The sequence below is a fragment of the Lathamus discolor genome, chromosome Z (genome assembly GCF_037157495.1).
Source record: "Lathamus discolor isolate bLatDis1 chromosome Z, bLatDis1.hap1, whole genome shotgun sequence".
Classification (NCBI taxonomy): domain Eukaryota; kingdom Metazoa; phylum Chordata; class Aves; order Psittaciformes; family Psittacidae; genus Lathamus; species Lathamus discolor.
This window is the reverse complement of record NC_088909.1, coordinates 63,656,669-63,874,172: the sequence shown is the minus strand read 5'-3', so window position 1 is coordinate 63,874,172 and position 217,504 is coordinate 63,656,669. Positions and strand designations below refer to the sequence as shown.

Below are 217,504 nucleotides of genomic sequence, written 5' to 3'. Positions count from 1 at the left end.
AGCTGGTTTGCATCCAGCTAGTCTGGATACTGACAACAGTGAATCACTATTTCAGTGCAAGGTGGACCTGGACACTTGCTCATTGACTGAAGCCTGTCACCACAGTTTCTCAATCCTCAGTGGAGTTTATGCCTCTGACACCTGGAATGACTGACAAAATCCAGCCCTGCAGATATCACTATGCTCTACCCATGCATAATAGCCTTAGGAAACAGTAATATTATTAGTATCAGTTACTTTCATCCTTGTATCTTTTGAACTCTTACACAACGTAAATTGTGCTTGAAAGAGAGAGAGGAGAATGATCCACTACTTTTCTGTAAGTAGCTTGATGGAAGAAAAAGGCCCAAGCAAATGCCCCCTTTCCATCTCCCCCCTAGATAAAAAACTTGTGGAACTTAGTCATTACACTTTCTCTTTGAGGGCTCCAGCCACAAACAGCACATACCCATGGCCAGATGGCACACAGCCCATCTCCTCAGCATGGGGTGTCATGGCAGTAGAAGGAGGGACTGTACGGAAGGATGAGGATAAGGTGACAAATGCCAAAGGGGAAAACCAAGTTTCACTAGTATGAGTGCTGGTGAGATTACATTTGCTGTTTCTGTGATTCCAGTACAGATGACAAAGTCCGAATTGTAGTTATTTCAGCTTAGAACATTTCAAGGTTTTGAACCACAGAATTGCAGTTATCTTTTTAGCAAAATTTTCAAGAAAGGCACTGTGGTTTTCTTTTTACCCATAATACTCCACGAAAAAAAAAAAAAAAACACCAAAAAACCCAAAACCAGTCTTTTACAGGCATTAAGATTGAATATTCTAGAGACAGAAAATAAGAAAAAACACAGCGAGATGGCTCAAACGACACTAAAGATGACTTATAAAAAAACCCCCAAAATGAAGAAATGAAGCAGCTTTGGAAGTAGTAGTATTTAATAAGTAATATTTCAAAAAAATTTTTCATCGTGGCATTTCATTAAAATCAAAGCTCACAAAAGAAGCAGTTCAAAAAAGGAGATACCCATAATTCATGCTTATACTTAGTGGATCAGAATTTTTGTGAAAATTAATTGTCTAACACTTAAAAGACCTGCTAGTGATCACTGTAGCAACAGTGTTTGGGCTGACTTTCACATTCTGACAATAAGAGAGCAGAAAAATCGTGAAGAAACATAGGCTTGTTGGTCTATCCTGTTCTGGCAAGGATAGGACATCTTCATAGTACTGTGCAAGAATCACCTGCGTCTAGTAAACAATTACAAAATAATTTACCCACAAGGGAAATTTGGGGTTTTGGGTTATATTTTATTTTTTCCTTTTTTCCCCTGAGTCAGTAGTCAATAATTAGCCCAAGAACGAGAGGGGAGAGGAAGGAATCAGGAGAGTGGTGGGTTTAACAACTTTACTGTTCTATAGACTTTTTCAAAGCGGACCCTCTTCACTGAAGAACAGTTGAAAAAAAAAAAAGAAAGAACAGATTATGAATAGTCAAGATTCCTAGTGATCTCACTGGGAATTACACATTTATTTGGAAGGCACTGAAGAAATAAGGTTACAGACTTTAAGACTTGATCCAAATTCTATTATGTAAATGGAAAAAGAAAATTTTCTTGTCTTGAAAGGAAACTGAATTTAGCTTTCAGTTCCCAGGTAATGAGGTACTAGTAAGTGTAGAGAACTGCAGGGGAAGTGATCAAGGACAGATGACATTTTGGGTTGCTTTTTTTTTTCTTCATATTGCATACTTATCTAAGCTGTGATTTACTCAGATTTATCATCGTAAGATTCTCCATCCTACCGACTACATCTATCTAAAGTAGCATTCAGATCCAACGGAAATGGGGCATATCACAGATTCTAAATGTGCAATTAGTGTCCAAAGGTTAGCAAAGGGTGAGCAAAGAGAGCTATATAACCTGTACGTGACCCATTGCTTATTCCAGGCAATGTATTCCTGCCTTCACAGTAACGTATGGTAATTGCTGTTACTAAGGATATTGCTTGGTTTGAAACAAACACTTCTTAGATTCCTCTTTCTTTCGCAGTCTGGATGCTTTTGTGATTCGTTTGATCGCACTGAAGTTGCTTTTGTTAGTACACAGAATCCCCTAAACAGGGCCCAGTTCTGCAAAAAGATCTCATAAACAGGTCCTCCCATCACTGCTAAGCAATTCCTAGGTCAGCTGGGCTTTTACTGTACAGACATGTCCTAGCATCTTAACTCAAACCCAGGACAAAGGATTAACCTTTTGTGCTGCAAGTTTCTGAAAACTCTCAGGTTTTACTGGGCCCAGAATGACTTCCAAACACTCAGCAACTGAGTTTGCACACCAGGACCTTTCCAGCAGCCTACCACAGACACGAGATCTTTGTTTCTTCTATCAAGTTATAGGTATCCACAGTGGTCTGCAAATAATGTAAATATCAAGAAAGGCACATATCCATTTTGATCTGCTAGTTTTATTTACTAGTAATAAACTCAGGCCATATATAAACTATCCAGTCATATCCTGTAAAGGCTTAAACAGTGAAACCACAAGGGAAAATAAACTAACATCTCTTCTCTTTTTATCTTAAAAGTGTCTGAAATGAATTGGTTGCTAAAGAAACCTGATATAATTGTGACAGAGTGTTTTGAAACCCTTAGTGGAGTTCATCTGAAACCTCAGCATAACAAGTGGCCTCTTATCTGCGTACTATTCCAGGAAGAAATGCATGGCATTTCGTCATCACAGCTGAAAGACTAACTGGCTCTGCACGTAGGCTGAGAAAGAATAAGAGCCCTCAGCTATAATGAGGGCATGCTGATAGCTAATGCTTAGTCAGAGGCTGTTTCCTTCAGCCTTTGCTAGTGCTTGTAGGAGTTGGAATGTGGGAAAAGGCAAGAATTAAAGAGAACATACTGAAAGTCAATATTTACCTTCTCTAGGTTTTTTTCAATTATTTCTAAAGAAATGGCACACATGCATTAAGGTGGTGACATCCCAAACTATGCCCCTTACTATAAGGGCTTTAAGTAGCTTTATTTAACGTGACTGTTTGTGAGCAGGATTACTTACAGGAGACAGAATCATAAAAAGCAGATGTCATTTTCTCTAGTCTGACATTTAAAGGCAAATTAGTAAGTGGAAATTTAATATAGTTATTTCCTTGTGAAAACTGATCTTGCATTTCCAAACAGGCAAACCAACTTTCTCTGCAACAAAGCTGTTGAAACATAGATAACTGGTAGCAACTGACATTACTTCAAAACCAAGATGAATCTTCATATATAGAGGAATATGAAGAACATTTCTTTTTATAGGCTTTTCCTCTTTTGTACATCCTTCAGATTATAACATCTGTGATTCACTACTATCATACTTTTTAACATAAGAAACTGAAAATTTTGAACAGGAAATGATCAATACAGAGAATATGAAAATGTTAGAAGTGAATGTGTAGCAATGTCCAGGCTGTGAGTTTGCAAGGCACTTCAATTGGGACCACATTTTACTTTCTTACTCTGCATGCAGAAAAAATAGCTATTATTGGGAATTTACTCTGCAATAACCATGCTGATTGAGCACACAACTGTAAACTTTATGCTCTATAATACTGAACACACTGGACTGAGTCATTTTACACACATGCAGTTGCTGGTCTAAATAAGGGCTAGATTTAACTTGTTCTGTTTAACTCACTGGCTGAACACTGAAAATAGTTGGCACAGATTTTTCTCAGGAAATTCAAACTTACACAAGCAAAGGAAAAACATTGCGAATGAGATGCTGCTGTGTGCAAAAATTCATCTTGGGCAAAACTTTAAACCCTAAAAATAAGACTTATTTTCAGTTCTCACAAATAGGCTTTTCTATTCAACTCTGATGGTTTAAAGCGGTTGTTAATCATGTACTGTACACACTACTAAGCAAGAAAGTGCTCAGTTATTTCTGAAACACGTTATTTTGAGGCTGTATTTGAATCTTCCATATTTATGTGATGAGAGTTATGTCACAAAGTTAATCATTCCCAGGATGCTAGCATTCAGGGTAATGAAAAACTTCTTGTGCAAGCAGTCATTAATCAGTGAGTGTAACATTGCATAATGCTTTCTGAAGCATGTGTTATGTGATCAGAGTACAAGGCTGCATAATACAGCAAAGTGTTTATGCCATATGCTGACCTTTTCTAAAGCAGAAAGGGAGCCATGTGATGCGCCGCTCCTGCCAGCAGTTGCTTATTGCCAATAATTAAGTTTGATGATATGAAGAAACACAAACTTGTATTGCTTTAGAGTTCTGAAAGGAAGAAGCTTTGAAGTTTTTGGCACTGCAAAGCACAAAGATAGCCAACTTGGCTTGAAAACACTACCGTTGTCCATTATAGGCACCACCCATCAAAACCGGAATCAAGTGCCCTGCTCAAGTGGTTACTGGCATTTGTGTAAAGAAAAACATGTGCATCGTTACAGGACTGCTGCATTATCCAGAAGAGCACAAAGGTCACAGGAGCAAAGCAGCCAAAAGCATGCTCAGTACCTCAAATCTCAGAACATCACAGTAACATTTGATGTTCTTGTGCAACAGTGCTAGTAAGCAGCTATTACCTAATCTCCTACCAGTATTACACAAAAGTATACTTGCGAAATACTGCAGATAAATATGCTGTAATTATATGAAATATAAAAACATGTATAGGACAAAATGTTTTTGTAACTCTAAACAACATACCTGTGGAAATGTGGTTTTAATGAGTTATTCTAACAATGGAAACAATGCTTTAAAAGCTTCTATGATCAAACTTAAAACTATGTGCTGGGAGCAGAGTGGACATATAGCCATACATTTTATATATTATGCATATACGCACACATAGCATTATCAGAAGTTTATCCTGTATGCAGCTATTTTGTGCTTCACTGTTGGCAGAATCAGGCTGCAGAGCTGGAATAACCAGCTTCGCACAGCTGCTTTAGCACAGCCTGGTAGCACAGCTATGCCACTGGTGCTCCCACACCACCTCCTCCCCCTTGCTGGGGTTTCCTTCTGAATAACTGATGACAGCCTGACTACTTTGGGGAGCTGGGACAAAAAGGGTAGCCAGCCTCCACAAGCGTTGCCATCTGTTAACAGCAACTCAGTTCCATCATGGCATCTACCATATGTCCCCAGTGGCTAAGGTGGTTTCTTATATCCCTTGCTTACTTTAAGGAAGTATTTTCAATCTTAACTAACAATCCTAAAGATTAAAGCAGCCTAGAAGCAGAATCACAAGCACACACAACTAAGACTTAGTTCTATGCATGGACTTTGGTGCCCAAGTCCAAAATTTAGATTTTGTTTTAGGAAGTCACAGTCCTGTTATATTAGGCAGTAGCAATTAGGTAGGTCTTTCAGGATTTATGAATTATACCTTTCACACCTAAGGAGTCTGACACAGTAGGCATCTTCCCCCTTGGCAGACAGAACTTCGAACAGTGCAAAGGAGATGCCGGGGATGACAGGAAAGCGAGCAGGACTCTTGTCCTATTAAACGAACAGTGTGATACTTACTGCATGAGGGACTGCAAGACAGGCTTTCCCTCTCTAAACTAATAGGTCATTATCTCTACATCTCAGTATATTAACTTGTAGAATAAGTAATTGAAGTGGAAAAGTTTTATCAGGAATAACTAACAGCATTCAGTGACCAGGTCACTCCTGCAGGAGTTCTGCCTTCAGGTCAATTAAGTGAAAGGAGAGAGAAGAAACTGATTTGCTCTGGTGTTTTGCAAATCCTTCAACTACTGAATAATTAGACAGACTGAGGGGCTGCAGCATATCTTCTTCACTTTTTAAAAAAAGCACTGATCCCAGCTAAGATTTGGAAAAAAGGGCAAGAATCCAAAGTGAAGAAAGGAATTTCATTCCACACAAAGTGGGGAAAGACTATGTCCACATGTTCACTTACAAACTGGTAACAAAGGCAGAACCCTTCTCATTATACTGTATTTGTGGCTCCTACCTGCTTTTGTACCTTATACAGACAGCCTATGATTCATGTTTGGATAATTTCTACTAGTCATTAGGGTATAAACCTCTGATGCTTCAACCAACCAATACAGAAAAATCTACTTTGTGGAGCTGCTCATGAAGATATTAGAAATGACAGTGCTGAAATGGACTTTGATTTAAACATGCAGCCTGAACACACCCTACAATCCATCTCTCCTATCCATCCTTCCAAAACTCACTGCTTCTCAGAAGCATGTTCCCTAGCTCTCTCCTCCTCTCACCATTACTTGGAAGAGGAGGCAGGCCAAAAGGACAACATGAACCACAGACTGAACCCTGAGTAGTCACTAGCTGGGGATACTTTTATGTATTTACAAAAACCGTTCAGCTACAGACAGCTTTGAAGACAACAGTCCCAGCAGAACAGACTCATTACACAAAGAGAGAGAGTCTGAACTCTTTCCACACAAGTGCACAGAAGTATTTATTTTATTAGATATTTACATGTAATGAAAGCACAACCTTCATAACATTATCCTTACAATTAAGATTTTAAATTTTGTCTTTCTAAGCTGCATGAAAGAGACATTTTTTAAAAATTTGTACAACTGGCATCAGATTTTGTAACATGCTAGAAAGAGTTGAGCCAAAGATGATATCACAAAGTCCCTTATGCTTAAAGGAAAATGTTAAATCAATTAGCAGTTGCTAGAATAAAGAAGCAACAATTTGATGTATAAGTTCCATAAAAAAATACTCAACTTTTCATGTTGTTCTGAAAGTGCTTGTATTATGCAACAAGAAAACTGCAACATATTCTCACCTCTTTAATGTTACAAAAACTTTATTAGTATATGCTTCAGAAATTATAATCAAAGAGTAGTAGTCACTAGCCAGAACTCTGACGACTTTATAAACATACATGTAGAAACTATGCCTTAGAGGGTTAATGTAGTATTTTGAACTCAAATATTGCAACAGGATTTAGCTTTGACACAGAATGTTCACACCCTCTGTAATAAATTCTTTTAACATACTTCATATTTCTTCCCATGTGAATGAGTGTCCTTGGAAGAATTATGTACTAGATAAAATTCGAAGATGAAATCTAGGTCTAGGCTTATTTAAGGGGGGGGGTGGAGACTGATCTTACAGTCTACGACAGTTGCTGATTAATGAGCTGCTCATGATTGCAGGAGGCCTCTCCAAACTGTAGCAAACGATAGTATAGGACTGGGAGGAATGTGCTATCTGGATGCCACACCTTTGTTGAAATTTAGAGCTCACTTCAACTTCTGCTACGTTTATTCCAGCCTTAACTACCAGATGTGCACAACCAGATAAAGGGCAACATACGTGCATCCCCCTGAACAGCTATTTGACTGCTGCTTCTGTGGCAGAACTTCTGTGTTAGACAAATTCCACGCTGTAAGTATGGCTAGCCACTTATAGCAGTCACAATACATGCTCTGCAAGGTTTACGGTTTCTGCTGGTAGTGCTCTTGCACAAACAAATGCAAAACTTCCTGGAGGAGAATAGTACTATCATATCCTGAGGCAGCTTGATCTCGCCTGCCTGTCTGAAAAATTTTATACATACAGATATGCATACGCACATACACATACATATGCATGCATTTAACATGTCAGTATAAACACATACATACTATAACACATAATCAATACATTACATAAACACAGCACATTCTTCCTAACTTAAGAAACTTCTACTCAACTCTGTTTCAAGGTTGAAAGTGAACACGATTTATATCTGTAATAAAAAAGGTATGTTACCTGATCTTTGGTGATAATACAATAATTTCTGATTACATCCTTCAAAAAGGATTTCCTTTTAGGAAAATTTTTAAAACTTTCCTAGCTTTGCTTATAAAATATGAAAGTGCTTAAAGTGAAAACAACCCATAAAAATTCATAAAAGTGTTCCCTGCATCCTGGTGTCTGCATTCCAGACTTGAGAAAAAGCAAAGTCAACAGAAAAAGAAAAGGCGTAAACACAAAAATTAGACTTTGTAATCTCTCAAAATACACAAGAGGAATTTACTTACCTTTAGCTGAACATGCCTCCTTTTGATTTATTCTCCTTTTTCTCAATTTTGGCGATAGCTGTCTTTCTGAAAGTGCGCAGAAAAAGAACATCTTAAAATAACCACATTATCATGATTATTATCACACCCTGAGTACACTGACTGTATCAGCCTCACTAGACAATGAAGCCCCATGGCTCTTCAGCAGCTCATTAGTTGCTAGAACAAGGCTAAAATCCCATAAATGAGACATGAAGGCATATCTTGTTCTATATCCACTGCACAAAATACCAATGGTTTTCAAGTATACTTTTAATAGTAAATAAACCCTCTCTCTTATCTTAGTAGACACATTTTCAGAGATGTTGCTTGTATGGAAAGACAATGGAAGAAAAACTAAGTTTAGTAATAAACTGTTTCAATTACTCTTTTTATTTGCATACTATGAGTTGGTTTTGGTATGTGAAGTGTCGCTACTTCCAAACCCCTTACTGTACTCACTTAGTCTCCGAAAGCCAGATTCCAAGTAGCATGCTAATCTGCTCCCTCCTGTGATGGACAGACATGCTATTTTTTATTCTGTTCAACGAATCTGATTATGGTTAAATGCATCTAGGAGCAATGACTGAGGAAAATATGAAACAGCTGCAAATGATATATCCTGCTGTTTACTATTCTGAATGCAGCTGGTTAAAAGCAGTTCTAGAAAAGCATTGATATGAACCTTGGTGTAGGACTATGAGTAATTGCACATAAACTGACCAAATTTCCACAACAATTTGGCACAAATGGCTCTGTAAATTTCATGGAAATGCTCCATCCTCCAAGGGCTCTTAACTGTATTATTACAGAACCTTATAATAAATAAAACACTGTATTTCTTCATAGCAGGTGAGCTACTCAAAGCATTGAAGTGGCTGATGCCATCAGAAAATCCTGAAAACATCCAGAAATGTAGTATAACAAGTAAGAATGTGAGTTACTTCAACAATATTGAAAATACAATTACTTTCATAGATTAAAGGCTAAAATGATATGTGTTATATAAAGCCACACATTAATTTCTACATGAAACTGAGTACTTCCAGGCAATTTAGTAAGTTGAACTTGCACTTATACTGTTGAGAGGGGTTGTGGAGTCTCCTACACTGGAGATATTCAAGGCCCGCCTGGACAAGTTCCTGTGTGATGTACTGTAGGTTACCCTGCTCTTGCAGGGGGGTTGGACTAGATGATCTTTTGAGGTCCCTTCCAACCCTTGGGATTCTGTGATTCTGTGAAGGCAACAGACCTACCTGTATTATAGCTTTTCAATATCCAGCTCTGTGGAGAAGTGCAGAAATAGTCACTATCCACTTAAGCTCAGCCAGAGCAGGAGAAAAAGCTGCTTACAACTAGGGATCATGAGATAAACTTTAAGGAAACAAGCGGGGACTATGGCTCAGTCACCCATGATGTACTGGGGAGAAAAACATGGCTTTACCAGGAACTGAAACAGCTGAGCTTAAGCACTTGAAAGGAGATCTGCCAGATCGTAACTTTCAAAGGGAAAAGCCTTTATAAGAGCATTTCTGTTACAAATGACCCTCTTGTGGAAGAAGAATTCTAACACTGCTATTAATTATAAGCACTGCAGCCACCATAACATGTCACTTAATAATAGAGACAGTAAGTGATTAACACTTCTTTAGCTAAAATATTGTTCCCTTAGGATTATTTCAAAATCACTAGAAAATACCTTTAAAAATTGTCCTACTGGTACTCACTTTGTAATAATATTCAAGCTGTTGACTTCAAAGAAGGCACCCAAATTGCTGTAGTTTGACAGTATCTTCTCCTGAGAAAAGGAATGGAGAGACCACTGTGACAGCAAAATTATTTTCTGAGATCAAAACTACTAGTTAAAGGCATGAATCTACACAGTCTGATGCTACAGTATTTAAAGTTATTAGATTTTTTTAAATGGACATTCACAGAAGCTACTTAATCAGTTCTTGTTAGAAAAAAAGAGGCAGCTCAGTAACTGGACTGTGTATCAAAGTTATGAAACAGAATCCTGTCAGCATAGGCTTAGTATTTTTTCTCCTATTAACATAATTATTTCCTACTCAGTAAAAATGAAAATGACATGTTAGCATTTCAAAAACATGAGAAAATGACCCTCTAGGGTTTATATGACTATCAAAACAAGAACCGGTAAATTATTTGCAAATTATCATGCGTGAAATGATCAACTCAGCAAGTTTACCAGTCAACAAAGTGTGTGCTCTACCAGTTATAATCAATTTACATGTAATGATATGTCTAAATATGAATTTAAATGAGTTCTTGTCATTTCATGTTGATCAGCTGCTTTATCATCATAGATATGGACAGTGACCATAGTTAATGTTGCAGAAACAGCAGAGCATACACAAGTTCTGTGAGCCAACAGTAATCAAACATGAAGAAATTTGTTTTCATAGAAAAACACAGCCTTTGACTGCTAAGCCATGTTTATTTTCCAGTCAAGTTAACAAAAATACTTTCTAGAAGGTTATTTCCAGGCATTTGCTGTATATGCCATGTCCACAGCGAACATACAGTACGAATCACAACAGTTTTCCCACCTTGAAACCTACTGGATTTCTCTTTCGGCATATGAAAAGAACCCTGAGGGCACCACAGAATAAAGAACATTTCAGTATCATCCCCATTATATATAAATATACATTATTAGGATCTCCAGAATTAATATTCTGGAGAAGAAGAGGATTCTAGTTTCTTTAACAGCACATTAGTCACATCCCTGCACAACAATCTTTAATACAATCATCAAAAATCTAAAATATCTGGGGCAAGTGGAATAAAGTTTCTCTACAGCAGACAGTACTGATCAGATGGTACATTGGAAGAATGCAAGACAAAGCCAGGTTTAACATACAAGAATGCATAATTAAAGGCTGGCCTCGAAAATGTCTTCATTTAATACAGTTGAATGAACATAATGGCAATGACTTCATCCAAAGGACACCATTACGTGCTAAAATTAACTTCATTTTACTTAGTATAGTGTAAGTCAGATAAATAAGCTTAACATTTTCCAAGCAACAATCCTTTTCATTTCCCTTAGCTTTATTTATAATGTACATATTCAGGTAGAATACGCAAATATAATTTTTACTGACATACAGAATCATTCCAATGCATATTTGGCACAATTTCTTATTTTTGGTATTCAGTAGTCGCTTTTGTTTTGATAAAATGATACAGCAGATTTATACTTAACATCACATACAGGTTTTTTATATATAAAGAATTTACAAAGCTATTTCAATCATGGAATGGTAAGTTTCGTACATATGAAATTTTAAGAATGCTGCATGAACCTGTGACCTTGCGAATACACATATCAGCCTTCAGAAATGGTAATGAACAGGAGCTGACACACATTTCTGGCTGGGCCCAGTACAAGTATGGACACATTCATGTATGTTGTAACATCAGTATGGTTGGATTTTACTTTGGTGGTTGTGATATTCCAGGTGCAGATGCAGGTGCACCTTAATGGTCCTCATAGCAATACTTTCATCTCACTGTATTTTAAAGGCATCAGCTTCTTTTATTCTCCCTTGTAGCGAGGAGGTCTCTTCTCCTTAAATGCAAGAAGGCCTTCAATTCTATCTTTTGTTGGAATAGTCTGCAATGAGCAGAGTAACAATTCATTATTGACACCAAAAACAGTATCAAGAAAAGTATTTTCATACAAATCCTAGTTCTTCAATGTATCCAATGTGCAACATATAATACAAAACTAAAATTAAAACTAAAATGTCTGGTCAGATACAGGAAAGTACCAGACACTTCAAAGCCACAATATAAGGCCGTGAAACAATCTGGGAAAAGAAAGAGTATCTTTTCTCCAAACAGATGACTGTGAAGCTCTTTCAGGTTTGTTTATGAGCTTTTGGTGTTTTGTTTTGGTGTTTTGGTCTGCTTTGTTTGGGGAAAGGGGGAGAGGGTCGGTTATCAATCAGATCACCATATGTTTTAAATAAGTATCTAATGCTGATGCTTCTACTTCCATGATTGAAAACTTGTCTCAATGTCCAAGAACAAACTCACTCAAATACATTATTCCCATGCTTCACTGGCAAAGAGGTTGGTCTTGTTTTTTGGCTGGTTAGAACACATGCCATTAGTGGCACATGTTACAGAAGAGTCCTTCAAGTTGTTTCACGTTAAACAACAAATAATAAAAAAAAAAAAAGCAAAAGCAAGGTAGTTTTTTGACCAGATGCACAGCAGTGTATGACTGGTGAGGTATATGAATAGTAGTGCTTCATGACCTTCACCCTAACAGTCTTGGCAGGGAGATGTTTTTGTCCTAAACTACACCTCCATCCTTAAATACCTTATGAAACCAAAGTAGAAGGAAGGTCTAAATGTAGAAGAGGTCATAGAGAAATTTCTAGTTGAATTTCTGCATGTTTTGTAACAGGCACCCACAAAGCCAGTTTTCTGGGTTTTTTTGTGCAATCATAGTTACATACCTGAGCATAACAAGCTTCTTCAATTGCTAAACCTGTTACTAAGTCGACCTGAGGAAAAAAATGCAGTATTTTTTAAAAGTGTATTTGTACATTTATTATATATTATTTCCTGACAGCTAACAAGTACTGTGTTTTTATATGCCACATACTAAACCACTTTTGAACATAGAATTGCTACACTATCATGTGCTGAGAGTGGTTAGTATTTCTGTAACAGTTTCCTTATTTGGCAATACAATTAGTATGTAATAGAATGTCAAAACAATGTATGTTCTTCACTACAAATCATCTAGACTAAAAGCCATTAGCTACTTGCACATTTGTAATCATATCATGTACTACAGGGGGAAAGATTTAATGTATTGCATGATTATTAAAAAATTGTTCTGAAACAAGTTATCTTCAAATGTCATGTACAACAAAATAAACATAAATTCAAGTTTAAAGTGATTTAAAATAAAAAGAAGAGGACAAAAACCATCCCGATTCATCACCTAGTTTTAATAACACTTTTTTCTTTGTAAGTGGGTCTGAACAGCTGAAAAGAATGAATTTTCCCCCCACTAATTCTCTTCCTATTTTAAGCATCAGATGCTGCAGAACTTACCAGCTCTCCGCATGGCTACTGAATGGACTGTAGCTATGCACCACAAGCAATTTGTGAAGGGAAGATAAACTATAGGATAGACTACCAAAGGAAACTGTGAAATTTCTGCCATGGAAGGTTTGTAACAACAGCTTGAATGAACATTTGGCTCAATTTGTCTTGGAGCCTCAAGACTGAACTAGGTGATCATTCCGAATCCTTCTAACCCTATTGTCCCTAATTCTATAAATATCATGATTTTGATCTTCCAGTCCACCATATGTGGTAGCTAGATAATTTAGCTTGTAGCATTTTGAATCTTGGATACCACTGAAATAAATCTTAAATTCCAGCATAACTTGCTGTGGAAACCTAACAAACACACTCTTTGCACAACAGTATTTGAATTTGGTTCTCAGGCCAAAACTTGCTGGTGGTATGCTTTTGCTGAACGCAATTACATTATTGGTTGATTTCGAGACTTTTAAGAGGTCCACTCTTAAATTCAGTTGAGCTATAGGTGTCCTGGTGCAGAGCTTATGCATGTGCTTAACTTTAAATATGAATAGTCCTGCTGAGCTTAGCAAGATGATTCACAAGCCTGAAGTAAAACACATGTACAGACATATTCAGGACTGGATTTTAACAGCTTTAGAGCTACGTCAACAGTGTTCAAGAAGGAGTGGCAACCAGAATCATGTATGAAATCAGACTCCAGATTTTATTTTAACACTAACCTCTATTAAACTATTAAAATTTAGTAACATGCCTTTTGGCCTTTAACTGTATTAGTTACTAAACATTGAGAGCATTGACAAGCTTAATAGATTCTTTCAGGTTTTCTTCCATGAAATGCAACTTGTTCATAGCAGTTTGTGTTTACTTTCTAGTATTAATCATTAGCCGAGTACATTACTTCTGGACAAACACAAGGTTACTAAGCCTCATTACAGAACACAGCATCAACCCTACTCTCAGGAGCCTGAGACATACAAAACTTGCATTTTATCTTTGAAGAAGTTTTGACTAAATAGATTTTGAAAGACAATACTGAAAAAAACCAGCTCTACCACAGTATACCTGCTGCGAGTCTGACTTCTACTTACTCTTAGGAAAGTACAGTCCCTTACCTCCATTCCCTGATTGATGGCCAGTTTTGCAACTCTCATTGCTACTGGTCCCTAAAATGAAAGAAAAAGATCATTTACATATCATCAAAATGCACAAGATAATGCAGTGAAGAATCTGCACATCACTGTTCTTACATGGGGATCTTCTAGACTCTGGACATTCATCACACTTACAGTAAATATGTCAAATATCCTAAATTGTATCAAGAGAATAGACATTGCTTGCAAACGTAGTTTCAGTCTCCACAGTTTCAATATGGAGAAGGAATGAAAGTATGCTGTTTTCAGAAGAAACTAATTAAAGCAGTGTGTTTGGTTTATGTTTCAAAGGTGCTGAGAATCTCCACTTTTGTCAGTCTTGCTTAGTTTCCTTCAAAACAAGGCTCAGAATGGCCATCTTATGGGACATCACTACAGGCTTTCACAATGTCAATCCTGTATCCCTGTTGTGATACAATGGAGACACCTAAAAGGATGTGATAATGAAATAAAATTAACCGATGCAGCTTCAAACTTAGAATATGTTACTGCAAAGCCTACACTTGGTCAAGTGATGACAGTCTTCTGCGAACGACTGAAGTCCCCAGGAAGCAAAGGCATTCCCACCCTCCTCCTCCAAGGTGCTTTAGAACAGCAAGACATCTTTGGGAATCGTCTCAGTCCTGTGCCTATCCATTACCACCAGCTTCTCAATGGTCAGATACTGCTTTAGAAAAGTGGCCTGATGCTCTGGGAAAAGCCAAATGCTTTAGAGTTGGTTCCAATGCGAAGTTTTAACTATAAATATACCTTTCAGATTCCCTGCATGTTAAAATTTTCACTGTATTTCTCACATTTGTCTATGAGGGTATTCAAGACAAAAAAAAAAACCCAATGTTAATGCTGTATTTAATCTGCAACGTTTTCCACCTTCAGTGAAAAATTTTCGCTCTTACGCTTGTGATCCAATAAAATGGTTTACTAATTATTTTCTTCTTCTGTCTCCTATGAATTTTCTACCTGGGAGACTCCACTTGAAAAGCAGGTTTATCCTACTCTGAACAAAGAGCTGGCAGTCTATGGCAACAGGGGAACAGACAGCCATCAGCAAACACAAACACTCCTGTAAGGGTCATACTTAAAACTTTTTATTGAAATTTTCAAGTTTTAAAGCACAGGGATTTAGCAAATCCCATTTCAATTTTTTTATGAAAGACAGAGATAGGATGTCGCTTTGAATAAAAGATAATAAAAGCATGATTCTTTCATCAAGTTTTTACAAAAAGGACAGAAAGCAAACTTTTCACTAGTAAATGGGTTTTGCTTTAACACTGAAATTACATTTACCCTCATGTTTTCAAAATAAAAGCTACACTGAGATATGTCCACTTTCATATGGACCTTTTTACCTCTCTTCTGAAGCATTCAACAGCAATAGAATAAACTATTGAGATGAACACTTTACTAAAAAAATCCCACAATTGTACCCTTTTTTTGTTTAACACTTGAAAGCCAGAATATGCAATACAAACATAGACCAAACCATGACAAAGGATTTTTGATTTACCATGAAATAATTATCAAATAACACCACTCAGTACACAAAACGCCTGACTGCAGTCCACATAACTAGAATGGTTCTAATATGTAACTCCATGACAGTTTTTCTTATTAGAGATGGTTCTTTTTCAGTTTTAATGTTTGTCAAAAACTAAAAACTAAATTCAAAACAATTTATTTTACCTGAGGTAAAAATTCTTTTGCCAGAGCTAATGCTCTTCTGTATGCAGCATCCCCTGCTTCATTCTGTTCTACCACATGGCTAATCAATCCTATTGATTTTGCTTCCTCACCATCTACAATACGCGCAGAGAAGATTAGTTCTTTAGCTAAAGACACTCCAATTGTGCGAGGTAATCTCTGTGTCCCCCCTAAAGTTTGGAAAAAGAGAAAATGCGAGTATTAGTTTTCCATCCATTTATACCACTAATGTGGATGCCTTGCTCGGCTCAAATATTTTTAATTCCATAAACAATTATATGAGCATACAGAAATTAAATTACCATACAAAGGCATTCCTAATGCCTTCTTCAGTTTTGAAGCTACACCTAAAAATAAATCAATTGCTCTGTTTCTCAGAAAGACATGTAAATAACTGAAAAGAGGCAATATTAATAATTGATTCTGTTCTATTGCAGACAAGTTACCTTATCCATATCAGCTAGAAACTGAAGGAAAACTACTTGCCAGTAATTACCAAATCCAATCCAATTTTTATGATATTAATCACCACAATATAAACACTTCTGAAGAACTATTCTCAAAAAGAATATATACTCTAACAAGACTAGTCCATGCTAAAAATTGCAAATGTTAGGGACAGTATTCATACGTAAACTAAACTAATACCACTAGGTAATACCACTAGACAAGGTCTTTAAAAAGCCATGGAAGGTGTGGATCATCACAGTAAGGCACCTAACTTTGGTTAGCTTTTCTCATTATGTTAAAAACCTCTTTGGCAGATCAGCATTTACAGAAGGTCAGTAAGCAGATACATTAACCAGACATGTGGAGGTTGCTTAGCTGGACTAACAATTAACTTTCCAGAATTGACAAACAATGAGAATGTGGGAATAATCATTATCAGAAGTGAAAAAGCAGACTCAAATCACAGAAGCAGATGCTTGTACAAATTAAAACAGTGAAAATGGCCTTCATCCAGGAGATAGGATTTTGAAAATACAGAAGTTCTACCTTTTTGACATGGATCTGAAACAAGTACTCAATTTATACAGACATTCTGTAAGTAAAAATTTATGTCCAAATAGCTATTTCTGCAAAAGCACGACTATAATTTCAAATATAAATATATGTATAAATGCAAGAGGAATATTTATGTGTGGTGTTTAAAGTGAGACAATACAACACCAAATAAATGTGTGTTCAACTAATAAAATAGATTAATTTCCACTAGATAATGCTGGACTAAGAATTTTATTGAAGCCATAGAGTTCTCTTATTGATGTTTCTTGAAAATACTTTAAATACATCTCTGAGACAAGTAAGCTGATTAGATACAGGCAAAGGCTTTTGTGGTTCAGTGATCTAGCTTTCAACTACTGCTTTTTTATGAGTCACAAGCTTCAGCTATTGTATTCCTTTCCATAAAAATGAACCTGTCTTTGAACACATTACATCATACGAAAATGCAGAAAGGTTGGGAGATTCCTGCCTTTGGTTAAAGATAACAATTTGTCCAAATCGTAAGACCTGAAACCATATGATGCTGAATTTACTGATTCCACATCTTCTGCTTATTCCTCGCCTGGTATGCCTAGTATTTTTTAATACTTCATTATCTCCTCTTCTTTTACTATTTTATCTCTTCTATTACTGCTTTTACCAGGAAATGTTGAAAACAAAATTTAATTGAGCAACAATATTTCATAACTTTGACCAAACAATGGATATGTTTAAGCATGAAATTGTGTTTATAGATGAAGAAAAGTGTTCTTGCCAGTGTCTTACACAACAATGATTAAAGAGCAAAAAAAAAAAAGCAGACTAGTCTATGTCTGCCTCCCGCACTGCAAAGCCATTAAGCAGAGCAGCATATTCTTTGATTAATATTCACAGAACAGGAGCCAGCATTTCAGTGCATCAATCACATATACTCAGTAGTAGGAATAAGATACATGCATACACAAAAGCAGTAAGACCCAATTAATCAGATGCAAACAACACACCAAAATATATCCAACACACCAAAGTTACATCCATTTATGCTGAAAAGACAAGAGAGTACACTGCAGATAGATGTTCTGTTTCGGTAATACACAAAGAACATATAATGACTGCCAACTACAATCAGAGATAAAGGAAATAACACCCAACCTTCAAAGACATGACTTAACCAAGGCATTTCATCTAAACGTAGAGCAGAATTTGATGGAAGAATAGTTGTTTAATCTTCACAAATTTAATGACATGTTATTTCAAGGACTAGTGATCTGGTATTACTCACTGTGTTGATAAAAGTATTTGACATACAGTTGCAATGTAAATGCATTCTTATCTGAGATGGTATATATTCAATGTTGTAATAATTGTAAACAGCAGGTTTAGATTACATTTTAGTTCATGTGAAAAGACACAGTAAATGCAAGACTGATAAGTTCTGGTATAAAAAATGTTGAACATTATGGTATTTCTTTAACAAATAGTTGTTTTTTTATGAATATTTATTTACTGTCAGTAATTCATCAATTACAAAATATGTACACAACTGGTTTGGATTAAGGGAATTACATGATAAATTCCCAAGAGTATATCCAGCAAGATGAAGCAACTAGCTTACTGGAAATAGATTCATCATTCTGGCAGAGAGTATCTATAGTCAGTAGTTTCTCATTGCTGAAGGCTCTGTCAAAACATATTGGAAAAAATTCTCTTCTGACAAAAAATCCAAACTTTAATTCAGTAATAATCCTGTTAAGTCATGTAAAGCCGAGTCTTTCTATGTTATCCTTTCTATCATGAGCTCTCATTCACATTAGATTGATTTAACTGATGAGTTTCTGGATTTCTTTTTTTAAAGACTCCTGCGCATTTTTAATGTTTCATTAATAATCAGCGGCGAATCCAAAGCCTTTTATCCACAAACTTTCTAACTATTCAAGTCAGTCAAGAAATGGCTAAAATGTATCTTTGTGACTCTTTTGCATAAAGCTATAAGGAGTAGATTTTTCTCTTTTCCACTGAAACTCACAGAAATACAGAACACAGAAAACTGCTGCTCATGACACCAAATACTTAACAATATGAGCCCATGAATAAAATAATATAAAAATATTATTTTAATGTAATACTTTTCAGCCAGGTAAGTAATATTTTAAAAGTTTGTGTAACAAACATATTTTCCACTTTTAAAATACCTTCCATCCATTGTTAGCTGTTTTCAAAACATTACACATTTTAAAAGCCTAAATGCTCTACCAAGACAATATTTAACACCAGGTTTTCAACAGATTATTTCCCAGAATAGGCCTTGATCCTGCAAAGTTGTACACGTTTTAGTTAACTTAAATGCAGGTATAGATTTTTAGGGGCTCCGAGATCCCAAATCCTTCCACAGAAAAGAACATGAAAAGCCCTTCACTGGCACAAACTGTGTAACTGACAAACAACTGAAAACAGACTGAGAAAGACAGCAACAAGAATGTAAGTGACCAGGTGAAAACAGGATGGAGAAGAAATGGAACAGAACATTATCTCTGTAAGGGGAAAAAAGCACAGTGCTGTAAAAGAGCAGGCAGTAGGTGAGGTTGCTATTGTGTCTGGCCATATAAGCTGAGACAGTGGTCTGTGGCTGACTCAGAGGTTACCCCAGGCTCTGTGATGACTGAGAAGAGAAATTGTTTGAGTGAGATTTCACCGTAGGTTGCCAAAGGAAGCTACTAGTAGGTTGCTCATGGAAGTCTGGCTTGCCAGTCAAGCTGAAGAAAGCCCTGCAGGAACATCAGAAACACCCTACCTGAGGTCAAAGAGGCAGCATGACCAGGCACCTACACCAGCCAGGCAGTGGCAAACCCCATCTCCAAAACTGCCAGCTTAATTTGCAAATCAGTCCTTAATTTTCACCTGTTTCATTCTGTTTTATTCACCTTCTTCTGTGGACTGGTTTATTAAAAAAAACCTACCTGAAAAACACCTAGGGTATACCAAACCACTACGCGTGGGTGGCTTGAAGGTGGCAGCTTGAGTCTGAAGAATGTAGTACTTGGCGTGAAGATGTGTGAATGCTTAAGATGCATGAGGGAAACTGTAAATACACTTTCAGAATTCACTAGCAGTTAAATAATCACAGCTTTTATATAGAAAGATGAAATCGTTGGGTAATTTAGAAAAACTAAATTCATTTTCAAAATAAGTAATCCTCTTGTAGATTGAGAAGGATAGAAGACGGTTTCTCAGCAGACGGCTGCATACAGGAAATGAATGGAACCAAAAAATGCACCTGGAACCTGATTTTTATAAGATGGACTTCAAAAGGGATTCTGCATCTGGTGTAAGAAACTTACTCCACAATTCCCTCACAAGTGTGGTACAACCAACTGCATGGCCCCCGCTGTCAGACAAAACACTGCTTTGAGAAGCACAGATCTGCAGTGCCACCCATGGACTCCCAGGACTCATGGTACTAGCAATGCACAGCCTGCCATACTTTCTTTAAACTGAATTTATTTCAGGAAGAGAAGATAAATGCCTAAGGCTATTCATCTAATTACTAACTTCTACTTAAATGTAAACAAATGCAACAAACACAAGCACACACAAGCATTCAGTTTAGCCACATGCCTTTCTGCTACTCCAGATAGGAACTTGGTCTTATTGTCATTTGGGAATGCAACAATGGAAACTGAACTTCAACAAAATTCAAGAGTACATGCACATTAAAATATAACTCATATTGCTGCAGATAGAAACTAATGGCCCAAGAGAAGGCATCTTCCAGTTTTAAAATTACACCCACGTATTTATGAAGTCATTACTCAGCTGTAACAACAGGTAGGAGGTTTAAACCAGTGCTGCTCTGTATGATCATACTTTAAAAATCATGTGAGCTTTATGAGCAGTAATAAAAACAAAAAACTTGTATTTTAAATAAGTAATTTTACAGTCCATGTTCTTACAGTTTTGAATTGACTATAACAGCTAAAATTTGATTCATGCGAAAACCCAGACAAAAAAACAACATGAGAAAAACTATCATCATTAGTTAGGGCAAGTGAAATACAGAAAAATTAATTACCACAGTAATATCCTACATTTATTTACATTTTGAGTCAGATCACAGTCCCAAAATGTGACAATTCAGTTTTAATGAACAGAATTGAAATAAAGAAACAACAAGCAAAGCAAAAACTAGACTATTAAATCTGAAGTCTTCACTGCTTATGAGCAAGTGACTCAAACGTTTTCCTCACTTCAGCGCTCTCCTTATGGAAATCTACCATTTTATTCTTCCACACAGCAAAGAAATCCATCACTCTGCTAAACCTCCAAATCAATTCCTACTCCTAACCCTATTCTTTCTCCCATCCTGACTACTATCAAATTAATCTCCTTTCAACTGTTTGAAAGTAATGGTTTTTTAAGAATTTACCTCTGAAATTATTCATCCCTGAAATTCTCTGACTTGAGCAGCACTAAAGAAAGGAGAATCGGTGGCTCACAGAATGGGAGCCCAGGGAAAACAGCAAAGCCAACAAGACTGTAGAAGGACACAATCCTGCTGGTTTAGCTGTCAAATCCCAAGGAGGCAGAGTGCTCTCTCTACTGATAAATACATGTTAAATGAACTTGTACATATGAAGCATATTTTTCGTCTTGATAGTATGCCCTCCCAGTTGAGGCAGAAATACACTGCAGCCACACTGCACTGAGTCTGGTACCTATACTATAACATAATACAGTTTTGAAAACAGATACTACCAAAAATCTGGCAAAAATCATTCAAAGATGGCATGCACTAATCTAACAACCTGCAATGCAAAAACCTAAACTTTTCAGTAAATCAGAACTTATTTCTGAGACTCAAAAATACCCCTAACTTGTTCAGCGTGATCTGTTAGGATATGTGGCACTATCTAGGAGTGCCAGGATGGCATTCTGTTCTTTTTACTTCCCGGACAGATCCTTCTATTTGTTATCCTACAGTAATAGTTGATATGTGAAGAAATATTCATGGCTGCTATTAAAAATTCTGTAAGTCACATGAATAATTGAAATCTTTTTATTTCTACATGTTAATTTGTATTCTGGATGTTACTTTATTTACTATTCCTGGTAAGCATATCACCTATCTGCAAGAATAATGAAAAATTATATGGCAAATTAACAATTAAACCAATTAACAATTAAAATAAATTAATCACAAGTGTAAACATAAACATGCATTGAGTCTATAAAATCACTAAAATCAGTGAACTGGCCTAAGAAACTGCAATTAAAGCAATCTGAACATACCAGGTTAGAAGCCTATGACACGGACTGGGAGAAAGGCTGCTTTTCCAAAGCCAGGATCACCATTTATAGGCTCCACAGAAAACTTCTTTATTCACTATCCAAATCGGATTCAGTCACTACTCAGCTATACTGAGAGCAGCAGTTACCCTCCAGATATGAAAGACTGGAAGAACATCTGAATGGCTTACTGGTTCATGTCCTTATCAGCAAATTGCATCTCTCTACTACTTTTGACTGACCCTCAGTTCCATATATTGCTGTTCAGGATCAAACGAGGGAGGGTAGACAGAATCACCACTATTAAAAGACCAAACAGATGGTATATATAAAACAACTCTTCTTCCCTCACTGATAAATTTTGCCTAATTCACATTGCTAACATTTTGAGAATCAGAGTTTTAAAAGACATTACAGCCCAAATGCATTTCAAATTTTCACTTTTATATGCACATAATTTTGTGTTAAGATATCTAACAACTTTAAATGTACATGGGATAGATTTTCTACTAGACAGTCCCTGTGCAACAGTGGACCTACCCAGTAAGTGCAAGCTGGTATTTTAACATTTTATTGTTTGGCATTACTCAGATATTTTTCATGAACAGAAAACTACAGCTTTTCCAACACCTTCTAATCAATTTTTAATTCCTAAAAAAAACCCAAATCCAATAACTGACAGGAAATCAACAAAGAAAGAGATTAAATAAGCGATTATTCTCAGGCTGTAGCTGTCAGACTGTTACAACACTAAGGAAAGGAATTATCTTAATAAACACCTCTTACATTCCTCTCACCTGCTGCTGTGACATACAATACAGAAGTCTTTCTATAGCATGCACTGCAAAATGGCTGTACACAATGGCAAGTCTTTCCCTACAGAAGTAGCAGCTAGTGCTAATTAGATTCTTCTGTCACTTAATCACACACAGATGAGTTGGCTTTCATGGACCTTTACAGTTTTAAGGATCAAAGAAACTACACATTAATTTTATTTTCCTTACATCCTGCATCGGAATTCCTGGAAGAGAGACATTTGAGGCTATGCATACAGCAGTAATGAAGAAATGAATCTGTATCAGCAGCAAGAACTAGGACAGCTGCCAAAAACACTGCACTTATTAAAAAGATTTATAAATACCTCTTAATTAACATAAGTCATTAAGAATAGTTTATAACAAACATTAAGAATCAACAAGATAGGGAGCACCACTCACTTCCCACTAGCTGGCCTCATCCTGCTCTTCAGGCAGGACCATTCTGATATGACCAGACCTAGCTGCTGCACCCTCTGTGCTTCTACGTGTGACTACAGCCTGGTTGCTGCTCCCAGTTCTGGACCTCTCAAGGCACTTCTACATGCAGAGCCTTTGACCCTTCTCTAGCAGCAATCCACCTGCTTAACTAAAAAGCCAGTGCTAGAGCCCTCCCAAATCCACAGCAGTTCAGGAATATCTTACTGGAGCCTGGAGACTTCAAATGCTCTGCTTCTGCCTAAGTCCTTCAGGGAATAATACATGGCATATGAGCGAGCAGCTAAAAAAAATCTGAAGAAAATAAAAAAAACTTTAGTAAAGGCCTCTTTACCCTTGAAATCCAAAGAGAATCATAGAATTTTTAGAAAAAGAGCAGACATTGTGAATGAACCCCCCTTTACACTCCATTTGCCTGCAAGGCTAGGAACATGATGAGCAACCACAAACCCACACTACCTTCTTGGCCTCAGCCTCTTCTCTCTTTGTCAGAAAAAATGGTATTTTTAAACAGAATTTCCATCTTTCGCTCTCACATTAAGCCTCAGATTAGTTTATCCCTAAAACCTGGCAGCCCTCTTCCCTAGCCAGCCTTGGTTGTAACACACATACTTCCTGCAGCTGGACTACTGAAACAGTTCAGAAACTGAGTCATTATCACACCTCCATCGCTAACCCTAAGCAGGGCTGTATCTTACCATGCTTGTACACTTCCATGGTCACACAGCAAGCTGTAGTTGTTCTGTGGAAATATACAATAAAATACCAAAAGCAAGATAAGCTTGAAGCATGTTAGCATGGTCTTTATGCTTTTTATGTTTTAAAGCCTAAATATGATTTGAGATAGTTTACACTAACATCTCAGTCCTTCTCATCTGGTTGCTTATTCATGCATCTCTATTTCCTTGGGGTTTAAGAGCCTACAGTATCTTTTTTAGGGAAAAAAATATTGTATTTAATCTCAAACAAAACATTTTGGGTTTACCACTTGATTTTGATTGATAAATTAGTTCAGCTACTAACTAAACCTTCTTGTTTTTAACAGTCCTACCTCTAACTAAAAAGGCTTAATTAAAATAACTTATCCTTCTTCTCCAGTCTGCTCCTTCTACTCAAGCCATGTACTATTACTGACAGGCTTGAGAGGAGGGTCAGTGAAAACCTCATGAAGCTCAACAAGTGCAAGGTCCTACATATGGATCAGGGCAATCCCAAGCACAAATACAGGCTGGACAGAGACTGGATTGAGAGCAGCCCTGAGGCTAAGAACTTGAGGATGTTGGTTGATGAAAAGCTCAACATGAGCCGGCTTCATTGTGCGCTTGCAGCCCTGAAAGCCAACTGTATCCTGGGCTGCATCAAGAGGAGCGTGACCAGCAGGTAGAGGGAAGTGGTTTTACCCTACACTCCACTCTCATGAGTACATTCTACCTTCCTGCACACCTACAGTACTGCATTCAGCTCTGGGGCACCAACACAAGAAAGATGTGGACCTCCTCCAGCAAGTACAGAGGAGGGCCACGAAGACCATCAGAGGGATGAGACATCTCTCCTATGAGGACAGGCTGAGAGAGTTGGGTTTGTTCAGCGTGGAGAAGAGAAGGCTCCAGGAAGACCTTACAGCAGCCTTCCAATACCTAAAAGGGTCTACAAGAAAGCAGGAGAGGGGACTTTTTACTAGGGCATGTAGTGACAGTACAAGGGTAAATGCCTGTAAACTTAAAAAAGGGAGATTTAGATTAGACATTAGGAAGAACTTCTTCACTGTGAGGGTGGTGAGGCACTGGAACAGGTTACCCAGAGAAGTTACGGATGCCCCATCCCTGACAGTGTTCAAGAACAAGCCGGACAGGGCTTTGAACAACCTGGTCTAGCGGAAGGTGACCCTGCCTGTGGCTGGGGGTTGGAAGCAGGTGATCTTTAAGGTCCCTTACAACCAAAACCATTCTATGATTCTATGATTTCATACTAGTACGAATTTGTAGCTAAGAAACCCCTGGGTTTTGGAACTGATGAAAACAAAATACAATCAATAAAAAGGAGATCATTAAGGTGATGATGATCTTATATGCTACTCAGACTGTACACATGGAATTTAACTGTTTTGCACTGATAATCCCCCAGCCATGGTAATACACGCATCCTCTCTTTACTGGTTGATAACGGGCCAGGTGGCTCACACCTGTGAGCCCAAGTTCGTAGGTTCAAATTGTGCAAAAAACCTTCCCCCAGTTATTAGACTAAACACAGTCATGATTCCCCAGAATACTCTATGTTAGATCATTTAAGCTCCCTATACACAAGAGCAATGGTGTTTTCATGCAAACATGCAGGATGGGACAGATACAACTATTTGCCCCCCAAAGAATAAAGAAATATTGTCCACAGAACTACATACAGCTGATGCTCAAGGCACACATAAGGGAAGATGAGGGGAAGAACAGTCTTTTAAGGAAAAACTACTGGGAAATCAAGTATACCAAGGAAGCCTGAAGTTTCAGGGAGCTGGAAGAGATGACCAAAACTGGAAGCAGAGTTTCCAGCCACCCTAGCAAAGCTCCTGAGTATCTCCTTTTTGTGACAAGATCACCATATTTCCTAGAAACAGGGAAAATGAGGGCCTCCTTTAGCTTGTTTGTCATTTTGTCTTGTTTGTGTTTTTTTCTAGAAACAGATAGAAACATTTCTTAGGACCATCCAAATTCTGTTAGACCAATAAGTATGTTTTACTTTTCTATGCAATCAAGAAAGCCAACAAGCTTAGTATAAGGACCTCACAGTCCCAAGCTGAAAGAAGAATTTCACTGCATTCATAATCAACTAACAAACAGCCATTCCTATTAGGAATGGTTATTTGTTAATTCAATGGCTAATACATTCCAGACAGTTATTAATGACCTTAGCATATTGAGCTAGAAGATCAAAATGAAACTAACTTCCTCCATCCTTTTTTAGTTTTGATAATTTAAATTTCAGCACATTCATATTTCTTGATACCCAGATGCAAAATAATGTTAAAAAAAGCATTAGGTCAGGCCTCTGAGAGACTGAATTCTGTACTTTTTTGCTTAAAACACTCATATAGGTTAAGTACACTGCACTGTTCCTATTTTCTCTACAATTTCACAAAACTTCTATGGTAAGAATTAACTGTCAAGACAAAACTCAGATTAACTCATTCATCTGATTAACATTTGTTTCTTGGACTCAATTTCATATTAAAATATAAATATCATTAATACAGAGTTGTTAGGATAAAGATACAAAAGATTAATAGCTTTAGGGGCAATTTTTCCTCTAAGCTTGGTTTCAGCTGTGTCTGAGAATCAGAGGAAAAAAAGTCATTCTTGGTCATAACCTGAAAACACGTGGTGAAAAACTGAGGTAAAGAAGGACATGAATCTACTATTTCTGAAATTCAGAGATTTGTAATAGTTGGCTCAAATAAGTCTCCAGAGCCAGAGAGGTTCTGTGAAATGAAGAAACAGTATTTCATATCGGACTTTGTCCAACTTGTTTGGTGGTGAACTACCTTGTGCAGCTGTTCAACTGTCATTTCATTTGTTGAATTTTCTGGGAATTGAAGAAAAATACCAGACATACAATGAATTCATTATAAGTTTGGAAGGTATTTTTCTTTTTTACATAATACAGTCATAAATGAGTAAGAAATGGAAATAATTAGACTCTACTATTATTCTGTAATAACAGATCTCAAAATAGGCAAACTATCCAAATCAAAAACTTGAGTTACACTAGTTGTACCTATATGAGCTATATGTTTTTCATTTGCTTCAAATTCAACTTTGAACGTAAGTAGAATGGATTTAGTTTTCCACATTACCTTGGCCTGTTACAATGATCTTACTTTCTTCAAGGTTTTCACCCTTGGCAGCTAAAAATGGGGGCACAGTGAAATTAGAAAGCTGTGCTTCAATTTTGGAGAAGTGTGGGATGTTTTCATTCATCCTTATACACTATCCTGAGTTCAGGAGTTGGGTTAGTTATGTTTTCCAAGAAATGCATCATTGTTCTATAGTGCCATGATGGCAACCGTGCAGTACAATGTATATATTACAGTTTGCCTTTTATACATTACAATAGAAATGATCCATATCTGCATTTCATGAGTATCCTAAATTCACCTCTGGAAGAAATGTTTTATTATTTTTTTTTTACATAATCACTTGGTTTTGCATATTTTTTTAGAAGAAATAAAAGACTAATATTTTTTATCTTCTGTGCCTCAAAACCCTAGAGTAATTAAATTTAATTATTTAGAAGAAACAAAAGCTAAGTCTAATATTTTTCATTTTCTATGCCTCAAAACTCTTGAGTAATAATACTTCTTAAACAGAGAAAGTGCCCACTTGTAATATTCATAACTGAGTAGTCGGGGAGGTTGTGGCTGTTTCATTTATTGGCGCGAAAAAAACCAAAAACTTGTATGTACTAACAAAAGTATTCCTTTTACCCATTTTGTCCCCTTTTGTAACAACTAATACTCTTACAGCTTCACAGGTGCAAAGACAGGGATTTCTTCTGATCAAATATTAACATTTTCGAATTCAAACCAACTGCTCTAACAGTACAAAATAGGTTTGATATTTTCAGTTAGCTCTAACACATCACGTGCATATCTTGAGAAGAAGGGTACTGAGATACATCAGAAAGTGTTTTGTAACTTCTGTGGTCATTACTAGGACAATTCCAGTTCACTACTCATAACCACTATGTGAAAGGCTACATTGGCTTTTCTAATTGAGGGGTGGAACCTAAGATGGTGTGTTGCAGCAGATGCATAAGTTTATGAATTTACAAACCCAATTATACCTGTTACAATTTACAGACGACACAGGAAAAACATCTCAGTGCATCACAACTGTGTTAATGTGATTTTTCTTGAAAAAGGAAAAACAGGAATTGTAATATTTCTGTTGACCACTTGACAAAGTTAATTTCTCTAAAAATTAAGGACAATCAGGACATGAAGGAAGCTGTTGTTTGCTGGAGTTTTAGCTTTTTGAGAAAACAAAGCTATTCATACTCCTTCACCTCACAGGAGTTTCGGAAAAAAAAACCACCTTTTAGCATCACCACAGCATGGGTGGCACGGTTACTACTGAAATTTATTTCCACAACACTCCAGTAAGATGAAGTATTATCACCTTCATGTACTTTCATATGGAAAAATGAATAGTCATGTCCCCAGAACAAGGCTGAAAAATGTACCGAAAATAAAGAATTACGTTCATTCTACACAATGCAAAAACATTATGCAAAATGCTGAGTTCTGGTTAATTAAGGAAGAACCATCTATTCTACAGAGAAGGGTATCCATGAGGAAATGTGATGATGCAATTTATCATGTTTCATAATGCATACATTCAGAGGAGACAATTTCAGTCATAGGGCATTCTAGTGACAGTCAAACTTGTTAAGAGTTTTTCTGATAATCATTGGAAAATACGAATTAATCAGAAAAAGCAGCGTTCACTAAAACCATATTAGTTTTTGTTGAGCAGAACACAGGTGGGTTTCCTCTGAAAGCAGCTCTGTTTCCTGTCAACTAATATGCATAACATTTAAGTCCACCAGACTCTTTAGCCTGAGGACACTTACCCATTAGAAGTGTCCAGTCCCACACACTGCAGGACTGGCAAGCTTATAGCTCTATAGTTAGACCAACCAAGCAAAATATGTTGGGCCCAAGATTTAAGAAGCACTAGACTACCTGGCCAGTTGGCTGAAGTATACCAAGCTCTGGCCAAAGCGGATGCCCAAGACCATTAGCTAGAGGAAAAAGCTGGCCAAGGAGCCTGGCAGCTCTTCAAGGTTCTCCCAACAGAGGCTCCAGGATCCCTGGCCGCTAGATCAGAAGCTCCAAGGCCCCATTTAAAACCCTGAAGCTTTAGATGTGGAGCGGGAAGCATTTATATAAGAGGTAAGTAGGGTGGGTAAACAGCTGGCCAAGAGCCTAGAAGCCTAAAGACTTCAGAGAAGTGATTTCTCTCATTTTTTTCTTCGTTTCTTATTAATTTCTGCCTTGGCTTTATGTGTCAGAAAATTTCTTGTTCCTTTTATCCATACCACCTACCGTCCTCACATTTTTCAGATGCCTTTATCATTCACCACAAAACAAAATGGATTCCATATATTACACACAGTTTTGTTTCCCTCCTGAAATTATTGTCCATTTTGTTTCTGCAGTCTGATTTCATTGCGAGATTAAGCTTCCATTGTAGGTTCAGCAGTCTAAGTTGAAGGTTAATAACTTTCCTGAGTTCTGGTTATTTATAAGAAACAGGCTGAGGCAGCATTTTACATCACACCACTCAAACTCTAGAAGTTAATATGAAACCTGTATATGGGGATCAGGTAACATTAAGAGAGCCTGCAAAAGAGTAGATGTTAATTATCTCATGGCAGTAGGAGAAATAACTAAATGCTACTTGGTTCAATTTTCCAGTACCCCCTGCAGGTTAATACAAAGGAGCAGCATTTGGCTTCAAAGTGAATGGCATATATATCTTGCCTAATTAAAATGAAAATAAGACCAAAGGTCTTTTATGTTGTTATTAATATTTAATAAAATATTTCTAAGCTTCTGTGTGAAGAGAATACCAAAGGGAGTTCAGACTGCATTTCACCCATCTCCTCAATTTCAGGAAATCATAATATCTTGTTCACATTACCATAGTACCTACCGTTATTGCTGGGATTATACTTAATAGTCTACCTTGTTTTCACGCTTCCTCACATCCATATCAGGTTATCCTGACCACTCACACTCTTCTGGTCAAGAAGAGAAAATGGACTGTTCATTCAATTTACCTACTTCAAGTGTAAAGTAATCTTTTTCATGTAAATTAGAGATTCAAAGCCAAATAGGGTATTTAGTGAATTCCCTGAATTATTGTGTCATATTTTTAATTTTCTGTTGCATTGTCAAACAACCTGGTACACTATTGTTTAATCAGTTTTAATTCCACATCCACATTAATTTCCTTTGTATGATATAGTAGGGTAAACAGATTATCACAGGCCTGTATTTCTTATATTAAATGCTATAAAAGATTAAATCCATCTAAAATCTAATCCTTAATTTAAAGAATCTTAGCATTAAGATGCATTTATATTTCTATTTGCAGGCAGTGATGGTAGTATCATCTTTATTAATATGACATAAAATTTACCAATAAAAAGTCTTATGTTTATTTGTGTGTAATCACTAAAGTTTTTTATTTGTTCTTCCCTTTACCAGTATTGGCCAGCAAGCAGTTCTTATTGTGAGGTGTTTTTTTAATTTGGCCAAAGCAAGCCAGCTGTACCTAAGAATGAAAGCCATGGAAAAACGTGTTTTGCTCATATTAAAAAAAAACACAAACCAAACCAGAACTGAAAAAAACCCACCTTATTTTGTGCCCCTCTAACATCTCTGCTTCGGAATACAGAGTTAAATTTGGCTTGACATTGGTAGCAATGTCTGCAGGGAACATTTCGTTTGCAAGCCACACAACATATTTGGGCAAGCTTCTGTCTTTAAAAAAATATCATTATGAATAACAAATAACACTAGTACACATGGCCATGAAATGAAGGAATATAGAGAATAATGCGTAGAGACAAACAGCTGGTTTAAAACTTTGCAAGCTATACTATGCTGTTCTGTGCAAGATCGCATATAATAGTAGCTACTTTTTGAGCGTTACATTTTCAGTCATATTCTTCCAAAGTACATTTTACATACGTCTGTATAATCTCCTAAGTGATTATACAGGTGATAATCTCCTGCTCATTCTTTTTTTGAGGATCCATATGAGGAACCATATAAGATAGACTTTTTGAGGAAGGTGTATTACCTACAGCTAAGGTATACTACCTACAGCTGCAAGGTCCTGGATTTGTCTGCTGCTAAAAGATAACAATAACATTTTCCTACAGTAACTCTGAATACCATGTAGAGTGCAGCACATGCTACAGTTGGGAGTGCTGACGAACAGTAATGTGACTTGCAGGATGCGTGTATGGGAGCATTCTGAAATAGCAGACTGATTTATACTGAAATACGAGAGTTTGATTTCAAAATTAACTAAGACAATTCAAGTTGAGTCCATTTTAACATAAACTATTTGTGTCCACAGAGCAATTAACACAGCTTCATACTTAAATAAATTCTAAAATGACCCCCCTCTTCCACTACAGATAAGCTGCTAAAAATGCTGGCTCCATTCCCATCTCTGTGACGGACTGTGCTTTAGTGAGCACAATCACTGCTGATACATCCCCATCCAACTATCACTTTTTGTGTACCATCTGTCCACTTGGACACTCAAACTGTGCCCTGCTCTTTTTCCAATTTGCTTATTGACTGGTCAGTCCCAGTCCCCTCCCTGGTGTTATGGCTCTTCAGCAGGCTTTTCTCACCTCCTCCTGCTTAGCTGCTGGTGCCTTAACAACTTGTCCTTTCTGTTCCAGGACTACCTACCAGTTTCTTCCACTTACAAAAAACAAATGGAATTCCTCTCAAATTGTCATTTCTTCTCCAGTTCTGCTTCCTTCTGAAGTCCAATTCCATGCTAAAGAAGTCCTGAGCTTTCTTCCTCACACTCCCTATAAGCCGTGACCCTCCACAACATGCTGGGGTGCTCCACAGCCAGCCATATGCCATGATGTGGTGGGCACTGCAATAGGGTCACCAGGACCAAAAAGAATGGCCCTGGAGCTTGAATTCAGTCTCTCAATATAAGGAAAACACTGCTCAGGCCTGAACATAAACAAATGAATTTTGTTAGAAATCAGAAAAATCTATAAACAGTATGTGGAAGTCTCAACAGCTTTTCTGCCTCAGTTTCTGAGTTTCTGCTCTCAGTCACTGACAACCTTTGCTCCCACACTTCTTGAGTGGATGAACCACAAGCTGTAGACTGTGGAAAGGAAGTCCCTCCCACTGTAAGAGAACATCAGCTCCATGACAATCTGAGGAACCTGAACGTATAATTAAGTCTATGGGACCTGATGAGATACATCCCAGAGTCCTGAGGGAATTGGCTGCTGTAGTTGCCTAGCCGCTCTGTATATTTGTGCAGTCATGGCAGTCAGGTGAAGTCCCTCGTGTCTGGAAAAAGAGAAATACTGCACTCATTTTTAATAAGGACAAGAGAGGAGGACCCTGAGAACTACCAACCTGTCACACTCACCTCTGTGCCTGGGAAGATCATGGAACAGATCTGCCTAGAAGCCATGCTAAGGCACATGGAGGACAGCAAGGTGGTTTGAGACAGCAAGCACAGCTTCACCAAGGGCAAGTCCTGCCTCACCAACCTAGGGGCCTTCTCCTTCTATGATGGAGTCACTACATCAGTGGACAAGGGAAAAGCTATAGATGTTGACTATCTGAGCTTCTGTAAGGCCTTTGACATGGTCCAAAACAACATCCTTTTCTCAAAATTGTGGAGATACAGATTTGTTGGATGGACTCTTCGGTGGATGAGGAATTGGTCGTATGGTCGCATCCAGAAGGTAGTGGTCAACAGCTCAATGTCCACGTGGAGATTGGTGACAAGTGCTGTCACTCAGGGGCCTGTATTGGGACCAGTAGTCAATATCTTCATCAGTGCTATAAACAGTGGGATCAAGTGCACCGTCGGCAAGTTTTCAGGTGACACCAGGCTGTGGTGCAGTTGACACACCTGAGGAACGGAATGCCACCCAGAGTGACCTGGACAAGCTTGAGAAGCAAGCTCTTGTGAACCTCATGAGGTTCAACAAGGCCAAGTGCCAAGGTCCTGCATCTGGGCTGGGGTAATCTCTGGTATCAGTACAGGCTGAGGGATGAAGTGATTGAGAGCAGACCCAAGAAGAAGGACCTGAGGTGGACGAAAAGCTGAACATGAGCCAGCAGTGTGTGCTCGCAGTCCAGAAGCCCAACTCTGTCCTGGACTGTATCAAAAGGAGTGTAGCCATCAGATCAAGGGAAGTGGTTATTTCCTTCTGCTCTGCTCTCATGAGACACAACCTGCTGTATGCAGTTCTGAGGCTCCCAACATAAGAAGGACGTGGAGCTGTTGGAATGTATCTAGAGGAGGGCTACAAAAATGATCAGAAGTATGAGACACCTCACCTAGCAGGAAAGACTAAGAGAGTTGGGTTTGTTCAGCCTGGAGAAAAGAAAGCTCCAGGGAGACCTTATTTAGCCATATATTGAGCTGTATTTATATGGGTGGGGTAATGGGAAATATAGAAAGAAATTTTTTGGAGGGCTTGCTGCAACAGGACAAGGGGGAATGGTTTTAAAAGACGGCAGATTTAGACTAGATGCTAGGAAGAAATTTTTCATTATGAGGGTGGCAAGACATTGGAAGAAATTGCCCATAGAAGCTGTCAATGTTCCATCATTGGAAGTGTTCAAGGTCAGACTAGATGGGGCTCTGAGAAGCCTGATCTAGTTGAAGATGTCCCTGTTCATTGCAGGGAGTTGGACAGATGACTTTTAAAGGTCCCTTCCAATCCAAGGTATTACATGATTCTTTAATTTTAAAGGTACACTTAGACAAATTTTGGATACGAAAAGATACCTCTGTAAACATAGAGTCCTGTGTAAAGACCTACAATATTTCCAGACCAAAAAGTTGGTGGGTTGTTTTTTGGTTGGTTGGTTGTTGGTTTGTTTTGTTTGGTTTTTTGCGGGTTTTTTTTTTAATAGCCTACTTTTCCACCTAAATTCCCACTAAAATTATCCTGACTGGAACTTCTCAGTTGTATAAACCCATCCCAAGACCGTTGACTAAAGAATTCTTACACAGTGTGTAAGAATCTCAGGAAGCCTCCAAGAAAGAAAAGTTTCTACAAGCAAATACTGGTACTATGAACTTAATTGAGTTAGTCATATATATATATATATGTATATATTTGTACATATAAAGATGTATAAGTGTGTATACACTCACTGGATCTCTGCATTTACTTGACGGTAATACTAATCATCACAAGTTTTCCTGTAATGTTTTACACCTTTTCAGGCCTCAACATAAAACAGCCCGCCAATATATGCCTCTTAGGAGTACCATTTCATGTGTTTCAAAGTGTTGAAGTGATTGAAGACAAGATGACTGCTTCAGTACAGTTGAGGTTTTTTTAATACTATTCAATAGATGTTATAAACACAGCACACAGGTATGACTTTCAGATGAACAGAAGGGCTAGAAACAAAGATCTAAGAGCGCATCTTTCATTAAGAATAAAAAGCAGTTAGCTAGCAGTTCAGTAGGCAGTGTGAAATCTGCATCACTGCAGAGGATCTGCTTCAGGGACTCTTTCCCCATTAAACTGCATTTAAGCCCTTAAAGCTATTTTTAAGCACCATATTAAATGAAGCCCAGATACATGCAGTCCTGGCAGATTTTAAATGCTGAAATTTACAACAAATAAAAGTGAGATGAATCATGTATGGTTTTGCACACATGCAGCAAAGCCAGTGCCTCAGAATCTGTGCACATTCATATACAGTTGGTTTGGTCGTGTCCAATGAATCTGGCACAGCTGTACAACACTGCCACATGCACTCACTAGTCACTTTTCTAGAAGTTGAACAACCTGAGTTATCAAGCTTCTGAGAACTATTCAGACGCCACAAAAATAAAGGAAAAGCCATGCTCCTTATGCTTTTGAGCAAGGTTAGGCTCTACATCTTGTAATACACATTATCTACAGGTGACATTATCTACAGAAAATATCTTTTAATCCTACCTGTACTATAATGAAAGCCACATCAGAGCTTCAAGCAATGCCAAAACACTCACACCATCGTTTGTGCATAAAGAAAGTTCACTCCAGCTGAATTTCACTACACCTGTGAGTCAGAGGGGTATTCCTAACTGTCTCACCCGGACTCTCATTTTTTTTTAACCTCAAATCAGCTTACGAATGCTAACCTGTAAGGCCACAGACACACAAAACACAACACAAAAGAAATCTGACATAAATAAAATCAAATGAGAATGTTTAAAAGTGAAGATCTTCTTTTTTGTTCCTTTTAGCTTATTTGCTGCATGCTGTGATGCAGCACAATACTGTTTTGAACAAGTCCCATCTGAAGATGTTTTTACAGGCTTACTACCCAAATTCTTAAGACACTCTATCATATTGCTCCTGACTTCTGTAAATTTTAATTAAACTGCTAAGTTTTATTTGTATTGATCACAAATCTGTAAGATTATTTCATATTCATTAATAGTAAAAAAAAAAAAAAAAAGACAGTACTTTGTCAGAAATCCACACCTACAAATATTTAGCTCATAATGGATGTTACAGTAAATATTTAGAAGAATAGCATTGATTCTCAGTAGATGGGTTTTCCCTGATTAAAAGCCTCTATAGTGATGTTATCAGCCTCATTACCTGAAATAAATTTTGTCATTTCAATTACTATCTTGTGCTTTCAACAATATAGATGAAAATAGTAAACATTTACTTTTACTTACATTTTGATGTAAAACCTTAAAACTCATTTATAAATCTACTGCAGATTTTTTATTAATTAATATAATTTTATATTAACATAATTATTAATATAGCTAATTTTCTCAATCCACACTGTAACAAAAGATATTTAAGCTTATTTCTTAAAAATGAGACCTGACAAGTAATCACTATATAACATTCTTAATCACTTTTAAGTGTTCTTCAGGAAAAATTAACCAAGGTTTGTTCTCGTTTAGGAAAAGAAATTGGAGGATGCGAATATTCTGGAAAAAAAAGTGATACAGAAGGCTCTGAATAACATTAATTTGTAGTTTAAGGCAAGCAACCGCAAAGCTTCCCAAGGAATTTAATCTCCTCAGTATCTTAAAGCACTCAGGAAGACACAAAATCCACTCAGACTTCTCTTTGAGTCTCAATTTCTTTACATAATGGTCCCCTCCTATGCTGTTTTCCACAGTACTGCTTCTTGCAATAATCTGCCTTCTTTTTCATAGAGGAGAAACCAAACCACACTATTCTCTCCTCATCACACACAACGCTGGAAACAAAGCCAGTGTCACAGCCTATTTTGTGAAACACCCCGACTCAAATATAATTATTTCATTATATAATTTTAACACTTTCAGATACAGAAGGTTAAAGCAGAGTGAATAACAACTAGTTATTTAATTCATTAAAAGTGAAACAAAGATTATTTCACTTGCAGTGTACTTTCAAAATGTCTTTTGAAACACCAGCACAATCTAAACATAAGAAAATCTACTACATGATGTTGTCTTTCCAAACTTAGAAAACCACAGCTGCGACAAATATATAATATATACACCCATTATTCGTATACACACATTTAAATAACCTTAACGTAGCATTAATTATTAGGTTTGCACAGAGCTCCTTCTGGCTTCCTGAAGTACTTTGTGCCAAGAGGAAATGATCTTTTTTGTTATTATTCACAGAGAAACAATGACTTATGCTTAAAGTGAATTAGTGAACATTACACAGAGAAATGCAACATCATGTCTGTACTTGTTAAGGGCTATTATCCCTTCAATCTGAAAAGTACATCAGTGCATGACATGAGATGGAAGTGATTCAGTGTATGCATGAGATATAAGAGATGTATGGATCTACATCTAATGGAAATCAGCTAAACAATTACTTGCCTTAGCAATTTACTGAATTGAAGCTTTACAACACAACAATAAAGACCAACTTTTCATCATGCCCTCTCCTGGACAGCACCATGGGTCTTATTCAAAGAAAAACAACAGTCTGTTTCAAAATGCGAACTTTACTGATAACAAATAACATGAAAGTCCTCAAATGGAGTACAAGGGAATTCCAACTGGAGAACTGAAAATATGTCAACAAATCCTGACAGTTATAGGTCATTCTCCTGAGCAGAGTAGCTCCTTAGAAAGTTTCCTCAAAAACCTTATTTTAGAAAGCTTCTTTTCTACTTTAAGATATACAATTTGTGTCCAGCTAAACTTTTTACTTTCATTTCTGAAGCTGAGATGTAACAATATGCTCCAAAACTTCGTACTATGATTCAAGACAAAAATAACATATGCTAACGTCATACTTAAATATATCAAGCCACTAGTGCAATCTTGCAATATATTTATGTTAAAAACATGTACATACTGGCTATGATGACATTTCTTACTTAAATTCTATATGTGTCACAGAATTTGTCAGCACTGGGGGCTTTCCAGTTATTTTATTATTAAAGCAAATGGAAATGGAAACTTAGAAGGGCAGGCTCAAGATAACTTTGGGCATGGTGATACATGTTAACAGGAGATACTAAATATCTTCCAGAATAAGTTATACAAAATGCATTTTCCTATTCAGTACAATCTGCGGTAACACAGTTTGATGATAAAATGTCATCCATCTGCAAGCTTCTGAACACTCCAATACCCTCCTGCATGTCAAACACCTTCTCTTCAAACTTTTAGCTTCTGTTGACACTTCATTAGAGAACATTTTGAAAATTCCTCTGTTTTGAAATACATGCATTTTGAAACACAGAGTCTCTGGAACACTCGTCATAATTCTCTCTTGATTTTGGATATCAAGTTTACCTTGCATCTTCTAAGTCTAGTTTTGTACATCCAAGTAAAACAAAAGCCCCCAGTGACAATTTAGTGAGCATCCTCAAGCCTTCCTAGTCTCCTGTCAACTTGTATAATGATGACCAGGCTGAAGTAAGGACTTCATGACCTCCAAAATCTATTCCCCTGCGAAGCCACAGCATACAGTATTTAGGCTTGTCATGGCTGAGGTGCCATTCACCCAAACTCCCTGCTGTAGACCTAAGAAGTCTTACAGGCTCTACTATGAATTTCAGAAGCAAGCACACTTTAGAAGAAAAGCCCTTACTCAAGCAGCCTGGATAACTAAACTGGATAACTAATGGTGGGTATTAGCTATCACCAAAGAAAGAAAAAATGTGGAGGGGAGGAGGTGTTAGGAACCATCTTTGAATAAGAATCTTTGATGGTATGCTACATTTCAATCCAGTTCTGCTTAGGAATTAATTCCTAAAGGCAGCCTTGTATGTTACTGCTTATCCCAGACCCCAGCACTCGTTGCACAGGATGGAGTCCCTTAGAGAGACCGCACAGGTCAGGATGCTCAAGCTGCACAACTGAGAGCCCGTTGAGACGGATGTGTGGGTCAGGACTCTCATGGATGCAGAAGTCGGAGTTGTGCTGAGAAGTCTAAAAGCTCAGTGCATTTGATCTGATACCATTTTACAATTCTTTCACAAAACTGCTGCACTTTCTCCATTTGAACAGATAACTTCTGAAACCCTAATTTTAATTCTAAAGCATCATGACCCTCCCTACAATCATTCAACTTTGAAATCCTTTCACTGAAGAAATACTTTTTTGACTTGTGCCACTTAAGAAATCAGTTTTCCTACTAGCTGGTTATGCAGCGCTTTCTAGTTTTGATAACGCTATCTGACAGTATATTGAATTAGGTAATTTTAATTAAAATATGTCACACTCATTTAAGAACTTGCAATAATTTATATTATATAACTGCAATCACTTATTTTAAATACCAACAGTATCAATTTCATCAGAGATACTGCACATAACTCTTACAATTTATAATAGACATACTGCATATATTCATCTGCACCATATGTAAAAGTAGTTTCTACAGAAAATCAACAACTGAGAGCATGCTTTAGATAGTTGTATATTATTTGATTCCTCTACCTGTCCAAGATTTTTCTCTTGGTCATTACAATCCTTGCTGCAGTATATTTTGTATCTCTGAATGTGACTTCTAAAATTATTTTTAAATCTCACAGATAAAAGTGAATTAAAAATGGATAGCTGTCAGAAGTGTCAGGACTGCCAATGCTGAAACACCAATTTGAATTTCACAGAGGCAGATGTCAGTATTTTATCGTTCATTTACCTCCTGATTCAGAAGTCACTGACAGGGTTACTGAGCAGTAAAATTTTGGCCACCAGTTCTTTGTTATCTCTAAAGTTACCTTGCCGAAGAGAGGCTGCTGCAGTACTTCAAAAAAGTCTAATAAAAGAGTCTTTTGACTGGCATATGAATAATTACATTCTAGGTTCCACCAGAAGCCACAGAATGACAACAGCAGACTGAGGTTGTTCCTTTTTTTTTTCTTGGTACATGTCAAATGCAATTTGCTATAATGATTACTGCATGACTATGTTTTGTTCTCTACCACTTAAAGATCATCGAGAAGGGATTTCAATAATTAGTCTAACACACACATGCTTTAACTAGATTACAGAGAGAACATATATTTTTAAAAGCCTCAAAACATAGTGCAGTTGCTTTTAATAAAAGAATATATTTGTCAATACGAACCCATTATAAGGGTACGGATAATAATTAAAACATGAACTACCTGAACTGCAGCTACTACACAAAAATTGTTTCACTTATTCCTACAGACTTCTCAGCGCGTAGCACTATCCAACAAGTTACTAAAACCATCACAGTCTGAACCACAACTGAGTCATTATACACGTCTTAAGTTACATCCCTGAAGATCAAAGCAAAAATTTCACTTTGTTCAACATGAAGTCATCAGAGTTTAAAACTCATTTTACTTCATCACATAAAGCCTGAAACTGTCACCGAACATCCTACATGTCTGTAAATTATTATATAAAATCATTTGAAAAATAGTATCTGTTCCTTCTAAACTGCTTTACACCAAGGGAGCAATTTGCCTTCTCAGACAAGTCATAATCTTGTAAGACAATATTAGCAAAAGAGCTCTTTTTAGGAAAGGTATGATTAAATGGTTTTGGATGCAGTTAAACTCCTTATTTAAAAACCACTAGAGTTGCCTAATTTAAGACACCAGCAGAAAAAAAAAAAAAAAAAGGCAAAAAAGCTCTGTACTTTTTAATATAGCATACGAAATGAAAAATACAGAATTATTGTATACAATAAGTGCTTCAAACACAATAACATTATGAAAGAATTTTGATCAGCCCATTAAACTGGTTAGTGAGGCCTGAACTGTTAAACACATATCCATTACGTCTACAGGCTGCTGTAATTAAGCCTTCTGCATTTTGTTGTCATAAAATAAATCTTCACGAACAGTGCAACATTTTATAAATTTCTTTCAATGAAATAAAATTACATACACATTTGCAAATAAAGTCACTATAACAAGGATATTAACTGCAACCTTTACAACTCTCTGAATTGCTGTTAAAAATAAATTTAATCATCACAGAACGACTGACTGATTAAAAAATAAGAAAAAGGTTAGCTACAAACCAGGTATTCAGAGCTTGCCTATTTTTAATGGAATGTCTCAAATCCAAAAAAAAGGAGAATGAAAACGCCTTAAATACACACCTGAAACACGTGAATGCCATGCATACTGTTTGAACAATAAGACTTGCCTGAACAACTGCCTTTGCATTATATGAACAGACTAAACAGAAATAATAATTTTAAAAACAGAAAGGTTAATCTCATCTTCTGTATAAATTGGTAGTTATTATAAGGCTTTGGATTGCACTCTAGCTCTAGTATTTTTGAACAAAACAAGTAAAAAGTACTTCAAATACTACATTCCCGTGGAGCTGTACTTATGGAACACAGTCAATTATTCATGAACGGAGACTTCGGGTTCTTGAACTATTTGCTTAAACCCAGGTATTTCTCCAACTGAAAGCAGGTGAAATTCCAGCAGCATTCATAAAGAACAAAAAAAAATGGGTACGCAGAAAACCTCATGATAAATTCTCTTTGCAAATACAAGGGCAGTAAATGCACCATCTCAAAGGAAAATGGGGAAAAAAACCCAGAATGTCAGAAAATGCACATAAGGTAGAAGTGGGGACAAGCTACTTAGGAGGAATATAGAAACATTACCCACATGAGCACAAATGGAAGTAGGAGCTGGATTTGGAGAGGAACAAACGTTTCTGTAGGTATGCGAGCACCAAATATCAACCGAGTTAAGTAGGTGGATGCGTGGTGAATAAGGCACAAGACAAAGCAACATCTCACAGAATCAAAGAATAGTTGAGGTTGGAAGGGACCAGTGTAGGTCATCTAGTCCAACATCCCTTCTCAAGCAGGGGCACCTAAAGCTTGTTACTCAGGATTGTGTCCAGATGGCTCTTAAATATTCCCAGGGAAGGAGACTTCATAACCTCTCTGGGCAACCTATTCCAAAGCTCAGTCAACCTCACAGTGAAGTTCTTCTTCATGTTCAAATGGAACTTCTGTGGTTTTGTTTATGCCTGTTGTCTCTCATCCCATCACCTGGCACCACTGACAAGAGCCTGGGCACATCCCCTTGACAGCCTCCTTTCAGATACTTACACACACTGATCAGATCCCCCAGAGCCTTCTCTTCTCTAGGCTGAACCGACCCAGCTCCCTCAGTCTTTCCTTATAGAAAAGGTGTTCTGCAAAAAAAGGTATGACAACAGACATAGAAAGGCTGAAATATTATTCAATGACTTCTTTGCCTTGTTCTTTATTGTCGAGGTCTGCTCTCAGGCCCACTAGGGACCCTGAGCTTCATGGTAGTGTCTGTGGGACTGAAGTACTGCCCATGGTAGAGGACGACTATTTCAGGGAGCAGATGAGCAAACTGGACACTGCAGTCTCAAGGGACAAGATAAGATTCATCCAAGGGTCACTAAGGAAGCCAGCTAAAGTCACTGTGACACAAATCTCTTCTTTGGAAGGTCATAGCAATCAAGTAAAGTACCTGATAGGAAGACTAGAAAAAGGCAAATGGCATATCCCTCTTCAAGAACAAGGATCCAGGGAACTAAAGCCATCTAACATAACCTAAATCTATGGGAAAACTACAGTGCAAAACTTCCTGGAAGTCACTTGTATTCACATGAGAGGCAGTGCCTGACTACCTGGTGGTGACATGGTTGACTCGGTAGATGAGGGAAGAGCAAAGACTGTAATTTACCACAAACTTTCAGATGTTTTCGACTGTTCACCACAGTGTCCTTGTTGTTACCCTCACCTTGTTAAAGGGTAACTACAGAAAAGACAGAGACCAACTTGATGCACAGAAGACTCAGAAGCAAAAGGCACAACTTGCAGCCAGTGAATAAATAGAAATAGAAGCAAACAATTTTCATTAAGGAGGGTGGTCAAACCACAGAACTAGTTGGTCAGAGAGGTTGAGGAATAACAGCTAACCTTGAAGACAGAGAAAACTTCGCAAGAAAAGGCCTTGAGCAACCTGATCTAAATTCACCATGGAATTGGGGCATATGACCTTAAGAGTGCCTGTCTAACCTCAGTTATTTTATTGTTCTAGAACACACAAGGGAAGTTCATCTTGTATCATATTAGCTTTAGCCTATCAGAAAGGTCCCGCTGTGCCAGTAAAAGAGGTTATCTCTTCTATTTAAACACCAGTGAGGTCACTTCTGCAATTGATCCCTGGGCTCAGAATTAGACTCCCTGAGTCTGTTTTGGTCAAAATCAGCCTGGATGCCTTAAATTGCAGGTCTTTGCTAGCCCTTTTATTTTGACTGGCATAAAGAAGGGTTTACACAAGCTATTCTGCAAGCAGATCTAAATGAGTGATGACTACTAGCAGGACAGCAAGACAGGCAACTCAGGGTAGTACAGCAATCTATTCTCTCAGCACAGCTGCTTGTAATATGCTGACACCCTTACAAGTAACTATTTAAATTGTTTAACCAACCACATCAGGGAAAACGTGCATCATGACTAGGTCACCAGAACCTGAATTCTAAAAAGCAACTGTTCTTTGTCAGGTAACACAGAGACTCAAATTAGCTAGTGTGAGTGAGGTAAGGAGCAAAGAGTGAGAGAGCAGAAAATCAAGAAAACACGTGAATTTTGTCAGCATCTCCACTTCCCTTACTGCTCAGAGAATCCACAGTTGCAGACACTGGTAATGATGTAACGGTCATTTTTTTTTTAAATGTTACTTAGATCATGAGAACATCAGTTAACTGCCAGGTCACTGTTACATTAGAATCTACAAATCCCTTGGTACAAAATCAGCTTAGAGGTACAAGCACTGAACAAAGCTTGTAACAAAGCAGGGGCTTAAGGGGAGGAAAGATCAGACAAGTTCATGGAAGGAAAGCCCACAGAGAGTTATTAAAAATATATAGACTACATCCAGCTCAGAAAATCCCTAATCAAAAAAACAGAGACTGGGAAAATAATAAAATGAGGTACCATTTATATACATTTGCCCTGCGGGAGACAAGATACAAGGCTAGACAGACCTTTGGAGTAGGCAATACAAGCGTTTTTATTCTAAAGCCTCACTTGCTCAAATAGGCCCCACCTATAAGCTGGGGAATGCTGTGTGGAAAACTACACCCTTGTTCACCCTTGAACTTAAAGTTTAAATTAGAGCTTATAGACTTCAGTTAGTTCTTCAACTTGTCTGCAGTTCAATCAACAATTAAGAATTATTAGTCTATGTGAACATTGTGAGCTGAAATAACAAGCTCACAGAAGTTTAGCCTACTTCAGATTCAACAACAATGTATATTTTTATTTTGTTTGGTTAAAATTTTATTCTTTTTTCAATATGGAGAAAGCAAGACCAGCCTATAAAATTGTGAACCTAAGACTTTGTCAGGAACAAAAGAATTCTAGTAACACCCCTATCTGTGACTTATCATGAATGAATCAGAGAAAAACTAGGAGGCCATGAAAAGGGCTGTATAATCATATTAACCACTGCAAATCACACACAAGAGATCCACAATATAAGCTCAATTACTCTATCACATGTACTCTTATTTCTTCCAGGGGCTTCCTACACTTCCTTTGCCAGTTCAAAACCTTATTTCCACAATGTATCCCCACTCAGCTTCATTTGCAGCTTAGTCAACTATTCTTCAAATCAAATAATGTTTGTTGTAAAGATCCGAAGCAAAGTGTGAGAGTTGTCCTGGGTTCAGCAATAGCAGTCATTTTTCTCCTTCTTAGGAGCTAGTACAGTGCTGTGTTTTGATCTTTTGGCCTGGGAACAGTGCTGATAACGCCGATGTTTTCAGTTGCTGCTCGAATGTTTGATCTGGCCAAGGAATTTCTGAGTCTCATGCTCTGCCACCAGGGAGGAGGGGAGGCCGGGAGGAAGCAGAGACAGGACACCTGACCCAAACTAGCCAAAGAGGTATTCCATACCACAGCACGTCATGCCCAGGAAGGTAACTGGGAGTTACCCGGAACGACACACTCTCTCTTCGGGGGGGTCGAACTCATTCGGCGATGGTATTGTATTCTCTTGTTATTTTCCCTTATCATTATTATCATTGGTGGTAGCAGCAGTGGTTTGTGTTATACCTTAGTTACTGGGCTGTTCTTATCTCAACCCGTGGGAGTTACATTCTCTTGATTCTCCTCCCCATCCCTCTGGGAGTAGTGGAGGGTCGGGGGGGGGGGGGGGAGCGGTGTGAGTGGACAAGCTGTGTGGATTGGTTTAAACCATGACAGAGTACTGTAGAAAGATTATTTTTTTCTGCACCTGGAATTGGGAATGCCCAATGACAGTACCTATTACTCCTGATCTTGCCATCCCTGCCTCTGCATCTTTTGTTCACTCCTCTCTGCTTCTATTGAGCAAAAATACCAGTGTAATGCTTTTAGGTTTTTGTTTCATCCTACCCATGAAGTGTCATTCAGTACCAAAAGGTTTAATCTGGTCTTTAAACTACAGCAGTAATGCCAGTCTCCACCACTCACTTGTCATGTTGCGAAATAAGCGCCCTTGTGCCTTCTTCCTTGATACACTTTATGCTGGAAACTTGCCTTCTGGAGACATGCACTGTCCTCTTCAAATCCAAATTTTCTTTTATGCTAACATCTAACAAAAATGGAAGAGCCTGCATCATGAGTATACTAAAACTATTACCTATCACACCAAATAATATGGTTTCATGGTTTTCCTCTACTTTGAAAATGTACATTGCATCTTTTCTACATTTACACTTTATATCGTAAGTATTTTCCATCAGGGACAACCACTCTGTTCCTATTTGCACCTTGTCTTAAACTACAGGCCTGTAGTCCATAACCAGATGTGCTACAACAGAACAAATGAACAATACCAAATATTTTTGAAAGGACCTCTTTGTTATTACAGACTGTAGCAAATTCTCTCAATTACCTAGTTCTGTTCTTAGTGTGTCAGCCTTGCAGTAATCTAAGAAAGTCTTTTCTTTTTTAAACATAAAAACAATTGGAAACTTCCTTTATATCACTTCTTCAAATATCACAGAGATAAATTAGGACGTCAAATAATTTGTAGTTGGGGTGTTTCGTTTTTTTTTAAATCACATTCAAATTTAGAGTTAATGAACTTTAAACAAATAGCACATTAACCAACTGCCTTCCATTACATCATTGCAGACCAATTGTTCAGGTACAAATACGTAATTTATATTTCCAACATGTAACTTAACAGCCTAATTCTACTGCACTAGCTTCATAGCATGAATAACATAATACCCAAACACTGATTCATACAATTATGAAACAAGAGGCTGATAGGGACCACAGTTCAATCAGTTTTTATTCCACCGAGACAATGGGATTCATATAATAGACATTTTTGAAGCATCTGAAAAACTATTCCACATGAACTCCTCCACAACAGAAGGATTAAAGTATGATACAAATACTTAACTGGCCAGAAGGCTTGACACAGAAAAGTGTGGTAGGATCAAAGAAGTGCTCTAACACAAAAGGTATTTAGTAGAAATCTAAACAAGAGTCCTGAAATAACCACACTTAAGTGCTTAAATAGTTTCCTAAAAGATGTGTTATTTTGATAAATTATACTGATATGATACATCATCATTTCACAGTTTGTTTATTAATTGAGCTGCCTTCCAGCCCCAGTGCATTTACTTCTGTATTTCTGTTAAAATTCTTCATTTCGTGGTGCAAACCAAAACCTATTTGGCTGTTCTTACCCTACTCCAGATTTTATAAAAAGCCTGAAAGTAGTATGAAATCCATACGATGACTCCATAGTCATCCTACAGAGTGTCAGATGTTCAAAATTAACACATCATCACATTACAACCTTAAAATCGGTTTTGTGTAATCCCCATAGTAAATGGAAGACTGCTGGAATGGCTGATCCTGCATGGAGACACTAAATTCAAAAGACGGAAGGTTCCTTTCACATTAATCTATTCACATTTGTGTGCTCATGACTTCTGATGACACAGCCTGGCCTTTTCTGGAGACAAATCTCATACTATGAGTAATGCTGTGTATAAGTGAATGCAAAATTAACTGCAGCATCTAAAAATATTTCTGATTTATACTAATTCTTAATTATTTATATTAAAATAAATTAACTGTTCTCAATTTTCTAATGCTTGACAATTGCAAACAACCCAGCACAATCCATGCCTGTGGCAAATTTTTTCCTGATGTTTCCTACACCTCTCTACTTCTGGGTTAATATGCAAAATTAAATGTATGTGTAAGGATAATTAATCACATCTTCATATTGCTTTAGCACATACCATGCTGAAGACCATCTCACTATCATATGACAAGTTTCTCTTACCAATTACAGTCTGTGCTTTCACTTCTTACTCTGCCACAGTCATTAAAAGTACATTTGCCTTCTTTCTTGAATGTGAAGATAAAAAAGAAAAAACTGGGCTTGAAGTAAGAGCTATTCAGGTTACACAATCACATTGGCTATGTTCCACTGGTGACACTGACAGTGCTCCATTTTTCAGCCTTTACAGTAACTTTTCAGCTCCCCCATTTCAATAAAGAAGAATTTAACCTGTTAGATCTTCTAGAATGTGAGAAAACACTTTCTGCTGTTTCTGAGATTACTATAAAAACCTTTTAGCTTCTTCACTGACGCTCATAAAGAATTTGTACTTTATCTTTTCAATGTACTAACTGTTGTGAGCTGTGGCGCTATCTGTTTCTCCCTCATACCCTCAAATGTTGAATAAAACTTCTCAATCCTGAAGTTAGTGTGAAATAGTAACATCACAGCAGTGATCAGCAGTATGAACATTTATTACAGCTCAAATGAAAACTAACAACCTGTATGCCATACTAATGGGAAATACAACTACTAACATCCTGCGTTCAATTACAGCAAATGCAAATTACTGTAAATGGTAAAAAGGGAAAAAAGGGCTGAAAAAAGATAAACAAGGATGTTTAACAAACATCAGGAACAATTTTTCAACTATTTTTGCTTTTAAATTTTAACAGTTAAACATTTAAAGAAATACAAATATCATTCACCACTAGTAAAAACTTTGCTTGTCTTTAAGAATGTTTAGCTGTCAAGAACTGAAAAAAAAAATTATTATTTCAACTTTCTCTTCGTCAAATATAAGCTGATTCTGCTGGCTAGAGTTCTTTGTTCACTAAATTCTACTTCCTTTATTAGCAACCAGATACTTCATGTAACTTACTGTTTCCCAAAACACTGAGAAAGAATTCTGGTGTCATCATCTTTTACATTTTTCAATACACCTTTTCACAAACTGTTTCAAAAATAAAAATTCAAGTCGTAATTATATAAATTTTTTCCAGAAAAATACATGTTAAGAAATAAAACAGAAAATGAAAATTGCGTGTGAAGCACCTAGTAAATTATCATTCACCTAAAACCATGAGTGTATGCACACATGCGCATATACACAGTATTTTGCACAAGATGAAAATAAAAGTTATTGTTGTCCTGGGTTCAGCAGTAGCAGTCATTTTTCTCTTTCTCAGTAGCTGGTGCAGTGCTGTGGTTTTGACTTTCGGCCTGGGAACAGTGCTGATAACACCGATGTTTTTAGTTGTGGCTCAGTAATGTTTAGTCTGACCAAGGACTTTCTGAGTCTCATGCTCTGCCAGGGAGGAGGAGAAGCTGGGAGGAAGCAGAGACAGGACACCTGACTCAAACAAGCCAAAGAGGTATTCCATACCACAACATGTCATGCCCACTATATAAACTGGGGGCAGTTACCTGGAAGGGCTAGATCACTGCTCGGTCGGGCCGGGTATCGGTCAGGGGGTGGTGAGAGGTTGTATTCTCTTCCCTTGTTATTTCTCTTATCATTATTATTACTTGTGGTAGCAGTAGTGGTTTGTGTCATACCTTAGTTACTGGACTGATCTCAACCTGTGGGAGTTACATTCTTTCGATTCTGCTCCCCATCCCTCCAGGAGCAGGGGGCTGGAAAGAGGGGAGCGAGAGAGAGACTGCGTGGCTGAGTTTAAAGCACGACAATTGTAAAGTATTAATGCTTACATTTACAATGAAATTAGGGTATAGTACCAATCCCTTCAACCTCATCCTTTTTCATACTTAGAATATTAGCTAAGCTGTTGCAGAAGACCAAACTTTATCCAGCAGCATTATAAATTTAAACTTTTAAATATCGAAGAAAAATACCTAATATTTTGCAACATACTCCATTATGTGTCTTTCAAAGTGAATATGAACTAAATCACTATATATTCCATTTTCTTTTCTGCACAAAACACAGTCATGAAGTTCATGTAATTCTACCTCTCCTGTGCTTTCACTGAGCATTCACTGAACTACTTACTCCTCATCATTTCTACTTAAAGTAATTCAAAAGAAGTAGTACAGTAAGTAGCAGTCCACAGAAAGAGCCATCCATCTTAGGGCACAACCCTAAATTAGGGAACAGCTGAAGTTACAGTAGACATTAAGTATTAAACCACCAAAATTATTTTGATTCACCATAATATTATCTGATTTCTTTACTAAGTTATCTTGTAAGCCTAAATTTGGTTGGACTCATTACAATAGTCACAAAAACTATGGTGGCAGCTTCTACGAATTTAACCTAGGTTACATAGTTCATTAAAATCTCCCTTTCAGGAAAAAAGTTAAGAGTCCTTAGTTGAGTAAAATTCCATTCCAATTATTTGGAATCATTTATATTTGCCTACCATCACAGGGCAAGTTTAAGCAATCACAATTTTAGTGATAACAAACACAAACAAAGAGTATCAGCTTTACATTAGAGATATTTATCCTCAATTATCCTGTCTGCAAAGTGATATGACAAATTACAATGAAGCTTAAGACGTCTGCTTTCTAAGAAGACTGAGTAGAACACTAAAAGTACAGTTCTGATACCTATTTCTCAATATTGTAAACATGAACTTTATCTAGAATAAGCAAATAAGCAGAGGGCTTCTAACAAGCTTCTGCATTTTCCCTAAGGCACAGCATTTTCAAACTGATGTACTTCCTGCTTCTATATTGTTAAACTACAGGTACAATGGCAGGGCATTACGAAACAAGACTTTGCAACAACACTACATTATGTTTACCAACTCTACCAAGACAGATTACACCTAGTTTCATATTGAACATCTCATTTCCCCACAAAAGATAGAGGAGAGTGTGATGCATTATTTAATCAATCTGGATTTTCCTTAATCACAAATTGTAACAGATTAACTTACTTAAGTAGAAAGGTTTGTATCTTTTTTGAATATTTTTTAATAAAATAAATCAGCCATTAAAAAAAAAAAATCATTTTCTTAATGCCTGCAGAAAATTGTATTTGCTTGATTCTCATTTGAAAGTTGTAAATTTTAAAGTTTTGCCTTTTGACTTAGTTATTATATTAAATCAGCCACATACTTGATTGGGAGGCAAAGAAATCTACAAACTAGTCCTCTTAACTATTAAAACAGCTTAGTAAATCAGAGAGAATGATGATGTAGAGATAACTGCCTGACTGACCATGAAAATAACTGATATAAAAGTGCTGAAAATATTTGACTTATCATAGAATGTAATGAAAAGCAGAATAAGGCATATTATTTTTAATTTTTTGTAAGCAGAAATAAAACCTAACAGGCCAATGTTCAAAAGATAGAACCACAGGCAACTTCTAACAATGAATGTCAATGATTACTAAAAATGAAAATATCAGTCATATGGAGGTGTGTTCTATTTTGAAGAAATGATATTCAAATGTAGTTAGTTCTTGGAAAACATTTTCCTCCTACACACATTCTTAAAGCTGACTTTTTCATTATGGAAATGATTACTACTATTACACCACTTCCATACTTCTACATTGCCACCCCGGTGATTGATGCAATTTACTTCAATCAGACACTCAAAAATCAATGTGCTACACCGCAGATAGTTTATGTCCCAATATCCCACTTCTGCAGTAGTGCAGTTAGTCTGGAGTTATTTTATATTTGGAAAATAGGCAAAAATATCTCTACTCATACTATATTTCGTGCATATCTGAAGACTGAAAATAAATCAGAAACAAGTTTTATGCAAACCAAATTTTCAAATTCTTTAACAATACAACTCACTTTTCATAACCTGCAATTACTTCAAAAAATAACTGTCATTATACTCTGCTAAAGCTGACTTCTCATGGCTGAAATCCTTTAAAGATATTATGTTAGCCTACTTAAATTCTAAATTATCAGGAAAGTACCAGGAAGTAAAATCAACATCATCTCAACTTTTCCCCAGAAGTTACTTCAATTTTAGCAGCATCACTCTTTTGTAGACAAAGGGACTGTAAGGACCATGTACACAGCAGAGGAAACTGCCAGACCTCTCTTTCAATAAAAGCCTCATCTCAAGTCTAGTCAGATTTGCTAGCTCTACATGACCAAACATAATTCCACCCTTGGTCTGTACTTAGTGATTCTCTCATCTAATATACTAAAAATATATCATTAGTGCCAACCTTTACAATCTATAGAGCTGTGCACTGAAGATTCCCTGTGAAATATTGCCTACCTTCACTCTTTTAGAGACCTGTAATCTGATAAATACAATACAGGAATACTGGGAATGCTTATTATAATAATAAGCATTTATTTCTCTGAGAAAAACCCACATAACAAAACAGAGAAATGATGGATCTATGACTTCGCAAATGAAATTCCCCTAAGGTAAGTGCTTATTGATGTGTTCATGTAAATTCCTAACAGTAACGCTGTATCTGACAGAATTAGACTATCTGCATATACGTAAGAAAACAAAATTCTTTCATCAAAGAAAATCTGACAGTTGTGTTAGGGTTGTTTTTTTGTTTGTTTTTTTTTTTTTCTCGTATGTGTTTACTTAGGCATTCTGGATGGACTTCAGTTATAATTGTTCACCCAATGCAGAACCTTACTTCTGTCAACAGCTGCTTCAGGGAATGATGAAAACTCTGCAACAGGTAAACCACACCCTCCACAAGACTAAATAAACAAACAAACAAAAAAGCCTCCAAATGTTTCACTGAATCTCTAAACAAAGCAATTCTCTCAATATTATTTTCAAAAGATAATCTTTTAGTCAAGGTAATTCCACATATTCTTGGCATCGGTAGAGACAGTAGCTATACGCATAAGACCGTTGGAAGCAAGATTCCTACTCAGTGTTCAATCCTATTTAGGAGCAAAAGCTAGAACAAACAACCCAACATGACCCAGCAAAGCCTGGAACAAATATGCCAATGCAACCCAGTCACTGAGGTCAGACATGCCACAGTATATTAACACTCAGCTCAGATAAACATTTCCTCAGCCACATACAGGAACTGCCTCTAGAAATCCACTACCAATCTGAAAATGCTTCTTAGCACTACCTAAGTCTCTCTATAGTTCGGTGGAAGTTTGGAGACCTTGAAATTAACTACTGGAATAATTTAATTCTTTAAAATGTATAACCTCAAATGCCCAGAAATAGGAACTGCCTATAGTACCACGCATCTCACTCCTCCTTTGAGATTTTCTGTCCTGCCACCTTCTGGGCAAAGAAACACTACCTTGTAAATCTTTTGCTCCCTAAATGTGACTGTACAATAATCCCATTTTCAGTAAGACACAGACGCTTTAAAACTAATCTCAGAACATATTTTGCTTCTAGAGCAAGGAAAAAGTCTGCAACTGAACAGGCAAATTCATCTCCACCTTAACCACAGTCATACTATCATTTCATTATTATTCTACGCTTATTTGTAAGGGCAATGCCACTTTCCTTTCTCTTAGTCAAGTTGGCTTCCTGATCTAACAACCTAAAGCAAACTCCCTTTGGCACCAACCCAGTAACTGCACGCTTACCTTACATACCTTACACTTGGTTAAGCAACAGTACAAGTAAAGTTCTAAACCAAGTCTACTACCGTCAATAAAAAAATATGAGTTTACTATCCACAAAGTAAGAAGGTAGAAATCATAAAACACCCTTGTTTAAAAGAGTAACCCACCTTTCTCTAAAAGACTAAACTCCACCTCATACATGCAATGAAATTGTGAAAGATGATGATATGAAGTCCTGTAATGCCAGGAAATAAGAGAATGAAAAAGATAACAGATTAGAAAAATAGCATGAGACTGCAATAATATTTTGTTCTACAAACTATGCTTTCAGGAAAGTCAATGATTTTTCCATTGACCCATCACACTTCACCAGCTGACATTTTGTTGCCCTACTTTGAAAGTCCTACTTCCTTTTTCTGTGAAGGAGATGAGAGGGGGTGAGGAAAAAAAAAAAAAAAAACAAAACAAACCAGATTTAGACTCACATACATATTTAACATGTCTATGTTGTACTAGAGCTTGTGCTAGTACAATATGCAAGCGCACTTTACCCTGATTTTGAGAAGTAGAACCAAAAAAAGAACATTGTTTTGCCTGTCTTTCAATACTTCATCCAACTGCCAAAATTGCAGAATCACCGAGTTGAAAGGGACCTCTGGAGATCATTTTGTCCAACATCCCTGATCAAGAAGGCTGTTCAAGACCATGTCCAGAACCAGGGATTCTGAAGACCAGATTCTTCCTATACAGTAGCTGTCTCCTGCATGGCAGGATGGGCAAATGGACATCTACACAGATCTTTTAAAATGTGTATCATCTGACAAACCTGAAACAGATAAAAGTCTAACAATTATTATATTCTATCCACCAGAAAGAGAAATGTCTCTTCAACTGCAAAACATAGCTTCCACTTATTTTTCTTTCTCTCTTTCTTCTTGTTTTTAAACAAACACATTTTTTCCTGGGCAAATAATTGGGGGTGGGGGGTAAAAGGAAACAATAGAGAATTTTTGTGATTGTCATTGGTTACATTATGTACAATCACCTCCTCTCTAGGAGTAGAAAAGCGTATGAATGTTGTGCTTGAAGACACTGAAGCATACGAAACTAAATTTAGGTTTCCAGTAAGAAAGGTAAAGATAAACTTCTAGTATAGGCCAGAGTCATTTCACCAGGAACAAGAGAAAAACTGTGCCTAGAGACATTACATATGTATTGCAGGAAATTCAAGAAATCAGAAAATCTGTAAATACACTATGTTGCATTCCACATTCTAATTTAGGACACATCTTGTATGGAATGTGGAAAGAATTTACTTGTGTTTTAACTTATTTTAAAATGGGGAAGTGTGAGGAGCTCAGAACAGGCAACATTATCAGCCTTTTCCACCATGGGAACCTTTGACACTTCCAAGACTTCTTTATTCACAGAGGATTATTTTTTCCATATCAACAATAAGCAAGGACAACAATAGTTACTTCCTATGCTGCATGTACTATTATTTTTGTACTCCCAGTGTTACTTTCTTCCTTTTTCACACATCCAAGATTGAGAAAGTCAAGTTTTTTTACGGTCACAGTGGGTGACCTCCTATTTTGCTGAAGAGATGAGATCCAGAAAAATAGGTAGCACTTCCAAGTATTCAGCATGAAGACTTTTGATCACCTGCAGTAGCTATAAAGCTGGCTAGGCATAACATCCTTATGAACAACTAAAATATCACAATTCAGTCACTCTAATTCTGCCTCCAATAGCAAACTTTGGAGAAGCAGTGAGAAATCTTTCACTTCTCTGGGTCCAGTTCCACAGGAACTGACAGCCGAAATATATATCTGGGTTAAAACTCTCTATTAAGTCCCTCCACTGAAATAAATTTAACATACAAGCTGTATATTGCCTTGCTCATTGTCAAACTCATGGCAATTAATACATTAATTCAGCATCAAAACTTCAGGAATTTCAATGAAAGATCAGTAGCTGCCACCTACTTTTCAAGAAGAATCATAATAGCAAAGAGCTTTAGGTCTTCCAATGATCACATTTCTCTTCTGTAGCAAACTTTTTTTCCCTTTGATTTTTTTTTTTTTAATTTCATGTACAATGAAGACCAAACTGGTAAGCAAAGTTTATACTCAAAAAAATAAGATCAAAAATATGAACACTTATTCTGACTTTATGACTTACAACTTGTCATAGAGTTGCTCTAATCTTTCGCGTGAGCTGTTATGTATCAAAATTCATTGGAAATTACTGGCTAAGCCCATACAACTTACACTTAGTAAATTTTATTTCTGAATCACACCTGCTTCTCTCAGTTTTTCTTTGCCATATTTATGACAGCTATGCACAGAGCTGCGTTGTACCTTTGCACATTTTGATTGCATTACAATAACATCATATTGTTAAGACAATCTATGAAGTTTTGGTATTGCCTACACAAATGGCCACATAGTCATTTGCTATATTTGTTCACAATTGTTACATTTGCATGAATTTGTTGCCATCACAAATTACGTGCATTTAATTGCAAATTGCCTGTCCCTTCTAAGTAAAAAAAAACAATTAAAAAAACCCCAAAACTAAAAAAACTCCCCCAAAACCAAAACACACCCCAAACTGGTTCAAAACAAAACAAAACAAAAAACAAGGCAGGACGATCCATGTGAAACAATGTAAAAACACCAACTTGTACTATGTTCTGTACTTGACAAAAAATTCCCGTAAAACCTTCAGTGCTTGATGCCTTGTAACACTGACATTATGCCTGGAATTCAACTTATACTACCTACATTATCGAAAGCATTTTGGACATCAGAGTATCTACACACCACAGGACACAATAGTGTACCTACAACTCCTGCACTAAGAGTGAGAATACAGAAGCAGAGCCCCAGCCAGACGCTCCAGGGCACAGGACACCAGGGAACTCAACCCCACATCCTGTCTCTGCTTGCAAGAACAGCCTTCTAGGAACTGTCTGAAGAGAAAGGTTGGCTCCTGCTCCAAGATACAAAACCTCAGAAACAGTTGTGTCCTTGTGCTAATACATGCCTCTGTTTGATGATTACAATAAATACCTAGTGCCTGGTGTCTGGATGTCTGAATTCAGAATTGTTCTACCAGCTCAGAGGGTACACAGAAAGAAGCTAGAATTTAAGCTTCCCTATGTTTGAACCCAGGTACGGTAGAATTCTACAACTCTTGCAGAAAGAAGGTTGTAGAAAATGTACAAAAAATACCAGCTTTTTAACTAAAGTAGCTACCCTTCACTGATCTTTCCTAAGAGGGCAACAATTTTTCCCACTTTTATTGCTACACTGAGGCTTCTACTACAATAAAAATGGCGCAGAAGTCTGTAGTGTAAGATGAATTTACCATGAAAATTTTTCATCTGACTCAGCTAATATCCACCCAGCACCTCACACATTCATATACACTAGAAAATGTGACTTGAGAGTTGTTTTAATTTCTCCTTCCATTTAGCAGACGTGAATTCACTGAAATTTTAGCTGTATTTGAGATTAAGGCACCTGAGAATGACTTGATGATCTTGGAGGAGAGACTTACAGAGTCCTACAGCATAAAGTCAAAACTCCACAAATAAGATGTCCAAAGCTATGAACGCTTTCAAGATTTTTAATTGGTTATCGTTCATCTACTTTCTACAAGACCTATTTTTATTCTGGCTCTGCTGGGAGACACATCACCTGCTGACCCTTTACAAGAAAACAGACAGCTGAGAGACACTTTTAAAAGAACTTTCCCCAGTGAAAACAAGGGTAAAAAAGTGACTTAATAATAGAAGAGAAAAACACCTTGGCTTGTGCTCTTGCTAAGTGCAAACCTTTGGCAAAATGTCATAGAAATTAATTTGAAACAGTCAACAAAGCAGATGTCAAACTCAACAAAAAGAAGAAAAATGACAAAATACAGTGAACACCTAGAAGATCAAAATTTCCAAGAAGAACATTCACATGAATGTTTAGATAATTAAACTGCTTTATTTTAGGCTTCCAATAGCACAGGTGAACTACTGATTCAGGCTGAGGGATTTCCCAAACATGCAATTTTCAATGTCCAAAAACAACTATGAGTTTAGTTGCTCATTTCACTGAACACTAACACATTTCTTTACTGCATGCTCAGACGTAAAAATGGGAAACACCAACAACAAAACCCCAACCACTGAAATCATAATCACACTATGTACTAATAAACGGATATAATAAGAACAAGCTGCACTCAAAGAGTTGTGGTCGATGGCTCAATGTCCGGCTGGAGACCAGTAACGAGTGGTGCCCCTCAGGAATCGGTGTTGGGACCAGTCTTGTTTAACATATTGGTGACATGGACAATGGGATTGAGTGCGCCCTCAGCAAGTTTGCCGATGACACCAAGCTGTGCTGTTCAGTTGATAAGCTGCAGGGAAGGGATGCCATCCAGAGGGACCTTGACACGCTTGTGAGGTGGGAGGATGCCAACCTTATGAAGTTTAACCAGGTCAAGCACAAAGTCCTACACCTGGATCGGAGCAATCCCAGGCACAGCTACAGGTTGGGCAAAGAAGAGATTCAGAGCGGCCCTGCGGACAAGAACTTGGGAGTGCTGGTTGATGAGAAAATGAACATGAGCCAGATTCAGTGTGTGCTCGTAGCCCAGAAAACCCACCGTATCCTGGGCTGCATCAAGAGAAACGTGACCAGCAGGTCAAAAGAGGTGATCCTGTCCCTCTACTCAGCTCTTGTGAGATCTCACTTGGAGTATTATGTGCAGTTCTGGTGTCCTCAACATAAAAAGGACATGGAACTGTTGGAACAAGTCCAGAGGAGGGCCACAAGGATGAATAGGGGGCTGGAGCATCCCCCCTATGAAGACAGGCTGAGGAAGTTGGGGCTGTTCAACCTGGAGAAGAGAAGGCTGCGTGGGGACCTCATAGCAGCCTTACAGTATCTGAAGGAGCCTTCTAAGGATGCTGGGGAGGGACTCTTTACTAGGGACTGTAGTGATAGGATAAGGAGTAATGGGTTAAAACTTAAAGGGGGGAAGTTCAGATTGGATATAAGGAGAATGTTCTTTACTGTGCGGGTGGTGAGGCACTAGAATGAGCTGCCCAAGGAAGTTGTGAATGCTCCATCCCTGGCGGTGTTCAAGGCCAGGTTGGATGAAGCCTTGTGTGGGATGGTTTAGTGCGAGGTGTACCTGCCCATGGCGGGGGGGGGGGGGGGGGGTGTTGCAACTAGATGATCTTAAGGTCCTTTCCAACCCTAACTATTCTATGATTCTAAATATTTCAATAGCATGCTTTAAAGAAGGTCACTTAGGTGTCTGAAACAGTGGAAGATGTATCAAAATCATTTTCATTTAGCTTGCTTGGCATGAAAAAACAAGTAAGTATGTTCTGCTTCTATATAATTTACTAGATCAGAATGTTGGTTTTCATTGTACATTCCCAGGATTGTTTTTCTGTTTTATCACATATCAGAAAATGAGTCACCAGGAATTTACTTTGGTTTTATTCTTTTTTTTATGACAAAGACTCTGGGGGACAGAGAGCAGATGTACTTAACAGGGAACAGCTTAATTTACTGTGTCACGAAAGAATTCAAAATCAAAGGTGATATCAAAAGATGTAATGAGCCAAGTCATCAAAATTTGCTAGCATTCTATATGCTGCAAAACTAGGCATTATACAAAGCAGCTAGACCTCTTCTTGTTCCATACAGGGGAATCATATAGCTAGCAGTCTGGTAAGATAAATATCACTAAAATGAGGAGTATGCTGCAGCTACTGCCTTTTTCACATTAGAAAATACTAGGATTAGCAAGAGTCAATGAGAAATCTGCTATTACCTGTACTATATTGTCTTTTTTTATAAAAAGAAAAAAAAAGGAAAAGGCAAGCATTTTATTTTTAACAAAACAACCAAAAAACTTACAATTTAATTTCATAAATTCTCTTCTGAAGAAAAATAGGATAATACTTCTATGGATACCACAACTGCACCCCCAAATAGTGGTTAGAGCCTCTAAATGCTTCAGACACACTGAATAAAATGGAATTTTCAAAAAGACTCTGTTTCAACCTATGAGTTACTGCTGAAAATATTTCTAGCATTTTTCCACCCTTGAAAAAATGTAAGCAAAAACAACAGTTTACAAATAAATTTCACCGTTCACTTACACTGACTTTCATAAATCATAAAGGGACGTGCTTTCAGCTACCACTGCTCAGCCATGGAACTCCAGGCTACAAGTTGTCTTCTGGAACTAAAGCTTCAAGAAAAATGCTACTGATCATGAAACTCAACACCAAAAAATGCGGTAATTCTTTTCATGACTGCAATGGCAGGAATAGTAGATCAGCGCTAAGGTCTGCTGACAGTTCCATCAAAAATTTTAATGTCTCTAATACCACATGAGGTAGCCTAACTCAGAAGCTCGTGAACTGTATTAAATCAGATCCCCAAAAAACCCAAGACCATAAAAAAAACCCAAACCAAAACAAACAAAAAAACCTTCCCATTTTTAAGCTTTAATCTATGCCCAAAGATTAATTTTATACAAGCCTAGAAAAGCCTTTTCCTGTATTTACCCAAGAACAGGGTTTACTACATGCAGTGATGGTACCTGATTCTTTAATCTGAGCCAGCTTACTGCTACAAGGAAAATATAATTATACTAGACAGTGGTTTAAGGTTCTGGATGCTATGCAGCTTGTACCACGGGGAATGGTACAGCTAGGTTTGTTGCTCCTTTACAGCAGAAAGAAACATTTAAAATAGCAGCAGCATTGCTAGGAAAAAGCCAGTAGTGACACTGCGTAGCAAGAACTGTTTTCTGACCCCCAAACCCTTCTCCCTCAATGGCAGCAGCAAGCTTGATTCTCCAGGCCTCTGGAACATGTTAAGTAGAAAAGGGCTAACAGCTATTTCACTATCCAGAGCAACCTAATGCCCTGAGTGCCTGATGCCACGCCTGTAGCAAAAGACAATCCTGATTTTACCAAAATGATGGGGAGGAGAGAGGGAGGAGATACATAAACTTGGAATGACAATAAATTCTAATTACTAGTTTTCCTTTTCTTTAAAAACACTAATACGACAATGTGTTTTTCAAATAATTACGTATCATCTCACATGCTGAATTCCTACACTATTTCAAAGGTAACCAGAATGTTTCAGATATGTTACAGTATAAATCTTGCGTAAAACATCCACTTCAAGTCAGTTATCTCTCTCAAGTGTTTAGTAATTACAAGCATTTTCCTTTTGATTAAGTTGCTGGTTTGTTTTCATTAACAGTCAGACTGTTCTACATGATCAAAACCAAAAAACGTTACACTGAACAGAAATCCTGTAACTAATCACCTGGTAGAGTGATCATGACTATTTCCAGACACTTCCTCTGCCTCTGTAAGCCAGTGACAGATTGCAGTTATTAACAGGTCAGTGAATAAATTAATTCCAGGGCACTGGAAATTATGTTCATGAAATGAAAAGTGGCCTTGCTGACATTGCATCACTATTTCTAGACAGTGTGCTTGAACACCAAATAAATCTCACAGCTTGGATGAGTGCCAAAAACTAGTGACCTAGTTTCATTAGGGTGGGAAAAGACTAGCAATTGGTCCTATGAGAGCAGATTACCAAAATAACTTCACACAAAAACATTCCATAGAGATTTTTCTTTACATCAGACATTTTCCAATCTAACAGGTCACTGAAAAACCTCCCTCCCATCAAAAAGCCAGTCTGAAATCCAGTAAAGCCTAAAGTTACATGCACTTAAACTACTCAAGCTGACATCCTAATAGAACATTCCAATTAAAAATAATAAATATTATCTTCTTTCCATCTCCTTATCTCTTTCCCTCTCCTTCATAATAATTTAATACTGTTTTAAATCAAAACAGCTTTTACACTTTCAGTGGAAAAAATTAACACTTCAGGCTTAAACAAAGAGTTTTTACTAATAAAAGTATGTCTATTTTTAAACATTCAGCACACAGTAATCTGCTCAGTAATCTTCCTTGATTAAAAATTCCTTAGCTTCTTTTTAAAAAAACACACTGAGTATGGATGAGCTCAACAGCTGTCAACATGATTTTTAGGAACTTATCAAGCATTGTTGCATCTATACTAGCCCCGGTTTACACAGTCCAGATGGTACTCCAGAGCCTCACTCTGAATTTCTCACCTCCAGTAACATCTATATTGAGATGGAGACATACTGAAGAAGGGAATCTTAATAACAATATGCAGTAGAAGATACTTCATTGTCTTTTCAACTTTCAAAAGCTTGTTGTTTCCTGTACATTGCTTTTCATTCACTAATCAAGCGAAGTGCAGAAAGTAAACTTAAATAAGAAAACTATTCTTGAACTGCTAAAAATTGCACAACATTCTTTCATAAGCCAGACTTCAACATGACATAAGTAATGTAATGCATTAATTTCAGCCAGCAATTCCTTGCTTACAAAAGTCCTTACTAACACATGCCAATGACTAAACTGGAACTCCTCTGTGTGCTATGCACAGTAAGGGTCACTTGTGCGATGATTTAAACAAAAGGTCTAGAATTTAAAAGACTGAAACTGACTGCTCATTTAACCTCAAAAGTTTGGGTTTTCTTTTTTCCTCCAGATTCCCTCTGGATTCATTACTACTGAAACAAATCCTAAAGGATGATTACAGTTTCTGTAGTATTTACTGTGGCAAACACTGATGTCAATGGAAATTTTGACCAAATAATGACATAAAGAATTGTAACTAAGTTTTGGAAGGACATACCCATCATCTAAATTTCAAAAATCCTGTGGGAGTTTTGTGAAAAGATAGACACAAGAGAAAACTAGATACATGAATATTTCTAAGACTGATTATTTTCTTCTTAATAAAATACTTAAGAGAATCAGTAGTGAAATTTTACGTCTTATTTCTTTCTCCTCATTTATTTAAGCTTTCTTAAGTCCTCAGGTTTGTAACTCCAACCTGTCTTGTCTCTCTGTCAGTAACTTCCTGATCAGTGTTAGGGGAGGATCTGGTTCGAGACCATCTTAAGAAGCAGAACGTGCACAACGCAATGGGACCTGATGAAATCCATCCGCGGGTCCTGAAGGAGCTGGCAAATGAAGTTGCTAAGCCACTGGCCATCATATTTGAAAAATCATGGCAGTCAGGTGAAGTTCCTGACGACTGGAAAAAGGGAAATATAACCCCCATTTTCAAGAAGGGGAAAATGGATGACCCAGGGAATAACAGACCAGTCAGTCTCACCTCTGTGCCTGGCAAAATCTTGGAGCACATTCTCCTGGAAGGCACACTAAGGAACATGAAAACCAAGGTGTTTGGTGACAGCCAGCATGGCTTCACTAAGCGGAAACCCTGCCTGACCAATTTGGTGGCGTTCTATGGTGGGGCTACAGAACTGATGGACAGGGGTAGTGCAGTTGACATCACCTACCTGGGCTTGTGCAAAGGGTTCAACACTGTCCCGCATGACATCCTTCTCTCTAAATTGAAGAGACATCAATATGATAGGTGGACCACTCAATGGATAAAGAACTGGCTGGATGGCTGTATGTAAAGAGTTGTGGTCAATGGCTCAATGTCCAGCTGAAGACCAGTAACGAGTGGTATCCCTCAGGGATCCGTGTTGGGACCAGTCTTGTTCAACATTTTTGTCGCTGACATGGACAGTGGGATTGAGTGCACCCTCAGCAAGTTTGCCGATGACACCAAGCTGTGCAGTTCACCTGATACACTGGAGGGAAGGAATGCCATCCAGAGGGACCCTGACACGCTTGTGAGGTGGTCTGATGCCAACCTTATGAAGTTTAACCGTGACAAGTGCAAGGTCCTACACCTGGGTCTGGGCGATCCCAGGCACAGCTACAGGTCGAGCAGAGAAGAGATTCAGAGCAGCCCTGCAGGGAAGGACTTGGGGGTGCTGGTGGACAAGAAACTTAACACGAGCCGGATTCAGTGTGTGCTCATAGCCCAGAAAGCCAACCGTATCCTGGGCTGCATCAAGAGAAACATGACCAGCAGGTCAAAAGAGCTGATCCAGTCCCTCTACTCTGCTCTTGTGAGACCTCACTTGGAGCACTGTGTGCAGTTCTGGTGTTCTCAACATAAAAAGGACATGAACTGTTGGAACAAGTCCAGAGGAGGGCCACAAGGATGATCAGGGGACTGGAGCACCTAATGTTTGAAGATAGGCTGAGAAAGTTGGGGCTGTTCAGCCTGGAGAAGAGAAGGCTGCATGGAAACCTCATAGCAGCCTTCCAGTATCTGAAGGGGGCCTCTAAGGATGCTGAGGAGGGACTCTTCATTAGAGACTGTAGTGATAGGATAAGGGGTAATGGGTTAAAACTTAAAGGGGGGAAGTTCAGATTGGATGTAAGGAAGAAGTTCTTTACTGTAAGGGTGGCGAGGCACTAGAATGGGTTGCCCAAGGAAGCTGTGAATACTCCATCCCTGGCGGTGTTCAAGGCCAGGTCGGACAGAGCATTGGGCGACATGGTTTAGTGTGAGGTGTCCCTGCCCATGGCAGGGGGTTGGAACTAGATGATCTTAAGGTCCTTTCTAACCCTAACTATCCTATGATTCTAATATGCACATCTTTTCTCCTCTTTTGCCCTTTCTGTCTCTGCTTTGCACATTCTCTTTGTGCGGATATGAGGTTTCTTGCAGACTCCATCCCAAATATACATAAAAACTGTGGCAGTATCACAGCTAAGTGCTGTCAAATGTAATCTTAAAAAACACATGAAGTGCGGTGGCAGGGTGGGGGGATATCCCGCAGAAGCTGAGTCACTTAAAACGATTTAAAGAGTGGCTTGTGAGCTGTGTGATTCCTCTGTATGAATGTTGCTTTTCTCACCTGGATGAACCATGCAAGTCTTCTACACATACTTTCTATCTCAGCTTCTGCAACTGAAAAATGCATTTGGTCATCACTTGTACAGAACTACTGAAAACTACCAAGAGATAGGCAATATCATCAGCAACATATGTTAACGTCCAATGTCTCCATCATCTAGCATTAAATTGTGTCTATCACTATGTAGATTAACAAGCTTCTTAACACTACAAGGAATATTTTCATCACCCTTTTTACACATCTTACTCAGCGACAAACCAGTAACTAAAATAAGAAGTTTATGTTTCCTGGGCTGTCAATGTAGAGAGACAGGAGTGATGCACAGCAACTAAGACTTCCAAAACTGCCTATATAGTATGAAAAATTTTCTTCACTCATTTTGCTATCTTCCAATGCCCCGGTATGTTTTTCATACACACATACTTTAGTGATGATAGATTTCTTCTTGATTCTGTTACTACAAAATAAAACTTGGTTTTTCCCTCACCATCTACAGAAATTAGAAAATGAATTCCCAACCCAGACTTACTGTGTCCTGCATTTTCATCTTCCTTTACCACCGATTCTTTAAGGTTAATAATTTCCTGTACTAGACTCTTACCTTCCCCTGCCCATTTTTCTGCATTTCTTAACAATCCCCCAAAGGAGTTCTTTCTCATTACCACTTCTCATTACCTATCTCTATGGTAACCCATAGAGACAGGACGAGTTAGAGATAAAGTTGTATTAGTTTGCCAAACTAATTTTCACCAAAGTGAAGCTACAGGAAGAAAGGGCACTATTGAGAAAATACTTTATCTTGGACAATCAGCTAAAGTAGCAATGAGTCTCGTCAAGAGAGGAGCATGGAAAGGTTATCAAGCAGAAAGCTGGAGAACCTTAAAATTCAGAGATGCTGACTATGGAAGAAGCTGAGTCTAGAACTTGGAAGCTCAGGATTTTTCTTTTAGCTCTTAGTCCACCAGAACAGGTAAGACAACACAGTAGATACTGAGTCTATCTGTCTCATACTTATTTCGAAATTAGATTTTAATTAAAAAAAAAAAAACCAAAACCTCAGTATGCCAGTTTTTAAAAGAAAATTTTATGCAACTCTATTTTCCATAGCCAGCAAATTTTTATTTTTCTCATGCCCCACCTTTCCTCAGAAACATTGCTTATTATTACTCAAACTTCCTTTTATTTTCACATATGTTTAAAAATGAGAAGTTGAAAGAAAGTAATACAAAAACTTGACACCGAAGTGTGCAATTGGAAGTCTTTTTCACTATTTTGAGTGGACAAGAGAGCTTGAGATAGACCCTAGCTGCTGGTTTCAGGACATTATCTGGGGATGAAAAGGGCAGTCTTTTACAAGGTAAAAAAGGGTGGTCATGTACAAAGTGCATTAGGCTTTGTACAACTTCAATTCCAAATTTTGTCCAAGGGGAAAATCATTTCATCAAAAACATTTACAAACTCTGATGGATCCTTGTGAATGAATTCAAAACCCATTTACCCAATTAGTTGCAAAAGTATGTACAAATAATTTAAAATTTTTAACTGGCTTTAAAAAGAAAAAAAAAAAAAAGGTTTCTTTAACTAGCAGCATTTTAGATCATTCTTTTCTCCATTCATTTTATTCTCTCCATGCTGTTTTCACTTGAGTACTCCAACTAAATACATACCATTTTGCACGTATGTAATGAAACCTACTGTGAATTCCTTTCATATTGTTACAGTCTGCCTGAATTGTAGTTTATGTTTAGTGTCATACTCTTCTATACATGGTGAGAAAATCAAGTTGCAGAAGCAAAGTTCAGGTTTGCTTCTTTTCAAAGCATCACTCCTTAGTCACCAATGGTACAGAAATGGTCTGGAAAAGATATAAATGTGATAGTGCAACCCACAATCACTGAAATAGTACCTGAAGTGGGCTTGAATCTACACGATTTAAGGGGGATGGAAGAAAGCAAACTGTTATTTTTTTTTTTTTTTTTTTTAGTTTTTCTGAATGTCATTCAACAATGAGAAATCCACCTATCTCACAAAATAATTTTCAAACTGATGAAAGCAAATCTATTTGTCCTCTTCTAAGAATGAGGAAAATAGTTGATAACATCGTTCATGTTGTAAGAAATAATTTTAATAAAAACAGTATTCCAAAATTCAATATTGATATAAAGAACAATATTTTTATACCCCTCAAGACATGACAAAGGTCTAAAGAACATTTAGTCATTGTCTGCTGCTAAAGTTTGATTTCTCCATAAGTGTATTATATACTAATCTCTGACTTTGCATGCTTCGGTTTGCAAGACCATGCAAATTCCCTCTCCCTCCTCTTACACTTGGTCTAATACTCAGCTTGGCTCCTGTGGCTTTCTTTTGCCCATGTTTTATTTCCACCTTGCTCTGCAGCATCAACAGACTAACTTTAACTAGACAACATGATGGGAATGCAGTGCTCCTTTTTACGATACCAAAAGTTCTTGAATGTCTGATTGTTAATCCTGACTTGTACACAAGACAGCCCCAAATTTAGGTCAGGAAGAAATGTTCTGCAATCTCTGCTAGCAGAAACAACTAGAATATCAGCAGCGACCAATTTTTACACTGAACTTGACATTTCAAATAACATTCTATACAGTTGCAGTCACTTGGGACACTGATGATAGCCTTGGATTATAGGCACAGGTTCCTCTGTGGACCACCCTGCAAAGGTAAGCACTCTATGCATGTAGATACATGTGATAGTTCTGATGACATGGGAGTTCTCCTCCCATCTTCTCTTCTGTTGTACATTGCCACTACTTGCAAATTATTCTGATTAGAGAGACTGTAAATAAAATTTGCAAAACATTAGTTTTTGCAGTGTTAGTATTACATGATATTTTGAAGTTTCACCTCAACATCATCACCATTACAACAGATCATAAAGCCCAGGAGAAAATGAGTCATTTAATGAAAGCCAGCTTATTTTTATTTAAAAAAAGGAAAACGTAAGAACCACAATTCTCCATAACTTACAGAAGCAGAACCAATTTACCCCCTTCTAGTAACAATCTATATATTGTGTTTAATTACTTTGAGGAAAGAATGGATGTTCAAACATCTGCTTCCTACACGATAAGCATTTTTTTACTTCAGGCCGTTTACTTAACACGATGCGTAAAATAAACATTACAAAATATTAAAATGCAAATAAAGCTATCTAGACTCAGATGACTGAGGAAAATGTGGATAAATATTCTTAGAGTACCATAATTCAGGGTTTTTACTGTATCAAATTATACTAGCACTGTAAATGCTCAAAAGTCACTGGTTTAAAAAAAAATAGAAGTTTTTTCTTAATTGTAGAGAAGAAAAAAGTGCATCTTTTTGGTTGTTCCACAGTACACAAATTTTTAAGAAAAAATATTAATGAAATGCTGAAGATGTTGATTTAGGAGCTTACTTCAACTGTCTTCTGCCAGTATTTAATTTCAGGACTTTACAATATTACAAATCTGACACAAGACGGGGAGAAGGAAACAGAAGAAGTAAGATAAGTCACAAGAGAACTTATGGACTAACTGTGTGGGAGAGCGGGGGGAGAAACAAACTCAAAACTAACTGTTTCACTTTGGAGGTTTTTCCTGATCAGTCAGTCAGTTGTCACAGGACTGAGCTGAACTTTAAAAATGTAAGAGGACTCAATTGCTGTCCTTGCCTAGTGAGAAAAAATTGTACACCTAAGAACTAGGCAGAAGACATGAGTAGACTGTTGAAGGAGAAATAAAGATGGAATTCAGAGGTATAGTTAAGATGCACAAATTTACACAAAATAAGCACATTTTTCTGAGTATCTCTGTAATGATGTACTATCAAGTAGCACCTACATGCAGAAAAATTACACTAACTGTGCAAAAGCCTGTAAGTCCTACCACAGACACTCCCACAAATGGTGACACTTTTTTTCAGTATTTGTCAAATGCAAATACTCCTATTACTGTTGAAACTAAAGTACAGAAATCTAAAGAATATGCTAATAATATACTGTAAGGTGCATCAGATGTCAACTTGAAATGTTTGACATTTTATTTAACCTTTACACTTGGCTGAATTGTACAACTACTGCTGCTAGCAAGACCACCTTCTGAATGATTTTTTCAGATCTAGTAATTCCCTTGATACTTTTCTCATCCAAAATAGAATAGTTTTTTTAGCTTTAAAATAAATCCTGTAACAGAGACCTTCATGCTCCTTTTAAAAGTAAACAATGACTACTTTAGGAGATAAGGAAAACACACAATACACTTTGTTTGCAAGTTGAGAGACACCAGAAACTATAATCAATTAATGAAAGAGGTTTACTTTCTTTTTATTTCAGTTTGGGAAATAATAACAAAGAGAAGCAACATGATTTTTGTGTAAAAAAGATTCTTCATACATTATGCCAAGTTATGTACAGACTGCAGCATTACACAAAATAAGTTGTTAAAATAGCATTTTAACTAACAGATCCAAAAACTAAACTTCTTTTAGCAATTAACAGCTTTGAGGAAAGCCACTCTGGCTGATAACAAGCATTTTCTTAAACCGCAGAGCTAATACAGTCTGGTTTTCCATTAAATCCTTTCTCATACACACTCACTGCTATCCAGTGAGAGGAGTATTCAGACTGAAATATTTTCAACAGCTAGGGCACCTACAATATCTCCTGCTGTGCTCATGCTTTCATGTCCAAGAATAGGTTAGTTCATGCTGAAACTTTTTGTTTGGGGACAATAAAATTTTCCTTTCATCTTGCCACCTAGTTTTTTAATAAACTTCTAGGGAGTCTTTTTTTGCAACCACTGTCCTGTAGTCCAATTAGACCACAACTGGACATCAGAATATAAGTTCATATTGAAGAAAACTGAAGAAGAGAAGGGATGAACAGATAGTCTGAAATACAACACAGCAGAGATGAAAAAGTCTAAGAGGTTCCTGGCATGTGTGGAAGATAACTTCCTGACACAACTGGTGAGGGAGCCAACTAGGGAAGGCATCCTGCTTCCCTGTTGTTTGTGAACAGAGAAAGACCTGTGGGTGATGTGATTGCTGGGGGCTGACTTGGGCATAGCAGTCAAAAAATCATGGTTTTCACTTCTCAGAGAAGAAAGGAGGGGTGTCAGCAGAACTGCAACCTTGGACTTACAGAGGGCAGACTTCAGCCTGATTAGGTGACTGGTTGACACACTCCCTTGGGAGGCAGTCCTGATGGGCAAAGGAATCTAGGATGGCTGGACATTCTGCATGAAGGGCATCTTAAAGACACAGGAGTGGAATTCAGAATGAAGCCCCTGTAGTCCAAATGGGAATGTTTAGTGATTTGCTACACCAATTAAGACACACATAGGTCTATGCGGCCGGAAGGGAGAGAGTGCAGTACTCAGCAAGCCACTGTCAATCACTTACCAGCAGCCCTTGCTAAACAGGGAGCTCCCTGCTGACTGAAGGTTTGCTAATGTGACAAGAAGAGCTGGAAGGAGGATAGAGGGAACTATAGGCCTGTCACCTGGACCTAAGTGCTCAAGAAGGTTACGGAGAAGGTAGCCTTGAGCGCCATCACACAACACGCGCAGGACAGGAGTTCAGGCCCAGCTGGCATGGGTTCATATAAGGCAGGTCCTGCTTGACTAAACTGACCTCCCTCTGTGACAAGGGGGTCCAATTAGCAGATGAAAGAAAAGGACATGGATGTTGTCTACCTAGACTTTAGTAAAGCCTTTGACACTGGTTTCCACAGCATCCTCCTAGAGAAACTGGCTGTTCGTGGCTTGGAAGGCTGTACTCTTCACTGGGTAAAAAAAAACTGGCTGGATGGCCAGGCCCAAAGAGTGGTGGTGAACGGAGTCAAATACAGCTCATGGCCGATCACAAGTGGTGTTCCCCGGGGCTCAGATTTGGGTCCAGTTCTGTTAAATATCTTCATCAATGAGGAGATCAACGGCACCCTCAGTAAGTTTGCAGATGACACCAAGTTGGGTGGGAGTGTTGCTCTGCTGAAGTATAGAGAGGGTCTGCAGAGGGATCTGTATAGGCTGCATTGATGGGCTGTGGACAATGGTATGAGATTCAATAAGGCAAACTGCCAGCTCCTGCACTTGGGCCACAACCACCCCATGGCAACGCTACAGGCTTGGGGAGGAGTGGCTGAAAAGCTGCTCGGTGGAAAAGGACCTGGGGGTGCTGACTGATGGAGCTGAACATGAGCCAGCGTGTGCCCAGACGGCCAACAAGGCCTGTATCAGCAATAGTGTGGCCAGCAGGGCCAGGGCAGTGATCATCCCCCTGTACTCAGCACTGCTGAGGCTGTACCTCGAATCCTGTGTTCAGTTCTGGGCTCCTCACTGCAAGAGAGACATTGAGATGCTGAGGTGGGTCCAGAGAAGGGCTATGAGGCTGGTGAAAGGCTTAGAGCGTAAGTTTTATGAGGAACGTTGAGGAAACTGGGGTTGTTTAATCTGGAGCAAAGAAGGCTGAGGGGAGACCTCATTCCTCTCTACAACTATCTGAAAGGAGGTTGCAGTGAGGTGGGTGTTGGTCTCTTCTCCCACACAACAAGTCACAGGACAAGGAAACAGCCTCAAGTTGTGGCAGGGGAGGTTTAGACTGGATAGTAGGAAAAATTTCTTCAATGAAAGGATTGTCAAGCACTCAAACAGGCTGTCCTGGGAAGTGGCTGAATCACCATCCCTAGAGGTATTTAGAATACACACAGATGGGGTGCTTAGGGACAGGGTTTACTGGTGGATTTTGAAGTGTTAGGTTAACAGTTTGACCTAATGACACTAAACGGCTTTTCTGACATGAACAATTCTATGACATATGCTTGCTGTGATGCACAAAACCCTTTATGCACTGAATATTTCTTGGTCAGACTTGCTTTAAAAAACAAAAATCATCAATATTCATTCTCAGGTAACTTCACCAGCACTGAGTTATCAAGCCATTTTCTCTCTTACACACTTCCTCTATTTCTCCAAATCTTTTTTTCCACTTCAGTACATCCTATTGTTTAGTAAGGAAATTAAGATTTTTCTGCTTTCCCTAGCTCACAGTCTGGCAGCTAAGGTTTTTTTCATAGCAGAGAGAACTGGACAGAAATTTCCAAAGGCAGAAGAATCACCCTTCTCCCTCACAACCTGAGCAGCTGGTCTGTGCATAAAGCCGTGGTGTAAAAGCAGGCACTGTTGGTCTTGCTCTGCTGTCTGCAATGGATCAATTTTCTGAGACTCAACCTGACATCACAGATAAGGTACGCTCTACAAATGCCTACCTGGTTGAGACCCTCAGCAGACTTAAAAGGAACAATTAATTTTGGTATATTAACTGGGATCCAACCAACTGCTGTTCAACCCTAGGCTTTAGAAGGTTGCTGTACTTTTGTGCATATTCAAACGCAAAATTTCTCACACCTGCGAAATTTAGGTTAAATCTGGTCAGTCACTAGACAGTAGCCGACTGGGTCTTCTGATGATCCTATTTCAAAGGATGAAATAAAACACAAAATACAACAAGGTCCAAAATATCATACCTGATCTGCCCTGAATCCATTAATATCATCCATTTAATACTATTAAATTCCAGTAATGTCCTTCTAGCATAGCTTTGTGAGTGTAACTTCCTGCAGTTTTAGAAACGGCAAATATAAAATAAAGAAGTTTCTCATACAGCACCAGATATCCCTGTTAATTATCACTGAAGTTAAAATCTTTGCATCTTTCACATACACATGACAACTGATGGAGCATAATAAAAACAGCAGTAGTTTGCCATGCTATAGGAACCTACTCTGAAGGAGCAACACACTTTTTTAGCGTGTTTCAGATGTACCAGATGGCAGCAGAAACCTACTGAGGCCTCTTAATGGATACAGCTCTCTTTTCAGCTCCGCTGCCCAGTCCTGCTTTGGCTCAGAACAGCTTGAAGTAAGCACTATAAGAAAATATTCCATTACTGCATGAAGCTTATCACTGAAGTAGACATATCTAAATCAATATGCAGAATTCTTTCACTCATTCTTCACTTTCTCCTAACACAAAGCACAATCAGTTATTAGTTGGATGACAGGAGCCAAAAAGGGTTGAAACACTGTCATTGTCTCAACAGGATTAGGGCAAGTACAGGCTGATCAGGAAAAAATTGTGATGAAGTCAAATACATTCAGCAGAAATTGTCCTGAGAAAGGCTGATAGTAATAGGGAAAAAAATAGGCAATGAGCATACCCCAAAATGTTTTAAGCTTAAAAAGCATTGTAACATGGTGAAATCTGTCATCTTTTCAACGAGCTGAAGACATATGCCCAAATCATTACTTTAGGATGACAAAAAAAAAAAAAACAAAAAAAAAAAAACAGAAGTCAAACCTCAATCTTTCAATAGCAATAAAATATTCTGAATGAAAGCAGTCACCTAGCATTATAAGGTGAAAGCATTATAAGTTTGAAACATCTGTAATTAACTAAAGACAAGAAAACAAGAAACAACTTAAATAAGCTGAATTCTGAGAAGATATGGATAACTCAACCTGAATTTCTTGGATTAAAACTTAAACAGGGGAAGTTTAGATTGGATATAAGGAAGAAGTTCTTTACTGTAAGGGTGGTGAGGTACTGGAATAGGCTGCCCAAGGAAGCTGTGAATGCTCCATCCCTGGCCGTGTTCAAAGCCAGGCTGGACAGAGCCTTGGGTGACATGGTTTAGTGTGAGGTGTCCCTGCTCATGGCAGGGGTTGGAACTAGATGATCTTAAGGTCCTTTCCAACCCTAACTATTCTATGATTCTATGATTCTATGACTAGAGAGTGTGTCTCCAATACTGTCCTGCAGAATTCCGGAGAAGCTGGCGGAGTGGAAGGACAAAGGGGAAAAAATGCCAATAAATAACATTATTTTGTGTCTTTTTCTTCACTAGAACTTATTTTCAAGTCCTCCTATTATGGTAATGTTACTGCCCTCTCCACATCAGCTGCAATGGTATCCACTAAAATTGGATACAGTGCTTTCAAAATAGGTTCCAGCCATCAGAAAGAAGACAGGAGAAAAGAAAGGTTACAAAGTTCCCCAAGAAGTTCCAGAAATGAAGACCAAAGTTAGATCGGGGTCACAGAGAGGCACTTGTTTTCACATTACTTCCCTTTTCCCAGAAATGCAGATACCTTAAGTGACAACAATTTATTCATAAAATAACAACAAAAGCTTTCATAACACAAAGACCTTCTTGAACATTAATCACTATATAACTTTCATTCACTGTGAAACCAGGAAAATCCAGTAAACTTACCTTCCAAAGAGAAATAAGTTTCTGACCCCAAAAATCTCAAAAGATGTTAGTAAGACAAAAGATTTATTTACAGATGTACTTCCAGTTTTTTAACTCTTTACAACCCATTTACTAGCAGCATGAAAACAGAATTTGAATCCTAAAGTACCAGATGTCACATAAAAGCGGACGATTATTTAAATTACCATTTTGTACATAGTTAACTTGTATCTTTTTTCCTAGTCTGACCCTTCAAAAATTATTCAGCCTTCTGATTAAGACATCCTGACTTAGTTAATGAAGACTTTGGTTACAAGCATAATACACAAATGCCATTCCCTAAAACTGAGTAATACAGGTTTTTATTGATTTTTGTTAAGTAACAGGAGCAGTAAGCTTTAAAACATGCCATGATCATTAACAAGAATACAAAAATAAGCAGAAATTCATAAATATCATTCCAAAACCAAAAGCCAAGAGTATGCGTTATTTAGTTATCCACGGTAACAAAAGCAAAAGATTCATACCTGCACCTGGAATGATTGCCAACTTCGTTTCAACTAGACCCATTTTAGCAGAAGAGGCTAAAAACAGAATGTAAATGAGTTCTTATTATGATTGATATGGAAAAACTTAGCAAAATGTGTAATAATGATCTACAAGATTGTTGATTTATTACATTTCCTTCATAAAGAACAATAAATCACTTAAAAAGCATTTGTTTATGAAAATCTTTAAATAGGTTTAACCTTTGGTAAAAGACCCAACTACTTCCATCAAAGCAAGTTCTGTACCTTGTTAATTTTTACATAGCAAGTAATCAATTACAGTAAGAGACTTACTTGCAAAATGTAAAATACTAAAATAAAAAGATTGTTATTATCTGAGATCTCAAAAAGGGGCAGAGTTCTGTGTCTGATTATTATTATGAATTCCTTAGCTGACAGAATATTCTCTAAGGGTCAAACACCTTCATAGACCCTACGTTACTGGCAACTGTTCAGGAGCAAGTTTCCATTTACTTTTCAACAAATGGCTTTACAGTTCTGACAGCTGGATAGGTCAAGGTTCCTCTTTTCAAGAGCTGTTGCCACTTTTCTTTCATAACAGCTTAATGGCTTGTGTAATAATACTCTCACTAACAACTTCTGCTTTTTCCCTGCAGCCTGTTTAGATAAAAATCAAATCTCCATCTAGAATACTTCAAATACAGAAGAGAATACTTAAATTACTAAATAAAGTATCAAACCACTATATAACCCTTCTAGCAATACCAATAAAACAAATGTCATAAGAATAAAATAAAACATGTAACAAAAACAATCCAGCTATCAGTTATAAGTTGTTTGAAATTAACATTAGCAAGTACTTAGGTTTCTGCTAAATCCCTTTAAAATAACTGGTTAGAAACAATATCAAATACAAAGTAAGTTTTATAGAATTGTTGCCAAAACAAGGATTAGTCAAGCCATCTGCAACACAAACATCCATGTTCTATATACAGGATTCGGACCTACCTGCCACTCTTATATCACAGGCTAATGCAAGTTCTAGGCCACCACCTAATGCAGCTCCATCTATTGCAGCAATAGTAGGTACAGGCAGATTAGCTGAAAAAGAAAGTACCTATTAATTTAACACTGGCCTCATAAAGAACATATCTGAAATACCATTTAACTACATTTTATTCAATGTACAGTCATGATACAGGAAGAAACTCACAAAACTAAGGGGGACAAAAATGTGATTGCTCAGCAACAGTTTGACAAAAATAAAATGACCCTCCTTCCATATCACTTTGTGGCTAAATAGGTTTGCAAGCCCTTTCCTCTAAGGTTCTGCTGACTTCTGACAAAAATCTGAAGAGTAAACTCTAAAAACATACATAGCAAAGCTAGGCAAAAAATAAAAAAGGAACAGTTTAAAAAGGCACATACACAAACTGCCCCAGTTGAAATACAGATGTCTTACCATTATCAGCTGTGATGCTAGCATAGCTGGAAGCTCTCTGGGTCTTAATATTCCCAGATGTGGTGTTGTCACCACTATTGCCCCTTTTCTCCAATAAGGCAGCAGCTAACAGCTTAATGGTACCTGGAAAAGTTTTCAGTCTCAGACACACATGCTGCCAGTATATGTGACAGGTAGCAGAGATCCAGAAGCCTGTGTGACCATGGCAGGTTTGTATTTAATTTATCATCTGTTCTGACTCGGGGAAGTAATTTAAACATTCATCTTAAAGTACTGCTCTTCATCTCCAACAAGTTCTCCCCTCTTCACCACAAACTCAAAGAAATTTTGGGAAAAAAGGTATTTTTCACTTGAGAACTAAACTTTTTTACAGCTTTAATTAGATTTAACATAACATTTACCACAAGCTATCTGTAGTTTTAAACTACACTCAATATTTCAGTAGTACACTGCTGCTACTTCAAAGATAGTCAAAAGCAATTCATTAGCTGAACACATGGGCTACAGCTTGTTGAAATGTTAAGCCAGCTCTTGACAGCAATAGTTGGGGATTTTTCAGACGTTAAAAAAAATATTTTCTTTGTTTTAATGTTTCAGCTTCTTAATTCAATGACCAGTTCATTCAGCCTTACTTGGAACTGAAAAAGAAAAAAAACCTGCTGCCAAAATACAAATGAGAATCTGGTGTGAGAGAATGTCCTCTCCTCTTATAATCTAGAAGGGTAATGGGACCAAAAATGATTAATTTAATGCATTAATTACAAATAATAATTCCTTTCTTTAGCGAATTAGTTCTAAATTTAGAAGTTGTGCTACCTAGCTTCCCTTTTTCCTTTCTGACAGATACACTTCAGATAATTAAAAAAAAAAAATTACCAACAAGATGTTAATGTACATTACCATGATAATAAATCTGTATACAAACAGGTAGTCTCTCACTGGGTAACAAAACAAAATATCAAACTAAATGACAGGCTACTTTCAGCTGCAAATCAAAATCCTTTTATGATTAACAACTAATGAAAATCCAATTGTCTTCAAGAAAGGAGCAAAAATATATCAGTGTTTTTCAAGACTATAACAGATGCTTTAAATCAAAGTCCCTTGGGTGCTGGTTTAGATCTTGACTGATTATCTGAGCCAATTCCAATGTCAAAAGAGACTACTGATTACTATCTGCAACAATCAAGCACTTGCAGACACTTGGAAGAGCCCAAGTTAGCAATTATATATTGCCCCACGGTATCCACCCCTTATTCCATACCATTCAAGTCATGCTCAGATCTCACATTTTCAATATACCATCAGTTTTATCTCATATATATATATATATACACATCCACAGAAAGCATAGGAGACAGAGGAACAGGAATAAAATCTCCTGTTTCTCAACTTACTTTTTCTTAGTTATATGGAAAGACAACTCTCATTCCAGCAGGGCCAAACTGCTGACTGAAACTCATAACCCCATCACCATAACCAATCTGCCAAAAAGTCCTGCAATCCAAGTTCAAGGCTGATGCAGCTTGTATTTAAAGGAATCTGCCTTTGCCACCAGTAAATGAAAAATAATTTGCCTGAACATGACGGCATAGTCATTATTAATTGTAGTTTCCAGCAGTTACTGTCTGCATTTATGTTCCGTTTCTCAGAGAATAGGTATGTGGAGCACTATTTACACAACTTTTGCAGCAGTCTAAGGCAGACTACTTTTCCTATGATAAGTAACTTCCAAATTTAGCTATGGTACAATTTCAGTAGGCTATTACATACAGAGCATTACAAATCAGTTTGCTTTCAGGAATTACAACCAGCATTCCTATCAAGAAATACTAAAATTCATAATTAAAAGGGAGAAAAAGCAGTTTGATACCATATGTTAGAATAATTGCTTCCCAAGGATATTAATTTTAAAGGATCATCTGAAGTGTCAGTTGACAATGAATGAAAGGCAAAATACAGATTTCTTTGCAATAGCTCTATGCATACCTATCAAAATAATTAAGGAAATTAGTTCTTTTAACATGTTCTTGTGAAGCATCAGAAAAAGCAATATAGAAATAAATTAGCAATTGCTCCTGACTGTAAACAGTTTCTAAGCTACTAGAACTTGTTACCAAGGGTAAAGTTTCTTGGAATATTCAAATTTTGTAGCACAAGAGGCACTTGTTCATGTTTATCTGCATAATTTTAATACACAACTGCCAAAACTGTTCAGCTCATAACAAAAACAGAGATCATGCTTGACAAATCATGCCCTGTAGACTTAACTTAGTCGTATGCACTCAGATTTTTACAACAATAAATTATGCAAACAGACAAGTTGACCTCCACAATGATTCTACATGGCAAGGCTCATTTGCCATGAATGATACGAAAAAAACCCCAACCTATTTAAAGCTTTGCCAGGAAGCCCAGTGGTTTTATTTGCTAACATTCCACATTTTGTCACACTGTAAACAGATATAAATCTCAGGCAATTGTATTACTAACCATTAGTGCTAGATCTGAAAGGGGTTTATCGATGTGCAATCATGAGCTGCATAGTAAAGTCAACAAAAGGAATTGTAAATATATATAAAAGGAACAAAACAAACTAGAGTATAAAACACACAGAGAAAAGTAGACCACATACACGGATGGATGCTGTTAGCAATAGTTAAAAAGAAAGACTAAGTAATCAGCAGTGTTAAACTGTAGTTTACAGAACTGCACTTTACTGTGGTACATCAAAGTATGGACATTAAAATATGAAATGCACTAAGTAACAAGCCAGTTCATGTGATGAATTCATAAAGGATTACTTCACAGATCTACTATATTGTAAAACATGCTGCATATTCTGTAGATACACTTCCATTCTGCATAACAAACAAGTGTCCAAAGAAAAGCCAATACTCATGTTCTAATATAACATCAATGCTTAATGATATTACAGAAAAGGAAGGTTCTATGTAGAGTAACGAAAAAGAAGGACCCATTTCAGTATACATTAGTACTAAGTCAGTGACAGAGCCAGATATAAGACAAAAATGCAGCGCTATATTTGAGATCACAGAAGTAGAAACAGAGGTTTGACTGGGTGAAGAGTAGACAATATGACAAGCAGATCAAAACAATTTTTGTGTATTAAGTTATTTGAGGAATAAGCTATTATGACAGAAGGTGATACCACCTGTACAAAAAGACACTTAATGGCCATTCAAGACATGATACAGATGAAGTGACCAAGAGGGAAACTGAAGAACTAAGAAATGAATGTTATGTAAAAAACTTCAATAAGAGAAACTAAACATAGTAACATGACACAGTTAATTAAGTCCAATAAACCCATAAAAGCTCAAAGAAAAGTCAGAAAAGTTAGAAAATATGATAGAAGCAGTATAAAGAAATGGGCCTGCTTCCTACTTCATAGTAACTGTGGATCTTCAGCTCAACTTCAGGAATGCATTCCTGGTAAATATATATGTTACATGTAGCTTTAGATAAGGCTGGCCAGCAGACTTGGGATGCCTCCTGCTTTCCTCTCCATTACTGAAAGACAGAGTAGAGTAAAATAAACTCTCCTTGATTTTGTCATCAGTACAGACTGTCACAGGAGAAGGACTTTACACTTAAGCACATAAAACCACATGTAATGTGGGAAGCAATCCCAAAGAATCACAACTGTTATGAAGCAGGTAACTGTTATTTCATCTTTAAGCAACTTTCCACATGATGTCCGATACTGGTGACTAACAGGGGATTTCCCGTCTGCTTAGAGATGATTATATGATGAATTGAAAGACCAGCATATGAATACAGGCACCAGGTCTGGAGGATTCGACCAATAAATAGTTTCTCAGATGTGTGTCACAAAGCCCACACAGCTGATTCATATTATTGCAGGCACTGACACTCGTCAAACAGAAAGCAGAAGTTGCCTGGATTCTACTGACCTGAGATGTACACGACTATTTAATCCTCTGACTAATTCAGTAAAAAAGTTCTTAAAAAATTACAGATATGTAAGACACTATCTGAGAGGAAATTCAGTTACACTTGATACTTTCTTTGTAACTATCTAGCAGCCTTTCTGTATTCCTGCACAACACCTGCAGTATTCCTTCCTACAGCTGGGTATAGAAGCCATCATTAAAGATCTGGAAATCCAACAGTCTTAGGATTCAATTTCTCTTAAAGCAAAAGGTCTGCATTGTTACTGCAGCAACACTTGCACTTCATGATTCCCATGACCCAAGAAAGAGAAGTCCTCGGAAGCCTCTTCAATCCCTAATAATGCACAAATTACATATCATCTGAAGATATAATTAACTTCTATTTTTGACATACTCTTGCACACACAAAAACAAGTGCTTTCAATTCAGCTAACCACAGCAGTCAGAAGTCGGTATTTAGGAACATTCAAATGAGGCTCTGCTTCAAAGTATGTCTTTTCAAGTATTCAATATGAAAGACTAAAACAACAGTCATCTTAACTGCCATTACTATTCTTCTGTTGTCCTCCTGTACCTGGATGACACTGAAAAAACTCCTTGCATTTCATCTTACTTCAGTGACCTCTGGCAATCTGTCTTTGGAAAGAACAATTATTCAGATGCATATCAGAAGCTAGTCACTACCTCTAGCACCTACTGAACTAGATTCATAAGTTTGATTTGGCTTTAATTACCAACAGACAGCCATTAGTCTTAAGAATTCTTATTTCCCAGTACTGACAGAAAAGAAAGTAGTGAGAGTACTCCTCTCAAAAACTGGGTCTCCAACAATACAAAAGAGCTCCCAGAGAATGAAGAAATAGGCTGTCCAAGCTATTTATTCCATACATGAATTTCTGATTATTTGACAAATAAGGTCGATTAGGGAACAGCTTACTACAACTACCAACTTCACAGGGTATGTGTAGCAGTTTTCCTTTTGAATAATGGATTTCATAAAACATAAAGCAAGAAGTATGAATAGTTTAAAAATACCTTGCATACTGTATTACATATATTACTGGAGGAAAGTCTGCTACAAAAATTGAGGGATTTATAAAAAGTTCCATAATTCATTATCTAACTAAAACAGATTAAGAAAGCGTGGCAAATATCTGCCTACACGTGACTGCAGTGCATGAGAAACCTTTAAATCACATAACAGTGACCTGCGTCAGTGCCCCTCACAGTAAATGTTTCCTGAAACTCTCATGTTTCAGTTTGTGCCCATTGTCTCTGGGTCTACCTTCATCTTAACACCCCCCACCCCCATTTAGGTATTTATCCCTATTGATGAGGATCACCCCCTGAACCTTCTCTTCTCCAGTCTGAACAATCTTTGTTCACTCAATTTTTCCCCATAGGACAGATGCTCCAGTCTATTAATCACCTCCATGGCCCTTCACTGGTCTACCTTCAGTAATTCCACCTCTCTCTTGTCCTGGGGAGCCCAGAACCGGGCACAGTACTCCCAGGTGTGGCCTCACCAGTGCTGAATGAAGAGGAAAGACCTCCTTCAACCTGCTGGTGACAGTTGTCCCCCCTGTAGCCCAGGACATCATTAATACCTTTTGCTGCAAGGGCACGGTGCTGGCTCATGTTCAACCTGGTGTCCACCAGGACCTGCAGGACCCTTTCTGCAAAGCTGCTTTCCAGATTGTTAGCTCCCAGCATGTACTGGTTGCTCATCCTCGGGTGCAGGACTTTGCACTTTACTTTGTTGAACTTAATGAGGTTCCTGTCAGCCTATTTCTCCAGCTCACTGAGTCCTCCAAATGATGGCATAACCCTCTGGTGCATCAACCACAACTTTTGATTTTATATCATCAGCAAACTTGCTGAGACACCATAATCTAGATCATTAATGATGTTGAACAGGACTGGAACCAGTATTAGTCCCTGAGATAGACACCACTGGCTAGGGACCTCCAAGTAGATTTCATGCTGTTAATTATTTTCAAAAAATAAAAGGGCATAAACTATGCACTTTGCATGGCAAGTAGAGGCAGCCCCTGGGCAATTATAGTAACTGACATATTCTTTACATTAGGAACATTTTATTCACAAAATTACACTTTCACCTAAGTTCAGTTATATCATAGGGAATCAGAAAAATAACTGCAACACAATACCATATCTTGGTTTAATCTTTTGGGATCTTTTCCTGAAGAACAATCATAACATTAAGATGTCATATGAGATTTGCGATGTCAGTCATGTTTCAGGCTTTCCCTTGCCTTGTAAAACCTGTTACCAAGTCAGTGACTAAAACAGTTTGCTTGCATTTTCAATTGCAAGCACCCTCATAAAAAAAGGCCTTTCTGTAGGGAAAAAAAAAAGAGAGATAAAAGAAACCAAATACTTCAACAAGCACTTTCATCCATTCTGTAACAGAATGAAAACCAACCAACGTTATGTAGCAACATAAAAAATGGCTGAGACTGTCAAATCTTCTTACATGAATCTGAAGGCAAAGAAGATAGGTCAAACCATCTTTCTTCAAGGCAAGTTATTAAATGCTACAAAGATTTACCTGCCATTAGGTCAACAAGAATGAAAAGTGGTTATTCAAAGTAACTTAAATATTTACTTATGTTTTTAAAATACTTCGATCTGCAAAAACATGACCACATTTTTAAGTCTGAATGGTCTACATGTGCATTTGGATGTATGCAATTCTTTTCCATATATTTGTTAGTTACAACTGTGAAAGGCTTTTAGCTACCACTTTGGATAAGGAGATTAATAGACTGTTACTGTTGACAGATTTATTTGAACATTACTATCTTTGCCTTAATACCTTCAAAGTTCAGACAGACAACTGGCTGCAAGAAAGAGCTACATTAAAAAATTATTTTTAGTACCTGTGAAGAAATTCTGCTTTAAATGAAAGCGATTGCTGCACACTGCCTAGTTAAGCAAAAGATATTAGTAGAGTTTATCTTCCCTTTATTATGACAGTATCTAAAGGGTTTTCTTTAGGCATCTCCCTCAATCCCACTAATTTCACAGTTTCCCCCAGTGTTCACTCACTCTTAAGAATGACCCAGAAGAAATATTCTTGAATTAATAAATAAATACCTAACGCAGGAATATTATGTTCTTAAATTTAAGATTTTCTATTTGGTATGTTATTATGGAGAGGTAATAGGGCAGTGTGTTTTATATTCTTGATAATAGGAACAAAGCCTGAGAAACTAATGGGAATGAAAGAGAGGTACTCTAATCAAACTCTTTAGCTAAAGTCTTCTTGTATGTATGCCCAGTGACATGGGGCATGGAAATGGAGGAAATGGAAAATAAAAACATTGATATAATCCAGGCAGAACGAGAGATAACTAGCCTATCTAAGGTGGTATTACAAAACCGAACGGCACTAGACATGTTATTGACATCACAAGGAGGGGTTTGTTCCATAATCAGTGAAAGTTGTTGCTCCTATATCGACCAAAGTGGCAGAATTGAAACAGATTTGGAGGAAATTTGGAAACAAACTAAGATATTTCATGAAATGGCCATGGATGACACCTCCTGGGGTTTAAAAAAATATGGAAAGGGTTAACTTCATGGTTACCTGATCTCTCCTGGTTGAGGCAACTGGTTGCAGGTATATTGGTGTTAATTATTTTAATATTGATTACTTGTGGTATGATACAATGTTCTCTCTGGTATTGTAAATGCTATGATAAATTATGAAGACTGGAAAAGGAGTGAAATTAAGTACCAAGTAGAAATGGGAAATTATTTCAAAAGACTTTTGATGGTAATGGTAATATATAAAATCTTGCAAAAGAATTTGCAAAAGGACAGAAAAAGGGGGGATTTGAAACAAGGGGGACAGAAAATCACAAAATGGAATATATAAACCTTTAGAATCAGTTTTAAGTAATGTTAAGTTTGATGGCTTTGTAACAGTAGCAATGGAAAATTACTAAAGTGCAGGATACATAGAGAAAAAACTAGAGTACAGCTAGAGAGCATACTGAGAATTCTCACACGAGATAAATTGTTATAGTTGACATAGTTTTAAGAAAAACAGTCTAGAAAAACAGGACATAGGGATAAGGAGTATCTGGGAACGGCAGGTGTCCAGGATGGGTTACAGCTAAACTAACTGATAAGTAGGAGAATAGGAGTCTCTGGTGCTAACGAACCACAGTTCCGGATTTCCGAAGGGCCAACTTTGGCCTCTTCAGTCAACTGCTAAGGGAAGTCTCATGGGAAAGTGTACTAGGCGGTAAAGGGGCTCAAGATAGTTGGTTAGCATTCAAGGACCGCTTCTTCCAAGCTCAGGATTGGAGCGTCCCAATGAGTAGGAAGTCAAGTAAGGGATCTAGGAGACCGGCGTGGTTAAACAAGGAGCTGCTGGGCAAACTCAAGTGGAAAAGGAGAATCTATGGATTATGGAAGGAGGGGCTGGCCGCTTGGGAGGAATATCGGACAGTTGTTAGAGGATGTAGGGAGGCAATTAGGACAGCTAAGGCCTCCTTGGAACTCAATCTTGCTAGTCGGGTTAAAGACAATAGAAAGGGCTTCTTCAAATACATAGCAAATAAAACTAAAACAAGAGGCAATATAGGCCCACTGCTGAACGAAGTGGGTACCCTGGAGACAGAGGATATAAAGAAGGCAGAGGTGCTGAATGCCTTCTTTGCCTCTGTCTTTACTCCTGCAGACTCTCCCCGAGGGCCCCGGATTTCTATAGCCCCAGAAGGAGTCAGGACAAAGGAGGAGTTTGCTTTGGTAGATGAGGATTGGGTTAGGGATCAGCTATGCAAACTGGACATCTGTAAATCGATGGGTCCGGATGGAATGCACCCACGGGTGCTGAGGGAGCTGGCGGAGGTCATTGCTAGGCCACTTTCCATCATCTTTGGTAAGTCGTGGGAAATGGGCGAGGTGCCTGAGGATTGGCGGATGGCAAAGGTCACACCAATCTATAAGAAGGGCAAGAAGGAGGACCCGGGTAATTATAGACCGGTCAGCCTTACCTCCATCCCTGGAAAGATGATGGAACAACTTATTCTTGACTCCATCACTAGGCATATCAAGGATGAGGGGGTCATTAAGAACAGCCAACATGGTTTTATGAGGGGGAAGTCATGTATGACCAACCTTATAGCCTTCTATGAGGAAGTGACTAGGTGGAGGGATGATGGTAGAGCGGTAGATGTAGTTTTTCTTGATTTCAGTAAGGCATTTGATACTGTCTCCCACAGCATCCTCATAGATAAGCTAAGGAAGTGTGGGCTTGACGATCAAGTAGTGAGGTGGATCGAGAACTGGTTGAAAGGAAGAAGGCAGAGAGTTGTGGTCAATGGCGCAGAATCTAGCTGGAGGTCTGTGACTAGTGGAGTTCCTCAGGGGTCGGTGCTGGGACCGGTGCTGTTTAATATTTTCATCAATGACCTGGATGAGGGAACTGAGTGCACCCTCAGCAAGTTTGCTGATGACACAAAACTGGGAGGAGTGGCTGACACACCAGAGGACTGTGCTGCCATTCAGCGAGACCTGGACAGGCTGGAGAGTTGGGCGGGGAGAAACTTGATGAAATTTAACAAGGGCAAGTGTAGAGTCTTGCATCTGGGGAAGAACAACCCCATGTACCAGTACAGGTTGGGGGTTGACCTGCTGGAAAGTAGTGAAGGGGAAAGGGACCTGGGGGTCCTGGTGGATAGGAGGATGACCATGAGCCAGCAATGTGCTCTTGTGGCCAAGAAGGCAAATGGCATCTTAGGGTGCATTAGAAAGGGAGTGGTTAGTAGGTCAAGAGAGGTTCTCCTCCCCCTCTACTCAGCCTTGGTGAGGCCGCATCTGGAATATTGCGTCCAGTTCTGGGCCCCTCTGTTCAAGAAGGACAGGGAATTGCTTGAAGGAGTCCAGCGCAGAGCCACAAAGATGATTAAGGGAGTGGAACATCTCCCTTATGAGGAGAGGCTGAGGGAGCTGGGTCTCTTTAGCTTGCAAAAGAGGAGACTGAGGGGTGACCTCATCAATGTTTACAAATATGTGAAGGGTAGGTGTCAGGATGATGGAGCTAGGCTTTTTTCAGTGATATCCAGTGATAGGACAAGGGGCAATGGGTGTAAACTGGAACATAGGAAGTTCCACGTTAACATCAGGAAGAACTTCTTTACTGTAAGAGTGACAGAGCACTGGAACAGGTTGCCCAGGGGGGTTGTGGAGTCTCCTACACTGGAGATATTCAAGGCCCGCCTGGACAAGTTCCTGTGTGATGTACTGTAGGTTACCCTGCTCTTGCAGGGGGGTTGGACTAGATGATCTTTTTAGGTCCCTTCCAACCCTTGGGATTCTGTGATTCTGTGATTCTGTGATTCTGTGAACCAATTAAACTGGTATAAACATCTACTGCGCATGCTTCAAAGGCTGCCAGAAGTGATGAAGATTGTTGGAAGAAGTTAACGACCCTCAGAGACCACCACCACAATTCTGTATGCATGCGGGGAGCTTTCTGGAAAATGATGTAATCAATACGTAGCCTCATGAATATGTATGTATGCCCAGTGACTATAAAAGGACAGCGTGTGTGGCAACTGGGAGACACACGTTAGGAGGAGCTATCCCCCGTGTCCCCCGGCGCCGCAATAAAGAATACCTGCTTGTCAGCTTGAAAACTTTGTTGGCAAGTTTGTTCCTGGAGTTTTCTCCGAATCAGTAGCCAACTCTGCCATGATTCTCTTCTTGTACTATATAAAATAGTTTGGATATTTCTTCAGTGGTAGACTTCAGTTTGATAAACAGATTCTTCAGTTTCTTCATATTTACTACTGTTTCTTTTTGTAGTCGTCCTCTGCCCTCAGTTAAAACAATAATGAAGTAAACCCTAAATGATAGAGTCTATTTTCTGCACAAATTAAGAAAAGCTTTTGATAGAAGAAAACAGAAATTATTTCTTGTATTTCCTATCCTCACTAAGTACATTTAAGAATTTATTACACACACAAATAGCACAGCACATATTCAAGCACTGAAATCACAAAACAAAAGGACAGAATCATAGAATGGTTTGGGTTAGAAAGGACCTTAAGATCATCTAGTTCCAAAACACCTGCCATGGGCAGGGACACCTCACACTAAACCATGTCGCCCAAGGCTCTGTCCAACCTGGCCTTGAACCCTGCCAGGGATGGAGCATTTACCACTTCTTTGGACAATCCATTCCAGTGCCTCACCACCCTTACAGTAAAGAACTTCTTCCTTATATCTAACCTGAACTTCCCCTGTTTAAGTTTAAACCCATTACCCCTTGTCCTATCAATACAGTCCCTGATGAAGTTCCTCTCCAACATCCTTGTAGGCACCCTTCAGATACTGGAAGGCTGCTATGAGGTCTCCACGCAGCCTTCTCTTCTCCAGGCTGAACAGCCCCAACTTTCTCAGCCTATCTTCGAACATTAGGTGCCCCAGTCCCCTGATCATCCTTGTGGCCCTCCTGTGGACTTGCTCCAAGAGCAGCATGTCCTTCTTATGTTGAGGACACCAGAATTGTACACAGACGGGTCCCACGAGAGCAGAGTAGAGGGACAGGATCACCTCCTTCGACCTGCTGGTCACACTTCTTTTGATACAGCCCAGGATACGGTTGGCTTTCTGGGCTGCGAGCGCACACTGCAGCCGGCTCATGTTCATTTTCTCATCAACAAACACCCCTAAGTCCTTCTCCACAGGGCTGCTCAGAATCTCTTCTTCTCCCAACCTGTAGCTGCGCCTGGGATTGCCTTGACCCAAGTGCAGGACCTTGCATTTGGCTTGGTTGAACTTCATGAGGTTGTCATTGGCCACCTTTTAAGCTTGTCAAGGTCCCTCTGGATGGCATCCCTTCCCTCCAGCGTTATCAACGGAACCATACAGTCTAGTGTCATTGGCACACTTGCTGAGGGTGTGCTCAATCACCGACACATCACTGACAAAGATGTTGAACATCACTGGTCTCAATGCCAGCCCCTTAGGGGCACCACTCATTACCCGTCTCCAGCTGTATATTGAGCTGTTGACCACAACTCTCTGTGTGCAGCCATTCAGCCAACTCCTTATCCACTGGATGGTCCATCCATCAAATTGATGTCTCTCCAATTCAGAGACAAGGATGTCGTGCGGGACAGCGTCGAACACTTTGCACAATTGCAGGCAGGTGACAGCAACTGCTTTGCCCCTATCCATCAGTTCTGTAGCCCTGTCATAGAAGGCCAACAAATTGGTGATGAACGATTTGCCCTTTATGAAGCCATGCTGGCTGTCACCAACTATCTTCTTATTTTTCACATACCTTAGCATGGTTTCCAGGAGAATCTGCTCCATGATCCTGCCAGGCACAGAGGTGAGACTGGCTGGTCGGTAGTTCCCTGGGTCTTCCATATTCTCCTTCTTGAATATGGGGGTTGTATTTCCCTTTTTCCAGTCATCAGGAATGATTTTTCAAATATGATGGACAGACTGTGGCTTAGCAACTTCATTTGCCAGCTCCTTCGGGACCCACGGCTGGATTTCAAAAGGTCCCGTGGATTTGTGCACATTAAGGTTCCTCAGATGATCTCAAACCTGATCCTCTCCCACAGTGGGCCTAAGGTCTTCATTCTCACCGTCCCTGCATCTACCTCCCAAGGTTTGTGCAGCGTGGCTAGAACGCTTGACAGAGAAGTCACTGAGAACAGCAGCCTTCTCCAAATCCAAGGTAGCCAGTGCTCCAGTTTCCTTCTGGAGGAGGCCCTCATTATCCCTAGTCTGCCAAGGAGAAATCATTTCAGTCACAGTTTTACATTCTACTTCTATGTAAGTTGTTTCTTTCTTAGAGAGCACACTAAATAAAATTTGAACAACAGCACAACTATAATCTCTAAAAGCAGTGCATACCTAGGCAAAAGCTATGTTCAACACAAGAGTTCAACATGCTATTCTGAAGTCAAAGTCTAATGCTGGGCCCAAGCAATGAGCCTAGGATTTCTTCGATAGAAGAGCAACATAATATTTTCGGTACCATGCCAGGAGTTGCTGCCCTTTGAATACCAATTTGTTCTAGGAACTGAGCCAGAGACTTGAAGCAAGGAAAGCAAAAGCTAGCAAACTATTCTTCCTCATTCAGATGCTGAAACACACAATTTCGAACCTGCACATGGCAAGGAAAGGGTAGAGTTTCACAGTGCAAAATGTAGCTCCCTGAACAAGGAACAGAAGCTTTGGATATGAAGTCATACTGGAGGCAGGTTTTAACAATGTGCAAACTGGCTATGATCATCTCAATAAACCATTTGAGTTAGCAGCACACTTTTGGTACAGTTTCTTCTTGTGTGAAGAAAATTAAAGAGACACATCCAGAGAGCATTCTCTTTTCCTCATAGAACAGCATTTGGAATTACTACCAGAAGGAAAACTGAACTACAGATGAGGCTATGTTAATATTTTTCAAGGCTGTACAGCAGTGCCAGATATCAAAGCTATGAATCGGCAATGTAAAGCCACCTCCTTCCCTGATTTTCAGCTCTATAAGGAAGGACTATGATCTCATCCTAATATTCCAGTACTCCATTTCTCATCATTTTTTATTACAGTTTTTAGAAAGTTACCACTATGGAGGAAAAAAGTGTATTAACAATTGTGGAAGCAATGCTGTCATACAAATAGCTAACAAACATCTTGATGGAGAAGTTTAATGTTGCATTCATTGCTTCTATAATGGTACAGAGCTTAGCATTGTGTTTTTTAATTAAAAACAATCCAATGCAATTTGACAAAACCCATAATTTCAGCTCTGCAAAGACAGTACTGTCTATTTAGGAAACAGACAATACTTAGTCAAAGAGTATCTTAATTCAATGTTAAGAGAAGCAGTAAATCTACAACTGGAAAACAACCAAGAGCTCAGTAACCGCTCAGAATGCTAGAAGTCTTGGACTGTGTTAGCTATGCTCTACATTTAACTGAACAGGCAACATAACACATCAAGAGAAACACTGTGCAAAATCTCCCTTTCACAGTGTCAGCAAGGTAGGGCAACCAAGATGCCTAAGGATAGCTGCTAAGCATGGCACTGCTATCTGTAAGTATTTCCTTTCTCAGATTTTATAACCACCTGTGATATTCCATACAGCTTCCCAGTGAATGCTTTTAGAAGTTACAGCCTGTATCTGCTCTTCCCTGAGAGAACGCCACAATTCTTCCCACTGGATTTCCGAACTAGAGCACTCCATCACTGCTGCCCAGACTTACCTCCAGCACACACAGGAAGATTTGGTCAATCTTACATAAGCAGTCACTAATTAGAGTAGTAAACAGGTCTGGAGTGTTCGTTACTAAATCAGGATTTTTAGTGTTAACCAAAGGTCCACAGAAGCTGCAGGAACTCAAATAGTAAAATAAGGCACTGCTCTGACCTCATCAGTGATCAGTTCTTGCCTGTTTTTGAGACTTTACAATCGGAAGGTGGGGTGGTAGTTAGCAAACCGGAAATCAAGTGAGACTTATATAATCCTTATCTCACTCTCGGGACCTCTTGAGATCAAGTTTTGACAGCCTACATTCAAATCCAAAATGTAGCACATAATGTAGCACAACCTAAGAATTTCCAAGGATGTGTGATCTTATATAGTCAAAAAAAGAACTTTCTGGAGAGGAGACTGCTCTCCTGAATGATGAGTAAGAGCACTCTCTTAGGTAAATCAAAAGTTTGGTGTTGACTGAAAGAAACCACAATGACAGAAAATTGCTAAGGAAGAAAAAAAAAATAAGAAAATCTGTAAATAGAAAATTGCATCTGCTTTCAATAAAATAAAGTGCACACAATTAGAAATAAATGCAAGTAACTGACCACAAGGTGCTTTCATTCAAGATGCTTTCACTCAAACTGGACTATGTAAAAACTAATCACATCTGTGAAAATTAAGTCTAAACAAAATTACTAGATATCACTACTTATTAAAGTTGTATCAGGACTTACAATTCAAAACCCAATCAGATGTCTTAAACAAAGAAACCTTCAATTTTTTTTTCTCCATTTATGGGATTCAGATACTTGTGCTATGTTCTTTGGAACAGCTTTGCTAACCAATGGTGTTTCTCACATATTAGAGATTGCAGCCAAAAATCGCTCTGAGTAATTACAAGTTGTTGTGGTTTTTGCCGAGATCAAATTCTTTCTGCAGTGTCACTTTTTCTTTCTGTTAAACTAGGTTTTTCCTACAGGGAAGTGGTTACCGCATTTTGCTCTATGCCTGGCCTCAGTTTGTTTTCCAACTGAAATCCCAACAGATGACATGTATACAATAGCAGTATTACAGCACAGACCCCACAGCCAGTATTAAGAACATGGACTTAATGGGAGTCATACCATAAAATACATGCTGAAGATCTGACCCACAATGATGGCTCCCCCACCCCACCCTCAATCATCAAAAATAAGGTTTCTGGTAGTCAGTAACATGTGATTTTGTTCAGTCAAGACTGTTTTGTTTCACACTGCTGCAAGACATCTATTAATGCTTTTCTCTCCCAGTTTTTCAGAGGGTACAGCCAACTCTTCATCAGAGATGAAGAACCTCAAACAGAATATAGTAATGGACAAGTAGCCTTATAATTCCTACTACTGAAAAAATCCCAAACCCTACAACAACAACAAAAAAGAAAAAAACCCTCCACAACCGCCCCAGTTTTGGTATAATTTCAGCAAAAGCAACCACTGCTAAAAATAGAGGCTGTTTTAATTTTTCCCGCCCTCAACTTAAAGCTCTAAGTACTGCAACCAATGGCTCGATACCAATTTTTTCAGCTCTTTTTTTAAGTGCTTATTTTTATACCAAGTGATATTTACTGCAGTCTTAATACTTCACCCAAATTTAGCAAGAAGTTATAAATTAATCCCATAAAAACAAGTGCAGTATGCTTTTAATTTCCAGAAAATTCTCTTCTGTAGCTGTATTCCAAAATGATACTATAGCTTTTTACAAAACCACTAGTTTTTAAATTTAAAGGATTTTAAATGTACTTAAATATACAGGAACTAAAGAAAGCCAAAGCATGCCAGTTCTAAGATGCTAAGTTTATCAAGTTGTCCAAGATATAATTAACCTTTTGAGTATTTTCTCTAGAAAGATAACTTAGTGGTCTTTCTGAAAATACTGTTAAAAAGAAGTATCTCCTTACTAGGTCACACATCTGAATACAAATGCAATTATCAAAACATGACCTATTTCTGAAAAGCAGAAAGTAGAACAGATCTTAAATGAGATTACAGCATTAAACTTGGATAGAAAAAGAATAAAGTGGGAGACTGGAAACACTGTTCACTGGCCATCTAGCATTCTGTAGTGGCAACTAATAATCTGAAAATTGTTTCCCCTTTTTAACCATCTCACAACATTCTGGTTGTTACTATTTTTAATATACAGATTCATTGTAGTAAGCAAACACAAATACAGTATTCCATTAGTTCTACAAAAATTACACTCTGTAATACCAGATCACTTTTTCAGAAGACAAAAAGAATTGAGAACCTCTGATTTGCTATAAAATTAATCTTCACTTCTATTTGTAAGGGCGTCACACAGCATGACACTTTGTGCATTCACCTAATTTATAAAATCCACTTTTTTATATTCTCTACTAGAGCCACATTTTAAATTGTTCTGCAAAGACCCTTCATTAAAATACTAGAACCATACTACAAATACATCTACTCTTGGCATGTGCTCAAACCCAACAATGCCTCAAAAATCTATACTGTTGGAATACACTATGTGACCAAAAAACAAGAGCTATTTCTATAGCACGTATGTCCAATCATACATGATATGAAAATTGACCAACAACATTATAAGTGATATCTCAATGTTATTCTCTAATGCTGTAAAAAAGCCTTTCAAAAATGAACTGGGAGATGGTCAAATATCATGTAACCATTAAAGAATCTTCTAGTGACCGTTCTGTTTAGTGTTTTAAAGCAGAACTGGCAAAATGGCAGGACAGAGGGAATAAGGAAGGAGGGATGGAGAAGGGGGAGAAAGAGGAGAAGCAGAAGGGGAGAAAGACACTCCATCTAAGATAAAGTTTTGTTATAATATTGTTCAAGTGCTATGTTCAAATTCTTTTCCAACAATGCTGCACATTCCCTCACAAACCCTCCTACCTAGGTACTTCAGTGACCTAGATTCTCAAATATTAATTCCACTTACAGTTTCATGCTCCTTTCTTGAAAAAGAGACTAGAGATCAATGAATGAAAGTACTCACACTGGTTTCCTAAAGCTGGAAGTAATTCACTTTTAGCATAATGACATACTGCAAACCTTGTAGATAACACTAAAAATTTGCTCACATATTCAGTAGTTAAATATTCTCACAGGAACCTTAATGAAGTTGGAGATAATCAAACATTTGTCTTAAAGCTTTTTCAATTCTGAAGCGAAACAAAGCATCAAATCACTGTGTAACTTTTCCAGTCATTCGGCACAGAATGATGAATCCAAATACTTGTTTTGACTTCAGAAATTTTTGCATGTTAAAAAAAAATCAAAAATAGCTCATTTTTTAATATGTATTTCCCGATCATATAAAAATCTTAAAACACATTGGCCCTTCTTAAACATTAACAGCAGCTCAGAAAGTATTTTCAATAACTTCAGTCCAAACCAGAAAATATTAGAGCTAAGGAAGCCTCCAAAATATCTTACAAAGTAACTAACTAGAAAAACTTGTTGCCTCTTGCTCAGCATTCCAATACAGGGCAAATGCCAGCATGAAATACAGTATCAGCTGCAGGAAATCAATTATGTATTCACTTGCTGATACTTCATGATTTTATGTATTTATTTAAAAAGCACTGAAGATCTGCTTGGCCTCAGAAACAACACATTAATTTGAGGACACAAGTTATCTCCATTAAGTACTTAATGGAAGACTCGTTCAGTTAGCTGTCATTTACCTGCAAAATCATATTGGTTTCCATTCACAACATTCTGCCAAACCAAGATCTGACACAGTGTTATTAAGGAACTGCATCTAAAAACATTCTCTAAGAAATTACTTTTTACTCAGTTTTGAGCCAGAATTTCAAGTGACAAAATAAATTGAACGTATACATCAATTGTATAAAATTAATTGCCTCAAACTTGGCTCACTTGACCTCTTTCGACAAATTCACAATGGCCTGTTGAAAAACAATTATATTAAAACTAATCACCAGAGATGTAGAAACATAATGATGTGATGGTGAACTCATAATGTAAAATTCACAAAGGAATTACTATCCTTAAAAACTGCTATAACACAATTCAAATCCAAAACTATTAACAGGTTTTACTACACCAGAACAAGTGCATACTAAACAAAATTTTAGAAGGCTTTAGTAGCTAATTTTGTATCAACAGCTGATGTTTAACATGTTTCTAAAATGTACTGAAGACTGTATTAATTATACCAACTACAAGAATGCTGTAGTAAAAATTAAATTCTAAAGTATTTGGATGTCACTGAACAAATCCATCCTTTATGAAAAGAACAGGGCACATCACCGCTCTTCCAGCTGAAACTTAGCTTTTTCTAGCATTCTGAAAAGAAGTCCAAACTCAATTAGGAACATTTTAAAAGAAGTAATGTACCATGATTCATATTCATCAATATAAACAGTTGTGGATACCTGTCAAGAATCAACCAAGCAAGCTTAAGTCATTCCTCTGATCTAGCCCTTCTCAGGTTACAGTTGAAATAACATTGTTCAAGGGAGATATTACATACCCATTTCATTGATAGTTGCTCTTGTTTTTGAGACAAAAGAGCTAACTTCACTTGAGTGCATTTTTGCTCTTTCTTTAAGGTCAGCACCTGAAAGTGACATTTCACATACATGTTAGCAAGTTGTAAACGGTAACATAAATACATTTTCACAAGTAAAATATTCCTGTATGCCCAAAAAAATTAAGTCTACTTTGAGAAAAGGACAGTTCAAATTGGTCACACTCATTTCCCACAGATTTCAAGGAAAACATGGACTGTTTATCAAGGAAAAACAAAAACCAAAAATATCAAATTACCCACCACCAGATTTTCACTAAGTATATTCTTTGTGGTGACATTTCCTCTTATACTAGAATAGTTCATGGATAATAGCATTTATGCTTTTATTTTCTCAACTGTGTCACAAACTCTGATAAATTCAGGGGGTTATATATTGTGCTCTTATTATTTTATTGGTAGATAACAAGATAGCTAGGGTTCATGCTTTTACATTAACAAACTACATTTATCTAAATAAAAAAAGAATCTACAGTGGACCTACTACTATTTTTCAACCCACTTTACTGAAATGAATTTTTGAAAAAGTTACATATTTTTTGTTCTTAAAAAAAAAGTAAATTTTTAATCTATTTCTTTGTGACTATATGAAAATAATTCTTTTTATAAAGCACACTACAAGTAAAGATGTTCACAAAAGTGTGTTTTTAAAAATTCACTGATACATAAACCCAACATTTTATTTCATGAATGCGTAAAGAAAAACAGAATCAGACAGGAATAATACAATAGGTAAATGCAGAGTAAGATAGGCAGCCCATCTTCCTTACAGATGAAGAATATATGAAAAATTCTAAATTTGCATAATCACATTTAATCTCCAAAGAAGTACAACATTCCCACAGCAACTTAGCACATCTTTTTTCCACCTGGCAAAAATGAACCTATAATCTCTTGGCATATGTCTGAAAAGGCTAAACATGGTATACAACCAATGCAAAAAAACAGCTTTATGTTTCTCTACCCTGAGAATCAAAATATTACCCATTCAGGAAAAAGCATCATTAATTTCATAACTCAATTTTAAATAAAGCAGTCATACGCTTCCCTTTTAACATTTCTGGACTTCACTCATGCTAGACCCTCTTAATCTTCTTCATCAAACACTTAGATATATTTTTGTTGACAGCACTATTGAAATCCAGAACTCTAGTCTAGCTCTGAGAAAATCAGTATCTCAATCTGACATTTTCTGACAGACATCCAGCTACTGGATTAAGGTAACATGCACAACAAAGCTACTCTGCATCTCTTCTCCTTTCACTATAGCCAAGCTCCTAATTTCACTAAAACCTTAGCTCTTCTTCTGTGCATGTCAATATAAAAACAATGAAGCATCAGTCCTGACTGCATTTACATGGTTCCCACTAAATAATGTCAGGTTTAATTTACAGTATCAGACACCTTGCCAAAAGCTTCCAAACAGCCTTCTAGGATATGCCACAACTGAAGACAATATGACAGGCTAGTTGAGCAGGCAGTATAAAACAGGAATTATTGTGGTCAACTGCACTGCAGCAAAACTGCAATTGCTACCTTAGTAACGCACATTGAATGCATACAGAAATTGTGCCAGGAACCTAAAAAGCAAACAAAATTTCCATCCATAAATCTGGATAGAACTCCAAATCATATAAAACTGAAGCAAGTTTCAAAAACGCACTTTTGTACAAGATTCAGTAGCTAAAAGGAGCTTTATAAAACTTCATGACAAAACCTGCTGTAAAAGCTTTATCAGCAAGTGTGTAAATAAATATCTGTTAATGTCTGGGTCTAGCTTTTGCTACTCTGTCCAAAACACTGCCAATATGAGAACAACAAACTGTGTGCTTTGTGAACAAGAAAACTGTATGGCTGAACAATCTGGCTCAAAAGTTCCACACTCTGAAATCCTGTTCACTGGGCATACACTTTGAAATATATAAAGAAAACTTCAAAAGAGAGACACTGACTCTAAAAAATACCACCAGTATTACTGTTTAGAAAATGTACTCTCAGGACAGGATTAAGGCAATTCACAGGGTTTGATTTATTCAGACGCATTTAAAAAAAAAAAAAAAAAAAAAAAAAGACAAAAAACCTCAACCTAAAATAGAAACCAAATTCTAATGCAAAAAATACACAAACTGCAGACTTCTTTCATTTAGAATATATATTTACTTGAAGATATTTAAAGAAATTTATTAAATTTTCAACAGAGAAAGGATGATTACAAGGTAGGTGCAAATTTAAGCTTAATTATTTGAATGCTGAAAAAATATTTCTAGTACAATAACTGATCTTAGTGTCTTAACCAAGTTCTGCAGTCTTATATTTCCATTTTTAAGTATTTCTCCCTCATAACTGTCAAGGAAATGGAAAAAGTTTCCTACTAAAATAGGAAAGAAATCTTTCCTGTTTTTGATCTCCAAAGCATAATAATAGTAACTTAAGACTTTTACATAGAACACACATGTTGGCATCCTCTGGCTCATAGGAGATGGACCTGCCATATATTTAATACTTTTGCTCTTCTTGTAAGATTCAACCACTGATCAAAGAATTCTTGCAGAATTCCTAGATCCATATAGCAGGGAACTATTCACAGTTTTCTTCAAAATCTGTTCTTAAGTCAGAAGTAGGAAAGGTTAAGTTTCTGAAGCCATGAAGAAAAAGTTTCAACCAGAGACTTCTGCTCTCAGCTACTGAAAACAAAGATTCCTCCTCTCACCCCAAATTTCCTAGTTTAAACTAACTTAAAACTGTATTTGCTCAACTACTGAGAGCAACAAAGTAGCTAAGATTTTCAAAACACAAAATTCCTGACAGAACCTCTGCAACTTTCCCATGGGCCACAGCTGAAATGTGCAGATATATTTGGCCTATCTGCTTCCAAACATCCACTCCCAACACTCTGGGGGCTGTACCGTGTATCAGTGATTGCACACCACACTGAACGTGAGGCTCTCTAACCTCTTCTACCCAAATACATAAAGAAGGGGGAACCTGAGCTACCAGCGAGCTGAGGCAAACTAACTGTTGCAGATTTGATTGTAAACTATAATTATGTCCCCACATCCATCCGGTTTGTACTGAAGCATGAATCATTGTTTTCGCTGTATTAGGATTTCTGGCGTCTCGATGCTTTGTCGCAGTAACTGATTCTCATCCGCACAAAAACATAGCAAAAGCTAGTCAAAACTAACTGTGATTCTAGGGGTCATGCTCTGCAATTCTCACCTCTCTGCTCCCAGCACTTCGCAAACTCCCTTTTAAATGGAGGGCCATTTTCAAATTACTAGCTGTTACTACATGACAAAAGATTTGTAACAGTGAAAGACTACACTGACAGCGCAATTAGCCACATCCTCATACAGCCACATTAGGATGAGGACAGGTAACTCCCCACTCCTGAATAAACTCTTCTTGAATCAAATTAACTCACAGAAGCACCACTTCCAAATTCACAAGGTGGTAGAAGAGAAGCACTTCCCTGCTTACCAAACACCAGTACAAACAGCAGACTTTTGGAACCTGCTTAGCAGCATGTCTGTAAACTGAAGATCAACTCTTGAAACTACTGAGGAAGATGCATGCTCCTTTACATACTACCTACACTTCTACTGAGGTTTGCCAATCCAACAAAAAAACTCTGTTTCTCATTTCCCCCCTCAATATTGGAAGAACATAGAAAGGTTAGTTATTCCTTCCCTTACTTCCCGTAAGTATAAAAACCCTGATGTAATCAATTAACTCTTTTTGCAAGTTTTTAAATATTTAGCTACTCAGTGGTCAACTGTTGTACACTGTCAGTCCAGAGAGTTTCTGCAGCATGTGCCTGACTTCTACTTCACAATGATGCCAGAGAAAATGTTTATTCAAGAAAGCCAAGGGCAGTCCAGCAAGATAGGCATACTGATGTTATTCACCAGAATTTTTCTGCCTACGTATCTGTATGACAAGTATGAGGTATACAGGAATGATTCGTGTCAGCAATTTAGGAGTTCTTGTCGCCATTGCACTTTATGTGGAATCGGAACCCCTTGTGACCATTGTACCTTGTGTGGGATATATAGGAATGATCATGATTATGATAAATGTTCCTGTCAATACAATGATGAGAGAGAAGAAGAAACCAAGGAATAATCCCTCTTACTCAACCGCTTTGTTTTCTAAGGGTGCTTTGTTTAACTGCTCGGAACCGCTTTGTTTTTCAAAGGGTGCTTTGTTTAACTGCTTGGAACCGCTTGCTGTTTAAAGAGTGCTCTGATTAACTCCTTGAATGCTTTAAGGGGGTTACATAACTAAGAGATAGATACATCCTGTTACAGGATAAGTAACCAGATAAGGAATGGAATTTATGGGGCTAAGATGGTGGTTAATTGCATGTGAAAGACATCTCCCCGTTAATGTATTACCAAGAAGTCCAGCAATGTCTTCATCGGAGAAAGACCCCAGAAACAAGAAAAGAATAATGGAAAGGGGCCACGTCGGCATCCGGGTACAGAAGAAGGGATTGGCTGAGACCCCGGACCAAGAAGTATAAGAGACTAGACCCCAAAGACCCCGGTGTGCGTCTCCGGTGGAGCGGAGACTCCCTGGCGCATCCAGAGCTGCTTGCTTATTGCCTCTCGATATTTATCAATTGTAATAAAATAACTGAATCAGATCATGGCTAAGACAAAATTTTTACAAGACAAGGATGGCTGTTTAACTTAGAGAACACACCAAAAGTAACTAAGTTTTACAGTGATTACTCTGACCCCATGCCTCTTGCCTAATTTGGATATTTTCACACACTTTCTAAACAGAATTTATATACTGTTGAAAAGCTAAGTGTTGTGTTTGAAAAATCTGTTCCAACATCTTTGCATAGCCTCACTTTCCAAATACCATAAATGCCTAGAAACTTTATTGTACAGTGCTGTTCCATACTATGCTTTAACACATACTTCCAAAACCCACCACAAAACATTTAAACAACATACTTATACATCATACTTAAAATTTTAACTTTACTCAATAAATATTTTTATTTAAAAGTACATGTTTTAGAAATCTGGCACACCAAAACTGAACACTGAGGTCATTCTACCAAGTGTCAAAAGGTTCCCAAATTGCCTTTTCCCTGAGAAGAGAAAGGAAGTGACACATCACAGGCATTTGAGGCAGAATAAAGTATTGTAGCAGTGTTATTTTGAGCTTGCCCTTTGGTCTTACTAAACACAGATCAACCAATTCTGTCAGCACACCAAAATTTCAATAAGAAAGTAATATCTGAGGGTATCAAAGATATCCTTTTGCATACTCTGTCCAATTCCTCTGTATCTTGTTGCAAAAAACTAAGAACACTGGAAACTGTAAAGCACACAGGCACCACCTATAATAAGCTTAATAACCCAAAGAAACAGGTTAAGGAGTTTATGAAGGAAACTTCAAATGCTTTCAACTAAGAGTAAAAAATATACAGTACCTTACCAAATAAAAACTTATGAGCTGCTATGGACCCACAGCTTATTCCTACACAAAATTAAGCAGACTGTAAATTAATAGCCTCCTTCTCTACACAGAAAAATAAACACTTAAAATACTAAGTTAAAATACTGAGGCAAATAGCCAACTCTGACATACATTACAGACTAACTTGCAGCTACTAGCCAAAAACAAATAATATTAACAACACATAGGATACATGTAAATATCTTTCCTCAAAGGGACATGTATGCAAGAAATCCATGTTTAGCTGAACCACTATCAACTTTTATGAGGTTAGGAATACCTCAAAAGGGAGGTATTAGTACATATCTGAGGACAAACACTATAGCCAACTTAAATTCAAACTCAGAAAGATTTTTTTTCTTCTCCAAATTTCCAGTAATTTCAGATATGAAACTTTTACATCCTGAAATACATGCAGGACAACTTAATTCCCAATTTTTAAACAGAAACTGCAATATATCATGAAACAAATATATTTATTTAAAGTGTCAAGTCTGAGGCAAGCAAAAATTTGTTTAAACAGAATTAGCGTTTGTTAAATACATCCACCACAGTAATAAATAAGTAAATCATATTATTCTGCTGACAGATGCACAGTTCAAATTAATATATTTTAAAATCCTTTAAATAAACAGAAAAGCACAATTTAAATTAATAATGTCACCATGTAGATTAAGTTTGCTTTCAATTACCATTTATCAAGCTACATGCTTGACAAATCACAGTACAAAACAAAGTCAACCACTACTGAAACCTCTTGCCTGCGTGAAAGATAAAAAAAAAAAAAAAAAAAGAAAAAGAAAGAAAAAGAAGTTTTATGCTTTGCAGACAAAATACACATGCATGCCAGTAAGAATTTCATTGCATCTCCCAGCCCAGCCAGATGAAGGATACTCGGATCATCAATCTCTGCCTATTACAGCTACTACGGATTGTATTCTTGAATAAAAATTAGTCCAGTCTGACAAATTAAGAAGAGACATGCTTCATAAATACTAACTATTCTGGACCACCTTTCACAAAGTAACAAAGAAGATTATCACCTATTTGTTAGGATAACAGAAAAGTCTAGACTAGAAGAAATCTCTGGAGATCGCCTGGTCCAACACTCTGCCAAACACACAGACCTAGATTAGGTTACTCAGGGTCATTTCAAGTCTTTAATACTGCTGGCAGGGTAAATTCCAGCATTTCTTTGTGGAATCCATTCCTATTCTTAATTCATAATTAATTTCTTCATAATTAAGAATATATTTATTTTTCCTGGATGCAATTCTCCGAAAACAACTTGTGCCCACTACTTCGTCTTCTGTCACTGTATACATGCTTGCAAACAGAGTACTTTTCTATCTACCAGGCACAGAAAAACCAGTTATCCCTCCTCCCTCAGCAATCTCCAACCCTCTCATCACCTTCAGCTGGCCTAGTAAGTGCTGACTAGAGTATGCACATGCTTTGATCTTCTAATGGTTCTCCTCCTTGTGCAGCCCAGGACACTATTTGCCTTCTTTACTGCCACAGTACCCTGCTAGATCATGTTAAGCTTGCTGTCTCCCTGAAACCTTAGGTCATTTTCTGTGGAGCTATACCCTACCGAGTCAGCCCCAGCCTGTTCTGCTACTTAAGATTATTCCATTCCAGGTGCAGGACTTCATATTTATCTTTGTTAAACTTCATGTAATTCCTGATGGCCCAATTTTCCAGCCAGTCAAGGTCCCTCTGAATGGTGGCTTCTCCTTCCCACACACTTAACTCTCCTTTCACTTTGAAGCCATTTGCAAACCCAATGAGGGTTCAATCCTACCATTAGAATCTTCACAAAGATACTGAACAGCACTACCAGGCCCTGCACTAACCCTCAAGAACTCCACTTATAACCAGCTGAGAGTTTGGCTTTAAGGCATTAACATTACATCATCCTTTGATCTTGGCAGGTGAGCTGCTTTTCACAATCTGTATGTCCAGACTATATCTAACGAGGTTGTTTACGGGGATGCTAGGGGAGAATATGTCAAATGCTTTGTTAAAATCACAGAATCACAGAATCCCAAGGGTTGGAAGGGACCTCTTCTCTCATCCACTGAGTAATTTCATCACAGAAGGCAATCAGTTTGGTAAGACAATTTACCCTTGGTAAATCTTAAGTTGGGTTTTCCCAGCCACTTGTCTTTCATGTGCCTGAAATGACCTCCACAAAGACTTGCTCCATAATTTCCCCCGAGACTGAAGTGAAACTGACTGGTCAGTAGTTTCGCAAATTTTCCTTTTTGCAGATGGGTGAAATATTTGCCCTCTTCCAGTCACTCTTCAAAGACGTTTCAGATATGATAGATGGTGGCTTTCCAGTACCAAGCCCCCTGCAATGAGCAAGGATATCTTCAACTAAATGAGGTTACTCAGAACCACATCCAGCCTTGAATGTCTCTAGGGATGGGACATCCACCACTTCTCTGGGCAACCTGTGAAAGTATTTTGCCACCTTCATTGTAAAGAATCTTTTGCTCACATCCAGCCTAAATCTTCTGTCTTTCAGTTTAAAACCACCACCCTCTGTCCTACTGCAACAGGTCCTCATAAGAAGTCTCTCCCCATCTTTCTCATAGGCCCCTTTCAAGAACTGAAAGGCCACACTAAGGTTTTCCCCGGAGTCTTCTCCAGGCTGAACAACCCCAACTCTCTCAGCCGTTCCTCATACCAGAGGTACTCCGGCACTTTGATGGTTCTTGTGACCCTCCTCTGGACCCTCTCCAATAGGTCCACGTCTTTCCTGTACTGAGGACTCCAGAGTTGGATGCTGTACTGCAGCTGGGGTCTCACCAGGGCAGAGGAGAGGTGAGAATTACCTCCCCTGACCTACTGGCCACATTCCTTTGGATACAGCCTAGCATACGGTTAGCTTTCTGGACTGTAAGTGCACATGTCCAATCTTTGATCTACCAGCACCCCCAAGTCCTTCTCCTCTTGTGTACTCTCAGTCCCTTAACATCCAGCCTGTATTGATACTGGGGGTTGCCCTGAACCAGGTGCAGGATCCTTCATTTGGCCCCGATGAACCTCATGGAGTTCACAGGAGCCCACCTCTCAAGCCTGTCCAGGTCCCTCTGGATGGCATCCTGACTCTCCGGCATGTCAACTGCACCACTCAGCCTGGTGTCATCTGCAAACTTGCTGACAGCACACTCAATCCCACTATGTCACTCAAACCCGCTATTTCGCTATCCCCACTATCCACTCAATCCTATTATGTTGCTGATGAAGATTTAAACAGTACTTGTCCCAGTTCAGACACCTGAGGGACACCACTTGTGTCCATCCAGACACTGAGAACATATTCTCACGTAAAAGGGAATGGAGTACTCCAAAAGTTGTATGTAAGCATTCAGAATTCAATTTTTCAGATGCAGAAAATTCTTAGAAAGTCTGTACACTGTCAAGATCCAGAAAGATCTAAAATTAATATAAGTGAGAGTACGTATATGCTTATGATGATTAGGAAGAAATTTAGTATGTAATGTATGAGGAACCAAAAAAGTAAACCAAATGCACTACCATGGGACTTCGGCCTAAGAGTGAATTAATAATACACTTAAAACTGGTTCTGAAACCCCAAACAGCTATAAGCAGTCACTGGTTAAAAAACAGACCCTGCCCTTACACTTACCCAACTGGGGTGTCTCCCTGTCTGGTTGTTTGTGCCACTGTATGGTTGCACAAACATATTAAGGAGGTTATGATACATTTTTCTTAATTGCTTGTTAAATAACATTTCATTTAAGAAACTAGTTCACAACATACGGTCATCACAAGTTTTTTAAAGCAGCAGACTTCATAATTCACCTTTCATAGCTTAAGAGTTAACTGCTCTAGTAACCATTTGCTTTAATGAACAGCAGCCGTAAATCCTACTGCACACCAGTACAGACACAAATTTTTGCACACACCACCTGAACTGATTACAAGATAAAATGTAACTTTGATAAAAAGTATTCTAAATTTCAAAACAAATTGAGCAGGATGCTGGCTGCAGTCATTTTAGTAAAGGGAAAAACAGTGTGACACAAGGGATGCTATGAGTGTTTCTACATAAGGAAGTAATTTAAATAAAATTACACTTTTTTATGCAATACTTTGAATTCCTGAAACTCTCTAAATGTGGATATATGATTTTTAAAGTAAAATCTGATACTGATATTCTTCCATGTAAGATCTGCTGTCATGATTTACCAGCATGGCTTGGATATCTGCACGCTTTGCACTTATCCTGTCTGTGTCAGAGAAAAATTCCTGAAAATCATCCAACTACAAAGAACAAACAAAATGTCTACAATTCCTGTATATCTGAGCCTTTGGCAGGATGCCAGTCCTGAGCATTCTCTGGAAAAGTAGCAGTCTTGTAGCTCCACTGCTGTAAGTTATCTCATATCTTGCAGTAAGTTACACCCAGGTCAGCAGATTCGAAGCACTAAATCAGTTCCCATAAATGGGTTATTTCAGAAAGTACAACCTTTGGAGATTTTTACTTTTTTTTTTTTTTTTTCTGTTACGCTTTTGAATCCCAAGCTTTTCTTAAAAGGCCAAGGTGCTAATTCAGACAGCCTTCCTCCTCAAACACAGGAATCCTAAATATAAATGATCCTAATTTTACATACAAATGTTCTACAATCCCTTTTCAATGCCTATGCAAATTCAAACCAGATATAGATCAAAGTCAGCTGGCTTTTTTTCCATCCTCTCTGTCCAGCTCTAAATTTAGAAGCACCCAGCAATATTCATCCTGTTAAACTTTTCTGCCATACTAAAGGCAGCTTATATCTCACAAGCCATTCCTGAATTCACCTTTCTTTGCAGAAAGGGACAAAAAAAAAAAAAAATTATTATAAGGATCTCAATCTCACCTCTTAAAAAAAAAAAAAAAAATTGCTAATTTTCTCCCAAACACCGACCAGTTTTCTTTGTGACAACTTCCATCATCCAACAATTGCCTCAGTCACTCACTAGTCCCTAGTATCCTCTTATAGAGCCAAAACATTGCATAACTCTCACAACAGGGCTTCCTGTGGTTTCCCCCATGGTCCATGAAAGAGACCAATACTGGCTGGTAGAAAGATACAAGAACAGGACAGTTACCTGTTTTCAAACAGCATGTTAAGTCAATATTTGATTCTGTGCTATGCCTCACTTTTAGTGACCTATGTCAGGCTAACAGTTCAGGACTAGCAGAAGACAGGCAAGTGGGAGGAGAATCAACCCCTTGATTCAAAAGGAGAAGACCATGGTGGCTGCAGTGAAGGTCACCCAGTAAGTGGCTAGGAACCACAAACACAGACCTCTAGTGTGATCAAATCATGACAGACCTGTTCATCCGGTGTTCAAATGGTCCCTCATACAACAGCCCAGCTACTTAAACATGGCAAGACCATGAGTACCCACCTCACATCATGGTCATGATAAATATCAGCATTTAATAAAAACAATGTGTGTTTCAATTATTATTCAATAGAGAACTTAAAGCTTTTTTTTTAAAAAAAAAAAAAAAAAGTAAAGCTACTTCCTTTACCACTTGTATTTCTACTTCCACAATAAGCATTACAGACATACTTCTTTAATTCAGTCATTCTGGTAGTCTGAAAACGCAACTACTTGACTTCCCCAAACCATTTTTCATTTACACTTTCAACCTTTGCTAACAGAACTTCTATATTGTGCCTATAATATGATGTGCACTTACTTTCTGGTAATGAAACATAACTGAATTCTTATACAGAATAATGAAGTTCAAACTAGACAACCATAAAAGCTTCATTTTTTTACCACACTATTTAGCTCCATACTAATGGTGGAATCATGATTTCTATTTATTTTGCACCTTCCATAAGAAAATCCTCTGAAGAGATCAGCACCAGAGTTCTTGGGTTTTAAACAATGAAAGCAATAGAATAAGAATGTATGGCTGTTCTAACACCACTACTACTCAAAAAATACCATTTAAAAAATACCACATCTCAACTGTATCAATTGCAATAGCTTTCCCATGAGTCTGCTAGTACAAGTTATTTGCCAGACAAGTGACACGATTTTCTTTCTTCTGATTAATAAGCAGGCATTCCTAAACTTGTTAGCGCTAAGATTCTTCATCCTTCTTCTTTAAATGAGTAGTGATATTCAGGTTGAACATAATAAATAGTACGCCCAAAATTTTGAGCAACCTGCTGTTTATTCCACTTTGATTTCTAGTAAATTAATCAGAAAACGACATCTTCATTCCGCTATTACAGATGACTGACTCAAGTCTTTTGCATATACCATATATTTAACCACTGCACATATGTCTTTTTAAATGTTAAAAGGAATTGAAAATGCAGGGTTTATCTGTTTTGATTAGTAATAATTGCAAAAATAGTTTATCAGCACACCCAGTTTTATGACCCATAAATAGAAAAGGAGGAAGTGTGCTACAAAAGTGGTAAAAAAGAGAAAGTCAGAATCTCTTCTAAAGAAGTCCTGAAGTAAGTTTTAGGCATAAATTCTATTAAAGAAAGGAGGAGTTCTTCCTGAGAAAAACCACAGTTCGAACTATGCTACCACCTGAATGTAGATGACGGCATGGCTGAAAGCATTTTTCTTCATTACCTTCTATCCCATTCCCTGTTCTGAAAGGCATCACCCGGTATCTCGTTAGCTGCCTTTTGGTTGGTTGTTTGCTTGTTTGTTTTTTACAGTGATCAGCATTAGTAATATTGGTATATTAGTTGGAAAATTTCAGCAGGTCAAGATTCAATGACACTACTTCCAGTGGGACATATAAAGAAGCAGGTAAATAATACATGTAGTACACTAAAATAAACATGCCTTGTGAAGAGTATCTGTAACAATAATCATGACTCCCAGTTACAAGATGATTATCCTCTGCATATAGCAGGCTGAAAACAAAAGTGAGGTAAGACCTGAAGTAATGGCCTTAGAAAGCGTAGATGAGGTAACTACTGAGTTTGACTGGGAACCTTCTCAAGCTATAACAGGTGAGAAGAACTAGGACTTTTATGGGAAATCTCTAACCTTTAAGACTTTTCTTCTGTTTTAAGATCCAGAGCTCAGCTTTGGCCACTTTAAGTCTATTCAAAAAGCTTTAAATCTTGAACTCAAAATCCAAAATGCATTAAAATGGCTAGCATACCTGCACAAACATCTCTGGCTCATATTAATATTGAGCCATCACTGAAGGCCAAAGTCTTGCCATTCCACACGGTACTTTGTGAAAGTAAGGACTAGTAAGCATTCAAGCCATGAGCAGGAGCATGTCTTAATTAGGCTTTGTTCATACAAAAGTCAGACAGGAAAACAGCAGCTGCAATTCTATTTCTCATAAGCATCAAGTGAAGCAGCGCAGAAGTACTTCCCCTTATTCCCAGTGTCCCCAAAGGTTTCAAACTGCCTCAGAAAAATAAATGAAAGTGCTTCCAAACAGAAATACTTCCCATCCATTGAGCATATTTTCAGTACCAATGTTGCAAACTCAACTCAATTTTTAAAGTATTTGCTATTTTAAAATACTTCAGAGATATTTGATCTATTTTTAAAAGACGGTCCAATAGACTTGTCAGCAAATTACTGCAGAGAAAGAAAAGGAAAGGAGATCCAGCACTGGACTATCACCTGCCATCTGGAGGGGCTTAGCAAATTACACATATTGATGGTACTTGAGCCCAGAGCTCAATCACTTAAAAACCATGTCCATTCATACGCAGTCAGTAAGTTCCAGCTGGTGACAGAACTCCACAAAGAAATATTAAAATACCAACAATAGCATATTTTAAACCTAAATTTCTTATATCCTATAAAACCTTGCTGCTTCACTATTAACTACAGACATCAAGTTGAAAAATACTTCTGGACACTGTTGACAACTACATATCTGCACCTTAGTATCATTAAATAGCTTTTGGGGGACTGTTTTCTGACTAAAACAGGCAGGACCTGAGAGTCACAGCATTTCTTTTAAATTTCTTTTGGGATAAGACAGTAAAGAGTTGTCTGATCTGTATAAGCAGACATGTATGTATATTTATATTTATTAAAACATACATATGCTATCACCATTTAAATAGGAAAAAAAAGTAAAAATTTTACAAGGAGAAATTTACCTAAAGAAAAATTTCAGAATTTCTTAGTTTTTCATGTTACTTGTATTACTCTTACAAAGGAAAACATTTTGAAAAGTACAGATGTCCACTGACTGCATATAAAAAAACTAAACTACATACAATACATACCATTTTCACTATAGCCAGAGCTCCACCTTTTCTTACATCACTGCATGAATGTATTGCAATTGTAAATATATAAGCAACTCTATGCTAGGTTTATATGGATTTTGTTCTCCTCTAGCTTTAAAGAGCTGCAAATTCAATCTAGACGCTGGCTATCTTTTACTGCAGTACACTTACAACAAAGGTGTCACTGAAGGAAACCAGTGTAAGTAGCAGGCAAAGACAAGAGAAGAGAAAGTTAAAAAAAAATTATATATATACATATATATATAATTAATCACTGAATTTTTTCTTCGCATTTGTGGCAATTAGCACACACATAAATAGCTGCATCGCATGTTGCTCTACGGCATTTATGAAAGGAAGAAGATATGAAAGTAACTGTTGTAAATATTGTTAAGATGAAAATGCCATAGATTCATATATGTCTAAATACTTCTGCTACATGATCATTCTATTCTTTTCAAAAGCAAGTGGAAAATAATTCTTTACCATGCAATAACTATTTTTGCCATGTGTTGCGCACATGTATTCTATTTCCAGCACACATTACCACCAAGCACATGAGATCAGATTTTTTGTCAGAACGTTTTCTCAGCTAAGGATATAAATGGCAAAGCAGGCTCAGTTCCCTCACCAATAAAGAAACCAGGTGCCATAGGCACTTAGTACACCACGGTAAAGGCTTAGTTAGCTGACCTACCTCAGGGATCTGTAAAGAAAACCAGCAGCCTTTCTTCACAAATCAAGATGTCAAATACCCACAGATGTGACATGAATATTTCGAACGGAGGTGACTACTCAATTTGACTTATGGAAAAGACATGGACCTTGGACACTACAGAGGGAAGACAAATGGTCAGATTTTCATAACAGAAGTTAAAAAGGAGTTATGTTCATCATCTAAGAACAAATGAACTTACCAATAATGCCCTGGGTAGCAGAGACCTAGCCAAAAGTTATCCTTATGAAGTCAGTCTGAGCAAACTGATAACCTGTAGCTTTCTGTTAAAGTGCTCTTCACCTAGTTTTAGCCACTTTAAAACCACACTGTTTTTAACCATTTTATATGAAGCATAGATGAGTTAGTGTAACTTCTTAGAAAAAATGGATCCATATGCATGTCCTGAAATAGTAGCAAAAACTTTAACCAACATCTGAAACTAAGTTTGCAGCTTTTGAGATGATGTAGGAGATTCTGTGACAGACATGGAATTTAAACATAATAAAGATTTGATAGTTTTCTTTTAACCAGGATTCAAAGACGATTAAAATTTTGAGAATGACATTAACTAAAATAGCAACATTCCACCATAATCATGTCCAAATGAGGTTGGTATCATGTTGGAATCAACTAAATTGCTCAACACCCCTACAGGCCCTCTTATCATCACCAAAACATGAACAACTTGGTATTACTAAAAGACAGAATTATGCCTAATAAAGTCCTCCGTGTTCAATGTGCAATAAACAAAATTCTATTTCAAAATATGCAAAGATGTCTTTGGCATCTAAAATACATTCGTTAGAGAAGTACAAGCAGCTTGGAAAGGTAGCTGAAGTTCCTGAATTGTCTTAATGCAGGTTAGGATACTAACCCATCTTTCAAGAAAGCCTAAAAGAAAATAAACAGCTTCACTCTTACATACAGAGAACTTTTTCTCAATCCCAAGATTTAAAATGAAAGACATAAAGCAAAAGCACATTGGTGATGCAGCCCAATAGAAAAAGACAGCCAAACAGCATTCTCTAATTTAGGAATGTATCTCAAACCAGTAATCTAAAATGTAATTCCCTAAGGTGCTGCAATTCCAGACTCCCATAAAAAAAAAGTGCTACTGACCTCAGGTTAAGCAGTGAGAATAACAATCCACATAAGGCGCCTCTTAAAGTCTGCACACAAAGGCAATCACGAAGCACTAGAAGTACAGAAAAAATCTTTTCCCAAAACCTATGCTTGTACCTGAAGAGTGCCAAAGATATTTTTGGGTTAAAAATAGCTAAATAATACCTCCCTAAATACTAAGTTTTTAGTTAGAATTCACCACTGCAGTCTGAAAATAGAATGGGTAAGAAGAATAACCCTCTAGGGCTGCAACACCTGCTGGAACAGGCTTAAAATTACTTCAAGCATCCCATTAGCAAAGTTAAAAAGAAGTATGGTAACATTATAGTAGCACTGGTATTCATTACCATATAGGACGTTTTTTGAGCTTCCACAGATAATTTATTTCATTGCTCTGGTCATACAAAACTGGAGTTTTATACTGGGTTTGAGTCTGGCTGGCAGGTAAGCCTGCCACGGTTACCTGCTCACTCCCCACCAACAGGAAAGAGAAGAGTAATGGAACAGCAAAAGCAAGAGAGGCAGGGAAACACCTCATGGTGAGAAGTTTAATAAGTACGGGGGAAGAAAGGGATAAAACAAATGATACAAAAGCAGTGTGACCCTCCAAGAGCAGACCAATGCCTCGCCAGGCTTAAGCAAGAAAAACAACTCCCCAGTTTTACTGCTGAGCCCAGTGTTATTTGTTATGGAATATTCCCTTGCTCAATTCATGTCAGCTGTGCCAGCTCTGTCCACCCCAGCTTCTTGCCCACTCAGGTGACTCACTGGCAGTGAGAAACAGCAGGGACTTTGATGCTGCACAAACACTGGTCTGTGACAGCTGGTGTTTTACCAACATCGTTTTGGTCAGCAATCTAAAACACAGCACTATTTGGGATGCTTTTAAAAAATTAACTTCATCCCAGCCATGCCCAGTGCGAGTTTTTAAGATAAAACTACTAGTACTCAAAGCCTTTGTTAGCACATAGATAAACCACAAGTGAAGCAAGTCAAAATACCTATGGAGAGCTACAGGAAGCTGATACATACAAGGATATCAGAGGACCCCCTTGAACTGCCCTGTGACTTCATAGAGCCTAAAGATACCAGTGAAGACTGTACAGATATTCCTGTAACTTCAGATATTAAATCAACAGTTACCTAGCTCTAATTCACCTGCAGGAATTGACACAGCCTATAGCTTGCTCAAAGACAATACATTATGCCAGATTAAGGGGTTTCCTGAACAGGAGAATTTCGAGCACACTTTGATACACACAGAGATACCAGAACATGTCTGGTAATGGTTATGCAAGTTTCCAGTTAAGTCTTTTTTACTACAGTCAAGTTCATCTGCACATCTCTATATTACACACGTAGGTAATTACCAAAATTTTTTCCACGGTGTCATGTACATTGATAGTCATCTAATTACAAGCTTCAATGATACAGGATAGCAAAAAAAAAAAAAAAAAAACAAAAAACTTGTAATGCATTTAAGCAAGTAGCTGAACACAAAGTTCAACACAACTCTGAAGCAGTGCCACAAGGACAAGTTCCAAAAGTCAAATTCGACAAGCATGTGAAACTCAAGAAGTCATCTACATAGGTAACCTAGAACAGGTGCGTTTATATAAACCTGATGAAAATACCGTAAAACATATTTTTAAAGCAAAATTTAATGCACTGCAGTGGCAGTAGATACATAATATAGCTATCGGAGATCTATTTCCAGTCCATACAAGCAGCAATAAGCCGGTTACATCACGAAAGGCATCTGTAGATCAAATCTTAGAGAAGCATATTAAAAAAAAGATGACAAATACAGACCAAAACTATTTCCGATTAGATATATAAAACTTGGATATATTGTATATCCAGAAAGCAGAGCCTCTTTATAGGAGCAACTGGGAAAACAAACTGTCCAACTACCTAAGGACATCCACTGCATAACATAGTTTTCCCAATATAAAATGTTCTGCATCCATCTGGTATCATTTCCATTTTAATTTAGCCTATTCTGGTAAAATCCACTCCAGAAAAGACTTCACTATTTGAAAATTCATTATAGCACTTTAAGTAAGCCCTCCATCTCCATGTACATTTCATTATTGTAGGTACCCAAGAGAGGTGCCTTTCGCTGCTTCATAATCATGTTTACAAGACATCGATTTCATTTAAATTCTGGGACACACTTGAAGAAGTGTCTCCACAGCTTCTGCTTGTGTCAGGTTTGCAAAGCAAGTCGCTACAGATTCTTACTCAGGAGATTTGTGTATTATTTCCATAAGTAACCAGAAGATCTTGGGCATTGTGTCAGTTTCAAACATCTCACAAAACTGCAGTTCTCCAGCTGTTAAGGATCCTATTTAGTTTGCTTATTTATGAGCTATATGGTTTCATTTATTCTCATTTAAAGAAATGACACTCAGACATTTGCTTATAGAAGTCTTAGCTTTAAAGTTAGCCTCAAAACTCTCTATTTTCCATTAAAAAAGCAAGCTGCACTTCCAGAATTTTTAATGAACTTAGTATGTACTAGTTGGAGGAAGGGAACTCAAAATGGTCAAGTTTATCATAGAATAATAGAATGGCTTGGGTTGGAAGTGACCTTAAAGATTACCTGGTCCCAACCCACCTTCCACTAGATCAGGTTGCTCAAAGCCCCAGGCAACCTGGAATTGATGCTTCCAGGGATGGGGCATATGTCTCCCTAGGTTTTCTGCACAGCTACTCAAAAAAGAAGATACCCTGGAGTACAACTCTGACTGCCACACACAGAATCCAAACAAATAAATTTATCTTTTCACTAGTATATTTATGCTTTGTGACTACTTTTCCAGAACATAACAAAAAAATATTTCATACTTAGTATTTCAATTTATTAGTTTTAGGCATGCTAATTTGATCAATTTTTTTCACATTTTAAGATAATTTAAGAGCTTTGGGACAGTCATCCTTGTTTCCCATTACCCTCCACCAGTTAAACTAAAGAACTGACCAAATGCCACTCTCTCAGAAATACATCTTTTACCTAGAATTTAGTATTTTTAATATTGTTGTTTCCAATGGAAAAAAAAAACTTAAAAAATGCCACATCCATTGTGTGCATTTGTTCTAATGGGTTAAAAGCCCCAAACAATTTATTAAACTATTTAAGCAGAGTAATTACTTTTTCAGCAATTAAAACTTACAACGTCACTATGTTCTCCAACAGCCAATGATACACTTTAATTCTGCTCTTATACTTTCCACCTGAATGACACCAAGAATGGTAAAGCCCATTGTGTTGGTTTGTATTACAAAGTCCTGCCTTAAGCCACTGTCCACAAAAACGTTGCTTCTACTTGGCAAGAATTACCATGCAACTAGAGGACCAATTCAGACAGATATGGGGTTTTAGGTAAATCTTACGTTAATAACACAAATCACAAGTCCAAGATGGCTTCCATTCTAATGGGGAAGGAGAAAGAAGAATGCTTATATTATTAAGAGACACGAATCCTTTACATTTCCATTTTTTAACCAGTTTCTCAAGCTGCACAAGAGAAGGAATGGTCAGATGTTCTGTTTCATCAGCTTGAAAAGGCAAATCTCAAAATTACACCAATCAGGGAAAATACTGCTAAAAAGATGGCTCTCTAGCTGCCTTTTATAATTTCACTAATGGCCTGATAATTTAATTTGTTACTCATCAGCTTTGTGCTCACAAATTACAGTGAGCTACAGTCTACAGCTCATTCAAGACCAAAAAAGGAAGAAAAATTGCATGGAAATATCTAGCACCCCAGCTGAACCATTTACCAGAAACTTTAAGTTTTATGCTGTGGCAATATTAGCTATGAATAAAGTTGTCTCCACTTCCACTAAAGCCCAAGAAAAACAGGAGAAAAGTACACAGTGGTTGAAAGTACTTTCAATTCAAATAATCTTCAAACAGTGAAGAATGGTCTCTCTTAGACAGAAATATAATGTTTTTATTAATTGCTCCTGGCGCTGAAGAAATAACTAAACTAAAGCTATCATTACAGAACTTACAAACTAGAGGAAACAGACACACAATACTTCATAGACAACTGCTTAGAGCACACAATATATGAAGAGGCATCTAAACAGATGTCCTGCACAAGCCTGATGAACAGAATCTTACATCTTAAGCAAGGGATGGAAGAAAGAACCAAGCAGCTACAGATTTAGTTTCTTCTTTTGAAGGTAATCCACTTTAGAATCTGTAATTAGTACAGTACTAATTACACAGTACTGGTCACTACTCACTCAACTGGAGAGAAAGGTTTCTGACTACTTGTATCCAGCCCATTTTTTAAGCAAGTTCCTCTAGGACTTCCTATGACATGTCCAACCACAATTTCATAGCTCCTCAAGAAAAAAGCTCTTGCTCTGCTTTTTTTTTTTTTTTTTTGAAAATCCAGAAGAACTGGATGTGGTGGGTTAACTTTGGCTAGCTGCCAGGTGCCCACCACACCGCTCTCTCAGTTCTCCTCAATAAGAAGGGGGATAAAATAAAATTAACAGCTTGCAGGCTGAAATAAGCACAGGGAGATTACTCACTAATTACCATGGTGGGCAAAACAGGCTCAACTTACAAATGACAGATTTAACTTACTGCCAATTTGAGTTAAGATAGCAAGAAACACACAAAAAACAAATATAAAAACGTCTTCCCCCACCCTTCCTTCTTTCCTGGCTCAACTTCACTACTAACTCTTCTACCTCTTTCACCACTGCTGAGCAGTGCCAAGAGGATGGGGAATGGGGGGTGCAGTAAGACCACAACACTTCTCTGCCACTCCTGCCTCCTCACTGTCTTCCCCAGCTCCAGAACAGGGTCCCTTCCATGGGATAGAATTCTTCATGAACTGCTCTAACATAGGTCCCTACCCATGGGCCACAGTTCCTCAAGAAATGCTTCAGCATAGGCTTCCATGGGGTGCAGTCCTTCAGGACCAGACTGCTCCAGTGTGCATCACCCCGCTTGGGTCACGCCTGCCAGAAAATATGCTCCTGCACAGGCTACTCTCCACAGGCCTGTCACAGCTCTTGCCAAGAACCTGCTCCTGAGAGAGCTCTTCATCAGCTGAAGCTTACTTTAGTGCATGTTCCCTTGCTCCAGCATGGGGTTCTACACAGGCTGCAGGAGAAGATCTGCTCCACCACGGAACTCCACAGGCTACAGGGGAACAGCCTGCCTCACCATGGTCTGCACCGTGGGCTGCAGGAGAATGAGTTCAACATGTTCTCTGCTCTAGCACTTGAAGCACCTCCTCTCCTTCCTTCTTCCTGACTTTGGTGTCTGTAGTGTTGTTTCTCTCACTTTTTTTTCCACTCCTCTCTCTCTCACAGATGCTGCACATGGTTTTTACTATTTCTTAAATATGTTAATGCAGAGGTGCTATCAGCACCATGAGGGGCTCAGCTTTGGAAAACCATGGGTGCATTCTGGAGCTGGCTGGAGCTCATGGTGTCCAATACCAGGACGTCTTCTGGTCTCTTCTCACGGAGGCCACACCCTGCCACAAAAACCTTGCCATGTAAACCCAATATAGTGGTTTAAAAATTCTATTCCCAACTACAGAGTAACTTTAAGAAAACTGAATACATATATATTATATATATATATATATAAAAACCAATATATATATATATATATATATATATATATATAAACCAACTTTCCTATACAACTCATTGTAACTACCAAAGAGAAGGCGGACAAGTGATTCTTAGCTGAAAGTTTCATTGCAGATGAGAGATGATTTAAAGACTGCACTATCTTGCCAGTTTCACCCAACTTCCTACCCCTACCCATGTGCCTGTCTCCTCAACAAGAATGGATCACTCTTTTGGAGATAAAGAAACAAACATAGCTAAATTCTCACATTCTTTCTGAAAGGAAGTTTTTCAGAAAATTCCTGGAAACCTCCCATTTGTATTTCTTCTGCAACTAGAAGACATACATTATTTATTTATTTTTGCTGCATCAACTAGTCATGCAGCTATCTACTGTGCCACCATGTGCTGCTCTAACTACAAGCAATCTTTTTCGATCATCTTCCAGTACCTTGTTCTACAATTAGCCACAAGGTTATGGTAAACACAGGCAGGATAACATACATGAAACAGCACGCTGAACTCATACAAACTACATTCCAATACCAGAATCATGTAAGTGATCAATTAGGAACACAGCAGCTCTGCCACATGTAAGGCCAAGAACAAACTTTTGTTTCAGATGGGCTTTTCTAGCATTCAAAAATGCACAGTCCTTCCAATTTCTTCTGAAGTTCAGCATTCCTCCTCAAGGTAAAAGGCAGAGGAGCACTTGGGAGTTATCTGAGGTACTTCCAAAAGAAAGACATTTAAACCAGTTTTTGTTATTGGAATTTTTTCTGCAAGGACTAGGAGATCACAGAATCATAGAATCATAGAATCATAGAATAGTTAGGGTTGGAAAGGACCTCAAGATCATCTAGTTCCAACCCCCCTGTAATGGACAGGGACATCTCACACTAAACCATCCCACACAAGGCTTCATCCAACCTGGCCTTGAACACCGCCAGGGATGGAGCACTCACAACCTCCCTGGGCAACCCATTCCAGTGTCTCACCACTCTAACAGGAAAGAATTTCTTCCTTATATCCAATTTAAACTTCCCCTGTTTAAGTTTTAACCCGCTACCCCTTGTCCTGTCACTACAGTCCCTGACGAAGAGTCCATCCCCAGCATCCCTATAGTCCCCCTTCAGATACTGGAAGGCTGCGATGAGGTCCCCACGCAGCCTTCTCTCCTCCAGGCTGAACAGCCCCAACTTCCTCAGCCTATCTTCATACGGGAGGTGCTCCAGTTCCCTGATCATCCTTGTGGTCCTCCTCTGGACTTGTTCCAACAGTTTCATGTCCTTTTTATGTTGAGGACACCAGAACTGCACACAATACTCCAGGTGAGGTCTCACAAGAGCAGAGTAGAGGGGCAGGATCACCTCCTTCGACCTGCTGGTCACGCTCCTTTTGATGCAGCCCAGGATACGGTTGGCTTTCTGGGCTGCGAGCGCACACTGAATCCGGCTCATGTTCGTTTTCTCATCGACCAGCACCCCCAAGTCCTTCTCAGCAGGTCCGCTCTGAAGATCAAACCACAACCCTAACTGCATTCCTTATTGGCTCAGGTGCTCAAAATAAAAAATCATGATGGCTATTAGTTCTTTCAGAAAAACAACATTAGAAACAAAATTAGTAAGTATAATTAAGCAATGTTGGACAAATGCAAGCTGTAGACTCCAAACTGAACAGATTACTGTGCACACACACACTGAAGACAGCTGTCACGTGGCTGACCAACCTGAAAGATTTCACATAACTCATATTGTTCTAGGGGGAATACAACTGTCATTGAGCTTAGCAGTCTACCAGCAGCTAGCATCAGTGTGAATCTGAACCTTGATTAAAGTCTGGAATAAAAAAAGAGGAAAGAACCTAGCTATAGTCTACTGTTAAAATCATTTATTTGGGGGAATGAAATGTATGTACAGCAACAAAAATATCTGGAAGACACCAGAATATTTTCATATGTGATCTAAACACTGAGAAGGGAACAGTGGAGTAATATATTAACTCTCTTCTCGGGTCCTGTGCAGGAGCTGGAATCTGGAGGACCAAAATCTGCTATGGAAAAATATATCGTCTCTCCTTGCTTGCTTAACAGAGACTGGAGAGAAAAAGAAAACTACACCCACAGTAACACTTCCCTACTACTCTTGATAGTTCTACAAAAATAAGAGTAGGTCAAGTATTTGAGAGCTATTATGAAACTCCTCTCCTCCTCCATATGAAAACCTCATGAGTGAAGAAGCCTTCAAGGCTCTGCTGTAGCAGGCTTGTCTCCTTCATAAACTTCTGCCAGAAAAACTACACCAGTTGGAAATGGCAGCTGGGAACCACACACCATACAGCCAGTTCAGCTGCGCTGGAAACAAAATTTTGATTTACACAAATTATGCCAACAGGAAAAGCATTTGTGTTGGCTTTACTCACATCACAGACCCAAAGGATGAATTTTTGCCCGCAGAAGGATTACTTTTGCTTTTCCAAGAGGGAGCTTTATTGGCCAAGCTGCAGCAACTTCTAGGTCAAAGAGGTTTGAGAAGTTCCCACACCCAAATTTTTCAAATTGTCTTGAAAGCTGATTACAACAAAACATAAGTTAATTACCCATATTCTGATACATTTCAAAGATTTCTGATATACGATCTCCAAAGAACAACTAAAAATTGTCCCAAAGCTCTCTTTCTTTTTGTGTACACATATACAAAGAACGTAACTCATCAATCTCACAACCTCTATTTCAGTTATTGCAGTTCACTTTGGAGAAGTAATACTGAAGTGACTGTTCATAACAATTATACTCTAAACACAGTCACCAAAATATCTCAAGAAGTAGGAGGCTCTTGCCCCTGACAGCTCTCCTTTTAACTCTTCCATGCAAAAAGAAATCCAGAAGTGATCTGTTCCTCCACGGAATTAACGGCATGTCATTCTCCTCTCATCAGAGATGGCAGAATTTCTCTGAGTATCAACAGAGGGCAGACGGATGCACGGAGACTCACAACTCAAGTAAGGACTTCTGGGAAAGAAACTACCTATGATTGGACAGGGACAGCTGGAGTTAAGCAACTGTCTCGGCTGACCAGCCACTAAGGAAAAAAATAAAACAGTAACTACTCTAAACTGTATACAGTAGCTTGCGGTTTTATTTATGAGTATGAGCTAATAGACCAGTGGACTAGGAGCCAATAAGATACTGCCTGAAACAAACACATGAGGAATACTTTTTTTAAAATGCATACAAGTGCCTTCTTGACAGGACATGCAAAGAGGGCTGGAGGAACATGACGGTCCTATGGAAAACCATAGTACAAGGAACAGCAGGTGAAAAGGAGGAATGAAAAGAATATAAAACGAAACTGTTTCTTTAATTACTCTAACCACCAACAAATAAAGCTGTTTAAAAAGAAAAGAGTATTACCTGATCCCAAATATCCACAGTTTGTAATTGCAAAATTGATCACTATCTCATGTGACCAAACACAGAGACAAAGGGGGTAGGAGAAGATCTGGAATCATGCAGCAGGCTTCAGTTTGCCAAAACATTTCCAAATGCAAAATTCAACAATAACTAGAAGTTGTATAAGTATTATTTTGCCTTCTATTCAAAGGCTTAGGAAACTGAACAACAAAAGCTTCAAAGGTGCAATATTAGGTTGTTCAACTCTTTGGACTACAAACATTATTGAACGCCATCTAAAAAACAAAAAGTTGCTCTTGTGCTCTTGGACAATATATTTTACTTGTACCTTCTTTCAGATCTCATGTAGCTAAGAACAGAAGCTGTAAGAATGTCTCCAGAACACTCTGCCACTCCAACACAAGGTTTTGCATGAACTGTGAACGGTCTTGCTTCCTTTCCTCAGAGCACTGTATCTCCAAACAGTACTATGCACACACACTTCCATTATTTTTTTTTAAGGTGAAAAACCCTCAAAATCTACTCACAAAGCTACCTGAGCAATATCACTATTATACATATGTTAAAATTACATTAATAATTAAAAATTAAGCTATTCAAACTGTCTATGTCCATGTAACTTAGGCCTTTGTGTTGACACGGCACAGCTCTAAACTACTTGACAACAGACTTTTTACCTACAGACATCTGCCTCATCCCATGAAGAGACTGTACCTCCCTCAAGGATTGAACACTGACAGGAAATAGACTCTTGTACAGACTCACCTGCCTTTGCTGCAGAACTGGGCAGGTGCACAGCATAGGCTTACACAGGCCAGGACTGAGTGCGTATGTTCACGCCAGAACTGCCAGTATTCTATTTATCTGGTTTTAGACAGAGAAAGAAAGGGGCTAAAAAGTGACTCAGCCAGAGCACCTCTCATGGAAGCAGAAGGTGGCCTCACAGACATCATGCATCCTTAACCCCAGCCAAGCTTTTCTTTGACTTCTGAGTGTTCCCTTTTGATTAGCACTAGAGCATTCATGAAGAACTTTCTGCATCCATGGATGCATAGAGCATAAGAAAGAACCAAGACAACAGTAGTAAAAAGATTCAAAGCAAATCTTTATGCAGAAATGAAATTATATGACTGCTGGCACATCTCTATTTTCTTTTATACAATTCCTGGGTTTTTTCATCCATTTGACATGTGAAAATTCCATGATTTGGAAACATGCTCAAATCCACAACAGTCATCAACAGTCTAAATCTTTTAATCAACCACACCGTCATTTTGTGAAAAACAGTTGGATGTCATGTTTGGTGAACTAGCCCTTAGAAGGAAACAAGACACTTGGCTTGTGGCTTTCATAGATTTTTTTGATAGCTGAGGAATGGCAAGATTTAAGGATCTTGGATTTCATTCCTCACATAAAAGGGAATTACATTCTAGGACAAAGTTTCTCAATCTGCGGTCTGTAAAACATCAGATGGTGGTCCAAAAAATCATCATAAAAATGTATTTTTAAAAACCATGCATTCCCACACATGCAAGCAAGAAAACACAATTGAGGAAATACAAAAAATAAAGCAAACATTCAGAGTCCATCTTAACTCAACTGCACTAGAACACATTAGAAAATGTGACATTTCACAAGATGATACTTGCATTATTTTAAGGAAATTAAGTGCTCTTGAAACAACACATTGTCCTGCAATATTGCAGTTCGAAAATGCTTTCTTCTGTTCTACCAAATTTCCTAAGTAACCTCCAGAAAATGCCTTGTTACATCCAGTGTTCCTCCCTCCATCCTACTTCCCTAAGCCATTACCCGTTTTCTTCATGTCCCACTGTGCTTTCTCTAATTTCATCCTCTTTACAGACACTCTTACAGTGATCTATAGAAGCAACTCATCCAGCCACTGAGCTCTTTCTCCCCTATTTTCATTGACAAACTGCCTCAAGTCTTCTGGGTCACCCTGAGTTTCAGTTATAACTGTTGTAACATCCTTTATTTCGCCGGTTCAGCTGCAGGAGTTTTCTTTCTTAGGACCCTCCTTTTTCACATAACTTGTTTGTTTTAACCACAGACACCTGGTCCACACCCTATCTCTATTCCCTGGTTTAAAATCTGGCTTTGCTATCCAGACCTAGTCCTTCAGACTCATCTTTTCAGGGTTTATGTCCCATCCTAATGACCACACATAAACATCCTTGCATCTTTTCTACAGTCAGCTGCACCAGCTGTCATTCTCTAAGTTTCTTTTTTTTTTTTAGCCAGACAAACAGGCAACAATGCCTACGTTAAATCTCAATACCAAAACAGCTCTGCAAAGTCAGCCAACAAAGAATGCTGGAGAAGAACAGTATTAATAGCACAACTGAGATCCTCTACCTCAAAAATCAGTATTTGTGCTCTCTTATTTCCCCTATAACACTATGATAAAATTTATGACTGTTAAATAAAAAGTTACCTAAAAAAATACACAGTTGACAACAAATCTCAACTAATGACCACCTTTTCATATGAAGTACATAACACGTAACTTAAAACCTCATTTGCACGTTGCTCTGATGCTGCATTCTTCATCAGTTTAAAAAAAAACAGCTTTTAAACTTTTTTCCCTGAGATGATTATTACTAATAATTGATCTTTAAAAGCTGTTCCTTTAAACCAAGACATAACCTTTAAATTAAATATACTAATATATTAATACAAGCATATTTAACTTATTTATAGTTATTACTAAATACTGAATTCATACTTCCTTTTTTTCAAGACAATGCTTCTCACAAGTCTTAGAAGTTACAAACTGTATCTGGATGGAAAACACAATTAAAAGCAACAAAAATAATTTAAAATACAACTAAAAGTACTTAGGTATGTTACATATGTAAAAATTGCAAAAACTATTTTGCATTTAAATCTGAATTAACTACGTTATGTGTGGCTAACAAGTTTAATGGTTTCATAAGTGAAAAGAAAGATTTTAGACCTGATCTCTTCTTTCCTGACAGTTCTATTCGTGTATTAGTAAGAGGAAACTGACTTTTGTTTTCGGTTTCAAGCAGATTTAAATTAAGTTTGAGCAAAGTAAGAACTAGATGGGACATCTAAAAATAAGGAAACTATTCACTTGATATCCACAAAAGACAGTTGCCTCAATTGATTTTGACATGTTGACAAATTCTTTTTCCCAGTGTTTCACAGTTGAGAGCTTTTGTTTTCCTGAGTGCTTGGCAAGACACATGTTGGTTTTTTGGTTTTGGGGTTTTTTTAACTGTATTTTTAAAGTCCATGCAGCATGAAGTGAGAGTTACTTTCATAATACATTCTAAGTATTTTTTTCAATTAAAAGTTAATTCTAATGTGCTTAAAACATAGTTTTGATACAGCTTCCCACACAGGCCTCCAGCACTATTTGGTCCTCATTCTGAAGTACACGCAAGACTTTCTAGGAGCTCAATCAAGTAACTTTTCAGCACCATGAATAATCTGTTACATATTTTTAAATACTTTATGACACAGAAAGAATAAAACCAGTATTTGGTTCTTGTTAGTAACTGAGGAAAATCATACAAAATATTTTGTTTGCTACTGATATGAATATACACAAAAGACATGTTTCCTTGGAATCTGGGCCTTTTTTTGTGCAATATGAGATACACATTTTCAGCTTCTCAGGAAAATAAAGTTTGCATACCAGCACAGAATATCCCTGGGACTTCACTCCGGAATATAACAGTTCGTACTTTCTTATCAGATTTCAAAGCATCCACAGCTTTTGACATCTACAGAGAAAATGAGGAAGGGGAATAATCAAACACTTTTTAAAGTGCTTAATACCAACACTTCACCTTCATACTAAAAACTATTTTTTTAACTTACCATTTTTAAAAGATTTTTGCTAAGTGCATTCTTGGCATGAGATCTATTTAATCCAAGCACCACAATTCCTGGAGGGGAAGAAAAATTGTATCACTGTTACAGTATAGTAAAATATATATTATCTATGTAAATTATTATTTTGAAATGATAAACAAAAAACATTGAGGATTGCAAAAAATGCTAGTGTAATCACTTAAATACTGAGTTCTTGAAAGAAAATAAATCAGCTTACACTTCCCAATGTTAAAAAGTGCAGTGTTCAAAAGAAATTACATTTATTGTAAGAATGAAAGTATGGCCCTAATACCATCACATGGAAACAGGGCTTACAAAGGCTGAATGTATAATTACACAATTGCATGAACAGATTTCATGTTAGTGTGCGAAGTGCTGATATGCGATCAGGAAAGATACTTAACTGTAAAGCACTAGGTTTCTTTTTTAGACAGCTTGCCTTCAGAGAATTCTGAAAGTAAGAAGTGCTACCACACCTAAGACTAGCAGCTCTGATATAGGTAAGAGAAAGTCACAAATAGAAAGAATGCTACCGATGGGAAACCTTACCTTTTGTTTAAAAGGAAAAATATATGTAATAATTCTCTCCCAATACACAAAAACTGCACTCAATGTTTGCTATACAGCTCCAATCACACATTCACAGCTTCCTTAGCCCACTTAGAGATCAGTTGTCTCACTGACTGATTACATGTGCACTAGTATGAATGTTGCAGCAGAAATACCATTTATTTGTCTTTATTTCACCCTCATCTTAACCGGCATGATTATCAAACAATAAAATTCTGAGAAGCTTATCTTGGTAAGTTTACCAATCCTATAGCAATCTTTTAGAAAATTAGTTCCTGAACACACTACAATTCTCTGAATTCTAAACACCAGCATACCATCCTATTAAATGGATGCAGCTCAGATAAGGTCTTATCAAACTGGACTTTTTTTTTACTTGGAGAATGCAGGGGTAACGGAAGAAAGGCAAAAGACTAGAACAGGGATGAGGAATGAAGCACAAAAAGGGGGCTCTCTGCATCAAACAAAAATGTCTACGGTATTGCCATCAATCTACAAGATACATATATATATAAAAAAAAAAAAAAAAAAAGGAAATTCTAGAAACTCAGTATTTGCCCAGGTATTTGCTACTTAAATTCTCCAAAACATCCTCATTTCATAGTGTAGACTAAATTTGGGATTTGCATATATGCAGTTCATACTGAAAAGTTCTTGTACTTTGAAGGGCGACAGCAAAAATACATGATGCTATCATTATTTAAAACTGCTAAGAGAGAAGATCGTATTTCTTTCTATATTGTACAAAACAGGGTAGACCAATTTAAGTGAAGTGATTAGATAATGGTTTAATTACAGCTGATATCAGCACACAGGAAATCTTGTTTTAAGTTATGATTTTTATCTGGTTTATCTTGTACTTCTTAGTTTTTAAAAAATACTCATTTTCAATGTTTGGTGGGAACACATTTAACATTTACTTACAAAAAAAATTCCTGACTTTACACTCATTAGTAATTTTGTCTCAGTTAGAAAGATTCACTAAATCTGTATAGAAAGTACTTATGGTAATACATTTATTTGTAGTAAGTACACTCACACAAATGATCTATCCAAATGTACCTTTTCATAATAAAAAAAAACCCAAATATGCACTGAAAAACAGAGGAAGAATCAAAGAGAGCTAAGCTATTTTTAAGCTTGTCTCAAGTACTGAGATAAACCAAGGCAGAGAAGTTGACTTACATGCTTATTATTATAGAATAGTTTTTTTAAGCAAAACAAGAATCTATGGTGAGTGTACCATGTACATTTCTGGTAGTTTCCACTGATCACCTTAACAAGGAATATTTGAGTGCAAAATTATACAGATGTATACTATGCAGTATTTTTTTTTAAAAAGGCCAAAACACTTTTCAAAATCCCGTATCTGCACCTTTTTATCTCTGAACACCACTTAAAAATCTTTCCTGCACTTCTTAAATTAGTATATATCATCTGCTTACCCCTTCTTTATTTAAAGAGAATAAAAGAAGGGAAAGCTTATGTAATTTATCAGCTAGTGATCAGTTTCCAACCTCCGAACAAACAACTTCAACTGAGACTGCATTCGTTCTGTCTATTCTATGTATGTTAAAATTGTAACTGAGGATGACAAAAAGCTGTCTTACATCCTCCAACTCAACTAAAACCAGCTGGAAAATATAAGCACAAAGAGTCATTCTACTGCAAAATCTGAATTTTACAAATATTTGTATCGCATTCCAGCAAGTGACACTACAATACTTGAGTCAAGACTGAAGAGGTATTTCTCCTGATTCCATCTGTAACTTGAAGTGCAAAACCCTTAAGTTCATTAAAATTTGTAATGGGATCAGTAAAACAACTTGGTTAAAAGTTCTGAAATGCCAACAGCTGTAGTATATTTCAGCCCTAGAATCTCAAAGTAAAAGCTATGTCTCTAATTGAAAAATAGTAATGCACTGACATTCACCTATACTCACAGAAAACTGATACAAAAAGCTACACAAGTTGCAACGTCCTGTTCAGAATACACAGGCAGTTTACAATCATGTTCTTTAAAACTCTCACATCTTTTGTATTCTAGTTCGGATCAAATTTGGAAGCTGAAGGGTGTTGAGTTATAACTCTTAATAACTACCCCTTTCAAATATAGTCTCATTTCAGTTTATGTTCACAAGTTCCCAAAAATGTGGTATACAAATCAGGTGAAAGTGTTATGAAGCAGGACAGTTTGGTACTTTGCCTGCAGGGAAGGATTTGTCTAGAGCTACAAGATACATGCTTCTGTGTAAAGCAGCTACATACAGTTTTCCTGCCTCCCAGCATCCTCAGCTGTAAAAGCCCCTGGACAACACAACCTTCTCCAAGAAGCACAGAAACACTAGGCACGGACAACAGCATACCACAGCATAAACAAGAATGTGTGAGCTGTAAAAGGTAGCTCCAGAGACTAGATCTGTCGCTGTGTATGGTCAAGAAGCATGTAATGGAAGAGTATGGATGAGGCAACAGCACCAGCGCCCCACCTGAGAAGGTCTAGAATAAGAACTGGTGGAAAAAGGAATGGTAGGTTAGAGGAGAGTAAAAAAGAACACAGGAAATGATATGGAGTTAATGCCCTAATGCAGCAGGGCTACTACAGGTTGTAAGCAGATAAAGACAGACAAACTTGTCACACAATGTGAGGTGGAGGGTGAGCAGTACCAGTATGGAGAGGACACAGAGACATGCTTCTTTCACAGAAACATGGCCTGCTATTTGTGCTGCTGAAGGAGACATAGGAAATTTATGTCTCCTCCAGGCTTAATTCTAAGGCTCTTGTTTTTAACCTTTACTAACAAACTATTTTTTTCCATGTTCTTCTGAAAGGCAAAGCCAAAGAAAATCCCTTCTCCTAAAAAGATTTAATGAATTAAAAATAGATTGATTACATTCCTCTTTATGATAGCCACAACTGATTTAACACTCCAAATGTTACCTCCATGTTTTGGAACATTTTTAATGCCACAGTTAACAAAGAAGTACATTGTGAGAAGGAAAGAAAAAAATAACTTCACAAAGATTTTTTCAAGGGAAAAAAACAGGCAGGTTACTGACATTCAAAACTTTAGCTACCTCTCTACTTTTTCTTCAAAAGCCTCCTTTAATTCTCTGCCCAACTGATCTTACAGTATCTGCCTCAAAAACACTCAGCAATGAACCTAGGATAAATACACACAACATAACACCTTCATAAACATTACAAAAGCAATGATTCCTTGCTGATTTAACAGCTGGAACATAGTGTCTAATTCTATTGTTTTTTGTGTAACAGTAGAAATAAAAATCATCACCTTGGGTAGTACTCAAGTATTTTCTATCACTTATTGGAAAAGCACACACACACAGAAAAAAAAAAAAAAAGAATCACCACAAAATTAAACAAACCACTCTAACATTTCACAAACTCTTCTTTGCTCCTGCCTTGCCTCTTCCTCGATTTAAAATAACCTTTAAAAACCAAAATTAATGTTTAAAACTAATTCTAAGTTCCACAGCTGGTTGAGGAAACATGGCTAAAAAAAGTATGCCTTAGAGGAACTGGAAACAATTGGGAACAGAAAAATCACTAAGACAGAAGTGGATTTCAGCATCAGACTGCATCACAGAATCACAGAATGGTTAAGGTTGGAAAGGATCATCTAGTTCCAACCCCCTGCCACGGGTAGGGACACCTCACACTAGACCATGTCACCCAAGACTCCAATCTGGCCTTGAACACTGCCAGGGACGAAGCATTTGCCACTTCTTTGGGCATCCCATTCCAGTGCCTCACCACCCTCACAGTAAAGAACTTCTTCCTTATATCTAACCTGAACTTCCCCCATTTAAGTTTAAACCCATTACCCCTTGTCCTATTGCTACAGTCCCTGATGAAGAGTCCTTCTTCAGCATCCTTAGAGGCCCCCTTCAGATACTGGAAGGCTGCTATGAGGTCTCCACACAGCCTTCTTTTTTCTCCAGGCTGAACAGCCCCAACTTTCTCAGCCTGTCTTCATATGGGAGGTGCTCCAGTCCCCTGATCATCCTTGTAGCCCTCCTTTGGACCTGCTCCAACAGCTCCATGTCGTTTTTATGTTCAAGACACCAGAACTGTACACAATATTCCAAGTGAGGTTCCACAAATCAGAGTAGAGGGGCAGGATCCCCTTCATCGACCTGCTGCTGGTCATGCTTCTTTTGACAGCAACAACTTTACTGACCCTTAACAGTGACAGAAAAACCTCTGCTTGGATGAAAGCAGAACCTCAGCTCTCCTCTGAAAAAGAATCATGCTAAAATTCAAAGTTTTAATATTACCTCTCTGCATATGTATATAAAACTACATATATGCATACTCAACCTGCAGGTGCTTGCCTGAATTCACATCAAGTCCAGAATAACCGACTTAACATGCTGAAAGACACAAACTGAATTGCACATCTCAATATAGGGTTACTCCAAGACAAAGTAGTTACATAATGACAATGTGCTGCAGCTGAATAGAGCTCTACACTGTGGCCCTCTCCATAAAAGTAGGTACAGCATGAGGGCTCTAAAACCATAGTCCTCAGGAAGGCAGCTTGCACTCACTGTTTCCCCACCATTCCTAGCCCTGCTGCACCCAAACCCCTGCCTATGGCAGGGGGCTTGGAACTAGATGATCTCAAGGTCCTTTACAACCCAAACCATTCTGTGATTCTAGGATTCTAAATTGGAAGGAAGTGACAAACACCAAGGGAGATGAAACACCTCCAAAGGAAGAACAGCTCTAAAATGTGCTCAGCATCAAAGCAGAAAAGGAAGCACAAAGTGTCCATGTTGTGTTGCACTGGCTCCAGATCACTCTGAAGCATGGATTCACTTTCTTTGTCTAAGCAGGTGTACTAAAACAAGACTGTTGGTATAGCTAAGCAGGACAAGGTCAGCAGCAATTGGCAGCACTACAAGGAGAGTAAGATGGCTACTAGGAAAGCAGCATGAGATGAGCAAGAGTAATGAAGCCACAGGTTCCAGAACAGAAAAGGCTGAAGCAGCTTCTGTGCCCTCGTCTGCCCTGCACACAAGCATAAAAGAGGTACGGTAAGCAGCACGACTCAAGCAGTTTGCTGCTAAACTTCGTTGTCTCCCATTAAAGTGGCCAACACATGTCTGCTTATGAAGGGGTGAACAGCGCAGCACACTGCAAAGGAAAAACCAGGAGACCCCAGGCCGACCCAGCTCCGCACCTGCCGGGCCGGCCACAACCCGCACCCAGCGACGAAGCCAGCGGCCAGCGTGAGGAGGAGGAGCCGCCGCTCCCTTCCCGCCCCCGGCCGCCAGTGGCTCCCTCGGGACCACCCCCTCCCTGCCCCACCGTAGGCGGCCGTCCGGCAGTGCCTGGGCGGCGCGCAGGGGTCACCCCGGAGCCGGGGCAGCCGCGCCGCTGCCGCCTTCCCCTCGTTACCTTTGTGCTCGTCATCCAGGTAGCGTATCCGCAGCTCCTCCTCTTCCTTCGCCTCGGAGCCGTAGCTCTTCCCGGCCGAGGGGACAGTGGCAGCGGCGCCTCCCCGCACCGGCGCCCGTTGGCCGGGCCGGCGGAAGGAGGAGGTCGCGGCGGCTGTGGCTGCCAGCCTGACTCGGCCTTGCAGCAGGCCCAGGCCGCGCAGCGCCGCCGCCATGGTGCCGCCCGCGCCGCCTCAGCCTCTCGCGACCGCCGGCCCCGGTCCCGCCACCCACGTGACCGCCGGCTCCCTCCTTCCTTCCCCTCCCGCCGCCTCTGCCGCCGCCGAGGCGCGAGGCCCCTCAGCTCAGCCGGCGGGCCGCGGGGCCGCCGCGGGCTGTGGGACGGCACGGCACGGCACGGCGCGGCACGGCGCGGCGCGGCGCGGCGCGGAGCAGCGCAGCGCAGCCCAGCCCAGCCGAGGGCTTGGGCCTGGGCAGGCCGTGCTAGCCGTGGTGTCAAGCGGGCCGGGCCGAGCTCTCCCAGCTGCAGGTGGCGAGGGAAGGCTCGTTAGCCGGAAGAGATCCAGGATGTTGCGCTCGCGCCGTGAAATACGCTGGCAGATGGAAAAGTCTCACACTGGGAAAAGTCGCCGTTCAGTTTTACTGGGAGTTCTTGGTGGTGGTGGTGGAAATTACCACGTATCTATTGTGGTGGACCTGCCTAGACCCCATTTCGTGGGCAACGTGCTGGGGTGTGTGACACCAGAGTGAGTGTGCACGGGCCCCTCTGCACTCGCTTCTGTTTAACTACTGCGGCCGTGGCCAGGCCTGGCAATGGCGTCAGCACTGACCACATCTAGTGACAGTCAATAGCGTAGCCATGGTACAAGTTACAGGCTGGGGTCAAAACCACAACAGCAGGTAGCGCCTGGTTCTGCATGTTGAGATAAAAGGCTTCTGGCTTGGTTTCAGTGCATTGCCCACCCTCCTCTTTCTAGGCACTTGGAATTGCTTTCCAAGTAAAACTGTCTCTTCGCAAAAGTAAGTGTCAAACTAATACGGCCTGGTATTCAGAACTGGGTCTAGTTATTTTAGAAACCCCACCATGGGGTCTGCTTGCCGTCCATGCACACTGACAGGCATATTGACATGAAGCGAGTCAAAGGATGTAAGTGGTTAAGATGGACATAGGAGATAGGTGCCATCTTTAATTGCAGACGCAAATGTTACAAGACCACTATGAGTGTTTCAACAGGACAGTAGAATTTCACCTATCCATATGTCAATACCACAACATTTACATGGACCAGAATATATATGTATTAAATGAACTCACTTGACTCCTTATGCAGGACTTGAGAAAGGTTGCCATAGCTGTGATTAGTCTGGGACAGTAATGAGACTTAAAAAGCTGTGAGGTTTGTCTTCTTCAGGTTTATTAACCTGGAAAAATTGGGCTTTGAGAATTGAAAACATGCCAGTGAGCCATGTCCTGTCTTTTTCAAAACTCAGTGTCACTTAATCAGGGGAACAGAACTGTTCCACTTATGAGCAGAGGGTCAGATGCAGCCATTTTGGTTATTTGCGAAAGCCAGCTACCGCATTCCTCTCCTTCATGCAGTTGCTCAGCAGCTTTTCCACTGCTTTTCTTCTGGAGAAATGAAAGCCTAAAAATAGTGACCTCTTTGTTCTTCTAGAGCACCATGAAGGGCAAATGTAGGGGGAGAAACAGGCAGACTCTCGCCTTGCGTTTATTATGTTTTACTATTTAAACAGGACTATAGCTTGTGATTAACAGCCTGTGCCAATACAGCCTGCAGTATGCTGAAGTCTTTGCCAGCAGAAAGGAATAAAGAATGCCTGACCTGGAAATTTTATTCACAGTCAAAGAACATTTTATTTTATGAGAACAAATTTTGAAATACCACACCCAATTATGTCAACAGAAAGAGGGACAGCACCATTCTAAAAGACACAGAATAAGGTAAAAAGACAATAAAAAGCAGAACTAGATTGACTACAGTACGATATCGTTGCCTTGAAACTGAGAGCGGATGTGGTGTCATTTGCAGTGGTTCCCAGACTCAAGAACTAGTGGATGCTTTCCTGAGCAGAGGTCAGTATATTGAATCAAGCCCAACAGAATAGCCTTGTCTGTTGTAAAAGCACCCGCAGTCATGGTTAAAGCTGAAAGAATTTTAGAAGTACAATTCTCTTGTACGACATCACTATTTGGTTTTATTTTCTTAGTGTAAGAAGTGAAAATTAATTTCTGTTTACTTTTGCTGCAGTTTCGCACTTCAACATTGCTAAGGCGTGTTTACAGCTATACAAAAATTTTCCATTTCTGATTACCTCTTCAGTGTTTTCTGAAAACAGAATAGTTGTGAAGAATAGTAATAAAACTATAATTGTAGCATAACAAAGTTAGAACTCCTGAAGATTTTTTGCATGGTACAGAGTAGATGTTTTTACAAATGAAATTTTAAATTTTGGCAACAAGGAAAAGATGCCAGTTACAGTGGGTCATTCTGTTCTTTGAACTGTGTCTCTCTGTATGTTTAAAACTGCACAATATGTAAGTGTGTTTTGATAATTTAATACTACAGTGCATTTTGTAATTCTGTGTAGTTAGTTCCTCTCATTGAACTGACATACAGGCATGAATCAAGACTTTTTGGACGCAAGTGAAGTTTTCCATATTCTCTTGCTGGTTTTTTTTTCACTGAAGTTTAGTTCTAGCAACACAGCTTTAAAGTCAAAGTAGTACATGGAAAGCACATTTAGTTACAGAGGGAAGGTCTATTGACATGCAAACTATTATTTACCCATATATACTAATAAGAAAAAAAAAAATAAAAAATGGAGCAACTGGAACAGAACTGTTAAGCAACAACCTAATAGCATATGACATTGCTGGTAACCTGATTCCTGCTGCACACAGGAATCCAAATATTGATACTTGGTGATGAGTAAAATAAATTGATTTAGCACAACTGTATAAATCTTGACTCAGCCTCCCTTATGCCCAGAGAAGCAATGTGAGCGTGAATGAAAATAGAGCCAGTGTAGATGGAGAACAGCTCAGCAGTTCTCTGTACTCAGCTGTTAACTTTTAATATGGTCAGTCAATCATAATCTCATCCAAGGGAAAAAACTTGAAGGTCCTTCACCTTAATTAATTTTACTTTTGAAATTACCCTGAAAGCCACATTCACATCAGGTTGCAAGTTCTCACTGTACGGGACTGCGACTGAAAAGGGAAAAGTGCAGCCGCTTTTTTAGCTTTGCTCACAGGTTTTGTTTGAAAATGCAACCTGAAGGGAGGGGAATTTGGGTGGGGGAATGGAGTCCTTTTTCTGGTTTTGGTACAGTACTGTTGCAACTTAGGCAACACGGCTTATATTTGCAGAAATCAGAGGATGGCCTACATGGTTAGTGAGGAGAAGTTTATTATTCAACATGCTTCAGCGCTGGGCACCTGCCATGATTCACTTTCAGGGTTACAATCTCACTCTTTAATGGATGAGTGTGGCCTCTAAGATCTTAATTAGGTACCTAAAACTAGGGAGGGGGAAAGTACTTGTGGATGTTCAGTTAGGCTTCTAGTCTTACTAAAAATAATAATAAGACACTTGAAATGAGACAGAAGAATAACTGTTATACTAATTTGCTACTTTACAAGTGACAATGAAAATGTACAGACAGTATGTACAATGCAGCAGGAGTAAAGATGGGAAGGAATCTCAGCTGGTTCTAAGTGGCTTTGATTTTATTACATTGTGCATGTAGATGAGGTGCAATGAATAGTTTCATTTTTCCTGGATGAGCAAGTCAGTGGCAGCATTTAACCAAAGTGAAAAGGGAACACGTGCTATGGAAAAATGAGCACGCAATTTTGGCTTTTCAAGCTGAATCACTTGTCTCTGTAAAGTGGCTGTTGATATTTGAGAGCGAGATCCGTTTAGCTACCTGTTCTCTAAGTTGGTTTTTAAAGGTGGTTTCAGTTTCATACCACCCACCAGGGGCTTTTGTCTCTTGTAGTTTTCATATCTTTCCTTTTTATTAATGGCACATTTTTTTCTGATTATTATGTTATCCAGTTAGCACACCTGCATTTCCAATCTTGATTTTTAACTTTTTTTAAAGCCTTTTTGATCTTCTTCAAACACTGATACTGTTAAGACAAGTCCGTTGTTATGTATTATTAAGCGTGTAGCACACACAGCATGTTCCCCTTTCTGGCACCACGCCTATTCACTATGTTTTGCAGGCAGCTGTTTCCTTAGATTGTCTGTTTTCTTTCTGCTCAGTGCAGTGTTGAGATTATAATGCTAAACTGTATGATGGGTTTACAGCTAATTGTTTCTTTCCAGAAATTATTCTTACTAAGCTCAGACTAATTGGGTATGCTTACAAGTTTGCTTACATGGCACTTACTACCTTGTTCCAACATGTGTAGATGAAAATGTATCTGTGTGTCACTCATGCTTTGGAGTAAAGGACAGATTTTGTCTTTGCATTCATGTCAACCCCATTTATTTGTGCATATGGTCTTGCATCTTGAAAATGGAGACAAATGCATTGGATTGATGTAGGTCATCCTGGCATATGTAAGCCGACTACACAAGGGACTTCTTACTTGATTACTACTTACCTGCTTCCCAGACATGGAAGGCAGCATAAACCACATTGTATGCCCCTTCTCTGCAGATCACAACCAAGGCAGAATGCTAAAACAATTGCAGGAACATAAATGTTCTGAACAAGGCCTCTTGCTTGGGTAAATTGGCAGTAGTTGCCACAGACCTACAAACATGTAATACTGGAAGATCAGAGCCTTAGGAGGACCTTAGGTACTTATAACAGGAATTTGGCAGATAGTCTGTAAGAAAAAATACGTAGAATGTTTTCTTCTTGGGAAAGGCACGTAGCTTATCCCAAAAGGGCATGAAAAGTATTTATTTCAGTGATATTTTATGTAAGCAAAGATAGTGGGAATAGAGAACTGATGAACAGCAGAGATTGCTAAAAATTGAAATATTTGTGTCTAATTACAACTCCAAGTCTTTGATTGCAATATAGGTCTTCTTTTGCCAAAGCTTTTAAAAAGTTTTCTTGTAGTTTTGAGGTAGCTCAACAGAACAGATACTCACCGGCTTGTTTACATAACGATGCATTCAGGCAAACTGCCATCAAACTGCAGCATTGTTGAATGCTTTCCTTGAAGTGAATGTATGCTGTTCAGCTATTTATAAATGTTGTGAAAATCATTTACTTTCTTCATGGTCAGGCTTCTAGACAAGCCTTTGTGTGAAGCAGTACTCCCCTTACATCTTTGTGTCCTTTTGAAAAACTCCAGAGCCAACTATATTGTTAACTGTGTCTTAGAGGATCTTTGCTTTGGCAGCTGAGAAGGTGAGCTCTCATATGGTATAGGGGAGTCAGTGAAAGCTGCACAAGAAGCACAGAAACCAAGTAGAACACTACTGCTATAATTTGCATTTGATTTAAGATAGTCGATATGAAATTGTAATATGAAATAAATTTACCAGTTTTATCAGGGTGGGTGCCTGTATGTGTGGTAAAAAGCTGCATTGGCTGCTGCTAAGGAGGCAGTAAAACAATCCTGTCAAATCTATGCTATCTAGAAGAAAGAAGTAGAACTAGTTACTAGCCCAGAGAAGGAAGCACTTTGGAACAACGTATTACTACTTTAATAAAAACAGTATCTAAATACAGAGAGTGGGGTTTCCTTCCAAGCAACCACTTGGTTAAATAAAGGGGCAATTCGTCTGGATAATGTTTTGTTTAAAAGTTTTTGAATTAAAGCAGTAAAGGATATTTCAGTAGAACTTGCAATGAAACAAAAATGACTGTCATCATTGCAGTCAGGGGATGAAAAATACTTTAATGCTTCTGTCCTGGTGTGATGTGATTTCTAGTGAAAAGAACTTACAAAGAAACTCTGTACTATTTAAAGGCAATACATTTGTCATGAAATCCAGGTCCTTACTAGGAGATAAGAGAAAACTGGTCTTTTATGCTCAAGCCATAAAATGTTACAGAAAAATCAAAAGCACTTCATAGGCTGTATTTATCAGATGTAATTGTTTATTACTCTTCATGAGCAAGCTAGGAGTTCATATGTATGTTACATTTCTGAATGGCATAATTATATTTCCCTTCTGTTCAGCTAATTTCTTTTTTTCTTTTTTTTTCCTATTAGGTGGTTTATGTCAGAACACAATAACTGAGCTTACAGTGGATGTACTGTAGATAATACATGAAGTTTAAGATACTGTTTACCTTTTTGTAAAAGCTGAAGCAATTTTTAAGAAAGTCATTGCATGGTTACTGCTTGAAAAATATGACACATTACGGACAAATCACTTGAAGATAAATTTTAAGCTGTTATGATGTAAAATGTATTTATGTTCTTTGCTTTTTTAGTCTTTTATGATTAAGAGTATGTCATGCAGAGATCTACTGAATATATTTCATTCTAAGAAATGCCTCACATTCATTTTCACCACATATGGGGAAGATACTGAGGACTTTTTTGATCTCCAGTTTCATTAGATTAGGTTATATTTTACATTCTAACCTTAACTGTATTTTCCTGCATTCTTTACCCTCTACATTTTGATGCAATTAAGACAGTATGATAAGCTGAGCAAGCATTTTCACTGAAAGCTTATCTGTCATATAGAAGGACTCTTGTCATATCAAAGAATCTGAGTGACCTTATGACCTGAATTTCCAGGGTAGAACAAAAGGTTAAATACAGTCTTCATATCTCACGTGAATAAAAGATATGGATACAGATAATTTGGCATCTATGTAAGCTAAGGACTCTGCGTTTTGTCAAAATGGTTTTATTGTAACCCATTTTCTACTTAACCACCCCATTTAAGTCATTTGTCTATGTAAGAAAGCAAGAACCTTAGGATCAAGAGCAATGAACCTAGTAACTGTTATGTGAAAATAAAAGAAAAATATATACTGAGTGGCTAGTACTTTATGTGCCTAAGCACACACTGAAAACAGAGTTATTTACCAATGCTGGTAAACAACCATTTCCAGCACAACAATTTTCATATTTCTGGTTTCTTAACATTCTTTAGAGGCATGTTTTTGTAGTTCCTCAAAATTAGAATCTCATCTAGGGATCAGTTTTTGCAATTTGTGAAAATTAGTCATCAAAGAAAAAGTATCTACAAAAATTAGCCTCTCTTCAGAGTCATGGTTTATTTTTTTAATGGTATATGCTACATTTCTTTATAGATTGTATCTTTTTGTGTATGTCACTTTGTCTGGAAGATGAAACTAGGTTCCACTTACCTTATGCCCTGTGAAGTATGTTTCATTTGCTAAGCACAACACAGCAAATTGTGTCTATGTATCTAAGCACTTCAGTAAAGTAGAAGACTTAAAAAAACCTAAACCAAGTTTCCAAGTCAGAATGTGAGGCTAATATTGCCCACAATTGGCTACTTCAGAAATGGCCTATAACTTTCAGAACTTTACAGTATTTGTGCTGCTTCAACACCATACCTGAAGAAAAAAAAAAAAAAAGTAAAAAGTATATGGTTTCCTTCATCGAAGTCTTTCAAACACGCCAATTCCCTGTAGTACATGCAGTTAACAATAGGTGGAAGAAGTAAAAATATGAACAAGAATGGGATGTTTTCATGTTCTGAAGTAGTATTTTAAAATTGCTTAATGAAAGAAATTCCCAGGGTGTTCAGCAGAGATAGTAAACTGCGCACTGGAATACACATTTAATACAGTTTGGTATATTGGGAGAGTTCTTGATGTTACTCTTAATCCATGTATTAATCTAATCTACATAAAGTAGGGATTCTGTGTTTTGTTAAAATGGTTTCGTCATAACCTTTTTTCTATTTGAACACACCAGTGTAATTAGGATTTATATTTCTTGCAACAGAGATGCAGAATAGCTGTGGCATCTTTCTCCTCCCTCATGCTGCACCCTCTGTCAGGAAAAGTTAAGGGAGGTATGCTGTACTTCTTTGAATTCATGCATCTTTGGCAGAGCAGGACTAAAATTGACAGTCCCTCCAGTAGCCACTTCACAGGAACATACAATACTGTAAAGCTTTTGTAGTCTTGATATCACCACAGCATCTGGTTCCTCAGTTATATGACCCTCGTCGGTATAGCTTCAGTTCAGCTGTGCAGTATAGGATGGGACAGAAACAGCATGAAACATCTGAGGATATGTCACTGCTTTGACTCTGAAATGAGATTTTTAGTAAAATTTCTAATGCAACTGGTAGCTCTTTAGCCTGGAAAATGGGGAGTAGGAATCTGACCCAAGAGAAATCTACATCCATGTGTGTGTTTGCATTATACTCAAGCCACTTCGTAGTAACAGATTTCAGTTAATGTCATTTAAAGAAAACAGGATTTTTATTTTTTTTTTTTTCATAAATTGTGCTGCATTAAAAATACTTTTAAAAGAAGTAGTTTTGCTATTCTTCATATGTTAAACCTATGGCATTTCTTGACATAAACTTAATAAGACACATCAATGTACAGCCGTATTTCCTAGTGGTTGCCTGTGTTCCCGTTTTTCAGAGTTCAACCTGATATGTTTTAAGCATGATTTTTCAGAGGTGATGAGAACCTGCTACCTCTACTGAGCTTAGTTACAGCTGTAAGTAGTCATGAAAACCTGCTGTGTCTTGCATGAGATAACATAAGAAAAAACTTAATTAATATGTCTGAAACTTCTGGCAACATCTGAGTGCCACAGATGTTACATCAAATACTGTGAACATCTGAAATAAATAACCACAATGTATGGGCCATCACACAGAACTATAATGTTAAAAATGGAAGTGTATACAGTATTTGTATTTCTTTCTCCACCCTTTTAGCAGAACACAGTTGTGCTCTAATAAAATCTTACTTGCTCATAGTCTTGTTTTCCTTTTAATTTATCATGTGCTGAATTCATCACAATCCTATGTTTAAAGCGTCAGTCTGTTGCCATGGAAATTACTGATGTCACAAATTTAGTTAGAACTTCCTGACAGGATCAAATATGAAAAGAAAATGTGGCCACAGAAGAGGAAAACCATTGTTCAAATAGCAAAGCTTAGGTAACAAGCTGAAAGGGGAAAGTGCACAGGGATATATGAAGAGTAAGGCGATTTATTATTTAATTCTGCTGGAAGAAAATTCCCCTTTAAAATTTTCTCTTTCAAATACAGAGTGATGTTTCTAGAGATAGTGTGTCATAAACCTGCGCTTTCTAAACTTTCCCACTTTGAACTGTTGTATGTACCAAAACTGAAATTTACAAAATAGTGAAGAAGAAGTGAAGGGAGGTGGGTTTTCTTAATGAAAAGAGGAAGAAAATAAATAAGCTTTAATCAAGAGATGGTATATATAATCTTTATTAATTACTGGGAAAATCGATTGAAGTACCATTTACAGGTTTATTCGAATTAATTTTGACATACAAAGTGACATTTCTCTGAGATCAGATTTTGCATCTTTTTAGTAATTTTTACTGTATCTAAGACTTCAATGTCATGGACTGACTGAAAACTTCTTACTGACTTTATTATGTGGTCTGTCAGACTTGTCAGATAGAGCATGTTTTGGAGAAAAAATGCACTTACAGGATGCTTGGTGGTGCCGGCTGAGCTACTTTTCCATTCCCAGTATAGAATGTAACCAACTGTTACACTGCTATTAATAGAAAATTAGTAACAAAGGTAAAAAACAGATTAATTACAAGAATTTGAAGACAGAGCAATTTTTGGGGGAAAAAAAATATATAAAGAAGCTGCTGCAACCTTTGAAATATGTATATTGTAAATATCCCCGTAAGTGGCAAAGCAATTTATTTCATAATTATGGGACCAAGAAGCCTTATGAACAGTATCAAATTTAAAAAATATGTTGTTTGCCTCAGTATTTCCCAGTTGGCTAGCTTAGACTGTTTGCCACTCACATTGCTTTTTGGATATCCTGCTCTGAAGCATCCAGCTGTTCTTGTGGGCATGTAAGTTCCAAAAGCGTTTAGAACACAGCAGAGCAACTAGGTGTCCTGAAAGCTGGATTTTGAAATGCTCTGTATCCTGACACCCAGCTCACTTTTTTAAGAATTTAGCAGTAAAATTCGCCTTTTATGCCTGAGAAAATTGATGAATACACTGTTTGTGCAGAGTAACAGGGGCCAAAGTGCTTACACTGAAGACGCATCATGCAGGTGGACCTCATAAAAGATGCAGGTGAAGTATACTCCATACCCTTTCTATTCTGTCTCCTCTCTAACAGAGGGACAAATATGCCCAGATCTTGCCTAACCTTGAAACCGGGAGATAGTTGGAACATGCAACTAGACCCAAATAGGCAAAGAACCACCACTTACATATGACTTGAGAGAGCTAAGAAAAAGGAATAGGTATCCTCTTCTGTCTCCTGGGTTAGACTCTTGTACAAGATGAATTTATAACCACTTCCTGTTACTCATTTTGTGCGGTATTTGGATGCTTACCCTGTATTCGCCACAGCTGCACATCTAAGACCCCAATCCAAAACCCATTGGAATAAATGGAAAAGTCACACTGATTTCAAAGAAGATGTGAACTGAGCCAAGATGTTAAAAGGAAAAAGGAAAAAACAAGTGTTGTCAGTGTTACAAAGTTTGGCATTGGGAGGTTGCTTAGAGCTCACATATTCCATCTTCATAATAAGGCAGAGTTTATGCTACCTAAGCTTACCTTGTTAGTATCTAATTGGAAGCCAGGCATAAACTTCTTTCAGTCAGCACTTCATTAAATTTACAAGCAGTTCCACACATGCTTGTGGGTTGCACAATAGATCAGAGATACTTAACTACTTGAAATCTGGCTTTGGCACATAACTATTCATCCAGACCCACTGGTTTTTTCTGTATGTGAAGGCCAAAAGGAGAAAGCTATTTCATGTTATAGTAGGAGCCGCCTACATTTGTCCACCTGCCCACATCATAAAGCAGTTTACAGTTGTAATAAATGTAGCCATTCAGACTAAAATTTGCCATGCTGAATGCCCGCCTCATGCTTTGGCTAAATTTAACCTGGAATGGCCCAGCCATTTCTAAGATTGGCCTTGGAGGAAATTAATTGTCGTGAAAGATATGCCAGCTAGCCTTATGTATTATCTCTGTGTCTTGTTACAGAGAGCTAGACTTTGTCAGTGACATCACTGGAATGCCAAGGATGTGCCTTTTGCTAACTTTCCACCTTTCCGGCAAAAGTCATGCAAACTGACTAAGCTTCAGTGTTTCCATCTTGGAGGGCCTACAGTTTAGAAACGAAAACATGAAACTTGAAAAGACAGGATAAAATATCTGGATAAAAGTGGTTCCATATGGTAATATTGAAGCAGTGTCATAGCAGAAATTAAATCCATCGAAAAATCTTTCGGGTTTTTTTTCTACTCTGTTTGAAACCACTTTTAATGCTACATTTTGTGTACAGTGTCTATAACAATCAAACCAAAGTACTGTGCTTATAGACTGCTGCTTTTTTTGCCCTCGGTAGAGCAATGAACTTCTCTGAAGTAACAGGTTATTCATGTAGTTGTGCAAGATTCTCAAAAATAATGTGAATAGCATTGTATGATCAGTTCAGGTCATTTCCTCACATGGAAGGAATCTCATTTGTGAGAACTTAACAATAAATGTGAAAAAATCCTTTTCTTTCAGGCAGCATAGCTATCCGTGTAGGAGACATCAAGGATGGAGGGAAAAGAATTAGGAAACTTACTCAGACTCTTGATTTGTGCTGTTCAAACTCACCCCATGAAAGTTTTCAAGTGATAAGGTGCAAGATCAATTAATTTTTTGCAATGCTGGGCTTTTCAGTCATAAATGACTCATAAAATTTCTCAGGGAGCTTGTAGGTGACGTTGTTGTCTCCCTTAGTCTGCATCTCTAAGAAAACCTTGTGTACAGGAATCATAGGTGACAGGGTTTCCATGAGGTCAGATGGAAAGAAGTAAACGTCATCTAATTTCGACAGCTCCCAATACCCCTGCAAGACTGTAACGGCAAAGGAATGGATGCTTTTTCATCCTCTTGCAGGAAAATTCCAAAAGAGCTTGTAGGACCTGCAGTTCTCCCTTCTAGTAAGTACTAATAATACAGAAAAGAACTTTCTGTAAAATTAAGCATTCACCTCTGCCCTACATATTTTTCTCTTAATGACAAATTACACAAGCAAAATAACATGCATTTGCTGGTGCTTTTTTCCCTTAAATGGTTTCCTACCATGCGCACATTCAGTCCCCCAGTTGTGCCTGAACGTTGCTGGGCATATTTTTTGTTATGCTGTAATGCTACTGAATTATTTTATTTTATACACTGAGGAGGTTCCAAAGATTTCCAAAGAAAATAACTCTTTTCACAAGACTTGGCAGACGAGCAATAACACAATTTTTTTTTTTTTTTGGGGGGGGGGAAGGCTATCTTTTAACTGGCTAAACAGAAAATACATATCCAGTTTTTATGTACATTGAAAATTTTTACTACGGAACACTGTAAATATATTAATTTGGGGTTTTTAATCAAAGCAGGCAATCGGATTATTTGAGGGCAATTCATACAAGATATATTTTTATTCATTCTGCTCTATGACGAAGTAGTAGAAAACCTCTACAGTGTCTTCAGATAAAATTAAAAGTATTGAATATGTTTCAAGATAAACAGTCAAATCCTGGTGCAACTGAACTCAGCGGATATATTCCTTTCAACAGCATTACGTCCAGGATTTTATTTTGTCCTGAAAAAATAAAGTGTTTCCTTAGGTTTTTGTGTTTCATTCAATCAGAATTCTGACTATTTCTTCTGCCTCTTCTGCATTTCTGCTAGATTAGATATATTCTCTCATAATCTCTGTTACTAGAAACACGCAATGCAATTCCAGTCTCCTCCTTTTGAAAGTGACTACGGATCTGTAGCTGATTCATTTTTAGAAGATTTCATTTCATCACCCTGAGAAAGCCATGCTCCTCAAAAGGTAAAGCAACTGAAAAGTGGTGACAGATGTGAAAGTGGCAAGAAACGTAAGGGTACTGAATCTGTGGCAGGTCAGTTTACGGTGGTACATGGTACAGTTAGGAAGAGAAAACTTGTATTTAAACTGCATCAGGAAAATGAATTAGTTCATATCAATGAGAATAAGGAATTCCTATAAGTAAGGGAACTACTACTACTAAAAATCCAACAATTTGACCATTTTTTAGATTAGCCTGGAAAAATAGTGAAGAACATGTTCTTTTGCAGTGATGGTAGATGGGACTTAACTGGATTTTTCCAGCTGTAGTGTCTGTGATTCATTGCCTGAAATCAAAGTAAAGAAAAGGCTCAGGAAAAAAAAAAAAAAGGTAGCATCCAGTCAAAGGAATTTCAAATTCCTTAAGAATTATATTTTTCAAAATTCACACATATTTTACTACAGCAGCCTAGCTAATAAGTTTCAAAGACATCTTTGTTGGATTGTACAGATTTTTCACATTATAAATGTGAAATGTTTACCAGCATTTTTTGAACTAAATCAAGTTCCTAGTTAGATCTCTGTGCAGATTTTGATCCACTGAGCTAAAGATTTTTCAAGACAGCATCGAGTCTTCATTCACCTCAATTCTTTTTTAAAATGTCAAATTATTACTACTACTATTCTATTGCATAGCGGTAAGAATTATACTGGTAAGAAGTGTTTAATTAGGTAGGAACTGGATACAGGTCAAGATGTGATAGTGATTCTAAAAGATAATGAAAATAATTTATAAGTGAAATAATCCCTTCAAAAAAAAAAGTGTGATTATAATAACCACATATATCCTAAGTACACCCATAATTCAAAAAGCATTTGATGAGCAAAGATAGCTGAACTACCTGACATTTTCACGTATTGTTATTTTCATGTATAATTAAGTTTTCAGTAGTGGTTAAAGTCAGATGCAGGGCAAATCGTAATGGCTACGTATCCATTTTTGCGTAAAAGAAAACTTTTCATCCAATTATATTAAGCTTCACTTTGTGAGCTTTTATTTGCAATGGCAGTGATAAGCTGCAATAAATAAAATATTTGATGGAATGGAGATGGGGAGGAGAGTAAAACATCTAATGAAAGCCAGACAATAATACAACCACCTTGCCCTCTCTTAGTAAGGACTGATAGTATGATTCTGTATTTTGCTTCATGTTCTTCTTGAAGTTAGTGTTCAAAACTGAAAGCACCCAAAGCCTTAACAATGCAGAATTTCTATCTGCATATTGTAAACCATTCTCCTGTTTATATGTCCCAATATGTTTGGGCTTTTTTCCAGCAGCATGGTAACCGGGCATCATGATCAACTGGTTATCTATTACAAGTCACAGGTCCCCACCATGGAGGTCTGTAGTGACCCTGTCGTGTCAGCTGCTGCTCATCATGCAATTGTGGGATTGAGCATTTTTGTCTGAACGTGTTATCTTTCATTTACTGTTGAATATCACCCATTCGTTTGCATATCCTTTCTCCAATTTTACCAACATCATTTTGAATCTCAGACCTGTCTTCCATTTTACAGACAGTCTCTTTCAGCTCCAAATTATCTGCAAATTTAATAAATACATGATTACATTTTCATAGTTTTAATGGAAATATTTAACACATAAGACTGGGAACAGGCTACTGCAAAATCCCACTTGGTCTAGCTTTTGTTTAGCAATGAAACACTGTCAACTCATCATGAGGTATTGTCCTACTACTGCCTTTGCATCCTCATTTTAGCAATTTCATCTTGATCACACTTCTCTAGCTGACTATGCATCTGCCATGTGAGACAGAAGACCCTTACAGTAGTCAAGATGCATACCATCTCTTTCCCTGGCATGTGCCCCTGTGGTAGAATAAGATAGGTTAATGTGTTCATTGTGAACTTCTGTTTGTTCTCACTTGTTTCCTCACTAACTTTCAAGTATTTACAAATAGATTGATCCATAATTTTTCAGTTTGCCTCCCATTTTTAAAAGAAGCCATGTATTTCCTTTTTTTCCTGAGAGCATCCCCAGAGAAATTTTCACATTTCTCAAGAACAGCTACTACAATATCTGAGATAGTTTCAGAAGATTGTTTAAGCAAGAATCTCACAAATCCTTACTTTGAGTTTGTTAAGAATCTGAAGTTGAAACTCTTTTGTTCTCTGCAAATTTGAAAGTATTCCGCTCACTGAAGTGTTTTTATGCTGTCCTTTACAGGTACTGTCTTGGCCATATGCTTGCATTAACTTCGTTAGAGAGTGCTAATCCAAAAATACTAAACCTTTACATTTTGCGTGCATTATCTATGATTTGTGCCTGATTTTTCTCCTGTAGCAGAAGAGTGATTCCTCTCTCAGTCTTACAGTGCTGGTGTGCATATATGCTTCTCGTTCCTGTTGATGTATCTAGCGCATCTTTTATCTCAGACCTTCATACATGCTTACGTAACTGAACCTAGTTTCCACCGTCTGTATATTGGCTCACGCTTGGTGCCAGTGAAACCCATCACTGAGCAAATTAACCCTTCCTACATTCCCCTGCTTTGTGTCCTTAGTGTCACTTCATTGCTACTTCTCCTAAAGCACCTAGGTTTTTGAGTTGTCTTCCTGATTTCTGCGGGTTTTTTCAGTCTGTTGGTTTTCTTTTGCACTGCTCCCTCTGTTTTTAAAAGTGATCTCTTTTTAGAAGCTCTCATGTCATGGTCACTCTGGCCCACTTTGCACTCTCAACATTCTCAGACTCATTGGTTAGAAACCAATTTTGAATAATCTTTCACTATTCGCATACTTGGCCGTGTGCATCAGTGTTATTACTAACTCATTGCAAGAACCTACTGAGCAGTCTGTGTACTGTCCTGTACCTTCCCCAGAGACACCAAATTTCTGCAGAATTCAGTTGAAGTTACCTCTGTTAGCCACAGAACATCTTTCTCCCATGAAAACCCAAATAAATATAGATAATCATTCATTCCTTGATCTAACCTACCACCCCACTGCACCCTCCCCCCCATGCAGTTTATTTGGAGGGTTAGAAGTAGAATTATTCTTTCCATGTTTGGAACAATTTTTGCTTGTTCCATGCTATCAGTCCTTTAAGCAGGATGAAAAGTGAACATTACTAAGAGAGTTTTTGCTGCGCCTAAAAGGTGTAAATGTTGTTTGGGCTTGCTTCCTTCCTGCAACATTTCGGATACAAAAGGGAGAGTCCAGAGCTAAGTTTACCGAACAAAACTCTTAGATCTTGGCGCATATCATAGCTTTGGTAACAGCAGCAAGAGACAAAGTATTTGGTACATTGTGCATTCATAGGTCTGATCCATGTGGTTTAATAATGTTGTAGGAAACTAGACCAGTTGGTTTTCCTAACAGCTGGAATATGCCTTACTTTGTAATTTACACAATGAAAATAATGAGATGATAGACCCCATGATTATTTTCTTAACTATAAATCATGTATTATTCAGTAAGGCATGACTTTAACCTGGGGTCTGAAAGACTAATCAGTGAGCAAAATCCTCTAATTAAAATATAATCATGTTTATAATGTACTGTTAGTGTTCCCTAAATCTTTAGCTGGTGATTGAAATGTTGGGGTTTTTTTATAATAATATATGCTATTTTATATAGTTTTCTTTAGAAACATCTGTGAAACAGAAGGGATGAGACTTTCTTTTAAAAATTGTGGGAACACATAAAATATACAGTACACTTCCTGTTATAGAAGTCTATTTATTAGTCTAAATACTTGTGCAATATTTGGCAAATGATCAAGAACTAGTTCCTCCTGATGTGTTTACAATTAAAAGCAAAACCCATTTTCCAGTGACATTTGTCATACAAACTGAAACGTTTCTCTCATGCTGCATGTGGTTTGTACTTTCTGGTAGACAGGATAAGCTCCAAATGTTGAGTACAAAGTTTGCAACAAAGTTCTTGTGAGAATTAGTCTTGCCATCTAGCAATTATTCTTCCTATAAGAATAACCAAAGGAGTCTTTCCCCCAGTGTTGGATTTTTTTTCTATGACTGTATGTTTACTTAACTTTCTGCCTGATGCTGTACTTATCAGCTGCACTGAGAGAAATTCTTTTGATTTCATTGCATATTCTTTGTGCTTTACCCCATTTTAATGTTCTTTCCCATAACCTTTGAGTGGTAAAATGGTTACAGACAAGAACAGAAAAGCTCCCATTTCTCCAGTGAATGCTTCAGAAATGTACTAAGGCATAAATTTAGCAGAAGCTTTGAACAGACGCAGTCTCCTGCAACAAACTGAAAAAAAAAATTAATCTTGGAGTGCTACAGAAATGCACTTTCAGTGCTACAAAAATTACTCAGCACCATAAGCAAAACATTTTCTTTCCAACTGGGTTTTAAAACCTGTTATACAAACCCGTTTATTAATTATGAGTACTGTTTCCTGAGGGGTTTTGACATGTTTTGAGAGAAAACTGGGTCAGTTCATAACAGCATTTGAGTGTATTTCATCATTACATATGTATTCAAAACCCATGCAATACTTCACATGTTGCACAGGAAAAATGTGCTTGGGTCATGTTTCATGTTATAAATAGACAGGCAAACACATACCATATCATTTCCAAGAAAAATATTTTATATTCCAGTACCCTGTCCCTCTTTTCATATCTCAGATTTGGGAATCTTTTTACTGAGTTGCAGATTGCCCTCTGGCTTGTTGTCATCCTGGTATTTAAATAAAAATTACTGGCAACTGTAGTTTTATTTCTTCTTGCCTTTACCTAAATGCTTTAATAACCACAAATGGTCCTGCTTCAAATTCTAATGAGACAATCTCCTGCAGTTCAGGAAAATCACCATTTTGCCATATGCAGGCATATGCTGCTCTTTGGATATTTTAGGACTGTGGCTTCAGCTGAATCAAGAGTACTTGGAATGACAGTGAGGAAAAAAAGTGCATCTATGTAGTCTTCAAAAAAAAATCCAACCAAATCGTCTTCTGTCCCAACTCTAGAGAACCTGTCTAAGAAGTACATTTGCTTCCAGTTCTAAAGGATTCAAGCGACAATAAAAAGGTCTTTTCGTATGAAGTAACTACAACGTAATTAACTAGTTTTGGGAGCCAAGCATTTTCAGAGATGGTGCAGAAAATACTAACAAAGCTGAGGCAAACAGTCTAAGAAAATAATGCTGAAAGCTAGTAATTACAGCACATTTATTATACAAGAAAGACTTGTGTAATAAATAACTACTATGGCCTGAGCTATCGAACCACAGTTACATGATGAAGAATACACTGTTGTTGCTTTGCCTTTTTACATTCTCTCCATTGCCAGCACCTCTATGACACTGTACAAAAAGAACCTGCCATAACCAGATGAGATCCTTGTTGAAGGCTGGATCCTCTTTCCTTCATCTGATGTAAATATACAAAAAAACCCAACATTGCCAGAAAATTTATGCCAAACTAAGGCCACAGTATGGTAGTAGAACTGAGATTATCTCACTAGACAGGATTGGGAAAAAAAGATCAGATGGAAATTATGCTGTGTATGCAAGAAACACTAGAAAATCCAGATTGATATCGAGAGATAGTCTGGAGGGCAGCGGTAAACAAGGAGGTCAAGTTTCAGCTAGATGGCTGCTGATACTGAAGGAAGCATTCTGAGGTCTACCAGTGGGAATCAAGAGGAGGGAAAACCACCTTAGTCAGTAACTGGGGAATATGCAGGAACCACCGTTGAGCAGCAGTCTATTCTAGGCCATTGCCATCCTGATACCTTCCAATGCTCTTTCAGCAAAGAACTGTGCTGCCAGCCACAAGATAAAGACGTGATGTAGAGAGAGGAAACTGTCATGGAGTCTCTGTAATCCCTTGAGGCACACGTGACCAGAAAGACTGTCTTCATTAAGGAGCGTTTTTGCATGAGTTTAACGTGAGCAGGATTATAAGAAAAATAAACATGAACAAACACTGCAGACTTTCCTGAAAGCAAGCGAGCGAAGGCATCAGGTTAGCAAAGTCACATGGACTGATTGCAACAGATCGTGATAAAATGGCTCCAGGAGGCTACCAGGCTTTTCTTCCTACTCAAATTCATTATATCATTTCCTATTTGTAATCTTCTGAGAGCTAGCTGACTTTGTGCAATCTGACATGCTACTTATCTGTTTATCACATGAAGCATGATCATAATACATAAAAGTGAGGAGTTTGTAGCATTTTTTTTATTAGGTAGGGAATTCGCTTTCCTTCTCAACCATAAATTTGCACTTCTTCAGAAGATAAGAAACTTCTGACAAAACAGAGTTGTTTATAAGGAATTCAGATCGCAGATGAGTTATTGTTCCCTCTGGATGTCATCTACAGGGCAGACTTTGATTTTTTCCATACCTGAAGAGACTGGTGCCTAGCTATTACATAAACTACATACCAGGGACCCAGTATAGACACAGAAATTTCCATAGTGGACTCCCAGATACAAGACGTGCTTTTTCATTTCTGTGTATTTCTCACTGTGTTGCTAGGATTTGCAATCAAACCTTTTGCAGTTCCAGAAATTGAGGTAGATTATTGCATAAACGGAAAGACTGTACCTCACTTCCATACCTGTAAACACTAGCACTGATGGTTTATTCTATAGGCAATTAAGAGACACCTCCAGATTGGTAGCCCTTGTCCCTACGGAAGATTTCAGCTTCCCACGGGAATACCATACTACTACGATGAGCGAGTCTAGGAAATTCCTGGAGCTGACTGAAGATGATTTACTGTCACAAGTACTCAGCGAGCCAACTAGGATGGCTGCCCTCCTAAACCCGTAATTTGTGAACAGATAGGACTCATGGGAGATGTGACGGTAGAGGTTGTCTTGGCCACAGTGATCACAAAATGGTTTAAAATTTTCACTGTCGTGAGAAAAAAGTTCACCACAGTTGCCGTGCTGTATTTGAAGAGAGCAAACTTTAAGCTACTCGGGGAGCTACTTCACAGTGTCCCCAGGCAATCTGCTTTTGAGGGCTTAGGGGTCCACAAGTGCTGGTCGGTCTTGAAAAACCACTCTTTCAAAGCACAGGAGCAGTCCGTCCCGTTGTGTCTCAAGTCAATCAAGTGGGGCAGAAGGCCAGCTTGGCTCAACATGGAATTTGTCCTGGAACTCAGGAGGAAAAGGAGATTGGATGATCCGGGCTTCACAGGGAGATCACAGAGTTCTGGTTCGTGAGTGCAGGGAGATGACATGAAAGGCCAAAGCTCATCTAGAGTTAAAACTGGCTCTTGTTGTGCCAGAAAGCAAGAAAAGATTTTATTGCTCATGTCAGTAGCAAGAGGAGGTCCAAGGAAAACGTTGGACCCATGCTTGATGAAGATGGTCCCCTGGCAAACAAGGACGCAAAAAAAGCGGAGGCACACAATGCTTTTTCTGCATCAGTCCTTAATATTAACGACAGACTTTGGGCTGTCTGGTCCTTTGAGTTGGAGGACCACAGCTGTGGGAACAGTGGCTCTCCATTTGTGGACATGGAAATTGTAAGAGGCCAGTCGTATCAGCTGAACGTTCCTATGTCCATGGGGCCTTGGTGGGCTTAATCCCAGAGCATTGAAAGAGGTAGTGGATGTTAGGGCAGGGCCCCTCTCAATCATCTGCCAGAGGTCTGTGGAGTATGTGGAGGTCCCCAGTGACTGGAAGCCAGCCGCCATTATTCCAATTTACAGGAAAGGCATGAGGAAGACACACGGAACTACAGACTTCATAGTCGAACCTCAGTATGTGGAAAAATGATGGAGAAGATCCTACTGGATGCTTCTGAACAGTATTTGAGGGATAATATCATCATCAGTCCCAGTCAGCATGGGTTCACAAAGGAAAGCTGTGTGTCACTAGTCTGAGATGCTTCTGTGATAAGGTCACTCACCCAGTGTGTGAAGGGAAGGCAGTGGATGTGGCTTTTCTGCATTTTATTGAGTCTTTCGATACTGTCCCACACAGCACCCTTCATGATAAGCTGTTCAGCTGTGAGATGAGCATGTGCACACTGAGCTGGGGGAAGAGCTGGCCCGTTAACGTTCGGAAGCATTTCCTTACCAAGAAGGTGATCAGACACTGGAACAGGTGTCCTAGAGAGGAGTTTGATGCCCCGTGCCCATCAGTGCCTTCAAAAGGGGCATTCGGACAATGCCCTTCATAAGAGACTTTAACTGTTTGACAGCCCTGGAGTGGTCAGGGAGTTGAACTAAAGAGGACGTGGGTCCTTTCCAGGTAGAGCTGGCCTACGCTACTGCGTGACAGGGGTAAGCTGGGCAGAGACACTGCACCCTAGGGAGCAAGCATCCCTTCACAGACTTGTGACACTTGTGCTCTCTGCCGTGGCCCCTCATTTCTTGAAAACCTCCCAGCTTAGGGATGCCACAATGTCTCTGGACAGCCCACTGCAGGGCCTTGTTTTTTCTCATATGGATTTTGGTTTTGGTTCCTTATGTCCGGCATGAACCTCTCTTGTTTCAGGAGCAGCCATTATCTCTTACCCTACCACCAGGCAGTGCTGGGCAAAGCCTATCCCCAGTGCTTTGATGGCTAAGCCATAGAGACCAGGATATGCTCGGAGGTGCCCCAGCGCCTTCTCTGCTCCATGCTGAACCATCCCCAGCCACACACACCCGCAGTGTCTGGCATGAAACACCAGTTCTTAGCACACGAGACATGGGGGTAAGAAGTAGGCCTTGGTGCGGCGGTAACCACAGATGCATGGGGTTGGATGGACATTGTGACATCCCTGAGCAATGGCCAGTGACATCCCCAAGCAATGGGTTCTGAGACCTCAAGCGATGGGTGCTGTTGTCTCCAAGGAACGGACTGAGATGTTTCCAAGGGATGGACTATGATGTCACCTAGCGATGGATTGTGACCAGATGTCCCCACTGCTTTTAAGTGGGTGCCAAGTCTCCCAGCCAGCAGATGCTCACCCTACCAGCTGAGCGACGTCGCGAGGCTTGGTGTGCTGAGCAGCGTTTTGGTCCTGGAGTTGTGCTCTGTGAGTCGCAACTTGCAGCTCTCAGGGCTCAGCTCCAGAGCTATTGAAGGATTTTCCCCGGCCCTGCCAGGTTCAGGCAGCCAGGATACCCCAGAGCTGAGCCTGCAGCAGCAGAGGTGAGCTGCACAGGGACACCTCACCCTGTGCAGATGGGAGGGTTTCCTTCTTGAAGGGCCTGGGCATTTCTTCCCTCCTTCCCAACCCAGCCAATGACCGTGGCCTCTCTCCTCTTCCTAGCACACCACCTGCTGCTGCAGCACCGGAGACAGGGAGCGGCTCAACATCACCAGTTCCCTCCAACCCACTGCAGCCTGTGGGGAGCATGGCCATGGAGCTGGAGGACTGCTGTCCCATCTGCCTGGGCAGCTGGGAAGAGGTCAGCTATGTGATGCCATGCCTCCACCGGTTTTGTTACCAGTGCATCCTGCGTTGGGCTGAGACCAAGCCGGAGTGCCCCCTCTGCAAGGGGAGGATCCAGTCCCTCTTGCACTCGGTGCGGGCTGATGATGACTATGTAGAGCATGTCATCACACCATCTGAAGCATCATCAGCCGCTGTCCACCAGGCGAGGAGAGCTGCCAGCCACCGAGCCACCCGTGACTTCCAACGGCGGGCGGCAGAAGTGGTGCCAACAGGTCCCGTGGTCGGCTTCTGGACCCCAAACTGGCTGAGCTCTCTACAAGACCAGCCGGCGCTCTTCCAGACCTTGCAGTCCTGGTACCAGCGTGATCTGGAGGAGATGTTTGGCACTGCGCTGTTTGGCAGCAGAGAGACCCGCCATCGCCTGAACAGGCAGAGCACCCGTGCTGCCAGAGAGCGGGAAGGCACCCAAGAAGGGCATCTCACCCCCCGCCCAACGACCTCCAGCAGCCCGTCAAGATCCACCAGGGATGAGCTTCCCAGCACCTCATCCGCTGCCACTGGTGGAGGTCCCAGCAGCCACCCCTCTGCTCCCAGTGCCACCCCTGTGGAGCAAGAAGAGCCCCAGCAGCAGCCAGAGGAGGCCATGCCCAGCTGGCACAGGCAGCGCTCCACTAGGAGGCAAGGCCGACCCCCTAAGAGGAAGTCCAGCAGCCATGAAGACCCTCCAGCCAAGAAGAGGCCACCACCACGTCTGTGAGCGTGGAGGGTGCCTCGGAGGGTGGCCGAACCCAGACCAGTCCATCAGCTGGGCCATCACAGCACCTGCCCAGCTCCAGCACTTCTTCTCTCTAGTTGATCGAAGGGCAGATGTTTCCACCCAGGGGCTCTCTCCATCTTGATGCTGCTCTCTACACCACCCCCGCAGCCTTTTGAGAATGGTTTCTAAATATATTGTGCACATATATCGGCTACTGATGTGTGTGGTGTGGACGTCTAGCTTTGTGTCTACTTTTAAGTCACGGATTACTCCTTGGGAGCTTGTTGTTGTACTTTTGTTCTCCTCTGAACTCCCTCCAGTATCTCCAAATGGGAACAAGGCCCAGAGAAAGCAACAGTGTGTTCTGCTAAATTGACCCTCATATTTTACCATCTTTTCATCTATTTTCCGTGATACAATATTATGCCCTGGTATTTTCTGATCGTTACACAAACCATTAATATACTGGCTTTTAGGGCCGCATAACACAAATCGCAATGAAATCAATGCAATACGTCCTTGGTATATTTATATACAAAACGTAAGAGCATTTTTAGAGGCCCAAATTGTTAGAAAGAAACATGTTTAGAATCATGCCTCAAAAATGTAGACATAGTATATGCCAGTCTGGCACAGACAGACACCAGGGTAGGCTGATTTTGTTTACATACGTAAGTTATTAACTTTGATGCATCAGATTCTTGCACATCCAAGAATCTGAGTAGCAGGGAAAATTGTAATAACTGCCTCCATTTATGGGGGGAACGAGGGACAGTGGAGGAAAAATTGACAATGTTATCTGAATGTCAGTAGCATCTGATGGCCATGTATGTTCCTAGAACTTTGGGACTGATGCAGGCTTTCTCAGATCACATCTATCTCAAACGCAGTGTAAGCAGTAATGGTGCTTGCATGCAGCCGATTAAAACCTACAGAGGGTCAAGGCAACGTTGCAGGCCCTGCATCTGGCTCTTCCAAGCACTTCTGTTTGTAATCCTGTGGAGTTCCAGTGTTCAAGGAGGAGAAATTACCACAACATAAATCAGAGGCATGGGTACACAGGCAATAGCTGCTCAAGTAATAAAAAGTGTAGATGCATTCCTGGCGTTCTCTTGAATCCTAAACCCAAATGTCTTCTGATGCTTTCCCTTTCATGCAAATAAACACTGCACCTCTACTCTGAGATTTTGCTTACAATTCACCGCGTCCTGTTAAAGCTGCCGTTGAATAAACAATAGCTGAATATCTGGCTGCCATCTCTTTTGTACACGAACTCCAGTGACATGAATGAAGTGACTCACTATCACTGTTGTGTCAGAAGGGAATTAGAGGTAGGAAAATCAGTAGGAGTCTGTGCCATAAGTGAAGTGCAAAGATTATGTCTTGGTAATGTTACTCATCTTGAACAAATCCCTTACTGCACACATAGAAAGTCCACTTCATAAGAAAAGCAGTAGCTATCGCTGAGTTAGAAGCCTTAGGATTTGGCCTAGTATTTTTAACTTTAAATTTGGCACTGTAATGGAACGATACGTGCTACTCATTCCCATGCACTAAATACCAAAAATTGTTGTAGTTTCCAAGCTCTTATTGTGCAACAAACTCTAAAATTATTTTAAAAACAATATGGTGTTAATAAGGGCCATAATAATTGTATTCTCTGTAAGTTTTTCTGCTAAATTCATTGTGCACTATTTTCAGCAGGAACAAGGGCATATTTGGCTGTACCGAATCTTAATAAAATTTAAGTATATCCCACACCATATGTAAATTTTTCTGAAAGCAGAAAGTTGAGGGGACTCAGAAAATGAATCAATAGATGTGAGGGCTTATCCATATCCAGCCTTTGTACCTACCAAAATCCAGGTGATGAGAGAACATGAGGACATATTACTGTGTTTACACATAACGAAGTTGGGCAGATTTAAGAGGACCTGATAAACACTCTTCGCATTGTTGATTAGTCACTGGTTGATGTCACTAGGAAAAAACTTACCCGGCTAATGACCAGTTATTTGCCATGGACTTTTCTTAAAACTCTCTATGGAGCCCTTCATATAACAAATATCACAGGCATCTAAAGGATCCAAGTGACAGCAAAAAGGTCTTTTCGTATGAAGTAACTACAACGTAATTAACTAGTTTTGGGAGCCAAGCATTTTCAGAGATGGTGCAGAAAATACTAGCAAAGCTGAGGCAAACAATCTAAGAGCATAATGCTGAAAGCTAGTAATTACAGCACATTTATTATACAGGAAAGACTTGTGTAATAAATAACTACTATGGCCTGAGCTATCGAACCACAGTTACATGATGAAGAATACACTGTTGTTGCTTTGCCTTTTTACATTCTCTCCATTGCCAGCACCTCTATGACATTGTACAAAAAGATCCTGCCATAACCAGATGAGATCCTTGTTGAAGGCTGGATCCTCTTTCCTTCATCTGATGTAAATATACAAAAAAACCCAACGTTGCCAGAAAATTTATGCCAAACTAAGGCCACAGTATGGTATTAGAACTGAGATTATCTCACTAGACAGGATTGGGAAAAAAAGATCAGATGGAAATTATGCTGTGTATGCAAGAAACACCAGAAAATCCAGATTGATATTGAGAGATAGTCTGGAGGGCAGCGGTAAACAAGGAGGTCAAGTTTCTTTAGGTTCAGTTCTACGTTTTTTCTTCTTTTTCTTTTTTTTTTTTTTAATTTAGTTAGGATTACCCGTTTATGCTTGGATACCCATGAATGCTTTTCGAGGAGATACGCATAGACACAATAAAGATGCAGGTAACTGAAGGAAGAAAGATTTCAAACTGAACGAGAATGCCGAAGTCAAGAGAAGTGGCCAATTCGAGATAGTAGTCCAAGGTTGCTCATGAGATAGAATTAATGACCCCATTATTTCCTTATTTCAGGAGATAGCTTCAGCAACTTATAGAAAATCTGAGCTAACTGCGATAGATGGGAAAAAGAAACAGCTCCAGCTAGACGGCTGCTGATACTGAAGGAAGCATTCTGAGGTCTACCAGTGGGAATCAAGAGGAGGGAAAATCATCTTAGTCAGTAACTGGGGAATATGCAGGAACCACCGTTGAGCAGCAGTCTATTCTAGGCCATTGCCATCCTGATACCTTCCAATGCTCTTTCAGCAAAGAACTGTGCTGCCAGCCACAAGATAAAGACGTGATGTAGAGAGAGGAAACTGTCATGGAGTCTCTGTAATCCCTTGAGGCACACGTGACCAGAAAGACTGTCTTCATTAAGGAGCGTTTTTGCATGAGTTTAACGTGAGCAGGATTATAAGAAAAATAAACATGAACAAACACTGCAGACTTTCCTGAAAGCAAGCGAGCGAAGGCATCAGGTTAGCAAAGTCACATGGACTGATTGCAACAGATCGTGATAAAATGGCTCCAGGAGGCTACCAGGCTTTTCTTCCTACTCAAATTCATTATATCATTTCCTATTTGTAATCTTCTGAGAGCTAGCTGACTTTGTGCAATCTGACATGCTACTTATCTGTTTATCACATCAAGCATGATCATAATACATAAAAGTGAGGAGTTTGTAGCATTTTTTTTATTAGGTAGGGAATTCGCTTTCCTTCTCAACCATAAATTTGCACTTCTTCAGAAGATAAGAAACTTCTGACAAAACAGAGTTGTTTATAAGGAATTCAGACCGTAGATGAGTTATTGTTCCCTCTGGATGTCATCTACAGGGCAGACTTTGATTTTTTCCATACCTGAAGAGACTGGTGCCTAGCTATTACATAAACTACATACCAGGGACCCAGTATAGACACAGAAATTTCCATAGTGGACTCCCAGATACAAGACGTGCTTTTTCATTTCCGTGTATTTCTCACTGTGTTGCTAGGATTTGCAATCAAACCTTTTGCAGTTCCAGAAATTGAGGTAGATTATTGCATAAACGGAAAGACTGTACCTCACTTCCATACCTGTAAACACTAGCACTGATGGTTTATTCTATAGGCAATTAAGAGACACCTCCAGATTGGTAGCCCTTGTCCCTACGGAAGATTTCAGCTTCCCACGGGAATACCATACTACTACGATGAGCGAGTCTAGGAAATTCCTGGAGCTGACTGAAGATGATTTACTGTCACAAGTACTCAGCGAGCCAACTAGGATGGCTGCCCTCCTAAACCCGTAATTTGTGAACAGATAGGACTCATGGGAGATGTGACGGTAGAGGTTGTCTTGGCCACAGTGATCACAAAATGGTTTAAAATTTTCACTGTCGTGAGAAAAAAGTTCACCACAGTTGCCGTGCTGTATTTGAAGAGAGCAAACTTTAAGCTACTCGGGGAGCTACTTCACAGTGTCCCCAGGCAATCTGCTTTTGAGGGCTTAGGGGTCCACAAGTGCTGGTCGGTCTTGAAAAACCACTCTTTCAAAGCACAGGAGCAGTCCGTCCCGTTGTGTCTCAAGTCAATCAAGTGGGGCAGAAGGCCAGCTTGGCTCAACATGGAATTTGTCCTGGAACTCAGGAGGAAAAGGAGATTGGATGATCCGGGCTTCACAGGGAGATCACAGAGTTCTGGTTCGTGAGTGCAGGGAGATGACATGAAAGGCCAAAGCTCATCTAGAGTTAAAACTGGCTCTTGTTGTGCCAGAAAGCAAGAAAAGATTTTATTGCTCATGTCAGTAGCAAGAGGAGGTCCAAGGAAAACGTTGGACCCATGCTTGATGAAGATGGTCCCCTGGCAAACAAGGACGCAAAAAAAGCGGAGGCACACAATGCTTTTTCTGCATCAGTCCTTAATATTAACGACAGACTTTGGGCTGTCTGGTCCTTTGAGTTGGAGGACCACAGCTGTGGGAACAGTGGCTCTCCATTTGTGGACATGGAAATTGTAAGAGGCCAGTCGTATCAGCTGAACGTTCCTATGTCCATGGGGCCTTGGTGGGCTTAATCCCAGAGCATTGAAAGAGGTAGTGGATGTTAGGGCAGGGCCCCTCTCAATCATCTACCAGAGGTCTGTGGAGTATGTGGAGGTCCCCAGTGACTGGAAGCCAGCCGCCATTATTCCAATTTACAGGAAAGGCATGAGGAAGACACACGGAACTACAGACTTCATAGTCGAACCTCAGTATGTGGAAAAATGATGGAGAAGATCCTACTGGATGCTTCTGAACAGTATTTGAGGGATAATATCATCATCAGTCCCAGTCAGCATGGGTTCACAAAGGAAAGCTGTGTGTCACTAGTCTGAGATGCTTCTGTGATAAGGTCACTCACCCAGTGTGTGAAGGGAAGGCAGTGGATGTGGCTTTTCTGCATTTTATTGAGTCTTTCGATACTGTCCCACACAGCACCCTTCATGATAAGCTGTTCAGCTGTGAGATGAGCATGTGCACACTGAGCTGGGGGAAGAGCTGGCCCGTTAACGTTCGGAAGCATTTCCTTACCAAGAAGGTGATCAGACACTGGAACAGGTGTCCTAGAGAGGAGTTTGATGCCCCGTGCCCATCAGTGCCTTCAAAAGGGGCATTCGGACAATGCCCTTCATAAGAGACTTTAACTGTTTGACAGCCCTGGAGTGGTCAGGGAGTTGAACTAAAGAGGACGTGGGTCCTTTCCAGGTAGAGCTGGCCTACGCTACTGTGTGACAGGGGTAAGCTGGGCAGAGACACTGCACCCTAGGGAGCAAGCATCCCTTCACAGACTTGTGACACTTGTGCTCTCTGCCGTGGCCCCTCATTTCTTGAAAAGCTCCCAGCTTAGGGATGCCACAATGTCTCTGGACACCCCACTGCAGGGCCTTGTTTTTTCTCACATGGATTTTGGTTTTGGTTCCTTATGTCCGGCATGAACCTCTCTTGTTTCAGGAGCAGCCATTATCTCTTACCCTACCACCAAGCAGTGCTGGGCAAAGCCTATCCCCAGTGCTTTGATGGCTAAGCCATAGAGACCAGGATATGCTCGGAGGTGCCCCAGCGCCTTCTCTGCTCCATGCTGAACCATCCCCAGCCACACACACCCGCAGTGTCTGGCATGAAACACCAGTTCTTAGCACACGAGACATGGGGGTAAGAAGTAGGCCTTGGTGCGGCGGTAACCACAGATGCATGGGGTTGGATGGACATTGTGACATCCCTGAGCAATGGCCAGTGACATCCCCAAGCAATGGGTTCTGAGACCTCAAGCGATGGGTGCTGTTGTCTCCAAGGAACGGACTGAGATGTTTCCAAGGGATGGACTATGATGTCACCTAGCGATGGATTGTGACCAGATGTCCCCACTGCTTTTAAGTGGGTGCCAAGTCTCCCAGCCAGCAGATGCTCACCCTACCAGCTGAGCGACGTCGCGAGGCTTGGTGTGCTGAGCAGCGTTTTGGTCCTGGAGTTGTGCTCTGTGAGTCGCAACTTGCAGCTCTCAGGGCTCAGCTCCAGAGCTATTGAAGGATTTTCCCCGGCCCTGCCAGGTTCAGGCAGCCAGGATACCCCAGAGCTGAGCCTGCAGCAGCAGAGGTGAGCTGCACAGGGACACCTCACCCTGTGCAGATGGGAGGGTTTCCTTCTTGAAGGGCCTGGGCATTTCTTCCCTCCTTCCCAACCCAGCCAATGACCGTGGCCTCTCTCCTCTTCCTAGCACACCACCTGCTGCTGCAGCACCGGAGACAGGGAGCGGCTCAACATCACCAGTTCCCTCCAACCCACTGCAGCCTGTGGGGAGCATGGCCATGGAGCTGGAGGACTGCTGTCCCATCTGCCTGGGCAGCTGGGAAGAGGTCAGCTATGTGATGCCATGCCTCCACCGGTTTTGTTACCAGTGCATCCTGCGTTGGGCTGAGACCAAGCCGGAGTGCCCCCTCTGCAAGGGGAGGATCCAGTCCCTCTTGCACTCGGTGCGGGCTGATGATGACTATGTAGAGCATGTCATCACACCATCTGAAGCATCATCAGCCGCTGTCCACCAGGCGAGGAGAGCTGCCAGCCACCGAGCCCCCCGTGACTTCCAACGGCGGGCGGCAGAAGTGGTGCCAACAGGTCCCGTGGTCGGCTTCTGGACCCCAAACTGGCTGAGCTCTCTACAAGACCAGCCGGCGCTCTTCCAGACCTTGCAGTCCTGGTACCAGCGTGATCTGGAGGAGATGTTTGGCACTGCGCTGTTTGGCAGCAGAGAGACCCGCCATCGCCTGAACAGGCAGAGCACCCGTGCTGCCAGAGAGCGGGAAGGCACCCAAGAAGGGCATCTCACCCCCCGCCCAACGACCTCCAGCAGCCCGTCAAGATCCACCAGGGATGAGCTTCCCAGCACCTCATCCGCTGCCACTGGTGGAGGTCCCAGCAGCCACCCCTCTGCTCCCAGTGCCACCCCTGTGGAGCAAGAAGAGCCCCAGCAGCAGCCAGAGGAGGCCATGCCCAGCTGGCACAGGCAGCGCTCCACTAGGAGGCAAGGCCGACCCCCTAAGAGGAAGTCCAGCAGCCATGAAGACCCTCCAGCCAAGAAGAGGCCACCACCACGTCTGTGAGCGTGGAGGGTGCCTCGGAGGGTGGCCGAACCCAGACCAGTCCATCAGCTGGGCCATCACAGCACCTGCCCAGCTCCAGCACTTCTTCTCTCTAGTTGATCGAAGGGCAGATGTTTCCACCCAGGGGCTCTCTCCATCTTGATGCTGCTCTCTACACCACCCCCGCAGCCTTTTGAGAATGGTTTCTAAATATATTGTGCACATATATCGGCTACTGATGTGTGTGGTGTGGACGTCTAGCTTTGTGTCTACTTTTAAGTCACGGATTACTCCTTGGGAGCTTGTTGTTGTACTTTTGTTCTCCTCTGAACTCCCTCCAGTATCTCCAAATGGGAACAAGGCCCAGAGAAAGCAACAGTGTGTTCTGCTAAATTGACCCTCATATTTTACCATCTTTTCATCTATTTTCCCTGATACAATATTATGCCCTGGTATTTTCTGATCGTTACACAAACCATTAATATACTGGCTTTTAGGGCCGCATAGCACGAATCGCATTGAAATCAATGCAATACGTCCTTGGTATATTTATATACAAAACGTAAGAGCATTTTTAGAGGCCCAAATTGTTAGAAAGAAACATGTTTAGAATCATGCCTCAAAAATGTAGACATAGTATATGCCAGTCTGGCACAGACAGACACCAGGGTAGGCTGATTTTGTTTACATACGTAAGTTATTAACTTTGATGCATCAGATTCTTGCACATCCAAGAATCTGAGTAGCAGGGAAAATTGTAACAACTGCCTCCATTTATGGGGGGAACGAGGGACAGTGGAGGAAAAATTGACAATGTTATCTGAATGTCAGTAGCATCTGATGGCCATGTATGTTCCTAGAACTTTTGGGACTGATGCAGGCTTTCTCAGATCACATCTATCTCAAACGCAGTGTAAGCAGTAATGGTGCTTGCACGCAGCCGATTAAAACCTACAGAGGGTCAAGGCAACGTTGCAGGCCCTGCATCTGGCTCTTCCAAGCACTTCTGTTTGTAATCCTGTGGAGTTCCAGTGTTCAAGGAGGAGAAATTACCGCAACATAAATCAGAGGCATTGGTACACAGGCAATAGCTGCTCAAGTAATAAAAAGTGTAGATGCATTCCTGGCGTTCTCTTGAATCCTAAACCCAAATGTCTTCTGATGCTTTCCCTTTCATGCAAATAAACACTGCACCTCCACTCTGAGATTTTGCTTACAATTCACCGCGTCCTGTTAAAGCTGCCATTGAATAAACAATAGCTGAATATCTGGCTGCCATCTCTTTTGTACACGAACTCCAGTGACATGAATGAAGTGACTCACTATCACTGTTGTGTCAGAAGGGAATTAGAGGTAGGAAAATCAGTAGGAGCCTGTGCCATAAGTGAAGTGCAAAGATTATGTCTTGGTAATGTTACTCATCTTGAACAAATCCCTTACTGCACACATAGAAAGTCCACTTCATAAGAAAAGCAGTAGCTATCACTGAGTTAGAAGCCTTAGGATTTGGCCTAGTATTTTTAACTTTAGATTTGGCACTGTAATGGAACGATACGTGCTACTCATTCCCATGCACTAAATACCAAAAATTGTTGTAGTTTCCAAGCTCTTATTGTGCAACAAACTGTAAAATTATTTTAAAAACAATATGGTGTTAATAAGGGCCATAATAATTGTATTCTCTGTAAGTTTTTCTGCTAAATTCATTGTGCACTATTTTCAGCAGGAACAAGGGCATATTTGGCTGTACCGAATCTTAATAAAATTTAAGTATATCCCACACCATATGTAAATTTTTCTGAAAGCAGAAAGTTGAGGGGACTCAGAAAATGAATCAATAGATGTGAGGGCTTATCCATATCCAGCCTTTGTACCTACCAAAATCCAGGTGATGAGAGAACATGAGGACATATTACTGTGTTTACACATAACGAAGTTGGGCAGATTTAAGAGGACCTGATAAACACTCTTCGCATTGTTGATTAGTCACTGGTTGATGTCACTAGGAAAAAACTTACCCGGCTAATGACCAGTTATTTGCCATGGACTTTTCTTAAAACTCTCTATGGAGCCCTTCATATAACAAATATCACAGGCATCTAAAGGATCCAAGTGACAGCAAAAAGGTCTTTTCGTATGAAGTAACTACAACGTAATTAACTAGTTTTGGGAGCCAAGCATTTTCAGAGATGGTGCAGAAAATACTAGCAAAGCTGAGGCAAACAATCTAAGAACATAATGCTGAAAGCTAGTAATTACAGCACATTTATTATACAGGAAAGACTTGTGTAATAAATAACTACTATGGCCTGAGCTATCGAACCACAGTTACATGATGAAGAATACACTGTTGTTGCTTTGCCTTTTTACATTCTCTCCATTGCCAGCACCTCTATGACATTGTACAAAAAGATCCTGCCATAACCAGATGAGATCCTTGTTGAAGGCTGGATCCTCTTTCCTTCATCTGATGTAAATATACAAAAAAACCCAACATTGCCAGAAAATTTATGCCAAACTAAGGCCACAGTATGGTAGTAGAACTGAGATTATCTCACTAGACAGGATTGGGAAAAAAAGATCAGATGGAAATTATGCTGTGTATGCAAGAAACACCAGAAAATCCAGATTGATATTGAGAGATAGTCTGGAGGGCAGCGGTAAACAAGGAGGTCAAGTTTCTTTAGGTTCAGTTCTACGTTTTTTCTTCTTTTTCTTTTTTTTTTTTTAAATTTAGTTAGGATTACCCGTTTATGCTTGGATACCCATGAATGCTTTTCGAGGAGATACGCATAGACACAATAAAGATGCAGGTAACTGAAGGAAGAAAGATTTCAAACTGAACGAGAATGCCGAAGTCAAGAGAAGTGGCCAATTCGAGATAGTAGTCCAAGGTTGCTCATGAGATAGAATTAATGACCCCATTATTTCCTTATTTCAGGAGATAGCTTCAGCAACTTATAGAAAATCTGAGCTAACTGCGATAGATGGGAAAAAGAAACAGCTCCAGCTAGACGGCTGCTGATACTGAAGGAAGCATTCTGAGGTCTACCAGTGGGAATCAAGAGGAGGGAAAATCATCTTAGTCAGTAACTGGGGAATATGCAGGAACCACCGTTGAGCAGCAGTCTATTCTAGGCCATTGCCATCCTGATACCTTCCAATGCTCTTTCAGCAAAGAACTGTGCTGCCAGCCACAAGATAAAGACGTGATGTAGAGAGAGGAAACTGTCATGGAGTCTCTGTAATCCCTTGAGGCACACGTGACCAGAAAGACTGTCTTCATTAAGGAGCGTTTTTGCATGAGTTTAACGTGAGCAGGATTATAAGAAAAATAAACATGAACAAACACTGCAGACTTTCCTGAAAGCAAGCGAGCGAAGGCATCAGGTTAGCAAAGTCACATGGACTGATTGCAACAGATCGTGATAAAATGGCTCCAGGAGGCTACCAGGCTTTTCTTCCTACTCAAATTCATTATATCATTTCCTATTCGTAATCTTCTGAGAGCTAGCTGACTTTGTGCAATCTGACATGCTACTTATCTGTTTATCACATCAAGCATGATCATAATACATAAAAGTGAGGAGTTTGTAGCATTTTTTTTATTAGGTAGGGAATTCGCTTTCCTTCTCAACCATAAATTTGCACTTCTTCAGAAGATAAGAAACTTCTGAGAAAACAGAGTTGTTTATAAGGAATTCAGACCGTAGATGAGTTATTGTTCCCTCTGGATGTCATCTACAGGGCAGACTTTGATTTTTTCCATACCTGAAGAGACTGGTGCCTAGCTATTACATAAACTACATACCAGGGACCCAGTATAGACACAGAAATTTCCATAGTGGACTCCCAGATACAAGACGTGCTTTTTCATTTCCGTGTATTTCTCACTGTGTTGCTAGGATTTGCAATCAAACCTTTTGCAGTTCCAGAAATTGAGGTAGATTATTGCATAAACGGAAAGACTGTACCTCACTTCCATACCTGTAAACACTAGCACTGATGGTTTATTCTATAGGCAATTAAGAGACACCTCCAGATTGGTAGCCCTTGTCCCTACGGAAGATTTCAGCTTCCCACGGGAATACCATACTACTACGATGAGCGAGTCTAGGAAATTCCTGGAGCTGACTGAAGATGATTTACTGTCACAAGTACTCAGCGAGCCAACTAGGATGGCTGCCCTCCTAAACCCGTAATTTGTGAACAGATAGGACTCATGGGAGATGTGACGGTAGAGGTTGTCTTGGCCACAGTGATCACAAAATGGTTTAAAATTTTCACTGTCGTGAGAAAAAAGTTCACCACAGTTGCCGTGCTGTATTTGAAGAGAGCAAACTTTAAGCTACTCGGGGAGCTACTTCACAGTGTCCCCAGGCAATCTGCTTTTGAGGGCTTAGGGGTCCACAAGTGCTGGTCGGTCTTGAAAAACCACTCTTTCAAAGCACAGGAGCAGTCCGTCCCGTTGTGTCTCAAGTCAATCAAGTGGGGCAGAAGGCCAGCTTGGCTCAACATGGAATTTGTCCTGGAACTCAGGAGGAAAAGGAGATTGGATGATCCGGGCTTCACAGGGAGATCACAGAGTTCTGGTTCGTGAGTGCAGGGAGATGACATGAAAGGCCAAAGCTCATCTAGAGTTAAAACTGGCTCTTGTTGTGCCAGAAAGCAAGAAAAGATTTTATTGCTCATGTCAGTAGCAAGAGGAGGTCCAAGGAAAACGTTGGACCCATGCTTGATGAAGATGGTCCCCTGGCAAACAAGGACGCAAAAAAAGCGGAGGCACACAATGCTTTTTCTGCATCAGTCCTTAATATTAACGACAGACTTTGGGCTGTCTGGTCCTTTGAGTTGGAGGACCACAGCTGTGGGAACAGTGGCTCTCCATTTGTGGACATGGAAATTGTAAGAGGCCAGTCGTATCAGCTGAACGTTCCTATGTCCATGGGGCCTTGGTGGGCTTAATCCCAGAGCATTGAAAGAGGTAGTGGATGTTAGGGCAGGGCCCCTCTCAATCATCTACCAGAGGTCTGTGGAGTATGTGGAGGTCCCCAGTGACTGGAAGCCAGCCGCCATTATTCCAATTTACAGGAAAGGCATGAGGAAGACACACGGAACTACAGACTTCATAGTCGAACCTCAGTATGTGGAAAAATGATGGAGAAGATCCTACTGGATGCTTCTGAACAGTATTTGAGGGATAATATCATCATCAGTCCCAGTCAGCATGGGTTCACAAAGGAAAGCTGTGTGTCACTAGTCTGAGATGCTTCTGTGATAAGGTCACTCACCCAGTGTGTGAAGGGAAGGCAGTGGATGTGGCTTTTCTGCATTTTATTGAGTCTTTCGATACTGTCCCACACAGCACCCTTCATGATAAGCTGTTCAGCTGTGAGATGAGCATGTGCACACTGAGCTGGGGGAAGAGCTGGCCCGTTAACGTTCGGAAGCATTTCCTTACCAAGAAGGTGATCAGACACTGGAACAGGTGTCCTAGAGAGGAGTTTGATGCCCCGTGCCCATCAGTGCCTTCAAAAGGGGCATTCGGACAATGCCCTTCATAAGAGACTTTAACTGTTTGACAGCCCTGGAGTGGTCAGGGAGTTGAACTAAAGAGGACGTGGGTCCTTTCCAGGTAGAGCTGGCCTACGCTACTGCGTGACAGGGGTAAGCTGGGCAGAGACACTGCACCCTAGGGAGCAAGCATCCCTTCACAGACTTGTGACACTTGTGCTCTCTGCCGTGGCCCCTCATTTCTTGAAAAGCTCCCAGCTTAGGGATGCCACAATGTCTCTGGACAGCCCACTGCAGGGCCTTGTTTTTTCTCACATGGATTTTGGTTTTGGTTCCTTATGTCCGGCATGAACCTCTCTTGTTTCAGGAGCAGCCATTATCTCTTACCCTACCACCAAGCAGTGCTGGGCAAAGCCTATCCCCAGTGCTTTGATGGCTAAGCCATAGAGACCAGGATATGCTCGGAGGTGCCCCAGCGCCTTCTCTGCTCCATGCTGAACCATCCCCAGCCACACACACCCGCAGTGTCTGGCATGAAACACCAGTTCTTAGCACACGAGACATGGCGGTAAGAAGTAGGCCTTGGTGCGGCGGTAACCACAGATGCATGGGGTTGGATGGACATTGTGACATCCCTGAGCAATGGCCAGTGACATCCCCAAGCAATGGGTTCTGAGACCTCAAGCGATGGGTGCTGTTGTCTCCAAGGAACGGACTGAGATGTTTCCAAGGGATGGACTATGATGTCACCTAGCGATGGATTGTGACCAGATGTCCCCACTGCTTTTAAGTGGGTGCCAAGTCTCCCAGCCAGCAGATGCTCACCCTACCAGCTGAGCGACGTCGCGAGGCTTGGTGTGCTGAGCAGCGTTTTGGTCCTGGAGTTGTGCTCTGTGAGTCGCAACTTGCAGCTCTCAGGGCTCAGCTCCAGAGCTATTGAAGGATTTTCCCCGGCCCTGCCAGGTTCAGGCAGCCAGGATACCCCAGAGCTGAGCCTGCAGCAGCAGAGGTGAGCTGCACAGGGACACCTCACCCTGTGCAGATGGGAGGGTTTCCTTCTTGAAGGGCCTGGGCATTTCTTCCCTCCTTCCCAACCCAGCCAATGACCGTGGCCTCTCTCCTCTTCCTAGCACAACACCTGCTGCTGCAGCACCGGAGACAGGGAGCGGCTCAACATCACCAGTTCCCTCCAACCCACTGCAGCCTGTGGGGAGCATGGCCATGGAGCTGGAGGACTGCTGTCCCATCTGCCTGGGCAGCTGGGAAGAGGTCAGCTATGTGATGCCATGCCTCCACCGGTTTTGTTACCAGTGCATCCTGCGTTGGGCTGAGACCAAGCCGGAGTGCCCCCTCTGCAAGGGGAGGATCCAGTCCCTCTTGCACTCGGTACGGGCTGATGATGACTATGTAGAGCATGTCATCACACCATCTGAAGCATCATCAGCCGCTGTCCACCAGGCGAGGAGAGCTGCCAGCCACCGAGCCACCCGTGACTTCCAACGGCGGGCGGCAGAAGTGGTGCCAACAGGTCCCGTGGTCGGCTTCTGGACCCCAAACTGGCTGAGCTCTCTACAAGACCAGCCGGCGCTCTTCCAGACCTTGCAGTCCTGGTACCAGCGTGATCTGGAGGAGATGTTTGGCACTGCGCTGTTTGGCAGCAGAGAGACCCGCCATCGCCTGAACAGGCAGAGCACCCGTGCTGCCAGAGAGCGGGAAGGCACCCAAGAAGGGCATCTCACCCCCCGCCCAACGACCTCCAGCAGCCCGTCAAGATCCACCAGGGATGAGCTTCCCAGCACCTCATCCGCTGCCACTGGTGGAGGTCCCAGCAGCCACCCCTCTGCTCCCAGTGCCACCCCTGTGGAGCAAGAAGAGCCCCAGCAGCAGCCAGAGGAGGCCATGCCCAGCTGGCACAGGCAGCGCTCCACTAGGAGGCAAGGCCGACCCCCTAAGAGGAAGTCCAGCAGCCATGAAGACCCTCCAGCCAAGAAGAGGCCACCACCACGTCTGTGAGCGTGGAGGGTGCCTCGGAGGGTGGCCGAACCCAGACCAGTCCATCAGCTGGGCCATCACAGCACCTGCCCAGCTCCAGCACTTCTTCTCTCTAGTTGATCGAAGGGCAGATGTTTCCACCCAGGGGCTCTCTCCATCTTGATGCTGCTCTCTACACCACCCCCGCAGCCTTTTGAGAATGGTTTCTAAATATATTGTGCACATATATCGGCTACTGATGTGTGTGGTGTGGACGTCTAGCTTTGTGTCTACTTTTAAGTCACGGATTACTCCTTGGGAGCTTGTTGTTGTACTTTTGTTCTCCTCTGAACTCCCTCCAGTATCTCCAAATGGGAACAAGGCCCAGAGAAAGCAACAGTGTGTTCTGCTAAATTGACCCTCATATTTTACCATCTTTTCATCTATTTTCCGTGATACAATATTATGCCCTGGTATTTTCTGATCGTTACACAAACCATTAATATACTGGCTTTTAGGGCCGCATAGCACGAATCGCATTGAAATCAATGCAATACGTCCTTGGTATATTTATATACAAAACGTAAGAGCATTTTTAGAGGCCCAAATTGTTAGAAAGAAACATGTTTAGAATCATGCCTCAAAAATGTAGACATAGTATATGCCAGTCTGGCACAGACAGACACCAGGGTAGGCTGATTTTGTTTACATACGTAAGTTATTAACTTTGATGCATCAGATTCTTGCACATCCAAGAATCTGAGTAGCAGGGAAAATTGTAACAACTGCCTCCATTTATGGGGGGAACGAGGGACAGTGGAGGAAAAATTGACAATGTTATCTGAATGTCAGTAGCATCTGATGGCCATGTATGTTCCTAGAACTTTTGGGACTGATGCAGGCTTTCTCAGATCACATCTATCTCAAACGCAGTGTAAGCAGTAATGGTGCTTGCACGCAGCCGATTAAAACCTACAGAGGGTCAAGGCAACGTTGCAGGCCCTGCATCTGGCTCTTCCAAGCACTTCTGTTTGTAATCCTGTGGAGTTCCAGTGTTCAAGGAGGAGAAATTACCGCAACATAAATCAGAGGCATTGGTACACAGGCAATAGCTGCTCAAGTAATAAAAAGTGTAGATGCATTCCTGGCGTTCTCTTGAATCCTAAACCCAAATGTCTTCTGATGCTTTCCCTTTCATGCAAATAAACACTGCACCTCCACTCTGAGATTTTGCTTACAATTCACCGCGTCCTGTTAAAGCTGCCATTGAATAAACAATAGCTGAATATCTGGCTGCCATCTCTTTTGTACACAAACTCCAGTGACATGAATGAAGTGACTCACTATCACTGTTGTGTCAGAAGGGAATTAGAGGTAGGAAAATCAGTAGGAGCCTGTGCCATAAGTGAAGTGCAAAGATTATGTCTTGGTAATGTTACTCATCTTGAACAAATCCCTTACTGCACACATAGAAAGTCCACTTCATAAGAAAAGCAGTAGCTATCGCTGAGTTAGAAGCCTTAGGATTTGGCCTAGTATTTTTAACTTTAGATTTGGCACTGTAATGGAACGATACGTGCTACTCATTCCCATGCACTAAATACCAAAAATTGTTGTAGTTTCCAAGCTCTTATTGTGCAACAAACTCTAAAATTATTTTAAAAACAATATGGTGTTAATAAGGGCCATAATAATTGTATTCTCTGTCAGTTTTTCTGCTAAATTCATTGTGCACTATTTTCAGCAGGAACAAGGGCATATTTGGCTGTACCGAATCTTAATAAAATTTAAGTATATCCCACACCATATGTAAATTTTTCTGAAAGCAGAAAGTTGAGGGGACTCAGAAAATGAATCAATAGATGTGAGGGCTTATCCATATCCAGCCTTTGTACCTACCAAAATCCAGGTGATGAGAGAACATGAGGACATATTACTGTGTTTACACATAACGAAGTTGGGCAGATTTAAGAGGACCTGATAAACACTCTTCGCATTGTTGATTAGTCACTGGTTGATGTCACTAGGAAAAAACTTACCCGGCTAATGACCAGTTATTTGCCATGGACTTTTCTTAAAACTCTCTATGGAGCCCTTCATATAACAAATATCACAGGCATCTAAAGGATCCAAGTGACAGCAAAAAGGTCTTTTCGTATGTAGTAACTACAACATAATTAACTAGTTTTGGGAGCCAAGCATTTTCAGAGATGGTGCAGAAAATACTAGCAAAGCTGAGGCAAACAATCTAAGAACATAATGCTGAAAGCTAGTAATTACAGCACATTTATTATACAGGAAAGACTTGTGTAATAAATAACTACTATGGCCTGAGCTATCGAACCACAGTTACATGATGAAGAATACACTGTTGTTGCTTTGCCTTTTTACATTCTCTCCATTGCCAGCACCTCTATGACATTGTACAAAAAGATCCTGCCATAACCAGATGAGATCCTTGTTGAAGGCTGGATCCTCTTTCCTTCATCTGATGTAAATATACAAAAAAACCCAACGTTGCCAGAAAATTTATGCCAAACTAAGGCCACAGTATGGTAGTAGAACTGAGATTATCTCACTAGACAGGATTGGGAAAAAAAGATCAGATGGAAATTATGCTGTGTATGCAAGAAACACCAGAAAATCCAGATTGATATTGAGAGATAGTCTGGAGGGCAGCGGTAAACAAGGAGGTCAAGTTTCTTTAGGTTCAGTTCTACGTTTTTTCTTCTTTTTCTTTTTTTTTTTTTTAAATTTAGTTAGGATTACCCGTTTATGCTTGGATACCCATGAATGCTTTTCGAGGAGATACGCATAGACACAATAAAGATGCAGGTAACTGAAGGAAGAAAGATTTCAAACTGAACGAGAATGCCGAAGTCAAGAGAAGTGGCCAATTCGAGATAGTAGTCCAAGGTTGCTCATGAGATAGAATTAATGACCCCATTATTTCCTTATTTCAGGAGATAGCTTCAGCAACTTATAGAAAATCTGAGCTAACTGCGATAGATGGGAAAAAGAAACAGCTCCAGCTAGACGGCTGCTGATACTGAAGGAAGCATTCTGAGGTCTACCAGTGGGAATCAAGAGGAGGGAAAACCATCTTAGTCAGTAACTGGGGAATATGCAGGAACCACCGTTGAGCAGCAGTCTATTCTAGGCCATTGCCATCCTGATACCTTCCAATGCTCTTTCAGCAAAGAACTGTGCTGCCAGCCACAAGATAAAGACGTGATGTAGAGAGAGGAAACTGTCATGGAGTCTCTGTAATCCCTTGAGGCACACGTGACCAGAAAGACTGTCTTCATTAAGGAGCGTTTTTGCATGAGTTTAACGTGAGCAGGATTATAAGAAAAATAAACATGAACAAACACTGCAGACTTTCCTGAAAGCAAGCGAGCGAAGGCATCAGGTTAGCAAAGTCACATGGACTGATTGCAACAGATCGTGATAAAATGGCTCCAGGAGGCTACCAGGCTTTTCTTCCTACTCAAATTCATTATATCATTTCCTATTTGTAATCTTCTGAGAGCTAGCTGACTTTGTGCAATCTGACATGCCACTTATCTGTTTATCACATCAAGCATGATCATAATACATAAAAGTGAGGAGTTTGTAGCATTTTTTTTATTAGGTAGGGAATTCGCTTTCCTTCTCAACCATAATTTTGCACTTCTTCAGAAGATAAGAAACTTCTGAGAAAACAGAGTTGTTTATAAGGAATTCAGACCGTAGATGAGTTATTGTTCCCTCTGGATGTCATCTACAGGGCAGACTTTGATTTTTTCCATACCTGAAGAGACTGGTGCCTAGCTATTACATAAACTACATACCAGGGACCCAGTATAGACGCAGAAATTTCCATAGTGGACTCCCAGGTACAAGACGTGCTTTTTCATTTCCGTGTATTTCTCACTGTGTTGCTAGGATTTGCAATCAAACCTTTTGCAGTTCCAGAAATTGAGGTAGATTATTGCATAAACGGAAAGACTGTACCTCACTTCCATACCTGTAAACACTAGCACTGATGGTTTATTCTATAGGCAATTAAGAGACACCTCCAGATTGGTAGCCCTTGTCCCTACGGAAGATTTCAGCTTCCCACGGGAATACCATACTACTACGATGAGCGAGTCTAGGAAATTCCTGGAGCTGACTGAAGATGATTTACTGTCACAAGTACTCAGCGAGCCAACTAGGATGGCTGCCCTCCTAAACCCGTAATTTGTGAACAGATAGGACTCATGGGAGATGTGACGGTAGAGGTTGTCTTGGCCACAGTGATCACAAAATGGTTTAAAATTTTCACTGTCGTGAGAAAAAAGTTCACCACAGTTGCCGTGCTGTATTTGAAGAGAGCAAACTTTAAGCTACTCGGGGAGCTACTTCACAGTGTCCCCAGGCAATCTGCTTTTGAGGGCTTAGGGGTCCACAAGTGCTGGTCGGTCTTGAAAAACCACTCTTTCAAAGCACAGGAGCAGTCCGTCCCGTTGTGTCTCAAGTCAATCAAGTGGGGCAGAAGGCCAGCTTGGCTCAACATGGAATTTGTCCTGGAACTCAGGAGGAAAAGGAGATTGGATGATCCGGGCTTCACAGGGAGATCACAGAGTTCTGGTTCGTGAGTGCAGGGAGATGACATGAAAGGCCAAAGCTCATCTAGAGTTAAAACTGGCTCTTGTTGTGCCAGAAAGCAAGAAAAGATTTTATTGCTCATGTCAGTAGCAAGAGGAGGTCCAAGGAAAACGTTGGACCCATGCTTGATGAAGATGGTCCCCTGGCAAACAAGGACGCAAAAAAAGCGGAGGCACACAATGCTTTTTCTGCATCAGTCCTTAATATTAACGACAGACTTTGGGCTGTCTGGTCCTTTGAGTTGGAGGACCACAGCTGTGGGAACAGTGGCTCTCCATTTGTGGACATGGAAATTGTAAGAGGCCAGTCGTATCAGCTGAACGTTCCTATGTCCATGGGGCCTTGGTGGGCTTAATCCCAGAGCATTGAAAGAGGTAGTGGATGTTAGGGCAGGGCCCCTCTCAATCATCTACCAGAGGTCTGTGGAGTATGTGGAGGTCCCCAGTGACTGGAAGCCAGCCGCCATTATTCCAATTTACAGGAAAGGCATGAGGAAGACACACGGAACTACAGACTTCATAGTCGAACCTCAGTATGTGGAAAAATGATGGAGAAGATCCTACTGGATGCTTCTGAACAGTATTTGAGGGATAATACCATCATCAGTCCCAGTCAGCATGGGTTCACAAAGGAAAGCTGTGTGTCACTAGTCTGAGATGCTTCTGTGATAAGGTCACTCACCCAGTGTGTGAAGGGAAGGCAGTGGATGTGGCTTTTCTGCATTTTATTGAGTCTTTCGATACTGTCCCACACAGCACCCTTCATGATAAGCTGTTCAGCTGTGAGATGAGCATGTGCACACTGAGCTGGGGGAAGAGCTGGCCCGTTAACGTTCGGAAGCATTTCCTTACCAAGAAGGTGATCAGACACTGGAACAGGTGTCCTAGAGAGGAGTTTGATGCCCCGTGCCCATCAGTGCCTTCAAAAGGGGCATTCGGACAATGCCCTTCATAAGAGACTTTAACTGTTTGACAGCCCTGGAGTGGTCAGGGAGTTGAACTAAAGAGGACGTGGGTCCTTTCCAGGTAGAGCTGGCCTACGCTACTGCGTGACAGGGGTAAGCTGGGCAGAGACACTGCACCCTAGGGAGCAAGCATCCCTTCACAGACTTGTGACACTTGTGCTCTCTGCCGTGGCCCCTCATTTCTTGAAAAGCTCCCAGCTTAGGGATGCCACAATGTCTCTGGACAGCCCACTGCAGGGCCTTGTTTTTTCTCATATGGATTTTGGTTTTGGTTCCTTATGTCCGGCATGAACCTCTCTTGTTTCAGGAGCAGCCATTATCTCTTACCCTACCACCAGGCAGTGCTGGGCAAAGCCTATCCCCAGTGCTTTGATGGTTAAGCCATAGAGACCAGGATATGCTCGGAGGTGCCCCAGCGCCTTCTCTGCTCCATGCTGAACCATCCCCAGCCACACACACCCGCAGTGTCTGGCATGAAACACCAGTTCTTAGCACACGAGACATGGCGGTAAGAAGTAGGCCTTGGTGCGGCGGTAACCACAGATGCATGGGGTTGGATGGACATTGTGACATCCCTGAGCAATGGCCAGTGACATCCCCAAGCAATGGGTTCTGAGACCTCAAGCGATGGGTGCTGTTGTCTCCAAGGAACGGACTGAGATGTTTCCAAGGGATGGACTATGATGTCACCTAGCGATGGATTGTGACCAGATGTCCCCACTGCTTTTAAGTGGGTGCCAAGTCTCCCAGCCAGCAGATGCTCACCCTACCAGCTGAGCGACGTCGCGAGGCTTGGTGTGCTGAGCAGCGTTTTGGTCCTGGAGTTGTGCTCTGTGAGTCGCAACTTGCAGCTCTCAGGGCTCAGCTCCAGAGCTATTGAAGGATTTTCCCCGGCCCTGCCAGGTTCAGGCAGCCAGGATACCCCAGAGCTGAGCCTGCAGCAGCAGAGGTGAGCTGCACAGGGACACCTCACCCTGTGCAGATGGGAGGGTTTCCTTCTTGAAGGGCCTGGGCATTTCTTCCCTCCTTCCCAACCCAGCCAATGACCGTGGCCTCTCTCCTCTTCCTAGCACACCACCTGCTGCTGCAGCACCGGAGACAGGGAGCGGCTCAACATCACCAGTTCCCTCCAACCCACTGCAGCCTGTGGGGAGCATGGCCATGGAGCTGGAGGACTGCTGTCCCATCTGCCTGGGCAGCTGGGAAGAGGTCAGCTATGTGATGCCATGCCTCCACCGGTTTTGTTACCAGTGCATCCTGCGTTGGGCTGAGACCAAGCCGGAGTGCCCCCTCTGCAAGGGGAGGATCCAGTCCCTCTTGCACTCGGTGCGGGCTGATGATGACTATGTAGAGCATGTCATCACACCATCTGAAGCATCATCAGCCGCTGTCCACCAGGCGAGGAGAGCTGCCAGCCACCGAGCCCCCCGTGACTTCCAACGGCGGGCGGCAGAAGTGGTGCCAACAGGTCCCGTGGTCGGCTTCTGGACCCCAAACTGGCTGAGCTCTCTACAAGACCAGCCGGCGCTCTTCCAGACCTTGCAGTCCTGGTACCAGCGTGATCTGGAGGAGATGTTTGGCACTGCGCTGTTTGGCAGCAGAGAGACCCGCCATCGCCTGAACAGGCAGAGCACCCGTGCTGCCAGAGAGCGGGAAGGCACCCAAGAAGGGCATCTCACCCCCCGCCCAACGACCTCCAGCAGCCCGTCAAGATCCACCAGGGATGAGCTTCCCAGCACCTCATCCGCTGCCACTGGTGGAGGTCCCAGCAGCCACCCCTCTGCTCCCAGTGCCACCCCTGTGGAGCAAGAAGAGCCCCAGCAGCAGCCAGAGGAGGCCATGCCCAGCTGGCACAGGCAGCGCTCCACTAGGAGGCAAGGCCGACCCCCTAAGAGGAAGTCCAGCAGCCATGAAGACCCTCCAGCCAAGAAGAGGCCACCACCACGTCTGTGAGCGTGGAGGGTGCCTCGGAGGGTGGCCGAACCCAGACCAGTCCATCAGCTGGGCCATCACAGCACCTGCCCAGCTCCAGCACTTCTTCTCTCTAGTTGATCGAAGGGCAGATGTTTCCACCCAGGGGCTCTCTCCATCTTGATGCTGCTCTCTACACCACCCCCGCAGCCTTTTGAGAATGGTTTCTAAATATATTGTGCACATATATCGGCTACTGATGTGTGTGGTGTGGACGTCTAGCTTTGTGTCTACTTTTAAGTCACGGATTACTCCTTGGGAGCTTGTTGTTGTACTTTTGTTCTCCTCTGAACTCCCTCCAGTATCTCCAAATGGGAACAAGGCCCAGAGAAAGCAACAGTGTGTTCTGCTAAATTGACCCTCATATTTTACCATCTTTTCATCTATTTTCCCTGATACAATATTATGCCCTGGTATTTTCTGATCGTTACACAAACCATTAATATACTGGCTTTTAGGGCCGCATAGCACGAATCGCATTGAAATCAATGCAATACGTCCTTGGTATATTTATATACAAAACGTAAGAGCATTTTTAGAGGCCCAAATTGTTAGAAAGAAACATGTTTAGAATCATGCCTCAAAAATGTAGACATAGTATATGCCAGTCTGGCACAGACAGACACCAGGGTAGGCTGATTTTGTTTACATACGTAAGTTATTAACTTTGATGCATCAGATTCTTGCACATCCAAGAATCTGAGTAGCAGGGAAAATTGTAACAACTGCCTCCATTTATGGGGGGAACGAGGGACAGTGGAGGAAAAATTGACAATGTTATCTGAATGTCAGTAGCATCTGATGGCCATGTATGTTCCTAGAACTTTTGGGACTGATGCAGGCTTTCTCAGATCACATCTATCTCAAACGCAGTGTAAGCAGTAATGGTGCTTGCACGCAGCCGATTAAAACCTACAGAGGGTCAAGGCAACGTTGCAGGCCCTGCATCTGGCTCTTCCAAGCACTTCTGTTTGTAATCCTGTGGAGTTCCAGTGTTCAAGGAGGAGAAATTACCGCAACATAAATCAGAGGCATTGGTACACAGGCAATAGCTGCTCAAGTAATAAAAAGTGTAGATGCATTCCTGGCGTTCTCTTGAATCCTAAACCCAAATGTCTTCTGATGCTTTCCCTTTCATGCAAATAAACACTGCACCTCCACTCTGAGATTTTGCTTACAATTCACCGCGTCCTGTTAAAGCTGCCATTGAATAAACAATAGCTGAATATCTGGCTGCCATCTCTTTTGTACACGAACTCCAGTGACATGAATGAAGTGACTCACTATCACTGTTGTGTCAGAAGGGAATTAGAGGTAGGAAAATCAGTAGGAGCCTGTGCCATAAGTGAAGTGCAAAGATTATGTCTTGGTAATGTTACTCATCTTGAACAAATCCCTTACTGCACACATAGAAAGTCCACTTCATAAGAAAAGCAGTAGCTATCACTGAGTTAGAAGCCTTAGGATTTGGCCTAGTATTTTTAACTTTAGATTTGGCACTGTAATGGAACGATACGTGCTACTCATTCCCATGCACTAAATACCAAAAATTGTTGTAGTTTCCAAGCTCTTATTGTGCAACAAACTGTAAAATTATTTTTAAAACAATATGGTGTTAATAAGGGCCATAATAATTGTATTCTCTGTAAGTTTTTCTGCTAAATTCATTGTGCACTATTTTCAGCAGGAACAAGGGCATATTTGGCTGTACCGAATCTTAATAAAATTTAAGTATATCCCACACCATATGTAAATTTTTCTGAAAGCAGAAAGTTGAGGGGACTCAGAAAATGAATCAATAGATGTGAGGGCTTATCCATATCCAGCCTTTGTACCTACCAAAATCCAGGTGATGAGAGAACATGAGGACATATTACTGTGTTTACACATAACGAAGTTGGGCAGATTTAAGAGGACCTGATAAACACTCTTCGCATTGTTGATTAGTCACTGGTTGATGTCACTAGGAAAAAACTTACCCGGCTAATGACCAGTTATTTGCCATGGACTTTTCTTAAAACTCTCTATGGAGCCCTTCATATAACAAATATCACAGGCATCTAAAGGATCCAAGTGACAGCAAAAAGGTCTTTTCGTATGAAGTAACTACAACGTAATTAACTAGTTTTGGGAGCCAAGCATTTTCAGAGATGGTGCAGAAAATACTAGCAAAGCTGAGGCAAACAATCTAAGAGCATAATGCTGAAAGCTAGTAATTACAGCACATTTATTATACAGGAAAGACTTGTGTAATAAATAACTACTATGGCCTGAGCTATCGAACCACAGTTACATGATGAAGAATACACTGTTGTTGCTTTGCCTTTTTACATTCTCTCCATTGCCAGCACCTCTATGACATTGTACAAAAAGATCCTGCCATAACCAGATGAGATCCTTGTTGAGGGCTGGATCCTCTTTCCTTCATCTGATGTAAATATACAAAAAAACCCAACGTTGCCAGAAAATTTATGCCAAACTAAGGCCACAGTATGGTATTAGAACTGAGATTATCTCACTAGACAGGATTGGGAAAAAAAGATCAGATGGAAATTATGCTGTGTATGCAAGAAACACCAGAAAATCCAGATTGATATTGAGAGATAGTCTGGAGGGCAGCGGTAAACAAGGAGGTCAAGTTTCTTTAGGTTCAGTTCTACGTTTTTTCTTCTTTTTCTTTTTTTTTTTTTAAATTTAGTTAGGATTACCCGTTTATGCTTGGATACCCATGAATGCTTTTCGAGGAGATACGCATAGACACAATAAAGATGCAGGTAACTGAAGGAAGAAAGATTTCAAACTGAACGAGAATGCCGAAGTCAAGAGAAGTGGCCAATTCGAGATAGTAGTCCAAGGTTGCTCATGAGATAGAATTAATGACCCCATTATTTCCTTATTTCAGGAGATAGCTTCAGCAACTTATAGAAAATCTGAGCTAACTGCGATAGATGGGAAAAAGAAACAGCTCCAGCTAGACGGCTGCTGATACTGAAGGAAGCATTCTGAGGTCTACCAGTGGGAATCAAGAGGAGGGAAAATCATCTTAGTCAGTAACTGGGGAATATGCAGGAACCACCGTTGAGCAGCAGTCTATTCTAGGCCATTGCCATCCTGATACCTTCCAATGCTCTTTCAGCAAAGAACTGTGCTGCCAGCCACAAGATAAAGACGTGATGTAGAGAGAGGAAACTGTCATGGAGTCTCTGTAATCCCTTGAGGCACACGTGACCAGAAAGACTGTCTTCATTAAGGAGCGTTTTTGCATGAGTTTAACGTGAGCAGGATTATAAGAAAAATAAACATGAACAAACACTGCAGACTTTCCTGAAAGCAAGCGAGCGAAGGCATCAGGTTAGCAAAGTCACATGGACTGATTGCAACAGATCGTGATAAAATGGCTCCAGGAGGCTACCAGGCTTTTCTTCCTACTCAAATTCATTATATCATTTCCTATTTGTAATCTTCTGAGAGCTAGCTGACTTTGTGCAATCTGACATGCTACTTATCTGTTTATCACATCAAGCATGATCATAATACATAAAAGTGAGGAGTTTGTAGCATTTTTTTTATTAGGTAGGGAATTCGCTTTCCTTCTCAACCATAAATTTGCACTTCTTCAGAAGATAAGAAACTTCTGAGAAAACAGAGTTGTTTATAAGGAATTCAGACCGTAGATGAGTTATTGTTCCCTCTGGATGTCATCTACAGGGCAGACTTTGATTTTTTCCATACCTGAAGAGACTGGTGCCTAGCTATTACATAAACTACATACCAGGGACCCAGTATAGACACAGAAATTTCCATAGTGGACTCCCAGGTACAAGACGTGCTTTTTCATTTCCGTGTATTTCTCACTGTGTTGCTAGGATTTGCAATCAAACCTTTTGCAGTTCCAGAAATTGAGGTAGATTATTGCATAAACGGAAAGACTGTACCTCACTTCCATACCTGTAAACACTAGCACTGATGGTTTATTCTATAGGCAATTAAGAGACACCTCCAGATTGGTAGCCCTTGTCCCTACGGAAGATTTCAGCTTCCCACGGGAATACCATACTACTACGATGAGCGAGTCTAGGAAATTCCTGGAGCTGACTGAAGATGATTTACTGTCACAAGTACTCAGCGAGCCAACTAGGATGGCTGCCCTCCTAAACCCGTAATTTGTGAACAGATAGGACTCATGGGAGATGTGACGGTAGAGGTTGTCTTGGCCACAGTGATCACAAAATGGTTTAAAATTTTCACTGTCGTGAGAAAAAAGTTCACCACAGTTGCCGTGCTGTATTTGAAGAGAGCAAACTTTAAGCTACTCGGGGAGCTACTTCACAGTGTCCCCAGGCAATCTGCTTTTGAGGGCTTAGGGGTCCACAAGTGCTGGTCGCTCTTGAAAAACCACTCTTTCAAAGCACAGGAGCAGTCCGTCCCGTTGTGTCTCAAGTCAATCAAGTGGGGCAGAAGGCCAGCTTGGCTCAACATGGAATTTGTCCTGGAACTCAGGAGGAAAAGGAGATTGGATGATCCGGGCTTCACAGGGAGATCACAGAGTTCTGGTTCGTGAGTGCAGGGAGATGACATGAAAGGCCAAAGCTCATCTAGAGTTAAAACTGGCTCTTGTTGTGCCAGAAAGCAAGAAAAGATTTTATTGCTCATGTCAGTAGCAAGAGGAGGTCCAAGGAAAACGTTGGACCCATGCTTGATGAAGATGGTCCCCTGGCAAACAAGGACGCAAAAAAAGCGGAGGCACACAATGCTTTTTCTGCATCAGTCCTTAATATTAACGACAGACTTTGGGCTGTCTGGTCCTTTGAGTTGGAGGACCACAGCTGTGGGAACAGTGGCTCTCCATTTGTGGACATGGAAATTGTAAGAGGCCAGTCGTATCAGCTGAACGTTCCTATGTCCATGGGGCCTTGGTGGGCTTAATCCCAGAGCATTGAAAGAGGTAGTGGATGTTAGGGCAGGGCCCCTCTCAATCATCTACCAGAGGTCTGTGGAGTATGTGGAGGTCCCCAGTGACTGGAAGCCAGCCGCCATTATTCCAATTTACAGGAAAGGCATGAGGAAGACACACGGAACTACAGACTTCATAGTCGAACCTCAGTATGTGGAAAAATGATGGAGAAGATCCTACTGGATGCTTCTGAACAGTATTTGAGGGATAATACCATCATCAGTCCCAGTCAGCATGGGTTCACAAAGGAAAGCTGTGTGTCACTAGTCTGAGATGCTTCTGTGATAAGGTCACTCACCCAGTGTGTGAAGGGAAGGCAGTGGATGTGGCTTTTCTGCATTTTATTGAGTCTTTCGATACTGTCCCACACAGCACCCTTCATGATAAGCTGTTCAGCTGTGAGATGAGCATGTGCACACTGAGCTGGGGGAAGAGCTGGCCCGTTAACGTTCGGAAGCATTTCCTTACCAAGAAGGTGATCAGACACTGGAACAGGTGTCCTAGAGAGGAGTTTGATGCCCCGTGCCCATCAGTGCCTTCAAAAGGGGCATTCGGACAATGCCCTTCATAAGAGACTTTAACTGTTTGACAGCCCTGGAGTGGTCAGGGAGTTGAACTAAAGAGGACGTGGGTCCTTTCCAGGTAGAGCTGGCCTACGCTACTGTGTGACAGGGGTAAGCTGGGCAGAGACACTGCACCCTAGGGAGCAAGCATCCCTTCACAGACTTGTGACACTTGTGCTCTCTGCCGTGGCCCATCATTTCTTGAAAACCTCCCAGCTTAGGGATGCCACAATGTCTCTGGACAGCCCACTGCAGGGCCTTGTTTTTTCTCACATGGATTTTGGTTTTGGTTCCTTATGTCCGGCATGAACCTCTCTTGTTTCAGGAGCAGCCATTATCTCTTACCCTACCACCAAGCAGTGCTGGGCAAAGCCTATCCCCAGTGCTTTGATGGCTAAGCCATAGAGACCAGGATATGCTCGGAGGTGCCCCAGCGCCTTCTCTGCTCCATGCTGAACCATCCCCAGCCACACACACCCGCAGTGTCTGGCATGAAACACCAGTTCTTAGCACACGAGACATGGGGGTAAGAAGTAGGCCTTGGTGCTGCGGTAACCACAGATGCATGGGGTTGGATGGACATTGTGACATCCCTGAGCAATGGCCAGTGACATCCCCAAGCAATGGGTTCTGAGACCTCAAGCGATGGGTGCTGTTGTCTCCAAGGAACGGACTGAGATGTTTCCAAGGGATGGACTATGATGTCACCTAGCGATGGATTGTGACCAGATGTCCCCACTGCTTTTAAGTGGGTGCCAAGTCTCCCAGCCAGCAGATGCTCACCCTACCAGCTGAGCGACGTCGCGAGGCTTGGTGTGCTGAGCAGCGTTTTGGTCCTGGAGTTGTGCTCTGTGAGTCGCAACTTGCAGCTCTCAGGGCTCAGCTCCAGAGCTATTGAAGGATTTTCCCCGGCCCTGCCAGGTTCAGGCAGCCAGGATACCCCAGAGCTGAGCCTGCAGCAGCAGAGGTGAGCTGCACAGGGACACCTCACCCTGTGCAGATGGGAGGGTTTCCTTCTTGAAGGGCCTGGGCATTTCTTCCCTCCTTCCCAACCCAGCCAATGACCGTGGCCTCTCTCCTCTTCCTAGCACACCACCTGCTGCTGCAGCACCGGAGACAGGGAGCGGCTCAACATCACCAGTTCCCTCCAACCCACTGCAGCCTGTGGGGAGCATGGCCATGGAGCTGGAGGACTGCTGTCCCATCTGCCTGGGCAGCTGGGAAGAGGTCAGCTATGTGATGCCATGCCTCCACCGGTTTTGTTACCAGTGCATCCTGCGTTGGGCTGAGACCAAGCCGGAGTGCCCCCTCTGCAAGGGGAGGATCCAGTCCCTCTTGCACTCGGTGCGGGCTGATGATGACTATGTAGAGCATGTCATCACACCATCTGAAGCATCATCAGCCGCTGTCCACCAGGCGAGGAGAGCTGCCAGCCACCGAGCCACCCGTGACTTCCAACGGCGGGCGGCAGAAGTGGTGCCAACAGGTCCCGTGGTCGGCTTCTGGACCCCAAACTGGCTGAGCTCTCTACAAGACCAGCCGGCGCTCTTCCAGACCTTGCAGTCCTGGTACCAGCGTGATCTGGAGGAGATGTTTGGCACTGCGCTGTTTGGCAGCAGAGAGACCCGCCATCGCCTGAACAGGCAGAGCACCCGTGCTGCCAGAGAGCGGGAAGGCACCCAAGAAGGGCATCTCACCCCCCGCCCAACGACCTCCAGCAGCCCGTCAAGATCCACCAGGGATGAGCTTCCCAGCACCTCATCCGCTGCCACTGGTGGAGGTCCCAGCAGCCACCCCTCTGCTCCCAGTGCCACCCCTGTGGAGCAAGAAGAGCCCCAGCAGCAGCCAGAGGAGGCCATGCCCAGCTGGCACAGGCAGCGCTCCACTAGGAGGCAAGGCCGACCCCCTAAGAGGAAGTCCAGCAGCCATGAAGACCCTCCAGCCAAGAAGAGGCCACCACCACGTCTGTGAGTGTGGAGGGTGCCTCGGAGGGTGGCCGAACCCAGACCAGTCCATCAGCTGGGCCATCACAGCACCTGCCCAGCTCCAGCACTTCTTCTCTCTAGTTGATCGAAGGGCAGATGTTTCCACCCAGGGGCTCTCTCCATCTTGATGCTGCTCTCTACACCACCCCCGCAGCCTTTTGAGAATGGTTTCTAAATATATTGTGCACATATATCGGCTACTGATGTGTGTGGTGTGGACGTCTAGCTTTGTGTCTACTTTTAAGTCACGGATTACTCCTTGGGAGCTTGTTGTTGTACTTTTGTTCTCCTCTGAACTCCCTCCAGTATCTCCAAATGGGAACAAGGCCCAGAGAAAGCAACAGTGTGTTCTGCTAAATTGACCCTCATATTTTACCATCTTTTCATCTATTTTCCCTGATACAATATTATGCCCTGGTATTTTCTGATCGTTACACAAACCATTAATATACTGGCTTTTAGGGCCGCATAGCACGAATCGCATTGAAATCAATGCAATACGTCCTTGGTATATTTATATACAAAACGTAAGAGCATTTTTAGAGGCCCAAATTGTTAGAAAGAAACATGTTTAGAATCATGCCTCAAAAATGTAGACATAGTATATGCCAGTCTGGCACAGACAGACACCAGGGTAGGCTGATTTTGTTTACATACGTAAGTTATTAACTTTGATGCATCAGATTCTTGCACATCCAAGAATCTGAGTAGCAGGGAAAATTGTAACTACTGCCTCCATTTATGGGGGGAACGAGGGACAGTGGAGGAAAAATTGACAATGTTATCTGAATGTCAGTAGCATCTGATGGCCATGTATGTTCCTAGAACTTTTGGGACTGATGCAGGCTTTCTCAGATCACATCTATCTCAAACGCAGTGTAAGCAGTAATGGTGCTTGCACGCAGCCGATTAAAACCTACAGAGGGTCAAGGCAACGTTGCAGGCCCTGCATCTGGCTCTTCCAAGCACTTCTGTTTGTAATCCTGTGGAGTTCCAGTGTTCAAGGAGGAGAAATTACCGCAACATAAATCAGAGGCATTGGTACACAGGCAATAGCTGCTCAAGTAATAAAAAGTGTAGATGCATTCCTGGCGTTCTCTTGAATCCTAAACCCAAATGTCTTCTGATGCTTTCCCTTTCATGCAAATAAACACTGCACCTCCACTCTGAGATTTTGCTTACAATTCACCGCGTCCTGTTAAAGCTGCCATTGAATAAACAATAGCTGAATATCTGGCTGCCATCTCTTTTGTACACGAACTCCAGTGACATGAATGAAGTGACTCACTATCACTGTTGTGTCAGAAGGGAATTAGAGGTAGGAAAATCAGTAGGAGCCTGTGCCATAAGTGAAGTGCAAAGATTATGTCTTGGTAATGTTACTCATCTTGAACAAATCCCTTACTGCACACATAGAAAGTCCACTTCATAAGAAAAGCAGTAGCTATCACTGAGTTAGAAGCCTTAGGATTTGGCCTAGTATTTTTAACTTTAGATTTGGCACTGTAATGGAACGATACGTGCTACTCATTCCCATGCACTAAATACCAAAAATTGTTGTAGTTTCCAAGCTCTTATTGTGCAACAAACTGTAAAATTATTTTAAAAACAATATGGTGTTAATAAGGGCCATAATAATTGTATTCTCTGTAAGTTTTTCTGCTAAATTCATTGTGCACTATTTTCAGCAGGAACAAGGGCATATTTGGCTGTACCGAATCTTAATAAAATTTAAGTATATCCCACACCATATGTAAATTTTTCTGAAAGCAGAAAGTTGAGGGGACTCAGAAAATGAATCAATAGATGTGAGGGCTTATCCATATCCAGCCTTTGTACCTACCAAAATCCAGGTGATGAGAGAACATGAGGACATATTACTGTGTTTACACATAACGAAGTTGGGCAGATTTAAGAGGACCTGATAAACACTCTTCGCATTGTTGATTAGTCACTGGTTGATGTCACTAGGAAAAAACTTACCCGGCTAATGACCAGTTATTTGCCATGGACTTTTCTTAAAACTCTCTATGGAGCCCTTCATATAACAAATATCACCGGCATAGTTCAGGACTAGCCAGCCTAGTCCAGCATAGTGTCCTAGTTTCAGCTAGGGTACAGTTATTTTTCTTCAGTCATGCTGGTGCAGTGCTGTATTTTGGCTTTAGTCTGAGAACAAAGCTGGTAACACACTGATGTTTTAGTTGTTGCTCAGCAGCACTTACCCTGATTGAGAACTTTATGTTTTATGTTGTTTTGTCAGTTAATCACTGAGCTTGGAAGAGTTTTTATAACTTGGAGGATGTGATACGCACTTTGTGCTCAAATCAATTCTCCAGTCTCCAGGAGAGAGACTATACCAGCGAAGGGGATTCTTTTCACAGAGGCTATTTCCTGCAGGGCAGGGAAGGCAAGCTGGAAGGTCATGATTATCCAATTCCCAATCTCCCATTTTACACATATAGAGTCCTACCGCCTTCTCTCCCTCCCCCCACTCAGTGTAACTATCCTTCCTAGTACCATGTCCTGAAGCCAGCTAGAGATGGGTGAGGAGGGCCAGGGTCTCTGGGTGAGCAGGCCACCAACACCTCATTTACTGCAGCTGAGGGTATCATCTGGCCAGTTTGCAACTGCAGCCACAAATGGGGTTGGCATCTACCACCCACACTCCCACATTGTGCCACTTCACGTCGCATGTGGAAGATGCACCAACTATTAGTTGCAGAAACAGTAACTTCAGCACAGGAAGATTTGCACAGGAAGATTTAACTGCAGCTAACACCTCTTGTTGGATTAGGATGATGAACGTAATAGAAAAACATGTTTAATTACATCTGGTTTTGAACAAAAGACAAATTATTTATTTCTTTCTTCAAATGAAGCATAACACTAAGGTATAAAGGGAGTATAAATAACATCTGATTGTGCTCCTAAGCTCCATGCTATAACTTTCTTGCAATGACATCCTTCAACAAATTAACTACATCATTACTGTTAAGTATTAATTGCACAAAACAGATACACAAAATATATAATGAGCTAGAAAGAGGACAACATTCTTCCATTATGACAAACAACTCTAACAAATGGAAAAAAAACCAACAGATCTAGGCTTACACAGATGGCAACACTGAAGAGTTTTAAGTCCTCTCCTTTAACACATTACATGTGATAAATAATATGCAAAATATTTAAAGAATTTTATTGTTGCTTAGAGAAGATACTTAGCAAGCAAGGAGACAGTAGCAATCACTGCCTCATGTCTCATATCCCCATCATTCAATGCAAATTTTTACATTTCATGCAATAATCCTGAGCTTATTTTCAGTAACATTGAAATGTCATCTATATTAATTACCAAATACATACAGAGCCCAGCTATGGGGTCTATTGTATTATTAAGGCATGAAAAAAAGAATAACAGTTCATTAACTCTGAATGCCACAAATACAGCACAGCAGTTGAAGGGCTCAAAAAAGCTCAGAAAGTACCAGTGGTTTCTGTGCCAAGGTCCTCCCAAACAGGGCTGTGCATCACCACCAGCTACTAAAAAGGTGCAGGATCAGATCCTGGCCTTGCTCACGTCAGGGAGGCTTGCCGTTGCCTTGACTGCTGGACCAAGCTTCAGAGCTACTGGGAGTGACTCAGACTCCTCTTCATATCCCCAAAGAATTGACAAACTTCCTCTCAAGTCAAGTATGAATTTAAAAAACAATACCTATATGTTGTTTTCTTTCTTAGCATTTCAAGTCCATGGAAAGGTTCCATTCATTATACAGTATGGCAATTAATAAAAAGCCTTTTCAGAAAAAGCTTACGAGTTAGTTTGATGTATTAGTATGTTAACAGAAGGGGGATTATCATGACAAGAACCTCTGCCAAGTATATGCTCTATTTATAAATTATTCTTAAGTTTAAAACTAAAGACTTTGGTAAGCCACACCAAGGACAGACGTGTGATGCAATGCTACTCTCCATGGTTCCATGGCTCCATGGCTCTCTTCAAACACCAAGAGCAGTGCAGCCCTGTCTAGTCGTCAAGTGAAGAACTTATCATCTGCACGATTTGTAAGGGGCTGGTTGTATCTCAGTTGCGCAGCTCTTCAGGTAGTCTCTATTATACATTTACGGAGTTCTCACAAAATGCCCTGTAACAAGCCAGGGTATTCCAGTTCAGATAACTAAGCCATTGAAACCAAGGCCAAACCGACGGCAATACTTCACGCCTGTGTCACTGCATTACATCCCACACTGGGAACTAAGATAGATTGTGGAAGATCTCCTCACTCTGCTCCTGCCTGTCCGTTACACTTGTCTAGCTGAGCTCAGGGTTCACAGCTGAAGTAGCCTCGTTCGTTTCCTGCAGGCAGTTCACCATCTGCTCTGGAAAAAACCACGCATGCAAAAAGGTACAGGCTCTCCTGCATAACCGCTGCCTGTACTTCCTCCTGTGCCTGCACCCCTTGTGCACACCAGCCACCCTTTGACAGAGATGGTGGTGCCCAATTCTGCCACTGCAAGGCTCTGAAAACTTTGTAGATACACATATCCAACTTAACTAACATCACCTAAAACACCAAGTTACAATATTGAAAAAATGGCTGGTCACCATAAACCATTAAGGAAACTCAATACTGTCTCATCCAAGACTGACCCAGTTACTGGGTTTGAATTTGTGTGGTTTTTGGTTAACTTTTACTAATAAATAAGTTAAAGAAGGCTAAGGCTATAAATTGGTACTGTCTTATTTATAAATATTCACTTTATTTCTATTCTGTTCTAAAAAATGTGTTAAGGAAAAAGGTGGCCAGAAGGATTACACACATAAATTGCAATTTGGTTGTTAGGCTGTAAAAACCAATCACGTAAGTGAAGTTGAGCACAGTGTAAGAAAAAGCCAGTTTTTAATTAACAACTTATTTACACGTTCATAAAATCAACTGAACTGGAGTAGATGTTCTGTGTTTGTCACCAATATTTTATTGTAACTGGCAACTTGCACGCTTTATAGTAGAAGAACAAAAGAAAATAAAATTCACTATATACAGCCTTTGTACAGGCTACTTGACTATACACAAGGCATAGTGATCATAACACAACCTAGTCTTCATAATAACTTGCGCACAAAAAGACACCAATCAGACCTTATGTGAACATTACAGTGAAATGACATCACAAGTCCAGTGAAAATTCAGCATAATACAAAACATTTTGATCTACTGCAAATGACATCCTTTAAAACAGTAAGCCTTTATTCAGTAGTAACTTAACCAGAGTCTGATGCAGAGATTTGTTGCGTTGTTATAAGTCTTTTAAGCGAAGCAACCTCTGCAGATAAGCTGGCTATGCCCTGCTTCAAATACAGGTTCTCTGACTCGGAGACATTGTAGATATTGTCTTTTATTTCAACAACTCCAGTTTTGCAACCACTCTGAATTTTTACATTGAGTTCCTTCTGATGCCAGAGTTCTGGTTTAAGAGACCAGTCTTGGATGTTAGTCACCTGAACTGAGAAAGGAGTGTGAGAAGAATGCACCAAGTTTTGTGCACCATGTTTTTCAAGCTCAAAATGTCGTTTTGAGGACATGTCAATGGGGGATGACAACTTCTGTGTTGTATCATAGTCATTATCCATTGCTTCCACTTTAACTTGCATGGCTTTGGCTTTAATTCGAAGCTTGTGAGGCAAAGCTGAAGAATTCACTTCTGGAACTTTAACTGTTGCATGAACATTTTTATGTTCAACTGGGGAATGGATTGGACCCTTAGGAACTTGCTGTTCGTCTTCTCCATCGGATGACTTTCCAACTACACCATCATCAGTTTCAGATGTTCTGGGGGAGTTACTGGAGGACCTATTAACTTGCAGGAGTGGAGGAGAATGTGAGTACATGTTAAAGGTAGCTCCCATGTAGCTTGGATATATGGATGCTTTGTATGAACCTCTATCCTCTCTTGGCTCTCTCTCTAACTCCATGGGCTCCTGTTTTATAATCTGGAATTTATTTTCAGGACTTCTGCAGTTGCTTTGTATACGACTTGGTTGAGTATGCTCTACGGATGGTATTTCAGACACATCGGATATAGAGCTTTGAGGAGAATGTTTAATGACAGAAATACAACTGCTACCAACTATAGATGGTTCGTGCTCATCTACAAATGAGTTGATATTTGATTTGGAACTCTGATAGTCTTGGAAATACACAGTTGTTGAGCTACTGAGTTTCTGTATCTCTTGGGCATAGGCTGCAGAACTAATTAAACCAAACTTCAGCTTCAATGAAAGCAGCTCCGCTTTCAAAGTGGCATTCTCCTCTCCCAGTGCAATTAGTTTGTTCTCTAAGACAAGGTCATTCAGCCGTCGTTTTTCACGAGATCTTTTGGCAGCTTCGTTGTTTTTCCGCCTTTTCTCCCAATACATAGCATCTTTCTTTTCATCTGGAATGAATTCTCGCTTCCTCCGGCAAGCTGAAGATTTACTTTTTCCACTACTTGCTTCTGTAAGTAGTATATCTTCATTTGTAGACAATTCTTCAGACACTTCTGCTAAAGAAGACTTAAGTACTATGATTTTGTCCACATTGCTACTTGTGTCAACAGGTCCGTGTTCCTTTTTAAGGGTCTGCATTTTTCTCAGCTGCATCAGAAACAATTTGTAGTAGATCTACAAAAAGCAATAGAGCAAGCTATTTCCCTGTTACTTCTCACTCCACAACTTGATAAATACAGTAATTTTAAATCCACACACATTCTTCTGTTATTTTCATGTTCTCAAACAGAAGTATCTAGAACCAATTCTCGTAGGAGATCCAATGGGGATCTTCTGAAAAACCTGGAATAAATAGAGAATTTAATTACAATTTAGGAATTGCTGGTTCAGATCACGCAATAGCAGAGTTCAATAAAAATCTCAGACTAGCATTCGGTACATTAAACCACTCAACCCTCAACCAACCAATACTCGAAGCTTTATGATACCAAGGTAGCAGATTCGCTTCCAAAACAAACAAAACAAATGCAATATGATCCAAGGAAAAATCAAGTAAAAAATATTTGAGTTTTGATCTGACAGTAATGTTGTCACAGAACTTTCCATAATATCACTGGCCAATCTAAATCTCCAGCAGTTAACACTGAAGGACACCAGGCACGTTAATGAGCAGCACTGGAAAGTATCTTGTTCTTCCACATTAAAGCATCTCTTCTGAAAACAGCTGTGGTGTATGACTTAGAAATGCTATTTATTTGGGTCCTTCATGGATTAAAAATAACATAAGCTGATTTAGAGAAGCTGAAGTGTTCTCTATTGTCTTAAAATAACACCACTATCCATTAAAGCTATTAAGAATTTAATTATTGTTTTTGAATCCTATTAAAATATACATATATCTACATACACAAATGTTTATACACACACACACTTGGAATTTTAAAATGCCTTACTGATCAATCATATCAATTCAAACTAGTAAATACACATCATTTGGGCAAATATCTAACTATTAAAAATATAGCCTATTAAAAAGAAAACTTTAAAATCAAGATTGAAGAATACGTAACAGAAGTAACATTTAATAATTTGCGTTTGAAAAATAGCCTTATTACATCAAAGTGAAATTTAATACCATGGAGGCATATGCACCTTTAGAAAAGTGTATGCATTAAAAGTTTACATCTAAAAATCATACCAAGAGGAAAACCAGCTTAACTTTTAGCTTCAGACATTTTAATCATTAGATTTGAACACAGCATTCAAATTTCCCTATGTTTTATTTAGTTAGTGTAAAAGTAGTTTATTCTCATGGGATCATTTGGTCTTGATCTGAGATACAGCTTCTGAATATCTCATTTTTCCATAGTCAGTCATGTTCCTGGTAAATGTAGTATGCCAAGTGCTTTTACAGAACTGACTATCGAGTCAGCAACGATTCTTGTTTTGTAACAAAAAATAAAAAATCTGCCACTTCAGATTAATGTCTCTATTTATTGGGAATGTCTTCACAATGACTAATGAAACTAACATTATCAGTTGGGAAAGTTATAAAAGAATTAATGAATTGTATTCTGCCAGTTTCTCTTGTCTTTTCCAGAAGGTAAAAAGGAGTGAGTGATGTAATAACAATTAAGCAGGGTCATAAAGACTCAAGTTTCAAGCTGGGTTCTGTTCCATCAAACCATGCCAACTCTTCTGTCGTGAAAAATTAACACATTTAATAAAACAGCTAAGTAGAATTTCCTAAAATCCATGGTTAATTACTGACATGTAACTATTTGCCTCCGATAATACAGCCTTAATGGAACATAGAGTTAGAAGCCAGCCACACCAAAGACAGCATCTAACATTTTAGCGCAAAAGCAGCACCATAAATTGCCATGTTTGTAGAGAAGAAATGTATCTCTAATGTACAGGCAAATACATAGGTAGATCCTGATCCAAAACTCAAACTGTAGTCAAAAGGAGTTTTCTGTCAAGTTAAATAGGAGCTGGATCAGGTTTAAAAAAAAAATAAGCTGAACGACAAAATAACACGTTTGTCCAAATATTCAGTATAATGTGATTTGCTGAAGAAGCTGTATAGCCATTTTGTCCATTTCATTGCTCCATGTAACCAATGGTTTAACTAATATGCATACCAGTTTAAACCCAGTGAAACCCAATATATTTAAAAGAAGAATTATTAATGAACACATAATGTAAAAATTAAAAAAAAAAAAAAAAAAAAAAAAAGACAAGGCCACCTGAATTTTTGAGCCATTTCTAGAATATTCAGTCTCAGCAAAATAACTTTACATTAAAAGAAGAAAAATACTAGGATTTCATTTCATTATCCTGTAGCATTGGTAATGCACAGCTATTGATCTGTAATTGTCTGGATACACTGCAATCACTGTATTCACTTTTATCATTAACAACTGCATTTCTGAGGAAATGCACACACCTTCTATGACACACAGCAGGAAGCAGTATAACATGTACCAAATACCCATGAACTCATTACTTGTCCCGTAAGTATGCATCTCATCTCAGCCAACTCTCACTGAATTCAAAAGGGTTCAAACCAGCTTTTGTGTAAATTTCAGGGCCTTATCAATATGGAGATCTTGCTGTGTTGTGCAGTACTACAGAACTATGCCTAAATCCAAATAATAGTATTGATTCTCTTAGAAACGGGATACTAATAGGCATACATCACTACTTTCTATATATTTATCTGCCATGTACCCTGGAATATTTACACTCACTTGAAACACCAGCAACAGCACCAGAAATACTTACAAATGTAGGAGCTGTGCTTTTTTTAGAAGAATGAAACTATACCCACACAGTTTGAATACAACTTTCTTTCCCTCTTATATTCCAATCTTCCATTTTGACAATATAAAAAGAGTATCTTTAGTCTTGAACAAGACTATATCAGGATACAAATATGGTTTTCTGTTTCTCTGTATGGTCTCAAGGTCAAAATGATCCTATTTTGGTGTCTGTCCAACTCCGCAATCTAGAAAAAATACTACTAATACTAATAATAATCAGAAAAAAAGCTGTTGCTTTTTTTTAGGTCATTGTGTCCCCCTCACCCCCTCCCCAGAATTAATGTAGACTACTGGCATAGTTCATCAGTATGACTCTCTACGGACCAGTAAAAACTCAACTGCATGCCCACAGACAATCTGCAGCACAACACTGGCACAGAGCTGCACTTAACAACCCAACAGCCTGCAGAGCTCAAGTCCCTTATTCTATGGGACTTCAACGCTGGGACAGCAGCGTGGGCTGTCCCAGCATACAATCTGCTCACTGTAGCACTGATAACTCCTGGTTTAGCCCACATCCCTCCTGTACACATTGTTTCTAGCACAAAGAGACAGAACGTAAGTAGCACGCGAGTCTACAGCAAATACCACTGTGTGTCAAACCGACCATGTTTTCGCATGCAGTATTCAACTTTGCTCTCTGCCACAGTCTATCAGTAAAGCAGTCAAGACATACGTATAACCCACTGACATAGTCTTACTGGTCTGTTATTTATGTAGTTAGTTCTAACCATTACTTTAGTGAACTAACAGAACATCAATACATCTTCAGCTCTTTCCACATCTTCCTTGAGCACTTTTATCACGGTAACTGGAATTGCTTCTTTACAAACAGGAGTCAAAGCCCTTGTTTATTCTTCTCCATGCGGATCAGCCCAATGCTGAGTCTGTAAACAAATCAAATTCCATCTGATGACAATGGCAAAATGCCTTCAATGAAACTAGCCATTTCAGTTCACTCACATTTTATAATTCCACTGGAAAACATCAGTATTTACACATAAATTAATGAGCTGTAATGATTCCTCTATTTTTCAAATTCCAGTATTTTCCCTTATGATTAATTTTTCAATTGCTTTATCACTTCCTCGTTAAGTGTTTTAAACCCAACATTTAACATTGCCTTACATTAGTCACTGTTAGATTTTTTTGTTTGGTTGATGTTAATGGCATTGAGTGCCAATTCAACAATGTAATAACACTCGACCCTATTAACTTAATCACAGACACAGTCTTGCTCTCACAGTAATTTTGCCATTGGCTTCAATTGAAGCAAGATACAACCCCACATCCAAGTATTAATGAGGCTGTTGTATAGAACTCACACTACTGAAGCAAGAAATTACGTATGCAGAAACCATGACAAGTTTGTTTATCCATGGACTTTGTACTTCAGTGATCTGATTGTGTCAAAATTGTACACTAAGAATCTGATGCTGGGGATTTGTGTATTCACACTGTAAGAACTGGAATGTTTCAAAGGGTTGAAGGACACTGCCACAATCTTTTCTCTCTCTCTGCTGTGTACTTTAATTACATAAGTCTTTTCTGCTTTAGACAATGGCCATGGGCCTCCTCACGTGTGTGTGCTTTCCCAAAGAGTAACTGTGCATTATTTTTTGTATTTAATTATTCAAACATATCCTAGAATTAGATAGCTAATTGTTTAATTCTATTGCTCTAACATTTGGATAATAACCCCATGAAACTAAATGAAATCAAATTTCTAGGAGCTGCATGCTCAAAACACAATTCACTTTTGCATCACCATGTGTTAAATTTCTCGGTTCTTCAAAAATGGAAGAAAATAATGGCCAAATACAACTTCTGGTTTCAGAGAAGAACCACGCCTCTATCACCATCACCACTATATGCCAAACTACAGAAAAAGCAATAAAAGAGTGTACTGGTATGTCTGTGCATATTTTTATTTGTTGCCCTCCATGTTTTGCATAGGTATCATTAACTATATCACTGCTACCACTCTGTCATAGGTTATCTATTTTGAAAACCTGTCTCCATACCAGAAGAGCTGGTGTCTAACCTGTTCACAGATACCAAAATTACCAGTTTGCATTCCAAACCTTAAAAACCTGAAACATACAGTCAGCACTTTATCATCAAAGTGTTTTAGAAACAATTGGTACCCATCTTGAGACTTTTACAAGGTACAGAAAAATATCCTCATTGCGCATGCAGACAGGAGGCTGAGATCAAACTTAGGTGGTCGTACACAGCGTGCCTCGACACTGCTGAAATACTGGAAGATACTGTGGAGTTGCTCTACATCTACTGCTTTTCACAGAAACCCTGCACCCCTCAAGTCTATCATAATCCAACAGAGGATATGGCCCCATTCTAACCTCCACCAACATCCTTCAATATACTTTTTCTTGCCTTTTTATCTAACACTGTAGCAAAATTATATTCCTGTTGAAGAAAAGCTTTAATACTGGCTCCACTGGAAAAGTGACATTATCCCTAGGATGGATTTGCAGGCAAGAGTGTCTAGGTAATGCAGAACAAATAAAGTTGCAATTTTCTGGAAAGAAAAAAAAAAAGGTGACTGCATTTTATGCTATGATGGACAGGTTATCTGTAGTCACAAAGGGTAAAAGCATTCACAATAGAAATGTGACCACCATTTACTGCTATTATATAGTTGTACCTGTAGAGACCTGAATCCATTACAACAGCATGGAGCAATGCAGAATTATTGATCCTGTACGCAGTTCCCTTATTCTAACAACTTCATGGGCACCTTAAGTGCTGACAGTTTCAGGATCAACGTGTAATTAGGTCAGTGGAACACTGATGATGATAGCTTTGCACAAGATGACCCATTTTTTGCTAAAATGTTGATCATCTTACTGAAAGAAAAAAACGGGAGATGTCTACACAATATAGTCCATTAGGAATATAAAAAAATAATTTATTACAACAAATCAAATCTATTTAAAATATATAGAAAAATTAGTAAGTCTGTCATGGAACTTAGAACATTGTTGAACCTTCGTATTAAGCACCTCCAAGCTGTACCCAGAAATACGATGACACGTGCAATTTTTACAAAAGGCTTTCATTGTTAGGAAAATTACTTAGGTTACTGTTTATCTTAATAACTACAAATAACTCATTAAAGTACAGGCTGCTTCCCAAAGGTAAATTACACAAATTATGCAAATAAAATTATTATTTGGAAAGTACAAAACATGTTAAAGGTAGCTATTGCTCAAAAAGGTCAGTTGAGCTTAATAGGTGCAAATTTGACCTATATTTTCTCCCATTCCCTTCGGAAGACAATATGATACTATCAGATCTGTTTGATTTTTCTGAAACAAATTGTTTACTGCTCTGATTTAAGGGATGGAAAACAAAAGCTAAAGAATGTTATTCAAAGTGCCATTTTAAAACTTTAAAACTGAGAAGCAAAGAAAATGTATACACAACTTGTGTAAGTATTTCATTATAGATACATAAGTAGTATGTGTACATAAATCATGCCACTTTAATTATCACACAACTTTCCAGTGCTTTTAATAAAATCCTAATAGAAACAACAGCTACTGAAGTTACAGTACTATATGACAGTATGCATCTCCTCATTTCAATAGCTATTTGACAGCAAGAAAAAACTAGACTTGGAAAAGTCATAACTTAATAGTAACAACATTCTGGAAATATGAGCTCAATTCCTCTAGTTAAGAGCCATAAAAAAAAAAAACAACAAAAAACAAAACAAACCCCACCAAACAAACAAAACAAACAAAAAAAAAACAAACCCACACCATCATAACCAAATGTTAATTATTCTGACAACAAACGGCTTTCTATTACTGAACTATGTTCTTAAAATGCCAAGCATGGACCAGACCTTTAGCTGACCTAAATTTATATAGGGCTATTTAAAGGCAGCAGAATTATGTCAATTAATCCCAGCTGATGCCCTAAACATGCACCTTGTTATATAACAACTTAAATACAAATATGTAAACCAAACATCTCCTGTAAAACACTGTAATCTACAACTCACAGAAAATGGAACAGAGAAAGAGCAATCGTTAGTACTCCAATTCTGTGAGGTGGTCCAGGCTGGAAGACCACTGCCCATGCTGAGCACCATTTTCTTTATTGGGCTGTACTCCCTTTGTAAGAGGTGGTCTTGCAGATCTGGCACCTGCACTGCTAACTGCTGTGCTGCCACCTTTGCATCATAAAAAACAGTTAATAACTCAAATACTTTGTGACAGACTGAAAATTACACCAAGACAGAGCAACTCAAAAAAAAAAGGGGGGGGGAAAACTTCTCTCAAATAAAGCACTCTTTCTGAGAGAAAATAGATTTGTGTAATGTCTGTCACCAGATTCAGTCTCTCAGTATGCTGATTTGGACATGGATCAATTAAACACGCGAATTACAAAAAAAAAAAAAAACAGGATATCTAAGGAGGTTTTAATAATAATTGATTTCAGATTCACCTTTTAATACAAAAAATTTAAGAACACTGCTTCTATCACATTTTCAACCAAGCCCAAGTATGCCCTAGCTTACACAATCGTATTTTTGACAGTCATACTTAGCATCAGTATTAGACAGTTACACATAACTTGTTAAAAAAAACCCACCACAAAAACAAAACAAACAAGCAAACAAACAAAACCACCACACAAAACCCACAACAGGTTTGTTTTTTTTTTTTGTATTTATATTCAAACGCTGTAAAATACTGTAACATGGAAATCAGCTGACATTTTCTTTTAGAACAGACTGTAGAAATTGGCCATCTATTTGCATTTTTTTCCTATTACATATCCTAAGCACATTTATATCTCATAACTGGCTGTAATGATCATGACAAGGTCACCTAGAAGAGTCAATTAAGCTGATGAGTCAGATACATTGCTTAACAGTGTGTAATAAGACTCAAACAGAGGATTTTATTGTTCATATTATTGCATCATAGTGATGTTATAACAGCAGCACGATTGCTGTCTGGAAAAAACTATTGCATAAGGATAGTTTGCATAACTATTTGTTAAACTAAGTCAATTAAAAATGAGCTAAAGGTTTATTTTATTTATAAGTTTTATTTCAAGATAAAGGATTGAAAAAAGCAGCATGGTATTAATACACTTCTCCGACTGCTTAGACTTCACTGCAACAGAAAAAAGGTATGTATGTCCATCCTATAAATTTTAGCCAAAGCATGGCAAATACTCTTCCTCCTTAAGATGAAATAAGCTGTCAGGAGGTCATGTTAGTACTTACAATTTATGGGGAAGACGAAGCTTTTTGACATCATTCAGATCAGTTTATATATATATACATATATATATACACGTATATATATATATAACCAAAACAACAAAACCCCCAACCAAAAAACCTCAAAAAAACCCAAACCACAAACACACACACACACAAACAAACAAGCAACAAAAACTGAACACCAAACAAAAAAAAAAAAAAATCAAGGAGAAACTCCAGCCTTTGAGGTCAAACCCAGGAAGCTGAATATTTTAAAAGCTAGTTAAGAATCATCTGGAGAATGAGTTAAAAACATAAATCAAAATTTAAAGTAGAGGCAGATCATTCTAAAGTGCATTGCATTTCAATAGCCAAAGACATCTGTAACATGAGAACTCTTATAACAATAACTGCTACTGCCAATGCTATTAAGGATCTTTATTCGGTAATCCTTGAACTTGTTGGTTTAAATCAGGTCTTTGGGCCAAAAGCCGAATCCTTATTCATTCAAGTTTCCCATCAAAGTCAAAATTTTGATTGAATAAGGTCTGTAAAAGTGATGCACATAGCAGTATTTTAAATGAGGCTCTGGATTAACCACCAAGGAGGGCAAAGATGACTCAAAGTAGGTTGCACATACACGAGCAAACACAGTGAAATCGAGTGCAATCATTCAAGTTACAAGGGGGGGGGGAGGGGGGGGTGTGTGAAATACAGTTGTTTTTAACACAACAGTAATGCCAAGACAGCTTCACGATCAAAGCTGCACTTGACCCCAACAATCAAGTAGCAGAAAAGTTTATGCATGTTGTTAAGAATATCACATTTTTAAAATACTTTGCTGTTACTACCTATGGCAGGTATACTGAACGAAAATACAGCAGCCAGGGTACTCAGGGCTCTGGAGGTTTTGGTCACAAGCAGAGTGACGTTGGTTTTGTATTCTTAAAGGGCCGTTTTAGTCACATACACACACAAAACAAATAAATAAAAATAACCTCATTGTGAAAGCCAAGTTATCACCAGCAACTTTCAAGCTGTAGAGGACAGAGCACAAGCTGACTCCAAAGTACGGGACGTCCAGCCATGGCTTTTACCACTGCAATACCTGAATGACTTGGCAAAATAACAGAATTGGGCAATGGCCATTTTTTGTTGTTGTTGCTCCTTACGTAAAAGGAGAAACACGAGAACGCTGGGGTGGCGGGAGGGGGTGTGTGCTAGGCTCCCTCATGCCTACCTGGCAGCAAAGGGAGGGGGAAAGCGGGGGGGGGGCTCTGTCTGGCGCTCCCTGCCTGCAGGCGATGGTGGGACAAGGCAGGGGGCACACGGGCAAGAGAGCTGGGGACACAGCGCGGCGAGGTGAGCTGCAGGGAGGCGGCCTCCTCCCCGCAGCGCCGCCCCGCACCTCGCCCGCCACAAAGGCAGCCCGGCCCGGCCCGGCCCGCCGACCCCCTACGTGCCCGGCGGCTCATGGCGCCCGGCCGGCTCCCCCCTCAGCACGGCCCCGCGCAATCAACCCGCCGTCCCCCCACCCCACCCCATCTACCCGCCCGCCCGCCGCCGCCCCAGCCCAGAACAAAGGGCTGAGGGGGAGCGCCAGCGCCCCCAGCCTTCGCTCGCCCGCCCGCTGCCGCCGCGCCCCAACGGCCACCAACGGCTCCCAACAGCCGCTGGGGACGCGGCGACCCCCGCACGCGGTGCAAAGCCGAGAGGGTGAAAGCGGGCGCGGAGCCGGGCTCCGCAGGGAGGGCTCTACCCGCTCCGCTCCGCTCCCCGCCGCCGGGTCTGTCACACTGACCTACTGGAGATACGGGCGGCTGCCCCCGGGGACGGCGGCACCTGGACCCCTGCTCGCCCGCCACGGTCAGGCCACGAGAAGGACGGCTCCACCGTTGCCCCCCGGCGCGGCTGACACCTCCTGAACGCCTTCCTTCCCTTAAATTAGTTCCTTCATTATTATTATTATTATTATTATTATTATTATTATTATTATTATTATTATTATTATTATTAAAGAAACGGCAAGTGAAAGCCCGTACCAATGTCTCAGCGTCTGGGCGAAATGAGTTCCTAAAAAACCACAGCCTTATCTCAAAACGTCTCTGAAGGCGTGGAGTTAAAAATCCGAGCAAATGGCCTCGAACGTCTACACGCACAGCTCTGGAGAAAAGACCAGAAATAGCACATGAAGCCACAATTGCTAAAATGCGATGGAGCTAAATATAGACCAACACAAATCTCGTTTTAAGGCACCCGGCACGCAGCCGACGAGCGCGCCTCGCTTCGCCTCGCCTCCCCGCTTACCCAGTTGTCTACTTCCCTTATTAAGCGCACTTCAGCCGAATCTGTTACAGTTACGGGCTTTGAGTTGGGTCTTTTTTTTTTTTTCAGGGAGAGATTGTCCTAGTTTCTTTGTAGGGAGATTATAAAATCGCATAATTAGCTCCCTCTTCCCAGCCCGCCTGCCAGTAAATTCTGTGGTTACATAATGCAACATTTCCAAGAACTATTATGCGATCGGTCCCGGAGCGCCCGAAAAACAGCGACAGAAGCGACCAAGAGGGCCGGGGCAGGCGCGGCCCCGCACGGCGTGGGGACAGGGCCCGGCCGCTGCCATCAAGCCCGTTCGCCCGCGGGCAACATCCCCCAGCGCCGCCCGACAAGGGAGGGGAGGGGAAGTTCTCGCCGGCAGGCTCCGACGGCACGCAGCTCGCGGTGGCTCTGGAGCGAGGTGCGGGCGGCGGGCAGCACCCAGCCCTCCGCCCCGCACGGCGGCCGCAGCGGCGGGCCGCTCCACGCCGGCGCATTATGCAGGGCAGGACAGCGGCTCCGGCGGCGCTGCCCGCGGCTCGCTGTGGGGAGGAGCGGGGGGCAGTACGGCACGCCGGGAATGACCACCACCTCCCTCTCCGCAATGGAATCCTTCGGCGGACATCTGCCGGGCTGCCTCCCGCGCCGACACCCCTCCGCGAGTTCCGCGGCAGCAAGCAGAGCTGGCCCGCTCGGCCGACCACTCCCCGCCCGGCGGCTGCTGGAGCCGGCTTGGGCTCGTATTATGTAACAGCGGTCCTCGGCTCGGCCCGGCCCGGCCCGACCCAGCCCAGCCGAGGCGCGGTGCGGCGGGTGCCGCAGCCCGGGCGGACACCCAAACTTCATACCGTGCACCGCTCAGCGGGCGTACGCTCCTTCCTACCTGCAGCGCACCGCGCAGCGCCGAGCATCCCCCGCCCCGCGCCGGGCCGCGGGCGAGGCGAGAGGCGGTGTGGCGTGGTGCCGTGCGATGCGATGCGATGCGGTGCGGTGCCGTGCCGTGCCGCGCCGCGCTGTGCAGGCAGCAGCGCAGCGGCCAGGCGGGAGCGTGCGGCGGCGGCGGCGCGGAGGGATGTGTGTTAGTAGGTCAGGACTGCGCGGAGCGGCGCTCATAGCCCGCATGCCAGCCGCGCCGCGCCGTGACTGGCGGCCCCGGCAGCCCAATCAACGCAGGGCTCTGCCGGAGGACTGCCAATGGGAGCGGCCAGGGGCGGGGCGGGGCGGGGCGCGGGGCGGTGTGTGGTACAGTAGGTCTGTGTGCTGGCGATTGCATAACCGCCGGCGGGGCGGGGGGCGGCGCGGGGGGGGCCGAAGCAGGGGGAGCGGCGCGGGGGGCGCCGGCACTTACGTAACCGGTGCGGTGCCCCGCGGCGGCGTGCTGGGGGGGTGCTCGCACCGCGCAAGTCTTCGCAGAGGCGCAGCGCCGCAGCGCCGCGCCCCCTACCCGGCAGCGCTGGGGCTGAGCTCCGCCGCCCGCTCCGCCGGGGAGAACGGAGCTCGGCAGGGCTCTCGCTGCCGTGCTGGTGCCGCGGAGCGCGGCGTCAGCCGGCTGTGTCTGTACGGGTGTAAAAGTCAAACCCCCCGCCCCGGCGGGAGCCTTGTCGTCTCGGAGCGATTGCACAAGAGCGGGCAGCCGCGCTCCCGAGGCACGTACCTGCTACAGAGCCACGCATACGGGTAACCTACCGCGGGTCGCGCCGCAGCTCTGACTCCCGGAAAATAGTGATAATAATCCTAAAAGGGAGAGGAAGGAGCCGGGAGCCTCACCGGGCGCGCTACCTGCCGGCACGCCGCTCGGCGCTCTGTACCGCGGGTGGTACTCTCACCCTGCGCCGCCGCTGCTTGGTTCCGCCACCGTAGGGCTGAAGGGCTGCGACTGTTTTTTCCGCCTGTTCCACCTCTGCCCCCCACCCCGAGGCGGCCGCGCTGGAATGCCGCTCGGAAGCCGCTGCGCGTTTTGGAGGTACTCGCCCGCGCTGCCTCTCGCCTGCTCGGGGCGGTCGGCTCCGGCGCTACCCGTGGTCTCGCGGCTCCGAGCCCCGCTTCGCCCTGCGGCCGGGTGGGAAGAGCGGAGACAGAATCGGGTGCTGCGTTGAGCCTTGCTTAGCCTCCGTTTTAGGTAATGACACGTGCCCGTCAAGAAATCCAGTTCTAAGAACATGTTGGAATGCACACACGTTTGTTAAGCGTGTGATAAGTATTGTCCTCTCTTTTTTTTTTTTCCTCGTGGGAGGTTTGTCACTCCCTTTTTTCCTTCCCAAGTAAAATTTACAAAGACAACTGGGAATTTTCCTTATTAAACCCTAGTGCAAGAACATACATTATTCCCTACTTTATTCTATTACATACTTTCACCAAAATAGCACAGTCCTCACTAACATAGCCCTGTTATATTGCTCTGTCATCCCGTATTTATATGTCAACAGAGACAGCTGTCTGAAGTAAAGCAAACCTGAAAGAAAGCAAATTCAGGTACCAGAGTGCACGGAATACTTTTAGGTTTATCTCAGCCGTTGATCCTTTATCACACATACCCATACCATTGCTCTACAATAGAGCTAAGTGCCTTAAATTCACTCCCAAGATTATTTATTATGCAAATCTAATAACCTTTACTCTCAGCAATTTTGCTCTCCCCTCCCTGTTTCTAATATCCAACATATGGAGCCCTGTAACGGTGACAGACTATGGAGCCCACCGTGACTACAGCGGGGACTCAAGAGCAGCCTGCATCCCAGAGACAGACCGCTGCCTCCATATGGGGGCTGTACTGTCAATTTTTCTGAAGTGCTTCCGCTTGCCAGTGGGTATAAATACGTACAAAGGCAGTCAGCATGCTACTGGAAATGTCAGGCATAAGCTCTGCCAATGAGCTTAAAGACCTTGCTGCTTATAGATATTGGTGGTCTACTTCAGGTCTTAGGAACAGTGGAGAGCCTATGGGAGGAAACTTGTGCAGCACACGTGATGTCACACACTATGCACCTGGTATTAATCCAATGCATGGAGAGTTCCTAGGACTGTCAAAAACTACAGGCAAACTCAAAACTTCAGGCAATTTCTTAAGTGGAAAGGTACATGCCATTTTAACCGTGGAAAATATTTGCAATAAATCTTGAGCTTATACTTCTAACAACTTTAAATCTCGTGTCTAGAAAAAAATAAATGCAGTAACTCAAATCTGCTGTCATAACTTAGATTCTTAAAATACAGAAAGAAGTCTCCAAGGCAATAATATCCTTCCTATGTGGGTGGACAGTCCTGGAAATGATATTCCAGATGGAGTTTGGTTGCCTATTTGCTTATGTTTGTCACTAATTATAATCAGCCATAAAACCAGACCTGATCTTTCTCCCAGATTAGTAACAAAGATAATTTCTGTATCTTATGTTACTTCTACTGGGTGGAGATCGGGAGAATCAAAACCTTCTATAGCAAAAGCTGTTCTTACTCTCCAAACCTTACAGTGGGTGCTCAGCAGACCCAAAGATAAGGTGAGATAGCTGGATGCTGATGTGGCTAGAGGAACATAGGCATTTTTCCCCCTCTCCTGAGGTACAAGGTAAAAAAGCGCAGATGAAAGCCATTCAGCTGCATTCTGCACAAGGGGAACCTAAGGCTTTTGGGAAAATTCTAAAAAGAGAATCCTTCTAGGATTATCCACCTTTGCTGATTTTCCTGCTGGAGGGATGAAATACGTCATGAAGATCTCTAGCTAAACTATCAGCTGACCAGCATGGCAGGATTTATACTTACTTTCTGGCGGCATGATATTAGCTTCAACTCCTTTAGCTTCATTGGTATTTATTACTATATGACTTAAACCCTCTTAACACTACTCTGTGATTTTGGCTCAATGAGTATTGCTGGGCCTATATGGTCATAGTACTATACAGAGTGCCTAGGAAAGGGGCATTTCAGAAGTAATTGGTAAAAATAAAACAGAAACTAACGCCTGTCATCTCTAACATCTCTAACCTTTGCATTCACCTGTGTCTGTGCCTCTTGGGCTTTCTGTAGTACGAGCTCTGTTTGAGTACGTGTGGTAGATGCTCCCACCCAAGCTGGGGTTGAGGCCCTCCAGCCGGTGGGCTGGGACTGACCTCAGTTGTGTAATGCTGACCTCAAATAACATAAGGATGACTTCAGTTATGTAATGCTGACTGCAGTTCAGTAATGCTTACTGCCCCCCTGCGCAGGCCGCCCTCGTCAAGCACATGTGGTGCTGTATGGGGCTAAGGTAAGATCGCCCCTCAGCCAGAGAGAACTAACATGAGCATATTTGACAGCAGATCAGATTCAACTGGGATATAAATGGGGTCCCATTGGTGGGCCAGTTGAGTCGGTCCTCCTCAGAGCAGTGGATCTGCAGCTGAGGGCTCTTGTCATTGGTTGGGGTGCTGCCCAACGTAACTCCTGAGTTTAAGAGCCCTCCTTTTATTAGGTGAGTGTGCATTCTGGGTTACTCTTCTAAAATGTTAAGAATTCTTAAGTCAAATGTTTAGTACCAATTCCATTTGACATCTCTAATTTGTGATCCACCAGATGTTGGCAGAGCTTTAATTGGTCTAATAAAATTGATTCTGTTTAAGTGTATTATTGGTCTCATAAGTCTCCACAGCAGTATGACCCAGCCTGAAATTCAGAATCAGTTGAAATCAACAGTAAAAGTCCCAATGCCTCCAAAGAAGAAAGGCTTTAATTCCTTACCTTTTTAATAGTCTGCACACAGTGCAGCATAATCATTGAAATAACGTACAGTTTGAAACAAAATAAGAATAAAATACTTTTTAAGATTTTTTAATATTTTAATGATTTATATATGTGCATGTGTGTGTGAATAAACACGCACATACTGGAAATAACTGAAGATACAGAAGCTTCTGCTATAATCCTTGTTTCCTTGCATTACATTCTTTGTAGAAGTTTTATTACATAGCAGTTGAATCACAGGAAACTATATTCACCAATCTTTTTATATATCAATGTGATCAGTACTCAAAAATGTTTAATACTAACCAAGTCCTCCTCCAGGGCTTTCTGCCCTGAGTAGTAGTGAAAGTTCCATAAAATAGATGGTACCGTGATTCTATCAAGATCAAAGCCAGAAATAAAATACATTCAAGAAAAAGGCAAGTCATTTGACTGCAGTTCAAAGTATTAATCAAAATATTTCCATGCGTCAGGGAACGTTTGTGGAAACTGTACTGGAAAAATATTTGTGTTGTAATGTACTCTTGCTAAAAGAAAACCCAAGAGAAATAGATGTTCACATTGTTACTTAGGCAGACATAAGTGAAGCAATGTTTACTGGAGATGTTAAATGTGAGGAAACACCAGAAATTGCACAATAAGTGCATGGACTAAATAAAGAAAATTTACATGATACTTTTGCGCTGCAACAGCCAGCTTAAAATTGATGGGCCATTCATAACCTTTACATGACACAAAAGTGCAAAAGCAAACTCGATGACTATGAATGTCTTTCATGTTCTCTAGCAAAGCTACAATGTAAAACACAAAAGTAAGAAGGTTATGGTGTTCAAATATTTTAGAGGAGTCTAGAGACAAACAAAAATGTCCAGTTTCTTAGGACGCAGATAGCAATTCCACCAGCATAGCCACTGGCACCCTACCCTACTTGGATTCTGGCGCAATCTAGAGAACAGCAATATCTTCAGGACCAAAGGAAGTATCTGATTTCACATGGATATTTTAAACACACAGAAGTATTTTCAAAAGGTTCCTTCAATTAATGAACACGTATACCACTAATGAGTATAACACTGCTGTTACTGAAAATCTGAGGTTGCACTGCCAATACTGTGGAAAGTAAAAACATGTATTGCCATTCGTTTTGAAGAATAGATTAAAAAAAATCACTGGAAAGCCATCAAAATGTGAGCATGTGCCATTTTATGAAGTGTGTAGTATGTATATAGAAAGTGGGAAATGCTATGAATATCCCTGAAAAAAAAAAAAAAAGAAAAGGATGAGTCCTAGCTTCCCTCCACATATGACTGAGCAGCAGACACGATGAGCAGGAAGTCTGGAGCGCACCACATAAAAGTGCTGGAGAAAGAAAGCAGCAGGCACCCTGCAGTAACTGGGACGGCAAGGCACACCTTACACCCAGGTAAGTTTAAAGGACTGGAGAGATGACACACAGATAGGGAGATCAGCAATTTCTCACGGCCACAGCACAAGAGAGAGACAAGTGACCTTGCAATGCCACCAGGAACAGCTGTTTTCAACCTGCAGTGAAATGAGTTCACTAGGCGGCATGCTAAATTTCAGCTTCATGGCACCTTGCTCAGAGGTTGCGGGGACGAGGGGGTTTCAAATACATAGTTCTTCAGAGCTGCCTTGCTGCTGACATTTGAACTGTATCAGTTAAATGATACAGGCCAATAATTTGCAGGATTTCTGATGTGAAATGATGATTTCTTGTGAAGTAAGACCAGTCATACAAGACAGAAGCCAAAAGTCCCTGATGTCCAGAGGTTGTCCTGGTCTACAGTGACTGAAGCAATTGCTGAGAGGTTCTAGTCTAAAGCCCCAGCAAATGAAGCTTTCTGACACAGAAAAAACAAAACAAAACAGAACCCCACAACACAAGCAAACGAGCATTCCCCCCCCCCCCTTTTCACATTTTCCTTGTTAACAGAGTTTTCTGTCCACATGGGTGTGAGCAATTTTATCTTCAAATAAAGCAACATTGTCTTGCAGAAAAGTTACCCAAATGGCAGTGTAAACACAAGCTTGATTCAGTTAGTCATCTAAATGAGATTACTAAAAAATGATGATACAAGTAAAAAAATTCACTGCTTGGTCTCCAGCAGACCCAAAACAAAGTCAAAACTCTTAAGCAGAATTTTTTTTTAGATATGACCTAACACTGTTCACTGCTACTTTTCCAGTCACCTGCTTTTCTGCTACATTTGTCATACTCCAAGGTGATAGATGTGTGAAGAAACCAGTAGGGTGGTTTTTTTGGAGTAATTTCTTATATACGTTTCAAGACTTGGGCTTGCCATTTAATCTTTGTTCACATTACTCATTCTCTGACTTTCATGATTTACATTTGTGAGTAATACATACTTAAGTAACAGCACAAAATCTGTGAGAAATGCACCTCACTTGACTTTCACCACACTGTGTGGAAGTCTAGCATGACTGACCACTAAAGGCAGACAGACACTGGGGACAGATATTTTGCTATGACGTTATGCTTTGAGGAATGATGCTGAGAACAAACATCGCATAATAGATTTTTACAGCCACCATAACAACTAAGAATAGTAAAATGCGTATTAAAATACTGAGCAGTTGGCTCTCCTATGACAGTAATCATCAGTGAGTCATTTGTTGAAGCCACTATGCTTTGCAAAATAGTTAGAAATGTGTTCTATTGAAGTGAAAATTGAGTAGTAAACTTAAAGACATCAAGAGCTATAAAAAGTTTGTCACACAGCAACGATTAGCAGAAAGACAAGAAGAAGCCTTTGTTCTGTTGCAGGGGATGTCTGTGCTACTGTTTTATGGTTATTGTACGCTAAAGCTGTGCAAGCACTGGGCAAGCTAATTACAGCCTTATGAGAGAACGAAGTATAATTCTTAATCTTAGACCCTTGGTCTCAAGGACTGCAGTGTGTCTGGAAAACACACTTAGCAGAGGTCCCTGAAAAGCATACTCCTGGTTGTTCAGCAGATGTTGTTGCATGAACTTCATAATTTAAAGTCAGGCAGATGGCTTAATTAAAAGTTTTGCTCCTGAGATTCTCTGCTCAGCTACTTGGTACCTTGGAGGACTAGAAATAACACTGCCATCATTCCTTCTCACTCATAACATGCTCAGATGACTGAAGCTTTTCCTTCTATGCATGCAGCAAGGAGATGCCGTTCGTGCAGATCACAGAATCACAGAATCACAGAATCCCAAGGGTTGGAAGGGACCTAAAAAGATCATCTAGTCCAACCCCCCTGCAAGAGCAGGGTAACCTACAGTACATCACACAGGAACTTGTCCAGGCGGGCCTTGAATATCTCCAGTGTAGGAGACTCCACAACCCCCCTGGGCAACCTGTTCCAGTGCTCTGTCACTCTTACAGTAAAGAAGTTCTTCCTGATGTTAACGTGGAACTTCCTATGTTCCAGTTTACACCCATTGCCCCTTGTCCTATCACTGGATATCACTGAAAAAAGCCTAGCTCCATCATCCTGACACCCACCCTTTACATATTTGTAAACATTGATGAGGTCACCCCTCAGTCTCCTCTTCTCCAAGCTAAAGAGACCCAGCTCCCTCAGCCTCTCCTCATAAGGGAGATGTTCCACTCCCTTAATCATCTTTGTGGCTCTGCGCTGGACTCCTTCAAGCAATTCCCTGTCCTTCTTGAACAGAGGGGCCCAGAACTGGACGCAATGAGTCCAACTGAGACCTAGAAATGTGGGAAGCTGGGAAGCTGGGAGGCTGGGAGCTATACTGCTCAAGCCCAGCGCAGGGTTTCATCTGAAAGACATTCACAAAAACTCTACTGAACACTGCTGGTATATCACTGCTGTACTGACAGCTTCTTGGACTGCAGAGTTCTAGAACTGGCATCCAGGCGGGTGGGTAAAAGGTGGCCTAATATGTAGAAAAAGAGTTTAAAAGTCACCAGGACAGACACAAAGAGCAAAAGTGAGCTTGCCTTTTATAGTGTAGCCATCAGAACATTCACCATGGGAGAAGGGTATCTGTGTTTCACTACTTCAAGGACAATTTATGCATTCGGCAGGCTGGACCCAACCCTGAAGAACATCATGTGTTACCCAGGATAAATAGATAGTCATCACGAATTTGTGCAAACATGTATTCATTCTGTCCTGAATCACCCTGATTCCCCCATAGAGTACCACATGCAAGAAAACTACTTATTAGCTAGCTCAAAAATAGTTCTCTAAAAATAAGTATGATGGAGACTTACACAATAATGTATACTTAGTTTTCTTCATTGTATTTAATGCAAGAAACAGATGGCAAATGCAGAAAAAGATCTGAATGTAGTAAGAGAGTGGGGTTGGAGAATATGTAGTCCAATGAAGCCAGGAAGGCTCAGCAGTCTGCAAACAAAGCTGTTTCAGAAGTATCTTATCTGTCAATGCCTGTACCTCTCTTTTAGGTAGGAGATGGAAGTCTAGTGTGTTAATCTATTTTGATTATCATACTTTTGTTCTTTATTCATAAATACCAATCCCTCAACAATATTCAGTACAAATCTCTTATGTTAGGACAGGTAAACAGGGATAAAATCTACTGTGAAATTAATTTGGAACTAAAGAAAATTCTGATGTAGTGTCCTGTATACCTATGTGGTTGAAACACTTGAAGAGTTACAAGTATCTTCTCTCCAGAAAAATTAATTCATTTATGAGTTCAGAGCTGCTGCTAACACAAGTCATAGCAACAGAGGAAACCAGTAAGCTTGACCGTAATCCTACTTTTACATTGAGCTGTCTGAAACAAAGGCAAAGGTTTGAAATAGTGTGGTAAGTCAAGTAATGGTTTAGAAAGCGTGCAGTGTTATTGGCAAGCTAGCTTTACCTAGTATTGATAGCCTTCCAGTATTCCAGTGAAATACTTTTATGTTAGAGCAACTTAAGAAATTATTTGAATTAACTCTAAAAGCTAAGCAGTGGCAGGCCAAGAAGGAATGGGGCAACGAACTAAAGGGATGGGTATTTTTCCCTACCATCTGATTATTATTGCCTGCACATAGCGCACACACTTGCAAGCCACCTAACCTCCCTTTGGAATATGGTGGAATCTGTCTCTGACATCTGCTAGTGATGACACATCCTATAGGAAAATTTTCTGGATATTTGTTAGCTTCTGAGGTACCTTTCACCTCTCCTTCTGTTCAGAGAAGGAGATACCAGACAGGGAGAAGGTCAGGGCTGAGAGAGTTGGTGTTTGTCCAGGGGCAAAACCTGAGGTAGCTGCATGGGTTTGTGTTTGAGATCTGAAACACTAGCTGTGAACTTCTTACAAAGCTGTGAGAAAACCATGGTCCAGAAGCAGGTCAAGGGCACCAGGCTTCACTGCTGGTGATGAGAAATACAAAAAGATCCAGAAATTAAATATTCTCTCTAAGGGCCTCTGAAAAATTCTGAGGAAAATAAGAGATCAATGAAGCAAAACTTCATGAGGGTCTTTAAGAATAAACATGGAAAGAATAAGAGACTGTTTTCTTTTTCTAGGTCAAATAACAAATGCTTTCCGTGTAATTGGTGAAAATAAGCCTAGAATTTGTCTTCATAGTCCCTGTAAGTTCTAAGGACAACGACATGTTTTTAATTTTATTTTAGTTGTATTTGGCTTGAAATATGTGAAAAGAAAAATGTTATTTCCTTGGTACAAGCAGTCTTCTCAAACAGGAGCCTTTTTAAACTGAGTATACGTCTAGAATGCACAGCACACACCATCTCGAGGTATATGAGCTTAGGAAGACAGTTTTGATCTGAAAGTGAGCAAAGTGGTAGTTAGTATAGCTGTATACCTGCCTAGTGTACCTAAGCTAAACTCTGCTTGGGCAAATTAGCCTTAAATACATGTCCTCAAGAAGAACAAGCATGGATGATTCCTTCCAGATAGACATACTGTTCTCTAACAAAAGGCTGTTTTAGTTTTCTCTCCACAATTCTCATGAACTGCTGTTAGTTCCAGTAGCCAGTATCAGGAATGCAGTAAAATGCGCAAAACCACTTCTCATCTAAATCACCAATTTGCCATTTTTGTTTATCGTTTTTCAGATACAGTTCTTAGAATAGGAAGAAAATACTAAAACTTACTACAAAGAAAGGTTAAAAAAAGTGTTTAGCAAGACCATTTTCTCAGCCATAGGTTCTCAGCCCTCATTCTTACCCCAGGCTGTGGATGACCTGCTTGCACAATTTGTGAACTGGTTTCCTACAGGATGCTTGGGATCAAGCAGGCAACGGGCAATGGGGAGCTGAGTATTTGAAAGCTGACAGAAGCCCGCTGCTGCCCATCAGCTTTCATGGAGATCATTTTTCTCTTCCATTACACAACCAGAGCACATCCTTTAAAGGATGAAAGAGACAGTTCGAAGTCCCAAAGTTGCAAATAAACATAGACTACTACTTCCAGAATGCTTTACCCAATATATGTCCAGTTCCCTTTTCTTTCCTGACTTGTTCTTGAGGAAAAAAAAAAAAGAAAAAAACTCATAGGAACTCTTTGAATTGCTGCTGATATTTTGGATGGTTCTGGGGGCAATCACCCGTGCAGTGCAACGGGTGCATGGTGAGTCCTCTGCTGCTGGGAAGAAATTGGTCTGCCATCCACGTGCAGTGCAGCCACTCTGCAATACACATCAGTAAACTGGGCTTGGTAAAGCCCACTGTATGAGAAAAAAGGGGCTTAGCTGCTCTCACCTCTACAGCACAGAAAGAAGTTAAGCTGTCTTTACAAGAAAAAGAGATTGAAACACTTATTTGCATATACAGACACTTTGATCAGTAGTCTTCAGGTAATTAAGCTCATTTAGTGCTTCCCCCCTCAGTGGGTGTTGGATCCAGAAGTGGAACTCCACCAAAATAGGGTCAGTCATAGGACTAACCAGGGTGAAACAAAATGGATATTTTGCTGTCCTGCTTGCAGCCTTACTTTTCCTCACCCCTCATTTACTGCTCCCATTGCAGAAGTCCTAGGCAAACGTCTTTCTTGCCCTTCTCAGGGCAGGCAGCCCTTATCTTTCCTGCCTTTAAATCTGGTTTTGTGCTGGGCAGGCTGCAAGCCCAGGTTCCCCCAGCACTGAAGCAGTTTGTTCAACAGGCTATCCTGGCACTGGGAGGTCTGAAGGCCTGGCATTTTCTCTCCCCAGCAGGCTGCTGGGCAGACTGCTAAGGAGTTGGGTTGACGAGCTGGCATGAAACAGGGCAGGCTTCTGACTGAAACCTGCCTGGCAGGCAAGTCTGGAAAGGTGCCTGTGTTTTGTCAGGAGATTTGTTAAAACAGACACATTCCCACAGAATGTTCTGATTAATCATCCTTTCAGGGCACGTGCCATGTTCCCCTGGAACACTTCTGACCATCTTCACTGACAATAAGCTGCATATTTACAGCATACCCCATCTCAGTGGTCCTTCAGCTTTTCCTACTCTTAAGTGTTGATGCTGACAGGAGACTTAGCGCTACCCTGCAGGAATGCTAAGCTCCACTGTGTCCATCATGAATGAGGGCAGGGTGCAACATGGGCAAAGACTCCAGGACATGTCCTTTTTACATTAGAGGAATACTTTGCAGGCAGTCAGAGAAAAAAAGACCTTCCCATGCGTTAAAGAACTTCACAAATATTCATAATTATGAGTTGCGTTCCTGAAGTTAGCTCATCTCACACAAACTTGTTCTCACTCTGCAATTTAATATTATGAATTATGGGCACTAGAACTGCTGAATTAGGAAAATAAAGACATGGAAAACATTATGCAGGTTGAAGAAAAGAAACTCCTATCATTCTCTGCTTTGCTTTCTCTACTCTTGCTTCTCATTACTGCCTCCTCCACTCCCCAGTGTGTCTGGTATGCATTTTAAAAGCCAGTGTTGTATGTTTTCATCCTTGTCTTTTTAAGAATAACAACAAGGTTCTGCTTGCTCTGACAAACTGAACTTATTTTCAGGCCCTGTATTTCAAAGCAGGATTTGACACACAGGAAACCCAGAAGAGAGTAAGCCTGTCACACTTGTTTTTCTTTCTGGTTTAACTGATTCATTTATTTTCTTTTCAGATACTGTAGGGCATGTAGTGATTCTTCTGTGCTTTCTTGGATCTGACTCATGAGGTAGGCTGGGTCTAAGAGAGAGGCCAAGCCACAGAGTTCACATACAGATTCTTGTTTTTCCAAGGTCTGAGGAAGTTCAGATTTGAGGGTTTGGGTTTGGACCCTCTCAGGACTGTACAAGAACTCAGTTCCTAGCTAAGTAGTTTGACACGTTTTTCTCTTCTTTCCCTTCTACTTTTACCAGCTCAGATTTTATTTCACTGATTGTGTTAGCTGTGATTGGATAGGAACGAAAAAGTCACAACTATTACATTGTCTTTCTGCTGCAGAGGTGTGGAAGGGAGAAGGAAAAGAAATCTTCCACTAGATGATAATAATATTTTGCACTAGTGTCTAACTAGTTACTGATATTGCTACTTGTCAATAGTACCTGAGTGTGTTAAAGGTAACATAGATGGCCATGAAAAAATCCCTAATGGACTGCAGGACCAGGAATTTTGAGGCTCTTTTCTTTCCAGCTCAGATATCTCTTTTGTTCAGGAGTGAGGTAGCTATTAGAGTTTGGCAATGAAAAGATGTATCTGAGAGAAAATGTTTATGACAAAAAGACTGTCTCAGTGTAGAGAGCTGTTATTGTTTCTGAAGACTGTCAGTCCCAAGACTTTTTCATCTTCTCTACTGAGATAACAGAGGACATTTTGTTCCTAGTTCTCAATTGCTTATCTTGGACTTCAAAATCCGTATTGTCCAGAGGTACACAGCTGTGTCAATGCATGGGCTGATTTTGATACTACGGTGAGACAGTCCAAGCAGACAGCCGTATGCCAGAATTACTCCAATGCTTTCTGTCCAGCATGACTGAGAGAGCAGCAAGTGTAAGCTTTTCCTCTTGAATTGCCCTTCATTTTGAAGTTGTACAAAGATCCATACCATTTGACAATATCTATGTAAGTATGATGGACTTAGTGCCCATCTGTAGATCTACTAATTTAAACATTATGACATGTATAGCATGAACTTGCTTGCAGGAAACCAGGCTTTGGATAAAGATGAGCTGGTTTGAGCTGAGATCATGCAGTACGCCTACTCTGAAAAGGTTCATCTCAAAGGCACAGAGGTTTATTAATCAAAAGAGCGAGAGACCTTGACATTTGCATACCATGGAAAGACCCCCAAATGCCCTCTTCCAAGTTCGGTGTGCTAAAAAAAGTCCTCTCTTTGCTCAGGAGGAACCTGTCCATCAGGAGATTCATAGTAGGGTCATTTTTAGGATGGATGTCTGTAATATAGAAGATAGTGTATGGGCTCCAGCCCTTACGGCTGCCTGCCCTCCCTCTGACTCAGGCCAGCATAATCAAATTAATCTAGCATTCAAGTTCTTTCTATGGTTTCCGCTCAGCTTTTAATGCCATTTTAAGCTTTTGGTTAATTTGTGGATCAGGCTTCGACTTCATCAAAGATTGATTTTTGATGTAGGGCTGCTTTTATTCTGGTTGTCTCTGATTTGTCTTATTTTCTGTAGCAAGAGATTAGAATCCTAAGTCACCACAAAACGTGCAAGTGCTGCTAGCTCTTCAACATTTTTATTTCGTATTCTGCATGTTGCTGTGCAATACCCTCTGCAAACCTTTCTCTTAAAACTCACACATCTGCATGTATGCTTCTGAAATATGTAATGCATTTCTTCAGGCATATTTGCCTTTTCACAGGTTGGTGAAAAAACGTTTTATGGCAATATAAAGCTTGTGCCTAGTACATAAGAAGGGAAATAGCAGTAACTGAAAGTTTAAGAGGGAAAAAAAGAAGCTGTGTGGAATCAACATCTGATAACACAAGCTGGAAGTTAAAATCAAGAAAGCAATCAATCCTGATAGCTCAAACTAAAAAAACCTTAGTTTAAGAAAGGGCTAAAGACCATGTTATATTTGACGTTTAGCATTAGTAGGAAGGGAACATCTAGTTTTTATTGGCTAGAGAGAGCATCAGTAAGGTGGCTAGGAAGATGAGAAACCATGAAGAGTGTATGGTGTCTGTAGTAAATGCACAATGTAGATCTGCAGATTGTGACTCAAACAGAAAAACCACTTTGTAGTAAAAGATCACACTGTAATGGGAAAAGGAGGCAGGAGCTCCCGCATACATATGACATGTCCAACAGGTAATCTTTAAAAAAAGAGAGAGACAGTAAAACAAGGAAACAGGCATAGGAAGAACACGAGCAAACACAGGTTATGGAGGTCAATAAAGATGCCAAAAGGAAACTGGATGCACAGATTAACGGGGCTGGACTGAACGAGGCTGACTAATGGCACTACTTTGGGCAAGTTAAAGGAGACAGAACTTGACTGTGAGAACCAGTCCAGTCTTTTGGAGTGCAGGAAGAGCCTGGAGTAAAAATATCAAAGACATGGTATAGGAGAACCAGTGGGCAGCAAGAACTGGGGGTGTTTACGCTACAATCTGACCTCAGGTGATGGGACACAGTAATTTAGTTTTCAGTTCAATTTTCTCAGTATGTAACTGGGATATTCTCTGCATGTTCACTTCGCACAGTTGTGCTTCATGACTCAAATTCTCTCAATTTATTCCGATCATAAATCTTGCCTGTATCTTTCTGTAATTTGAAAAGAATTAGCCATAGGCATTCTGAAAAAAAAAAAAAAACAAAAAAAAAAAAACAAAAAACAAACCCAAACTCAACAAAAAAACACCAAAAAATTCTCTAATAAGCTGTATCACTGGATGTAGAAATACCATTTGTTGTATTACTGTATTTCAATTTACAGATTACCGGGAATATAGAGGGGTTTTTCCTCCCATTTTCTGTTTGGAGGATTTTTTTCCATCTCCTTCCTTCCTTCTCTATTTGCAATAAATCTGTTTCAATCAATAAAAACCCAAATATTCATCACACCACAGTTTTGTGCAAAAAACACAAAAAACCATCAGTGTCAGCACTTGTGCCCTGACTGACTACCAGTCAGGGCAGTATTTAGCTGTTCATATGGAGTCTTTCTTATGAGTCTTATGCTATACAGGGTTCGGCAAGAAAGAAAAGGGTCTTATGTTCCTCCTTGCAGAATCTGGTGGCTCATGACTACACATTAAAGAATACTTCATTATTACAGCAGGCACATATATTTTGACAAGAATATGCCCTGGTACAGCAATGACTGACTTGTCATCTGTTATCCAGGAACATGTTCCGCTACTCTTTAGTGCACAACCAGCCTTTGAGTAGGGCAGATCTCATACTTGTCAATATTTTTTGTTTAACTCCTGCCCTCTATAGAGCAACAGCCACACCTTTTCAGTGGAAGACATGAGATCAGGCTCATCTTCATATGTCAAGTTTTAACCCCAAGGACAACTCATGGCTAACGAGTAAAAATATGCTTTTTGAGATTACACATCTCTCTGTAGGTCATGGTTGGATGAACTCTATGAAAGCTGACTTAATGTAGATTAGATAGGGCTTTACCTGCCCTCTGCATGGCTACCCGTGACCATCACGTCTGTATAATACTGCCAGTTTTCATACTTTGGCTGTTAACAGGGATTTATGCAGTGAACACTGCATCAGCATAGTGTGTTTTCTACTCCTCTGAAGCATGCGAGATGCAAGCTGCAGTGCTCTAAGTCACTGTTTGAAATGGCCATGCTTGGCACAGAAGGCTGGGCCTCACCCGGCCAAACGTGTTGTGTGCTCAGTGCTGGCTGTGGGCTGAGGTGGTAGGTGTTTCACATCCAAGCAGAGCGAGCTTCAGTTTCCCATTGTGAAGCACCAAGGCTTTTATTACAGGCTCATTAGAGCAGATGCTTTGTGGGTTGGGCAGCCATAAACTAGGTCTTGATTACTGTTACCTTGCTGCTGGTTAAGTTGTTGGTGTTCTTACTGCAGACTGAACTTTGGAGCCAAGCCAATTTGGTGTTTGCACTTCCTTCTTAAGAAGCAAGTTTCCATCTTTCTGTTTTTGATATTCCTCACCACAACTTCAAAGCCTACTCATCCTTTTTGGTGTGTCTGAAGTTGATCTGTCTGTGGTTATTGCCATGGGTCACCAGCAGGTCATTTGGGGAAAGGGACTGTCAGAGACATAAAACTTGTCCAGTTATCATATAAATATCTGTATGCTGCTCCAGATTGGAGGGAGTCACTAATACCCAGCTTCCTATCAGGTTCACAGCAAACTGCAACAGCTGGAAGCTGCAAGTTAGTCCTTGACTTAGGAGTGAGGGAAATTAGCCTCCATCTTACAGACAGAAACACCTCCATAGCACTCAAGGACATCAACACAAGATTCCCTGCAGCTTCTTTGTCTGACATACTTCTGTGTCCTGTCCCTCACTGTATAACAGAGGCACAGCTCTGAATAGCATGGGTTTGAGCTTCTAAATTTTAAAATTTTGTTTGCTCTCTAGAGTAATATCAGGTGTGTATTTCTATTTCTGGGATCTGTTTAAGTATCTGATTATCACCCATGCACAGATGCCAGCAGTGTCTATTTCTTTTTGCAAAATGCTTGAAGAAATCTGGTCGTTACCAGACGTCTGTGTTTGTTGATCAAGCTGCAGTAACATGTGCTATACACAATTGGACTTTACTGGGCAAAAAGACTTCAAGAAACAGGTTTCTCTTGTCGAGGGCTAGCATATGTTTCCTAAAACATTTAGGGTGGTGAGGCAGTGGAGCAGGTTGCCCAAAGAAATGGTAAATGCTCCACCCCTTGCAGTGTTCAAGGCCAGGTTGGACAGAGCCTTGGGCAAGATGGTCCAGTCCCTGCCCATGGCAGGAGGGTTGGAATTTGATGATCTTTAAGTTCCCTTCCAACCCAAACCATTCTATGATTCAGTGATTCTAAAATCACACAGAATTTCAAAGCATCTGGCTGCTGTTACAGAGCAGGTATTAGAGCTGCTGCCGCACAGACAAAATGAAGCATTATCCTGGACACATTATTATGAGGATTTCCACGCTATTTGGCATGTGCAAGGAGAGCTATGCAGCAGATTTTTGTTTTCTGAGTCCTGAGGTGTGTACAGAGCCATAGTGGTGGGCAGGGCTGGAGTGAGGTGACTTCCTGCCCAATGCCAGCTGCGAATGGGATGTAGCGCATCAGGCTTTTAAAAAGGCATGTCCCAAGAGGCATTAAGAACGGCGTGAAGTCATTCAACTAGGAAAATTCAGTGCATGGTCATTACCACTGGGCTGGAGTTACTGAATCCTGAAGAGTCAGTTATGCTACCATCTGCATTCTGCTACTTCATCAGCTTGCCCAGCTTCTTCTCTCATCTGGACATCTTTCTTCCTTGTTTTTCAGATAAGTGTTTGAAGAATAAGGATAATTACATTATAAGTTTTATTTTACGTTGCAATAGGTCTAGGTTTGATAGAAATTTAAATAAAGAGGCTAAATACATTGGTGAAAAACCAGAGAACTGGGTTACTGAAGAGAAAAAGAGGGAAGAAGTTGGAGTCAAAACAGCTAGGATGGTGGAACAAGAGCTCCACACCTGGCTGCACAAGTGACACACCTTGCCTAAATCAAGCATTGCTTAGACTGTATATATACTTTTCTATATATACGAACTCCATTGGTTCTATTCACCATTTGGCCTGCAACAAACTCGTGGAGTGGTTGATGTCTACACAGAAGAGCTTTGAACGTATACAGCCTGCCCGAGTGTATTTTCTGCAAACCTATCCACCATGCCAGTAAGCAATATTCTAGAGCTAGAGTCAGTGGGAGGATGCTGATGTAACGGCATGTGTGATTCAGGAACCCCCTGCAATGATGAACTGCCATTTTTATACACCCCTGTGACAGCTGTGTTGGAGAAAAGCACCATGAGATGACAGAGGTGAGGCCTGAAATTAGAAAAAATATTGTAAAGGGTTAGTTTCGTGATAGCACAATATTGCAGCCTACCAGACACAGCATGTTCTCACATCCCCACAAGGAGCGTGTTAGTAATTTTGACCTTAACACTCTGAATATTTCTAGATGTCTGTGTTTCTTAAACATAGCCATATTGCTGATAATGTTTTCCAGTGAACCATGTGTTATTGGTATTAGTACTGCAGCTAGATTAGATGTGCAGAGTTGAAGCTTTTCAAGATAGTGACAGCAAAGCAAGGAACTCCTACTCTCCTCCTTAGACCAAACAAAAGCTTCAAGTAGTCTTGCAAGTTCTCTAGTTTTAAATACACACATAAAGTGCAGCTCTCAAAAATGTTTTCAAAATAGACATAAATTTAAAGAACTAAATTGGATTTTCCTTTACCATTTTGTGTGTTCATAAAAATGAAATTGCCATAATATGAACAGCAGGGGGAAAATAAGCAGTGAAAGAAAATCACCATTAAAGCACTAATCGTGAAGCTGACAAGTGTATTTTCATAGTATTATCTGAGTTCCAAAGATAGCTCTGAAAAAGGAGGTCAGCCTGGAATTGGAGCATTAAAAAAATGTTGGTTAAAGACAGGAAAGGTCACGACTGTTTGCACAGTGCTCTACTTTCTCAGTTAAAAAAAAATACAGTTAAGGAGAGATGATGATTCAGTGCTGGAGGAAAAAAAGCAGTGTGTGTGATTGGTGAGCACAGTCGCCCCATCTATGAAATCATCTACATGCGTGGCTA

The 217,504-nt window shown here is 40.1% G+C and overlaps 3 protein-coding genes across 9 annotated transcripts; 1 reads left to right on the top strand and 2 right to left on the bottom strand.

Annotated features, from left to right (window-relative positions):
• Positions 1 to 10,497: 10,497 nt before the first annotated feature.
• Positions 10,498 to 128,296, bottom strand: AUH (AU RNA binding methylglutaconyl-CoA hydratase). Its single transcript, XM_065663926.1, has 10 exons — positions 128,007 to 128,296; positions 121,994 to 122,061; positions 121,809 to 121,896; positions 93,454 to 93,540; positions 74,282 to 74,374; positions 73,292 to 73,348; positions 15,991 to 16,178; positions 14,269 to 14,319; positions 12,553 to 12,600; positions 10,498 to 11,699 (listed from the first exon to the last, which is right to left on the bottom strand). The coding sequence occupies exons 1-10, from the start codon at positions 128,218 to 128,220 to the stop codon at positions 11,622 to 11,624; spliced, it is 972 nt and encodes a 323-aa protein (XP_065519998.1). The 5' UTR covers positions 128,221 to 128,296; the 3' UTR covers positions 10,498 to 11,621.
• LOC136006014 (uncharacterized) lies at positions 127,907 to 151,809 on the top strand. 5 transcript variants are annotated; one of them, XR_010608945.1, is made up of 4 exons: positions 127,907 to 128,025; positions 129,761 to 129,968; positions 130,057 to 130,100; positions 134,214 to 136,931. XR_010608945.1 is itself a non-coding variant. In XM_065663927.1 (2 exons), the coding sequence occupies exon 2, from the start codon at positions 150,365 to 150,367 to the stop codon at positions 151,160 to 151,162; it is 798 nt and encodes a 265-aa protein (XP_065519999.1). In that variant the 5' UTR covers positions 127,907 to 128,025; positions 150,280 to 150,364; the 3' UTR covers positions 151,163 to 151,809. The 5 variants fall into 5 exon arrangements, 1 of the variants encoding a protein (XP_065519999.1); XR_010608946.1 differs by lacking the exon at positions 130,057 to 130,100; XR_010608944.1 differs by having other exon boundaries at positions 129,761 to 130,100.
• Positions 151,810 to 184,038: 32,229 nt separating this feature from the next.
• Positions 184,039 to 199,228, bottom strand: NFIL3 (nuclear factor, interleukin 3 regulated). 3 transcript variants are annotated; one of them, XM_065661958.1, is made up of 4 exons: positions 198,960 to 199,228; positions 197,806 to 197,926; positions 197,565 to 197,701; positions 184,039 to 188,032 (listed from the first exon to the last, which is right to left on the bottom strand). In XM_065661958.1, exon 4 carries the CDS (start codon positions 187,841 to 187,843, stop codon positions 186,467 to 186,469), a length of 1,377 nt encoding a protein of 458 aa, XP_065518030.1. In that variant the 5' UTR covers positions 187,844 to 188,032; positions 197,565 to 197,701; positions 197,806 to 197,926; positions 198,960 to 199,228; the 3' UTR covers positions 184,039 to 186,466. The 3 variants fall into 3 exon arrangements, with proteins under 3 accessions (XP_065518030.1, XP_065518029.1, XP_065518028.1); XM_065661957.1 differs by lacking the exon at positions 197,565 to 197,701; XM_065661956.1 differs by lacking the exons at positions 197,565 to 197,701; positions 197,806 to 197,926.
• Positions 199,229 to 217,504: the final 18,276 nt, after the last annotated feature.

Coding starts and splice junctions, on each gene's coding strand:
- AUH (XM_065663926.1), bottom strand. CDS start 128,220: ATGGCGGCGGCGCTGCGCGGCCTGGGCCTGCTGCAAGGCCGAGTCAGG. Junction 73,349..74,281: donor CTGTGATATAAGAGTGGCAG/GTAGGTCCGAAT, acceptor TTCTGTTTTTAG/CCTCTTCTGCTAAAATGGGT. Junction 11,700..12,552: donor AAGAAGCTTGTTATGCTCAG/GTATGTAACTAT, acceptor TGCTCATTGCAG/ACTATTCCAACAAAAGATAG.
- LOC136006014 (XM_065663927.1), top strand. CDS start 150,365: ATGGCCATGGAGCTGGAGGACTGCTGTCCCATCTGCCTGGGCAGCTGG.
- NFIL3 (XM_065661958.1), bottom strand. CDS start 187,843: ATGCAGCTGAGAAAAATGCAGACCCTTAAAAAGGAACACGGACCTGTT.